Below are 283,571 nucleotides of genomic sequence, written 5' to 3' on the forward strand. Positions count from 1 at the left end.
CTAAGCTAGGTTGCTGCTGTGAAGGGACTCTGAAACTCTAATTATGGACCTTAAGATAGGGAGATCACCCTGGATTACCTGGTGGGTACACTCCTACCAGAAACAGAAATTTGTCTGGCAGAAGTTATGAGGTAGAAGCAGGAGTCAGAAAGATCCATAAGTGATCTTTGAGCAGGCAATGCTGGCTTCTGAAGATGTAGGTAAGAGGCCATGAGTTTGGAATGTGGGTGACCTCTAGAAGCTAAGGATGACCTCTGGCTGACAGCCAGCAAAGAATAGATATCTCAGTCATAAGACTGCAGGGAACAATCTGAACAACATGAAATGAACTTGGAAACATTCATTCCCAGAGCCTCTGGGAAGAAACACAGTCTTGTGAAACCTGAAACAAAGAAACCAGCTGAGTTGTCTTGGACTTCTGACCTAAGGAACTGTAAGATAATAAATGGTGTAGTTTTAAGCCACTAGATTCGTGACAATTTGTTATGGCAGCAACACAAAACAAGTACAATAAGATTTTGAAGTTCCCTTGATAATCCTAGGAGGTAGGTACTATTATTACCCGCATTTAACAGATGAGAGGGGCTTCCCTGGTGGCTCAGTGGTAAAGAATCCATCTGCCAATGCAGGAGACTTGGGTTGGATCGCTGGGTTGGGAAGATCCCCTGGAGAAGGAAATGGCAACCCACTCCAGTATTCTTGCCTGGGAAATCCCATGGACAGAGGAGCCTGATGGGCTATAGTCCATGGGGTGACAAAGAGTTGGACCCAAGACTTAGCAACTAAACAACAACAACAGAGGAGATGAACGTACAGTGAGAAAAAGCTCTGAGCAAGTCTGCAAGTGAGCCATCAGACTTGGTGGAAGTGTTTGCTACCAAGTTTATTTGCAGGTGAAAACACAACATTTACAAAACATATTGTATAATCAAGTCTTTACTGCCCCACACACTGGGGGAGTAAGGAAGACCTAGTCCTTCCAACAGTTATAAACAGCCCTGGATCATGAGTTTATGACACACTTTCTCTTCCTTCAGCAAACAAAATTATTTATGAATCTGTATAGTTCAGCAATAGGGAGCAAAAAATTACCTCAAGGAAAGCAAAAAGCTCCTTTCCTGGTGGGATCCGTCATCTTACGGACATGAAATATTCATATCAGAGATCTTACGTTTCAAGAGGAATGGGTCACATATCAGAGCTACAATAAACATTTATTACTAATGGGGAGTTAGAAGACTCTCTTTGGACACCAGTTCTTGAAAAGATTCTGTTTTAGAGCACATTAGTGCTGAGAAATTCTTCAGAAATGCAACAACTATGGCCCAGACTTTAGGAGATCAGGGCCAGTATTACTCCCCTCTCTTCTAAATAATCCTCAAATTTTATATTATATCCATTACCTGCCTCTGGATTCACTCCCTAATGCTCCATTCCAACACTTGAGAGCTGCCCTCGGACTGTTCTGATTTTAAGTCACGTCATAGATCCCTAAGCATTCACCTTCCATTGAAGGATCTGACTTTTGGCCTTTAAGAACACAAGGTTTTTGAGAAACAAATTTGGGGAAACCAGCTATTCTCCTGAGGCCAGCCACTCTGTGCCTCCAGCTCACCCTCGGACAGGGAATAGGGCTGATAAATAATGAATCAGCATCCTGTTCAATTGGTGGGGTTTAAATTATTTTAAATTCTTTTCAGGTGAAAAATTACTATAATTTTGTGCTCATGGCAGATTTCAAAGGGAGACCTGAAGCAGAAAATCTTTAAGCAACCCTTGCAGAGTCAGAAGTTCTTTTCACGCTGATGTACATAAAATATTTAGTAATCGGGGCTGTGGAAGTACTGAAGAGGCGCTTCTTAGACCTGGAAAAAGACCATTTCTTAAGCTCATTCTTGGGGTCCTGCAGAGACAGGCCCTATCTCTAATATACACGGCTGGCTGGAATCAGCAGCAGCTCTGGGTGACCTAGGGGACCAGATAGGTGTCCAGCTCCTGGCACTGGTAGAGGGCCACACTGTCCAGTACCCACTCTCGGGTTACCACGGGTGCTTCACACATCTGCCCGATCACTGGGGACAAAGAACACAAGCAGAGATTAGTATCAGTTCACATCTCTCAGACGAGACTCTAAATCTACTCAGGGCAACTGGTTGGATGAGTTTGTAGAGCTCCTCCGGCAGGAGCAAAATCACGGATCCTCAGCAATGCTTCAGGATGTATTAATAGAACCTTACTCTGAAGCTCAGGAGTGACTACTGGTAAAAAGCCTACAGCCTCTGACAACTGTACTAACATGAGCTCCAATCTGTTAAAAGAAAAATCAACAGAAAGAGCAAAACAGCATTGCAATTTAATGATGTGGAAACATGTTTGCAATATCTTAAGTGAAAAAGCAAAACAGTTGATAAGCATGATCACATCTGTATAAAACATACCTGTGTATACACAGACACACACACACACACAGAGGCCTTGAAGAACTTTATGGTGATCCTCTCCAAGGGGACGATCTTGGGCTTACTGGTATTATTTTATTGTGTTTGTGCTCATTTATATTTTATGTGATGAATTTTCATGTTTAACCGTCCCCCCCGGGGAAACAATTCAGGCACTACTTTTAAAATACAAAATAAACAACAATCATGTTTTGAAAGGACATTTCAGCCATTCATTCATTCATGCAACAAATATTTATTGAGCATGTAAAGTGTGCTGAGAACTGTGTTTTTTTTTTGTTTGTTTGTTTTTGAGAACTGTGTTAATCAAACACTGGGTAATCTGTAGTGAATAAAATGCATCCTGCCCCATAGGACGCAGGTACAAGCCTATGGCCTTCTGGAGGCCCTCACAGGTGCACCCTCCACCCAGCTGATACAAATACAACATTTAAACCTACCACAGTAATCTGCACACTTAACCTGGACCTTCTACCCCAGACTCCTCTGGATGAAGGCTTACAGAGAGACTCACCATGGAAGCCAGCATCCTCTGTCCAGGCATCCGGCTGCACGACCACAACTGGGTGGGTACCCTGCACCCCCAGAAAGGAAAAAGCATTGAGGGTGTCAGAACAGAACTTTTGCAACAGTCACTTCACCACTTCTCAATGGTTTGCTGAAGCAGACTATACTCTGCAGATGACCACACAAATGAGGGAGAAGGGCACATGGTAAAAAGGAAGGGTCAGAGGGAAAGAGGGCTTCCCAGGTGGCTCGGTGGTAATGAATTCACTTGCCAACGCAGGACATGCAGGAGACCCATGTTTGATCCCTGGGTTGGGAAGATCCCCTAGAGGAAGAAATGGCAACCCAGTCTAGCACTCTTGCCTGGAGAATCTCTTGGACAGAGGAGCCTGGCGCGCTACAGACCATGAGGTCGCAGAGTTGCATCCAACTGAGCGACTGAGCATACACGCACACAGAGGGAAAGAGTATCCCCTGCTGCTGCTAAGTCACTTCAGTCGGGTCCGACTCTGTGTGACCCCATAGACAGCAGCCCACCAGGCTCCCCTGTCCCTGGGATTCTCCAGGCAAGAACACTGGAGTGGGTTGCCATTTCCTTCTCCAATGCATGAAAGTGAAAAGTGAAAGTGAAGTCGCTCAGTCGTGTCCAACCCGCAGCGACCCCATGGACTGCAGCCTACCAGGCTCCTCCGTCCATGGGATTTTCCAGGCAAGAGTACTGGAGTGGGATGCCATTGCCTTCTCCGAGTATCCCCTAGGTGTGCTAAATACCTGGAGCTAAATACCTTATCCCTTAGAGATAGAGTTTTCTGGCACAGGTACAAGGTCAGAGAAGGGTCAGGGTGAGGTAAGGCACCTGAGGGTACATTGGGGGGTTCCTAGGGACTCATGGGTTCTATCTTGCTCAATCTCAGGACAGGATACTATGTCCTTCCTGACAGGGCACCAAACACTTACCTGGTCTGGGGTGAATGATGAGGGCTCCTTCACCACAGAAGCCCCACACAGCTGCACCATCCACTCTAGTTGATCTAAACAGGACATTTAGACTCAAAATCACCATAGTAATCTACATTTACCTGAGCTCTCTACCCCATCCTCCTCTGGATGAAGGCTTACAGGAAAACTTCTCAGTAGGAGAGTCCGTGTTTTGCCGCTCCAAAGGGACAGAAAGGCCTTAAACTACAAATTCTAATTCTACAAAGTAAGTCAATTTGCCACTGATATGCTACCTACTTTGCTTATCAGTACCCATAAGGCCACTTGGTAGATAAGGTCAAAGTCTCTCAAATGAAACTCTTTGGAAGAAAAAAAAAAAAAAAACCCAAAGACCTAATTTCCACTAATTTGCTAAATTGCTGGCTAAGACACTGTGAAAAAAATACCCACCCGCCATCCCTCCTTCCTTGCCTAATTCTGTGTTGGTAATTGATAATCAAAACCACTGAGAGCACCATGCTTGGTGGTAATTACTGTAAATGTCAAGAGACGGGAAGATAATTCATTCAGTCAAGAAAAAAATACAAGTCACCCTGGACAGAAACTCAGCATATGGGTGGGGAAAGGCTGTCTACAGAGCTGGAATCAAATCACTTGGGGGAAGAAAAATCGGAAGAGATCATAGAAATATGCCACTTGGACCTGGAAAAATCAGCAGAACTGACCACTGTGGGTGGCTTCCAGGCAGCTTTAAGTTCTCTTTTCCATCAGTCAGTCCATTTCTAGGGATTGCTGAGATGCTCCTTCTTGTTTGGCTGAGTACACTGAGGTCCATTAACTCACCTCCAAAATGACAGCTGCTAGAGACCCCGGTTCTCATTATATCAAAGTACAGAAACACTGAGAAAGCTCTGAGTGGCACTTGGAAATTTCATAAAAATCCAATCAGTAAGCAATAAAGACAAAAGCAAAATTACTTTGCCAGGTTCTGCTCATCTGGTCCTTGGGGGATTAGGAGGACCCGATCTCTGGGACAGAAGTGGGTACAGAGGCAAAGTGGGGTAGCCAGAGGGTAGCCTCTGTTTGGAAAAGAACGAACCAAATCTATACACACCTCAGGACCTCAGTGCTGCACAACTCCAGAGCTGAGCTCCACAGCACTTCTCAACATAACATTACATTCAGTATCGAATTTAATTAGAAAATGTTCATCAAGAGTCTTCCTCTGCTCTGGGCCTGCGTGGAGCCCCAGGCCCACAGGGCTTAGGCAGCTGCTGTGCTTTTGTCTCTGTTTCAAATAAAGATGGTTTAGGAGGAGCAGAATTCTTTCTTGACATTTACAAGCCTAAAAGGCATCTTCTCCCTAACTTATTATTTCCCCCTTTCTTAGACCAAAGGGCAGTAAAAGCAGCTCTATCCCACCGAGCAGAGAGCATACTGTGTGCCAACTCTTCACTGCCTTCTAGTTCTAGCTCTTGAGAAGGGGCACTGGGCTAGTTCCCTGCCATAGGCGATTTAGGTGCAGTTTTGTCTAATGGGTGGTAGAGAAAGAGAATAACCTCTAGAATATCTCACCCACCTGAGGGAACCCCCATAAGGTGATGATGTAGCGGAAAGGTTGGTGCTGGATTCAGCAGTTCTCTTACCTGTGGGCATATTGGTAAAAGGTCCATAGCAACAGATTTCTAGGCCCTTGAAGATCTGGGAGAAAAGAGGGACAGAGGGGTGGAGAGAAAGAAACATTCATTGTAAAAGATACAGATTTTATAAAAAGCAATATAGAGGACTTAACCTGGTGGTCCAGTGGTTATGATGGCACTTCCAAAACAGCGGGCAAGGGTTCGGTCCCTGGTTGGGGAACTAAAATCCCACATGCCATGGAGGGCAACTTTCCCGCCAAAGCAATATAGAGACTCTCAAAAGTAAGAACTTTTCCTTTTCTTTAACACCTGATAATTTCTGCTGCTATTTTCCAGAGATAATCAGCCCAGTGTCCACAACACTGATGGATTTTAGAAGAATTTAAGTGCTCTATGTATTTGATCTACTCTACAGACAGTCATTCATTGTCGTTCAAGGGCTGAGTATCCCACCTTGCTACCAATCAGGTTCAGGCTCTCCCCTGACCTGTGCAGGTAAACTATACTTCTTGTAAGATGAGAAGAAAAAAACTGGTCCTCCTTTATGTTTAAGAAAAGGCTTGGATGGCAAAAGATTCAAGTTATCATCTGAAGTTTGATGTCTATCCAGACTTGATAAGTCAGTACGAACTCTGACCCTAATTGCCAGAGAGGTTTATACTTATGTGTACATGCTCCTTTTCTTCTAGTCCCAGAACATCTGTTCCTGCCTTCACACTGCTCTTTGAATGGCCATTGTTCCTTCAGGCAACCCAAGTTGTCTTTAATCTGACAGTGAAGCCTGATTCTGCCTCTCTCCACTAAGCTGACTGCATAAATTTCAGGAGACACAGATCACACTGTAACTTGTAGATACCTCTTCTACTCACAGTACTCGACAGACTGTCCAAAAGAACTTTCTGTGATGGTGGAAATGTTCTATATTTGCTTTAATGAGTTACCTGTAGCTAAGGAGCACTTGAAATGTGATCAGGATGATTGAGGAACTGAACTTCCTATTTAATTTAATTTTAGTTAATCACAATGTACACAGCTTCATGTGGCTGGTGGCGACTCTTTCCAGACAAGCAAATTCTTACACATGCTTTGGCATAGGTTCTTAGGGAAGGAATTAAGTATCATTTTTAAGAAAAAGTCGAAATTGTGCCAGTTGGCTGGATACATACGATTTTGGTAGCCTGTGTTCTCTCCTGACCCACCTTCTTTCTCTCTATTCCACGAAAACGAAAACTGTCTAGCCTAGAACTCACATGGCTTCAAGAGAGACTGGAGCAGAGAAAAATCAGGAAGCTAAAAACACATGATGGCCTTTTAGGAAATAGTCACCTCTCTCCTTCCTCCCCTCCCACTTTAACCTTAGCCAGAGGAATAAGGACAGACAGCAGGACAAGTCTGCTTCTGCTGTAAATGACAACCTCCATCTGTGCCATTCTTACTATCTCTACAAATAAACTGCATCCCAAACCTGTTGGAAGGACCTACATATTTATGATGCTAAAAGTTGTCTCCAGATGGCCAGTTGGAGCCAAGTGAAGTGAAGTGAAAGTCACTCAGTCGTGTCTGACTTGTTGGACCCCATGAACTATACAGTCCATGGAATTCTCCAGGCCAGAATACTGGAGTGGGTAGCTGTTCCCATTTCCAAAGGATCTTCCCAACTCAGGGATCGAACCCAGGTCTCCAACCCAGGTCTCCCACATTGCAGGTGGATTCTTTACCAGCTGAACCACGAGGGAAGCCCAAGAAAACTGGAGTGGGTAGCCTATCCCTTCTCCAGTGGATCTTCCTGACCCAGGAATCAACAGGGTTTCCTGCATTGCAGACGGATTCTTTACTAACCGAGCTACCAGGGAAGCCCGACTGGAGCCAAATGTTGCTGCAAATAGTACAAAAGATTAGGAATTCTAGTTCCTAATTCCATTCTGGATGTCAACATCCAGGCTGACATTCACTGATGAGGATGTCTAGTTATGAGATAGGAAATCTGAAATTTCACCTCTTCAAATACATTTCTCTTCCACAAGAAAACACTACGGTGACACTTGGTGTCTTATGAACGACATTACTTTGACCAGCATGTTCTGTCATTGCCATTACAAATGCAGGACAAAACTCCAAACGTTGGACTTTCCTTTTAAGGAAGGAAGAATCTGGTGCTGATTCTGCCTCGCATCCAGTGGAATAAAAACAACTGACTGGCTCACACAGAGCTGCCCTGGGGCCCAAGCAGGAGGAGAAACAGGGCAGCAACTTTTCTTGGCATCTGGAAGTTACTTGATAGACTCAAAGGGTGAGGGTACGCCAACCCCAAGGGTTTCTGAGCTCCAGGGCTTGATCTGTGCTCATCTCCCAAAGCAGTTTTCCTCAGAAAAGCATCTCTGTTGGCTCTCTCTCAAGTCCTATAAAGGAACAGGAGGTGCTCTGTATGGGGATGTTCTGAGATGCCCAGCGGTACACATTTGAAAAAGGAAGGAATGCAGACCAGGAGCATCAGTGCTCAGTGACCTGAGAGCAGCCAGCTCAGGCCTGACAGGCAGGTGTGAAATCTCTTTTTTTTTGAAATCTCTTTTTTTTAAGTTGGAGTATAATTGCTTTACAAGGTTGTTAGTTTCTGCTGCACAATTACGTGAATCAGCTATATGTGTATATATATATCCCCTCCCTCGTGAACCTTCCTCCCAATTCCCCAGCCCATTCCACCACTCTAGGTCATCAGAGGACTGAGCTGAGCTCCCTGCGCTATATAGCAGCTTCCCACTAGCTGTCTATTTCACAAATGGTAGTGTATATATGTCAATGCTACTCTCCCAATTAATTTCCCCTTCCCCTTCCTGCACTGTGTCCACATGTCTGTTCCCTATGTTTGTATCTCTACTCCTGCCCTGCAAACAGGCTCAACAGTACCATTTTTCTAGATTCCATACATTTGCATTAATATACAATATTTCTTTTTCTCTTTCTGACTTCCCTCTATATGACAGACTCTAGGTCCATCCACATCACTACAAATGACCCAATTCCATTCCTTTTTATGGCTGAGTAATATTCCATTGTGTATACACACACCCAAAATCCTCTTTATCCATTCATTTATCGATTTGTAAATAGTGCTGCAATGAATACTGGGGTACATGTGTCTTTCTGAAGGTGTGAAATCTTGCCTGGATTTCTCCCTGAGAGAATGACATAATTTTGGCTACATCATCCACAATGGTATGATCTGGGGAGGAAAGTCTGAATCTTCCTGGGCCTATAGTCTTTTATTTGTAAAGTTGTTAGAATAATTAATTTTCTTCCTGTATGAAACCTCCTATAACATGCCAGGAAACTATGGTGGTGTCATTAAGAGTCAGATTTGAGAGGGCGACTGCAGGGGTTCAGCTTCTAGTTGGGCTCACAACCAGCTGTGTGAGCTTGAGCAATATACTCAACCTCTTTGAGCCTTAATTTTCTCATCTATAAAATAGGCATAATTATAGTACATGCTTCGTAGAGTTGCTGTAAAATTCTTAATTAATTAGCAGTCCCTGGATATAGTGAACATGGCACAGATGTTGCTAATGATTTCACTTCCTCTTCTATGCTCCCCAGACAGCACTGGGTACACCCCCCTCACAGCACTTACCACACTGCTGCAGAGAAACACCACTGCAAAGGAGAAAGTGCAAAGGTTTTAGATTCACATCTATCTCAAATGCCAGCTCTGCCATTTATCAGCTAAGATTTGCACCCTAGAAGGAAATCCAAATTACATAACTTCTCTAAACCTCTAAGCTCCCTCATTTATAAAACAGATAATACAGTTGGCCTACTGCCTTATTGGATCCAACAAGTTCTATGTCCAGATTTAATCAACTGTCAATGGAAAATATTTAAGAAAAAAAAAAAAAAAATTTTTTTTCTAGAAAGTTCCAAAAAGCAAACTTGAATTTGCTTTTTGACAACCATTTATATAGCATTTACACTGTACTAGATATTAGAAGTAATCTAGAGTTGATTTAGAGTATATGGGAAATGGAATTTCCTGGTAGTTCAGTGTTAAGAATCTGCCTGCCAGTAGGAGGAACATGGGTTTGGTCCCTGCTCTGGGAAGATCCCACATGCCTTGAGGTAAACTATGCCTGGGTGCCACAGCTACTGAGCCTGTGCTCTAGAGCCCATGAGACTTAACTACTAAAGCATACATGCCCTAGAGCCCATGCTCTGCAAAAAGAGAAGTCACCAAATGAGAAAGTAGACCCTGCTCGCAGCAACTAGAGAAAGTCTGAGCACAGCAAACAAAGCAAAAATTTTAAAACAATATAAGGGAAGATATTATATGCAAATGCTATATCATTTTCAAAAGGGACTTGAACATCCTTGGATTTTGGTTATCTTCAGGGTGTCCTGGTACCAATTCCCTAAGGGTATTGAGGAATGACTGTACTTATTTACTTTGTTGGCTTAGGAAAGCCAAAAAAAAAAAAACCCTATTATCAACGCACCTACTTGTTCCAGCAGTGTAAGGGACCATCTTATAAGGCCCCTTATAAGATGAATGAGACCATCTCCTTGAAGCGGGTCAGAATGCAGAGGAGTAGGTGGGCTTTTTGTCAACATGGGGGCGAAGGGCTTTACCTTCTTGTCCCGGGATTCTCTTGCTCGCTTTGGGCCTTGATGGTTTCTTCCATTGACAACATCTCCTCTGACTTCAAAATCATGCTGAAAGAAACCAAACCCAAACCACAAGGGTCAGAGAAAAAGCTTCCTTCAATGGAAACAGAGGAGATACGTAATATTTAAGGAATGTATTGCCAGGCAGTTTTGACCCCCTTCCCCAAATTCATCCTTATTGGTAGAATGAATGAAATGACCAGCATCTCAGCTGCTGACATCAATTCATTGAAGCAAATCTTTCTGGACAGAAACTAACAATTGGCTTTTCACCTCACTGGGACTCAACGTATTTTAATTTTCAACATCTATCTCCTCTCAAAACATTCACTTAGCATTTAGATTAAACTGCTAATGCTGGGCTATTTAAAGATAACTGGAGAATTCCTGATCTTTTAAATCAATTTGTATTACCATCTAAAGAAGTAAGGGCTTATCAGGTTTCCCATTGAGAGATTTATAGTTAATGAAACCAAAATGATAAAGTATACATTTAATATACTGAAGAAAGAGGCTTTTCATAATCATATTTTGACTGGTCAAGGATGAGGAAATAAAGACTAATCAAATTGGAGAGGTTAGAGCTTTGGGGAGAATTTGGGGAAAAGAATGCTTAGAAATAATTCTTACTGAAACTCAGATTGTCAGGGACCACATTTGTTGCTAAGAGCATTACAAAGAAAAATAAAGTCATGAGTATAATCACAGGCTGTTATTAGGTGAAATAACTCTGGGACTTTCCTGTGGTCCAGTGGTTAAGACTCTGTGCTTCCAGTGCAGGGGGCACGGGTTCCATCCCAGCTGGGGAACTAAAATCTCAAATGCTGCATGGTATGGTCAAAAAAAAAAAAAAGAACTCTGAATATTTCCTGGTCATGTGAGTGAGAAGAGTCTAGTGATAAATATGTTATCTATTTGAACCCTGGTGGCTCAGAGGTTAAAGCGTCTGCCTCCAATGCGGGAGACCTGGGTTCCATCCCTGGGTCGGGAAGATCCCCTGGAGAAGGAAATGGTAACCCACTCCAGTATTCTTGCCTGGAGAATCCCAAGGACAGAGAAGCCTGGTAGGCTACAGTCCACGGGGTCGCAAAGAGTCGGACACAACTGAGCGACTTCACCTAAAATTAACAGTCCTTGTGGTACCGCTGTGCCTACTAACCCCTCTAACTGGGTGTCACACAACATAATTTCCCAAATCCATGCATCTGAAACAGAGCTCATGGGGCTTCCCTGGTGGTCCAGTGGTTAAGAATCTGCCTTGCAATGCTGGGGATACCAGTTCAGGAAGATCCTACATGCTTCTGGGCAACTAAGCCTGTGAGCCGCAAGTACTGAGCCTGCACCTTAGAGCCTGCAAGCCACAACAAGAGACGCTTACTGCAGTGAGAAGCCTGTGCACCAAAACTAGAGAGTAGCCCCTGCTCTCCTGCAACTAGAGAAAGGCTGCCTGCAGCAATGAAGACCCAGAGCAGCCGAAAATGAATAAATAAATAATTTTTAAAATAAATAAATAAAACAGAACTCTTGATTCTAATCCTGCCTCTTACTCCTCCCCCTCCCAACATGCTCCTCCCTCATGTCTTCCTTATCTAATTAACATCACTAACATTCATTTCATTGTTCCTGACAATCAGAGTGAGTGAGTGAGTGAAGTCGCTCAGTCCTGTCCGACTCTTTGCGACCCCATGGACTGTAGCCTGCCAGGGTCCTCCATCCATGGGATTCTCCAGGCAAGAATACTGAAGTGGGTTGCCATTTCCTTCTCCAGGAGATCTGCCCGACCCAGGGATTGAACCTGGGTCTCCCGCACTGTAGGCAGATGTTTTACCATCCTGACAATTATATAAGAGGCGTGATCAAGACCATTCCCAAGAAAATGGAATGCAAAAAGGCAAAACGGTTGCCTGAGGAGGCCTTACAAACAGCTGAGAAAAGAAGAGAAGCTAAAGGCAGAGAAGAAAAGGAAAGATATACCCATCTAAATGCAGAATTCCAAAGAATAGCAAGGAGAGGTAAGAAAGCCTTCTTCAGTGATCAATGCAAAATAGAGGAAAACAATAGAATGGGAAAGACTAGAGATCTCTTCAAGAAAATTAGAGATACCAAGGGAACATTTCATGCGAAGATGGGCTCAATAAAGGAGAGAAACAATATGGACCTAACAGAAGCAAAAGATATTAAGAAGAGGTGGCAAGAATACACAGAAGAACTGTACAAAAAAGATCTTCACGACCAAGATAATCACGATGGTGTGATCACTCACCTAGAGCCAGACATCCTGGAATGTGAGGTCAAGTGGGCCTTAGGAAGCATCACTATGAACAAAGCTAGTGGAGGTGATGGAATTCCAGTTGAGCTATTTCAAATCCTAAAAGATGATGCCATGAAAGTGCTCACTCAATATGCCAGCAAATTTGAAAAACTCAGCAGTGGCCACAGGACTGGAAAAGGTCAGTTTTCATTCCAGTCCCAAAGAAAGGCAATGCCAAATGTTCACATTACCGCACAATTGCACTCATCTCACACGCTAGCAAAGAAATGCTCAAAATTCTCCAAGCGAGGCTTCAACAGTACATGAACTGAGAACTTCCCAGACGTTCAAACTCGATTTAGAAAAGGCAGAGGAAACAGAGTTCAAATTACCAACATTCAAAAAAAGAAGCTCACATTCGTTGGATCATAGCAAAAAGCAAGAGAGTTCCAGAAAAACATCTACTTCTGCTTTACTGACTATGCCAAAGCCTTTGACTGTGTGGATCACAACAAACTGTGGAAAATTCTTAAAGAGATGGGAATACCAGACCGCCTAACCTGCCTCCTGAGAAATCTGTATGCAAGTCAAGAAGCAAGAGTTAGAACTAGGTACGGAACAAAGACCTGGTTCCAAATTGGGAAAGAAGTACATCAAGGCTGTATACTGTCACCCTGCTTATTTAACTTATATGCAGAGTATGTCATGAGAAATGCTGGGCTGGATGAAGCACAAGCTGGAATCAAGATTGCCGGGAGAAATATCAATAACCTCAGATATGCAGATGACACCACCATTATGGCAGAAAGTGAAGAAGAACTAAAGAGGCTCTTGATGAAAATGAAAGAGGAGAGTGAAAAAGCTGGCTTAAAACTCAACATTCAAAAAACAAAGATCATGGTATCTGGTCCCATCACTTCATGGCAAATAGATAAGGAAACAGTGACAAATTTTATTTTCTTAGGCTCCAAAACCACTGCAGATGGTGACTGCAGCCATGAAATTAAAAGATGCTTGCCCCTGGAAGAAAAGCTATGACCCATCTAGACAGCATATTAAAAAGCAGAGACATTACTTTGCCGATAAAGGTTCATCTAGTCAAAGCTATGGTTTTTCCAGTAGTCATGTATGGATGTGAGAGTTGGACCATAAAGAAAGCTGAGCACGGAAGAACTGATGCTTTTGAATTGTAGTGTTGGAGAAAACTCTTGAGAGTCCCTTGGACTACAAGGAGATCCAAACAGTCCATCCTAAATGAAATCAGTCCTGAATATTCATTGGATGGACTGATGCTGAAGCTGAAACTGAAACTCCAATACTTTGGCCACCTGATGCGAAGAACTGACTCACTGGAAAAGACCCTGATGCCGGGAAAGCTTGAAGGCAGGAGGAGAAGGGGATGACAGAGGATGAGATGGCTGGATGGCATCACCGACTCAATGCACATGAGTCTGAGCAAGCTCCAGGAGTTGGTGATGGACAGGGAAGCCTGGCCTGCTGCAGTCCATGGGGTGGCAAAAAGTTGGACATGACTGAGCGACTGAATTGAACATCCACTTCATTGTTCAGGACAAAAATTTAGCATTACCTTCTCAATTCCTTTCTTTACCCTATCCTCCAATTTAACGTATTAGTAAGTCTTATTTCCAACCATCGCAAACTAAACTCTCTTACCATTTCCAGGCCTCATTACTGTACAGATAACATTCAAACTCTTTACCATGACTCACACCAAATCTGGCCCTTGTCTATGACCTTCTCCAACCTCTTGTCTAAACTCAGCTGCCTACATAAGATTCACCAACTCCCCAGCTATACCGGCCCATTTTTCTTTCTTTTTTAAAATATTTATTTGGCTGCACTGGGTCCTAGTTGCAGCACACAGGACCTACAATCTTCAGCTGCAGCATGTGAACTCTTAGTTGCAGCATGTGAGATCCAGTTCCCTGACCGAGGACTGAACCTGGGCCCCTTGCATTGGTAGAGCAGAGTCTTAGCCACTGGACCATCAGAGAAGTTCCTCCCTGGCCTGTTTTCTTTAGCAAATCAAGCTCATTCCTTTCTTAAGACCTTTATGTATGCTATCCTCTGCCTATAACATTTGTTCCCTACATTTTTCAAGGCCAATTCTTTCTTGTTTCTTAGGTCTCAGCTCAAGCTTTTCAGAAAGCTTCCTGGGTCTCTTTACCTAAATATTAATAGTTAACCTCTGTCCCCAGTCAACTGCCAGTCTGTTGTTCTGTATATTTCTTCATAGTGTTTATTGATATTTAAACACATCTTTATTTATTTATCTACTTATTTTTATTTATCTTATTTATTATGTATCTCCCACCCCCCAATGAACATTCATCCCACCAGAGCAGAGGCCTATCAGTCTTGCTTTCTGCTGTATTCCTGGTGCCCAGCAGATAGTAGGCTCCCAATAATGTCATTGAAAAGTTAAAACCAACAGAAATGTCAATTAATTATGAATATATTGAATAGTGCATAATAGTTTAAAACTTTTTTGGTAATTTTATTTTGCCTGATCTGTTGTCACCAGCAGCTCTAAGATGGTTGTGCTAAAATTATTCCTCCTCCTACGCTCTATCTTATTTACCTTTCACTGTTCTCTGTATCAAAGAGTAAAATCTCTTTGAAGGAATCAGATTTCTAAACAGACACATTTGCATGTTAATATGAAGGATTGTTCTTCAACTGTGAATGAGTTTTCTACAAAACTCATTTCTACAAGTATGTGTGTAAGATTTAGGTGGGCCTGTTTCTCCTGCTTATGAATCTTTGTTTGCTACTTTATAAATTCCTTTTCTTTTCTCTGAGGAAAGGATTGTTTCTATTGAAACAAACAAGTGAGAACACAGAATTGTCTAGTTTGCTCTGCATAACTCTTTTTTTTTCTTTTTTGGGGGCTGCACTAGGTCTTCACTGCAGTGCGTGGGCTTTCTCTAGTTGCAGTGTGCAGGCTTAGTTGCCCAGTGGAATATGGGATCTTAGTTCCCCAACCAGGGATTGAATCTGCATTGCCTGCATTGGAAAGCAAATTCTTAACCACTAGATCACCAGAGAAATCCCTGCATAACTCTTGATGATCCATATTGTCAAAGAAAATCTTTAGAAAGTAGTGCAAGGCAGGAAGCAGATAAATTTTTGGTGACTGTATGACTCAATGGTATAAAGTCTCTTTGATTAGTTTGTAAAACAGAGTACCTACCTCATCCAGCATCTTTCTTTCTTTAATAGACTGGGTGACCCCTGAAGAGATCATAGAAAAGACAGGTTACACAAGAGCAGAAGATCTCCCTTCATGGAGGTGGATGGTGAAGTGATTCACATAAGACTGTGGGAGAAATAACACTGAACAGTGATCCTCTCTTTGTAAAACCACAGCTCCTTAATAGACTTCCTTCTAGAGAGACCACTGATGCTTAATTTAACATTATAAAAGTGCTTGCTACATGTGGATTTCTGCCTACAATTAAATAAATCCCTAGATTTTATGCTTAACATTGCCAGGAGCAGATTAGGTCCTATTAGTTATCAAAAGAAAAACATTTCCCCCCACACCACCAGCGTATCTGAACAAAGACATATGCACTAGAGATAAAACTTAGTTCAGTGTTACCATTAAAGACCTTTCCTTAATTCAGATTCAACATCAGCAAAAACCTTAGGTGTTAAAATGTTAGGTGTCAAAATGCAATTTGGAGGTGTTAAAGGGAGGAGGGGAGAAATTATACGGTACTTACAAAAATAGCTAACTACCCATTTTCCTCCTGCAATTCCCAGGAAATATTTCAGTGTCCGTTCACACACAAACTCAGGATCTGCAAAATGGAAAACATCCAAAGGATTAGAAGTTTAAAACACAATTAGGAAAGGCTGCCATTAAGAAGCTGAAGCACCCCAGGCTCCTTACACTACTTGAGATCAGTCTAGATGGATGATTCCAACACCTCTGGTGATAGACTCAGAGGCTGAAAGCACTTGTAATTCTAACCAGCCAGTGTGGATCTTTGGAAGTTTGGAAAAGGCTGATAGGAAGGCAAGACCACGGGAAATGTCAGCCCTATTTTCTAGATGCCAAGGCCAGTTAAAGGTGTCTGTCATTGTGCTCAACGAATTACCCATGTTGGTAGTATTGATATGTGTGGACGGGGAGGATCTGTTTTACTAGATGGTACATGTGAAAGGAGAAGAAAAAAGTATTATTGAAATCCTAAATTTGAAATGTCAATGTAAGCAATGAATTTTCACCTCTAGAACTTCTACTTGGGGAATCCTAACCCTAATTCCTAATTCCCCTGCAAGTGACCAAAAAAAAAAGTATTTTCATAATTTTCCTCTTTTCAACTTAAGTATTTTAGAAAGCAGCTGAAGAATCGCTTCTGTTTATTTTTTCGTGTTCTAAAGGCCCCTGTGAAGGACTAAGGTAACTCAGGAAAGAACACTTAGTTTTAAACAGGAGAAATGTATTTAACTAAATCCTGAACACAGCAGGCCATCTGCCGGGAGTAGCAACTGCTGTTCTTCCTAACTGAATTCTTCACAAATTAAAAAAAAAAATCTCTGCCCCTCACCCCCACCCACACACAATTTTTAAAGCTTTTTGTTTAACTGCTGTGAAGGTTGATTTAATAATATGTTTTAAACCCAGAAATTTTAGGTCATTTCTAGTTTAAAAGCAACAAATGTATTATTGCCTTTAGGTTTAAAGACTTGAACCGCTTTCAATGTAATTTGCATTTTAAAGTTTTCTTTTCACCTATCAGCAGCCTTGATCCAAACCTATAGCTTAAGATATATTCAAGTTTAAAGATATTCATCTCTAAAACAGTACTTAGTTCATGGTACCTTGTTGTCTGGTTCCTGTGAGCATTATCCTCTGTCCCTGTGGTACAATCGTAATACAGTAGAAACCAAAGCTCTTACAGAAGTTTTAAGGCAATGTGTCCCTGCCAAGGAGTCTTGACCCCACGCTCAAGAACCTACAGTTGTATGAACAGAAAACCCGAGAGGACTAGAGAATCCGTTTTGTTAGGCAGTTTTTAAGAGGTGTGCTTCAACCTGCATCTTCTGTTTGCCACAGGAACCCGTCTTTGCTTTCTAGAGCCCATGAGTGAGCCTAACTCCTTCTCCAGACAACGATTCTTCAGATATTTGAAGACACTTGTCTTGTTTCCTTAGGTCTTCTTATTTCTTCATTTCTTCTTCAAATGACATTGCTCTGAATTCCCTTGCCCCATTCCCTTCATCTACCTCTGGATAAACTGTTGTCAGGGACCAGTGTGAAAAGAAAGCACGGTGCTCAAAACAGAGCATGTATCTTCCAGAGCTCGCTTTAGAGGGGGTGGGGTTGTGTGTGTGCGGGAGGTGTCAGGATCATCACCTCACTTGCTCTGGTGTTAGGGTTGTATCAGTAAGGCCCAATTTCAAACGAGCTTTGTTAGTGGCCCTGAAATGTTTACTCAGATTTACCTTATAGTCAACTAAAAGCCTCTGAGGTCTCCCTTGTCATCACATAAGTGGAACTTAAGATTTTAAAAGGGGAAGGTGTTGGACAAATGAATTTTTCCTTTCTTTTTTCTTTTTCATATGCTAGGCTATCTCAGAGCAATAACTGGACTTGTTTCCTGAAAAACTCTCAACCACACTGAAACTAGAGTTGGAGTGGAGTGAGGACATGGAGTGGACATGGAGCCAGGGTTTCCAACCACCTAGATTTTGAATAAGTAGATTTCACTTCTACTCATTCCCCTCTTTGCCCCATGTGTTTCTCTAGGACTTGGGCTCTGTCCTACCCAAAAAGCCCTCACACAGTGTAGTCCAGGCAGGGTAGACTAGAAGTGATTCATCGTTCTGGCTTATCACTCTCCAATATTAACCCAAAATAAAAGAGGTTCAGTTCAGTTCAGTTCAGTCGCTCAGTCGTGTCCGACTCTTTGCGACCCCATCAATCGCAGCACGCCAGGCCTCCCTGTCCATCAACAACTCCCGGAGATCACTCAGACTCACGTCCATCGAGTCAGTGATGCTATCCAGCCATCTCATCCTCTGTCGTCCCCTTCTCCTCCTGCCCCCAATCCCTCCCAGCATCAGAGTCTTTTCCAATGAGTCAACTCTTCGCATGAGGTGGCCAAAGTACTGGAGTTTCAGCTTTAGCATCATTCCTTCCAAAGAAATCCCAGGGCTGATCTCCTTCAGAATGGACTGGTTGGATCTCCTTGCAGTCCAAGGGACTCTCAAGAGTATAACACCACAGTTCAAAAGAGGTTCAGGAAGTAGCAAAACTTATTATTTTTCTTTCATCAGGTAACAACTTACTGACTATTGGAAGAGGATCATTCATGCTATGCTTAACAAATACTCCCATTTCTTCATGTAGCTTTACACAACAGATATAGCATATTCTGTAAGGGCTCTTGGTATACCTGTTTTCATAATGACATGAGTAGTCTCTTCAGTAATTAGATTAGTTAAAGTGACGTGATGTTTTCTGGCAAATTTCTGCACAAGCATCTGAAACCAAACCAAATATTACATTATAATAAATTACCTCTAGTACACAGCTTGAGAATTAGTTATCCCAGTTTTGAATTTCCATTTTTTCTCATAAAAAGTACACCCTTTTTATTCTAAATGAAGTCTGAAAATAAGTAGTAATTTAATAAAAATTATGTACAAATCAGAGGAAGAAATTCTGATGTAGTCTGTGCTAGCAGACATAGAATTATAACCAAAGATTCAAAATAATATTAATTTTCCCTTTAATAACAGATATGAAGATATCATTTGATTCCCTAAGACAGTTTCTTTGTGGAGTGACACCCTTTTATACTATAATTTAGATTTATGAGTCTATACTTTATAAACTGAGGGGTAACTAGCCTATACAGAAAGTTATGCTCAGATAAGTGGCTTATAAAGAACTAGATTCACCCTGGTGACAGTTTCAAAACAGTCAACTCAAGATGCTTCTAAAGGTTAGTACAAATCTATCAATTCCTCTTAAGGAGAAGGATTGGAAGAAACACACACTCTCCTCAAAAGAAATCTAGAGCCTTTGAGCCATTATCTAGCAACCAAATAAAAAAATCAATAGGCAGTAAAAGAAATTAACCAGATCCATTATGGACACAGCTGACATAATTAGCAGCTACTGCTTGGTAAATAATTTTGTTTACTAAGGGTCATCATTGACTAGCCATCACCACCCACGCCAGTATTTATGGGTGCCACGAGACTGCAATGGAGGCCCAGCAACTTTCTTTCATGATGCCTCACTCCATACTGCCACAGGGCACTGAAAAAGACAAGCTGGAGAAGTTAATGATATCCTCCCCCTTTTCCCACTGCCCTCTGCCAGGATCATTAGCAATTCTGAACTGATTAATTGCTGAAATCCCAGCCTTGAAACAGTGTTCAGTTAGAAGAGCAACTGCTGAAAAGATCATCTTAATATGGGCTTCAGAATTAATCATGTGTAATACAGTCAGAAGCTTTCATAATAAATTTACTACACTTCAGCAAGTCTGAATAGAGCTGAAAAGTTTTCCTCTTTGCTTGTTTAAAGACAACAGTACCCAAGCCACTTAGAATCTAATATGCAGTTCAGGATTGCCCAGGGCAAGCAAGATTACATCATTTTAGCCTCCTGTGAAAAGCTGATCTCACAAAACAAAGGAATAAGAAATGCTAATTTTCAACAAATAAATGAGAATTTTAAATGTGTTGGCAAAAGACTAAAAGCAACATTATCAGACATACGTATGAATTTTTAGAGCAAACAGCTATTCTGGGCACATGGTTATGAGGTGAGACTTCTTGCATTATTGATGAGATTCACTGTCTCTACTAGGGCAGTCATAGCTTACTTTTTGCCATTTTGGTAGTGAGACACATCTGGCCACAGAGATCAGGTGGAGCTGCTAACCTATCAACAAGCTAGGATGAGAAATGGCTTCTATCCCAGGAAGGATATATCAAGACAGATATTTAAGAATGAGTGTGTGCATGCTAAGTTGCCTCAGTTGTGTCCGACTCTTTGTGACCCTATGGACTATAGCTTGCCAGGTTCCTCTGTCCATGTGATTCTCCAGGCAAGAATACTAGAGTGGGTTGCCATGCCCTCCTGCAGGGGATCTTCCTGATCCAGGGATTGAACCTGAATCTCTGATGCCTCCTATATTGACAGGTGGGTTCTTTACCATGAATGTCTCCTGGGAGGCCTCATTTAAGAATGAGTGAATCATTTCTCTGCATGCAATAAATGACATCCACTATTGAATCTTTTCAATAGTGAAAATAGCTGAAGCTCCAATACTTTGGCCACCTGATGTGAAGAACTGACTCATTAGAAAAGACTCTGATGCTGGAAAAGATTGAGGGCAGGAAGAGAAGAGGACAGCAGAGGATGAAATGGTTGGATGGTATCACTGATTCAATGGACACGAGTTTGAGCAAACTCCGGGTGATAGTGAAGTGTCCTAGCGTAGCCTGGTGTGCTGCAATCCATGGAGTTGCAGTCGGACATGACTAAGAACTCAACAACAACAACAAAGAATAGTCAAATTCATAGAGACAGAAAGTAGAATGGTGATGCCAGGGGGATTGAGGTGTTATTGTTTAATAGGTATAGAGTTTTAGTTTTGCAAGATGAACAAACTTCTGGAGATTGGTTGCACAACAATGCGATAAACTTAACACTAACAGAACTATACACTTAAAAATGGTTAAGAAGGTAAATTTCATGTTGTGTGTATTCTATCATAATAGAATCTCAACAACATCAAAACAATGTAATAAGCCAGGATAAAAATAAATAAGCAATCGAAAAATGCTACTATCTGATGATGTGCTTAGAATCAGCTGAAATTTAATCATGCTGGTAAGTTTACTCAAGGTAGGAAAAAGATGCCTTATACTTACTTGTTTTTTTCAATAGAAAGAAAATTAAAATTAAAAAAGCTCTGTATCATACTCAACACTCTAACCTTTCTGCTAATATTTAATAACTATTTCCTTTAGTAAATATATACAAAAGTAACTCATGCTATAGTTTTATCTAGGTATGAATTTTTAGAAATTAGTAATGGAAATTAAATTACATAGAAATGAGCTTGTTGGCTAGATTTCTTCCTATAGGTTATTTACAGTTAATACCCATTTAAAACCATCTGCAGAATGTTAATGAAGGCTTGGTCATTAGGGAAACACATCTGGAGACACTCACAAGTTCTTTTGGGGTCAAGCCTGATGCCACCATAGAAAGTCTTTTCTTGCTTCTTTCTGTTGAAGATATCACTTCTGGCTTCTCTTTGCTCATACTTTCTTCCCTCAGGTTACAACGTGTAGTATTAGCAATGTGAGCAGCAGCTGGATTCTTGGTAGATTCTTCTACTCGAAATTGGGATAATTTCAGTGCAGAGGCTGAGGGTGGCATGCTGTGAACATGAGCTGGCTCTGCGGCTCTGTCTTCAGAGGGATCAGACTCGGGTTCATGAGAGAAGAGGCTGATTCCAGATTTCAGATAAGGGGTTCCCTCTGGAAGGAATGAAGAAAGAAGTTTAATCTATATGGCCATGTATCTTAAATTATAACATCTAGTCTGCTAAGAATTAAAAAGATTAAGTTAGTTAAGAGAAAAATGGGTACATTAACACCTGGTAGATGTGCCAAGTGACAACTTTTCTAAAGGAAATCTGGCACGACATGCAAAAGCTTTGTGTGTTTATACTTGCAGTCAACAATTCTAGTTTTAGAAATGTATCCTAAAGACATTAAAGAGGTCTGCACAAGTGTAGTCATGGGAAGGTTCACTGCAACAATGTTTATAACAGTAAAGTTTTAGAAACAAACTAAATGTCCAATAACGAGATTTAAAAAATCATGCCACATGCATCACAATGGAGTCCTTACTCATCACATATTCCATTGAATTACAATAAAATGGAGAAATGTACACACGCACCTTCATTGTAGAATTATTCACAATAGCCAAGAGGTGGAAGCAACCCAAATGTCTCAATGGATAAATGACTAAAGAAAATGTGATACATACACACAGTTTTTTTGTTTGTTAGTTGTGTTAATTTTTTTTTAGTTCGTCTTGGCCATGCTGCTTGACATGTGGGATCCCAGTTCCCTGACCAGGGATAGAACTCGAACACCTTGCATTGGAAGCATGGAGTCTTAACCACTGGACTGCCAGAGAAGTCCCTCACACAGTGGTTTTTAAAGAAAATCCTATCACATGCTACAAACATGGATGAATGCTGAAGACAGTATACTAAATGAAAGTCAGTCACAAAAGGATAGATACTGCATGATTCCATTTGTATGAGCTATCTAGAATAGCTAAACTCTTAGAAAGTAAAATGCTGACTCCCAGAGAATGGGGGGAGGGAGAAAAGGGAGTTGCTATTTAATGGGTACAGAATTTGTTTTACAAGATGAAAAATTTTAGAGATCTACTGCATAATAATGGGAGTATACTTAATATTGCTGAGCTCTTAAAAATGGTTGAGGTAAATTTTATGTATTTTTACCACAATTAAAGATAAACTTAAAAATTTTTAAAGATACCATTTTTTTTTAAAGGAATTATGTTTATTTATTTATTTATGGTTGTGCTGGGTCTTCATTGCCGCGTGGGCTTTTCTCTGTTTGCTGTGAATGGGGCTACTGTTGTGGTTCCTGGGCTCTAGAGGACAGGCCCAATAACCGGTAAAAAGGCTTAGTTCCCCTGAGGCATGTAGGATCTTCCCAGACCAGGGACTGAACCCATGTCTCCTGCACTGGCAGACAAATTCTTTACTAAACCACCAGGGAAGTCTAAGATACCATTGATTTTTAAGATGCTACCTTATTTCGGTCTTAACATGAAATATGTTTGTATCTTAAGAATCCCTTAGATGCAATATTATAAAGCCTGCTTTCTATAATTTCTGTCATTTATCTATTTTAGTTCTTAGGGGATGGTTTTGATTCAAATGTATACTTCAAAAAAGTTTTTATCTTATATTGGGATATAGTTGACTTACAACATTGTATTAGTTTCAGGTATACAGAAAAGTGTTTCAGTTATAAGCAAATGTATACTTTAATCTTTGGACTGTTTGTGAAGATTTTGGCACTGCCTATATCAGTGAAACTTAAAAAAAATACAAATAGTTGACTAAAAACAATCAAAATGTTTTTAAATTAAAAAAAAAACACATGCTTCTGATATATTAAAGATGGCAAAGAAATACTGATCATGATTTTTTATTAAAAAATTAAAGTTTATGTAAATTGACTAAAGATATATAGCATATTTCATTATTGATGACAAGAACATAGGTAGTTTGAAATGGCTTTTTTATTACTTATATTCTCCAACCATCTGGTACTGAACATATTAATACTTTTGTAAGGAAGGAAAAAGGGTTGAAAATGAGACAGCTACTTACGATGGTATCATTAAATTTTTCACTCAATAAATTATCAGCTATCATTACCAAATTAAAAAAATACACCATCCCCAAAACATTTCAGAAAATGTCACTACATCAGCAAGTAAGCACAGCTAAGTAGAATGTATGAGATTACTAAAAAGACCCCAGTGAATATGGCCAAATACATTTAGGTGCCTAAGAGCACCTTTTATGACAATGTGTTTTTGAGGATTAATTTAAAACTTTCTTTACCTATTAAAACCTTGATTTACAAGCCATAAAACACACCTTTCAGTTATAGTGATTTATAAGGCATAAGATATATAGCAATTTATATTCATTAATTCATAAAACAAGAGCTTACTTTAGAGATCTGACTCATTTTTCAATAAAGGACAGGCCTAAAACTTTACCCTAGGGCCCTAGAACTCTTATTTAACAGTTGAAGTAAAATATTTAGACAGTACCAAGAACTCTCTCATCCTCAAAACTGTTAGAGTTAAACCAATATAGACAGATTAACAGTGGCAATAATTTTCCACTTGGATTAACATTCAAGCTATTTTTCTAACGGGTTTACATATAACAGATGCATTCATGATAGACTACTACATTAGAAAGTTGATTCACCCAGAACGTCTTTAGGTAAGACTCAGAGTAAAATAAAAGTGTTTTCTCCACCAGAGCAGATGAAATATTACCTTGATCTTGTCTCGGCAAAAAAGACCCCATTAAATCTTGGGCCTCACGCTTAGCCAGCTGTTGCTCTTCCATGTCAGCAACATTAATGGGCTCCTTTTGAGATGGGCAGTTTCTGTCCTGAAGACTCCTTGAGCTGTGCATATACCACCTATTATCCGACAACTGGAATTTAGAAGCGGAAGACCTGGAAAAAAGGAAGAAAGCAGAAAACCACTGCTGCAGCTTGTGAAAGGACTAATCACACTTTCTGAACAGCCAAGGCATAAGTGAAACAGCTCACTGTCACGGAGATTGGGAATGACTAGCGAAAGAGAACACAAGAGATGGCTAGGAGACTGGATTCATGATGTCTGCCAACATGTCAGGGCTGACATGTAACATCTCCCCTTAGGTTCTGGTCTGAGGCAGCATATCTCCTAGCTGTTTAAAAGCAGGTCAGCAAATCTCAGCAAATTATCCACTGACACTCATATTCTATACACTATTTCAAATGAATGTATGAGAATCAGCTCTCATTAAAATAGAAAATTGATTAATTTTGACATTGTTACACTCATTCTTTCTACCCAATTTTAGCAATATTCATAGAACCATCCCTACTTCCTGCCTTTTCAATGTCCAAAATCACTCTAAAAACAAAAATCAGCTATAAAGTATCATTAGAAGAGCACATGTACATTGTAATTACTATACTCTTCCAGGTGTTTAGAACTTTGCTGAATAAGATATTTACCTACAGATTTAAAGGGCCTCAGAGATCAGATAATTAATTCAAACAATTATTGGGTATTTACTATGAGTCAGGCATTAAAGCTAGGCTCTACAGATTAAAGATGAACAAGACCTGAACTGTTGCTCAAGAGTCTAGTAGAGGGATGAAGTTCAATCAATGTGTAGGTTCTTTAAAAGAAGTCTCAGGAGGGTACACTGGGATGGGGAAGGAGGAAGAGGAATATTTCATCTAAATATTAAATGGGTGATTAGCTCAGCTGGATAAAGCATGGCAATGAGGTCATTACCTCTAAACATGGGTTCAGTGCCTATGGACATCCAATCTTTTCACTCTCTATCACAGCCACCAGGCCAGCATCCCAGCCTCAAAAATATATCCTCAGTTCAGTTCAAGAGGTTTGGAAAAGATGGTGTGATTACATTATTGACAATATATCACTATTCCCAGTTAGATAAGTGGAAATAGACGTATATTTGGTAGAAGCTCTATACATTATGAATTCCCTTTCTTTCTTGGAGTGGTGAGATGTGTGATTCTATCAGTTCTGAGACTCTTTACTGGACTATCAATTTGGAATAATAGTCCAGAACTTGTCCTTTTATTTTCACTGTTATTAAGATCAAATGAAGGTACTTTTAAAACTAGGTAGTGTTTCATAGTCTTATATCAATAGTGATGTGAATAACATCTCTTAAAAAATATTCTGAATATTTACTGGGGTAAATCAGTAGCTAAACTTTCTCTAGGAAGGCAAAAACTTCAATGAGGGCAAGTATGGCCTTAGAGAAATCTACCTTCAGCCTCCAGGCTTACTGAGGTTTTAGTTCTATATATATATATGTATTTTTTTTTTTTAAACATTTTTTAAATTGGAGTATAATTGCTTTACATTGTTGCTAGTTTCTGGTGCACAACGAAGTGAATCATATATCCCTGTGCTTGAACCTCCTTCCCTCCCACCCCTCGCTAGTTCTCTATTTTATTCCAACATCGAGAAGGGGTAGATCTACTGTGCATGCCTCATGTTGTAGCTCATGCCTGGTATAGGTCCAAAAAGCCAACATGAAATTAAACAAAAGAAGTGTCCTAGGGCAATGAGAGGTTAGAAATGTCTATGTACAAAAACCTAGAGAAAGTATGGCAAAAAAAAATTAACAGTAAGAGTTTAATGTCAGTACAGGTGCTATTCAACTTCCCAGACTTGATATTTATTACTTCTTACCTTTCCATTCCTGGTTCTTTATTTTTATTGGTAGAACTATCCAGAGATACTGGAAACTTGTCAGCAGAGAGGCTTTCAGGATTCTGGCTTCTAGAATAGTCTCTACTTTTCTCTGAAGTTAATATTGCTTTAAATGGAATGAAAAAACAAAGAAATCAACTTTACTGCTTTGTCTTGATGGTGATCATTTAGGTGAGATTATTGATTTTTTTCAAAAGCAGCAATCTGTGACAATCAAATTGGTTTTTAAACAGGTATACCAGACAGAATTCTATAAACACAAGCAATACTGCACCAAATGGAACTAAATGACTAAAAAATAATAATGACAATAAAAAAGAACACTTTAAAACTGGGTAAATAAAGATACCCAGCTGAGACAAGGTTGAAAAAATCATATATTTATATTTTTTGACCCTGAATGATAAGAAAACAAGAATAGGAAATGAATTTTTATCTCTGCTGCAAACTACACTCAAATCCTCTCATATAATAGGGAAGAGAAAGTACTAGAAAGCACAAAGCACACCCCTCTTCCATCCCTATTTGCCTCCACATCAAAGATTGTATAGGATGGGGTTTAAGCTTCTACATGTGTGTGGAAACATGAGGGAGGGGTTAGATGAGAAAGAAAAGAGGTGACATTTTGCTTCACATTTTCAATTATTAAGAAAATAATAAACTGAAAAACCAATACAAACGAAAAACTCAAGGTGCCCACTGATAAGGAACCTAGAAGTAATATATGGAACTAATGATGAACTGGTACAAGAAAGGAAAAAACACAGAAGAGACCCAAGGCGAAGTTCTGGCATGTTAGTACATCCTTTTTATTTATTAATTCCTCCAAATGTATTATTGTGCCACTTCTTTCTAGAAAGTGGCTTAAAGGCAGAAATATTTAAAAAGCAAAAACAAATACTTAAACATTACAAATGTCTTCTATCCATTACAAAGTCACTGACAACTGTAATTTATTTTGAGCTTTTATAGGAAAGCCAAACTCCATAAATCTAGACAGAAAAATGTAAACAAAGAGCTGTATTAATTAAACTATTTTTTAAGACACTGAGTAGCCTGGGGGGAAACAATCATTGATTTCCTGAGTTAATCCTCAAATACATTATTTATAGCTTCCTTTATAATCATCTTTTCTGGACCTGTGCCTTTCTAGGAACACAAGAACCCTACCCTGGGGGTAAGGTGCCGAAACGAAGGAGGGTCTAACCATAAACCAGCGGGTTTTTCTTTCAACTGGAAAGTAAAGTGTTGTTAATATAGGCATCATTTTCCACCTAAATATAGGGTGATCACTGATAGAAGGTAATGTGCAGTCTCTAAGGAAACAAATCCAACAGAATTAACCACGGGAAAAGGTTCTTTTTTTTGGTTGTTTTTAAAGTGAAAGAGTGGGAAGGGAAAGGCCTTAGACACAAACACAGATATTAAAAAGTCATTCAGGCGGATTCATTTTGACATTTGGCAAAATTAATACAATTATATAAAGTTTAAAAAAAAAAAAGTATAGCTGGGTCCTTGGAAAGTGGAAAAAAAAAAAAATAAATAAAAAGTCATTCAATCACCTGGACAGTTAACATACGAGTTCCTCTTTTCACTACAATAAAGCCCAAACTACAAAGAAAATAAGCTACCCTGAGTTAGGATGCAATAACTCAGTATTACCTAAAAAAAAACAGGGAAAAATGTTTCTGCACTTCTGTTTCCTTAATCCTTTTTTCATAAAAGCAGGGATCCAGTGCCCAAGTATTGGAATAGTACTGTAATCTCCACAAAATCATTCCTTCATCTGTGGATCTTAACATTAGTTATATTCTTCATGGGTAGGGAGTATGGGTCAGACCAAACATTTAATAAATTTTACTGACTGCCTATTAGGTACTAATAAGCACTGATGCAAAGTATTGGGAAGAATCAAAGGAAAGACAATGAAGAGGGAGGAAAGAGATACTGACTTGTGATAAGCCCTAAGTGTCCACGAATGAATGTACTGTAGGACAACAAAGCTCAGATGTACCTGAAAATTATCTCAGCTATAATAGACTATGATGTTACAAATGCTAATGTTTGCTTTACGAATGACAGGTAAGCCAGGAGGAAAACAAAAAGCAAAAAAAAAAAGCAAAATGCATGGTATGAAATAGCTTTACCTGCAGAGGGAAGTACACATAATTTGTAATGGTTAAGAATACACATTTGCACAAAAATATTATGTAGACTTGGGGATGACCCTCAGATAAACAGTAGGGCATATCTAGGCTGAGGACAGGACATTTGATATAAACACCTTAGAAAGGGGGCTTTCATCATCTTTAAGAATACTGAATCTTAAATAAAAACTTGTGAAACCTGATTAAGTCGAGTTTCACTCACTACTAGTAATGTACTAATGTTGACTTCTTAGTCTTGACAATTGTACCATGGTAATGCAAGATGACAACATCCGGAGAACCTGAAACTAGGTAAGGGGTAGAGTTCCTGCAGGAACTCTCCGTACTATCATTGCTCCTTTCAGGAAATCTAAAGTTATTCAAAAATAAAACATTTATTTAAAAAACAAGTTATTTTAATACAGCTGAAGGTAAACAGAACTTCTTTTCCCAGGATAAGAAGCTGCATGAGGACTTCCAATGCTTCCAATGCAGGGGACGTGGGTTTGATCGCTGGTAGGGGAAGTAAGATCCCACATGCCACGGCACGGTGGCCAAAAAAACAGTTTCCTTGAATTTCAGTTAGAATCACACCAATTTAAGAGGGAAAAAGAAACAAAACTTAAGCTATTAAGTTGATGCTCAAAATGTTTCATAACTAAATCCACAAAACTCCAAAATCCATATCCAGAAATTTTCTTTCAGTAACTCTAGAGTGGGCTTCAGAGTTTTGTTTTCTGTTTGTTTTAATATTTATTACTTGGCTGAGCTGGGTCTTAGTTGTGGCAAGCAGGATCTTTAGTTGTGGCATGTGGGATCTAGTTCCCTGACCAAGGATTGAACCCAGGTCCCCTGTGTTAGGAGTGTAGTCTTAGCCACTGGACCACCAGAGAAGTCCCTGGGCTTCAGAGTTTTAATCAAGTGAATTAAAATATTCATTGAGGGGACTTCCCTGGTGGTCCAGTGACTGAGAATCCACCTTACAACGAGTGGGGACGTAGGTTTGATCCCTGGTCTGAGAACTAAGGTCCTACACGCTGCCATGAAGTAAGCCCAAGAGCCATAACTAGAAAGCCTGTGTGCCACAACTTTGGTGCTGAAACTAAGACCCAACACAGCTAAATAAATAAATATATTAAAAAATATATATTTATTGAGTACCTACTGTGTTCCAGGAACAGGTGTAAGGGTTCTCTGCCCACATGGATCTTATATTCTAGTGGGAGGTAATAAGGAACTCTAAACAATATGCAAGACAAATTAGATATTGTTAAAAGTTAATAAGGGCTATGAAAAAAAGTAACAGTCTAACAGGGTAAAATGGGGCTGGAAAAATCAGAGACTTAAAAATCATGATTAAAAAATATTGTGTTTATGGGTGATCCTGAGAAGTAGCATTTCATCATTTTGAACAACATATTCAAATTATGCAAATAAAAGTGGTCATGGCAGACACTCCCTGCGGAGTTGGAACTTTTTTTTTAATGGGGAACTTCTCATAATCCTCTCCTCCCCTCCTCTCAATATTTACCCACTACCTTCTGAGGACGTTATAATTTCATAAGAAAGCAGACCAATGAATACGTTTATTACAAAGGATAGAATAAAAGCTTTCTCTAAAGAAAAATATTTTATATAGAGATTCGGAAGAAATTTTCAGTTTGTCATTCATAGTAAAACAGAATATATAAAACTATAGCAAATTTGGAAAAAAAAAAAAAATTTTGTGTACAGATCTTCAGGAAAAAATAAACACCCTCCCCACAAAGATGAGATAACAAATTTACAGACATATTCAAAACCAGACAATAACATTTTGTATCTGGTGCATTAAAACTGAAAGTCATCTGTTTTTAGACTGAAGATGGTGAAATCATCAAAGAGAATTGTGATGGGTTAGAGATTTTGGGCTTCGTTATCTGGGAGGTGAACTAAATGAAGGTAAAGTTACAAAGAACGTATTTAAGGAAATACATTTTGAACCACTGCCATAGCAACAGAGTTCCTAGCTTCTCATCCATGAGCTACTGTTTCTGAACATAAAAACACTGCAAGGCACACTCTACAATCAAGGCCATTCTACTGAATAATTAAGAGTAGAGTTCCTAGAAAGACTCAAATGAAGGCCCTTTGGCCCCTGTAGCACTGATGAAAGGAGCAATGAAGAAGGGACTTTAACACTAAGTTAGCTAGACGGCTATCACTGAGATAGCTGTAAAGAGCACTGTGGGAGCACCATACCTGCCAGTTCCTAAGCACCAGCTCTCCCCTAGGACCCAGGCCTGTGTCTGGCATTTTATCTGTGTGTCTACATATTTGCTTCTATTTAGAACAGTGACTGATATGTTGTCTTTCACAGGCTTTTTCCAATTAAAATTCAGATTTTCATCTCACTTTCATTTATGTGAGGTTATTCCTCAGGTCAGTGCTCACTTCTTCCAGCTCAGAACAACTCTACCTGCCCGGTTACTCCAAATGCCTCCTCTTGTCTTGGTGATAACAGTCATGAATAATTGGGCTTTCTGTGGATCAAGGTGCAGTTCCTAAAGTATGTAAATCGTGTCCAACTCTTGCAACCCCATGGATTGAAGCCCGCAAGGCTCCTCTGCCTAGGGGACTTCCCAGGCAAGCATACTGGAGTGGATTGCCATCTCCTTCTCCAGGGGATCTTCCTGACCCAGGGATCAAACCTGCATCTCTTTGTCTCCTGCACTGGCAGGTGGATTCTTTACCCTTGAGCCAACTGGAAAGCTCATGAAATATGTATAGACATCTCTCTCTATAAACCAAAAAGTACATTAAATAGAGTTTTGTGATCTGACACCAGTGTTATAAGAAGTAAGTCTGAGTGGTTTTTAGTAAGCTTTCTAAAATTATGGGGTCACCTATTTCCAGCCTGCCCCATGACATTCAGGTCCCTGTGGGCACCCCCATGGCATTTTCTTACTGTGGGTAGTCAGAAAGCAACACTTACTAACACTCTTGGTCCCTCTGAATGGCAAATTAGTTGAAAGCAGGAACTAGAAGTAAGGCTGTAAGACTTCCTACCACGTGACTTAGCAAATACATGCTGAGCAAAGATCATAAAATACTGGTTCTGGGTTCATACCTTTCAGAAAGAGATAAAGGCTTAGAGAGGGAAGAATTTTGCTTAAGGTAACAGAGATTGGCCAGTATTACAAACCTCTTTCTGATGTGTCTTGCTCTAGATTTAGCAGGTGCTCTGGGCCACGAGAATCAGCTGTGAGGGAAGCAGAGCTGTGGGAAGGCTGGCTCCCGTGCCGCTCTAACACAGCTTCCAGCTCGGCCATTTCCTGCTGGAGCTTTAGTAGGTTATCTTGCATGGTATCCCTCTGCTGCAGACACGAGAAAATGAAACCAAAAAAGTCACATGCTTTTATAATAGAAACTTGCCAGAAAGCAAGAATATGTCAAACCAATTAATTTTAGCATGGGAACTGAAATCACCTTGTATGGAATTATGAGTTCTGGCTGAACACCTTTTAACTTGACCATATTCACACAATTAATGCCCATGAAATTATTTCAAAACAATGTTAGAGGAGGAAGAAAAATTCCTCTAAGCCTCTCAAGTATCCCCTAGCAGTGGAAGTACAGAGTCTTAACCACTGGACTGCCAGGGAAGTCCCAACTGTGATGTCTTTAAAAAAAATTTTAATTATTTGGCCATGCTGCAGGGCATGCAAGATCTTAGTTCCTTAACCAGGAATCGAACCCATGCCCCCTGCAGTGGAAGCTTAGAGTCTTAACCATTGAATCGTCAGGAAATTCCCAATGGTGATGGTCTTTTGAAGTTAGTTATTTTCTTTTAATGCTAGGGAGTGAAGGAATAATTAAGGTACTTTTTTGGTATTTACAGTTAGCATGATTGGAGAAGGAAATGGGAACCCATTTCAGTATTCTTGCCTGGGAAATCCCATGGACAGAGGAGATTGGAGGGCTACAGTCCATGGGGTCGCAAAGGGTTGCTCTTTCATACTCAGGGTGGATTTTCGAGCTCCAAGTCACACATTGAAGAACTACCTCATTTTATACTGCTTTGTGTAAAAATAAAGATTACTGTTTAAGAGAAAAAAAATTAGCATAAGAGTTAGTCCATATAAAAATGTCTGATTTCTGGCTTGTGTGGTCTCTTCCTTTTTGGGGATTCTTTGAACATTTATCTATAACAGGGAGAGCACAGAGTTAACTCATTAACTTATCTATTTGTTCATTTAACTATTTGCTGACCACCTATTATGTGCCAGGCACTGTCATAGGCTGGGGATACAGCCCTCGTGGTGCTGCCATTCTAGACAGTGACAGGGTACCTAAAGCTCCATTGCCACGAAGAACCTGCTAGAAGAAATGGGCCCACAGAAAGAGCCCTCGGAAAGCCTGTAAGCCATTACTGTTTTCAACTCAAGATAACAGGCTCCTCTTGCTTATGGGGCTCCTGATGTTTATTTCTCCAGATGAAGAAGAAACCTGCTTAGTCTAAGGTTTTTGATTAACAAAGTATCAGGTAAGTAAGGCGCTCTCCAAAATATATATTTATTTTCTGTAAAAATTTTTTTAAATTTATTTTTAGTTGAGTGGGGTCTTCCTTGCTACGTGAGGATTTTTTCTAGTTTCAGTGTACAGGCTTCTCACTGCAGTGGCTTCTCTTGTTGCGGAGCACATGCTCTAGGGCACATGGGCTCCCGTAGTTGCAGTGTGTGCGCTTGGTTAGTTGTGGCTCGTGAGCTCTAGAGCATGGGCTCAGCAGCTGTGTGGCATGTGCAATCTTCCAGGGCCAGGGATCAAACCCTACACTGGCAGGTGGATTCTCATCTACTGTACCACCAGGGAAGTCACAAAATACACAATTCTTCATTACTTTTAGAAGGAGCATGTACGGCTGCCAGCAAACCCTGGGGAAATACAAATTGCTTCACTCTGTTTCTTCTTCAGATCCTTGCAAATGACTTTGCTCTCTACTAAAAACAAGTTATCTACTTTCTCCTGCTACACTGAATTCACAGTTTTTAGGAGGTTTTTATGACTGGTAAATGTATTCCCTGCTCCACAAAGGCTTCTACTGCTACCCTGAGACTGCCGTGCTGCCCGAGTGTGCACAGCAGCACCATTGCCACCACGTGGTGCTTCTGAGTAGTTCCATCATTGATTGGATCCTCCTAGTCAAGGGCTCCCAGTAATCTGGGATGAAATCCCAGATATCAGATGAGGTTCAGGAGCTCTATTGGTCACTACTGTCATGATCATCACCTCTAACTTCTGTGGCCATTAAATAGGTTAGAAAAATCAGAAAATATTAACAGTAATGGGAGAATAATAGGTAGATAACTTTCCTTTAGGTTTTTCCAAAGCAATTACTTCATAACTCAGACAAATTCCCCCATAGGCAATAGATACTGGCCAGATACATTTGGCAGACTAAACCCAAATTGGTTACCAAGTTTTCCTGATTAGAATTCTTATGTTTCTTCAATTAGTCCTACTTTTCTTATCTATTTCTACTCTGCTACTCTAATCTCTACTTTCACTACAGCTAAGGTTCCCTAAAAGCCATGTTTATCATATCTCTTCTTTTCCAGTTAGGAGCTTAGTAGTTCACCACTGCTCAGATAATAAGTTAACACTTTCTGAATACTATATAATTATTACTTGTTACTGCTCTCATAATAAATTCCTAAGTACAGCATTCAAAATAGGCCTTCATACTCTGATCTTATCTCTTACTTCTCCCTAAACCACCACATATGCCCTATTTTCCAGTCACAATTTTGTGCTAACTGGGCATTTCATGCTTCTGTGACTTTGCCTTGATTTACTGCCTCCATTCTCTTCCCACCTGGAAAAAAATTCTTCTCATTTTTTAAGGTCCAGCTTGAATATCCCCTTTGGAAGTCCCCTAATAATACATCTCCTATCAGGAACATCAGCACCATTGAAAAAGCAAGAGAGCTCCAGAAAAACATCTATTTCTGCTTTGTTGAGTATGCCAAAGCCTCTGACTGTGTGGATCACAATAAACTGTGGGAAATTCTTCAAGAGATGGGAATACCAGAACACCTGACCTGCCTTTTGAGAAACCTATATGCAGGTCAGGAAGCAACAGTTAGAACTGGACATGGAACAATAGACTGGTCCCAAATAGGAAAAGGAGTACATCAAGGCTGTATATTGTCACCCTGCTTATTTAACTTATATGCAGAGTACATCATGAGAAACGCTGGGCTGGAAGAAACACAAGCTGGAATCAAGATTGCCGGGAGAAATATCAATAACCTCAGATATGCAGATGACACCACCCTTATGGCAGAAAGTGAAGAGGAACTCAAAAGCCTCTTGATGAAAGTGAAAGTGGGGAGTGAAAAAGTTGGCTTAAAGCTCAACATTCAGAAAACGAAGATCATAGCATCCGGTCCCACCACTTCATGGGAAATAGATGGGGAAACAGTGGAAACAGTGTCAGACTTTATTTTTTTGGGCTCCAAAATCACTGCAGATGGTGACTGCAGCCATGAAATTAAGAGACGTTTAGTCCTTGGAAGAAAAGTTATGACCAACCTAGATAGCATATTGAAAAGCAGAGACATTACTTTGCCAACAAAGGTCCGTCTAGTCAAGGCTATGGTTTTTCCAGTGGTCATGTATGGATGTGAGAGTTGAACTGTGAAGACAGCTGAGCACCAAAGAATTGATGCTTTTGAACTGTGGTGTTGGAGAAGACTCTTGAGAGTCCCTTGGACTGCGAGGAGATCCAACCAGTCCATCCTGAAGGAGATCAGCCCTGGGATTTCTTTGGAGGGAATGATGCTGAAGCTGAAACTCCAGTACTTTGGCCATCTCATGCGAAGAGTTGACTCATTGGAAAAGACTCTGATGCTGGGAGGGACTGGGGGCAGGAGGAGAAGGGGATGACAGAAGATGAGATGGCTGGATGGCATCACTGACTCGATGGATGTGAGTCTAAGTGAACTCCTCGAGTTGGTGATGGACAGGGAGGCCTGGCGTGCTGCAATTCATGGGGTCGCAAAGAGTCGGACACGACTGAGCGACTGAACTGCACTGAACTGATCAGGAACATAATTCCTCAGTCTACTTCATTTATATTGCTAATGTATTAGTACCAAAGTGTAATACCTGACTCTCCGAGATGGGAAGAATCCTTCCTTAAGCATTCTTGTATTCAAAACACCCAGCAGACAGTAAGCATTTAGTAAGTATTTAATGCAGACATGAATTAATGAATTTAATCAGTCTTTGATAAAGAACAGACACTAATGATACTGAATTAGCATTTATCCCCTAAATGTCTCCCCAGTTCTGTATAAACAGACTTTGGGAAAAGATCCCACTTCAACCATTTTGCTTGTTGGCAGTACTCTAGATTTAAGTTAGCCCTGAAATCTGTCTTTGGCTCTATTTTGGGTAAATGCTTGATAAAAACACTTTACAAAATGAATCTTGAACAAATAGATACATCTCTAGGAGTAAGATCAGAAATATAGAAAATAAGGAGATAGTTTAGTTTATTGAATGTCATATATTCTACAATATGGCTGAAGCAGATGGAATCAGAAACCAGACACAACTCTAAAACATAAAGTATAAAAAGGTGAAAGCCATGTTGACAGAGCCTCAAACCCACACCCAGAAAAGATCATAGGAACTGCAAACAGAGAAAAGTCTTCCTAGGGAATTCCTTGGTGGTCCAGTGTTTAAGACTATACTTGCATTGTAGCGGGCACAGGTTTGACCCCCGGTTGAGGAACTGAGATCCTGCAAGCCACACAGCATGGCCAAAAAAGATAAAAAAGAAAAGGCCTCCTAAATCCTTTCATGAATTTAGTCACCATGGCAATTCTGCAGAAGTGGAGAATATTGGCGACAGTTCAGGCAGAGAACAGGCAGTGGTCTGACTCCAGAAGGCTTCAGTCCTAGAAGGATTTGCTCCATGTAGAAAACAGGCCAAGATGAGACAAGCCCTCTACCTACAGTCCTCAGAGTGATGCCAAGACTTAGAAGTTTAAAACTGGATACTACCCAGTGCTGGCCAAGGTATAGGAAAATGGGAGCTACCAAGTAGCTCCAAGGGCTGGAAAAGCACAACTTGGTTCAGTCTTCCTAAAGAACAATCAATAACATGTGTCAAACACCAAAATTCCATACTAAGGAAGTCATTGGGGATATGGGCAAATTATTTAATTATCAAGATAAGACCACAGTGCTGTACATGATAGCAAACTGTGTATCTTGCCCTGAAACCCTCATATTCAACCCTCAATTCAAATTTTCACTGAAGAAAATTTAGTGACATAGTAAAAACAATATAAGGCCTTGGTAAATTCAAAAAAATTGAAATAATTTCAAGCATCTTTTCTCTGATCACAATGTGGTAAGACTAGATGTCAACTACAGGAAAAAAAAACACTAAAAATACAAACATGGAGGCTAAACAACATGCTTCTGAATAACCAACAAATCACAGAAGAAATAAGAAAGGACATAAAAATATGCATAAAAACAAATGAAAATGAAAACACGACAACCCAAAACCTATGGGATTCAGTAAAAGCAGTGCTAAGGGAAAGGTTCATAGCAATACAAGCTTACCTCAAGAAACAAGAGAAAAAAATCAAATAAATAACCTAACTTTACACCTACAGCAACTAGACAAAGAAGAAATTAAGAACCCCAGGGTTAGTAGAAGGAAAGAAATCATAAAAATCAGAGCAAAAATAAATGAAAAAGAAACAAAGGAGTCTATAGCAAAAATTAACAAAACCAAAAGCTGGTTCTTTGAGAAGATAAATAAAATAGGCAAACCATTAGCCAGACTTGTCAAGAAAAAAAGGGAGAAAAATCAAATCAATAAAATTAGAAATGAAAAGGGAGAACTCACAACAGACAACACAGAAATACAAAGGATCATAAGAGAAAACTATCAGCAACTATATGCCAATAAAATGGAAAACTTGGAAGAAATGGACAAGTTCTTAGAAAAGTATAACCTTCCAAAACTGAACCAGGAAGAAATAGAAAATCTTAACAGACCCATCACAAGCACACAAATTCAAACTATAATCAAAAATCTTCCAACAAACAAAAGTCCAGGACCAGATGACGTCACAGGTGAATTCTACCAAAAATTTAGAGAAGAGTTAACACCTATCCTACTCAAATTCTTCCAGAAAATTGCAGAGGAAGGTAAACTCCCAAACTCATTCTATGAGGCCACCATCACACTAATACCAAAACCATATAAAGATGCCACAAAAAAAAGAACACTACAGGCCAATATCACTGATGAAAATAGATGCAAAAATCCTCAACAAAATTCTAGCAAATAGATTCCAACAACATATTAAAAAGATCATACATCATGACCAAGTGGGCTTTATCCCAGGGATGCAAGAATTCTTCAATATTCAAAATCAATCAATGTGATACACCACATTAACAAACAAAGATAAAAACCATACAATTATCTCAGTAGATGCAGAAAAAGCCTTTGACAAAATTCAATACCCATTTATGATAAAAACTCTCCAGAAAGCAGGCACAGAAGGAACATACCTCAACATAATAAAAGCCATATATGACAAACCCACAGCAAACATTAGCCTCAATGGCGAAAAATGGAAAGCATTTCCCCTAAAGTCAGGAACAAGACAAGGGTGCCCACTCTAACCACTACTATTCAACATAGTTTTGGAAGTCTTAGCCACAGCAATCAGAGAAGAAAAAGAAATAAGAGGAATCCAGATTAGAAAAGAAGAAGCAAAACTCTCACTGTTTGGAGATGACATGCTTCTCTACATAGAAAACCCTAAGGACACCACCAGAAAATTACTAGAGCTAATCAATGAATATAGTAAAGTTGCAGAATATAAAATACACAGAAATCCCTTGCATTCCTATACACTAACAATGAAAAAACAGAAAGATAAAGAAACAATCCCATTCTCCACTGCAACAAAAAGAATAAAATACTTAGGAATAAATCTACCTAAAGAAACAAAATATCTATATATAGAAAACTATAAAACACTGATGAAAGAAATCAAAGATGACACAAACAAATGGAGAAATAGACCATGTTCATGGATTGGAAGAATCAATATAGTGAAAATGAGTATACTACTCAAAGCAATCTATAGATTCAATGCAATCCCTATCAAGCTACCAACAGTATTTTTCACAGAACTAGAACAAAGATTTCAAAATTTGTATGGAATAGCCGAAGCAATCTTGAGAAGGAATGGAACTGGAAGAATCAACCTGCCTGACTTCAGACTACAAAGCTACAGTCATCAAGACAGTATGGTACTGGCACAAAAACAGAAATATAGATCAGTGGAACAAAATAGAAAGCGCAGAGATAAATCCACGCACCTATGGACACCTTATCTTTGACAAAGGAGGCAAAAATATACAATGGAGAAAAAGCAATCTCTTTAACAAGTGGTACTGGGAAAACTGGTCAACCACCTGTAAAAGAATGAAACTAGAACACTTTTTAACACCATACACAAAAATAAATTCAAAATGGATTAAAGATTTAAATGTAAGACCAGAAACTATAAAACTCCTAGAGGAAAACATAGGCAAAACACTGACATAAACCATAGCAAGATCCTCTATGACCCAAATCCCAGAGTAGTGAAAATAAAAACAAAAATAAACAAATGGGACCTAATTAAACTTAAAAGCTTTTGCACAATGAAGGAAATTATAAGCAAGGTGAAAAGACAGCCTTCAGAATGAGAGAAAGTAATAGCAAATGAAGCAACTGACAAAGAATTAATCTCAAAAATATACAAACAGTTCATGCAGCTCAATACCAGAAAAATTGTCAACCCAATCAAAAAATGGGCCAAAGAACTAAACAGACATTTTCCCCAAGAAGACATATAATTGGCTAAAAAACACATGAAAAGATGCTCAACATCACTCATTATCAGAGAAATGCAAATAATCAAAACCACAATGTGGTACCATCTCACACCGGTCAGAATGGCTGCTATCTTAAAGTCTACAAACAATAAATGCTGCAGAGGGTGTGGAGAAAAGGGAACCCTCTTACACTGTTGGTGGGAATGCAAACTAGTACAGCCACTCTGGAGAACAGTGTGGAGATTCCTTAAAAAACTGGAAATAGAACTGCCATATGACTCAGCAATCCCACTGCTGGGCATACACACTGAGGAAACCAGAATTGAAAGAGACACATGTACCCCAATGTTCACTGCAGCACTTACAATACTTGTTTACAATAGCTAGGACATGGAAGCAACCTAGATGTCTATTGGCAGACGAACAGATAAACAAGTTGTGGTACATATACACAATGGAATATTACTTAGCTATTAAAAAGAACACATTTGAATCAGTTCTAATGAGGTGGATGAAACTGGAGCCTATTATATAGAGTGAAATAAGTCAGAAAGAAAAGCACCAATACATTTTATTAACGCATATATAGAATTTAGAAAGATGGTAACGACGACCCTATATGCGAGACAGCAAAAGAGACACAGATATAAAGAACAGACTTTTGGACTCTGCGGGAGAAGCTGAGGGTGCGATGTTTTGAGAGAATAGCATTGAAACATATATATTACCATTTGTGAAATAGATGACCTGTCCAAGTTTGATGCACGAAACAGGGCACTCAAAGTCGGTACAATGGGACAACCCAGAGGGATGGGTTGGGGAGGGAGGTGGGAAGGGGGTTCGGGATAGGGGATGCATGTACACCCGTGGCTGATTCATGTAAATATATGGCAAAACCCATCACAATATTGTAAAGTAATTAGCCTCCAATTAAAATAAATTAATAAAATATAAGTATGTAGAGTATTAACTGAACGATTTTTTTTAATTTTTAAATTTAAATATATTATATAACTGAATGATTTTTAACGATAAGGTATGTACACAACACATACCCTTGTGTACAATAGGAAGAGTAGAAGAATATATGCCAATAAGTTAATAGTAGTGATTTTTAACTCACAGAATTTAATTTTAAAAATAACTAATACAAGGACATGATATAAAATTCAAGACAAAAAAGGATATTCAGAGAAAAATAAGGCTTTCTCCTGCTGTTAATCATCTATTTCCCCACCTGAAGGCAACTTCTATTATCTATCTTTTGTGTATGCTCCCAGAGATAAATGTTAAAATTTACCGAACCATTCTCTTTGGGTGAGTTTTAAAACTGTGATAAAATATACCATCCTTAAGTATATAGTTTAGTGGCATCAAGTATTTTCATATTGTTGTCCAACCATCATCAGTATCTATCTCCATATCTTTTTCACCATCCTAAATTGAAACCCTGGGCCCATTAAAGGATAACTTCCACTCCTCCCACCCCCAAGTCCCTGGTAATTACTAGTCTACTTTCTGTCTCTATGGATTTAACTATTCTAGGTCCCTCATAAAAGTAGTCATACAGTTTGTCCTTTGGTACCCGGCTTATTTTACTTAATGATGTTTTCAAGGTTCATCTGTGAATGATTTTTATTTGTATTTTCTAGGTTTTCTATGATGCACATATATAACTTTATATGGCTTTTCTCAGTTTTATCTAATCTGGCATTTTAGGAAGTTCAGAAAAAAAAAAAAAAAGTCATTCACTTGCTAGTAGCTGAAGGTGTATTTAAGATTTGGTAAGAAAAAGAAGTCAGGGCAGGATGATTCCAGGTAGTCCAGATATCTGCACCTTAAGTCCCAATATGCATTGGGACTTCCCTGGCAGGCCAGTGGTTAAGAATCTGCCTTCCAGTGCAGGGGATGTACATTTGATCCCTGGTTGGGAACTAAGATCCCACATGTTGCAGGGCAACTAAGCATACATGCTGCAACAAAAACCCAGTGCAGCCAAAATAAAAAAAAATAAAATAGAAAAAAAAAAAAAAAGTGTATATCATAGTTCAGAAATAAGTAACACAGTCAGGTACAGAACTCTTTTCAGTATCACACCAGCAACCACTGTGATTGTACTCTAAAAAAATAAGCTGAGATGAGCCTGAATTTTTGAATATAAGAACTTGAAAAGTCTGGTGCCACTTCTACAATATAAAAATTAGGAGACAAAGCCAGGTTCTGGGAGGACTATGATGTTAATTTTCAGTAGAGAAGGTTTTTTTCTAGGAGACTATTCTGCCAGCAGCACTGAAATAGTTATGTTACTAAATGTTGTAGATATGACAAAGCTGTTATGTCCCTCACATGTAACCAAAATATTGTATGTTGACCACTAGGTACAGGAAGTAAAATTGTGTATGTTTTTTTTAAAAAAGATGACTTATCAGCACTAAAGAACAAATAACTAGCTGATTAACAAAGAAACAACAGAAAGAAATATTCATCAAACAGTGAAAGGTTAGATAGTCTCTACTAAGAAGAGAACTTTGTAGGTAACAATTTGGTACTGAGAAGAAACACACCCCTCTGTCTGATACAGTAGTGCTTTCACAATACGTTTTTGCTATAGGGCAAATGGGTTTTGAAGGTTTCACTTTCTCATTAAGTTCAGTATTTAATGTTCTGCAATGAATAAACTGGTAAGTGTGTGTGTGTGTGTGTGTGTGTGTGTGTGTGAGAGAGAGAGAGAGAGAGAGAGAGAGAGAGAGAGAGACAGACAGAAGGTACCATGTGTCCCATCTGGGTATTTACAATTCAATTTGAGGAGACTAGATCCCATACACATCTGTTATACCATTAATTCTAAGGGATGATGTAAGCAAACGTAAAAAGGCAGGAGGCACAGCAGTGAATGCAAAGAACACTGCATACACATTCCCTTGTGCTTTTTACCTGAGTGGTTAAGATATCGCTCTGAGAGGACAGCCCCACACCGTCTTCAGAGAGGCTTGTTTCACTCACATGGTCGGATACTGCTTCACCTTAAATTATAATAAAAATAGATTCAGATGTAAAAAAAGATGGCAAGACAAACTTCACTTTCATGTCACACAAAATGATTATACTCTTTGGGGACACCCAGATGATTTCCTCTAAGAAATCATAATGAAAACCAGATGTAAGTTTGCCAGTAATTAGGGCATTAAATCTCATTCGAATAGAAAAGATGTTCTAGCTGGGTAATGGACTTTTTAAAGGAAAAGCACCCTGGGAGGAACATGTTTAAAGTTTAAGAAACAGTTACTTTCACTGTGCTTGGAAACTCCTAAAATGTGTTCCCCCAAAGGCATAGACATTTAGCTCATCTCTACAAAACAGATGGGGGCAAACACAAAAACTTGGTTCCAATACCTAAGTCTGAATCCACACTCTGCTCTTCTTGGCAACTATCTTCTTCCAAGCCAGTTTCCCTTTCTTCATCATCTGAAACCAATTCCTTGTCACTCAGAACTTCCTCGCTTTCAGACTGATACACTTGTTTGGAAGGACGCTCAAACATCAAGAAAGGATCCTGGGTGTTTGTATTAGTGGTCAAGTCTTCCATTGCACTGCACTGTGAGGAAAATAAGCTACCAGAACATCTCGCTTCCTCATTAAGGTGATGTTCCTGGGACACCTTGGCTGATGTTACCTGGCCACTGCAGTCATTTAAGCCACTCTTCAATGATTCTAGGTTCTCCTCTGTTTCCTTAGACAGACCCTCAGTGGCAACAGTGTTACATCCGGTAGATGGAGACAGTGTACTGGTTACTTTACCAAACAATAATTGTTGGAAGCAGGGAAGCTCTTCATCCTCACTAGACACAGTCTCTTCTGACTCTAGTTTGCCAGCCCCTCTTTGGTGACCCTGAGCCAAATGTGTATGGGTGAAAGGGCCAGGGCTCCCTCTGAATTCTCCTTTTTGGACACTTTCACTAAAAACAGCAGATCTTTCCTTAATGTCACTTTCAGCAAAGTGGCTATTTTCTTTTATTTCATCATCATTTAACAAGTTGTCAGGTGTCTCAGAACAAACCTGAGAAGCATGACGGCTTCCCGTAGGTTGTTCGAGGTTATCTGAAATTAGACATGGGGAGAAATCTGCCTTAACAGCCTGAGGCATGTCCTCATTTTCTCCTTGCCTTTTTATTTCAGGATGGTGACAGTTACTTACAGGAAGACTTTGCTTATAGACTTCAGGTTGCGTAAGACCTAATCCGAGTAAAGCTCTTAATTTAGGTTCTCTGTTTCTACCTGGTTCTGCTTGAATGTTTTCACCACTGGAACCTACTTCATTAACACTAGAGCCTACTTCATTAGTACTGGAACCTACTTCATTTACACTGTTTGAGCTGACTTCTTTAAAAGTGCTTTCTTGAATGTTATTTTGGCTGATTGTGCTCACTGCACTTTGAATGATGCTCTCACTCCCCAATGTTTTTTCAGGTGACGTTACAGGTTCCTCAAACTTCTCTGATGGGCTTTTCTTACATACGGTTTTAACAGATGACTTGATGGGAGAAAGTGATGGTATAAGATTTGGTTTTTCTGAAACCCCTTGTTTATTTGCAAAAACGAGTTCAGTTTTGTGGCCTCTCAACTGTGATGACTGACAAACCCTAGTTACTTCTTTTGCACTACATTTGGCATCGTCACCTGGCGTCCTATCTTGCTGATCAGCCACAGGAAAGTGCACTGTTGTACAAATGGCCTGCACGTGCTGGCTTTTAGACTCACTCTTTCCCTGACTGTCTTCTTTTTGTCTGCATTTGAGGGGGTCTCTTGGACTTTGATCCCTTAAGGACCCCGAGTGGGCAAAGACTGTGGCACATTCCTTTTGTGGATTTCCTGGATTGGAAAACAGAGCAAATGTCTGACGCTTTGAAGCCTTGAATGTATTCTGCAAATACTGTGTATCAAGTTCACTGTCTTCCATTTCTCTGCTTGTCTCCTGAATGACGTAGTTAATGTCATGTCCCAGTAGATCCTGAAAGCCCTCTGTGTTGTTTTTGGTATCTTTAAAATCCCTATGGATAAGTTCCTTGAGGTTTTTGGTTGCTGTACACAGACTCACACATGGATTTGGTGCAGTCTTTGCCTTTTCTGGGGTTTTAGCTTCTAGTAATGAGATACTATCCTGAGTGCTATAATCAGTATCAGGAACCAAGGAAATATTGGTACTCTCTACAGATCTTTCAATTTGCAAAGCTTTTCCTTCTCTTAATATCAGATCTTTGGGGTCTTTGGTACTATTCGACACTTGAATTGTTCCTAGGTTCTCCTCTCTTTGAAGGCTAGGATGAACAAACTCTTCAGGTTTACTAGAACAGTTAGTAAAATAACCAGGTGTGTTTGTTAACTTTAGTTCTGGAAAAGCATCACTAGCAAGTCTTTTATTTATTTGTTCATATGTTTTGTTATTCTTCTTGGCTCCAGCAGTAAGTTCTTTATCTCCAATGAGTTGAAGCTTTTGGCTCTGCCTGACTGGCATTTGGCTAGAATGTTTTTTCTTCATCTCTTCATTGCTAGAACTGCTATCAATTGGTAGCTCAGTATGATTAGGTAGACTTGGGTTTCTACTGACTACTAGTTCAAGTTCAGGAATTTTCCTGGTAGAGGACTTTCTCTTCAGCCTATTCTTAGGTGCTTTTGAACGGTGGATATTCAATTCTAGTTCCATATTGCTTATACTGATGCTTATAGGTTCAGCCTCAGTTCTGAAAACAGATTCTTTTTCCAATGATTCTGCTGGGTTAGCGTTTTGCTCTTTCTGAACATAATCACGTTTTGTTTTATTCTCATGACCATCACTAGTAATATTCATCCCATGACATTTCTGCTCTGTTTGGTCAGTTCCCTCCGTCATCTTTTCAGGAGTCTTTGGAACAATTGTCAAATCGACTTTCTTGATAAAATCCTCAGGCTGAAGGCCTGATGTACCTCTCCTTTTACATTTTAGTTTATTTGTGAGGGGCTGCTCTTGTGTTATCTGAGGTTCTACAGTAAATGCGCCTAGAATTAGATCTTCAGCTATGTGGCTGAAGTTAGGGAGACTTGACTTCCTCCGATAGGTTTTCCCAAATATTTTATCTTCAATATTACTCTCTATGGGTTTGGAGTGGACTCTTTCGTGTATTAAAGTACCATGAGGATCACTGGCCATTAAGTTGATTTTCTCTGAAGAACCTGAATATCCATCAACTTTATTTGGAATTTCCACTGCACCAGCTACTTCATTATTTGATTCAGACCCCCCATCGCACGAGTCATCAGAAGTTAATATTTCATCACTTCTGGAAAACCAGTCATTAACTTTCTGTATGCTATTATTCAGGGTTACCCAAGGAACATCTTGGGAATCTCCAGGACTGTCAGGGCATGCAGGTTTCTGCTTACGCAGTTCTTTTCTTCTGTACAGGGGATCAGTATTCAGAACTATCTTTTTCTCAGTGCTGGGAATCTGCCTATCCTTACATGTGCCCTTACTTTCAGCCCATCTGCTCTGCTGGCTCTTTACTAAGACAGGCTGTTTGCTTTTATTACAGAATTCAGCCTTTTCTACATTCAGTCTGTTTTCAGTGAGCAATAAACTGCTGTTCTCATGCTGTAATGAGCTGGCATGAGTATCTGTGCCACATGGCTCCACGTGAAAGTCTGAAACAGAAATACCCTGATACTTTTCTGGATGCGTCTCAGTTGCATGCTTCTGGGTGGTGATCAGATCTTTAATACTGAGTTGATGATGTTCAGTATTTGTTATGTCCTTCTCAGAAAACTCACAAGCAGCTGGAAAGAACAACAACAACAACAACAACAAGGTGCTTAAAAACAGAATTATTATGAAAACAATATGTACTGAATACAACTTAGTAACTTGGTTGGAGGGTAATGAAGAACTGGCTATTCTTAGAGAAATTAACCTCAGACTACCAAGTATACTGAAGATGTAGCTCATACTTTTTTGCTTAATTCCTATTTGTCTAGATTCTCATTATTTCTGCTCAAGATAATTAAAATTTTAATTTCAGAATTCTCCCTACTCATAAATCACACCTTCTAGTTCCCTAACCTTTAACAGTGAATTAAAAGCAGTTTGAGACTCACAGACACAGAGAACAGACAAGTGGTTGCTAAGGAGGAAGGGAGTTGGAAGAGGAATGGAGGGGGAATTTGGAGTTAGTAGATACAAACTAGTATATATAGAATAGATAAATAACAAGCTGTTACTGTATAGCACAGGGAACTATATTCAATATCCTGTGATAAAACCGTAACATAGAAAAGAACATGGAAAAAAAAAGAATGTGTATTTTATATATATGTAACTGAATCACTTTGCTGTGCAGCAGAAATCAATACAATGTTGTAAATCAACTATACTTCAATTTAAAAAAGCAGTTTGGGCATCAGATATATAACATTCTATCTTCAGACTAATACTCCCTGTATCTGAGTACTAGTAAGCAAAATATGAAATACAAACACAGCAATTAAAAGTAAAAAGGCAACAACCAATCCCATAGGGTACTATTATAACCAAACTGGTCTAATGCCATTGAAATAGATCAGGCTGTACTATGACATCTGAGAAAGCACCATATCCTAACTCTGCCAAAAGATATTGTAAATTATAAAAATGTTCCGAATGGTTCTTCAAAATACTCTAATTACCGTACTGTATCTACTTATTCTCTCTTTAGTGTCTGTTAAGTTAGGAGACTTGCCATTACCCTTTTCTGCAGGATTCAAATTGGTCTTGGCCTTGGCTCCTTGAGGGGTGATTTCTAACAATTCATGGTCTCCCACACTATAAGGAAAAGACACAAGCCTTAGTGAAAAAGTTGTTTATATGTGCACAGGGTTGTCAAATAATCAAATATTTTAGCTTTGCTAGGTAGGGCTGTGATAAACTGATCGATTTGATTCACTTTCTGAAATCAGCACTCTCCTTTGGTAACTTCTAGACAAAATGAAATGGTCATAGACAGAACACAAAAATCAGAGCAGGAGTATAGAACATTGCTTTATGGACACACAAATATGAGCCAAAATTTAAATGACAGTTGAATAATAGCTAAAAGATAGTAAAGAAAAAACCAACAAAACCTAAAGTATGTATTAATGAAAACACAAGCACAGTTACCTAAACAAAGGGAGCACTGGGATGGAACAGACATTCCAGTAGAATGCAAAGAACATATCACTTTGGAACACTGCCTTCTGGGCTTTTTCTCAAGCTAAAAACCATTTTCTCCCAATCGGGAGACCAGGAAAATGTCACTTGCAAACAAAATCTCATTGACAGTGACATTATCATAGTTCAGACAAGCTATCACAGATCTTAGGGTCATGCAATAATTCCTAAGGAAAGCAATTTAACAAGTAATCCATTTTGGGGCTGCTTGCAAATTATGCTTTAATTGATGTAGACAAAGTCTGAGTTACAGACAGAATTAAGGAACAGTAGAAGGAAAAATTGAAAACTGAGTAATGTTTTCAGCAGCCACAATCACCACTGAGTCAACACTGTTGTACACAAGGAACTAAGCCAGAGCACAGCCATCTGCTGGAAGCAAGTCTGTGCAGAGTTCTACTGTTACTTTAACTCTTACAAATGCTTTACTAAGAAACCAAACAAACAAAAAGGATATTTTCTCAGCTATAAAATAAGAAGGTTAAAGTAGATTATCTTTAAGGTCTACTCCAATGCCATGATTCTGACCTAAAGAAATATCAATCCTTAATATTAACTAAATACAAAAATGCCAGTTTCATAGAAAAAAGCACTCTGACTCACCTGAAATAACTGGCCTTATTAACTGTGTCTTCAGAAGAATCAGATCCTAAAAAAATTCCCCAAAGACCCCCAAATAAGAAATCAATAAAAGGATTTTTATTGAAAGGGTTAAACTCAAAAAACTGTACTTGTTGCAAAACATATTTTCAAGGAATATTTACTGAGCACCCAGTACATGGCAGGGCTTCCCAGGTGGCGCTAGTGGTAAAGAACACACCCACCAATGAAGGAGATGATGTGGGTTTGATCCCTGGGTCAAGAAGATCTCCTGGAAGAGGGCATGGCAACCCATTCCAGTATTCTTGCCTGGAGAATCCCATGGACAGAGGAGCCTGGCGGGTTACAGCCCATGGGGTTGCAACAGTCAGACACGACTAAAGTGACTTAGCACACATACACTACATGGCAGGAACAATGATACGTATGTCAGGCAACAGAGAACTGTGGTTACAAGTACAGGTTCTGAAGCCAGAATTCCCATGTGTGAATTGTGGCTCTGTCACTAACTACCTAGCTTTACGACCCCGGCAGAATTTCTTAACCTCTCTGTGCCTTAAATTCCCTCATCTATAAAACAGTGTAATAGTTGGAACCACCTCAGGTTTGTCATGCATCTTATGAGAGTAACACAAGTAAAACCCCAGTGCCTGGACTACAGTAACTGTTCCTAAATATTGTCTATTATAATTATTTTTATGAGGCAACATCTGTAGTCTAGGAACTTATGATCTTAAAAGAGGAAAAGACATATACAAAATTTCTGAAGAATCTGCTTAGTGCTATGGCAAACATATGGTGGTGCCTGGGAGCCCAAAGGAGGGCCATTCTTACCAATTATAAATATATTCTATAGGATAAAGCATAGAGAGACCTGTTTGAACTGAGCTCAGCTGTTCTTAAGTCTTTCTGCTGCTGCTGCTGCTGCTGCTAAGTCGCTTCAGTTGTGTCTGACTCTGTGCGACCCCATAGACGGCAGCCCACCAGGTTCCCCAGTCCCTAGGATTCTCCAGGCAAGAACACTGGAGTGGGTTGCCATTTCCTTCTCCAATGCATGAAAAAGAAAAGCGAAAGTGAAGTCACTCAGTTGTATCTGACTTTTAGCAACCCCATGGACTGCAGCCTACCAGGCTCCTCCGTCCATGGGATTTGCCAGGCAAGTGTACTGGACTGGGGTGCCATTCCCTTCTCTGCTAGTCTAGTATAATTAATTTTCAGTTCAATTCAGTCACTCAGTCGTGTCCAACTCTGCCACCCCATGGACTGTAGCACGCCAGGCTTCCCTGTTCATCACCAACTCCTGGAACTTACTCAAACTCATGTCCTTTGAGTTGAGGATGCCATCCAATCATCTCATCCTCTGTCATCCCCTTCTCCTCTTTCTTCAATCTTTCCCAGCATCAGGGTCTTTTCCAATAAGTCAGTTCTTCGCATCAGGTGGCAAAAGTATTGGAGCTTCAGCTTCAGCATCAGTCCATCCAATGAATATTCAGGACTGATTTCCTTTAGGACTGACTGGTTGGATCTCCTTGCAGTCCAAGGGACTCTCACGAGTCTTCTCCAACACCACAGTTCAAAATCATCAATTCTTCTGCACTCAGCTTTCTTTATGGTCCAACTCACATCCATACATGACTACTGGAAAAACCATAGCTTTGACTAGACGGACCTTTGTGGACAAAGTAATGTCTCTGCATTTTAATATGCCATCTAGGTTGTTAATAGCTTTTCTTCCAAGGAGCAAGTGTCTTTTAATTTCATGGCTGCAGTCACCATCTGCAGTGATTTTGGAGCCCAAGAAAATAAAGTCTCTCACTGTTTCCATCGTCTCCCCATCTATTTGCCATGAAATAATGGGACCGGATTCCATGATCTCAGCTTTCTGAACGTTGAGTTTGAAGCCACCTTTTTCACTCTCCTCTTTGACTTTCATCAAGAGGCTCTTTAGTTCTTCTTCACTTTCTGCCGTAAGGATGCATATTGATATTTCTCCCGGCAATCTTGATTCCAGCTTGTGTTTCATCCAGCTCCGCATGATGTACTCTGCATATAAGTTAAATAAGCAGGGTGACAATATACAGCCTTGATGTACTCCTTTCCCGATTTGGAACCAGTCTGTAGTTGCATGTTCAGTTCTAACTGTTGCTTCTTGACCTGCATACAGATTTCTCAGGAGGCAGGTAAGGTGGTTTGGTATTCCCATTTCTTTCAGAATTTTCCACACTTTGTTGTGATCCACACAGTCAAAGATGTTGATGTAGTCGATAAAGTCTAGATAAATCTTTCTAGTCTAGTATAATTAATCTTCAGTTCAGTTCAGTCGCTCAGTTGTGTCTGACTCTTTGAGACCCCATGAATTGCAGCACGCGAAGCCTCCCTGTCTATCACCAACTCCCAGAGTTCACTCAAACTCACGTCCATCGAGTCGGTGATGCCATCCAGCCATCTCATCCTCTGTCATCCCTTCTCCTCCTGCCCCCAATCCCTCCCAGCATCAGGGTCTTTTCAAATGAGTCAACTCTCCGAATGAGGTGGCCAAAGTACTGCACTTTCAGCTTTAGCATCATTCCTTCCAAAGAAATCCCAGGGCTGATCTCCTTCAGAATGGACTGGTTGGATCTCCTTGCAGTCCAAGGGACTCTCAAGAGTCTTCTCCAACACCACAGTTCAAAACCATCAATTCTTCAGCGCTCAGCTTTCTTCATAGTCTAACTCTCATACCCATACATGACTACTGGAAAAACCATAGCCTTGACTAGACGGACCTTGGTAGACAAAGTAATGTCTCTGCTTTTGAATATGCTATCTAGGTTGGTCATAACTTTCCTTCCAAGGACTAAACGTCTCTTAATTTCATGGCTGCAGTCACCATCTGCAGTGATTTTGGAGCCCCAAAAATAATGTCAGCCACTGTTTCCCCATCTATTTGCCATGAAGTGATGGGACCAGATGCCATGATCTCAGTTTTCTGAATGTTGTACTTTAAGCCAACGTTTGCACTCTCCTCTTTGACTTTCATCAAGAGGCTCTTTAGTTCTTCTTCACTTTCTGCCACAAGGGTGGTGTCATCTGCATATCTGAGGTTATTGATATTTCTCCCGGCAATCTTGATTCCAGCTTGTGCTTCCACCAGCCCAGCATTTCTCATGATGTACTCTGCATATAAGTTAAATAAGCAGGGTGACAATATACAGCCTTGACGTACTGCTTTTCCTATTTGGGACCAGTCTGTTGTTCCATGTCCAGTTCTAACTGTTGCTTCCTGACCTGCATATAGGTTTCTCAAGAGGCAGGTCAGGTGGTCTGGTATCCCCATCTCTTTCAGAATTTTCCAGTTTATTGTGATCCACATAGTCAAAGGCTTTGGCATAGTCAATAAAGCAGAAACAGATGTTTCTCTGGAACTCTCTTGCTTTTTCAATGATCCAGCGGATGTTGGCAATTTGATCTCTGGTTCCTCTGCCTTTTCTAAAACCAACTTGAACATCTGGAAGTTCACGGTTCACATATTGCTGGAGCCTGGCTTGGAGAATTTTGAGCATTACTTTACTAGCCTGTGAGATGAGTGCAATTGTGCGGTAGTTTGAGCATTCTTTGGGACTGGAATGAAAACTGACCTTTTCCAGTCCTGTGGCCACTGCTGAGTTTTCCAAATCTTAGACCCAAATGCTATAGCCCACCCATCATGTTCTTTCTTAGCCCTACTCTCCATCTTCCCAAACTGTGTTTGCACATACTTAAGTTTGAGTGAACTCCAGGAGTTGGTGATGGACAGGGAGGCCTGGCGTGCTGCAATTCATGGAGTCGCAAAGAGTCGGACATGACTGAGCGACTGAACTAAACTTAACTGAAAACCACATATCCTTCGTTTTGTTCTCTTTATAAAGTAAGGTGCTTTAAAGTGAGACCTGCATCTTTCTACATTATTTATCACACATCATAAGGCTAGAAAATTTATTTTATTCTTACTTTTCAGGGCTCCCTGCCATTGCATAAATTGTGACCAAGGTTTTTAGTAAAACTCTTAGACAAGGAATCCAGCAACTATTATTCTAAACTTACAAAATCTGAGACTCTTACCCAATTCAATGTAGACGGACTTATTCTGAGATTGTGTCTGCTGCTTTGTCCTCAGAGATCTGACAATTCCAAGGTTAGAGAGTTCGACAGTAAGACTGGTTTCCTGCTAAGCAGTAAATGATCAACAAATCGTTAGCCAGTTCTATGCATTGTTTTCCTTAAGAGAAACTCAAAGCTCTGGACAAAACAAACAGACAGGTGTCAATGAGCTAACCTCAAAAAAACACTTGGCAAACTATGCACTAAGATGTACGAGTCTTGTGTGGTTTGAATACTTTCTCCCTCTCTCAGTTGTTCTAAATTTTTCTATACTTAAGTGTGTATCATCTGTGTAATTTTTTTAAGGATAAGGAAAGCATATTTTTTATTTTCATTTTCTTTCTTTTTTAAATGGGGAAAGCATATTTTAAACTAATACTTTATATTATAGTGTAGAAAAGGAATGAAATTGATTTACTACACACTTCTAATCACATCTGATAACAGAGGCAATAACGAAGATAAAGTAAATTTTTAAAAAGGATAAATGAAAATAAAAAAAGAAAAGAAAAGAATAAAATCCAGCAGGCTTAATATTCAGTACAGGAAAGAATATTACTCTGATGAAGCTTTCCTTCTTTTGGGGCCCTTCAACATCTACTGAGAAATGAATGCTGGTCCTATGAGAACTATCATTTTTAAGATCCTCATTATTCATTCACATATGAGTAACAATAGAGCAAATCTCTGTATTTTCTTTGACAATCACACTTAAAGTTGAAGCAATTTTCAAGTATTAAAAACTGATCTCCCCCGCCCACCCCCGGCAACTTTTCAGAGGAAGTAAAATAGAAGATACTTCTTCGTGTCTGGAGAAGTGCCATAAGACGGTTATTTTAAAATTTAGCAAATAAATAATAATAAAACAAAAGCTAGCAAGCTAAAAACCATCAGTGTCCTTGTGGCCATCTTAGACAAGCATCAGAATGGATAAAGCACTAAAACCAGGGACCTTCTCTCAAGTCCTTTAACTCTTGTTCAGATACTTAATTGACCATCTTCCCTTGTTTACTTGACTTTATATAAATCCAAAAGCATCCAGCACGTTCACTAACTCTCATGCTCCATAAAGAGTTATTATCAGAACACACAAAAGTGGCCTTACCAAGGTAGGATTTTCAGGTTCACTCTGCCAAAGTCTTTTGGCCCGGTTCCGGTAGCCCATACTTTGGATTATAGAAACTTCCTCCTTCAGATGCTCAGGAGAGTTATCTTCCTTTCTCGAAAAGTTATAGCTGTTTGCAACTGTGAGTTACAAAGAGAAACACTATTTTTGCAGTTAGAAACCGCAATGAGCAACTGGAGAGTACCCCTTGCTTACTGCAACTAGAAAAAAGCCTGCACAGCAACAGAAACCCAGCATAGCCAAAAATAAATAAATTTAAACATACATATATTAAAAAAAAAAAGATTACAGGTAGTTAAAATTAACCTAGACCAAAAGGTATGGTCTTATCACCTATTCATATAAAATAACTGCACAAACTTCCATTTTAATAGATGGCCCCTTGAGCGCTGGTGGCAAGAATACCAGAAGAATTATACAAAAAAGATCTTCGTGACCCAGCTAATCACGATGGTGTGATCACTCACACTCACCTAGAGCCAGAAATCCTGGAATGTGAAGTCAAGTGGGCCTGAGGAAACATCACTACAAACAAAGCTAGTGGAGGTGATGGAATTCCAGTTGAGCGATTTCAAATCCTGAAAGATGATGCTGTGAAAGTGCTGCACTCAATATGTCAGCAAATTTGGAAAACTCAGCTGTGGCCACAGGACTGGAAAAGGTCAGTTTTCATTCCAATCCCAAAGAAAGGCAATGCCAAAGAATGCTCAAACTACTGCACAATTGCACTCATCTCACAGGCTAGTAAAGTAATGCTCAAAATTCTCCAAGCCAGGCTCCAGCAGTATGTGAACCGTGAACTTCCAGATGTTCAAGTTGGTTTTAGAAAAGGCAGAGGAACCAGAGATCAAATTGCCAACATCCGCTGGATCATTGAAAAAGCAAGAGTTCCAGAGAAACATCTATTTCTGCTTTATTGACTATGCCAAAGCCTTTGACTATGTGGATCACAATAAACTGGAAAATTCTGAAAGAGATGGGGATACCAGACCACCTGACCTGCCTCTTGAGAAACCTATATGCAGGTCAGGAAGCAACAGTTAGAACTGGACATGGAACAACAGACTGGTCCCAAATAGGAAAAGCAGTACGTCAAGGCTGTATATTGTCACCCTGCTTATTTAACTTATATGCAGAGTACATCATGAGAAATGCTGGGCTGGTGGAAGCACAAGCTGGAATCAAGATTGCCGGGAGAAATATCAATAACCTCAGATATGCAGATGACACCACCCTAATGGCAGAAAGTGAAGAAGAACTAAAGAGCCTCTTGATGAAAGTCAAAGAGGAGAGTGCAAACGTTGGCTTAAAGTACAACATTCAGAAAACTAAGATCATGGCATCTGGTCCCATCACTTCATGGCAAATAGATGGGGAAACAGTGGAAACAGTGGCTGACTTTATTTTTTGGGCTCCAAAATCACTGCAGATGGTGACTGCAGCCATAAAATTAAGAGACGTTTAGTCCTTGGAAGGAAAGTTATGACCAACCTAGATAACATATTCACAAGCAGAGACATTACTTTGTCTACCAAGGTCCGTCTAGTCAAGGCTATGGTTTTTCCAGTGGTCGTGTATGGATGTGAGAGTTGGACTATAAAGAAAGCCGAGGGCCAAAGAATTGATGGTTTTGAACTGTAGTGTTGGAGAAGACTCTTGAGAGTCCCTTGGACTGCAAGGAGATCCAACCAGTCCATCCTAAAGCAGATCAGTCCTGGGTGTTCATTGGAAGGACTGATGTTGAAGCTGAAACTCCAATACTTTGGCCACCTGATGTGAAGAGCTGACTCATTTGAAAAGACCCTGATGCTGGGAAAGATTGAGGGTAGGAGGAGAAGGGGACAACAGAGATTAGATGGCTGGATGGTATCACCGACTCAATGGACATGGGTCTGGGTGGATTCTGGGAGTTGGAGATAGACAGGGAGGCCTGCTGTGCTGTGGTTCATGGGGTCGCAAAGAGTCGGACATGACTGAGCGACTGAACTGAAATGAGCATTGGTACCTGGGGTTATGCAGTACTTACACTGCAATCCTGTGTCAAGCTCAAAAGCATGAATGATCTTCAACAGCTCTTCAACAAGTTGACTAAATCTTGTACTTTCTTGTAGGCTTCTGAAAGTAAATTGATTGAAAGACACACTTAGCAGGAGATTATCAACTTAAGGACACTAAAATAAGAAAAGACATTAAACAAATAAAAAAAGATGCAGCAACAGTTAAAAAAAAAAAAAAAAACTATTTGATAAGAACAGAGCTATTAAGTGACATTACACTATAATCAAAACATCACTGACAGCAGAATAAACCATACAGCAGTATTGTTTTTATATACATGTATTTTTGCCATTCAAGCTTATCAAAAGCCTATAACTATCTAAAATAATAGTACTTTGAATCCACAGTAGATATAAATCCACTGCATATAGAATTTAGTATTCTTGACATCTGAATCCCATCCACCCAAACCCCCAATTCTAGCTCTCAGGGATTTCTGCCAAATGATGATTACACTATTTTGAAATCACAGATAGATAACAATGTCCAAAGAGAGATTTTGGTTTAGGAAAGTTGTAGGACAATATAATTTATTTATTCATTTAAATCTGACTGACTACCATGTGCCAAACATTGGATAAACAGTGTTGACCAAGATAGACAAAGCCAGTGTCCTAACAGAACTTACATCCTGGCCAGAGGGACACACAATATATAAATCCACTGTGTTTGTGTGTAAAAAATTAAGTAGAAATAAGTGCAAGAAAGAAAAATAAAATCAGCATTTAAGATAATGGGGGAAGGGTGGTACAGTCCTATATTAGGTAAGACTGTAAGTTCTTATATCATTCAGAAGGATTAGAAAAAGGCAATGAATTGCAAATAACTGTACAAGGCAGATGTACTATAAAACTCTCAGAAAAATGATTTTGAACATAATTTACCCTGTCAGCTAAACAGCCTTTCATATATTTTTCTACTGATGAGTGGTTTGATAGAAACACCAACTATATTATTAAGGAATTTTCACTTTTTCCTGATATTGTCACTTCTAACCTCCCATCAACTACTAAAATTATATACCTTTTGGTTATATCATTCTTACACAAAGGACATTGTGAAGGCCCTTTCTTCTGGTTGAGAAGTTTCAGCATACAAAATCTATAAATTATAACGAATGAAAAGAACTCAAGTTATATTCTTTTTCTGCAGAGAGAATATTCAAAAAGCAAATAACCATGAAAAGATCTACTGACTGGACTTAAGAGCCATTTTGAAGGTAATGGCAGATGAATTACAACAAGTGGCTTTCTTTAATTGTTTTTAGATGCTGCATAAGAAAAAAACCAAACTACATAAGCAATAATCTATGAAAACTGAACTTACATCCATATGTCTTTCTGTTATGATCAAATTAAACTTATTAAAAGTTAATATAGCATATTTAATGATATACTCATAAGCATTTCAGGCTGCATAATCAGATGTAAATGGTAAGTACCTCAGGTAAAATTATTATAATTAGTTTAAAAACTTAGTACCTCAATACAAAAGTTATAGTAATCAAGACAGTATGGTACTAGCATAAAGACAGATAAACAGATAGAACAGAATGAGAGTATAAGTCATACATCTATGGTCAAGTGATTTTCAACAATAGCACCATGACAATTAAATGGAAAAAGAATAATCTTAATAGTACTCGGACAACTAAATATTCACATGCAAAAAAAAAAAACAAATATAGATTCCTACCTCACACAATACAGAAAAATTAACTCAAAATGGGTCACAGAACTAAATGCAAGAACTAAAATATAAATGTTTGTGACCATGGGTTAAGCAATGGTTTCTTAAATAAAGAAATGGCAAAAGCACAAGCAACCAAAGGAAAAAACGGGAGTATCAAACTTAAAAACTTTTGTGGTACAAATAATACCATGAAAAAACTGACAGGATAATCCATAGAACGAGAGAAAATATCTGTTAATCATATATTTGATAAGGGACTTCTATCCAGAATATATAAAGAACTCTTAAAACTCAGTAAAAAAGAAACGTAACCCAATTAAAAAATGGGCAAAGGATTTGAAGAGCCATTTTCTCCAAAGATAAACAAGTGATCAATAAGCACATGAAAAGCGACTTCTCTGGTGGTTTAATGGTTGCTAATCTGCTTGCAAATGCAGGGGACATGGGTTCGATCCCTGGTCCAAGAAGATCCCACATGCCATGGGGCAATTGAGCCCGAGCACCACAACTACAGAGAAGCCCTCTCACTGCAACTAAGACCTGATATAGCCAAATAAATAAATATTTTTAAAAACAGACAAAACAAAAAACTGAATTGTACACTTTAAATGGATGGATTTTATAGCATGTAAATTATATCTCAATAAGACATGTTTAAAAAAAAACAAAAACCTCAAAGCAGGAAGAAAACATGCTCATTTTTATATTTACAAGGCCCAACAGAGTGTCTGTTGAACCAGACACTTGTTGAACCAAGCTATTCACCAGACCTCTAAGGAATGGAGGAGGCTCACTCAGGCTTTTAGGATGGCTTGGCATCTAGAACAATTGTTTTGGTTGTCTCAGACAGTGAATATGGCTAAGAAGACTTTGATGATCATATGCAACGTGTTCAGAGTTAGCTTCCTTAATAAAGCAAACTACTGCTCCCATTGGCTGGTGGTGTCCATAAAGATCAACATTCCCTAGGAAAAAGACAAAAGACCCAAAACAGAGGTAGACAGAAAAGGGAAGAGAGCAGTAGAAGTAGCTGTGGTGATGATTATTAAAAGCAGTGATTCACTCATACAACCAATATTTAATAAGTTAGGTATCATTCTAATGCAAGAAATTCAGTGAAAAAGGAAAATAAAACCCCTGCCATTATAAAGGGCATGATATTATGGCGAGGGAGGTGAGTGGGGAAGGGATTAGAGAGAAGATACCAGGAAAGAAAAGATTATGGGAACTGAAAAGGCAGTGGAAATGGTGAGTCAGCACACTTAAGAGAAGTACTTTTTACTGGCCATGTCCTTTTTAACATGAATTGCTCTATCAACACAACCCTGAAGTATCATCTTCATTTTACAGTAGAGATTTGTCCCAGATCACACAGTAATCAAGTAAGTGGTAAAGGTGATATTGGATCTAGAACTTAAATGTATTGCAATAGCAAAGCCCATGGCTTTTCCACCAGATAAAGTAAATGTAGGTAGGGTTGGTCAAGGAGACCCAGGGGTCCTTCTACACCTCTACACCTATATAGATGCTTGAACGACCACATTGCACTTGACAGCATATAGGTTAGGAAATGGGGGTGTCAAAAAGTTAGCTGCTTTGTATAAAAAGTCCATTTAAAGAGCCAAAACAGGGACTTCCCTGGAGGTCCAGTGGGGAAACTAAGATATATGTTGGTGTGGTGTAGCCAAAAAAATAAACTTTTTAATTAAAAAAAAAAAAGAGCCACAAAATAGAGGCTACCACTCCTTGCTGCTGCTGCTGCTGCTAAGTCGCTTCAGTAGTGTCCGACTCTGTGCGACCCCATAGACGGCAGCCCACCAGGCTCTCCCGTCCATGGGATTCTCCAGGCAAGAACACTGGAGTGGGTTGCCATTTCCTTCTCCATTGCGTGAAAAGTGAAAGTAAAGTCGCTCAGTCGCGTCCGACTCTTAGCGACCCCATGGACTGCAGCCTACCAGGCTCCTCCATCCATGGGATTTTCTAGGCAAGAGTACTGGAGTGGTTTGCCATTGCCTTCTCCGACAATTCCTTGAGAAGATGCAAATACTACCTGCACTCTACCATAATGGCTCTAGGAGGCATCAAAGCATGGCACTGGCAAATGGCACAATTTAACAATTCAGAGTAGAGGTAGGGAGGTCATTCCCTAAACACAAGACTGCAGAATACAGTAGGGAAGCTATAGGATGACAAGCTAAGCTATAGATGTTGTAGCCTGTACATAATTACACAAATAACACCAGAGAAGCAGATATGTAGAAATCAACCAAGATATGGGTTGCAATCTTTCTTTACGCTAGGAAAAGGACAGACGCATAAAGGTTATTAACTAAACTCGAAAGAGAAAATGAACTTGTACATGATTTGAAAAGACTGAGGTAAGGAAAATATTGACAGATCAACAGAACACTGGCATGTCTTTCAGGGCTCTGAAGAATTTATTAAACTCTATTTTAGAGCTCTGGAGAATCTACGTGATACACTGATTAAATGAGAACACGTATACAAGTTCTACACAAGGTTCTCAACGAAAAGGTCTGAGACAAGTTTCGGGTTTCTTGGGTTTCTAAAGCCCAATGCTTAAGGAAAGGCAATACATTTTTAAAGCAAATGTAGTTATGTTTTCCAAAGGGCAGCTTCAGCTTTACAAGAAAAAGCTGATGGAGAATAGTAAAATCACAGTGCCACAAAACTAATTTGGGGGACTTTTCAGAGTACTCATTTTTTAGCATATCTGTACCCTGAACAGTTTAACAAGTTATGGAAACTCATCTGATTTTGAGTTGCTTGTCCAAGTCTATCCTGGCAGGAAGTAAATAATTAATAGTTTTAAGTCTAGGCAAAATAAAGGCAAGCTGACTTTTGGCTACATTGTTATATTGTGTGCCCTGGATTACTGTAAACAGAGCTAAGATAATGGACTAATATGGTCCCTTGTTAGAGGAAATAAAGACCCTGACAGCTCCGTCGCTTAGCATCTCAGCATCCACTTACGTTGCTGGTCCCACCAAACCTTGTCAGTTTGGGTAATTAAAGCTCTGTTTTCTTGCTCAAACCTCTAGTTTGTACTTTAGTTCCAACAATTAAGAAGCTAAAAACAACAACAACAAAAAAACAACAACAATTAAGAAGCTATCTTGAGTTCTTCATCTGGGAGATTCTGCCTGACTTCCTTCACGAGTATCAGTCCCGTGGGTCAAGGCTCTTGTCTCCTCAGGATGAGAATCTCACTGCTAACCCTCAATCTCCCATGGCTGGGTTGCTGTTACTTTTCTTCCTTTGTAACTGCCACCCTGAACTTCTCATTTCTGCTGCTAGACTCCTGCAAGACTACGTTCATCTACTTGCTAGATTATCCATCTCTTGCCTACTTCTGGCCCTCTGACACACCAACCTACTGCTACATTCCAGAATTCCCTGGTATCATGATCTAATGTATCTGGCCATGAAACCTCCCTGACACTGACTTACCACTTATCCGGATCTCCTCAGTTAACTGACCCCAAGACTTGCTTTACTTGGTCTTTCTGGTCTTTCAACCTCAGCCACGCTTGTTCTAGTCTCATTAATACTATCCTCCAAGTAAGTGTCTAGAAAGATCACCATTTCAGAACACTGCTTCTTAAACTTTAATATACATAAGAATCTCCTAGGGATCTTCTTCAAATGCACATTCTGATTCAGTAGGTTTGGGGTAAGGCTGAGATTCTAGCAAGTTCCCATGTGATGTGGTTGCTGCAGAGCCATGAGTCCCACTTTGAGTAGTCAATTTTCTAGAGTTGTGTTATCCAACACAGCTGCCACATGTGGCTACTGAGCACTCGAAATGTGGCCAGTCTGAACTAAGATGTATGTTAAGTATGGAAAAACACAGGCTTTCAGAGACTTACCACAAAAAAGAATGTCAATTATTTCACTAACATTTTTATATTTTGAAATGATAAAATTTTAGTCATAACTAGATTAAAAATATATAACTATAGTTAATTTCACCTTAAAAAAAAAAAAAAAAACCTTTCAGTAGGGACTTTTCTAGTGGTCCAGTGGTTAAGACGCCACACTTCCACTGCAGGGGGAATTAAGTTCCATCCCTGGTCTGGGAACTAAGATACCACATGCCTTGGCACAGCAAAAAAAAAAAAAAATCTTTTAATAATGTGGCTATAAGAAAATTTCAGTTAGATTTATGGCTCAGATTATATCTCTTTGGACAATGTGGTCTAGAGCTTTCAAAAAGTACTATACATTTCATCTGTTGTTTAGAACTACAAGCTAATGCAGGAATGACCTAACGTTTTCTAAACTGGTACTACTGTAGCTTTTGTATATCTCAGGAAAGACTTCAGATCTACAGGCTTACTTGGTCAACAAAGCTGCTTTAGGGACTTCCCTGGTGGCCCAGTGGATAAGACTCTGTGCTCGTAATGCAGGGGGCACAGGTTCGATCCCTGATTAGGGAACTAGATCCCACATGCCACAACTGAGAGCTGGTTCAGCCTATATAAATAAATAAAATAGCCTAAATAAATAAATGCTAAAAAAAAAACAAAAAACAAAGCTGCTTTATTGTTAGCAATTAGAGTCCACCTTCAGAAAATCCAATTAATGCTTGGGGGTATTTTTCTGAGCTTTCTTTTCATATAGATCAAGGTGTTATTCAGACTATAAAGGTATTACAGAAGCTACTTCATGAAAAGTTGATATATCACACAGGCATTATATTACAATTTTAATTCTAATATACCACTTAAAATACGGCTGCCTTTTCTGCTTGTCATATCCTCCATATTAAGAATTGCAAGCCTTTTTCATTCTCCTCTAGTTACCAACTTTATTTAACCTTCTCAGTCTCAACAGATGTCTTCACCTCCAACTTCACTGAGCTCAACTACCTCAACCACCCCTACTCTATCTCAAAATCTTTCTATAGAATTAATTTCCTTTTTCTTCATTACTGTTCACAAATAACAATTCTCTTTCTTGCATCCCTTTTCTATTTCAGTCCCTTCTGTCTCTTCTTTTTTTTTTCTTCTGTCTCTTCTTGCACCTTCTCTGTTTTGCAAGTATCTCCCCTCTGAGGGCTCCTTTCTCTTCTAGTACAGCTCCTCTCTATTAATTTATATACAGAGTACATCATGAGAAAGGCTGGGCGTGAGGAAGCACAAGCTGGAATCAAGATTGCCAGGAGAAATATCAATAACCTCAGATATGCAGATGACACCACCCTTAATGGCAGAAAATGAAGAACTAAAGAGCCTTTTGATGAAAGTCAAAGAGGAGAGTGCAAAAGTTGGCTTAAAGCTCAACATTCAGAAAATTAAGATCACGGCATCCAGTCCCATCACTTCATGGCAAATAGATGGGGAAACAGCGGCTGACTTTATTTTTCTGGGCTCCAAAATCATTGCAGATGGTGACTGCAGCCATGAACTTAAAAGACGCTTAGTCCTTGGAAGGAAAGTTATGACCAACCTAGACAGCATGTTAAAAAGCAGAGACGTTACTTTGCCAACAAAGATCCATCTAGTCAAGGCTGTGGTTTTTCCAGTAGTTGTGTATGGATGTGAGAGTTGGACTATAAAGAAAGCTGAGCGCTGAAGAATTGATGCTTTTGAACTGTGGTGTTGGAGAAGACTCTTGAGAGTCCCTTGGACTGCAAGGAGATCCAACCAGTCCATCCTAAAGCAGATCAGTCCTGGGTGTTCATTTAAAGGACTCATGTTGAAGCTGAAACTCCAATACTTTGGCCATCTGATGAGAAGAGCTGACTCATTTGAAAAGATCCTGATGCTGGGAAAGATTGAGGGCAAGAGGAAAAGGGGACGACAGAGAATGAGATGGTTGGATGGCATCACCGACTCAATGGACATGGGTTTGCGTGAACTCCAGGAGTTGATGATGGACAGGGAGGCCTGGTGTGCTGCGGTTCATAGGGTCACAAAGAGTCAGACACGACTGAGCGACTGAACTGAACTGAATACACAGGAAGTTAGTTTCTTTTTCCTGTACGTATTCTTTCTTCTCTTCATACCTCTGGTCCTATTACTTCCTCTGTCTGTAAAAGTGCCTTTTTCCACAGGCTCTCAAAGAAATGAATGTTCATAATTTAATCTGTCCTTTACACACTACAATACTGTGTATTCATTATTCCAGGTGATAGGAAAGCATACAGGACATTTCAGAAAGATTCTTGTCAAACAACAGTGAGAGTCCCAGCATTTAAAAGGTTAGTCTTCAGCGCCCTGTAACCTTTTCTTTACTTATTTTTTTGTGTGTAACCTTTTAAATACTGGGACTTTAAAATGTTTTACAAAAGTATTGATTACACTTCCCTGGTGACCCAATAGTTAAGACTGCCTGTGAATGAAGGGGATATGGATTTGACCCCTGGTCCCGGAAGATGCCACATGCCACAGGGCAACTAAACTAGGATCCCGCAACTACTGAAACCCACCCACCGAAACAAGAGAAGCCACCACAACGAGAAGCCCATGTACTACAACCAGAGAGTAGTCCCTGCTCACCACAACTACAGAAAGCCTGAGCACAGCAATGAAGACCCAGCACAGCCAAAAAAAAATTAGAAAATAAAAGTTTCTTAAAAAAAAAAAAATTGATCTACAAAAAAACTGCCCCTATACTACAGATAGTTTGAGATGCTTCCCTCTAGAGGCCACAAAACTAAAAATTCTTGAAGCAGCGATAAAGCCTTGCTGCCTTGGCACCTGACCAGGGAGACGGGCCTGAGGAATGAGAAGGAAACTGCTGGGAAGAGAGCTAGGCCAGTGGGCTGTCCTGGGAAAGGTGTGAGAGGCCATGGAAATGGCCTCTGGATCTTTACTGGGACAGCTAAATAGCAAGAAGAAAGTAAGATTCAGAGGAAGGAAGGGGCTGGCCAGCTGGCAGCCTTGGGCTCAGAGGATATTCCTCCAAAGGGAAGGTTTCCTCCAGTTCCAGTTAGTCCTTTTTTTCCAGTAATTTTTTTTCTTAATTTATTTTTAATTGAAGGATAATTGCTTTACAATATTGTGTTGGTTTCTGCCATACATCAACATGAATCAGTCATAGGTATACATTTGTCACCTCCCTCTTGAATCTCCCTCTCATCTCATTATTCTTAAATCAGAAGTTTTTCAGGAATTTTTAGGTTATAGTAACATTCCAAGCTGATGAAAATTATGAAATATCTTCCCAGAAAATTGCACAGGCCCATAGTTTTTAATATAATTGAACTTAAAATTCAATATAATTTTAGGAAATTAAAGAAAACCATTCAGGAGTCCTAAGTTACAAAGTTTTGAATTTAAAAATTTCTTACAGTATACTTAAGAAATTGATTTTTCCCCCTCCTGAGGATGGAGGGGGAGGCAGGGGTTTTGAGGTAGGAGCAAAGAATACTTTGCATCATACAACCTTTTACGCTAGTAGACTCATTACCATGGACATAGCTTTCCAATTAAAATAGAAAAAAAAACTTAAAAACAATTGGCATTCAGGGCAAGTCTCAATCATAGTTTAACATCAGGGAAAGGAGAAAACCCTTGTTCTACAAAATTACCTACCAAACTTTTCTGAAATTCTTCTATCCAAGAAACATATCCATGGACTTCCCTGGTGGTCCAGCGGATAAGAATTCGCCTATCAACGCAGGAGACACCAGTTCAATCCCTGGTCCAGGAAGATTCCACATGTCACAGCGCAACTAAGCCTGCACGCCACAATTACTGAGCCTGCGCATCCTACAGCCCATGCTCCAAAACAAGAAAAGCCACCGCAATGAGAAGCCTGCACATGGTAACTAGAGAGGAACCCCATTCACTGCAATAGAGAAAGCCCAAAGTGCGGCAACAAAGACCCAGTGCAGCCAAAACAAATAAATAACTACAAGGAAAAAAAAAAACAAACCCCAACTGGCTTAAAAAAAAGGAAACATCCATTCCAAAAGAGAAGATCCTTAAAAATATAACTTGAATCACTGGTATGAATGAATTTCAGCCTAAATATAAACCTATATCAGATTCTCTATTTTCATGAGGATTATGAAGCAGGCAAACACTGAACCTTAGAGGTCAGAGAGCAGAAGGACATCCAGAAATGAACAGAAAGGAGAAAACTGGGACAGTTGAAACACAATTTGCTAATTTCACAATTGCCTGCAATCTGCTTCCACCCTTGGACACAAAAAACAAACAGCTCTTCAAAGTAATTTCATATCCCACTAGATAAATGTGCCAATATTGTACCTCAAACTATGGCTACAAGCAACTTACAATTCTTTTCCACATAATTGAAGAAGCTAAAGCTTCAGTAGTTGTTTTCTGTATTATGAAGAATAAGTACAAAAGCTAAGGATGGAGCCACATAAAACATTCAAACTTACTTGCAAAATATGTGGTCACACTTTGTAGAGACAGGCTCTTTGATCAACTCCAGACTAGAAAGGTGGGAGGGGGGAGAAAATAAACAAAGGTCAGTAATTCATTTAAAAATAAGTGTATTCTGGGGTCCATTAACCCTGGTGATACAGTGGTTAAGATTCTGCGCTCCCAATGCAGGGGACTTGGGTTCGATTCCTGGTCAGGAACTAGGTAAGATCCCACAAGCTGTGCAGCGCAGCCAAAAAACAGATAAGGATTTTTTAGTATAAACATGAAGCTATTATTACTCCTAAAAAATAATTTCCTTAACATCATCTAATATAAAACTAATGTCCCAATTTCCTTCACTGTCTCATAAAAATTTAATCATTACATCCATTTAAGTCAGGATCCAAACAAGATACACATCCTGCATTTGGTGGATATGTCTCAAGTTTCTTTTCATCTACAGACTTCTCTTTTCCTTCCTAGTCATTTATTTTAAAAACTAGGTCATTTGACCTGTAGAATTTCCCAGATTCTGGATTTTGCTGATTATAACGCTATAATATGGTTTAACTTGTCCCTCTAATCTCTACTTCCTGTAAACGAGGCTTGATCAAAACCAGGTTCAATTTTTGGCGAGAACACTTTACAGATGGTTCTGTGTACTTTTATTACATCACTGCAGGAGGTACATGATGTTTGGTTTGTGATTACTTTGTAAGAACACTGTAAAAAACCCTCACTGAAGAAAATTCAGAAAACAATACACTTACAAAAATAAAGTCTCCAGAAAAGAAAATATATCATCCAAATTGCCATCCCTGCCCATCTAACCACAAAATTTCAAGGCACTCCTGAGATTAATTCATTTAACAATTTATTAAGTATTTATTGTGCTTCTCCTATGTGCAAGTACTGCTCCCAGAGATAGAAATACAGCAGCAAACAAAATAAAGACTGCCCTCATAGAACTTACATTCTAGCTGTGGTAGATAGTTGGTTGAGAAACAAAGATATATGGGAATAGTGCTAAAAAGAAAAATAAACCAGGATAAGGGGAAAGGGGGTACAGTGTGTTGGGGAGAGGGGTGTATACACAAGGTAGTCAAAAAAGGTCTCATGAAAGGGTGACACTGGTGGACAGCTGAGCAATGTGAGGAAACCAGTTGTGCAAGGGTTGGAAGAACATTTCAGCAGGGGAGCAGAGAAGACAGTCTCCGAGCAGGACCATGCCCAGGGTTTTTGAAGGACAGCGAGTAGGCCAGGGGCCAGGATAGAATGATTAAGGTGGAGATACTACTGGAAGAGGTCAGAGATGTAGCTGGGGGCCTGAGTAGGGAGGGACCTACAGGCTGTTTTAAGTCTCTGGTGTTTATTCTGAATGAGTGCTTCAGAAACTGATTTTTGGTAAAGTCCAAGCAAAGCATCAAAGAACAAACAGGTAACCTGTGTATGTGATAGGAATGTGGCTCGTTAAATATTTAACATTTTAGAAAGGGATGACAAGAAAAGTTGGGGGACAATAGTCTCTTGTGAAGGTTCGGTAACATAACTCTTGCAATCATGGGGTTTCCGACGCAGCATAGGGCAATGAAAAGAAAAATACCAGAGTAAGTCAGAAGACTGGGTTTCTACTGCAATTCTCTTTGTTAGCAGAGTGATCTCAGGCCAACCACTCTACCTGAAGCTCAGTTTCCTTCTCGGTCACCCACTCTACCAATGTCTTAAGGCTATTGTGAGAACAAAAGTAAATGCTACTTGTGAAAATGTTTACAACCTGAGATGATTTGTACCAATGTTAGTATTATTATTGGCACTGAATGTGATTTTAAGAAGAAAAACAACTGGACAAAGAGAATTCTGATTTGTTACCAAATCATTATTCCTCAGATAGGCTAGATAGCAAAAGAAATTCTCAGTAAAAGAGAAATTGGATTTAGCTATGATACCAGATGGCTTTCATTCTCACCACTGACTCAATATTGAAATAATTATATTTCAGTATGGTAATTAAAAACTAAGCTATACAAACATACTGTAAACACAAACTTTGAACAGATGAAAATTCCAATATGTAAAAAGGTAATGACTGATGAAGGAAAAGCCTGGAGAATGGGAATGAAAGAAAAAAAAATGTAAATGTTTTCTTCTAGATCATGATCAGAGTAAATGTTTACTATAAAAGTGATTTGAATTTTTTAAACATTCTTCAAACCTGGAAATATTTTAGGCCTACTTCTACATTTTGAATGTAAATTACTAATTACATTTTAAGCTTCCAACATGGTAAATAATTGGAAAAAGCAGCTAGGTTAGGTTCGAAATACAACCATACCAACCACTAGGATACACACTTTAGCAAACTCTTCTGAAAGTCAAAAAATTTATATATTCATGTAAAAAGTTAGAAAAAAATACCAATTATCAGAAATAAATGCCAATAGTGACTCAGAGGCCAGCAGAAGGAATTTCAGCTTGAGACCTCAAAGAAGATGGAAACCTACCCTACAGCTAACATAAGTAATACTGTTTCCAGTCACAATCAGGAATCATTTATTAAAACATAACTGAAAATTGTAGTTCTGGGCAATGTTTAAAAAAAAAATGAACTAAATATGATTCCCAGCCTACACGTAAATGAGTTTAAGGTTTAACAACAACCAAGAATAGTTTTAGTTTAAAAACCCATGTCTATGTCTAATAGAAAACAGATTGAAAAAATAAAAAAAGAGCTGGAAAATACACAACAATTGACTGATAATAATATTTAACATTAACTTTCATTCTCACGTCTTTAATTTTTACTTTATCTGAGATTTTTAATTGATGGATTAATTTGCCAGAATGAGAAAGAATATAATATTATGACTGAGTCTCATGGAAATTGTAAAGTAAATGGACCCAAATACCATATTATTAAGGACTTTTTGATCACTCTCTGTAATTATCATGAGTAAGTTTTATGCTGTTTCAAAAGCAATTTTCCCCCAATTGTCATTTCCTGCTTTCCTGGCTCTGATGGTTCATAAATTTGGCTGTAAAGCTCATTCAGCTTGGGTTCTTGTTTAGCTGAAATGTTGAGGGGCAGGAAAGCGGAAGGTAGGTTACTTATAAATTTTGTTTCTCTCTGAAAACACAACTTGCATTTCTCTCTTTCTTGACTCCAAATATGAAAAACAACTTTCATGAAGAACAAAGGAAAGGTGCAACTTTCCAGATTATTTTTTGAATAATACTCACCACTATCACCATATTAAAAAACTCAACTATATCAAAGAACGAATTTAGTTTATTAACACCTTCAACAAATGTTGACTGAGTGGCTATTATGTCCCAGATGCTGTTCTAACTACTGATGATACAAAGTAAATAAAACAAAAAACCTCTGCCCAGAGTTTATATTCTGTAGGGGTTGAGAAAAAGGATAAATTATACAGAATGTCAGGTAGTAATGAGTTATGAAAAAATTAAGCATTATGGAGGAAAAGGGGATAGAGTATGTTGAGGGTGGGAGTGTTTCAATTTCAAATTAACACTGTCTGCCTCTTTGAAAGATGGTATTTCCATCAAGATTTGTGAGCCATGCAATTACTAGAGGAAGAATGTTGTAGGCAGAGGGAGCAGCAAGCAAAAAAGCTCAGACACAGGAGAATGTCTGAAGATCAGTGAAGAGGACAGAATGACCAGAGAATAAGAGGAGAGAGGGTAATCAATAAACTTTCTAAATTTCCTTTCTGGCTTTTCACCAAGAAATTCTGAGATATGGTTTTTAATTTATTTTATAGATTTATTTTAATTTATTTAATAGATACCATTGAGACCATTTAGCCTGGGGTTCATAACCTTTGTTGTACCATAGACTCCTTTCGGCAGCTGATAAAGCTCATGAATCCCCTTCTCACAGTAATGTCTTTAAATACATAAAATACAAGATATAAAATTTCATTAAGAAACTATATAGGAATATAGCTGTATCTATAGGCCTCCAAGGGTCGTGGAGGGTCAGTAAGTTACGAGCTCCTAAATCTTCACAAAATAACTTTCTGAGGTTGAAAAAAATATTCCATATCTTGACTGGGTTACAAAGACACATACACTTATCTAAAGTCAAAGACTTGTACACTTATGTTTTCTGCATTTCACTGTATGTAAATTATAAGCCTTTAGAATTCTGGTCCCCTCCTTATATTGTAGATGAAGAAAAACAAAGGTTCACTCATAATGTCTAAGAGTGGGGAGGGGCACAATAGGATTGGGGGGTGAGAGGTGTTAAGATAGGCTACAAGGATGTAGTACATTGGGATGGACAAAAAGTTTGTTCATGTTTTTCCACATCATCCTACAGGAAAACTGAATGAAGTTTTTGGCCAAACCAACACAACATAGGGAATATAGCCAATCTTTTATAATAACTGTAAATGGAGAGCAATCTTTAAAAATTGTACAAAAAATAAAAATTGTTAAATAAATGAAGGGGTATAAAAGTCAAAGAAACTGGCTAAAGGTTTTGAGGACTTGCAGTATTCTCATTTAAATATACAGGGCTAATTTCAGCCAAAGGTTCTCCCAGGACATACCCACTCACTGACATCAAGCATTTGTGATTTTATATTCCCATTATCAATTATGTCCATTCCAAGTGATCAAGCTGATTACAGAGCTGGATGAAAACTCCAAATATCACTTAAGCTAAACCAGATCCCTGGTTCTACATTGGTAGAACCAATCAAGACACTTTGTGGACATTCAAGACAGGGAGCTGTGTGTGCTGAGGTGACAGAAAGGGAAAGGGAGAGCCCAAGTGGAAAAAACGGAGAAATTTTCTATATTCTTAAAGGTCTTCAGCTAAGAAAAGCAGCAACTTTAATAGCTTAATCTTAACAAACGTTAACAATTTTTCTCCTTACCATCTTAAGGTCAATTCCATTCATTTGCATAGGATATATTGGATATTCAAGAAGAATCTCAAATTAATAAATTTTCAACTTACCATATTGGACACTCTAAGATTTTCTGCATAGCATTGAGGACATTTTGTACTTCTTCAACATGATCCGCAGATAAATCCATTTCTTCGTGTTCCAATGAACTAAATAAATCACTTAAAAATGGTTATATAAACAAGTTTAGTTTCATTAAGTGTTATTTAAGATTGGAATGCTTTAGAATCAGACCATAGAACTAATGACCAAAGCCTTATTTTTTAAAAAATTCTAAACGTTTTGTGTAATTAAGACCATTTCAATTCTGTTTGTGCATATCTAGCCTCCAACCATTTCCTTTTGATTTTTTTTCGTTCTCCAAGAAAGGGAAAGCCACAGTGGGGTGACTGACTGGGTGAGTGATGTACCCTCCTATTTCTCCAATCATCACAGTTGTTTTCTTTCTCGTCCTTAAAATAAAAATCAACACCAACCAACGCTCCTAGCCCTGTCCTTCCCCAGATTTTCCCACTGGCCTACACTCAGGATTCTCCTCAGAAACATCGGTACCAGCAGCATCTGGGCCTATGGAGGCTCCTCTCTCTACTTCCTTCTGGCCCCTTCACAGAAACTCACAAGAATCATGTTCTTAAGGGCTCTGCCTCGCACAAAGGCCTTTCTCTTCCTCTTCCCAGATACAGTCCTGCCCCCGTTTTCCCTCAGGGTCCCTTTCTCAAATATACCAGCTCGTCTTTTTATACCACGTCGTCCCCCTCAGGACCCATCAGGATTCCCCCTAGGACACACCCTGCCCCCGCCCTTATCATCTGCACCTCCCCCTAGATCCCGTGACCCACAAATAGACCCTTTCCCCACGACTTCCCCAGATTCAACATCTTAGGCTTCTCAGGTTCCACCTTCCGCCCGCCCCCCGCCCGATAACATCCGTCTTGCTCGCCTTCAGGAGTCACCTCTCCCCGGCTCTCCCCACACCTGTTTACTGTCCCAGAGCACCCCACGGGCCGCTCTCCCTTCCCCACCGTTCTCTCACCTTTTACCCAGAACAAGAGGTCCGGGCTTCCTAGGCCCAGAGGCCCAGTTCTCTGAAAGAGCCCCCGGACAGTCCTGGGTCCCGAGAGCTCAAACCGCGCAGTCTCAGTTTCAACTAATCCGTAATTCCCGCGCTTTACTGTTGCCACGGAAACCGGCGGCTGCCGCGAGCGAGAGCCTCTCAGAACGCAAGAACCGGACACGTAACTAAACGGCGGAGCAGAAAGTGCTGAGTCTCTCGGGGGCTCCCGATTGGTTATCCATTCTTTCCCCATTTACGTAATTAGAAAGAGACGGAAGAGACCAAGTTCTCCCGGAGTTTTCTAATGGGCGCCCTCCCTCTCACTTCTACGCTTCCAGTTGAGGGTTATTACGTCACAGTAATTGCTGTACTAAGGTCGAAATCGCTCCCTGGACCCCGAATATGAGCGCATGATAGTGCCTAAAGCAGTCGCAGGAGAGGCCCAGCTCCCTCACCCTTTCCGCCGCAATGGGAGTTTCAAGTTTAGGTAAATAGGGTTGTGAGGGGAAAACTACGATTTCCAGCATGCATTGCGGATCAAAAGGCCTTGGCCACAGTGTTCCTTGGAAACTGTAGTCTTATGGAGAGGAACTTCCGATACGGGAGGCAGACACGAGTCTAACAACTCAGTTGATAAATTGAAGAGCTTCGCGCTTTTATGCATGTCAACAGATATGGATTGGAGTGTTATGTTTTCGTATATCGAGTAAAGAACCTACAAGTCCTAGTAAGACTACAGTCCCCATCCAGCCCCGCGAATCTCCAGCAAGTCGTTCTCTAAGGTCGGTGACCTAAAGAAATGCAACGGGCGCGTTTTTTACCTGGGAAGGGGAAATCATCCGGGGCCCCGGCCCACGGCTGCGCACTCCCAGTTCCGCCCCTGTGCCCCGTGTTTGTTATTGTTGTGAGGGTCAAGCTCCTCTTGCCCCGCCCCCGCAAACTTATCTTCGACCAATCAGTGGGGCTGTAGTTTTGAGGGACACTTGGTAAGAACCAATCATCTTGTCGAAAACTCAGATAACCTGGGGACTGGGCCCTGTCTCTGTCCGCCATGTTAGATTCACTCCGCAGGGGATAGCAGGAGAGCTGGCAGCGTAAGGTTCTTGCATTGGCCTTCGGCAGGCGCCCCCCGGGGGCGGAAAGCTGGTAAGGAAACAACTGAGGTTACCTAGGGGTGGTGTCACGTCTCACTGAGAGGACTTGGGGAAGTTCACGGGAGGAAGCCTCCAAAGGAGAGGGGCGATTTCTTCCGTGACTTGGACAACCGATCTTTCAGTGGCCGGATGGGAGAGCCGTTCGTGTTCTGAGGGGCCGAGGGGGCGGATACCACCGGAGGGACGGAGGGTCCGTGGTTCAGAACTCCTAGCTTCTGGTGAAGGACGCCGAAACTCCCCAGGACAAAAAAGGCCTGGGCAAAGGAAACGAGAGAGTCCTCGGGGTGGTGACACTGTCTTCGGGACAAGGAGTGCTAGCAAACGATAACTGGAAGACTAGGATGAAGTCTGCAAGAGAAAAAAAAGATGACATTGCCCATACAGCTTCCTCACTCCCCCTCATCCCACTTTTGGGGAACCTCACAAGGAAGTCTCCTTGTTCAGGGACCTCTGGTATTGGAAAGGCACCGTTTTTCCTTTTTATGGAACACACAGCTTTCAGGTCACACATTTTAACTCCAGGATAGGCCTCAGGTGGAGACAGTAATCAAAGCTCAGGTTCCAGGTCAACTTCATTAAAGGGATGTTTGAGATCCTGGAAAAATCCACTTAGAGGAAAAGCTGACTTGTGCCAGGGAAAGCTGAGCCAGAGCATGAATTTAATATAATCCAGTTAATGAAAGGTGAAGGCCCAGGCCCCAGCTACCTGACTTGACTGACTACAGTGACAGAGGACACTAACCACAGCTTTGGTATTTTCACAAGTTGAAGACTAATGCTCTTGCTGAAAGAATTTCACATCCAAGGCAAATAAATAGGCGACTCTTTATGAAGACCAGGCTATAGTCCAGCTAAACTAGAATCTCCCACTTCCTGTTTTCACCTCCCTAGTCAGCCAGCTGGATGAGCTCCAAAGTATCTGAACTTATTTCCAGTTGTGTAATTTGAGAAAGAGGGAAGAAGGTTAGCTTCCTTTTGGATTCTCAAAAGTGTGGAATTGTGTTTCTCAGAAGTTGAAAACTGAGAAATGTGTTTTAGAAGATCCAATTGGCAGAATGAATTAGTCAGTCACCCCGATTTTTTTGCCCAGGATTCTGGGGTGTTGACAAGAGTTTTGTCCAAATTTTAAGGACCCCAAGAATTACATTCTGGGGATGCAGCAGGATTGGTGCCAGAAACTATTTTGATAATGCTCTTGGCTCTAGGTGGAGACAGAGATTGGAAAAAGTTGGGGGATGTTTGTGTTTATATTTACAAAAAAATCCCCCCAAATCCCTGATTCTCAGAGTTCAAGGTCCTTTTTAATGACAGTCTCACAGTTGTATTGTTTCACAGGGCAGTTCATTATACTGTGGAAAATAGCACTATGTCACATTCTGAAGGCTGATTTATATAATAATAACTTTCATGTTTAAGTACTGTTTTCGAAGAACCAGCATACACATTTTTACTTAATCCTTATGATAGCATTGTGAGGTTAGCAAAATGGAGATCTCAGGCTTATTTTACAGGTTCAGAAACTGAAGCTCAGAGTTTAAATGACCTGCTCACACTTACATGGCTAGTAATGTGCCAGAGCTGTCTGGAATCCAGCTCTTCTAAATCACTTTGCTCCCTCCCTTCTTCACTGTAAACTCCTGAGACTTAATCTTGGTCCTCTGCAGTGTCTGTGCCTGGAGCAGAATCTGAATCTGTAGATGCTTAGTCAAGATTCATTAATGAATATGTTTAAAAAAAAATATGAAACATGAAAAGGCTGTTCTTTTACATTACAACTTACGTTTAGATTTAAACTTTTTTATAAAGTCATAAAAAACAGTCTAACAATTTGTACGTAAAATTCTTTGAGAGGTAAAACCCTTAATTATTTTATGGATAAAATGATGGCTGTCAAATAATCCAGTAGAAGGACTTCCCTGGCAGTCCAGTGGTTAAGACTCCACGCTCCCAATGCAGGGGACAAGATTTGATCCCTGGTTGGGGAACTAAGATCCTGCATGTGGCATGATGTGGCCAAGAAATAAAAACAATAATAAAATAATCCGGTAGGAAAAGGGCATTGCTATAACAAGATTAGTTCTGAGTTGCTGGTAATTATGAAGACAGTTGATGGGTCTTTCAGGGGTCATTGTATATTTATCTCTTTTCTTTTGTAAAGGTTTAAATTTTCCCATAATAGTTAGATTTTAAACATTAGTTGACTATAGTCAATCCATATTGGGGGTATGGAAGAGTATAGATGAAATGAGGGTAACTTTGAGTTGATCATTATAGTTAGATCATCACTATTCTCTACTTTTGTGTATATTTGAAAGTCTCCATCAAAGAAAAAAGTAGACTGCCCCTCCCCCCAAAAAAAGAACTTGAATAAAGGATGTTGAGTGCTACACCTGTGTAGTTTCTTGGCTAGTGTTTCAGCCTCTAAATTGTTAAAATAGATCTAATAGAGACCCTAGGTTGCTCAGTTTAGGAAAAGGCATCTTTTCCAAGAAAAATGTATTAGAACATCTCTTTCAAGCTTTAGGAATATAAATTCCCCAAGGGTAGAGTCCTACCCTTACTCATCCTGGCATCCTACTGGTAGATATGTAACAGCAGGTATGTGTTTAATTAAGCAGTCATCATAAAGTTCATAAAATCCAAAGGATTTTACAAATGTTAGATGATTTCTATGAATGTGACCAAAATTTACATTCTCTTTGCAAACATATGGCAATGAGATTTGTTTTAAACCACTTATTAGACTGTAAATAGCAGAAGAGCAGGGACATTATCTTCTCATCCACTGCTGTGTCCTCCTAGCCTAGCCCATATTAGGTCCTCACAGATACTAGCTGACTGAATGTTTATGCATTTACAGAACCTGTCTAATGTGTTTTCTCTCCCTCACCCATCCTGTCTTCTCTAGCCCCACAACATGGAACCACAGGTTACACTAAATGTGACTTTTAAAAATGAAACTCAAAGCTTTCTAGTTTCTGACCCAGAAAATACAACTTGGGCTGATGTGGAAGCTATGGTAAGTGTTATTTTGTTTTGTTTCTTCATCCTTTAAGCAGGAATATTTTCCCCTAAAGTAGTTATTTTTAGCCATGCTTCTTAGCTGTAAAGTCTGTCATACTTACCATTTCTGAACCTTTTGGAAAATAATTTTTGTCAAGGGTTCGGTGTTCATATAGATGTACCTGATAGAGGAAACAAATTCATCTTGAAGAGTTTAGAAAGGAAAGGTAAAACTATTTTTTTAAGTGAAATAGGACTTAGAAATTCTTTCCTTGTAGATACAGCCTAAGGAATGAATTGGTGTGGGCCCCACCCTAACCAGGCCTCAGGTTAACATTCTCTTGATTGAGAGCAGATAGGTTACTGTGGGTTTTGAACCACCAAAGATACAATTTGTGTTTCTCAAGATCTGATCAGTTGCTTTTATTGGTAGGTCAAGAGGATGAGTGTCTCAGAGTTGAGCAGGAAAACTGCCACAGATGTTCACACAGCAGCTCATTCTGTTCCTTTTGTTGTTACTGGTAGTGCCTTTCCTCCTCTACGTTTGCCCTTTGTTCTGTTTTTGTTTGATTTGCGATAGTAAATGTTTTACTTCCTGTGTAACTGTGTTTGTCTAATGAAACGCTTTGGTTAAAAACCTACTTTTACCAGGTTATGTGTTATGGTAAGACATGGTGGAGAGACCTCAAAAGATGATCTGATCTAGTCCTCTGTCTTCCGGGAAAGATTTCTTTATATTTACTTATACTGCCTGGACAGATGATTATCCAGAAAGTTGGAGCTTGTTTGTCAAATGATCTGAAAATCAAAAACAGCTGTCTTTTTTTCCTAATAGTTAAATGGGCTGACAGCTTGCCTTTTTTCTTTATGGTAAATTTTAAATTATAAAAGTATAATATATGCCTGTTATAAGAAATGAAACAATCCAGATATATATAATGAAAAGATTAATATCCCTCCACTCCCCTCACCCTTCACCCACTATTTCAACCTCCTTAGGAGTAATCAGTGTTAACAGCCCTGTATGTACTCTTGGTTGCGGCATGTGGGATCTAGTTCCCTGACCAGGGATCAAATCCAGTTCCCCTACATTGGGAGCGTGGAATCTTAGCCACTGGACCACCAGGGCAGTCCCTGTCCATCCTTTATATTATGATTTCTAGGGTTCTATTGCAACCTGCCTTTTTGATAACTTGATCATATAGTGTGAACATTTTATTTGCAGGTAAAAGTTTCGTTTGATCTGAACACTGTTCAAATAAAATATTTGGATGAGGAAAATGAAGAGGTAAAGTATATTATAGTACCCATGACCAGGTATCCAGAATGAGGATCTTATTTCTCAAGAGGGATATGGTGTTCAAAAATATCAGAGTACTGTTTATCTCATTTGTGTAAGCATTTAAATATATTTGATAATTGCATGTTCTAAGCCAACTTGTGGCATCTGAAATGGAGTTGAGAAATAGGAAAGCAACATTGAAGAAGAAAATCTGAGAGATAACTTTTAAAACTACATAGTGATCTTATGTTCAACTATATCACAAGCTGCTATTTAGTCTATAATAATAAAAAATAATGGCAAACCCTCATTGAGTGCTTATAACGTGTCACACTAACAACAATACTATATGTGTATACACTATTATCATCATTTCTGTTCTACTCATGAGGAAACTGAGGCACAGTTTCAGTAACCTCGCCTAAAAGAGCAAAAACTTGGAAGTAGTAGAGTTAGGGTACCATTCATACCCTCTGATACACATACTTCATACTTTCTGGCTCCAAAGCCCAGGCTCCTAGCCACTATACCATGCTGCTTCTCAGTGGACCTAAAATAAAGGTAGATGTAATAGTTAAGCAATAAAATTAATTATTCACAGTTAGTTCAGGTACTGGAAAAGTGGAACCGCTAACCTAGATTTTGCATGTGTCCTGTGAGGCTGGATATGCTGAATTGCTCAGTTGATGAGAGGCTTATAATTCACTGTTGTTTTTTTTACTTACAGGTATCCATCAACAGTCAAGGTGAGTCCCTAAGAAAACCTATTGAGCTTTATTTAAAAATCTTAATCTGATCATGGGCATTAGTCTTTCCATTTACACTCAAATCTTGTTGCAGTAATAGAGTAGAATTTGGGATAAATGCACTCATTTACCCATGGGCATTAGATTCATGGCAAATTTTTATTTTTTAGCAGTTTTTGTGTGTAGGTTGGTACCTTGATTGGACCCAAAGGACCTCTTTAATGAGAGGTTCTCTTATATTTAAGATGCTAATCTTTTGAAAATACACTTCCCAGTTCAACACATTTAACTTGTTATCCTGGTATTGCTTTTTTCCTTGACTTGGTGTATGTGTTAAAGTCCATGTATAAATAAGATGGTTGTTCAGAACATGGTTGCATTTTCCATAGGAACAATGTTATATTTTTAACTGGCTGAAATGATAGTATTAACATTATCCTTGAACTTTCTTGAGTCCTGAGCTTTGTTAAACCTAGTGTAAGGGAACTAGATTGAGTTTTTGTAATTGGAAGGCTCCGGTAGCAAAGAGAGAAGGATTTAAGTGGGAGAACTAATCTGCAAGTAGCTTCTATTTATGACAACATGAGAAGGGAGTTTGTCAGCTAAAAGGTAGTAGCTGTTTGTGTATAACAATTGTAAGCTAAAAATTTTTTTTTTGTAAGCTAAGAATTTTTAAAAGTAAGAATTTACTATACTTAATTGAATCTTTTGGGCTGGTTAAAAAAAAAATCACAGTATGTATTTTTGTCCTTCTAGGAGAATATGAAGAAGCACTTAAGGTAATGATTATTTCATCTTATTTTCAAATAATTCAAAAAATATTTATGGACTAAAACTTGAGCCTGAATTCCGTTAGCCATGGAGAGAAACTAGTGACTGTAAACACAGCAAAACCCATTTTTAGGGAGACTGGGTTGAGTTTGGCATACCACGCAACAAAAGGTACATCCTAATGTAAAGATTCTTTCTGTTGATCATGGCATCTCATATTGCTGATCTCGAAGCCACCATCCTGGCATTTCAGAATTCAAAAAACTCCGGATTGATGCTTTCTGATTCATACTTTTCATCTCCTTCCTTCACTTTGTTCCCTGTAGAATATTACACTATAATGTGGAAGAATTTAAGGTGTAACCATGCAGTTACAACTAGCCTCTTGTTTGTCAGTGATCAATGAGAGCATTCCTCAAGGTCACTTATTTAAGGTGTGCTAAGCTGACGTTTCATTGACTATCCTTTTTGAACTTCTAATCCAGATTAAGTCATTTTCCATATCACTTTTGGTCTAGGGAGAGAAGAAAGGAAAGGCAAGATTTTTTTTTTAAATCAGGAGCTGGATTTACCCTTCCCAGTTCATGGTCAAAACTGCTGTTCTGGGTGCCACTTGTTTCAAAAATTTAGCCAATTTTTTCTTGTTTTTTTACTGAGAAATCTTTATTTCCCAGCCAGTCTCTTGGTTTTAGATATCCATGTCCTCTCCTGGTTTCTCATAGTTGAAATACCCATCTGTGTTAAGAATTTCTCATGCTTTATAATTTCTCTCTGCCCCAGTTTTCATGCGATCTTCCTGTTTGCTCTTTGCTTTTAAGCTGTTCTCACATGATGTTCCCTAACACCCCTTTACTGTTCTTCAACTCTTCCAGCTTTTCAGTTTCCCAATTCTCAGAAGCTACAGTAGTTTCACTAAAAAAGTCTTTTTAAAACTTCAGAATTCCTCTACCTTTCCCACATTCACTATTTTACCCATTCAGTCAGAAATCTTGGATATCAGGAGTCTAGAGTTTATATAAGCCTGTCTTGCCCTAGGAAGCAAGACTTCTTTTATATGCATAGTTTTTACATAATTACTATATAATACTTAAAATCCCACATTTATATTTTGACACAGTTTCATTATACTTGTTTCTTGAGCAATTTTTTTCACAGACTCTACCAAGTATTTTAGAAAAAGCTTCTTGGTTTCTGGCCTAGAATAGGAGTTGACAAACTACACCTGGTGAGCTGGTTGTGTCTGTCTGTGTGTGTGCGCACGTGCATGTGCGCATCAGTTCAGTCGCTCAGTCACGTCCAACGCTTTGTGACCCCGTGGACTGCAGCACTCCAGGCTTCCCTGTCCATCACCAACTCCCGGAGCTTACTCAAACTCATGTCCATTGAGTCGGTGATGTCATCCAACCATTTCATCCTCTGTCGTCTCTTCTCCTCCTGCCTTCAATCTTCCCAGCGTTGGGGTCTTCTCCAGTGAGTCAGTTCTTCGCATCAGGTGGCCAAAGTATTGGAGTGTCAGCTTCAGCATCAGTCCTTCCAATGAAGATTCAGGACTGATTTCCTTTTGGATGGACTGATTGGATCTCCTTGCAGTCCAAGGGACTCTTCAAGAGTCTTCTCCAATACCACAGTTCAAAAGCATCAATTCTTCGGTGCTCAGCTTTCTTTATGATCCAGCTCTCAAATCTATACATGACTACTGGAAAAACCATTGACTAGATGGACCTTTGTCAGCAAAGTAATGTCTCTGCTTTTTAATATGCTGTCTAGGTTTGAAAAGCTAGAAAATATAGCTTTTCTTCCAAGGACCAAGCATCTTTTAATTTCATGGCTGTGGTCACCATCTGCAGTGATTTTGGAGCCCCAAAAAATAAAGTCTTTCACTGTTTGCATTGTTTCCCCATCTGTTTGCCATGAAGTGATGGAACTGGATTCCATGATCTTAGCTTTCTGAATGTTGACTTCTAAGCCAACTTTTTCACTCTCTTTCACTTTCATTAAGAGGCTGTTTAGTTCTTCACTTTCTGCCATAAGGGTGGTGTCATCTGCATATCTGAGATTATTGATATTTCTCCCGGCAATCGCGATTCTAGCTTATGCTTCATCCAGCCCAGCACTTCACATGATATACTCTGCATATAAGTTAAATAAGCAGAGTGACAGTGTACATCACCTAAATGTACTCCTTTCCCAATTTCTCTGTTGTTCCATATCGAGTTCTAACTGTTGCTTCTTGACCTCCATAAAGATTTCTCAGGAGGCAGGTCAGGTGGTCTGCTATTCCCGTTTAAGAATTTTCCACAGTTTGTTGTGATCCACACAGTCAAAGGTTTGGTATAGTCAGTAAAGCAGGAGTAGATGTTTTTCTGGAACTCGCTTGCTTTTTCGATGATCCAACATGTTGGCAATATGATCTCTGGTTCCTCTGCCTTTGGATAAGGCAATGGCACCCCACTCCAGTACTCTTGCCTGGAAAATCCAATGGATGGAGGAGCCTGGTGGGCTGCAGTACATGGGGTCGCTAAAAGTCGGACACGACTGAGCGACTTCACTTTCTCTTTTCACTTTCATGCATTGGAGAAGGAAATGGCAACCCACTCCAGTGTTCTTGCCTGGAGAATCCCAGGGACATGGAAGCCTGGTGGGCTGTTGTCTATGGGGTCACACAGAGTCCGACACGACTGAAGTGACTTAGCATCCTCTGCCTTTTCTAAGTGTGTGTGTGTGTGTGTGTGTGTGTGTGTGTGTGTGTGTGTGTATATATATATATATATCACTTAAAAATTTTTGTGAACATTGTATTTCATCTGAATTTAAATGATAAAAGTATTATACCTGTCACTCAACTAAAAGGTTCTTTCAGTTCTTCAGGCTAGCCTTCCTTCAGAGGTAAATAAATAAGAAATAGATCACCTCACGCCTGTCAAAATGACTATCATCAGGAGGGTCACAAATAACAAATGATGGCAGGTCTGTGGAGAAAAGAGAACACTTGTACACTGTTGGTGGGTATGTAAATTTGATGTGGCCACTATGAAAAACAGTTTGGATGTTCCTCAAGACACTAAAAATACAACTACTGTATGACCCAGCAATTTTACTCCTGAGTATATATACAAAGGAAATGAAGATACTAATTTGAAAAGATGTATGCACCCAATGTTCACAGCAGCATTATTTATACTAGTCTAGATATGGAAGCAACCTAAATGTCCATCAGCAGACGAATGGATAAAGATGTGTACACACACCCACAGTAAGTTGTTGTTTAGTTACTAAGTCATGTCTGACTCTTTTGCAACCCCATGGATTGTAACCTTTCAGGCTCCTCTGTCCATTAGATTTCCCAGGCAAGAATACTGGAGTGGGTTGCCATTTCCTCCAAGGGATCTTCCTGACCCAGGGATCGAATAAACATCTCCTGCATTGGCAGGTGGATATCACTGAGCCACCAGGGAAGTCCAGGAATACTAGTCAGCCATAAAAAAGAATGAAGTTTTGCCATTTACAATAATATGAATGTAGCTTAGTGAAATAGATCAGGAAGAGAAAGGCAAATACTGTATGTTGTCATATATGTGGAATCTAAAAAGTAAAATGTGAATATAACAAAAAAGAAACAAACTTACTAATACAAAAAACAAACTAATGGTTACCAGTAGGGAAGGACAAAAAAGGGTTAGAGGATTTAGAGATGCAAGCTATTATATGTAAAATAAATAAGCTACAAGGAATGGAGAATTTAGCCATATCATATTTTATCATAACTATAAATGGAATATGATCTTTAAAAATTATGAATTACTAGGTTATATACCTGAAAGTATATAGTATTATAAATCAACCATACCTCAGTTAAAAAAAGAAAGGAGGGACTTTCTGAAGGTCCAGTGGTTAAGCCACCACACTTCTGAAAGAGGGGGCTCACGTTCAGTCCCTGGATGGGGAACTAAGATCCCACATGCCCTGCAGCTTGGACAAAAATAAAAAGTGAAAGGAAGAAGAGGAATCATGTATTTAGATGTAATTTGTTTTTATAAAACCAGTGTTTGAACGTTTTCAGTATAGCTTAGCAGTCCAGTTTCTGTTGACAAATTTAGTTCAGGGTTAGGAGGGATAGTACATACCCGAACTCAATAGCCAACAGATATCTTAATCCTTTCCACCAGAAAGTACTGGTGGAAATTCCCAAGTGGCCCAGTGGTTAGGACTCTGAGCTTTCACCGTGGAGGGCACAGGTTATCTTGTTAGGGAACTAAGACCTATAAGCTGCATGGTGCAGCCAAAAAAAAAAAAAAAAGATACTGGCCTTTTTAGTAAAGCCTTAGAGCTTCTTCTCTCCTATTTCCTCCTAATTCTTGTTCTTTAATAGCACAGTTATCTTGTACTTGTTTACATTCTTCCTGTGCTTTAAAATTATTTTTTAAATTATTATTTTTTGGTTGCACTGGGGTTTTGTTGCTGCGTGGGGGCTGTCTCTGTTTCCAGGGGGCTACTCTTGGTTGCACAGGCTTCTCATTGCAGTGGCTTCTCTTGTTGCAGTGCACAGGCTCTAGGCATGGGCATGGTAGTTGTGGCACACAGGCTTAGTTGCCCCATGGCATTGTGGGATCTTCCCGGACCAGGAATTGAACCTGTGCCCTGTGCATTGGCAGGTGGATTCTTATCCATTGTACCAGGGAAGTCCCTCTTCCTGTGTTTTTTGGTATGATGTTTTCTTTTAATTAATATTTTTCTTTGAAATAGCAGGAGGGTTTACTCTTACGCTACATTGTTCTTCTGGCTGAGACTGCGCAAAGCTCAGAGTTCTTCAGACAAAGCCTGACCAGTACTACATTGTTCTAGCAAATGTTGATCTACTCATTCTTCTGACAAAGGATGGTCAACTTCTAGTTCTGACAAGGACTGGTAACTTTTCTAGGTTGCTTCCTGAATCTTTCCTCTTTAGCTAATTAGAGATATTTCAAATGATCAGGATATAAATCTGTAAATTGAGATTCCTTTGAGGTTTAAGCCTTCATCTTCTGCCATAGCAATTTCTTACTATGTTGCTGACTTTTTAGTTTTCTTCAAAATGTAAAGCTTTCCCTTGCTAGGAAAGGAGCTTTCCTTGTGAACTTTCCCCACAGAGGTCTATAGATGATTGGTGGTTAGGTCACCACGTTTTCTGTTTCAGGTTCTTATTTCTGAATCCGACCGGTAAAACTCATTTGCCGTATGTCCCAAAACTCCTTGTTCGCCACCTTGCTGCTGACCTCACCCTGGCCACATATTTAAAGTTTTATTAGAACACAGTCATGCCCGTTCATCGTGTTTTGTCTCTGGCTACCTTTGTGCCACAATGGCGGAGTTGAGTAGTTGTAGCAGAAATTGAATGGCCTACAAGCCTAAAATATTTATTATATGGCCCTTTAAGAAAGTTTGTTGAACAACAAGAACCTCCTGTATAGCACGGAGAACTATATTCAATGTCTTATAGTAACCTATTATGGACAAGAAACTTGAAAAAGTGTGTGTGTATATGTATTGCAATCACTTTGCTCTACACCTGACCTGAGTCATTGTAAATCCACTATACTTCAGTTAAAGAAAAAAAAGAAATTTTGCTGATCCCTGACCTAAGATAAGAGCTTTCAGATGTTTTGGCCACAGAGTGCTGTTTCTAAGTGGAATCTTAAGAAGTCTAATGTGTGAAAATAGATACAAGAACAGTTCTTGTCACTGGGTAACAAGTAGGAGGAGCTAGAACCCCACAGACTTGACCGTTAATCTCTCCTTGGATGCTGGAGTACCTTCTTGAAACCTCAAATGCTCCTTGAAGTAGAGTTTTTTAAAAATAGAGTGTTTGAGAAGATTCTCTTCAAAAAGAGGTGACCACTTAAGCATGCTTCCCAAAATACTTTCTTAGTGGAAAGGTAAAGACTTAACTATGGGACGTAAGTTTAACCTTTCTGAGTCTTAAAATTGACTTGTGTAAAGTTGAGACTAGAATCCGTAAATGGAGTCCTACATTATAAACCAGTTAACAGATGGTAACTGGACAAAGGTGGTGATCATTTCACAGTGTATACCAATGTCAAATCGTTATGTTGTCCACCTGAAACTAATGTTATGTCAGTTACACTTAAATTTTTAAAAATTAAACAACACAATTAATGAAACCCAGTTAATGAAAACATCTCAACTAATGAAGAGCTACACTAAAAACTTCGTTTTTAACAAAACCATTCCTAGTTAACATTCTTGGCAAAGAAACAGCAGGCTGAGCGTTAGCATATTTGTCATTTGACCTAACTTAAAAAAGCATGAATCCTTGGGGGTTTATCACACTACTCCTTCTACTTCTGTGTATGTTTGAAAATTTTCACAATTAAAAAGTTTGAAAAAACACTCTCCCCCCACCAAAAAAGAAAGAAACCATTTTGAGGAATAGGTGTAGTCTGGGAAATCAGCAGACAGTTTACCTCTAAGATAAAAGAATATTAAAAAAAATTACAGATATACAGAGAAGCATAAATCGTGATATTTTCCAGCAAATGTTCCCATACCTTTTCTGTTTTTGTGGCTTTGAATTTTTATTTAGGAAAAGAATCACATAATATTGTTTTTATTTCATAACTTATGCTCTCAGATGGCAGTTAAGCAGGGAAACCAGCTGCAGATGCAAGTCCATGAAGGGTGTCGTGTTGGCGAAGAAGCCCCACCTCCCACTGGAACAGAAAAACGACTAGTTGCTAGGACAGGAAAGAAGCCACTTGCACATTATTCTTCACTGGTGAGAGTCTTGGGGTCAGACATGAAGACCCCAGAGGATCCTGCAACGCAGGTACGAAGGGAACGACCTATGTCCATGATTTTTCTGACCTGTGTTTCATTGTCTCTGGTCTAAGATTTGAGCTGTTCTTCAGAGGTTTGGGAGTTAATTGTGACCGTCTCTCTGACTTTTTGAACTGGTAACAGTGGTTACTTCTGGAGAGGACCATGAATAGGGTGACATTTTTCTTATACTTTTTCATGCTCATTTTTAAAACTATACGTTAATATTATTTGACAAAAGAAACCTCAAAATAATACATTATAGGACAATTACTTTAAACAGAAGAAAAAAAGTATCTTGGATTTGTGTTTATTTGCAGCAGCTTCCACCTGCTCCACATAATCCAGACCAGCCTCAAGACAAGCCCCCTGACTGGTTCACAAGCTACCTAGAGACAGTGAGTGTTCTTTCCAGCTTGGGTTTAGCAGCAGTGTTGGCACAGATGGATTGTTGACGAGATAGAAAGATAGTTCCAGAGGGCTGCTGCCTCTGGTGTAGGTGAATGAAGAATGGTAGCTGATAATTTCCAAACTACAGCAGTTCTAGTCAAGAAAGTTCCTGGCTTTTGCAGTGATGTACTAGAAAAGGGGTGAGTTTAAGGATGTAAGGGAAAGAGACAAATTTCTGTCCTTGAGAAGGAAGTGTTAAAAATTTATTCATCAAAGGGCTTCTTGATATTTGCTTTGAAGCCACTTTAGCTGTGGAAGGATTAGACTTTTTTTTTGCTATGTTTCTGTCCATTCATTCTGTATCTATTATCTGATTATTGTGTTCTTATACCAGAGATGGTGAGGTTTCAGGTTTGTTTTATATTTTCGTGCCTTTTTCCAGTCTTGGAACTGAGAGAATTCCGCCCCCTCCCTTCCCCCTGCTTTTTCTGTATTCTAGTTCAGAGAGCAAGTGGTTAAAGAAACGGTTGAAAAGCTTGAACAGAAATTACATGAGAAGCTTGTCCTCCAGCATCCATCCTTAGGTTCGTGTCCCTCAGAAGTTTCAATGCCTGTTTCAGAGGAAACACTGTTTTTGCCAGAAAACCAGTTCAGCTGGCATATTGCTTGTAGCAGCTGCCAAAGGAGTATCGTGGGTGTGCGCTACCAGTGCAGGTAAAGCAATAGCTTGGGAATGAACACCCCTTAGAGCGGGAGGTTCTAATGTTCTGGGGGATAAAGGGTGTACTTACTCTGAGCATCAGACACAGCAGCTCTATATTGAAAACAAGCTACTCTTCACCCACAAGAGAAAATAACTATTTGAAGAGTGAATAATTAGATTGCTGTGTTCAGGTATACGTTTGAATTGAGAGAGCCAGACAGAATTAAGTTCCCCAAAACGAAATTGGATCCCCAAGGGTTGTCTCCCTATTCCAAGTGCTTTCATATCTTTCCTCCCATTGATTGTCCTTTGAAGTAGGTATAGATGAAGTGTCACCATCTTCACTGATTCATGAGGATTGAGACATGGCATGAGTGGGTGGCATGCTCAGGCTCCCACCTCAGTGGTGATAGAGCAAATATATGGAAGTCTGGGTCCTTATCTTCTGACCTCAGGTCCTTCCCACTGTGCCATTCCTTTCCTCACAGCCTCTGCCCATCCTACAATATCTGCGAAGATTGTGAATCAGGGCCGTATGCCCATGACTCCAATCATGTCCTGCTGAAGTTGCGGAGACCTGTTGTGGGTTCTTCTGAACCGTTTTCTCACTCGAGGTTCTCTACTCCTCGTCTTCCTGCTGCTCTGGAACAGGCCAGGTAAAACCATATATATATGGGGTGTTTGTTCTCTGGTTGGCTTCTTGGTTTTGGTGACAGGGTGGGATCACAAAACTAAACAGTCTCCTGGACTTCCCTTGCAGTCCATCCATTGGTTAGGACTCTGCACATCCATTGCAGGGAACACAGGTTTGATCCCTGGTTGAGGAACTGAGCTCCCACGAGCCATGTGGCACAGCCATAAAAAGACCAAAGAATCTCCTTAGTTCCAGCTCCTTTCCAGTTGATGTGCGGTGACAGGGATAATTATCCAGAGCTAATGAGATGGAAACCAGAACTGCAGAAAGAAATTAAGAAACTAAACTAGAAGCAGACACTGATGAAGACCACAGGTGGCTCTGAATAGCTTCAAGGTTTATTTGTGAGATTTGTATTTTAAGACTTTTTTTTTTTTAATCTCACAGGCTCCAGAAGCAAGTTGATAAGAACTTTCTTAAAGCAGAAAAGCAAAGGTTGCGAGCTGAGAAGAAACAGCGTAAAGCAGAGGTCAAGGAACTTAAAAAGCAGCTTAAACTCCACAGGAAGATTCATCTATGGAATTCGCTTCATGGGCTGCAGAACCCCAAATCTCCTTTGGGTCGACCCGAGAGCCTGCTGCAGTCAAACACCCCGATGTAAGCCCAGGGCCAGGGCAGGAGCCAGAGCTTTAGGTCCAGCCATCTAAAACTGGAACTTAAGCCAACTTCTGTTTTATTTATTATTGCTAACTCCTAACTCTCAAACCCTTAAAACTTCCCATTTTCTGATCTTTGTGTTCTTAAAGGGTGGTTTGCTAGTTATCTTTGACACTTCCTTTGTTGGCTTCTTCAGAAAAACAGAAACCAGTAAGGTTCAGAAACTGGTGTAATCTCTTTTTACTGCAAACAGTCTGGATTTGAAGCAAAAGGAACAAATGTTTTAAGAGCCCAACTCTCTAGTTGTGGTATTTATGGACCCTTTCAGTTATCCTCACCATAGCTTTTTAACTTAGGAGTTAGGTCCCCTTGTTTTGTTCTTTCAGCTGTGCCATAGGGGAGGTAGGATCTTAGTCCACTGACCAGTGATCAGACCCGTACTCCCTACAGTGGAAGCATGGAGTCCTAACCACTAGACTGCCAGGGAATTCCTTGGGTCAGCTTGTTTTCTTAAAAAATGTTAATAGTTTGTTCTTGTTGTTGTTGGAGGGTTTTTTGCACCACATGAAGCTATCGGGTTCTTAGTTCCCAGACCAGGGATCGAACCGAGGCCCTCAGCAGTGAAAGCAACGAATTCTAACCACTGGACCGTAAGGGAATTCCCATTATAAAGCAGATGCACTAGTATGCCCTCCAGGGTCATGGTCTGCATATTGAACCACATATTGGATATTCAGAATACATCACACCCAACACAAGTAGTTAAATATCTAAATTTCTGTTCAGGCTCCCTCTGCAACCCTGTGCCCCAGTTATGCCAACACTCAGTGCAGCGTTTGTGGATGAGAATTTGCCTGATGGGACTCATCTCCAGCCAGGAACCAAGTTTATCAAACACTGGAGGATGAAAAATACAGGAAATGTCAAGTGGAGCACAGACACAAAGGTAGTTTTCCCCACAAAGTGTGAATGTGAAGTGGTTGAAATGGCAGAGTGTTTAACTGACAGACTTTCTTTCTCCTGTTACTATTCTTTTCAGCTCAAGTTCATGTGGGGAAACCTGACTTTGGCTTCTACCGAAAAGAAGGATGTTTTGGTTCCCTGCCTAAAGGCTGGCCATGTGGGAGTCGTGTCTGTGGAGTTCATTGCCCCAACCTTGGAGGGGACATACACTTCCCATTGGCGTCTTTCTCACAAAGGCCAGCAGTTCGGGCCTCGGGTCTGGTGCAGCATCATAGTGGATCCTTTCCCCTCCACAGAGAGCCCAGATAACAGTGAAAAGAGCATGATCAGCTCAAGCAGAGGTGATGAACTCCCCTGCCAGCAAGAGGTGAGCATTGGAAGGGCCTGTTCACAGCTGGTGGATCCTTCAGAAACCTGGGAAGGCCAGCTTCTTCCCTCCGCCCAAACACATCAGTGTGCTTATATTGGGCCTAGTCTTCTGGGACTTGGTGTGTCCTTCGAATCTGCGTGCAGGTGTCCCTCAGTGCTTAACCCTGGTTGTTACTTGGTGCACAGTTTTCTGATTTTTTTTTTTTTTTTTTGCTGCACTGGCTCGTCGATGCTGCACAGGCTTTCACTAGTGCAGTGAGTGGGGGCTACTCTTTATTGCGGTGCACTCACTGCAATGAGTTCTTTTGTTGTGGAACATGGGCTTCAGGAGTTTTGGGCACCAGTTTAGTGCTCCACGGCACGTGGGTTCTTCCAAGACCAGGGATCATACCTGTGTCCCCTTTGTTGGCAGGTGGATTCTTAACCAGTGGACCACCAGGGAACCACATGTTGTTTTAAGGCAACTTCCCTATTTACTGCTTAAATTTAAGTTACCCAGTGATGATATTCTGGTTTTGACTATTGTTATTATGGTTAATCTAAGTTACTATCATTAGGGGAAGCTAGATAAAGGGGGTAATTAGTAAACTCTCTGTACTCTTTCGGAGAAGGCAATGGCACCCTACTCCAGTACTTTTGCCTAGACAGTCCCATGGACAGAGGAGCCTGGTAGGCTGCAGTCCATGGGGTCGCTAGAGTCGGACACGACTGAGCGACTTCACTTTGACTTTTCACTTTCCTGCACTGGAGAAGGAAATGGCAACCCACTCCAGTGTTCTTGCCTGGAGAATCCCAGGGATGGGGAAGCCTGGTGGGCTGCCGTCTATGGGGTCGCACAGAGTCGGACACGACTGAAGCGACTTAGCAGCAGCAGCAGCTGTACTCTTTTTGCAGCTTTTTCACAGAAAAGTGTGAAATTAAAGCAAAAAGTTTTACTGTGTACAGTGCATTTGATTTTAGGGAGGCAGCCGTCAACTTGCTTTTTGAGTTCTGTTGAAGGCCAAAAATGTGTCCCAATGGTTTCTCTCCATAGGAAGCTTTTCTGGCTAAAGAAGAAATTCTGCCTGGTGAAACAACTGAGCAGACAGAAGGGCCAGGAACCCGCATCCCACAGAAGGCAAAGAATGCTCCCAGCAAGAGGGAGCTCTACATCCCATCTGTGGATCTTCTGACTGCCCAGGTGGAAGATTGAGCATTTTGAGGGGAAGGGACAGAAAGTCCTGGGGAACAAGTTCTTAACTTGTTGAAGGGAAGGGGGTAGAGCCGTCGATGGTTCCCAGGAAGTTAGAGATAGACCACTCTAATCTAGTGAGATGCATCAAATGGCAAGATCATCCCAGTGGAAACAAGTTTCTAAATTAAATGTTTCCTCTTTGAATTGGGAACTTATCTTGTGGTTCCCACAACTTCCCCTTCGCTGCCTCTTCTTTCTGGCTAACTGGTTCTCCTTCACCCCCACTGCATCTGCTTTCTCTCCCAGTGGCTATTTGAATGTTTGGTTCCCATTAACTCTTCTTGTTCTCACTTGACTGAGATGAGGCATGAATTTGAACACGAGTTGAATCTAGGATGATGTGGAGCTCAGTGGCCTTTAACACAAAGCATGGCTCTAGCATGTGTTGCAAGTAGCCTAACATGCCCTCCCCCCCTTTTTTTTTCAGGATCTGCTGTCCTTTGAGCTACTGGATATAAATATTGTCCAAGAGTTGGAGAGAGTGCCCCACAACACTCCTGTGGGTAAGACTGTCACTTGGTCCACCTTGTTTATTAACAGGCCCAATAGTATTGCCCCCCTGACTCTGGTAGTTACTGTGTCATTCTGAGGTATTAGTAGGCAAGGATTTCTCCCACAATGTGATATTAAAACTGCACCCATGGGCCCATTTTCCTTCATTTCCCTGTTGTCTGTCAGAGGCAACAATACAAGTTTGTACAGAGTTTCCCCACCGTAAAGGGACCCTCTTCTCCATTTCTCCTAGGTGTTTGTGTCCCTTTGTTACTTTACATTCATGGTTCTGTGTCTTGGTCATGGTCTTCCAAAGCCAAACAACTGTTTATGATCCTTCCTGTGTTGATTGACCTGAGATACTTGTGTACTTGATGGTCTGGAAAAATTCTTTACAACAGGCCTTGGAGCATACCTGGGTTTATTTTAGTTCTGCAAGTGGCAGGAAACCTAGAAGCTGCTGCTTCTGGACACTGAGTATTGATGATGCAATGCTTTTTCTTGGTTGATGGTTCTCCTATCTTCATTCTCCAGATATGACTCCCTGCATGTCTCCTCTGCCACATGACAGTCCTTTAATAGAGAAGCCAGGCTTGGGGCAGATACAGGAAGAAAGTGAAGGGGCGGGATTTAAAGCACTTCCTGGTAAGGGGTTAAATATTTATAAAGCATTTGCATCCTCCCCTTCCATACCACGCCCTGTTGTTATCCATACCTTCTACTAACCTTACCTTGGTGTGTGAACGGGTTTTCCATAGGATCTGATATTTTGAAGTCTCACCTTCACATAGCACAGACAGCAGTTATTCCTTGGCATCGTATCAGCATGGGGACGTGACTGGAGAAAGCTCTGCAACACTTTAAACACCAAGTGCAGACAAAAGTTCTGTCCTTTCCAGATTCCACAGTGTCAGTAAAGAAAAAGGCTGAGAACGTTTCTTCCATGGAGGAACCAGAAGATGATTTGAGTGGGACCCAGTTCGTGTGTGAGACTGTCATCCGATCCCTTACGTTGGATGCCGCCCCGGATCACAAACCACCTTGGAGACAGAAGTCCCCGCAGAGTGAGTGTCCCTGAAATTCCCAGACCTCACCCCACCCCCACATCGGGGTGATGCCTAACTTGTGATTGCCAGACCTGAGCAGGTAGAAATGCTCTTCTTTAATGAGAGTGGAGACAGGGGATCTTTGTTAGAGGTTGGATCATGGTTGGTTTTTTAGACTCTACATGTGCATCAGGAGCAAGGCAGCTCCTATAATTCATTTCTGCACTTTCCCAGGGGCTGAATTACAGCTGTACGCCACAGAGGAACAGCAGCCAACTGTGCTGCCTGGGTTCTGCAGTAAGGAGTCTTCGTGTAAGTGGATGGAGCCCCTCAGCAGAGAACCCTCCCCTACGCTCCCACTCCCATCTCCAGTAGCTGAGTTGTCTCATTTCTCCAAGGGCAACAGTCAGGAAATAGTGGGCAGAAGCAGGAGCACCAAGCTTAAGTTTCTCAGGGTTAAATTCTGCTGTAATAAATTTCTCTGTGGCAGAATTTCTAGAGGTCAGATAGGCAGAAGCAATTTCATGTATTTCAGATACTATCCAAACACTCAAATTTTAAAACTATGTATTTAAAAAATCTATATGTATTTCCACACACACATTTGAGTACAAATGGATAACAAAAAAAGTCTAAACAAAGTCTAGAAGGACTTACACCAAAATGTTCACAGTAGTTGTCTCAATAAGATTATTGGTAGTTTGTTGTTATTTTTTTTCTTAACTCATCCATGTTTTGCCAGTTTTCTGTCATGACTACTCATTACTTTGCAAAGAGGAGGAGGAAAGGAGTCAAAAGTACATAGTCCCTGCAGTACTTAGCACCAGATGTTTTCTCTTCTCATAGCCCTGTTAGCTAGTTTAGCAATTTCGATTTGAAACCATGCCAATATGATAGGGGCTTCTCTGATAGCTCAGTTGGTAAAGAATCCGCCTGCAATGCAGGGGACCCCTGGTTAGATCCTGGGTCGGGAAGATCCACTGGAGAAGGGATAGACTACCAACTCCAATATACTTGGTCTTCCCTTGTGGCTCAGCTGGTAAAGAATCCACCTGCAATGTGGGAGACCTGGGTTCAATCCCTGGGTTGGGAAGATCCCCTGGAATAAGGGAAAGGCCACCCACTCCAGTATTCTGGCCTGGAGAATGCCATGAATTGTATAGTCCTTGGGGTCACTCTGACAGTTATGTTAGCTGTCACCTGAAGGGGAAAAGGAAAAGGGCCTCCTTGTTTTAAGGTTCATAGTGTTCTCAGAAGCTTTATTGTTTCTGCTGACCTTGTTTTTATGAACTTTGGTTCTTCGCAGCTTCAGACTTTGAATATGGCCCTCTGGCTTGTCCCTCTCCTCTGGCTTTCATAATTATAGCTCATGACCCACAAGGCTTGGTATGGGGCAGGGTAAGCATGAGGGACTGTTCTTAGCTTGTACCTTAAAATTGGATGCTTTCACCCTTTAGTGAAATTTGCCTCACCTGAAGAGGGACCACTTGCAGACGAGAGGGAGGAGATTGTCCAAATTGCTGAAGAAGAGGCTATTGTGGAGGAAGAGGATGAGCTCAAAGATGAAGTTCGGAGTCAGTCCTCTGCTTCTTCAGAGGACTATATCATCATCCTGCCTGAGTGCTTTGACACCAGCCGCCCCCTGGGGGACTCCATGTACAGCTCTGCGCTCTCACAGCCAGGCCTGGAGCGAGGGGCTGAAGGAGAGCCTGGGATTGAGGCTGGGCAGGAACCAGTTGAGGCTGGGGAGAGACCCCTTGGAGGGGACAACCAGCCACAGGGGCACAACATCAATGACATCCTTATGACCTCACAGACTCTGGACACAGTGCCCCTAACCCCAGAGGTGGTGGGGCTTCCACCACAGCTGCCCAGGTACCATCTGTACCCCACTCTGCTGGGCTGTCCTTCAGAGGTGGAATAAAGAGAGAGGACTCAACCTGATCTCAAAACCTGTTTCTCTGTCAGCGGGGGCAATGGCGATTTCCCATAGTAAAGTCTGATGAATAAAAGTTGTACTTCCCAGTATTTGTGGATCCTGGATTTAAAGAAATACTTGCTTTAGTTAACCTTAATTAGCTGAGTAATTAGCAGGGGAGTGACCAGATTGCAGCCAGTCTTTCTAGCTTGACTGTGACTGAAGAGGAAAACAGAAGAGTGAGCTCTTCCCACCTGATCCCTAGATGCAGACATGTGCTCTGGATCAGCAGTGTGAAACCTCTGTAGAGAAGCTAGCTCTGCTGTGCGCTGTTTGCTGTTTCTCCACTGTTACCAGAGGTGCCTTCTCAACTTACTTTCAATATTATGTCTTTCTGAAAGGAGTCCTCCCAGTGCACAGCATCATGGTTCCCCAGGAGTGGATTTACCAGTTACCGCACCAGAAGTTTCTTCAGTCCCTGGTCAGATCAGAGAAGGTAATGACCTGCCTGAGCTTTCTCTCTGTGCTTTTTTTCATGGAAACCAGGTATAAGTAGGCACTCTGTGGTTCTTGGCAGTTTTGCGAAACTTGCCCTTTGACTTTTTCTGTGCTCCTCCCACCTACTCTTTTTGTTCTATCTTCTAGCTTAATATTTATTAGATGAGACCCCATAGAAGCTGGCATTGTGCTGTAGTGGAAAGAACACAGGTTTTGGAACCAGCCCAGTCTAGGTTCAGTCCCAGCTCTGCCTTTCCTCACTGTGTAACCTTGCAGTGGTTCAGCAGGTTGATAATACCTGAAGGTCTGTTTCCTCATCTACAAAATAGAATAGCACCTTGGAGTTGTGAGTAGACCCTCAAAGTGGCGTCCCTCTCTTCCTCAAAAAACAAAACCTGGACTTCGGGCGGCCCAATGATTTAAGACTCTGCATCCAATGCAGGGGGCACAGGTTGAATCTCTGATCAAGGAACTAAGAGCCCACATGGCATGTGGTGCGGCCAAAAAATTAAAGGCTTGAAATGTTGTGATCAGATTGTTACCTGCCTCAGAAATAGCCCTGCTGGGAGTTAGGAAATCCAAGGCATTTCTAGATGCTGCATCTAACCAACAGCTCTCTTGCTTTTAGAGCTCAGAGGCCCCTCAGGACTTGTAAACAGCAGACCGAAGAGCTATGACCACTCAAGGTAACTGGACCTTGCCTGTGTAGCCTCTTCTTCGAAGCAGGTGGATGTCCTAGCCTCTCAGAGCACGTGCCTCCTCCTCAGAGTGACGGAGGAAAGCCATCATCCCTTCTTGTTCTTATTTCTCTGGAAGCTCGTGAGCAACCCTGAACAGAGGGCTAACGTTGATGTTTAAGAGTGTTGCCAGTCCAGACGGAAGAAGCGCCCTAAGGTTCAATTCCTGCTTAGTAACAGAGGAGGGCAGGAAGGTCCAGCCCATTGTGCGTCTCGTAACTTGTTCTTAGACACACCTGCCTCTCTGCTCCTAGTCGTCTCAAGGCGGTGTCAAGTTGGGCCCCTCCCCGTATACAGTGTTCAGAAAATCACATTTCCTTTGGGAGATGTTTCCTCTGACATGGTAACTGAGCAGACACACTGCCAGTACCTCACTGCGCCCTTGACCACATTAATTTTCCACTGGGGCTGAAAGCTGGCATGCTAACCAGAGTGACATGTTTTCTGCAGTGCCCATATCTTGTAACAGTAAGAACTGAGCCCTACGTCAGACCTAGATTTGTAACTATAAAACTGATAGGAAAACAGTCACACACTCATTTTACATTTGATTTTCTTTCCTCCAGGAAATCTCATTTCCTTTCCAGAATGAGAACCCAGATTATCTTGTAGGAAGATAATAATTAGTGTTTCTTAGGGACATAACTTGGCTTTCCTCCTCAGGCACCACCACCACCATCACGGGAACAGCATTGCTGGAGGACTGGTAAAGGGGGCTTTGTCTGTTGCTGCCTCTGCATACAAGGCCTTGTTTGCTGGACCACCAGTCACCGCACAGGTCAGTGTATGTTTTATTTTCCTGAACCAAATCCAAGTCACTAGTGAAAACAGTGGCATCTGCCTGGGCTGGAGAGAGTCGCACATCATCATAGAAAGCATGAGCTTCAAGTTTAGTCTTCTTTTAATTGGAGGATAATTGCTTTACAATGTGTGTTGGATTCTGCCGTGTAGCAGCCAAGAATCAGCCATAAGTACATGTATGTCCCCTCTCTCTTGGACCTCCCTCCCATTCCCCCATCCCATCCTATGCTTCTAGGTTGTCACCAGGTTGAACTCCCTGTGCTGTACAGCAGCTTCCCACTAGCTATGTATGTTTCTTAATATGATGACATACATGTTTCAGTGCTGCTCTCAATTTGTCTCACCCTCTCCTTCCATAAGTCTGTTCTCTGTGTCTGCGTCTCTGTTCCTGCCCTACACATAGGTTCATCAGTACCATCTTTCTAGAGTCCACATATATGTGTTAATATACAATATTTGTTTTCCTCTTTCTGACTTCACTCTGGATAACGGGCTCTAGGTTCATCCATCTCTCTAAAACTGCCTCAGATTCGTTCCTTTTTATGGCTCAGTAATTCCATTGGATATATGTATCACAAAACTTAGTCTTTGATTAAAACACAAAGACTTGGCCACTTTCCTCTTATATGACTTTGGCTAAGTTTAGAGAGGAAAGAAAAAAGACCTAATGTTTGTTGCAGACCTAGTATGTGTGTGGAGCTCTCCCAGGTGCTAGTGCTACAAGAGGAATCAGACACTAGTTCCTGCCCAAAGTGGTGGGAAACAAGTGAAGTAAACAGACGTTTGTCTATGAAACTTTTGAAAATTGCAAAGCACTATAGAATTTAAGGAATCTTTCATCTAATTAAAAAAAAACACACATTTATTGTGCAGTGTAAGATACTATGCCAGTTTTCTCAGACCGGTGGAACACCGTAATCTGATAATTGGCCCCACAGTGCAGCACAGGAAGGCTTCCTGGTAGATGATGCCTGAAGTCATCCTAAAAGTGTTTGCTAGGAATCAGAGTCAGAAAGGGTAGACAGACAGTAGCTCTGGAAATGTGAGCCTGGAAGGTAAATTTGTTCTGAGAAGAGAAAGAAAAGAAAAGACCAGTGATGTAGGTGGGATGCTGTGTTAAGTGATTTGGATTTTATTTTAGAACCTGTGGGCAGCCTCTGAAGGATTTTAGGGAAGTAATTAACATGATCAGATTTGTTCTTTGTAAGATCACTCCACTCCATAGTGTGGAGGCTGAGGGAGCCTTAAGAAATCCAGCTGAGAATACACGTGTAAGAAGAAAAGAAAGGTAGAAGAGAAATAGAAATGGCAGAACTTGGAGGCCATAAGGGTAAAAAGTTTCTGGTTTAGGTAGTCAGTGAAACATTCATTAAGAGAGGATATATAAGAAGGGTATATTTGGGCAGGAGGAAAAGAAAATCAAGTCGGTTTGGGACTGGTGTTGAATTTGAGACCCAGGTCAGTTTATCCAGAGTATAGTTGGATTTATACATTTGAATTACAGAGAAAAGAAGTTTGGCCTGGAAATGAAGTCATTTATGTACAAGATATAACAGGAGCCACAGATTAGATAAAATTTTCCAGGAAGAATGGATAAAGGAAGGAGCAGCCTCTAAGGATCATGGAAAGAAAGAGTGCTCTGCAAAGAAGACTGAGAACTAGGAGGAGAATGAGGAAGGGAAGGGAGTTCTACGCTGGAGCTTAGGGAAGGGAGTTTTAATGAGGAGGGCATGGCCAGCAGTGTCAGGTGCTGCAGAGGAGTGTGAAGGAGCAGAGAGGACTTTAAGAGTACAACTGTGCCTCACTTTCAGATAGCTGGACTATACAAAGGGAAAAGGAGAGTGAAAGCTGGGACATGTAATGTGGAGGGAGACATTTTTAAAGGTGAGCCAGTAGCAAAGGAAGTTAACAATCAAAATGAGAGAGGTTAATTAGTAGAAAAATGTTTCCGAGGTGACCAGAGGTAATGAGATACAAAGTAAGGTTCATTCAGGATTAACCTGGAAAGGAGGATGGATAACTTACTCTGAAATAGAAGGGAACAGTAGAAGAGAGAAATACCAGAGACAGTGCTCAACATATTGACATGCTTTCTTTTCCTAATCCATTCAGTTCAGTTGCTCAGTTGTGTCCGATGCTTTGTGACCCCATGAACTGCAGCACGCCAGGCCTCCCTGTCCATCAGTAACTCCCAGAGTTTACTCAAACTCATGTCCATTGAGTCAGTGATGCCATCCAACCATCTCATCCTCTGTCGTCCCCTTCTCCTCCTGCCCTCAGTCTTTCCCAGCATCAGGGTCTTTTCAAATGAGTCAATTCTCTGCATCAGGTGGCCAGAGTATTAGAGTATCAGCTTCAACATCAGTCTTTCCAACGAACACTCAGGACTAACCTTCTTTAGGATGGACTGGTTGGATCTCCTTGCAGTCCAAGGAACTCTAAAGAGTCTTTTCCAACACCACAGTTCAAAAGCATCAATTCTTCAGCACTCAGCTTTCTTTATGGTCCAACTCTCACATCCATACATGACTACTGGAAAAACCATAGCCTTGACTAGACGGACCTTTGTTGACAAAGTAATGTCTCTGCTTTTTAATATGCTGTCTAGGTTGGTCATAACTTTCCTTCCAAGGAGTAAGCGTCTTTTAAGTTCATGGCTGCAGTCACCATCTGCAGTGATTTTGGAGCCCAGAGAAATAAAGTCAGCCACAGTTTCCACTGTTTCCCCATCTATTTGCCATAAAGTGATGGGACTGGATGCTATGATCTTAGTTTTCTGAATGTTGAGCTTTAATCCACTCAAACACCTGCAAAATACTAGCTAACCTGTGTCTCTCTCTTTTCTTTTTTTTTGATAAGAAAATTGGTACTCAACACAGCTGTTAAGTAAATAAGAGGGTGTTCAAGTATTCGGAGGATTTAGGAAGGTTATGAGCTTGGTCCAAAGAGGAAAGTAAAAATAAAAGATTAAGTAAATTAGCAATAAAGAATTGCTATTCTTTATTTAAAAAAAAAAAAAGCCAAGAAGGTTGCCCAGGATATCATTTCCTGAGCAGTTTCTGGTCCAGCTCCTTTGCGTATTTGATTAAATTTCCCAGACTTTTTTCTAGTAACAGCTCTTCTTCTCCTTGGCCCATCATCATGATCACCTTTATCTTCACAGGTTTTCCATAGTGTGTTTGCATCTCTTCCTTCATCTAGTTCTAAAGACAGTTCATTTGTTACCTGGTTTGGGATACAAACATGCCTCATCCAAAATAGAGTTTTCCCAGTCCTTCTTATCCCCTCAAAAGACCCATTGGTATTGGGTGGACAGGAGTGCCATAGTCTTGCACCTAATTACCTAGTGTTTTGAATAAATCTGGAAAGATTAGAATTACTCAACAAAATAATACAGATTTTTACTGAAACTGTTTTTCTGCTTTTCTTGACTCTACACAGCCAATAGTTTCTGAAGATCAGACAGCAGCCCTGATGGCCCATCTCTTTGAAATGGGATTCTGTGACAGGCAGTTGAACCTAAGGCTGCTGAAGAAACACAATTACAACATCCTGCAGGTGGTGACAGAACTCCTTCAGGTCAACAACAACGACTGGTACAGCCACCGCTACTGAGGAGTGGCCTCGTATTAAATAACTTTGCCTGCTGCTCAGAGATGATCTTTATTCTGTTGGGGCATGGGGTAGAGAGCCTTGCTTATTTTTTAATCTGATGAATCTATAATAGAGCCCATCATTGAACTATCCAGACAGTACCTGCCATTGCAGTATTTTTTGGAGCAAATCAAAAACCAGAACTTAAATTTTCACAGTAGACATTAGGTGAATTGTAGGAAGAGCATTTTTCAGTTGATTTGGATAAAGCTCCTTTCTCTGTTTTAGTGCACTGAAGAGTATAACTTAAACTTCCTATAGAACCATTTTTCTTTCTGCTTGTACTGAAGTTGAGTATTTTTCTTTGCTTAACGTGGATGTTTTTATGGGGATATCTGTTGTCAGTTTTTAAAAGGAATTAACCTTGGAAGTTGTTTTCCAGAATTATTCTCATAATTTCTCTAACCTATCCCAAGCTTAAATAGCTATGTGGTATTAAAATGACACCTAGAACGTGATAGGAATTTTGTTACTCTTCCCGTTTCAAGTAGAAAGTCATTTCTCTGCAAGTCTCGGAAATCAGCACTGTTGTTTTCTAAAGACCCCACTGATGCGTTGAAGTATATCCACCTTCCACGTCTCTGCACTTCTGAGTAAGGAGCGGGGAGTGTGCTAATTAACCCACCAGCACCTGTTGAACAGTGTCTGTTGTAGCAATTTTGCATACATTTGTATTTTATTTAAGGGAAAAAATTTAGGTAGTGTGAAATATTTTGCTAATCCTATAAAGAAGGAAAGAAAACTCTTCTATTAAAGGAAAAAGTAAATTTAACAGTTACCTTTTTTCTTTATGTCAGGGGGTAGGTCTTATTTACAGTAGAGTGGGCAAGGGCTGTATAGAAACATGAGAAAACTGAACTTTATTATGTGAATCTCAGTAAAATTCAGGTGCAGGCAGATGAGTGGGTGTGAGGCTTTGAAATGGGATTCAGGAAGTCCTGAATGTCTCTTGAATGTTTGAAATCTGTTCAAGAGAACTTAGAACAAGAAAAAGAGGCTGTTTTACAAAACTTGGATGGGGAGCAAACTCACAGAAAAATGTTTTGGTTTAATTTAACCCCAGGGTGAGTGGGGAAAGAGCTTGCTTACAAAGGTCCAAAGTCCTCACTCTGGTTATAGAAAGGAGTCTTGGGTACAGCTGGTAAAGAGATAACAAAAAACACTAAAGATTTTAGTCATAAAAACTGCTTGCAGAAAAAGAAGAAATCTGACCCCCCTCCCCCCCCCCGCCCCCCCCCCCGCCCCAGCCCGAAGGGGGAAGGATAATAGTATTATATAACCTGGTTGGTATTACAATGAATGATGATGTAATCATTAGCCATAATGATGTTTATTTACAGTATAACTCTTGAATGCTATTAAATAGGCCAGGATTCAGACTGCAAGCCAACCAGGCTGTTCGTTATTTAAAACGTTTTTATGGAGCCTTCTGGGTAGAGGCTGAGCGGCCGGTTGTGTGTAATTAATTGGGGTTGATTTGGGACGGGATCTGTCTTGACCATCTGAGTCGTATTGTAAGGGTCCAGTCGTCTGTCCCATTGTACTTGTACGTAACCGCTTAAAGAATGGTGAAATAAACTTTGAAACTCTTACCTGCCCTGGCTGGTACCTTCGTCCAGGACCTCGCGTGGTCCTTGAAGAGCTGAGAAACGTTCTGGCCGCTGTGTTCAGAGAGGCGGGCCCTGGGAGGGAGGGGGCGGGCCCTGGCAGGGAGGGGGCGGGCCCTGGCAGGGAGGGGGCGGGCCCTGGCAGGGAGGGTTCGGAGGAGCTGGGGCGGAGCCTCCCAAGGCTTTGAATCAAAGGTTGGGGCGAGACCCCGGCTCCCGCAGTTTCGGTTCTACTTTGCAGGCGTTTCTGTCGCCGCGGTCGCCCGAGGGTAAGGCGCTTTGAGAAATTCATTTACTTTTTCTCTGGGAGACAAGGGCCCAGGCCCCTCCTGTGCCTCCTCCTCCTAGCCCAACACGCAGGTACCGAGCTCTGCTAACGGTCTCTCGGGGTGTCTGATGGGACTTAAAATCCTCTTTCGATGAAATCCCAGCCTCTCAGTCCACGCCCAGCTTCAGAGTAGGGCGTAAAGCAGCTGGGGCTATAGGTAGGCCGCAATCGCGGCTCCCCACCTGCCCCAACGGGGCATTCGCTTCCCCAAGGACTCTGGAACCACCCTTCCCTTACAGGCTCTCGTCCCCAAATTACGTACTCCAAAAATCTTTCGTCCTCTGGCAGCTGAGAGGAGCCCGGGATCTCAGACCTAAGCCAGGTGAGGCTCATTTTATTTTAGCCCCGAAGGTCAGAGTTCAGCTCAGGATGCCCATTCATTTGACTCCACTCTTTAGGGGAGAATCTAGATTTTTAGCCTCAGTTCTTCCTCTTAAAGGACTTACCCAGACGTTGCTCCTCCCCCAGACATTCTTTCCCATCCCAACTCAGAAAGCAACATAGAAGAGGTTTATGCTCCCTTCCACGACCTTTTTAGGGGGTTTTTAAGCCACATCTGTGGCCAGTCTAGCTTCCTTTTTCTTTCTTGTTCCAAAGAATCCATACCTCCCTATTACACCAGTACCTGCCCAGGTTCAGGAATGGAAGCTTTCCTTCTACACCCAGGCTGGGAGACCTCAGGCATTTCTGCCCCTGGGGTACTGGAGAGACATCTTCAGAATCCCTTGTCTCAAAGGATGAAGGGATTCTCCTGGCTGCTGCCCCCAAGCCAGCCCTATCTAACTTCCTTCCTTGGTAATCAGTGACAGCTCAGCAACTTTTCCAGAACAAAATAAGTGCTCCGCTTTCACTTATGAAAGTCCCTTAAAGTGAAATAACCTCTGCTTTGCTTTTCCCTCTCAGGAATTGAGCTGTCCTACTATAAAGAGAGGAGTTGAAATGCAGAGATTCCTGATCTGAGAGCCACCGTGTTAACTGCTTGAATTTCCATACCTTCACTTTCTTAGGCTTGAGGTTGCTGAAATTGTGGTGGGGCCCCTTGCCAGTCTCAAAGACTTAAAACCACAGTGACACCCAGCATCCACGCTAACTGAATTTTGTTCTTTTTTCATCAGTGAAAAATACCCCTGAACAATGGGTGAGACATTCTCCCAGCTGGCCTCTCAGAAGGATGAGAACAAATTGATCCTGCCCCCCAACCCAGCCTTTGGCAGCAAGGCTGCCAGCTACTCCAGCATGGGCAACAGCAGGCCTTTCTTTTCCTGTGTGCCTTGTGAAAGGGCTGCTGGTGCTGGCTTTGTAACTTGTCCCACCTGCCAGGGCAGTGGGGAGATTCCTCGAGGTGAGTAGCTGCAGGCTCTGGAAGTAGCCTGGGATCCAGGAAAGGCTCTTAACAGCCAGCTGGCCAGCGCCAGGCCCCTTTGAGTCTCCCTGGATGGTGTTAGGTAGTCCAGCTCCTAGTCCCCCAGTTTCAGGCTGGCCCAGGGAGATTCTAACCCTCCCTGGGCTCTCTGCAGAGACCTTCCTCCTGCCCTGGTTGTACCACCCAACCCCAGGGAATTTCCAGCCTCTCTGCTTCCTTAGCAACCCTGCCGTAGGATTCAGGAAGTTACCATGACCTCTCCTAAGAAACTGGGCTTTTCTGACTTATGGTGACTTGCAGAAATTCTTCACCCATGTCAATGAAAATCTCACCTCCATTCGAGAGATGGCAAATCTGAGCTGCCAACAGCCAGTGTCCCCAGTCCTGCCCTGGGTCAGAGATAGCATGCTTCTGAGACTGCTCTGTGGGATGGAGGGGTGCTTCTCGCAGGCTGGTACAGGAAACTTGGCATGAACACTTCGTGGCCCTCCTTACCCTCTTTCTCTCTACAGAGCTAGAGAAGCAGCTGGTGGCCCTTATCCCCTATGGGGACCAAAGGCTGAAGCCCAGGCACACGTAAGCCCCTCTTCCTACCCGAGTTCTGCAGGCATTGCCCATGGGGGCAATTCCTCTTGGTCATCCCAATGTGCCCTCCTCTACTAAATTTTCTCCATTGGTTCTCCTCCAAAAGCCTGAGCCTCACTGGGCTCAGACATATTAGTACCCTGTTTCCACAGATTTTCCTAGTTAAAGAATCTCAGGGCGCAGCAGACCACCTGAGGTCAGTTGGTATCCAAAGGATCACTGCTTCCAAGAAGCATGGCTCCCTTTTGAAGACAGAGAGGACCTCTTGACTCTGCAAGTCCTTCCAGGATGGAGGAGGTTGCCATTGGTTTGGGGAAGTGATTTTTCCTAAGAACTTCCTTTGCTATGGCAGTTCAGAGCTGCTTGTTCTCTTCCCCATAGAGATGGAAAGCCAGCTCCTCCCTGACCTGGGACCCTTCAGAACCTCAGAGGCAGCCCTGAGTTTCACTGTGGGGGCCTGTGACTCTTTGTCATCTGGGTCGTTTGACATGAATCCCTTCAGCTCTTCCTCCCAGGGTCCTCAGCTTCCATCTGGGAGCCACCACCCAGCCCTCCCCGACCACTGCATCAGAGTCCAAATCTGGCAGTGCCCCTTAGAAGGTGCTACCAAGGTGCAGTCTCTTTAATGGGTATTACAATTTTGAATTAGATGGACAGATGATGTCTGGTTCTGAATATGAGTATTAAAATTCAGAACTCTCAAAATTCATGTAGACTTCTTCCAGTGATTATAGCTGGCATTGGTTTAGCCTTTGACTATGCACCAGGACCAGGAATTGGTGGCTTTTCCTGAATTAGCCTATAACAGATTGTATGAGGTAGGTTAGGTACAATGAATTACCTCCATTTTATAGACAAGGAAACTGAGGCTTAGGGCAGTTAAATGGGTTGTTCAGAGTTACTGGGCCAGTGGGTACAGAGAGCTGGGGCTGGACACCAAGTTGCTGGCTTCTCAGTCCTGTGCTTCTCCCCACTCTGGGCCACCCCTGACTCTAGGCTGGTCCTCCACACCTGAGGAGCTAAGTGTCCAGTTGTGGGGGGAACTCAGAGGAGAGCCTTGTGTACAGAGAAGAGTATCTGAACACGCCTGGCCAGGTTGCTTCTGTGTCCAGACTTCTCCACTTCCCTACCCGGGTCCTGCTTTCCCACAGGAAACTCTCCGTGTTCCTGGCAGTGTCCATCTGCCTGGTGACCTCCTCCCTCATCATCTTTTTCCTGTTTCCCCGGACAATCGCCGTGCAGCCTGTGGGCCTCAACTCCTCCACGGTGGCCACTGATGAGGCCAATGTCTACCTCAACATAACGGTGGGTGGGTGCCTGTGCCCCTGGACTCCGACCCCACCTTCCAGGCACCACTCCTCTGAAGCCGTTGTCCCATGTTCTGACCCTGGACATGGGTAGCCAGGGATCTTATGGTACTCAGAGGATGTCAGAAGCCTGGGGAGAAGCCCCTAAGAGATTGTGTAGGATTGGAACCGTGAGAGGTTAGAATTGAGGCCAGAGCAGTATTAGGGAGTGGTATGCCTGAGACTTTCCAGGTGGGCAGGGGAACAGAAAGAGCCTTGCGGGGTGAGACTGGATTTTGAGACAGCTTAATGTCCCAGTATTCTTGCCTGGAGAACTCCATGGACAGAGGAGCCTGGTCCGTGGGTCACAAAGAGTTGGAAAAGACTGAGCGATTAATACTTTCACTTTTACGGTCTTAGTTAACGGTGACCCCTCCAAGGGGTCTGGCACTGGTGCCCCAGCAGCTGAAGCTCTCACTGGGGTGGGGCTCAATCAGGCTGGGGTTTTTTTTTAAACTGTTTGACTTCTTCTTGCCAAGGATGGTTACTCTCACCCCTCCCTTTCCCTGTCTTCCTCCCCAGAGTATCTTGAATATCTCCAATAACAATTACTGCCCTATCACTGTGACCCAGCTGACCATCGAGGTTCTGCACCTGTCCCTCGTGGTGGGACAGGTCTCTCACAGCCTCCTTCTCCATATCGGCCCTTTGGCCAGTGAACAGGTGACTCCCTCTCGCTGGCCAGCCCCACACCCCACAAGTGTGTGGACACAGGTGGGAGGAAGGGGGCAGCTGCAGTTGGGGCTAACCCTATGACCATTTGGTTGACAGATGTTTTATGCAGTGACCAATAGGATAAATGATGAAAACACATAGTAAGTAGCCCTTGATCTCTTCTCCCTCACCTCCTTCCTGGTTGGAAACCCAGTTTGAACCCCCACCAGATTTCTTGATTGCTTAGCAACCCTGCATTCAGCCTGCACACTTATGGCCAAGACTGCAGTGTGCAAGTGTTCAGGGCCCCTGTTTGGAGCAGGATTGGAATGAAAACCAGGCTAGAATTGGGTTAATCCTTACAATATATGGGACTTCCCTTGTGGCTCACTTGGTAAAGAATCTGCCTGTAATGCAGGAGACCTGGGTTCAATCCCTGGGTTGGGAAGATCCCCTGGAGAATAGAAAGGCTACCCACTCCAGTATTCTGGCCTGGAGAATTCCATGGACTGTACAAGTCCATGGGGTCGCAGAGTTGGACACAACTGAGCGACTTTCACTTTCACTTTTACAATAATTGACTTTGGGCTCTTCAGCCTGACTCGCTGCCTTCTACTAAGGGAACGACCAGCACATGCCTGGGCCAAGCCAGTGGGGGTTGGGGGAGTGAAGTGCTCACCTTAGGCAGAGGGAGCTGGAAGGGGTGGGAGTGGCCTGGGTCCTTGCCCTCCCCACGAAAGGAGGCCAGGGGCCTGGGACTGCAGGTCTCCTCTGAACTGACAGGCTGCTCAGTGTGAAATGTGGTCCCATGTTCTTCCTCTCTGTCTTTCTCAGCAAAATCTGTACCTGGCTGGAAATCAAAGTCCACCACGTGCTTTTGTACATCCAGTAAGTAGGATTTGAAGCCCTGGTATCCCCTCTCCCACTTCTTTTTTTTTTTTTAATAGTTATTTATTTTGGCTTTGTTGGGTCTTAGGTTAAGCATGCGGGATATTTAGTTGTGGCATGTGGACTCTAGTTCCCTGACCAGGGATTGAACTTGCCTCCCCTGAATGGGAAGCTCAGAATCACAGCCCCTGGACCACCAGGGAAGTACCCCCTCCCCCACCTCCTGCCTCCAGCTCCCCCTAGTGGGAAGGAAGTCATCCAAGTTGACTCCATGTATCTGTTGGCTCTTGATAGTGGCAGATCCAGCCCTTCCTCTAGGGTCCACTTTGCTTCTGAGCTGTTGATGTGACACCCACAAAGCTGCCCGGGACCCGGATGGGGCAGCTGTCCCAGGAGCCATGACAGAGCAGGAAGCCAGCCCTCCCCAGAGAACAGAGCAAGGCCAAGGCTTTCCTCTTCCTCCCAGACACAGCATCAAAGCCTGCTTTTCCTCCCCAGGGGCACCCTGACCTATTCCTACCTGAGCCGTTCCGAGCAGCTGGTCTTCCAGAGCTATGAATATGTGGACTGCAGGGGAAACACGTCTGTGCCCCACTTGCTGGTCTCTCACCCGCCGTGACCTGTCCGCTGCTCTCAAGCTCCAGTCGCCTGCCGGCCCAATCTATACTTCCCACAACTCCGTGGTGCCCAGTCGGACCATAGTGACTTTGCCAAAGGAAAAACCCTGCTTTATCATACCCTCCCCACACCATGCACCCCCAGCAGAGGAAGCTTCCTGTGGAAGTTAACTTCATATACACTCATACATCCCTACACACTGTCTCTCTCTCACACATACACCCATACACACAGTGTCTCTCTCTCTCTCTCTGTCACACACACAAATACACACACACACCCTCTCTGATTTCTACAGGATCAGAAGCCTGATTCTTCTAGAGGCCAGCACCAGAGGCCTCTGGTTGTGTCTTGAGCAAAGTCTGACCCAGCGTTTCCTCAGCTGCCTCAGAGGCATGGAGCAGCACCCACCTTCCTATGCTGAGCACCTTGGTTGCCTGATTCCTCCAGGGAAGACCTTCTTCCTGCCTGAATGCAGAGAAAGAGTTCATTTTATCTGGTTTGACTCCATGGATCCTTTTCCAGTTCTCCACCCAGTGATGAGAATGACTTAGGGATCAGCCCATGCTGTCCCCAGGGCCTTTTGCTTTGGTCACGTGACAGATCGTTGGTGATGGCCTGCTTCTCTCCTGGTAACTTGTTGCCCACCCTTTGGCCAAGGCCCTTTGGCTCTGCCTCCTTCCTGGTTATAGATGGTCTGGGTCCCCAGGAACACAGAGCTGTTCTGCAGCTAAAGCTTCTCTTCTCCATAAAACACTTTTATTAATATTATTCTCGGCACAGCAGGAACAAAGGGAGAGGAGGGAAGGGAGGTACCTGGCACCTTCTGGGCCTGCACAGGAAAAACAGAGACAAAGCCAGAGTCATTTTAAAAGGTATTTATTGAAGGAGGTCACAACCCTGAGCCCATGTGAGTGAACACAGACAGGTCAGATGGTGCCACAGTCGCCTTTACTATGGTTTCTATCACTCAGACAGGCAGAGAGATGAGTTTGGACAGTGGGGAAAGTTGAAGTAGGAAGGATGGAGAAAGGGAAGTGGGGACAGAACCTGATGACTAGCTGACCAGGGGACAAGAGGAAGGAAGGAGTTCATGCCGTTTGCACACTTTCATGCCTGAATAACTGGGGTAAAAGTGGTGCTGGCAACAGCATGAAAGTCCATGTAGTCCAGGCTGGAGCTTGTGCTGTGTAGAGTTTGGAAAATGTAAAGGATTTATATTGTATTCACTAAACTGTACTTAACAGTGTTTAAAAAAGAAAAATAAAGGTCTCCTATAATTGGGAAAGGAGCTGCTGGTGGACACTCCCCGTCTCACAGCCTATTTCTTAATGTCCAGGTGGGCATCGAGGTCTCTTCCCCAGTCCCTGAGCCCCTTGGGAACATGCCCTCCTTCTCTGTCTTCTCTCCCTTTCTCTCATTACGTATCTCTGAAGTCCCATCCAACTTTAATATTCTTGTTCTGTGTCCCCCACCTCCCCATACTTCCCCCAAGTGCTCCTCTCAAGAAACACTGCACTGAGAGGTTCCTTTGTGCATTCTGAGTCACTGCAGTCATGTTTCACTCTGCAACGCTATGGACTGTAGACTTCCAGGCTCCTCTGTCCACGGGATTCTCCAGGCAAAAATACCAGAATGTGTTAATCTCCCACCCAAAGGCCATCCTAGAATGAAAGGACCCAGGCACCGTCCCCCCTTACCAGTAAAGAGTAGAACAGGAGATGTGGCTGGGGACCCCCACCTGTCAGTTTCAGGAAGTGGGGAGGGGGATACCTGGGGGCTTTAGAGCCTCTTACCTGTCTCTGCTACGTGGAAAGGCTGAGACCCAGGGAGGAAGAAGCCTATGGATTTGGGGGAGGAGGGGGGCCAGTCCGATAAGCGATCAATGCAAAGAAATAGAGGAAAACAACAGAATGGGAAAGACTAGAGATTTCTTCAAGAAAATTAGAGATACCAAGATGGGCTCAATAAAGGACAGAAATGGCATGGACCTAACAGAAGCAGAAGGTATTAAGAGCTGTCAAGAATACACAGAAGAACTGTACAAAAAAGATCTTCACGACCAAGATAATCACGATGGTGTGATCACTCACACTCATCTAGAGCCAGACATCCTGGAATGTGAAGTGAAATGGGCCTTAGGAAGCATCACTATGAACAAAGCTAGTGGAGTGATGGAATTCCAGTTGAGCTATTCCAAATCCTGAAAGATGATGCTGTGAAGGTGCTTCACTCAATATGCCAGCAAATTTGGAATACTCAGCAGTGGCCGCAGGACTGGAAAAGGTCAGTTTTCATTCCAATCCCAAAGAAAGGCAATGCCAAAGAATGCTCAAACTACTGCACAATTGCACTTATCTCACACGCTAGGTGCATTGGAGAAGGAAATGGCAGCCCACTCCGGTGTTCTCGCCTGGAGAATCCCAGGGACGGGGGAACCTGGTGGGCTGCCATCTATGGGGTCGCACAGAGTCAGACACGACTGTAGCGACTTAGCAGCACATGCAAGGTAAAATAATGCTCAAAATTCTCCAAGCCAGGCTTCACAATACGTGAACCGTGAACTTCCTGATGTTCAAGCTGGTTTTAGAAAAGGCAGAGGAACCAGAGATCAAATTGCCAACATCCACTGGATCATCAAAAAAGCAAGAGAGTTCCAGAAAAACATATATTTCTGCTTTATTGACTATGCCAAAGCCATTGTGTGGATCACAATAAACTGTGGAAAATTATGAAAGACGTGGGAATACCAGACCACCTGACCAGCCTCTTGAGAAACCTATACACAGGTCAGGAAGCAACAGTTAGAACTGGACATGGAACAACAGACTGGTTCCAAATAGGAAAAGGAGTACGTCAAGGCTGTATATTGTCACCCTGCTTATTTAACTTATATGCAGAGTACATCATGAGAAATGCTGGGCTGGAAGAAGCACAAGCTGGAATCAAGATTGCCAGGAGAAATATCAATAATCTCAGATATGCAGATGACACCACCCTTATGGCAGAAAGTGAAGAGGAACGAGAAAGCCTCTTGATGAAAGTCAAAGAGGAGAGTGAAAAAGTTGGCTTAAAGTTCAACATTCAGAAAACGAAGATCATGGCATCTGGTCCCATCAGTTCATGGGAAATAGATTGGGAAACAGTGGAAACAGTCAGACTTTATTTTTTGGTGCTCCAAAATCACTGCAGATGGTGATCGTAGCCATGAAATTAAGATGCTTACTCCTTGGAAGGAAAGTTATGACCAGCCTAGATAGCATATTCCAAAGCAGAGACATTACTTTGCCAACAAAGGTCCATCTAGTCAAGGCTATGGTTTTTCCAGTAGTCATGTATGGATGTGAGAGTTGGACTGTGAAGAAAGCTGAGCGCCAAAGAATTGATGCTTTTGAACTGTGGTGTTGGAGAAGATGCTTGAGAGTCCCTTGGACTGCAAGGAGATCCAACTAGTCCATTCTAAAGGAGATCAGCCCTGGGTGTTCTTTGGAAGGAATGATGCTAAAGCTGAAACTTTTGGCCACCTTATGCAAAGAGTTGACTCATTGGAAAAGACTCTGATGCTGGGAGGGATTAGGGGTAGGAGGAGAAGGGGACGACAGAGGATGAGATGGCTGGATGGCATCACCAACTCGGTGGACATGAGTCTGAGTGAACTCCGGGAGTTGGTGATGGACAGGGAGGCCTGGCGTGCTGCGATTCATGGGGTTGCAAAGAGTCGGGCACGACTGAGCGACTGAAGTGAACTGAGTCCCCCTCTTCCTAAGGTCAGGTGTCCTGTGCCTGAGACTGCAGTCCCGCTTTCCTCTGAGTTCTTTATCTCCGTCCCTGCCTCTCATCATCAACAGCGGAGTGCCCGCTGTGGACCAGACTGATGCTGGACTTGGGGGAGGGGGTCCCTGTCTGCCACTTCTTCCTATCACTGCCCTAGGTCTGCTCTGGTGTGATACAACCCCTCCTCCCCCAGCTGAATCTCAGTAAGCATCCTCCAGGGGGCTGGGCTGATGGAGAGTCATGAACCCGATGAGCTCCCGACAGACCGAACATTGCTAAATAAGGGCCAGTAGTGGAGCTGTAGACTTGAGGGGCGCAAAGCCAAGTTCTCCCATAGGCTTTGCCTGGAGAAGCAGGGACTTACCTTCCACTTTCTTCCCACACTCCCTCCATCCTCTTCCTGCCCCTCCTTCTCATCCCAGTCTCACAGAGCCTGACCAGTCTCTTCGATTCTTTCCAGGAAGAAATCATTTTATTCCTGGCTCAGCTCCTCTGCCAGAGTGGATCAGGAGGGACTGGCTTTTGAAGTGGAGGTGTTGCTGGGTGGTAAGAAGGTCGGGTCGCTTATCTGATTTTTTGCTGATGGCCAGTGGGATCTTGGGGTCTATTTCTGAATCACCATTGCTGGACGTAATTTGTTGACTGAGAAGGAGAGACAGGAGACAAAACAGGTCAGCAGTTCCCAGGCCCACTGCTTTTGCTTACTGTATTAAGTAAGCCCTTTGAAGCCAAAGGGCTTCCCTGGTGGCTCAGACAGTAAAGCGTCTGCCTGCAATGCGGGATACCCAGGTTTGATTCCTGGGTCGGGAAGATCCCCTGCAGAAGGAAATGGCAATCCACTCCAGCACTCTTGCCTGGAAAATCCCATGGACGGAGGAGCCTGATAGGCTACAGTCCATGGGGTTGCAAAAAGTCGGACATGACTGAGCGATAATTAATTAATTACTTCGAAGCCAAAGGAATCCAACTGAAATATAGTGAGTGGCCCAGTCCTCATCTTAAAGGACTAGGATCGGGTTCTCCCATCCTTGGCACCTGTGTCAGGAAAAAAAAACGTTTCCAAAGCTCATCCTGTTTTATGTAATTCCCGAGACACTCAAGAGTCTTCCTGGGTTTGATGGTCTACAATTAGTCAGACACTAAGCTAAGTGCTTCAAATGCCTTCCCTTTTAATCCAGTCCTCATGACACCTCTACTGTGGAACTGGTATCATTCTCCTTTAATGGATGGGCAGCTGAGGCTCAGAGAGTGAGTCATGCTACCAGAGAGTGGTGATCCTAACTGAGACCATACCTCTTACTTCAGGTCTTACCTCCCTCCTGCCTAGCTGGCTCTACCCTAATCAGCCCCTAGATTTTGCTTCTTTGTACCTGTCCAGCCTTCCTAACTAGACTGTCAGCTCCTTCACTTAGTGCTGAGCAATGGGGCCTACCAAGACATTCTTATGGGCCAAGGAATGGAGGAATGGGCCATCCAGAAATGACTGAACAGCTTCAATCCCCTCTCCCAACTCCTGCCAAGGAAGCCTTTCTAGACTCCCCCACACTTACACTCAACCACACTCAGACACACAGCCAGAAGCTATCTGGCTTTCACACTTTGAATCTGTCTCACCGTGAATCGTGAGTACTTGGTTTGCATATCTGGGCTAGATTTCTTGCCACCTGATGAGGAAACAAAGCACAATTACTCATCTGGCAGTTCTGAGAATGGAACATGGCACAGCTGGATTCTTTACCAGGCAGGCCATGGCCCCTATTTAAGGCAAGGCACAGACCCAGCCCACACTGAAAATTCTCTACCAGGAAGTCAGCCTGTGCTTCCCTGTTCCAGACCCCACAGGGGTCAGGATATTGTTGCTAAGCCTACAACTCATCTCCCACCCTCTGTTGGCTCCCTCCCCCATCTGTCCCCCTCACCCTAGAGGAGGGACTGACAACTTCTGAGCCACCCTCTGTGGAAGTTGGCAGGTTTCTCTGCCACCCTAGCTTGGCACAAAGCCACTCAGAGAGAGTGACTCCCAAGTAAAGGAGATTCCCCCAAATATGGAATCTGGGCCCTAACCAGGGACTCCATCCTCACTACCTCCCACTGCCGGGCATCTTACTTACCAGGACCATGAGGGTTGGTCACCTCTCTTTGGTATGTGTCCTTGTGGGGACCTGGCCTCTGGGAATCCTGGAGGATGTACTTGGAGGTGCACTGAGTAAGACATTCTTGGGCATTTGGCTGCTTTAGCTGAGGCGGCTGTGGTGGCTGCTGGGGCACCTGCGGCGGCTGTGGCATAGGTGGCAACTGTGATTGCGCCAGGGGTGGCTGCGACTCCTGCTGGGACTCCTGAGGTGGCTGGGTTTTCTCCTCACATTGCCGTTCCTCTTCTTGGCGTTTCTTCAGTTCCTGGCAAGAAGCCCCCACAAGTGGAATCCTCCTCCCACCCCATCCAGTCACCACCTTGCCAGAGACACTGCAGGAAGCAAGACAAGGGAATCCGAGGCAGAGGTGGCTGCAGGGTCTCTGCTCCCTGGAGTTGAAGCCTGAGCCTGGAGCCTGAGCCATCTCACCTCACCCATCCACACCCTAAACTGTTTCTATAGCAACAGTGCCCCCTGGCACAGCCCCTGCCCAGTATACACAGCCTCTGACCGCCTACTTCCTAGCTTGAGAGCTGTGTGCACTGAAGGCCGTTTGCAGTGCCAGAGAGTAAAGAATAATCTCTTACAAATGCCTCAAACAGCACTGTCCAGTAGAAATATAATGGGTACCATATTCGGAGATGAACGCTTTCACTTTCATATATAATTTAAAATTTTTTATTAGCCACATAACAAAGGAAGAAGAAATAGGTAAAACTAAGTATAACGATGTATTTTATTCAACCCAATACATCCAAAACATAAACTCAATATGATAATATTGATAATTTATAGTGTTTGTTTTTGTACTAAGTCTTCAAAACACAGAGGGCATTTTATACTCAACAGCACATCTGAATTTAGACATTACATTTTTCAAAAAAATGTTTGGTTGCAGGGCTTCCCTGGTGGCTCAATGGTAAAAAATCCGTCTGCCAATTCAGGTGACACCGGTTTGATCCCTGACCCAGGAAGATCCCACATGCTGAGGAGCACTTAAGCCCGTATAGCACAACTATTGAGCCTGTGCTCTAGAGCCCGTGTGCCACAGCTACTGAAGCCTGCGCTCTGCAGCAAGAGAAGCCACTGCAATGGGAGGCCTGTGCACCAAAACTGGAGAGTAGTCCCTGCTCTCCACAACTAGAGAAAAGCTGCAGCAGCAAGGAAGACCCAGCACAACCGTAAATAAATACATTAATAATAACAAGAATGTTTGATTAAGGGATTTCTCTAGCAGTCCAGTGGTTAAGAATCCACCTGCCACTGTAGGGGCATGGGTTCGATCCCTGGTCCAGAAAGACTCCACATGCCATGGGGCAACTAGGCCCGTGCACAACTTCTGAACCTGCACTCTAGAGCCCACCAGCCATGCTGAAGCCCATGCCCCTAGAGCCTGTGCTCCGCACAAGAGAAGCCACCGCAATGGGAAGCCCTCGCACTAGAAAAAGCCTGCATGCAGCAACGAAGACCCATCACAGCCAAAAGTAAAGTAAAACAAATTCGTTTTAGAAAGGCAAGTTTGACAAAGTTAACTTGATATTTCGAGTTCATATACTTTACAATCAAGAAAGTAGATTTACTTACCCAAATTGTTCCAAACATACTTAAAATTTTGCCAGTATGTAAAGTGGATATTTGTTTTTAAATTTATATTTAAATAAATGTATGTAAAATTTAAAATTCAGCCCCTTAGTCTCCTAGCCACATCTCAAGGGCTATAGCACACAGGCTGGTAGCCACCCTATCAGACAGTGCAGCTTTAAAACCTCCTGTGCCTGACCCCTCAGTCCCACATGAGGCCTCAGCCTAGTATAACTGCAAAGCTGAGTCACCCTAATGCTCACACACATATCCATGACATCAAAGGAATTTGCTTTCCTCCAGCTCCAAGCAAAACAACATTCACCGGATAATAGCTTCCTGGGGATCTGTCTTCCCTCCCCATCTCCTCCCTATCCCTGGAAGGACCCTGGTGAACCTGGCCCCTCTCATGCACCTGCTCTTGCTGCTGCTGCTGGGCCATCAGCCACCTCTTCCGGTCCAAAGCCATCTGCCGCCGACGGGCCTCCCAGTGGTAAGCACTGCCCATGACAGTGAGGGTGACAGAAGGGAGAGGTGACAAAAGGCAGAGGGGTGGGGGCAGGTAGAGCCCAGGAGGCTGCCACTGCCCCCGCCACTTCTGTCTCCTCTCACCTCAACCCTGTGGCCTGTAACCAGAACCACCTCACAATGTGACCACTACCAGGGCAACTGGGCAGGCCCCCCTCCCCTGCCATGGGAAGGAGGGAGGTGTTCCTCCCAAGCCTCCCAGAGAACATCTTTAAAGCACCTTTCTCTCCGGGGCCCTGAGCAGGTAGAAGACACCTTTCCACCTTAGCTTTGAGTTTCAGTGGACCCCAGGGACAATTCCCAAGTGGTCTGACTTTTCTCTCTGGTTTTCTCCTACCCACACCAGGATTTCAGCATCTTCATCTGGCCCTCTGCTGACCTCTCCCTCTCCTCCTCCCTTAGTCCTCCATCTCCTCCCCCTGTTCTGAGTCAAGAAAATGCAAGGACTTCCATGGTGGTCCAATGATTAAGAATCCACCTGTCAATGCAGAGGACATGGGTTCGATCCCTTGTCCAGAAAGATTCCACATGCCATGGGGCAACTAATCCTGTGTGCCACAATTACTGAAACCCATGAGCCTAGAGCCTGTGCTCCATAACAAGAGAAGCAGCCGCAATAAGAAGCCTGTGCACCACAACTAAAGAGTAGCCTCGGCTCTCAGCAACTAGAGAAAGCCCAAGTGCAGCAAGAGGACCCAGCACAGCCATAAAAAATTTTTTAATTAAAAAAAAAATCCAACTAACTTTCACTGGGGTCTGAGCTCTGTGAATACAACAAGGTGGCTTATTAGAAATTACCCTAGTCCTGGGGATTTAATATGCTGGGCTCAAGTCAACCCTCTATCTCTTCTTCTGAACTTGAGCCCAGTCTTATCTCTCTGAGACTCCATTTCCTCACCTGGAAAACCAGAAAGTTAATACTTGTTACTGTCCTCACAGGGTTCAGTTCGGTTCAGTTCAGTCGCTCAGTCATGTCTGACTCTTTGCGACCCCATGAACCACAGCATGCCAGGCCTCCCTGACCATCACCAACTTCCAGAGTCCACCCAAACCCATGTCCATTGAGTCGGTGATGCCATCCAACCATCTCATCCTCTGTCGTCCCCTTCTCCTCCTGCCCTCAATCTTTCCCAGCATCAGGGTCTTTTCCAGTGAGTCAGTTCTTTGCATCAGGTGGCCAAAGTATTGGAGTTTCAGCTTCAACATCAGTCCTTCCAATGAACCCCCAGGACTGATCTGCTTTAGGATGGACTGGTTGGATCTCCTTGCAGTCCAAGGGACTCTCAAGGGTCTTCGCTAACACCACAGTTCAAAACCATCAATTCTTCGGCACTCAGCTTTCTTTATAGTCCAACTCTCATATCCATACATGACCACTGGAAAAACCATAGCCTTGACTAGATGGACTTTGGTGGCAAAGTAATGTCTCTGCTTTTCAATATGCTGTCTAGGTTGGTCATAACTTTCCTTCCAAGGAATAAGCATATTTTAAGTTCATGGCTGCAATCACCATCTGCACTGATTTTGGAGCCCAAAAAAATAAAGTCTGCCACTGTTCCCACTGTTTCCCCATCTATTTGCCATGAAGTGATGGGACCGGATGCCGTGATCTTAGTTTTCTGAATGTTGAGCTTTAAGCCAAGTTTTTCACTCTCCTCTTTCACTTTCATCGAGAGGCTCTTTAGTTCTTCTTCACTCTCTGCCATACTGGTGGTATCATCTGCATATCTGAGGTTATTGATAATTCTCCCAGCAATTTTGATTCCTGCATGTGCTTCCTCCAGCCCAGCATTTCTTATGATGTACTCTGCATATAAGTTAAATAAGCAGGGTGACAATATACAGCCTTGACGAACTCCTTTTCCTTTTTGGAACCGGTCTGTTGTTCCATATCCAGTTTTAACTGTTGCTTCCTGACCTGCATACAGGTTTCTCAAGAGGCAGATCAGGTGGTCTGGTATTCCCATCTCTTTCAGAATTTTCCACAGCTTATTGTGATCCACAAGGTCAAAGGCTTTGGCATAGTCAATAAAGCAGAAATAGATATATTTCTGGAACTCTCTTGCTTTTTTGATGATCCAACGGATGTTGGCAATTTGATCTCTGGTTCCTCTGCCTTTTCTAAAACCAGCTTGAACATCTGGAAGTTCACAGTTCATGTATTGCTGTAGCCTGGCTTGGAGAATTTTGAGCATTAGTTTACTAGCGTGTGAGATGAGTGCAATTGTGCAGTAGTTGGAGCATTCTTTGGCATTGCCTTTCTTTGGGATTGGAATGAAAACTGACCTTTTCCAGTCCTGTGGCCACTGCTGAGTTTTCCAAATTTGCTGACATATTGAGTGCAGCACTTTCACAGCATCATCTTTCAGGATTTGAAATCGCTCAACTGGAATTTCATCACTTCCACTAGCTTTGTTCATAGTGATGCTTCCTAAAGCCCACTTGACTTCACATTCCAGGATGTCTGGCTCTAGATGAGTGTGAGTGATCACACCATCGTGATTATCTGGGTCGTGAAGATCTTTTTTGTACAGTTCTGTGTATTCTTGCCAGTTCTTCTTAATAACTTCTGCTTCTGTTGGGTCCATACCATTTCTGTCCTTTATTGAGCCCATCTTGGTATCTCTGATTTTCTTGAAGAGATCTCTAGTCTTTCCCATTCTGTTGTTTTCCTCTATTTCTTTGCATTGATCGCTGAGGAAGACTTTCTTATCTCTCCATGCTATTCTTTGGAACTCTGCATTCAAATGGGTATATCTTTCCTTTTCTCCTTTGATTTTCACTTCTCTTCTTTTCACAGCTATTTGTAAGGCCTCCTCAGACAGCCATTTTGCTTTTTTGCATTTCTTTTTCTTGGGGATAGTCTTGATTCCTGTCTCCTATACAATGTCACGAACCTCTGTCCATAGTTCATCAGGCACTCTGTCTATCAGATCTAGTGCCTTAAATCTATTTCTCACTTCCGCTGTATAGTCATAAGGGATTTGATTTAGGTCATACCTGACTGGTCTAGTGGTTTCCCCCACTTTCTTCAATATAAGTCTGAATTTGGCAATAAGGAATTCAAGATCTGAGCCACAGTCAGCTGCTGGCCTTGTTTTTGCTGATTGTATAGAGCTTCTCCATCTTTGGCTGCAAAGAGTGTAATCAATCTGATTTTGGTGTTGACCTAGTGATGTCACAGGGTTCACACAGGACAAAATGGATTAATAGATGAGAAATATATGCAATGAAGATTAAAACTGCTGAGCTACAGGTTAGGATTCTTTATTATTCTACCTAATTTGCATCCTGTTGAGGAGGAAAAATTCATTCTCTGGGCTTCTAGGTTCTTTGGCTGGTCTAATAATCAAATGGACACAAGACAGATTGCATGCATGCATGTTCAGGCACTCAGTTGTGTCCAACTCTTTGCAGCTCCATGGACTGCAGCCTGCCCAGACTCCTTTGTCCATGGAATTTCCCAGGCAAGAATACTGGAGTGGGTTGCCATTTCCTCCTCCAGGGGATCCTCCCAATCCAGGGATTGAACCCATGTCTCCTGCGTCTCCTCTGTTGGCAGGCAGATTCTTTACCACTAAGTCCCCTGGGAAACTCCTAAGACAGATGAACAGGAGCAAAACAAGTGTAATTACATATATTCAGGGATCCCATAAGAATATAAGGGCCTGGGACTTCCCCTTGTGGTCTAGTGGTGAAGAATCTGCCTTCCAATGCAGGCAATTCGGGTTTCATCCCTGGTAGGGGAACTAAGATCCCACATGCCCCAGGGCAACTAAGCCCAGGTACCTCAACTAGAGAGAAGCCCAAGCTTTGCAGGTAAGACCTGATTCAGCCAAAAATAAAAATAAAATAAACATTTCTTTAAAAGAATATGAGACCCAAGGACGTTGAGGCTAATATGCCATTCTGAGCTAAGGAATGGGATAAGAGTTTAGGGCTTCAAAACTGAGGAAGGGGTACTTCTCTGGTGGTCCAGTGGCTAAGACGCCATGTTCCCAATGCAGGGGGCCAGGTTCAATCCCTGGTCAGGGAACTAGATCCCGCATGCTGCAACTTAGGCATTCGAATGCCATAACTTGAGTTCATGTGCCCGTGTGCCACAGCTAAGACCCGGCACAACCAAATTAAAAAAAAAAAAAAAAAACAGAGAAGGGTAAATCACAGGACAAAAAGAGATCATGTATTTGGTAATGAGTTGTTTGCCCTGCTGTGCAGATGAGTCTCTCAGATAAAAGTTCTCTCTGATAATAACTCTCTCTGAGACAAGCCCCCTGTCTAAATTCTTTTAGGCAATTGAGTGAGAGATAAAAAGCTCTTCCTGGGTCTTTGGATCCTCCACTGCCTTGAGCTCGAATCACCCCACGTATTAGTGACACATTCTGAGGAGATTCATTTTGAACTCCTTGAGTTCCCAGTAGGTGGAGAGGCTAGAACAGTGGGTCATTTCATCAAGTAGATTATTGGTCTTTCTGCACTGATATAAATTTTTCTAGAAACAGCAGAGGCTGATTGCAGCTGGAAACAAGGGAGGGATGTGGGTGAAAAAGGGGCTTCGAACCCAGCCTCACCCTGTAACACTGCGCTGGTGGAGGGAGGGTGCAGGATATAGCCCTTGAACCAGAGAACAGGTTCATAGAGAGTCTGTCAATTCAGGCAGCTGGTATACTGTACTCACATAGGGTTCTGGAGTTAGACTGACTTTGGTTGAATCCTGGCTGTGTCACCTATTAGCTAGGAGAACTTAGGCCGATCACTCAGCATCTCTGAGCCTCTCCTCTGAAGGTGGTTGGAAGACACCATGGGATGTGTGGGAAGTGTCTGCCATCAATGGGGGGACCTGGCTATGGCTGGCTGATAGGGTTGCCCCAGTTCTGTTGAGGAGCCGGTGGGTCTGTGAATCTTGTTACATCTCTCTTTTCCTATTTAAATTTTTTGTAATATTTATTTGGATTTCCCTGGTGGCTCAGACGGTAAAGCATCTGCCTACAATGCGGGAGACCCGGGTTCAATCCCTGGGTTGGGAAGATCTGGAGAAGGAAATGGCAACCCACTCCAGTACTCTTGCCTGGAAAATCCCATAGATGAAGGAGTCTGATAGGCTACAATCCATGGGGTCAGAAAGAGTTGAATATTTATTTATTTGGCCGTGTTGGATCTTTATTTTATTTTTTAAATTTTGGCTGTGTCGGGTCTTCGTTGCTGCTCCAGCTTCTCACTGCAAGGAGAGAAGTTGCCAAGCAAGGACTCCAGGGCACTTGGGCTTCAGTAGTTGCTGTGAGTGGGCTCAGTAGTTACAGCTCCTGGGCTCTAGAGCACAGGCTCAATAGTTGTGGCCCATGAGCTTAGTTGCTCCAAGGCATGTGGGATCTTCCTGGATCAGAAATCCAACCCATGTCTCCTGCATTTGCAGGCAGATTCTTTACCTCTGAGTCACCAAAGAAGCCCTACATTGGGTTTTAGTTGCAGTACACAGGATCTTTGTTGGGGCACAAGGGCTCCAGAGCATGGAGGGCTCAGCAGCCATAGCATGTAGTTTCCCCGGGCTGCTCTGTCCATGGGGATCCTCCAGGCAAGAATACTGGAGTGGGTTGCCTTGCCCTGCTTTAGGGGATCTTCCCAACCCAAGAATTGAACCCAGGTCTCCCACATTTCAGGTGGATTCTTTACCATCTGAGCCACCAGGAAAGCCTGAATACTGGAGAGGGTTGCCATTTCCTCCTCCATAGGATCTTCCCAACCCAGGGATCAAACCCAAGTCTCTCATGTCTCTTGCATTGCCAGGTGGGTTCTTTACCTCTTGCACCACTTGGGAAGTCCTGTGGGATCTTAGTTCCCCAATTAGGGTTTGAATCCACTCCCCTATATCGGAAGGCGAATTCTTAACCACTGGACCACCAGAAAAGTCCCTTTTTATTCCTTTTTAAAAGAGGTGCTATTCCCTTCTCCTCCTAGCACCCAGGGGTGTTATATGCAACAATAGATACGCAAAGTTTTCCAGACACAAAATGTAAATCTGAGGCTTGTCACTGGACATTTATTTTCACAACACGTATATCTTATTATAAACTAATTCTACAGACATTTAGGTGGAAAATAACTATTAGAAGAGGAAGAGAAAGGCACTTAACTGTCTCAATAATTAAATGGGCAAAAGAGGTTGTGGGTTTCTGTTTGTATCCCTTTGTTTCTCCCTCTTCCTCTCTTCCTACCCTAGAAAGAGGGCTTCCCAGGTGGCTCAGTGTTAAAGAATCTACCTACCAATGCAGGAGATGCAGGCTTGATCCCTTGGTCAGGAAGATCCCTTGGAGGAGGGCATGGCAACCCACTCCAGTATTCTTGCCTAGGAAATTCCATGGACAGAGGAGCCTGGTGGGCTACAGTCTATGGGGCTGCAAAGGGTTGGACAGACCCTAGAAAGAATAGGGTTCAAATGCAAAGATGCTCAGGGTTGGGGAGGTGGGTTGGGCTGAATTAGGGGAACTGTTTTCGACCCTCTGAGCCTGTCCTCCTGCCAGAGGAAGGATTTTCAGTCTGCCAAGACTGTGCCCCTTCCCTCCTCATCCCTTTCGGAGCCTCTCTCCTGCTTCTGTACACCCTGCCTCTCCCAACCCCATCTCTGACCTCAGAGCTCCTTCCAGCTCTAGATTCCATTCCACGTCCCACTTCACCCCATCCAATCTGGATTTTAACTCGTATTGGTCCTTGGGGAACTTTCTTGTGCTGCTACCTGATTGTAGTCACTTGGACATTCTCATCTTTTAATAAAGCTTTTTAGTGTGCAAGACACATAATCTTTAGTTGTGGAAGGAACAAAGTATAGTTAGATGTGTGGACCAGGTAAATCTTGTGAAATAGAGCTGCATTATTTATTAGGTGTGGGAACATGATCTAGCTGCTCTACTGCTCTACTCAGGGCTTCCTGGGATCAGGGTTTCCTTGACAGCTCAGTTAGTAAAGAATCTGCCTGCAATGCAGGAGACCCCAGTTCAATTCTTGGGTTGGGAAGATCCCCTGGAGAAGTGAAAGGCTACCCAAAGGGAAAGGCTACCCAATTCAGTCTTCTGGCCTGAAGAATTCCATGGACTGTGTAGTCCATGGGGGTCACAAAGAGTTGGACACAACTGAGTGACTTTCGCTTTCACTGCTCTGATCAGTTTCCTCTCCTGCAGGGTAGAGGTAATAATATCTCTACCCTAGAGGGGTTGTGATGACTAAAGGAAATAATCCATGCGACACAATAAACAGAGGCTTTTTTTTATTATAGTATTTCACGAATTGAAGATGTCATCATTCATGAGAGGTGCCCTTATTTTCTCTAGACATGCTGCAATGTAAACACTGGCAGTGCTTTCTCCTGGCATCAAATGTAAGGTGCATCCTGGTTTCTGAGATACAAATATGTGAAAAATAGGGCTTCTCTGGTAGCTCTGTGGTAAAGTATCCACGCGCCAATGCAGGAGACACAGGTTCAAACCCTGATTCGGATAGATCCCACATGCCGTGGAGCAACTCAGCCTGTGTGCCACAACTACTGAGCTTGTGCTCTGGAGCCCAGGAGCCGTGACTATTGACTTCCTCACGCCTAGAGCCTGAGTTCCGCAACAATGAAAATCACCGCAATGAGAAGCTCACACACCACAACTAGAGAGTAGCCCAGTTCTCTGCAACTAGAGAAAACTTGAGCATCAACAAAGATCCAGCACAGCCAAAAATAATAAATGAAACTATTCTTAAAAAAAAAAAAAAAAAGATGGATGTGCATCTTGGAATGGAGGAAATTAGGCATCATTATTGAGTGTGACACCTTCTGTTTGGGGCTGCTGAAAGACAAAAAGGAAATGTGGGTATTTGGAAATACTCACTGAGGCTCAATAATGCCAGGCAAGTTTTGAAAAGCCCAGCTCTTGGTTGAGCCCAAGTTTTATGGATCCAGTCTAGTTGGACAGGAAACTGGCTCTCTAGTACACAAACACTTATTGTGTGCAGGATCCCCAGCACATTCAGGATGTGGGGTGAGGAGCAGACATTCTGCTGGCCCATGCACACCCTGATCATGTTGCTGGGAAAAACAATCTCCTTTTCCCACTGCAAAGACAGACAGATCCAGTTCTATTGTGAGTCATAAAAGTGAAAGCTTTTTGTTCTATGACTGGGAAAAAGGAGAAGGAGGGGGAGAACTGAGGGTAAGAGGATAGGGCCAGACAGAAGGGAGAGAAGATCAGGAGAAAACAAGATGGTATTTCCCTCCAGGTCTCTTCAACTAGTTGTGGAAGCTGACAAGTGATGAAAAGAACCTGATGGAGCCATCCAAAAGGACCGGGTCAAAATTGAGGTGAAGGCAGGGCTGCTGCAGGGCCAGGAAAAACAGACACAGTGAGCCTGGACTTGAAGAGGTGTCTTCCCCAGCTGGCAGGGGCCAGGCAGACTTCTGATGCCCAGGAATGGAACACTCAGAAGCACTCAGAGTTGGCTGCCTTGGCGTGGGCAGACTTATCTGATTGTCACAGGCTTCCATGGCAGCAAAGAGCAGTGGACGTGGTGGCGTGGCAGCCAGAGGAGGAATGGCAGAACATGGGCAGGTGCCCCTTGCTGACCACAGAAGAAAGATCATATTCACCTGTGTGATCCCAGGACCCACACAGTGGCATGCACAGAGTAGGTGTGATACCGAAGAATCAGTTCAACCAAGAATCTTAAAAACAGGATATCACAAAGTTTTTTTTTTTTTTCTTTTTTAAAGAGAAGTCCAGAAATAGACACATACAGACTTTTTTTTTTTTTTTTTTTTTTTTGCTGCTCTGAGTCTTCGTTGTGGTGCAGAGGCTTAATTGCCCCATAACATATGGGCTCTTAGTTCTCTGACCAGGAACTGAATCCCTGTTCCCTGCATTGGAAGGGAGGTTCTAAACCACTGGACTGCCAGGGAAGTATCACATATAGACTTTTTAATATGATAAAGGTGGCATCTGAGGGATTTCTGTGGCAGTCCACTGGTTAAGATTCCGAGCTTCCAATTCAGGGGGCATGGATTCAATCCCTTATCAGGGAACTAAGATTCCCTCATGCCACGGGGCATGGCCAAAAGACAAAAAAAAAAAAAAAGACGGCATCTGAAACTGATGAGGAGATGGACTATTTTATATATGATGTTGGGACAACTGGGTAGCCATCCAGAAAAAATAAAGCCAGATCTATATCTGTGAAGTAGGTTAGAGATGGAAATGCACAAATATCAACAATTCAAAGGATAGTGGGCAAAGGATATGAACACTCAATTCACAGAAAATAATAATGAATCTCAAGCAAATGAAAAATTGTACAACCTTGCTCACAGTAAGAGGTAACATTGGATAGTATGCAAAAGTTTGATAACATGGTTGGGCAAGGCTGTGGGAAACAGGCACTGGTTGAGAAGTCTGCCTGTGCTCTTCCAGTCTCTGTTCTCGTTTACCATTTTCAACTCCCTGGCATCAATGATAACTGGGTCCATAGTGAGACTGGAGGACACTTGGACAAAGGTTTGCCAGTCAGCCACACCCCCGATGTTGCCTGAATTTTTATAGGCACTTTGGTCTGTACACATGGATGTGATCTGGCTGAGGGGCTCTGACTCACATTAACCAAACTCACGAGAAGGTGGTGCATGAACCAGAAGGCTCATTCATTTACAAAGGGAGATACTCCTTTGCAATCACAGACCATGCATGTCTTCAACCCAAGGCACTCCATTCCAAAGATCAAAATACATAGGAATCTTAACTAGTGAACACAAGATGGCCTGATAAACATGGAAGCAAGCAGAAGTGTAGTGAAACACAATATCATAATAATTACTACAAGCTGGGAAGTTCGCTGATCTCTTTCTATTTGTACAAATTGCATTATTTAATATTTATGCATTTATTTACTTAGGCAAAATATACTAAGTGCCTAGTATATGCCAGACCTTATTCTAAAGATTGAGGATATAAATGTGGATAAAACAGACAAAGGTCTCTGTTCTGCAGCTTACATACTATTAGGCTAAAAGCAACATATAAATGTATAAAATGTCAGGTGATACATGCTATGGAGTAAAATAAAACCAGGTAAGGGAGAGTAGGGGCCCTGGGTGAGTGAGGGAAGATTAAGCACAGGATTACATGTTAATATTCTCATTTTCTAGATGAAGAGGCTAAGCTACAGAGAAGTGACTTGCCTGAGATATTTTCCCTAATGCTTGTTCTTACATGTTAACTATATGCCAGGCATGTCTCATAATTCCTAAGATTATGTCTAGTAATTTCTCATCTCATTATCTCCAATTTACAGATAATATATTGAAGACAGAGGGTTAAGAGAGGAGGTCAAGTCATGACTAGGCCATGTGATTATTAACAGGTAAACAGGGATTAGAGGCCAAGTGTTCCAAGTCTCTGCTCTTAACTGCTGCACCAGACAGCTTGTTCTTATCTCTCTACAGAAGACCTGTGTGTCAGGCTGAGCAACACTTACTCTTATACTGGGCTGGACACACAAGAATGGCTCTTTGTTTGCCCTTTTCTAGGTCCCATACTCTTGGCTTCAGATGGATTTGTCCTCTTCCCCTGTGTGGTCTTAGGCAGAGCTGCTTAACCTGTCTCAACCAATCCATCTGTAGGTAAACTTTGAAAGTCTGATATAAGGAAAACAGTGCAAACCTTGGCCCAAACAATGTTTCTTATTGCATTGTCTCTCTGAGATACAGTTGCTCAGTTATTTCAGTGTCACAGCTATGCCCCCTTCATTGGAACCTCATTGATTGGACACCAGGATCCACATTCTAGATTACTAAACCAAGGTCGCCTCCTTAGCTCCCTTTGTATGCCCTCAAGTTAGATTCAAGATTGCCAGGAGAAACATCAATAACTTAAGATAAACAGGTGACACTACTCTGATGGCAGAAAATGAAGAGGAACTAAAGAGTCGCTTGATGAAGGTGAAAGAGGAGAGTGAAAACACTAGCTTAAAACTCAGCATTCAAAAATCTAAGATCAATAGCGTCTGGTCCCATCATTTCATGGCAAATAGGTGGAGAAACAGTGGAAACAGTGACAGACTTTTCTTGGGCTCCAAAATCACCACAGATAGTGACTGCAGCCATGAAATTAAAAGACACTTGCTCCTTGGAAGAAAAGCTATGACAAACCTAGACAGTGTATTAAAAAGCAGAGACATTACTTTGCCAACAAAGGTCCATCTCATCAAAGCTACGCTTTTTCCAGTAGTCATGTATGGATGTGCAAGTTGGACCATAAAGATGGCTGACCGCCAAAGAATTGATGTTTTTGTACTGTGGTGTTGGAGAAGACTCTTGGGAGTCCCTTGGACTGCAAAGAGATCAAAACCAGTCAATACTAAAGGAAATCAATCCTGAATATTCATTGGAAGGACTGATACTGAAGCTCCGATACTTTGGCCACCTGATGTAAGGAGCCAACTCATTAGAAAAGAACCTGATGCTGGGAAAGAGTGAAAGCAGAAGAAGGTGACGACATAGGATGAGATGGTTGGATGGCATCACCGACTCAATGGACATGCATCTGGGCAAGCTCCGGGAGATGGTGAAGGCCAGGGAAGCCTGGCGTGCTGCAGTCCATGGGGTCGCAAAGAGTTGGACACGACTGAGCGACTGAACAACAACAACCCCACAAGATAGGCTTTAAGGTTTCCACCTCTCTGGGGAATTAGAGCTCTGGAGGTTAAGGGGTTTGCCCTAGGGGCCTGCAGCCGGGGCAGGGTGGGGATTCTGACAACAGGGCAGCAGTACTCAGAGGGCCAGATCTCAGGTCTCAAGTTCTCTGGATAGCCCCTGGTAGGCGACAGTAGACAGACACTCCCAGAGTCCCAGCCTCCGAGTGGTTTATGGCTGGACAGAGCCAACCCGTGGGACCCTGTTGTTTTCACAGTGAAGACCAGATGACTTTTTTCGTACTCGGACCAGTCGGCTGGTCAATTACACAGAGCCCCTACTCGGTTCGCCCAACCCCAACATCTCCAAATCCTGCCTTTCCCCATGAGCCAGTGCCAAGGAAGAGCTCCGCCCCGGCCCAGCTTCCGCTCATGCGCGCAGAAACCATGCAGAAAAGCTGGCTGTCAACCCGCAAGGCTACACCCACCCTCACAGAAAGGGCGGGGCATGCAAATTAGAAATGGCGCCTCTGTCAGGGAATGACAAAGTTACAGCAGGTTATAAATTCTCTCCTACAATGTAGAAAATAAAAAATTTGCACGAGAGTCCAGTACAGCACCATTCACAGTAGTGTCCACGAAGCAAAGGAAGGGAGACCTGGAGTGAGCGGGGACCCGGTCACACTGATTGTAATATGCACGGCAGCAGGACGGTGACAGCGACAGACAGCGACAGACAGTGACAGGGTATCGGTTCTGGGCCTTTTGGCTAATATCAAGTGTAGTATCTGTTCTTATAAGTTTAATGTCTGATACGTTCTCTATCCGAGGACAATATATTTAGTGGACTTTTGGAGCAGGGAGTTGGAATAGGAGCTCGCTCTGTCCACTCCACGCACTGACTTGGTACTGTAGTACTTCCAGAAACGGTGCACCTCCTCAGGGAAATATCTTTGGTAATAAAAGTTAGATTTAAACGGGACCAAAAAGTACTTCCCTGGTGGTTCAGAGGGTAAAGTATCTGTCTACAATGCCGGAGACCCAGGTTCAATCCCTGGTTTGGGAAGATCCCCTGGAGAAGGAAATGGCAATCCACTCCAGTACTACTGCCTAGAAAACCCCATGGACTGAGGAGCCTTGTAAGCTACAGTCCACGGGGTCGCAGAGTGGATTCGACTGAGCAACTTCACTTTCACTTTTCAGTACTTAGGAGACCTTGGAGTTAAATGTTAGTCCTGTTAAAACTACGTCCTTGTAAATAGTTTCAGGCTTCATCATACTTCAAAAAAATTGTAGTGGCAAACTAACACTTTGAATGTTGGTTTTTATTTATTTTTTTAGAAGGTTGAAACATGAACTAACAGTTTTTCTATTTTAGACTTTTATTCCACAGAACTTTTGTAATTTTTTATTGTCCAGGCTGCAGTGTAACATATCATATTGACTCATTTTCCATGATATGAACTCTTGAAAAAAAAAAGTGGAAAGGTGCTGGCACACCAGAAATCTGACAAAGCACAGTGAACTTAGTGAGAAGAGAAGTGATACTACAGTAAAACAAGAAAGGCTGCAATGTTTAGGGGTTCCTACTGTGGAGCACCAGCTGCAACACTCTCCTAGCTCAGTTCAGTTCAGTCGCTCAGTTGTGTCTGACTCTTTGTGACCCCATGAACCGCAGCATACCAGGCCTTCCAACTCTTTGCGACCCCATGAACTGCAGCATACAAGCCTCCCTGTCCATTACCAACGCCCGGAGTTTACCCAAACTCATGTCCATTGACTTGGTGATGCCATCCAACCATTTCATCCTCTGTCATCCCTTTCTCTTCCCGCCTTCAATCTTTCCCAGCATCAGGTTCTTTTCAAATGTGTCAACTTCGCATCAGATGGCCAAAGTATTGGAGTTTCAGCTTCAACATCAGTCCTTCCAATGAACACCCAGGACTGATCTCCTTTAGAATGGACTAGTTGGATCTCCTTGCAGTCCAAGGGACTCTCAAGAGTCTTCTCCAACACCACAGTTCAAAAGCATCAATTCTTCGGCTCTCAGTTTTCTTTATAGTCCAACTCTCGCATTCATACATGACTACGGAAAAACCATAGCCTTGACTAGACGGACCTTTGTTGACAAAGTAATGTCTCTACTTTTTAATATGCTGTCTAGGTTGGTCATAACTCCTTCCAAGGAGTAAGCGTCTTTTAATTTCATGGCTGCAATCACCATCTGCAGTGATTCTGGAGCCCAGAAAAATAAAGTCAGCCACTGTTTCCACTGTTTCCCCATCTATTTGCCATGAAGTGATGGGACCAGATGCCATGATCTTCGTTTTCTGAATGTTGAGCTTTAAGCCAACTTTTTCACTCTCCTCTTTCACTTTCATCAAGAGGCTCTTTAGTTCTTCTTCACTTTCTGCCATAAGGGTGGTGTCATCTGCATATCTGAGGTTATCAATATTTCTCCTGGCAATCTTGATTCCAGGTTGTGCTTCATCCAGCCCAGCCTTTCTCAAAGGAGAGGTAAATTGTTTCCTCTTTCAACAGTGACCACAGAGAAGAGAGCACAGGGCCTAGTTGGGCCTCTGAGTTCTGGAAACTTCAAACACATTCTACACAAAAAAATCCTGCCTGGGCTCATAAAGCCAGGTGACCCAAAACACGTTTGGCTTGGAGCTGGGCCTGGGCCAGAAAGGGGTGCAAAGCTAGCAAGTGAGGTGAGGCAAGCCCGCTACTCAGCTCAGCAGACGCGGCAGACCCTATTATCTTAGAGACGGGCAGGTGAGTGAAGGGAAGTGAGGGACTTGGTGGTAAGCTAAAGTGGGGATCGCAATGCAAGGCCTCAGGGCTCTAGAGCCAGGACACAACACTCACAGCAACAGAGGCTTGTCCATGTTCCCAAAAGCAGCTTCTGGCAAACTACTAGGCATTTGTAGAGACAGGTGGCTGCCCGGAGCTGGCATATTGCATATTGAGTGCAGCACTTTCCACAGCATCATCTTTCAGGATCTGGAATAGCTCAACTGGAATTCTATCACTGCCGGGAGCCACCGTGAGGAGCTCCACCCATGACAAAGGTCATGAGGAAGGAGGCTCGGCATACGCAAAGGCGGGATCGAGCCTCAGGAGTCCCCCTGGAAATTCTCGAGCATTTACCCCAAAACCAGAGTCTGCCTACTTTCTGCTTTGTGCTTTCACCTACACCTCTGACTTTACGGGGGGCTGTCCCCCACTACCTCTCTGAAAAAAGAGTTAGCTTACAGCTCCAGTTAATAATTCCTGGGTGTGACAGTGTTTCAACCTACAAACTCCTTTGGAAATCCTCTAGCCTGCCTGAATAGGTTTTTCCGGCCACATGTGATTGCTCAGAACCTCCCAACTGTGAGAGGCATGAGATGTTCTAAACTGTCTAAATACAGATTCCTTTGAGCAGTTAAAAGATTGATTAGAAATTGTATTGGTGAAGGGTTTTTCACTTGTTGGGCCAATGTTTGCTGCTAAGTCTCCATATCCCTTACCTGCTGTGTCCCTGGCAGTGTATTGATTAATATAATTGGTGTAAATAGTAGCTTTAATGTTTGTAACCTGGGACCCTTGAGTTAATTCTTTTTCTTGTTATAGCCCACTGCACCTTTGCTCTGTAGGAATGCAACTTTATCTAATGCTTCTGGAGGGTGGCTCCTGACCAATCACCTTTAGAGAAAAATAAGTTTTCTGAAGAAAGGGTCTTAAACTGTTAACAGGCCTCCGGGCCAGAAGATGATGCAAATCACCTAAACTTTTGCATATGATAAGTTTGCAGGAAGAAAGCCTGGCTTACTGCATGACTCTACCCCTTCCCCCATTATCCTCTATGCATAACTTAAGGTATAAAAACTACTTTGGAAAATAAAGTGTGGGCCTTGTTCACCGAAACTTGGTCTCCCCATGTCGCTCTCTCTCCCAAATTCTGGTTGAGTCTCCATCTGGAGCGCGGAACCCGCCATGCTTGCTAATTATGCCTGGGCTTCTAAGATCGGACCGGGGAGGCCTCAGTGTCTCCTCTCCTTCGGGAGAACGGAAGGATGCCTGCGGCCTACGTAAGTGGTGCAAACTTCTTGTCTTGAAGTTTTATTGGTCTCCCGCGTAAACCAAGCTACTCAGCCTCTTTTCTCCACTGAATTTTCCTACTGAGCTATCCTCATTCTATTACTCTTTATATCTTTGATAAATATTTAAATAAATAGGTCGCCTATGCCGTCTCTCCTTCGAATACCCTGGATCAGCCGGGGCTGGACCCCGGCAGATGGCTACCATGGGACAGAGACCATGAGTCACAAACTGTATAGCAGGCCTCCAAGACTGAAAACTTGGTCAGGCCCACAACAGCAGCCAATCTAAGAAGTGGTTTGTCAGGATTGAGGAGGAGGAGGGCACTGGACAATCAACAGACAGATTAACTCCACCAGCATTTGTAGCTGGCCATGCCCGGCCTGGCCCAATGGGCACGTGAACAGTGGGCCACTGTGGCAGGCAACGGAAGACACAATGAGCCCCATACTTCTTGGGGACCTCAATCCTGAACTCCATGGAGTCACAGGGCCCAGTCATTTCTTGGGTTGGGTTGGGTTGGGTGAGGTGGAAATCTGGACTCTGCTAGCTGCCAACTTGGTTCAGAACTTCTTTCCTGCTTCCTGCCTTTTATTGTTCAAAGCATTAACCTTTCCTACTGTCAACCTCCTGCATTCCTCACTCTGTCTCAGTAAGTCCTTCCCCAATGACCTAACTCATACTATAACTCAGACTCTGAAAGTCAAGTGTTTATAAACATTTATATATTATATCCATTTATATAATTCGCATCTACACAATTAAAAAGCAACTGGGAAAAAAATATTTGCAAATCTATCACAAGTAGGGTGAAACTCAGTATTCTACAAAGAGACCTGAGAATGTGATCAGAAAAAAGCAAACTGCTCAATAAAATTTGGCTAAAAAATCCCACAGTTCTGGAACTTCCCTGGTGGTGGTTAAGAATCTGCCTTGCAATGAAGGTGGTAATGGTTCAATCCCTGGTCCCAGAAGATCCCACATGCCACAGGGCAACTGAGCCCATACACCACAACTGCTGAGCCTGCCCTCTAGTGCGCATGTGCAGCAAGTGCAGCCACTGTGATGACAGTCGCAGGCACCACAACTGGAGAGCAGCCCCCGCTGGGCACAACTAGAGAAAGACCGCACGCAGCAGTGAAGACCCAGCACAGCCCGAAATAAAAACAAATTTAACCACGATTCTTGGGAAAGATAACAAATATCATTGTTTAGAGGCAGAAGAGAGTCATGACAAGAAAGGGACAGAAGAACATCTTCTTAGGAGATAGTAATGCTTTTTCTTAAGCAGAGTAATGGTTACAATTGTGTTTACTTTGTGAAATTTAATCAAGTTTTACACTTTAACATCATTTTTGTATGCTGTCCTTCAATAAAGTCTTTAAAATTAGTTATAATAAATATGATTTTTCATACAACTATAAAGAGAGAAATGCATATTTAAACAACAATGAGATATAATCTATAACCTGTGAGTTTGGCAAAAATGCAAGAGTCTGACAAGGTACCTGGTTCCTCAGGCTGCAGAAACAGGAAATGCTTGAGACCTCTGCGGGTCATCCTAGAGTCCCATCCTGACCTGTTACTCCTAACTCCTTCAGGGCAAGGATATCAGGGACTCTGAGGATACAATACCTTAGTGAAGGCACATGGCATCTGGATAAGGTCTGGGGCCAGCAGTAGAATTTCTGTCTGAGCAGAGAACAGGGAATGGTGGGATTTCCCCTGGTGGCTCAGACAGTAAAGAAACTGCCTGCAATGCAGGAGACCCAGGTTTGATCCCTGGGTCAGGAAGATCCCCTTGAGGAGGGCATGGGAATCCACTCTAGTGTTCTTGCCTGGAGAATCCCATGAACAGAGGAGCCTGGCAGGCTACAGTCTGGGATTGCAGAGTCGGACACAACTGAGCAACTAATACTTTAACAGGGCATGATGGGGAAGGGGTACTAACTCAAGTTAACCAAGCTCCTAAGGGTCCTATGCATGAACTAGAAGGTGATGTAAATCACTTTAATGTGAGACACTCCCTTGCAGGAATGAAACTGTCTGAGGATCAATTCCCAAATACCTGGCAAAAACTCTCTTTATCCCTAGTGTTTGCTAGTTGAGGGCTGACTCCTGCCAGGCATGTCCAGAGGGGACCTCAGAGCTAATCTGTCCAGAAGGTTATTAGGGTTCCCTAAGAAGTGAAACAGATCACTCCCCCCACCCTTCCTCTCCCACAGGAGACAGGGAAAACCCAAGCCGGCAGGGAATCAGAGAGCCAGAAGCCAAGACAAGCTCAGGCGAGGACTTGACCCCAGGGGCCACCCACTCTTATCAAAACCATGGAGCTGTGGGCCTTGCGCCAGCAAATCCATGTGTGTGTCACCAGCAACCTTGCTGTCCTTCAATGTCGCCTTCCTCTTCTTGTGGCTTTCCCCCTCTTCTTGTGCAAAGTGTGCGGCAGGCGCAGCGACCTATGGCGCCACAGCAGTTTCTGCAGAGTGACGGGGGCCAGGACAGTGCCAAGGACTGAGCTAGAAGGGCTGACCACGCCCCTGGGGTATGCAAAGTAGGGTCCTCCTCTGCGGAAGGATGGGCGGGGGTGCAAAAAGGGATGTGAAAGTTCTAGACAACTAGTGCAGTCACTGGTCTGGACTCCATCAGTGAGCGGGACCTGTGCTTCAGAACCTGGCAGTTCTTGGAACACCGTGATCAACTCCGCAGGTCAACTGCCTTCTAGCTGAGTGACCCAGGACAAGTTTCTCAGCCTCTCTGGTCTCGTTGATCACGACTATGAAATGAAGATGATAACAGTGTCAATCCTCCTCAATCCAAGTGGGCTCGATCATAGCAAAGAATGCAGGGCAGTGCCTGGCAGGTGGCTGTCGTGAGGTCAGGGATCTTTCCCCTCAGGTTCGTGGCTCAGATGGTAAAGCGTCTGCCTACAATGCTGGAGACCCGGGTTCGATCCCTGGGTCGGGAAGATCCCCTGGAGAAGGAAATGGCAACCCACTCCAGTATTCTTGCCTGGAAAATCCCATGGACGGAAGAGCCTGGTAGGCTACAGTCCATGGGGTCGCAAAGAGTCGGACACGACTGAGCGACTTTCTTTCGACTGAACTAGAGAGTCAGTTCGGAGAAGGCAATGGCATCCCACTCCAGTACTTTTGCCTGGAAAATCCCATGGACGGAAGAGCCTGGTAGGCTACAGTCCATGGGGTCACTAGAGTCGGACACGACTGAGCGACTTCACTTTCACTTTTCACTTTCATGCATTGGAGAAGGAAATGGCAACCCACTCCAGTGTTCTTGCCTGGAGAATCCCAGGAACGGGGAAGCCTGGTGGGCTGCCGTCTCTGGGGTCACACAGAGTCGGACACGACTGAAGCGACTTAGCAGCAGCAGCAGCGGCAGAGTCGGTTAGGAGGAGGGGCGACTGTGATAGTTTCACAGACCCTGCAGCTCTCTAGCGGCTTAGCGGAGAACGGAGGAAAGACAAGTGCGCCCGCCTGGTGACCCCGGGGTCTCAGTTAAGGAGCCTAGCCGTTACGAGCGGGACGGAGACCCGTTCTCAGGCAAGGCGGTTCCTGCCTCTCCCCTCCCCCGCCCTCGTAATTCTCTCTCTGCTCAAACTCTGGGCTCTGTCTGCCTGGCGGCCCCCGACAAACCCTAATTTCCCAAATGCACAGTCATGATGACCCAGGATTTGTTTTGCGAGCAAGCCGGCCGGTCTCGTGCTGCAGCTCCCTCCATCGACCCCCTGAGGCGGCCAACTGCAAAACTCCTGCGTTTTCCCCGGAGCTGGAAAGTGTGCGGCGAGCACAGCGACCTCCAGCGCCACAGCAGCTTCTGCAGAGCGGCCGGGGCCGGGAGGACCGACGGTGCCGAGAGCCGAGCTGGACGGTGGTGGTCACGCCCCTGGGGGGCGGGGCATGTAAATTAGGGCCCTCCTCTGCGGAAAGATGGGCAGGGGTGCAAAAAGGGATGTGAATGTTATAGAGAACAAGTGCAGTTTCACTGTTCTGGAACAGACATAGGAGAGTAAGCCAGAAATGTCCACTGAGGGTTGGGGTGCTCACCGTGCATTTACTGGAGCTGAAGGGAGGACGGTGATAGCTAGGACAGAGCCTATGGCATCGCTTCTCCGCCTCTTGGCTACGATCAAGTGTAGTATCTTCTTATCAGTTTAATATGTGATATGCCCTTTATCTGAGGACAATATATTAAGTGGGTTTTTGGAGTAGGGAGTGGGAATAGGAGCTTGCTTTGTTCACTCCACAGACAGACCTTGTCTTGCAGTACTTCCAGTAATCATGCACCCCTCTCAGGGAAACGAGAAAGTATGAACAATACACTTGTTACATCTTTTTCAATGTCTTCCTCATCTTTTTGTTACTGGGTACACATCTATATGGGGCTTTCTGTTTTGTTTTGCAAATGTGTGTTATTCTATTTTCTTGTTTGGGCAGTTTAATTAGGAGTACTATTTCTTGTAAGGACTATATCCATGCACCAATTTTATGTTAAATTTCTCTTTTATATTTCAAAGCACTGTAATAAGGCTGTTTCCAGCTCCCTTAGTAGTTTTGTTTGTCTTTACTACTGGATTATTTCTTTTATCCAGTGACAAGGCACTGCTCTCAACACCTAACAGAACTTTGAAACGATTCAGGGTTGCTGGAGTCCCCAGGGGAAGACTCTCAGCTCTGGGAATTTTTTAAATTCAAGATTCCACCCAAGTGTGCTTTTCCTAAAAGAAGAAACTGAAGAACAGAAAGATTAAGAAGCTTGTCCAAAGTCACCCAGATAGAAATTAGCAGAAATGAGCTGTGAACAATCGTTGTACAGCAGAAAACATCTACATTTCCTGGGCCTCACACCCAAGAAGGAAATTGTCATTTGATTATCTGATAAGGGTGCTGAAACTGGCAATCTCACCCCACCTTTCATCCTTTGCCTTCGCCAGGAAAGGTGTTGATGAACAAATGGGAAGGAGGTAGTGGGACAAGTTGGGGGTGAAGGAAGGGGCCCAGTTTGTCAGGACAACACCAGGTTGTGGGCTTACCCAAGTCCAGTCTCCTTTAAATGGGAACTCCAGTCCCCACTTCCAAATCCAGCCTGGGGCCCAGGGAGCCTTCCTCCATTAGTGATCATTTTATTTCCTGGCAGCCTCACCTCTGCAGCCCTTTCTGTCCACAAGATCACAGCCCAGAACATAGTGCACTGGAGGATACGCTACAGAGAATATTTGAACATTCTTACTTTAAGCATTCACAGATGGAGTGCCCGTCAGGTTGAAGGTCTCAGTGCCTGCCCTCATGAAATGGACATTATAAAGAAGAAGTGGGAGAGACACACAATGACTCAAGAGGCTCATTTCAGATAGTGATACAAGCCATGAAGGGAAACAGGGAAATATGCTGGAGAGTGACTGGTGAGAGAGCTATTTTACATGGGGGAGAGGTGCTCATGAAAGCCTCTCCAATGGTGACATCAGAGGCAAGATTAATTGGCCAAGAGTCAAGGAAGAATTCCAGACAGAAGGACAGACTAGCTGGCACCTATCTAGTTCCTCCCATTGGCTCCTTGTCCTGGGTCAGATTCCAGTTGCTGACTGATGTTCTTCGTCAGAGCTGGATCCCCACCAGACTAAGCGCTGAGCCCAGAAGCTGGTTCTTCACAACCACAGCTCTGCAATGCCCAGCACGGTGCTGGCCACACAGTAGGCAATCAGAACATCTTCCATGTTTCATGACTACATGATGGATTGACTAAATATACTCAAGAAGTTCCTTGAGTGTCGGAACCAAGCACCCAGCCTTAACTGGGAGTTTCCTGGTCTGTGGTCCTTGAGACCTTGGGGGTTGGGAGGGATACCTATAAAACCCTGCACGTTCAGGAAAGGTCTGGTAATACTGAACCCTCACGACTTTACTGGGGAGGAGAGAGTTCTTGGAGGAGAAAGTCAGAGGCCATGGGAGGGATGGAACTGGAGAGAGAGGCTGTCCCCACCCCCACCAAAGCCTGGTGGGTTGAACCCTGGACTGATAGTCATCATGAGTCCTGCCCTGTCAAGTAAACTGCCTTGGAAAAGCCACCTCGCCCTGGGAGCCTTGGTTTCCTCTGCATGCAATGAGGACCTTAGATGATTCCAGGTCGCTTTCCCCAAAACAGCCCAGGCTCTGGAATAGGGGAAAGTACAGGATGGGTGGAGCTCACCTGGGAAGCAGCTGAGGACATCCTTGTCTCCACAGCATCCCAACCAAGTACCTGAGTGCACAACTGAAGGGAGGAGAGGAGTCTGCAGGTAGAGGGATGGGGAGGGGAGTGGAGGTCCAGGAGCGGCTTCAGACTGGAAATCACAAAGAGCCATATTTCGAATCCCACCTATGCTTCCTCAAGAATAAAACAAAGAGGGAATTCCCTGGCTGTCCACTGGTTACAATTCTTTTCTTCCACAGCACAGGGCACAAGTTACATCCCTGGTTGGGGATCTAACATCCCAAGGTCAAAAATAAATAAATAAATAAATAAATTAATTAATTAATATATAAAATGGGGAAAACACAACCTACTAATTAGTCTGAGTGTGAAAAAAAAAAGAAAGAGAAATTGTGGGAAGGGGGTCTTAGAGACCCTTTTCTCTGGCCAGGGGCCCATTCAGAAGCAACTCATCCAAAACCAAGTCCCAGAGTTCAGGCCAGGGCGGAAAAGGAGCAGATGCTGCCCCCTGGTGGATGAGTCTGTCACTGCCTAAGTCTGAAGAAAAGGGGAGGAGTCAAGTTGGATCTTCCCTGGTGGCTTAGACGGTAAAGTGTCTGCCTACGATGCATGAAACCTGGGTTCAATCCCTGGTTCGGGAAGATCTCCTGGAGAAGGAAATGGCAACCTGCCGGGAGCCAGCGTGAGGAACTCCGCCCGTGGCAAAGGTCATGAGGAAGGAGGCTCGGCATACGCAAAGGCGGGATCGAGCCTCAGGAGTCCCCCTGGAAATTCTCAAGCATCTACCCCCAAAACCAGAGTCTGCCTATTTTCTGCTTTGTGGTCTCACCTACACCTCTGACTTTATGGGGGGCTGTCCCCCACTACCTCTCTCTGAAAAAAGAATTACCTTACAGCTCCAGTTAATAAAGTTCCTGGGTGTGATAGTGTTTCAACCTACAAACTCCTTTGGAAGTCCTCTAGCCTGCCTGAATAGGTTTTTCCAGCCACATGTGATGTTCAGAGCCTCCCAACTGTGAGAGGCATGAGATGTTCTAAACTGTCTAAATACAGATTCCTTTGAGCAGTTAAAAGATTGATTAGAAATTGTATTGGTGAAGGGTTTTTCACTTATTGGGCCAATGTTTGCTGCTAAGTCTCCATATCCCTTACCTGCTGTGTCCCTGGCAGTGTATTGATTAATATACTTGGTGTAAGTAGTAGCTTTAATGTTTGTAACCTTGGACCCTTGAGTTAATTCTTTTTGTTGTTATAGCCCACCACACCTTTGCTCTGTAGGAATGCAACTTTATCTAATGCTTTTGGAGGGTGGCGCCTGACTAATCACCTTTAGAGAAAAATAAGTTTTCTGAAGAAAGGGTCTTAAAATGTTAACAGGTCTTCGGGCCAGAAGATGATGAAAATCACCTAAACTTTTGCATATGGTAAGTTTGCAGGAAGAAAGCCTGGCTTACTGCATGACTCTACCCCTTTCCCCATTATCCTCTATGCATAACTTAAGGTATAAAAACTACTTTGGAAAATAAGGTGTGGGCCTTGTTCACCGAAGCTTGGTCTCCCCATGTCTTTCTTTCTCTCACTTTCTGGCTGAATTATTCAGCCTCTTTTCTCCACTAAATTTTCTCACTGAGCTATCCTTATTTAACCACTCTTTATATCTTTAACATTTAAGTAAGCTGTTGTTTCCTGATCACCAAAGCCGTCTCCCTTCGAATTCCCTGGATCCACCGGGGCTGGTCCCCGGCAGCAACCCACTCCAGTATTCTTGCCTGGAAAATCCCATGGACGGAGGAACCTGGTTAGGCTATAGTCCATGGGGTCGCAAAGAGTCAGACACGACTGAGCGACTTCACTCACTGACTTCACTCAAGTTGGACAGGTTCCTTTCTTTCCTTCTGGGGTCTTTTTGTTTGTTTCTTTTTCTGGCCATGCCACCCAGTTTGTGGGATCTTAAATCCCCTACCAGGTATTGAAAGCGTGGAGTTCTAACCTCTGAACTGCCAGGGAATTCCCCTGGAGTCATCCTTTCAGACAGGACCTTCACTTCAGTTTGAGGTTGAGAATGGAAAAGCCACCCTTTTCAAACGGTTTTTGTGGAGGTAAGATCAAATGTAAATGAACATTTTCTGGGCAGGAAATTTGATTTCAGTGACATTTCTTATGTTTTTGCTGCTGCTGCTAAGGCACTTCAGTCATGTCCGACTCTGTGCGACCCCATAGACGGCAGCCCACCAGGCTCCCCCGTCCCTGGGATTCTCCAAGCAAGAACACTGGAGTGGGTTGCCATTTCCTTCTCCACTGCATGAAAGTGAAAGTGAAGTTGCTCAGTCGTGTCCGACTCTTAGCGACCCCATGGACTGCAGCCCACCAGGCTCCTCCGTCCATGGGATTTTCCAGGCAAGAGTACTGGAGTAGGGTGCCATTGCCTTCTCTGTCTTATGCTTTTACAAGGGCCTAATAGCTGGTGCTGGGAAGGCAGAGGCTGGAGGAGGCTGGAGGGTGGAGAAGGTTATGAAGAGGCAGTTGCAGCAGGTTGTAATGTCTTAGGAGACAGATCCACATGGGGACAGATTCCAGCATCCATCTGCACAGGACATGGGCACCTGGGGAGACCTTGGCCTCAGGAGGGCTGTTAGGTGATCAGCAAGAAACAGCAGTCAGAGCCCCAAGAGGGTGACAGTGTCATGGGAGCAATAGCTAACAACTTTGAGGGAGGAGGAACAAGCCCACCAGAGAGAGACAGAGAGGTGAGTTGAGGGGAGAGAATCAGGCTCACGCTCTGCAGGGAACTCGCTGTCGGCCAGTTATCCAAGCTGAGAGATTCTTTAGAACGTTCACAATAGGGGCCAATCCCCAGAGAATTTATAGGTTTAATTAAAAAAAAGAAAGAAAAAAAAAAAGAATTTACTTATCTGGCTGTATCTGGTCTTGGTTGTGGCACACAGGCTCCTGAGCACTCAGACTTAGTTGCCTTGAAGCATGGGGGAATCTTAGGGCCAGACCACGAATCAAACTGTGTCCCCAGCATAGGGAGGCGAATACTTAACCACTGGACCACCAGAAAGTCCCTGATTCAGCTTCTTAATTTCATAGATTTCTGTCAAGTCACCCATGTTGTTTGACCCACACTGGGGGGGGCATAGCTTTGAATGGATGCATGCTCAAATTTGGGAATTTGCCAGTGTCATGTAGAGGACTTGATAAAAACAGAGCTGGGGCCTCCTTCCAGAATTTCTGATCAAGAAATTTGAGGAATTTGTCAGGCCCAAGCTAAGCACATTATACATTGTCTCATTGGACCCTCAACCATTCATTCAACACTTATTCATCAAGAGTCAAGTACGTTCAGAGCACTACCATAGGTGCTGATAATACACCTGCAAACAAAATATTTACCATCAAGGTGAAAGACAATACAGGACTAATGGCTGTATATTTGTGAATATACTCATATTCTATGTCTGTGTCCATATCCACATGTGTATCTATGCCACGTGAGCATCATGGGTGTCAAAGCAACTTGGCAGCCCAGCAGAAACATAAGACCAGGGAAAGTGGGATATGAAACAGGAATCCTCAGGGTGAGTAGGCAGAGATAGTTCACAAGACTGTAAATTGGAATCAAATGCCTATTTTACAGGCAAGAAGTAACTTTCCCTAGGGTATACTCATCAAGACATCCCCCTGTGCTTTCATTTCCACGGGTAGATTCACTAGTACCCGCATCAGAGAGGCATTCTTATCATCCCCAGTTAGAATATCAGGACCCCTGGTTAGCAGGATGCTTGAATGCAACTCCTGACTTCTTTTCACATTAGGCAACTTTCTTAGCCTCTCAGCACTTCCATCTGTAACAATGCTTTCAAGAAATATATGTCACAAACATAACTTTCTCCCCTTAGGCCACGCTGTGTGGCTTTTGGGATCCCAGTTCTCCAACCAAGGATGGAACCTGGGCTCCTGCACTGAAAATACTGAAGCCTAACCACTGGAGCACCAAGGAATTCCCTTGCCCAGGTAAATTGAAATATTCTTAAGGCATATAAAAAATAAAGAGGAGTGAGTGAAATTAAGTTTAATACGTTCTTTACTCAAGATTTCTCAAATTCTGGTGGTCCAGTGGTTAGAACTCCATGCTTCCCAATGACAAGGGCAGGGGTTCCATCCCTCTTCCAGTTCTGGCAAACCCTTGCAAACCCCCCACAAATAAAACACAATATCTAAAATATCATTTCAATATGTAATTAATATCATCATTACAGAGATTTTTTTTTTTACAATTTTTAATATTAAGTTTTAAATCCCCATGTGTTTTTTCCACTTTCAGTACCTCTGAATTGGGAGAAACCACCAGCCCAGAGTTCCCTGGCTGCATGTGGTTAGTGGCTGTGACGGCTCAGATCAATAGAATGTTTCCTGTTGTTTAGTCTGTGTGTCCAGCTGTTTCGGTCCTTGTGACCCGCCAGGCTCCTGCGTCCATGGGATTTCCTAGGCAAGAACACAGTCGTGGGTTTCAATTTCCTCCTCTAGGGGATTTTTCCGACTCAGGAATCGAGCCCGTGATTCCTGTCTTGCAGGCGGATTCTTGACAATCTGAGCCACCAGCGAAGCCCACAGCTGATGAGGGGCAGGGAAACGAGGGTCTAGGCGGAGGGAGCTTTCGGTAGGAGGCCCGGGATCGGTTTGGTTGTAGAAGCACCGAAGGACAAAGGCGCTGGAGTTGGAGTGAACCCCTCCCGCGGCCCGGCCCCGCCCTCCGCATCCACACGCCTCCTCCCTTCCCCACTGTGGGCCATCCGCCTTCCGCCTGGCAGGGAAGCCCCCTCCACACACCCGACCCTACGGAGCCCCTCTCTCCGCAGGAGGAAGCCTGAGTAACACACTGCAGTCCGGACGTTTCTGGCGAATCAGTCTTGCGACCTTGTCTTGCGACAGCTCGTCGCACGGGTCCCTCTCGCCGGCCACCCCGCACCCGCACCGGTCGGGTCTCTCCTCTCCACCAGCACCAAGGAGGAGCTCCCCTGCCGCCGCCCCGAGGCCGTCCCCAGGGTGCTGCGGTCCCGCCGGAGCCACGCCTTCTTGGCGACAGAGGGCGGGGCATGCAGATGCAGATTCCGCCCGAGAACCACAAAGCCACGGCAGATGCGGGATTTCTCTTTTACAATGTGGAGAATCCAACTTCTGCTCGAGAGTCTGGTGTAGTGCCGCCATAACACTGTCAACGAGGCAAAGGAAGGGAGACCTGGAGTGAGCGGGGACCCGGTCACACTGAGTGCAACGTGCACGACAGCCGGACGGTGACAGCGGCGGGCGGTGCCACACTATCGCTTCTCGGCCTTTTGGCTAAGATCAAGTGTAGTATCTGTTCTTATCAGTTTAATATCTGATACGTCCTCTATCCGAGGACAATATATTAAATGGGTTTTTGGAGCAGGGAGTTGGAATAGGAGCTTGCTCCGTCCACTCCACGCATCGACCTGGTATTGCAGTACTTCCAGGAACGGTGCACCCCCTCGGGGACACAGACGGAAGTGTCCAAAAGCAGAATCTGGTCCTTTCCTGTATAGGATTTGGCTATCTCAGGGAGGTTTTTTTTGGTTTGTTTACATCCTTTTTTCTTTCTTCCTGGCAGGAGGCATGAGATCTTCTGTCTACTCAACCCTGATTTACTTCTTTCTATGTCTTTAATGTTACTTCTGTAATCATGTTTTCTGACTTCAGGCAGTTCCTGCAGAAAGCCACCAAGATCCACCTGCAGTCTAGGTTAAAATGATGGGTTTACGGCTCAGTGTGTGTGTTGTTTATACTGAGATTTCATTTATACAGGTCACTGCCCGACAAAGAGAGATGAGTACCATTGCAGAAGTTGTGTTATTACTTGGAGTTAATACTTAGAAAAGAAAGGGCCTAAAGTAAGAGCCACTGTGTCTTTTAGATATACAAGGCAGGCTCTTCAGCTCAGCACAAAGTTCAAATCAAAATAAGCCAGAAGGAATGACTCTTCCTTCCTAGCCCAGTGATTAAGAATCCACTTGCCAATGGCAAGGGATGGGTTCAAATATTGGTCCAGGAAGATTTCACATGCCCTGAGACAACTAAGCCTCTTTATCACAACTACTGAGCCTGTACTCCAGAGCCCATAAACCACAATTAGAGAGTAGCCCCCGCTGCCAATTAGAGAAGACTCTAGCATTAATGAAGACCCAGTGCAGTCAAAAATAAAAAACCCTCAATAGTAAAAACACTAAGGTCATGACATCTGGTCCCATCACTGCATTGCTAATTGAACGGGGGAAATGTGGAAGCAGTGACAGATTTCCTCTTCTTGGGCCCTAAAATCACTGAGGATGCAGCCAGGAAATCAGAAAATGATTGCTTCTTGGCAGGAAAGCTATGACAACCTAGACAGCGTGTTAAAAAGCAAAGACATCACTTTATCGACAATGGTCCCTATAGTCAAGGCTGTGGTCTTTCCAGTAGTCATTTAGGGATGTGAGAGCTGGACTATAAAGGTGTCAGAGGCCGAAGAACTTTGGAACTGTGGTGCTGGAGAAGACTCCTGAGAGTCCCTTGGACCACAAGGAGATGAAACCAGTCCGTCTTAAAGGAAATCAACCCTGAATTGTCCTTGGAAAGACTGATGCTGAAGCTGAAGCTCCAATACTTTGGCCACCTGATGGGAAGAACCCACTCCCTGGAAAAGACTGTGATGCCGGGAAAGATTGAAGGCAGGAGAGGAAGACAGAGGATGAGATGGTTGGATGGCATCACCACATCAATGGACATGAATTTGAGCAACTCCAGGAGATACTGAAGGACCAGAAAGTCTGGGCATGATGCAGTCTACAAGGTTGCAAAGAGTCAAACAGGACTTAGCAACCGAACATGAAACAACACCAGATCCTCTGTGCCAGGACTTTTTAGTAAATGGATGTTTGGAGCAGGGAGTTGGAATAGAACTTTACTCCATCCACTCCACCCATTGACCTGGTATGGTAGTACCTGCAGGAATAGTGCACCCCTCTCAGGGGAAAGAGAAAGTATGAACAACAGGCTTGTTACATCTTTTTCAGTGTTTTCCTTGTTTTGCTCTGGGTACCTGTCTCGTGAAGGTTTCTGTTTTATCAATGTGTGATTTTCTGTTGCCCTGTTGGGGCAGTTTACTTAGGAGTACTGTTTCTTGTGAGGGTCATATCCATGGAGCAACATTATGCAAAATTTCCTTTAACTTTCAAAACACTGTATACGGAGCTGCCAGATCATTTACTACTTTTGTTTCTTTTTAACACGGGATTATTTCTTCTATCCTGTGGACAAGGCCCTGCTCCCAACACCCAACATCTCTGAAACAGTGTGGGTTTGCTGGAGTCCTCAGGGGAAGACCCTCAGGTCTAGGAATTTTTTAAATTCTCGGCTCCACCCAAGTGTATTTTCTCTAAAAAAAGAAACTGAAGAACAGAAAGGTTAAGTAACTTGTGAAAGTCACCCAGCTAGAAATTAGCTGAAGTGGACTGTGAACAATATCTGATTCACAGATCTTGTTTCCTCGACAATCTTTGAAACTTCCTAGCTCCTCTCTTACATCTCCTGGGCCTCTCACCCAAGGGGGAAACTGTCACTTGATTAAAGATAAGACACCTGAAACTGGCAGTCTCTCCTCCATCCATCATCCTCTGCCTTTGCCAGGAAAGGTGTTGATAAACAAATGGCAAGGAGGAGGTGAAGGAAGGGACCCAGTTTGTCAGGGCAACACCGGGGCCTGGCCCAGTCCAGTATCCTTTAAATGCGAATTCCAGTCCCCATCTCCACATCCAGCCTGGAGCCCATGGAAACTTCCTCCATTAATGACCATTTTGTTTCCCTGCAGCCTCATTTCTGCAGACCTTGTCCACAAGATCACAGCCCAGGACAGAATGCATTGGAGGATTTCCTAAAGAGAACATTCAAACATTCTTACTTTGAGGATTCATGGATGGAGTGCCTGCCAGGTTGAAGGCCTCAGTGAAATGGATCGGGACCTGCCCTCATAGAGTGAACATTATAGTGAGAAATAGGGAGAGACAGACAATGACTCTCGAGAGTCATTTCAGACAGTGACATAAGCCATCGAGGAAAATAAAACGGAAATGTTCTGGACAGTGACTGGGGGGAGAGCTACTTTACATGGGGGAGGGGTGCTCATGAAGGCCTCTCCAGTGGTGATATCAGACGCAAGTTTAAGTGGCCAGGAGGCAAAGAAACATTCCAGACAGTAGGACAGACTAGCTAGAACCTACCGCTTCCTCATATTGGCTCCCTGACCTGGGTCAGATTCCAGCTGCTGAGTGGAGGGTCTTCCTCAGAGCTGTCTCCCCACCAGACTAAGCGCTGAGCCCAGAAGCTGGTTCTTCTCAGCCGCAGCTCTGCAGTGCCCAGCACTGTGCCTGACATACAGCAGGCAATCAGGAAATCCTCCATAATTCATGACTATATGATGGATTGACTAAACGTACTCAAGAGTTTCCTTGAGTGTGGGAACCAAGCACCCAGCCTTAGCCGGGAGTTTCCGGGTCTCCGGTCCCCGACACTTTGGGGGTTGGGAGGGATACCTATAAAACCCTGTACTTTCAGGCAAGGTCTGGGTAATACTGAACCCTCAGGCCTTTACTGGGGAGAGGGATTTCTTAGAGGAGAAAAACAGACGCCATGGGAGGGATGACTCTGGAGAGAGAGGCCCCCTCAAGGCCTGGTGGGCTGAACCCTGGGCTGAGAGTCATCATGACTCCTGTCCTGACAACTGAACTGGCTTGGAAAAGCCACCTCCCCTTGGGAGTCTTGGTTTCCTCAGCACGTAATGAGGGGCTTAGATGATTCCAGGTCCCTTTCCCCAGGACAACTCAGGCTCTGGAGTAGGGGAGGGTACAGGATGGGTGGAGCTCTCCTAGGAAGCAGCTGAGGACATCCTTGTTTCCACTGCATCCCAACTGACAACCTGAGTGCACAACTGAAGGGAGGAGAGGAGTCTGCAGGAGGAGGGGTGGGAGGGGAGACGAGGTCCACGAGCAGCTTCCACCAGGGAATCACATGGACAATGAATTTCAAATTCCCGCTTTGCTTCCTCAAGAATACACATTGGAGAGGGAATTCCCCAGTGGTCCAGGGTTAGAATTCTGTTCTTCCACTGTACAGGACACGGGTTACATTCCTGGTTTGGGAAATAAGATGCCAAGGCCAAGAAAAGAAAAATAAAATGGGGGAAACACAACCTACTACTAAGATGAATGTGAAAAGAAAAACTGTGGGAAGGGGCCCCTTAGAGACCCTTTTCTCCCTACCAGGGGCCCATTCGGACGCAACTCATCCAAAACCGAGTCCCAGAGCCCAGGCCAGAGCAGAAAAGGGGCAGATGCTGCCCCCTGGTGGTTCGGTCTGTCACTGCCCAAGTCTGAAGCAAAGTGGTGTGAAGTTGAACAGGTTCCTTTCTCTCCTGGGGTTTTTGGTTCGTTTCTTTCTCTGGCCATGCCACCGGGCTTGTGGGATCTTAGATCCCTTAGCCGGTATTGAACCCTTGCCTTTGGCAGTGAAAGTGTGGAGTTCTAACCTCTGAACTGCCAGGGAAAACCCCTGGAGTCTCCTTTTCAGACCGGACCTTCACTGCAGTTTGAGGTTGGGAATGCAATAGCCAGCCTTTTCAAGTGGTTTTTGCGGAGGTATGATCAGATGTATGATCTCCAAGCCAGGCTTCAGCAATACGTGAACCATGAACTTCCAAATGTTTAAGCTGGTTTTAGAAAAGGCAGAGGAACCAGAGATCAAATTGCCAACATCCACTGGATCATTGAGAAAGCAAGAGAGTTCCAGAAAAACATCTAGTTCTGCTTTATTGACTATGCCAAAGCCTTTGACTGTGTGGATCACAGTAAACTGTGGAAAGTTCTGAAACAGACGGGAATACCAGACCACCTGATCTGCCTCTTGAGAAACCTATATGCAGGTCAGGAAGCAACAGTTAGAACTGGACATGGAACAACAGACTGGTTCCAAATAGGAAAAGGAGTACGTCAAGGCTGTATCTTGTCACCCTGCTTATTTAACTTGTATGCAGAGTACATCATGAGAAACGCTGGGCTGGAGGAAGCACAAGCGGGAATCAAGATTGCCGGGAGAAATATTAATAACCTCAGATATGTAGATGACACCACCCTTATGGCAGAAAGTGAAGAAGAACTAAAGAGCCTCTTGATGAAAGTCAAAGAGGAGAGTGAAAAAGTTGGCTTAAAGCTCAACATTCAGAAAACGAAGATCATGACATCTGGTCCCATCACTTCATGGCAAGTAGATGGGGAAACAGTGGCTGACTTTATTTTTCTGGGCTCCAAAATCACTGCAGATGTTGTTTCCAGCCATGAAATTAAAAGACGCTTACTCTCTGGAAGGAAAGTTATGACCAACCTAGATAGCATATTGAAAACCAGAGACATTACTTTGTCAACAAACGTCCGTCTAGTCAAGGCTATGATTTCTCCAGTAGTCATTTGAGAGTTGGACTATAAAGAAAGCTGAGCGCCGAAGAGTTGATGCTTTTGAACTGTGGTGTTGGAGAAGACTCTTGAGAGTCCCTTGGACTGCAAGGAGATCCAACCAGTCCTGGGTGTTCCTTGGAAGGACTGATGTTGAAGCTGAAACTCCAGTACTTTGGCCACCTGATGTGAAGAGCTGACTCATTTGAAAAAACCTTGATACTGGGAGAGATTGAGGGCAGGAGGAGAAGGGGACGACAGAGGATGAGATGGTTGGACGGCATCACTGACTCAATGGACAGGGCTTTGGGTGGTCTCTGGGAGTTGGTGATGGACAGGGAGGCCTGGCATGACCTCAGTCGCACGACTGAGCGACTGAACTGATACTGATACTGATCAGGTGTAAGTGAACATTTTCTGAGCAGGAAATCTGATTTCCGTGACGTTTCTTATGCTTTTACTGAAGGCCTAATAGGTGGTGCTGGGAAGGCAGAGGCTGGAGGAGGCTGGAGGGTGGAGAAGGTTATGAAGAGGCAGTTGCAGCAGGTTGTAATGTCTTAGGAGACAGATCCACATGGGGACAGATTCCAGCATCCATCTGCACAGGAGACTGGCACTTGGGGAGACCTTGGCCTCGGGAGTGCTGTTGGGTGATCAGCAAGAAACAGCAGTCAGAGCCCCAGGAGGGTGACAGTGCCGTGGGAACAATAGCCAACAACTGAGAGGGGGGAGGAACAAGCTCACCAGAGAGAGACAGAGGTGAGTTGAGGGGCGAGAATCAGGCTCCCCTGTGCAGGGAACTCGCTGTCGGCCAGTTATCTGAGCTGAGGGACTCTTTAGAGCTTTCACAACGGGGCCCAATCCCCAGAGACCTTACATGTTTGATTCCGCTTTTTAAACGTGTACTTACGTTCTGGCTATGTCGGGTCTTAGTTGTGACACACAGGCTCCAGAGCGCTCAGACTTACATGCCTCCATGCATGGGGGAATCTTAGTTCTGCACCAGGAATCACACCGTGTCCCCTGCACGGGGAGGCGCATACTTAACCCCTGGACCACCGGGAAGTCCCTGACTCAGCATCTTGGTTTCATAGACTTCTGTCAAGGCACCCGTGTTGTTTGGCCCACACGAATGGCTGCATGCTCAAATTTGGGAGCCTGTCAGGATCATCTGGAGGACTTGATAAACACAGATAAAACACAGATAAACACTGGGGCCTTCTTTCAAAATTTCTGATTCAGAAATTTGAAGACTTTGTCAGACCCAGCCTAAGCATGGTATACATTCTCTCATTGGAACCTCATCCAGTCACTCAACACACATTCATCAAAAGTCAAGTACATTCAGAGCACTAGGTGCTCGGAATAGACCAGCAAACAAAAGGTTTCCCATCAAGGTGAAGGTACAGCACTACTGACTGTATATTTGTGACTATACCTACATTCTATGTGTCTGTGTCCATATCTACACGTGTACCTATGCCACGTGAGCATCATGGGTGTTAAAGCCACTTGGCAGCCAACAGAAATACAAGACCAGGGAGAGCGAGATGTGAAATAGGAAGGCTCAGGGTGAGTAGGTATAGATGGTTTGCAAGACTTCAAATGGAATTATTTCTACTTTACAGCCAAGAAGTGACATTCCCTAGGATATACTCACTTGGACATTCTGATGTACTGCATTTCCTCGTGTAGCTTCACAAGTACCCTCATCAGAGAGGCATTCTTATCATCCCCAAAGGAAGTAGCAGGACACCAGTTTAAAAAACCTCAAGTTCCAGTGGTTCAGATCAGGTCAGATCAGTCGCTCAGTCGTGTCCGACTCTTTGCGACCCCATGAATCGCAGCACGCCAGGCCTCCCTGTCCATCACCAACTCCCGGAGCTCACCCAGACTCATGTCCATCGAGTCAGTGATACCATCCAGCCATCTCATCCTCTGGCATCCCCTTCTCCTCCTGCCCCCAATCCCTCTCAGCATCAGAGTCTTTTCCAATGAGTCAACTCTTCGCATGAGGTGGCCAAAGTACTCGAGTTTCAGCTTTAGCATCATTCCTTCCAAAGAAATCCCAGGGCTGATCTCCTTCAGAATGGACTGGTTGGATCTCCTTGCAGTCCAAGGGACTCTCAAGAGTCTTCTCCAACACCACAGTTCAAAAGCATCAATTCTTCGGCGCTCAGCCTTCTTCACAGTCCAACTCTCACATCCATACATGACCACAGGAAAAACCATAGCCTTGACTAGACGGACCTTTGTTGGCAAAGTAATGTCTCTGCTTTTGAATATGCTATCTAGGTTGGTCATAACTTTCCTTCCAAGGAGTAAGCGTCTTTTAATTTCATGGCTGCAGTCACCATCTGTAGTGATTTTGGAGCCCAGAAAAATAAAGTCTGACACTGTTTCCCCATCTATTTCCCATGAAGTGGTGGGACCGGATGCCATGATCTTCGTTTTCTGAATGTTGAGCTTTAAGCCAACTTTTTCACTCTCCACTTTCACTTTCATCAGGAGGCTTTTTAGTTCCTCTTCACTTTCTGCCACAAGGGTGGTGTCATCTGCATATCTGAGGTTATTGATATTTCTCCCAGCAATCTTGATTCCAGCTTGTGTTTCTTCCAGTCCAGTGTTTCTCATGATGTACTCTGCATATAAGTTAAATAAACAGGGTGACAATATACAGCCTTGACGAACTCCTTTTCCTATTTGGAACCAGTCTGTTGTTCCATGTCCAGTTCTAACTGTTGCTTCCTGACCTGCATACAAATCTCTCAAGAGGCAGATCCGGTGTTCTGGTATTCCCATCTGTTGAAGAATTTCCCACAGTTTATTGTGATCCACACAGTCAAAGGCTTTGGCATGGTCAATAAAGCAGAAATAGATGTTTTTCTGGAACTCTCTTGCTTTTTCCATGATCCAGCGGATGTTGGCAATTTGATCTCTGGTTCCTCTGCCTTTTCTAAAACCAGCTTGAACATCAGGAAGTTCACGGTTCACATATTGCTGAAGCCTGGCTTGGAGAATTTTGAGCATTACTTTACTAGCGTGTGAGATGAGTGCAATTGTGCGGTAGTTGGAGCAGTCTTTGGCATTGCCCTTTCTTTGGGATTGGAATGAAAACTGACCTTTTCCAGTCCTGTGGCCACTGCTGAGTTTTCCAAATTTGCTGGCATATTGAGTGAAGCACCTTCACAGCATCATCTTTCAGGATTTGGAATAGCTCAACTGGAATTCTATCACCTCCACTAGCTTTGTTCGTAGTGATGCTTTCTAAGGCCCACTTGACTTCACATTCCGGGATGTCTGGCTCTAGGTCAGTGATCACACCATCGTGATTATCTGGGTCGTGAAGATCTTTTTTGTACAGTTCTTCTGTGTATTCTTGCCATCTCTTCTTAATATCTTCTGCTTCTGTTAGGTCCATACCATTTCTGTCCTTTATCGAGCTCATCTTTGCATGAAATGTTCCTTTGGTATCTCTGATTTTCTTGAAGAGATCCCTAGTCTTTCCCATTCTGTTGTTTTCCTCTATTTCTTTGCATTGATCGCTGAGGAAGGCTTTCTTATCTCTTCTTGCTATTCTTTGGAACTCTGCATTCAGATGTTTATATCTTTCCTTTTCTCCTTTACTTTTTGCTTCTCTTCTTTTCATAGCTATTTGTAAGGCCTCCCCAGACAGCCATTTTGCTTTTTTGCATTTCTGTTCTATGGGGATGGTCTTGATCCCTGTCTCCTGTACCATGTCACGAACCTCATTCCATAGTTCATCAGGCACTCTATCTATCAGATCTAGGCCCTTAAATCTATTTCTCACTTCCACTGTATAATCATAAGGGATTTGATTTAGGTCATACCTGAATGGTCTAGTGGTTTTCCCTATTTTCTTCAATTTCAGTCTGAATTTGGCAATAAGGAGTTCATGGTCTGAGCCACAGTCAGCTCCCGGTCTTGTTTTTGCTGACTGTATAGAGCTTCTCCATCTTTGGCTGCAAAGAATATATAATCAGTCTGATTTCGGTGTTGACCGTCTGGTGATGTCCATGTATAGAGTCTTCTCTTGTGTTGTTGGAAGAGGGTGTTTGTTATGACCAGTGCATTTTCTTGGCAAAACTCTATTAGTCTTTGCCCTGCTTCATTCCGTATTCCAAGGCCAAATTTGCCTGTTACTCCGGGTGTTTCTTGACTTCCTACTTTTGCATTCCAGTCCCCTATAATGAAAAGGACATCTTTTTTGGGTGTTAGTTCTAAAAGGTCCTGTAGGTCTTCATAGAACCATTCAACTTCAGCTTCTTCAGCGTTACTGGTTGGGGCATAGACTTGGATTACTGTGATATTGAATGGTTTGCCTTGGAAACGAACAGAGATCATTCTGTCGTTTTTGAGGTTGCATCCAAGTACTGCATTTCGGACTCTTTTGTTGGCCATGATGGTTAGCAGGATTCTAATGCAAATCCTTACTTCTTTTCACATTTGGCAAGATGCTTAGCCTCTCATCACTTCCGTCTGTAACAGTGCTTTCAAGAAATATGTGAGGCACACACATAACTGGTTGTTTTTTTAATTTGGCCACACCGTGTGGCTTTTGGGATCCCAGTTTTCCAACCTAGGATGGAACCTGGACTCCTGCACTGAAAGCGCTGAGGCCTAACCACTGAACCACCAGGGAATTCCCTCCTGCAGGTAAATGCAAACATTCTTAGGCATATTAAAAAAATAAAGAGAAGTGGGGGAAATTAAGTTTAATATGTTCTTTAACTCAACTTATCTCAAAATTCTCCAGTGGTCAGTGATTAGAGCTCTATCCTTTCAATGACAAGGCAGGGAGATTTCCATCCCATCCCTCCTCAGGGTTCTTGCAAGCCCTGGGGCACACTCCCCCCGCCACACACACAAACAGATATCTAAAATATCATTGCAATATGTAATTAATATTAACATTACAGAGATATGTTACAATTTTTAATACTAAGTCTTTGAAATCCCCATGTGTTTTTTCCACTTTCAGTGCGTCTGAATTGGGAGAAACCACTAGCCCACAGTTCCCTGGCTGCATGTGGCTAGTGGCTGTGACAACTCAGATCAACAGAATATTTCCTGTTGTTTAGTCGCTAAGGAGTGTCCGACTGTTTGGGACCTTGTGACCCGCCAGGCTCCTGCGTCCATGGGATTTCCTAGGCAAGAATACAGTCGTGGGTTTCCATCTCCTCCTCTAGGGGATCTTCTGAAATCCTTTCTGAAACAGGAATCGAGCCCGTGATTCCTGTCTTGCAGGCTGATTCTTGACAATCTGAGCCACCAGGGAGACCCACAGCTAAGGAGGAGGGGTGGGGAAACGAGGTCCTTGGCGGAGAGAGCTTTCGGTAGGAAGCCCGGGATCGGGTTGGTTCGTAGAAGCACCGAAGGACAGGGCGCTGGAATTGGAGTGAACCCCTCCCGCAGCCCGGCCTCGGCCTCCGCATCCATAGGCCCCCTCCCTTCCCCACTGTGGGCCATCCGCCTTCCTCCTGGCAGCGAAGCCCCCTCCACACACGCGACCCTACAAAGCCCCTCTCTCCGCAGGCGGAGGCCTGGGTAACACACTGCAGTCCGGGCGTTTCTAGCGAGTGAGTCTTGCGACCTTGTCTTCAGGAAAACTCTCGGCCAACAGCTCGTCGCACGGGTCTCTCTCGCCGGCCACCCCGCACCCCCTCCGGTCGGGTCTCTCCTCTCCACTAGCCCCAAGGAAGGAGGAGAAGGGGACGGCAGAGGATGAGATGGCTGGATGGCATCCCTGACTCGATGGACGTGAGTCTGAGTGAACTCCGGGAATTGGTATTGGACAGGGAGGCCTGGCGTGCTGCGATTCATGGGGTCGCAAAGAGTCGGACGCGACTGAGCGACTGAACTGAACTGAACTGAGCACCAAGGAGGAGCTCCCCTGCCGCCGCCCCGAGGCCGTCCCCAGGGCGCTGCGGTCCCGCCGGAGCCACGCCTTCTCGGCGACAGAGGGCGGGGCATGCAGATTCGAGACGGCGCTTCCGCCCGAGAACCACAAAGCCGCGGCAGATGCGGGATTTCTCTTTTACGATGTGGAGAATCCAACTTCAGCTCGAGACTCTGATGTAGTACCGCCATAGCACTGTCAACGAGGCAAAGGAAAGGAGACCTGGAGTCACTGGGGCCCCGATCACACTGAGTGCAATATGCACGTCAGCAGGACGGTGACAGCGACGGGTGGTGACACGGTATCGCTTCTCGGCCTTTTGGCTAAGATCAAGTGTAGTATCTGTTCTTATCAGTTTAATATCTGATACGTCCTCTATCCGAGGACAATATATTAAGTGGATTTTTGGGGCAGGGAGTTGGAATAGGAGCTTGCTCCGTCCACTCCACGCATCGACCTGGTATTGCAGTACCTCCAGGAACGGTGCACCCCCTTGGGGACACTTATGGAAGTACCCAAAAGCAGAAACTGGGTCTTTGCTGGAGTCAACTGGATCTGGAACTTGGTCTCTTGTTTTTCTACAGTTTGGCAAGTGTAGTTTGAGGCATCTGCTTAAGTCTCTGTTGTCCTGAAAATCACCCCGTTCTACCTTACAGTCTTGGGAAAGTGGTCTTCCTGCTCTCATTTCTGACTTCATACTTTACAAAAGGAGTTGGTGTCCAGGCTCCTACTTGATATCCCCAGTCCCTCCTGATGCCATTTTCAGCCTAAAACCAGAATACTAGCTTGAAACTTCTGTTTCTATGCCCCCTCGCCTATTGAGATCTCTGTAATTACTTCAGTATTTTGTTTTCTGTCTTCAAGAAGTTCCTGCTCAAAAGCACCGAATTCCACCTGGAATCGAGGTTAAAATAATGGGCTTTCCACTCAGTGTGTCGGTTGTACCGGGATTTCATTTATCCAGGTGACTGACTGACAAGGAGAGGTCAGTGCCACTGACTGAGTTGTATTTTTCCTTAGAGTTCCGAAGAGAGGAGGGCCTAAATAAGGCCACTGTGTCTTTTGGATACACAAGGCAGGCTTTTGAGGTTAGCACAAGTTCAAATCATGAATAAGCCAGAACGAACGACTCTTGCTGAGGATGAAGGAGGAGAGTGAAAAACCTGGCTTAAAATTCAGTACTGGACTTCCTTCCTAGCCCAGTGATTAAGAATCCGCTTGCCAGTGTAGGGGATTGGTTCAATTCCTGGTCCAGGAAGATTCCACATGCCCTGGGGCAACTAAACCCCTTGGACACAACTACTGAGCCTGTACTCCAGAGCCCATAAACCACAATTAGAGAGTAGCCCCGCTGGCAACTAGAGAAGACTCTAGCATCGACGAAGACCCAGTGCAGTCAAAAATAAATAAATAATTAAAAAAAAAAAAAAAAACCCTCAATAGTAAAAACACTAAGGTCATGACATCTGGTCCCATCACTGCATTGCTAATTGAACGGGGGAAATGTGGAAGCAGTGACAGATTTCCTCTTCTTGGGCCCTAAAATCACTGAGGATGGTGACTGCAGCCAGGAAATCAGAAAATGATTGCTTCTTGGCAGGAAAGCTATGACAACCTAGACAGCGTGTTAAAAAGCAAAGACATCACTTTATCGACAATGGTCCCTATAGTCAAGGCTGTGGTCTTTCCAGTAGTCATTTAGGGATGTGAGAGCTGGACTATAAAGGTGTCAGAGGCCGAAGAACTTTGGAACTGTGGTGCTGGAGAAGACTCCTGAGAGTCCCTTGGACCACAAGGAGATGAAACCAGTCCGTCGTAAAGGAAATCAACCCTGAATTGTCCTTGGAAAGACTGATGCTGAAGCTGAAGCTCCAATACTTTGGCCACCTGATGGGAAGAACCCACTCCCTGGAAAAGACTGTGATGCCGGGAAAGATTGAAGGCAGGAGAAGGAAGACAGAGGATGAGATGGTTGGATGGCATCACCACATCAATGGACATGAGTTTGAGCAACTCCAGGCGATACCGAAGCACCGGGAAGTCTGGGCAGGATGCAATCTACGGGGTCACAAAGAGTCAGGCAGGACTTAGCAACCAAACAACACCACATCCTCTATGCCAGGACATTTTAGTAAATGGGTGTTTGGAGCAGGGAGTTGGAATAGAACCTTACTCCGTCCACTCCACCCATTGACCTGGTATTGTAGTACCTGCAGGAATAGTGCACCCCTCTCAGGGAAAAGAGCAAGTATGAACAACAGGCTTCTTACATCTTTTCCAGTGTTTTCCTTGTTTTGCTCTGGGTACCTGTCTCGTGAAGGTTTCTGTTTTGTTTTACCAACGTGTGATTTTCTGTTGCCCTATTAGAGCGGTTTACTTAGGAGTACTGTTTCTTGTGAGGGTCATATCCATGGACCAACATTATGCAAATTTTCCTTTAACTTTCAAACCACTGAAATACGGAGCTGTCCAGATCCTTTAGTATAGTTTTGTTTCTTTTTAATACGAGATTATTTCTTCTATCCTGTGGACAAGGCCCTGCTCCCAACACTTAACAGATCTCTGAAACAGTGTGGGTTTGCTGGAGTCCCCAGGGGAAGACTCTCAGCTCTAGGAATTTTTAAAATTCTCGGCTCCACCCAAGTGTATTTTCCCTAAAAGAAGAAACTGAAGAACAGAAAGGTTAAGTAACTTGTGAAAGTCACCCAGCTAGAAATTAGCTGAAGTGGACTGTGAACACTATCAGTTTCACAGATATTGATTCCTTCACAATCTTTGAAACTTCCTAGCTCCTCTCTTCTGGAGAAGGCAATGGCACCCCACTCCAGTACTCTTGCCTGGAAAATCCCATGGGCGGAGGAGCCTGGTGGGCTCCAATCCACGGGGTTGGGAAGAGTTGGACAGGACTGAGCGGCTTCACTTTCACTTTTCACTTTCATGCATTGGAGAAGGAAATGGCAACCCACTCCAGTGTTCTTGCCTGGAGAATCCCAGGGACGGGGGAGCCTGGTGGGCTGCGGTCTATGGGGTCGCACAGACTCGGACACGACTGAAGTGACGTAGCGGCAGCTCCTCTCTTCGGAGAAGGCAGTGGCACCCCACTCCAGTACTCTTGCCTGGAAAATCCCATGGACGGAGGAGCCTGGTAGGCTGAAGTCCATGGGGTCGCTAAGAGTCAGACATGAATGAGCAACTTCACTTTCACTTTTCACTGTCATGGGTTGGAGAAGGACATGGTAACCCACTCCAGTGTTCTTGCCTGGAGAATCCCAGGGACGAGGGAGCCTGGTGGGCTGCCGTCTGTGGGGTCACGCAGAGTCGGACACGACTGAAGCGACTTAGCAGCAGCAGCAGCAGCAGCTCCTCTCTCTCTTACATCTCCTGGGCCTCTCACCCAAGAGGGAACCTGTCACTTGATTAAAGATAAGAGACCTGAAACTGGCAGTCTCTCCCCCATTCTTCATCCTTTGCCTTTGCCAGGAAAGGCGTTGATAAACAAATGGCAAGGAGGAGGTGGGACAGAGTGCGGGTGAAGGAAGGGACCCAGTTTGTCAGGGCAACACCGGGGCCTGGCCCAGTCCAGTATCCTTTAAATGCGAATTCCAGTCCCCATCTCCACATCCAGCCTGGAGCCCATGGAACCTTCCTCCATTAATGACCATTTTGTTTCCTGGCAGCCTCATTTCTGCAGCCCTTGTCCACAAGATCCCAGCCCAGGACAGAGTGCACTGGAGGATTTCCTAGAGAGAACATTCACACATTCTTACTTTGAGCGTTCATGGATGGAGTGCCTGCCAGGTTGAAGGCCTCAGTGAAATGGATCAGGACCTGCCCTCATAGAGTGAACATTATATTGAGAAGTAGAGAGAGGCAGACAGTGACTCAAGAGGGTCATTTCAGACAGTGACACAAGCCACTGAGGAAAATAAAACAGGGAAATGTTCTGGACAGTGACTGGGGGGGAGAGCTACTTTACATGGAGGAGGGGGTTGCTCATGAAGGCCTCTCCAATGGTGACATCAGAGGCAAGTTTAAGTGGCCAGGAGGCAAGGTAGCATTCCAGACAGAAGGACAGACTAGCTGGGACCTACCTACTTCCTCCCATTGGCTCCCTGACCTGGGTCAGATTCCAGCTGCTGAGAGGAGGGTCTTCCTCGGAGCTGTCTCCCCACCAGACTAAGCGCTGAGTCCAGAAGCTGGTTCTTCTCAGCCACATCTCCGCAGTGCCCAGCACTGTGCCTGCCACACAGCAGGCAATCAGGAAATCCTCCATGATTCATGATGGACTACATGATGGATTGACTAAATGTACTCAAGGGTTTCTTTGAGTGTGGGAATGAAACACCCAGCCTTAGCCGGGAGTTTCCTGGTCTGGGGTCCCTGACACCTTGGGGGTTGGGAGGGACACCTAAAAACCCTGTACTTCCAGGCAAGGTCTGGGTACTACTGAACCCTCAGACCTTTACTGGGGAAGAGGGATTTCTTAGAGGAGAAAAACAGACGCCATGGAGGGATGACCCTGGAGAGAGAGGCCACCCTCAAGGCCTGGTGGGCTGAACCCTGGGCTGAGAGTCATCATGAGTCTTGTCCTGACAACTGAACTGGCTTGGAAAAGCCTCCTCCCCCCTTGGAGCCTTGGTTTCCTCAGCATGTAATGCGGGGCTTAGATGATTCCAGGTCCCTTTCCCCAGGACAACTCAGGCTCTGGAGTAGGGGAGGGTACAGGATGGGTGAGGCTCACCTAGGAAGCAGCTGAGGACATCCTTGTCTCCACTGCATCCCAACCGAGGACCTGCTGAGTGTACAACCGAAGGGAGGAGAGGAGTCTGCAGGAGGAGGGATGGGAGGGGAGACGAGGTCCAAGATCAGCTTCCGCCAGGGAATGACAAAGGCATGAATTTCAAATTCCCTCTTTGCTTCCTCAAGAATGTGTTGGAGAGGGAGTTCCCCAGTGGTCCAGGCTTAGAATTCTGTTCTTCCACTGTACAGGACACAGGTTACATCCCTGGTTTGGGAATAAGATGCCAAGGCCAAGAAAAGAAGGAATAAAATAGGGAAAACACAACCTATTACTTAGAATGTGAAAGAAAAACTGAGGGGGAGGGGCCCTTAGACACCCTTTTTGCCAGCCAGGGGCCCATTCAGAGGCAACTCATCCAAAACCAAGTCCCAGAGCCCAGGCCAGGGCAGCAAAGGAGCAGATGCTGCCCCCTGGTGGATGAGTCTCTCACTGCCTAATTCTGAAGCAAAGTGGTGTGGTGGTGGACAGGTTCCTTTCCCTCCTTCTGAGGTTTTTTGTTTGTTTCTTTTTCTGGCCATGCCACCCAGCTTGTGGGATGTTAGATCCCCTACCGGGTACTGAGCCCTTCCCTTTGGCAGTGAAAGCATGGAGCCCTAACCACTGAACCGCCAGGGAATTCCCCTGGAGTCTTCTTTTCAGACAGGACGTTCACTGCAGTTTGAGGTTGGGAACGGAAAAACCACCCCTTTCGAGTGTTTTTTTTGTAGAGGTGAGATGAGATGTAAATGAACATTTTCTGAGCAGGAGATCTGATTTCAGTGACATTTCTTATGCTTTTCCTGAGGGCCTAATAGCTGGTGCCGGGAAGGCAGAGGCCGGAGGAGGCTGGAGGATGGAGAAGGTTGTGAAGAGGCAGTTGCAGCAGGCTGTGGTCTCTTAGGAGACAGATCCACTCGGGGACAGATTCCAGCTGCCATCTTCACAGGACAGTGGCACCTGGGGAGATCTTGGCATCAAGAGGGGCATTGGGTGATCAGGAAGGAACAGCAGTCAGAGCCCCAAGAGGGTGACAGGGCCATGGGAGCAACCGCCAACAGCTGCGAGGGGGGAGGAACAAGCCCACCAGAGAGAGACAGAGGTGAGCTGAGGGGAGAAAGCCAGACTCTTGCTGTGCAGGGAACTCGCTGTCGGCCAGTTATCCGAGCTGAGGGACTCTTTAGAGCTTTCGCAACAGGGGCCAATCCCCAGAGACCTTACATGTTTGATTCGGCTTTTTAAACGTGTATTTACTCTCTGGCTGTTTTGGGTCTTAGTTGTGACATACGGGCTCCAGAGCACTCAGAGCAAGTATGCTGCCTTAGTTGCCTCGATGCGTGGGGGGATCTCAGTTTTAGACCAGGAATCAAACCGTGTCCCCTGCACGGGGAGGCGCATACTTAACCACTGGACCACCGGGAAGTCCCTGATTCAGCTTCTTGATTTCATAGATTTCTGTCAAGTCATCCATGATGTTTGGCCCACACGAATGGCTGCATGCTCAAATTTGGGAGTTTGTCAGAATCATCTGGAGGACTTGATAAACACAGAGCTGGGGCCTCCTTTCAAAATTTCTGATTCAGAAACTTGAAGACTTTGTCAGACCCAGCCTAAGCACAGTATACATTGTCTCATTGGACCCTCATCCAGTCACTCAACACATATTCATCACAAATCAAGTATATTGAGAGCACTACCATAGGTGCCGAGAATAGACCAGCAAACAGGGGATTCCCATCAAGGTGAAAGACAATACAGCACTAATGACTGCATACTGGTGACCATACCTACATTCTATGTGTCCGCGTCCATATCTACACGTGTATCTAGGCCACGTGAGCATCATGGGTGTCAAAGCCACTTGGCAGCCAGCAGAAATACAAGACCAGGGAGAGCGGGATGTGAAACAGGAGGCTCAGGGTGAGTAGGTGTAGATAGTTTGCAAGACTTCAAATGGAATCATTTCTATTTTACAGGCAAGAAGTGACTTTCCCCAGGATATACTCATTAAGACATTCCGACGTGCTGCATTTCCTCGTGTAGCTTCACAAGTACCCTCATCAGAGAGGCATTTTTATCATTCACAATTAAAATATCAGGACTCCCGGTTTGAAACCTCTGAGGCCCCAGTGGTTAGCAGGGTGCTTGAATGCAAATCCTAACTTCTTTTCACATTAGGCAAGATGCTTAGCCTCTCAGCACTTCCATCTGTAACAGTGCTTTCAAGAAATATGTGAGGCACACACATAACTGTTTTTGTTTTTGTTTTTAATCTGGCCACACTGTGTGACTTTTGGGATCCCAGTTCTCCAACCAAGGATGGAATGCAGACTCCCACACTGAAAGCGCTCAGGCATAACCACTGAACCACCAGGGAATTCCCCCCTACAGGTAAATGCAAATATTCTTAGGCATATAAAAACATAAGAGAAGTGAGTGCAATTAAGTTTAATACGCTCTTTAACTCAAGATATCTCAGACATTCTCTGGTGGTCCGTGGTTAGAGCTCCATGCTTTCAATGACGGGGCAGGGAAGTTTCCACCCCATCCCTCCTCAGGGTTCTTGCAAACCCTCGGGCACACACCCACCCCTCCCCCTCTACAAACGAGATATCACAAAATATTTCAATATGTAATTAATATCAACATTACAGAGATATGTTACGATTTTTAATACTGAGTCTTTGAAATCCCATGTGTGCTTTCCACTTGAAAGTGGAAACCTTTGAATTCTTGGTACCTCTGGATTCAGTGGTACCTCTGAATTCGGAGGAACCACCTGCCCAGCGTTCCCTGGCTGCATGTGGCTAGTGGCTGTGACAACTCAGATCAACAGAATGTTTCTTCTTGTTTTCAGTCTCTAACTAGTGTCCGACTCTTTGAGACCCTGTGACCCGCCAGGATCCTCTGTCCACTCGATTTCCTAGGCGAAAATACCGGAGTGGGTTGCAGTTTCCTCCTACAGGGGATCTTCGGACCCAGGAGTGGAATCCAGGTTTCCTGTCTTGCAGGCGGATTCTTGACAATCTGAGCCATCAGCGAGGCCCACAGCTGAGGAGGAGGGGCAGGGAAAGGAGGTCCTAGGCGGAGGGAGCTTTCGGTAGGAAGCCCGCGATCCGTTTGGTTCGTAGAAGCACCGAAGGACAAGGGCGCTGGAGTTGGAGTGAACCCCTTCCGCGGCCCGGCCCCGCCCTCCGCACCCACACGCCCCCTCCCTTCCCCACTGTGGGCCATCCGCCTTCCGCCTGGCCGGGAAGCCCCCTCCACACAGCCGACCCTACGGAGCCCCTCTCTCCGCAGGCGGAGGCCTGTGTAACACACTGCAGTCCGGGCGAGTGAGTCTTGCGACCTTGTCTTCAGGAAAACTCTCGGCCAACAGCTCGTCGCACGGGTCCCTCTCGACGGCCACCCCGCACCCCTTCCGGTCGGGTCTCTCCTCTCCACTAGCCCCAAGGAGGAGCTCCCCTGCCGCCGCCCCGAGGCCGTCCCCAGGGCGCTGCGGTCCCGCCGGAGCCACGCCTTCTTGGCGACAGAGGGCGGGGCATGCAGATTCGAGACGGCTCTTCCGCCCGAGAACCACAAAGCCGCGGCAGATGCGGGATTTCTCTTTTACAATGTGGAGAATCCAACTTCTGCCCGAGAGTCTGGTGTAGTGCCGCCATAGCACTGTCAACGAGGCAAAGGAAGGGAGACCTGGAGTGAGCGGGGAGCCGGTCACACTGAGTGCAACGTGCACGACAGCCGGACGGTGACGGCGACGGGCGGTGACACGCTATCGCTTCTCGGCCTTTTGGCTAAGATCAAGTGTAGTATCTGTTCTTATCAGTTTAATATCTGATACGTCCTCTATCCGAGGACAATATATTAAATGGGTTTTTGGAGCAGGGAGTTGGAATAGGAGCTTGCTCCGTCCACTCCACGCATCGACCTGGTATTGCAGTACCTCCAGGAACGGTGCACCCCCTCGGGGGACACTTACTGAAGTACCCAAAGGCAGAAACTGGCCCTTTCTTGTAAAGGATTTGGCTATCTCAGGGAGTTTTCCCAGGTTTGACTACATGCTTTGCAAGCAATCCTGAGGATTTGTAAGAGCAGAGTAAGTAAAGGAAGTCCCATGAGGGTAAAACGCCAAAACTGTGACTTAAAACTCACTTGCCGTATCCACTTCTTGAAGAGGGCTTCTATTTCATAACCTCGTTAAGTGCAGGTCTTTCTACCCTGCATTCTCACTCAGGAGTGAGATCTTCTGTCTCTATCCACCTGCCTTCTCTTGATATCTCTAAGGTTATTTCTGTATTCATGTTTTCTGACTTCAGGCGGTTCCGGCTTAAAGCCACCGAGATCCTCTTAGAGTCTAGGTTAAAACGATGGGCTTTAACTCAGTCTGTGTGTTGGTTGTATTGGGGTTTCGTTTATACAGGTGACTGACTGACAGAGGTCAGTGCCACTGAAGAATTTGTATTATTGCTTGGAGTTATTATCACTTAGAAGAGAAGAGGGCCTAAAGTAAGAGCCACTGTGTCTTTTGGATACACAAGGCAGGCTGTTCAGGTCAGCACAAAGTTCAAATCATGTATAAACCAGAACGACTTCCCCATATTATCTTCTTTCGTCCTTTCCCATTGACTCTGGCATTCGACCAAGATCTAGGTGCTGGGCGCTGATCTAAGTGCACCGGATAGTGTGGTGGGAAAAGCAGCTGCTGTGGGAATCTGCCCAGGCACCAGGGGACGATTGCACTCATCTCTCGTGCTAGTAAGGTTATGCTCAAAAATCCTCCAAGCTAGGCTTCAGGAGTCCGTGAACTGAGAACTTCCAGATGTTTAAGCTGAGTTTAGAAAATGCAGAGGAACCAGAGATCAAGTCGCCAACATTCGCTGGATCCTAGAGAAAGCAAGGGAAACCCAGAAATACCTCTACCTCTGTTTCATTGAGTCGGCTCAAGCCTTTGACTGCGTGGATCATAACAAACTGGAAAACTCTCAAGGAGATGGGAATACCAGACCATCTTACCTGTCTCCTGAGAAACCTGTATGCGGGTCAAGAAGCAACAGTTATAACCTTCCACGAAACAAGTGACTGGTTCAAAATTGAGAAAGGAGTCCGACCAGGCTGTTTCTTGTCACCCTGTCTATTTAACTTTTACGCGGAGCACGTCATGCGAAATGCCGGGCTGGGTGAGTCACAAGCTGGAACCAAGATCGCCGGGAGAAATATCAATAACCTCAGATCTGCGGATGATACCACTCTAATGGCAGAAAGGGACGAGAAACTAAAGAGCCTCTTGCTGAGGGTGAAGGAGGAGAGTGAAAGAGCTGGCTTAAAACTCAACATTGGACTTCCCTGGTGGCCCAGCGGTTAAGAATCTGCTTGCCAATGCAGGGGACATGTGTTCAATCCCTGGTCCAGGAAGATGCCACAGGCCACGGGGCAACGAAGCCCCTGCGGCACAACTACTGAGCCCGCACTCTAGAGCCCATAAGCCACAAGTAGAGAGTAGCCCGCGCTCGCAACTAGAGAAGGCCTGCATGTGTCAACAAGGACCCAGTGCAGCCAAAAGTAAACCATAAATAATTTGGAAGAAAAACACCTCAGTGTTAAAAAAGAAAGAACCAAAGAAAACAACACTAAGATCATGACATCTGGTCCCACCACTTCCTGGCAAATAGAAAAGGAAAATGTGGAAACAGTGACAGATTTCCTCTTCTTGGGCTCTAAAATCACCGAGGATGGTGACTGCAGCCAGGAAATCAGAAGACGATTGCTTCTTGGCAGGAAAGCTGTGACAAACCTAGACAGTGTGTTAAAAAGCAAAGGCATCACTTGGTCAACAGAAGCCCATACAATCAAGGCTGTGGTCTTTCCAGTAGTCATGTACGGGTGTGAGAGCTGGACCATAAAGAAGGCAGAGGCCGAAGAACTGATGCTCTGGAACTGTGGTGCAGGAGAAGACTCCTGAGCGTCCCTTGGACTGCAAGGAGATCAAACCAGTCCACCTTAAAGGAAGTCAACCCTGAATTCTCCTTGGAAGGACTGGTGCTGAAGCTGAAGCTCCGATACTATGGCCACCCGATGCGAAGAGCTGACTCCTTGGAAAAGATCCTGATGCTGGGAGATATTGAAGGCAGAAGGAGTAGAGGGTGACAGAGGATGAGAGGGTAGGGTGGCATCACCGATTCACTGGACATGACCTTGGAAAATCTCTGGGAGATGGTGAGGGACAGAGAACCCTGGTGTGCTGCAGTCCATGGGGTCAAGGAAGAGATGACACGACTTGGCACTGAACAATAGGAACAGTTTCGGCTAAGCGGGGTGTGAGAGGAGGGTTGGGGTGGAGGGCGGAGAGGGATAAGGCCTGGAGCAAGTGGGGTTGTGGGTAAGCGGAGTTAAAAAAGCGTGTCCATATTTACGTGTGTGTGTGTGTGTGTGTGTGTGTGTGTGTGTGTATTTGTATATGACATGTCTGTCTGGTGCTAGATACTCACAAACTCAAAACCATCTTGGGGCACAGAGGGGCGCCTCTGGTGGCAGAAGGGAGGGGGATGGCTGAAAACAGGCCCACGTTAGGTTTTCTTAGAACCGAGATTCCCACCAGGAGATGACGGCTCAGAGAAGTGTCTGGCAAAGTCACTGTTTCTCCCTAGTGTTTGCTAGTTGAGGGCTGACTCCTGCCAGGCATGTCCAGAGGGGGCCTCCGAGCTAATCTGGCCGGCACGTTATTAGGGTTCCCTGAGAAGGTGTGAAACAGATCACCCCCCGTCCCACCCTCTCCCTCCCACAGGGGAGAGGGAAAACCCAGGGCGGCAGGGAGTCACGGAGCCAGGAGCCGAGGCAGGGTCGGGCGAGGCCGTGACCCCAGGTGCCACCCACCCTTATAGAAACGCTATAAGTTTGTGGGCCTGGCGCCAGCAAACCGGCGCGTGTGTCGCCAGCAACCCTGCGCCCCTCCAAGTCGCCTTCCTCTTCTGGTGGCTTCCCCCTCGGAGGCACCATCAGTGAGCGGGGCCTGTGCTCCAGGACCGGGCGAGGTCTTGGGACACGGTGGTCAACCCCGCAGGTCAGCTGCCTGCTAGCCGTGTGACCCAGGGCAAGTTTCTTAGCCTCTCTGGTCTCGTTGATCACGACAGTGAAACGAGGATGATAACGGCGTCAATCCTCTCTAGGGTGTCCAGTAGCCAAGTGGGTGTGATCATAGCAAAGAATGCAGGGCAGTGACTGCCAGGTGGCTGTCCTGCGGGGCAGTCCCCGGGGTGGGGGGTGGGGGGTCTTTCCCCTCAGGTCTGACAGAACTAGAGAGTCGGTCAGGGGGAGGGCCGACTGTGCTAGTTTCACAGAACCTGCAGCTCTCTAGGGGCTTTGCGGAGACCGGAGAAAAGACAAGAGCGCCCGCCTGGTGATGTGAAAGTCGCTCAGTCGTGTCCGACTCTTTGCCATCCCATGGACTGTAGTCTACCAGGCTCCTCTGTCCGTGGAATTCTCCAGGCAAGAATACTGGGGTGGGTAGCCGTTCCCTTCTGCAGGGGATCTTCCCTACCCAGGGATGGACTCCAGGTCTCCCACAGATCCCCTGCAGGCAGATTTCACCACCAGGGAAGCCCAACGGTACTGGAGCGGGTAGCCTATCCCTTCTTCCGGGGATCTTCCCGACCCAGGAATCGAATTGGGGTCGCCTGAATTGGAGGCAGATTCTTTACCGGCTGAGCTACCGTCCCAGGGTCTCAGTTAAGGAGCCTGGCCGGGACCGTGGGAAGGAGTCTGGTGTCTGGCGGCCTGGGGCTCACGCGGCTCCCCCGGATGCACAGCCACGACCCCGGGCTCACTTCGGGCTTCGGGAGCACCCGGACCGTTCTTGTCCTGCAGCTCCCGCGCCCCAAGCACAGTCCCCCTGCCTTCGGACCGGAGCTGGCACCTGTGATGCATGGGCAGAGCCTGAGGATGCTGGCCGCGCCCTCAGGGTGGAGGAGGGTGGGTCATGCACATAGAGAGTCATTGTCCCGGGAAGGATGGGGGCCAGGGAGCCAGAAGAGATGTGAGAATTGACCAGAATGTGGAGAACAAGTTGTTTCACTGGTCTGGAGCGGACATGGGCTAGAGAGCCAGGAATGTTGACTGACGACTGACGGGTAGGTTGCTCACGGTGAGCTGAATGGAGAGGAGGGGAGGATGGTGGCTGCCACCTGAAAGAGCACCATTGCTTCTCCGCCTTTTGGCTGAGATCGAGTGTCGTATCTGTTCTTTACCGGCTTAACATCTGATACCTCCTCTATCTGGGAACAATACTGTTAAGGGAGTTTTGGGGGCAAGCAGTTGGCATCGGAGCCTGCTCTGTGTTGCAGCACTTCCCAGGAATGGTGCATTCTCTCTGAGGACAAAACCGGCACCCCCAAATGGTAGACTTGTTTCTTTTCTGGCCTTTCTCCTCGGAAGATTTCTCTTCTCTTTTGTGTTTTTCACTTGGGCTGTGGGGTTTGTGTGGCTTTCCCCCTGTCTTTGTTTTGTTTTCTTTTAGGCTGATTTTGATTCTTTCAGTTTGATTCAATTGCTTAGTTGTGCTTGGCTTTTCCCTGTCTATTTCCTGTGGTGACCCAAGGGCGAAAGAGCAGATAAAACCTACGAGAGTCTTCTTGGAATGCAGGAACAGAAAAACCAGACCATTATCGGCCTTTCCTTCCCCCATGTTGTAACCATTAATGGATTTCAGGTCCTCGTGAGCAGTATAACCTGTCTCCCCTCCTACCGCATAGGGAGAAGATATTTGCCTCACTGTTCCCTCCAACCCAGTGACCCGCAAGACCCCTATCCCACTCTGTGTACCCTGGGTATAAAAGTGGACTGCGGACTCCTGCTCAACGTCGGGTCTCTCTTGAGCCGGCCCACTGTTCTAACAGCGTCTCCCATTCTAATAAACGTTATTTCCCTCTCATTTTGTCTCATGTCTGGAAATTCTTTTCCAACCTGCGCCCGGGCCGCGACACTTCCCTGTTCATCACTAACTCCCAGAGCTTGCTCAAACTCGTGTGGCTGATGCCATCCAACCATCTATCTCATCTTCTAGCCTCCCTTTCTCCTTCTGCCTTCGATCTTTCCCAGCGTGAGGTCTTTTCTAAAGAGTCAATCGTTTGATTCTTTAACCTTTAGGTTTCATTTAGGAAGCTTCCCCCCGCCACCATCACCACCCCCCCACCCCCGCCATCCGCCCCTTGTTTTTTTTTTTTTTTTAATCTGCAGACTGGTTTCTGGAACGGTCTTTTCTATTGTGCCATAGGAGTGAGTTGTTCCTGTCTGAACTTTTGGTCTTTTCCTGTGTGCTTTGTACAGAAGGCGCTGTCCTAAACTCACAGGCAACAGAGATTTTGGAAGCCCCGACACTCAGGTCTGAAGCGATCAGGGTGAGTCTCATCAGGCTCCATCCTCCTCTCTCGTGCTTCGCACCCATCTCTTCTGTCTCCCAAGCTCCTCCATATCTCCTGAAACTCGGTTATCTGCCAGATCTCCCATATATTGGCTGCCGTTTGTTTCTGGTTCCGACTCCAGTTGGTCCCAGAGAGGACGGCGGACTAATGCCTCACAATAACTTTCTTATTGGGGTCTAGAGGCCAGGTTCTTTCATGGAACCAGAGAGAGGGAAGCGATGAGGAAGCAAAGTACAAAAAAGGCCGAGGAGAGAGGGAGAGGCGGAGAGGAATAAACTAAAAGGGGCCATCAGTCTTGCAAAAGCATCTCCTGGGATGGCCAGCGTTGCGGGGTGGGGGTGGGGGATATGCGGATCTCTTCTTTGGTAGAGTCGTGCACACAGGTGGGTAGGGTCAGATCAGCCCTCCTGTGAGCCGACCAAAGATGCTTTTAACAGCCGGGCAGAGGGGCACGGTTCTCTGGGGGCAGGCCATTGTGTACGATGATAATAACAAAAGCAACGAAAACCCAAGGTTAAAGTCCAACACGGAGTCAGAATTGGTTCTACCCTGGACCGTTTCTTTCCTAGATATGCCTGGTTCACTCACGCGCCCTCCGCCCCTCACATTGACCCCAACCGACAGTTAGCTGGACGGTGACCATTCTCTGGTAGAAATACCACCCGACGTGGCCGCGCAAGAGAATAGCTTGGACACCCCCTCCGATGTAGGCGTAGGCGATTGAATTCAGGTTTCTTCGGGTAGCCCTAAGACTGGCTGGGCCCGACCAAACAAATTACAGGCCAATGTCGTCGTCCCTGCAAAGGTCTTTCCTCACAGGGAAGGAAAATTTTCCCTTCTAGACCTACTGTGGGTTCGGGTGTGGTGTGGTGGTGGGGTGGTGTCCAGGGCTCTCGTTGAGATCATACTTGGGTCCCGGGCACCAGGCACCACCGAACGGCCATGGTGAGGCGGGAGGTACCTGCCGCTCCCCACCCCCATCCCAGGGTAAAGCAGTTGGAGATGCATTCTCTATTGACCAAAAGCTTCCAAGAGGCCAAGGGCAGGGCAATGAGGGCGAGCGGGCTGGGCGAGCGCCCAGACCACACATTTCTCTTTCTGGAAGTCAGGAGACCTCCCAGACCACACAGGCCCAGAGAGGCTCCTTGGAGGTCAAAGGGGAGTGATGCTAACTAACGCTAGGCTACCCACAGGCCTCTTGGGTAGAATCCAGTTTGGCTAAGAGATGCATGCACACCTATGGAAGGACCCTGAGATATACCACATATGGCCTGTGAACCAAATGAATCCAAATGATCGGCCAAAGGAAACCTAGAGAAATGCCTCGTAAAAGCAGTTCAAGGGACTTCCCCGGTGGTCCGGTGGTTAAGACTTTGCCTTCCAACGCAGAGGGTGAAGGTTCGATCCCTGGTGGGGGAGCTATGATTCCCACACGCCTTGTGGCCGAAAGACTTAAAAAATAAACTCAAAAAGTAATTCAAGCCACTACAAGGGCGCGATTCGGGGACTCTCCCTCTGCGTCTGCCCGTGTGCCTATCCACACATAGCGTACTCTTTTCCTCTTAATAAATGCCCCACTTGTTCCACTACTTTCCGTCTCCCTGGGAATTCCTTTGTGCAGAGCCGAAGGGCCAGGGTCCTCGTCACTGACCACGGGTCTAGTGGCTAGGACCCGGGGCTTTCACCGCCGCGCCCCAGCCCCAACCTCCGGCTGGGAACCCAAGCGCCGCTCCAAGCCACTGCGGGCCTAGGTCTCCCGAGATCAATTGGACCGGACTGTCTCAGGAGGGGCCCGAGGCTCGCTGTACTTCCAAGCTCCACAGGTGTGTCCGAAACAGAAGGGAAGGGGGCAGGGTACAACTTCTGAAAGTGTGGCATAGCCCGAGGACACAACAGACATTCATTAGAATCACATGGGTCTAAGACGGGCTTCCCTGGTGGCTCAGATGGTAGGAAGAATCTGCCTGCAATGCAGGAGACCGGGTTCGACCCCTGGGTCGGGATGATCCCCCGGAGAAGGGAATGGCTGCCCACTCCAGTATTCTTGCCTCGAGAATCCCACGGACAGAGGAGCCTGGCGGGCTGCAGTCCGTGGGGGTCTAAGCTGGCAGAGAAGTCAGCTTCGAGCAGACCTTGATTCTCAATCAGCAAGCTAAAGGACCTGCCCAGAGGCGCCATGACAGTTCCAAGGCACTGTCAAAAGACCAAAAAGTGGGCAGTGGCCCAATTCCTGGAAACCTCCACCCCTTCCCCCAAATAGTTGGAATGATCCTCCCACTCACTGTCGGTGCCCAGTCGCTCCGTCGTGACCCCACGGACTGCAGCTCGCCAGGCTTCCCTGTCCTTCCCCATCTCCCGGAGCTGGCTCAAGCTCACGTCCTTTGAGTCGGTGACGCCACCCAACCATCTCATCCTCCGTGGTGCCCTTCTCCTTCTGCCTTCAATCTTTCCCAGCAGGAGGGGCTTTTCCAGTGGGTCAGCTCTTCGCCTCAGGTGGCCAAAGCATTGGAGCTTCAGCTTCAGCTTCAGCATCAGCCCTTCCAATGAATATTCCGGGTTGATTAGCCTATCAGCTGATCAACTCATTAGCCTGTGAAATTACCCGGCCCATGAAAGCTCACCATGCCACGTCTGGAGGCCGCCACACTCGCCCTCTGTGATGGCCCACACTCTGCCTATGGAATGTGTTTCTCTCTGAATCAATCCACTTCTTACCTATCATTGTGTCTCTCACTGAATTCTCTCTTCGATAGGACATGGAGAACCTGAGCTTCATCAGCTCTTGAAACGAGGTACCGTGGGTTTTGGCTCGGTCGGAGGCCCAGCCACGTGGATTGGAGTCCCGACCTGGGTTTGGCCGGGTTCGAGTCCCGGGCTGAGGTAGAGGGCTTCGTTTCGGCTGCCCGGCGTGCCTCCGGAAGCACTGCTCAGAGGCCCACGTGTTCTGACACACTGACTTTTCCGTGACAGGGAAAAGGTTCGATGGGCTCCCGCGGATGCCGGTCGAATCGGCGTAGGACGGCGCCAGACCGGTTTGGGGTATAACCCGCCGCGGGCACTCGGTGGACAGTGGACGCGTGAGGAAACACCGAATTCGAGGGTTGTGTCACGGACAGGAGTCCACCCAGTCTGGTGGGGAGGCCTGTGGCCCCGTCCTGGAAAATGTTGAGCGCAAGCCCCATAGAATTCCGGGTCGCATCTCCCCATCCCCCTACCCCAAATTTGTCCTGCATACGTAGACTGAGGACCCCTGCCAGATTCCCCCCCGCCGCCCACCACCACCACCACCAGGACACAACACACAGGCACCTAGGGGGTCCGAAAAGATCGACAAGCCACATGATGAGGCTTCCCAGGGAGAGCGGGGTGGCCCTCCGCGGTAGACTAAGAGCCGGGAAAGGAGGCCAGGTCGGTGTTCTGATGGTGGTGAGAAATGGAACACTTCCCTCCGCATCGGTAAACAAGGACGTCGCAGTCATCGGCAATCGCGGCCACCACGGGAGGGCGGGCCGGTGAGCCCTGCTCGGGACTGAAAGACTACCTGCCGTCTAGCGGCCATCCCACTGCGGCCACTCCCTCCAGGTGAGCCCCGAGGAAGCCCGGGACGTGAAAAGCACAGGATGGTGGCCCCGGAGCGCTGAGATGCGCATCAAAGGCATGATTTCCGTGAGCCCAGGCTCGAGCATCTCCCCATGTATGGAAACGCGCTAAATTCCTTAACTTGGGATGCCTGGTTTTCTTTCATATACAGAATAGGAAACACCTTTTGACGTTCAGACCGCCTGCCCTTTGTGGCAAAACTTGTGTGTCACCTGGCTCCTCCCGCCACCGCCCACCTCCTCCTGGCGGTTCTCTCAGGGTCGCTTCAGACGCTGACCCCGGGGCTGGAAGTCCTAAATATTCCCGCTGAATAAAACGCAAGTCTCAACTTCTAGGTCGTGGATTTTTTTTTTTTTTTTTTTTCTTTTTAAGTGGACAGTGCTGAGCAGAGGGGCGGCCGGCGGGAGACTTTTCTCATCAGCTTGCCGGGGTCCAGGGTGAGAGGGGACGAGGGAAGGGCGAGGCTTAGCAGCTCTCGGCCATAACCTCAAGGCAGAGTCAGACTCTCCATCACACACCGCCAGCTGCTTTCTCCTCCGTGAAACTCGGGTACAGAGGGGTCAGAGAAGCGCCTTGATCTGAGCTAGGAGGGCTCCGGCCTGGGTAGAGGTGGGGCACGGCAGGGCCGTGCTGGTTCCCCCCGGAGAAGCTGAAGCCAGCCGGCCCAGTCTGGGATACGGAAGGAGTCTGTGAGGGGAGAGACGTGGGGTTGGGGGATGATGACTGTCAGAAAGAGCCCACTAGAAGCAAGCGTTCCCCGGAGCAGCTGTGAGGCCCAGATCACACCCTCGCGGCGTCTCGGCGGGTCAGCGGGGTGCAGGCCACGGCCCTCCTTCCCCCAGCGTGCCCCCTTGCTTTGCACCTCTGCGTTCTCGCCCACGCTCTTGCCAAGAGCCTCCCAGAGGCTCTTGCCTCCAGGTTCGCCCCCTCATGTCAACATGACCGGCCAGCACACCGCCAGCGCCCCCAGTGAAACCCTAACCTGTCCCGTAGGCCGTCTCCCGGGTCTGGAAGGCCTTCCTGACTCGGCTGGCTTCCTGTCTGTTCTTCGCACCTTCTCACTTATTGGGTGTGTCCGGGTAGGGACCCCGAGCCACACGGGAGAGGCCTGGAGCCCTGAGGAGGTCACACCAGGTGGGAGCCGCACCCAGTCGTCCACCTCCCAACAGTTCCCTCGAGAGCTTCCCAGGTGGCGCAGTGGCAAAGACTCCGCCTGCCAGTGCGGGAGACGCAGGAGACGCGGGTTCGATCCCTGGGTCGGGAAGATCCCCTGGAGTAGGAAACGAAACGGCAACGCGCTGCAGTTACTCGCCTGGAAAATTCCATGGACAGAGGAGCCTGGCAGGCTACCGTCCACGGGGTCGCAAAGAGTCGCACGGGACTGAGCGACTGAGCACACACAGGGTCCCTTCCTCATCACACCGGCGGGGGTGGGGTCCCGGCCATTCGGCTCCTGGGCGGGACACGTCCGGGGCCGGGGAACAGGAGCGGTGTCTGGCCCTGGGACCCAGCACAGGCCCTGGTGGGTCGAGTCTCGGGTGGTTAATGACCGGTTGTCAGAACCGGTGGTGAAGGCGGCCAGCCCGGACCCCAGCTCCGACACTCACATCTGTGTACTCTCAGGCAAACCCATGTCCCAGGGGTAAAGGCAGGCGCCTTCTCGACTCGGCCTCCTGGTCGGGCAGAAGGTCGGTCCACTCCATAGTGCCCGTCACTTCCGGAACCGGCATCCGTTCTCCGGAGAAAGGTCATACCTGTAAGGGATTCCTACTTGGCCTTGAAGGGTCACCTCTCAGTGTCGGGCTCTGTCTGATTGGGTGTACCACCCACCGTCTGCATGGACGGGATCGGTCAACCCGTGGCCTCGGAGTATCAAAGGTGGTTAGGGCTGTGAGCTCTGCTACATTTTAAAGGCAAGTCCAGGCCTATGACTCCAAAATGCACATGGGACGCCGTTGAGGCTTACAGGTGGCATCTCAAACAGGTGGTATGAAGGGAAAACTCGCTCATTCACACTGTGCTCCAGAGGAAGGTGGGGCGGTGGTCAAGAATCTGCCTGCCGACGCGGAGACGCAAGAGGCGCGGGTTCCATTCGTGCGCGTGGGGAAGATGCCCTGGAGGAGGAACAGGAAATGGCAACCCGCTCCAGGATTCTTGCCTGGAAAATTCCATGGACAGAGGAGCTTGGCGGGCCTACAGTCCACGGGGTCGCCAAGAGTCGGGCGCGACTGAACACGACCACCCAACCCCGGGAAAGTATCCCCCCGGCTGGACGACGTAGATGTTGAGGGAGAAGAAGAAGAAGACCTAGAGGAAGAGTTAGGAAATGACTTCATAAGTCCTTTCGACTCAAAATGTGAAAGATATCTTTTTTTAAATCGATAAATATGACGATATAAAAACGGAACCTTTAAACAATGCAATCATCATCACTTTAAGCAAAGCCCAACCGAAAAGCCGGCAGGAATAGGGAAGAGGGTCGAAGACCACCGACAGGGAGGTTACTAATAAGCTCACAGAGAGAAAATGTAAAGGCTTCTCTGAAACAGGATGGGACGCTCAACTTTATTTACCCACGAGAGAAAACCGCATATCCGAGCTAGGCCGAGGTACCGTTTTCACCTGAGAGATCCACCCCTCGCGCTTTCCCCACCCTCCACCGAAAAAGCATTCCCAAGGCTGATGCCACGCGGGGTTGTTGGCGAGGCTGGGGGACGAGGCGCTGCCGGAGAACGCTTGCCCTGCTCTTCCAGTCACCGTCCCTGATCTCCCGAGCTTCAGGGCTCCGTTGCGGCGAGGGTGGCCGGGACCGCCACGGCCCCGCACCGCCGTGAGGGCACAAGGGGCACCCGAGCGGCCTCCGCAGAGCGCTGTGCCCCGGGGCCGGGCGCCCTTCGCAGACCCTTCAGTCCGTGCACCCCGACTGGAGCAAATTCCGCGGGAGCGCATCACGCACTGAGAAGCGGAGCTGCCAAGTGATCGCGACGGGCACTGTTCGATTCCAACGACCGTCCCCCAGGACATCCCTTGTCAGGACGCATCCCCCAACCCCCACCCCCACCCCCACCCCGCCGCCCCAGGGGACCCGAACTGTGGGGCAGAAGACGGGCGGGAGAACACGGACGCGAGCAGAGCGGCCGGGAGCAAGGAGGGGCGAGGGGGTGTGGTGCTGGCCGTTAGAGCCGCGGTAACCGTGACGGGTGTCGGGCACTAGCTCAGCGTGTAGGAGGCAATGGTTGCGAGTGCAGCGCGAGCCGGGGAATGAGCGACAAAAGCGAGTTCTTGATTTCTGGGGCTCGGTCCGTGAGAGCTGCTTCCGTGTCAGCGCTTCCCCCGCGGTCTCCGGCAGCCGCCCCTGGGTCGGGAGGCGGGCTCCGGGCGCGAGGAGGCGGTCCGGAGGGTGGAGTCCGCCCGCGGTAGCCCCGCCCCCTCGGGCGGCAGAAGGCGGAGCATGCAGATGAGAAATGGCTGTTCGGCGCGGGAATGGCGGAGCAATTAAGGACCTAGAACTTGTCCTTTCAAAGGTAGAGGACAAAAAGGCCTGCACAGGAGTCCGCTGACAGCACTGTCAACGACGCAAAAGGAATCAGACAGGGAGTGTGGTTCAGGGCGCTCACCGTGGGTTGAATGGGGATGGAGCGAGGGCGGCTGCGGCCAGGCTGAGGCAACCGGTATCGCTTCTCGGCCTTTTGGCTAAGATCAAGTGTAGTATCTGTTCTTATCAGTTTAATATCTGATACGTCCTCTATCCGAGGACAATATATTAAATGGATTTTTGGAGCAGGGAGTTGGAATAGGAGCTTGCTCCGTCCACTCCACGCATCGACCTGGTATTGCAGTACTTCCAGGAACGGTGCACCCCCCTCGGGGGAAATCAATCTTGGTACGAAAAGAGCAGACAGTCTGTCGTAAGGCTTGAGAGCCTATAGGAACAGTGAGACGAGGAAGTGCAGCTTGCTGGCCTTTGTTGTGCTTCGCTTGTGTAAGTTTTTATGGCCTTTGCGCTTGGGCGGTTTTTTCTTTACTCCTTGTGTTGTGGAGTGTTTTCCCGCTTTGGTTTGTTAGTCTTTAGAGGCGAGCGTTCTGTGCCCGGTGGGTTTTCAGAGGGTATGTCGTTTTTTTTCGCCTTCTCCTCGTTGTTTTATTGCTGCATGAGAGCTGGGAGGCTTCCGGGAGTAAACGCGGCCTTACACAGATAAGCGTTCGCAGCAAAGTGTTTCTACCACCAGCGGTCCCGTAAAGAGTCTGCTCTCTTTTACAGGTATATGCATTTGCACTTTTGGCCCGAGACTATATAAGTAAGACCCCGAAGTGTGGCCGCAGCAGCTTTCCTTTTTGAAGGAGCCTGTGTTCAGTAACTTGTTCTTACTACAGGCATTTTTGAAGGAGCCCGCAGTTCAGTGACACTCCATCGACACGCTTGGAGGAGGAGGGGGAAGGGACGTTCGGTTCAGCTGAGGCCCTTAGCCGCAGACCCTCCAGCGAGGGCTCAGGGGCACAAAAGTGGCTCTTAAGTGCAGCACATGCATCTGGAAGCAACTCAAAGGATTTACAGGTAATGCCCGAAAGCAAGCAGTAGTTGGTATACATTTAGTGAGGGAGAGAGCATTTCCTTCTCCCACTGCTGAGATGGCGGAAGCTAGTCGAATTCCTCAGTATGAAAAGGAATACGCGGAAGGTATTAACTAGCCAGTGAGGGTCCTGGGGAAAATGAAAGGGAGCACCACCAAATACTGACCTGGAACAAGGATTCCAAGAGGGAGGTTTTAAATGCTCGTGTGATTACGTGAAGTGCTCGTGTTCCTGAGAGAATTATTGTAGCAGGAAGTAAGACATTCCATTTTCAAGGCCAACCGATCTTGACCTTATACAGTGAACTCCCTTCAAAACCTCTGGCACTAAAAATACCACCTCGTGTGCTTTCGCTAAGTGAAAGACAGCTAGATTTTCTGGGTTTAGAAAGACTCCAACCCCTCAAAATGAAGAAATCGGTGCAGCTGACAGACTAAAAAGAGCGCGCTGGCTGTTCACCAAAATGGAACAGCCGGTCAGAACGGACTCCATGTATGACAGACATTTCAAATAGAGATACAACATGGAAGGAACTTCAGGTGACTTAACAGAACAGAGAACGTGCTGAAGGAGAAAGGGCCATGTATTCAATCACTGTAGCATTCTGGCTGATTAATAATAGCTCTGGTTTCTCCGCTGGAAGTAACCTCAACGCTCAAAAATAGTATCTCAACAGCTGAAAATGCAAAGACTGTGTGACCTTCTTTGTTTCTGTCTTTGCAATGTATGCCGTTTCGCAGTCCACGCCCTGAAAATGTATTTCTCCCAGAAAAGAGGGGGGAAGGGCTTGTATGTGCAGAACTAAAGGTATATTCTGTCAAAAACAAGAGGCGGGGGGTTGGGCTGATCCTGAAGCAGGAGAAAAACAAGAAGCGCATCCGCTCGCTCTAAAGTTTCTCTCCACTTGTACCGTCGAAACCGATTTCAAAAATACAAGCTAGAGTCGGTCTTGATGTCTAGCGAGCCCTCCGTCCCCGGTAGCCTGCGCCGCGCCAGCGCCGGCCTAGAGCCAGAACCGGAGCTATACAAGATGGCCGGCCAGGCAACCTGGGGGCATCGGTCCCCTCCAACAAATGGTGACATGCGGAGCCGGGGCTGTGGTCACCTTCCTCTTCATGACAACCCCCCCCCCCCCCCGACCCCTTCCCGTGGTGAAGATACTATGCTTGCAGTCTCAGCGCCCCTTGGTGCGCAGTGACTTGATGCCTCCCCCTCCAGACTCCGAAGCATCTCCGACGCCGAAGTGCCCTCCTCTCGCCCATCCACAGGGAAATAAGTGCCTCCTGGACAGTAGTGGGGTCCTGGAGCCCCTCTGCGGGCGGGCGAAGGCGCTTGAGTCCGTGTGCGACTCCTTGCGACCGTAGCCCGCCAGGCTCCTCGGTCCATGGGATTCTCCAGGCAAAAAGAATACTGGAGTGGGTTGCCATGCCCTCCTCCCGGGGATGGATGGATCTATCTTCCCGACCCAGGGATTGAGCCCGCCTCTCCTGGGTCTCCTGCACTGCAGGTGGACTCTTTACCGCCGAGCCACCAGGGAAACCCCAAAGCCCCTCTGCGCCACCTGCTTTCCGGACCCCACTCGCTCCACTGTCACCGAAGATGGCCTTGTGAAGATGGTGCGGCACGAGGGCACCGGGACCCTGTGGCATGGCCTCCCAGCCATCTTTGTTGATGACTGTCGGCCACTGCCACCTACTTCACCGCCTACGACCTTACTCAAGGCCTTCCTGTGTGGTGGAGCCCCGACCTCTTCCTCCGCGCACCCATGGTGGCTGGTCCGCGGGCCTGCCTGGGCACCGTGACTGCTAATCAATCCCCCTGGAGCTGGGCACGGACAAAGCCGAAGGCTCGGCACCCGTCGCGCTGGGAGCTGAGCACGTGCATCCGGCTGGTGCTCGCTCGGGCTGGGCTGGGCAGGTCCGGTCCCAGTGTCCCTTCGGGATGTGCCCTTCTCGGCTCTGTCTGTACTGGTTCAACTAGAGCTGGCCGACGTGGCTCAGGTCTAAGGACCGGACAGACCTTCGCTCCCTGGGCTTCGGCTTTTGTGTCTGGCGCCATCTCCTGGGCTGTGGCGGCCATCCTCCTTTCTTTTCAACGTGACGCAGAGAGGTGAAGCGGTGAATGACGCCCCCCGCACGCGACTGTCCACTTGGCTTCCCGGACCCCAGTCGGTCCGAGGATCAAGCATCAAGCCCACTTCACCCGGCGGCATTTATGAGCACTTGCTTGAGTCTCGCACAAAAAGCTTTCTCCAGAAACACTCAACCGGGAACAGCCTGTGAGATGTCGAAAGAAAGCAGGGAAGAGGAAGAGAAAAAAAAAAAAAAGAGAAAAAAAGGCAAGAGGCCTTTTTCCCTGGCTGTCCAGTGGCTCAGGCTGCCCCCAGCCACCTACGGGCCAGCGGTCCGAGCCCTGGTTTGGGAGCACCCAACCTCTACCGGGCTGGGCCGCCCACATGGGTGCGCTGTAACGGCCCGGCGGCCAAAAGTAGCAAACCTGCACCGTAAACGGGACCATGACACACACGCCCCCGCAACCGCGAGTGCCACTGAGACAAAAAAATATATCTTTAACAGCAGCATGCGCCGGCAGGAACCCAAGCCTGACCTCCCAGCTCGTCTCCCAGACAGTCTGTCTTTGTGATGACACAGATTGTTCCCCGTAGGGGGTGCACCGTTCCTGGAAGTACTGCAATACCAGGTCGATGCGTGGAGTGGACGGAGCAAGCTCCTATTCCAACTCCCTGCTCCAAAAATCCATTTAATATATTGTCCTCGGATAGAGGACGTATCAGATATTAAACTGATAAGAACAGATACTACACTTGATCTTAGCCAAAAGGCCGAGAAGCGATACCTTCGCCTCGGGCTTGGCCGCTACCGTCCTCCCCTCACCTCCATTTAGCTCACGGTGAGCAAAGTCGGCCTCAAACGAAGGCCCGCCCTCTCCCCTAGACTGCACGGTGTCCTAGTGCCACAACTTCTAAGACGTCCATCGTTCGTCGGGTCGTTTCATTTGTTGGGCGCCTTTAGGCTTTCTGGTCTCCCACGGCACCCCCCCCCCCCCACCCGCCCCCAGCAGACAGCCAAGCAATTTGCATGCCCCGCCCACACACGCGCCTTCTTCCTGCTGCGCGTGTGCGCCGTCTCGCGGTGGAACCGAAACAAGCGCGTGGCCCAAAGCTCCCGGAAACGCCCAGACCGAGAAAGAGGCAAACCGTTCCAACCGGGTTTTTCTTTCCAGCATTTCTTTTTCTTCTTAAAAATGTTTTCCCGAGCACATAGCTACGTACCCACCCACCACTCATCATCTTACTGTTATTTATTGTGTACACATACACGGATGAGTCGGCTATGTAGAAGTTCTCTTTCAACTTTCTAGATTTTTTTTTTTTTTTTTTTTTTGTGATGAAAACAGTCCCACAGCATTTATTGTCATCTGGTGATAACATAAGGGTGAGCAGAACAATATGAATACATGTTTTAGAACTACATCTCTAACAAAGGACACCTAAAAAAACCAACGGTATTGCCAAACAATTTCTCACTTCATCTGTCACTTCTAGTTGGAGACACTTTGGAGCAGAGTAGTGTTATCTCCTTTTAGCATGATCCGACCCAGTTGTTTTCTTGACTTTGTTTTAGAATGAATCTCTTCTGCGTCATCTAATACGAGGTTCATACACTCATCAAAACCAATGATAGAGCCCTCTGTCCGCATATTCACTTGTTCATAAAGCCACACCCGAATCCGTGATCTATTTTGCAAGTATCTGAAGATGAGATTGATGGGCTGCACCATCACCTTCTGCACCTTCTGGCCCTGGCCCCGGTACGCCATGCTGGACGCTCACAAGCACCACAGTGCTCCACACTCAACTTTCTAGATTTTAATTCGTCTTGATTTACTATGGCTTTCTTTCCAAGGTCTCTTTTCTTTTTCTTTTTGGCTACCCTGGCTCTTCTACGGGTCATGTGGGAACTCAGTTCCTCGAGCAGCGATAGAACCCGCGGCCTAGCTTACATTGGGAGCGCAGGGTCTTCACCACTGTACTGCCAGAGAAGTCCCTGCAGTCACTCTTTTCTATTTCCCTCAGACTCTCTCGGTATTTTTATGTGGCTTTGCTGGACAGGGAGCCAAGATATCCGCGACACAATTTGGCTGCTCTTCCGTCAGCTGCTCGCCAGAAGGCTTCCACGTAGGCCTCCTCGGCTTGATGGGACGCTCCAGGAGAGAGAGTGGGAGGATTTCTCCCAGTCCAGATCGCTGCGGACTCCTTGCCATAAGGCCGTGCCCCATCGCAGCTGACCTGCCTTCTTGGCCGCTCAACTGCAAGCCTGCAGTGGAGAACAGGGGACACACCGACCGAGCAGAGCAGCTGCTGAGGCCTCTTCTGCCTTGAGGATACCCTCTCTTCTCCTGTCCACCCCAGCCCAACAAACTTCCTGGGGCGGAGGGGGGCGGGGCGGGTTGGGGGAGCGTGGAAACCGCTGAGTACTGGAGGATCAGAAAGAGGGTGTAGGCAAGTGGAGACACACCTGCCAGCAGCTGTGGTGAGCCTCCCGGAGTGCACGTGGAGCCCTTTTACCCTGAAAGTAAGGGAACTTCCTCCCAGTTTTGGGATTCTCCCTGCCATGTACAATTAGACAAAGCTAACTTTCTCAAAATTCTGACCCTGCGAGAACCAAACTATGCCTAGGAAAAAGCTTGATGTAGAACGCAGTGTTTAAGTCATCCGTTTCTGTGCTCTAGCGCCCTCCAGCAGCAACTACGGAGCCTTTGTGCGGCAACTACTGGAGCCAGTGGGGTCAGAGCCTGTGCACCAGGAAAGGTAGTCCCCACCTGGCAGCAGCTAGAGAAAGCCTGTGAGCAGAAAAGAGGACCCAGTGCAACCAAAAGTAAATACATTGATAATAATAATTATTGGAAAAATATTTTAATTGGATTAAATACTTTGGATTGGACTAATTACTTAGTTGGAGTAAAGATTTACTGAGCATGGCCCTACCCACCAGAACAAGACCCAGTTCCCCCCACAGTCAGTCTCTCCCCTCAGGAAGCTTCCATAAGCCTCTTCTCCTTATCCGTCAGAGGGCAGACAGAAGGAAAACTACAATCACAGAAAACTATGCAGACTGAGCACGTGGACCACAGCCTTGTCTAACTCAGTGAAACTGAGGGAGGAAAGGAACAGGCCGAGCTGACTCCATTTTGAGAAAGAAGGAAACTCCATCTTGCACTTTCAGTGAGCTTTGGACTATGTGCCTGTTAGCCATGGGGATAACATACCTACGGCCGAACTGGCCTCCTGGACTGATAAACACCAGATTCCATACCAAGATCTCCCGTCGCCAAAAAGAATGCAATAACCCCCCGTGCAGTGTCACCTTTGTCATCTTCATGGCACCCGTTGGTGTAGGCTACAATGTATAACCAGCTGACTCTTCTGATTATGAATCATGGCTATAACCTGACTGTGTCTCCCTTGAACACTTTCCAGGCTGGGTTTAAGGAATTTGGGGATGTGGGCTTGAGCAGTACACTTAAGGTATGTAAGGTTTTCACAAAAGTCGGTCGGGGTCCTTGGCTAAGAGGAGACTCTTCCTTGGGCCCGCCGGTGTAATAAAGTGCACTCCGCCATCTGCATTGTCCTTCTGAGTGAGTTTGTTTCCCGGAACGCGAAGTTCTAGAAGGTCTTGTAGGTCTTCATGGAACTGTCAGCTTCTTCAGCATTACCGGTTGGGGCATAGACAGACTTGGATTACTGTGATATTGAATGTTTTGCCTTGGAAACGAACAGAGATCATTCTGTCATTTTTGAGATTGCACCCAAGTAACTGAAAGGTTGTTGTTGAATCACACGAATATACCGGGATTCTTGGCCCCCGGAGGAGAAGAATTCAATCCGGGGCCAGAGACGAGGCTTGATCGCTAGGAGCTTTTGTGTAATAAAGTTTTATTAAAGTATAAAGGAGATAGAGAAAGCTTCTGACATAGGCATCAGAAGGGGGTAGAAAGAGTACCCACTTGCTAGTGTTAACAATGAGGTTATATAATCCAAAGAATGTCTGGAGATTGTAAAGACCTCATCAGACCTACTCCCGTAATTTACATTTTAAGATAACACTGTCTTCAGGCAAGATACAGCCTTGTAAAGACCAGGTCTACTCCCATAATTAACATTTTAAGATAACAGAAGGTTGAATCCAAAGACTGTCCTTAATCCAGAGACTGTCCTCAGGCAGGATACATTATTGTTATATAATCCTAAGGAATGTGGAGAAAGAAAAAAAGTTTGTCCTTTCTTCCTCCTTGAGAATTCCAGACCCCTCTCTCCTTGGGGACCCCTAGACTCCTTATCAACCTGCCTAGGAAATGACTCTCTCAGTACTGCATTTCTGACTCTTTTGTTGACTATGAGGGGATTCTTGCCCACAGTAGTAGATATAATGGTCATCTGAATTAAATTCGCCCATTCCAGTCCATTTTAGTTCACTGATTCCTAAAATATCTATGTTCACTCTTGCCATCTCCTATTTGACCACTTCTAATTTACATTGATTCATGGACCTAACATTCCAGGTTTCTGGATATTGCTCTTCACAGAGTTGGACTTTACTTCCATCACCAGTCACATCCACAACTGGGCATTGTTTTCACTTTGGCTCCGCCTCTTCATTCTTTCTGGAGTTATTTCTCCACTCTTCTCCAGTAGCATATTGGGCACCTACGGACCTGGGGAGTTCATCTTTCTGAGTTATATATTTTTTTTTTTTGCCCTTTCATAGTGTTCATTGGGTTCTCAAGGCAAAAATACTGAAGTGGTTTGCCATTCCTTTCTCCAGGGGACCACGTTTTGTCAGAACTCTCCGCCATGACCCCATGGCCCTACACCGCATGGCTCATAGTTCTGTTGTAGCCATCTGTTCCGGGAAACAAACTCACTCAGAAGGACAATGCAGATGGCGGAGTGCACTTTATTACACCGGCGGGCCCAAGGAAGAGTCTCCTCTTAGCCAAGGACCCCGACCGACTTTTGTGAAAACCTTACATACCTTAAGTGTACTGCTCAAGCCCACATCCCCAAATTCCTTAAACCCAGCCTGGAAAGTGTTCAAGGGAGACACAGTCAGGTTATAGCCATGATTCATAATCAGAAGAGTCAGCTGGTTATACATTGTAGCCTACACCAACGGGTGCCATGAAGATGACAAAGGTGACACTGCACGGGGGGTTATTGCATTCTTTTTGGCGACGGGAGATCTTGGTATGGAATCTGGTGTTTATCAGTCCAGGAGGCCAGTTCGGCCGTAGGTATGTTATCCCCATGGCTAACAGGCACATAGTCCAAAGCTCACTGAAAGTGCAAGATGGAGTTTCCTTCTTTCTCAAAATGGAGTCAGCTCGGCCTGTTCCTTTCCTCCCTCAGTTTCACTGAGTTAGACAAGGCTGTGGTCCACGTGCTCAGTCTGCATAGTTTTCTGTGATTGTAGTTTTCCTTCTGTCTGCCCTCTGACGGATAAGGAGAAGAGGCTTATGGAAGCTTCCTGAGGGGAGAGACTGACTGTGGGGGGAACTGGGTCTTGTTCTGGTGGGTAGGGCCATGCTCAGTAAATCTTTACTCCAACTAAGTAATTAGTCCAATCCAAAGTATTTAATCCAATTAAAATATTTTTCCAATAATTATTATTATCAATGTATTTACTTTTGGTTGCACTGGGTCCTCTTTTCTGCTCACAGGCTTTCTCTAGCTGCTGCCAGGTGGGGACTACCTTTCCTGGTGCACAGGCTCTGACCCCACTGGCTCCAGTAGTTGCCGCACAAAGGCTCCGTAGTTGCTGCTGGAGGGCGCTAGAGCACAGAAACGGATGACTTAAACACTGCGTTCTACATCAAGCTTTTTCCTAGGCATAGTTTGGTTCTCGCAGGGTCAGAATTTTGAGAAAGTTAGCTTTGTCTAATTGTACATGGCAGGGAGAATCCCAAAACTGGGAGGAAGTTCCCTTACTTTCAGGGTAAAAGGGCTCCACGTGCACTCCGGGAGGCTCACCACAGCTGCTGGCAGGTGTGTCTCCACTTGCCTACACCCTCTTTCTGATCCTCCAGTACTCAGCGGTTTCCACGCTCCCCCAACCCGCCCCGCCCCCCTCCGCCCCAGGAAGTTTGTTGGGCTGGGGTGGACAGGAGAAGAGAGGGTATCCTCAAGGCAGAAGAGGCCTCAGCAGCTGCTCTGCTCGGTCGGTGTGTCCCCTGTTCTCCACTGCAGGCTTGCAGTTGAGCGGCCAAGAAGGCAGGTCAGCTGCGATGGGGCACGGCCTTATGGCAAGGAGTCCGCAGCGATCTGGACTGGGAGAAATCCTCCCACTCTCTCTCCTGGAGCGTCCCATCAAGCCGAGGAGGCCTACGTGGAAGCCTTCTGGCGAGCAGCTGACGGAAGAGCAGCCAAATTGTGTCGCGGATATCTTGGCTCCCTGTCCAGCAAAGCCACATAAAAATACCGAGAGAGTCTGAGGGAAATAGAAAAGAGTGACTGCAGGGACTTCTCTGGCAGTACAGTGGTGAAGACCCTGCGCTCCCAATGTAAGCTAGGCCGCGGGTTCTATCGCTGCTCGAGGAACTGAGTTCCCACATGACCCGTAGAAGAGCCAGGGTAGCCAAAAAGAAAAAGAAAAGAGACCTTGGAAAGAAAGCCATAGTAAATCAAGACGAATTAAAATCTAGAAAGTTGAGTGTGGAGCACTGTGGTGCTTGTGAGCGTCCAGCATGGCGTACCGGGGCCAGGGCCAGAAGGTGCAGAAGGTGATGGTGCAGCCCATCAATCTCATCTTCAGATACTTGCAAAATAGATCACGGATTCGGGTGTGGCTTTATGAACAAGTGAATATGCGGACAGAGGGCTCTATCATTGGTTTTGATGAGTGTATGAACCTCGTATTAGATGACGCAGAAGAGATTCATTCTAAAACAAAGTCAAGAAAACAACTGGGTCGGATCATGCTAAAAGGAGATAACACTACTCTGCTCCAAAGTGTCTCCAACTAGAAGTGACAGATGAAGTGAGAAATTGTTTGGCAATACCGTTGGTTTTTTTAGGTGTCCTTTGTTAGAGATGTAGTTCTAAAACATGTATTCATATTGTTCTGCTCACCCTTATGTTATCACCAGATGACAATAAATGCTGTGGGACTGTTTTCATCACAAAAAAAAAAAAAAAAAAAAAAATCTAGAAAGTTGAAAGAGAACTTCTACATAGCCGACTCATCCGTGTATGTGTACACAATAAATAACAGTAAGATGATGAGTGGTGGGTGGGTACGTAGCTATGTGCTCGGGAAAACATTTTTAAGAAGAAAAAGAAATGCTGGAAAGAAAAACCCGGTTGGAACGGTTTGCCTCTTTCTCGGTCTGGGCGTTTCCGGGAGCTTTGGGCCACGCGCTTGTTTCGGTTCCACCGCGAGACGGCGCACACGCGCAGCAGGAAGAAGGCGCGTGTGTGGGCGGGGCATGCAAATTGCTTGGCTGTCTGCTGGGGGCGGGTGGGGGGGGGGGGGTGCCGTGGGAGACCAGAAAGCCTAAAGGCGCCCAACAAATGAAACGACCCGACGAACGATGGACGTCTTAGAAGTTGTGGCACTAGGACACCGTGCAGTCTAGGGGAGAGGGCGGGCCTTCGTTTGAGGCCGACTTTGCTCACCGTGAGCTAAATGGAGGTGAGGGGAGGACGGTAGCGGCCAAGCCCGAGGCGAAGGTATCGCTTCTCGGCCTTTTGGCTAAGATCAAGTGTAGTATCTGTTCTTATCAGTTTAATATCTGATACGTCCTCTATCCGAGGACAATATATTAAATGGATTTTTGGAGCAGGGAGTTGGAATAGGAGCTTGCTCCGTCCACTCCACGCATCGACCTGGTATTGCAGTACTTCCAGGAACGGTGCACCCCCTACGGGGAACAATCTGTGTCATCACAAAGACAGACTGTCTGGGAGACGAGCTGGGAGGTCAGGCTTGGGTTCCTGCCGGCGCATGCTGCTGTTAAAGATATATTTTTTTGTCTCAGTGGCACTCGCGGTTGCGGGGGCGTGTGTGTCATGGTCCCGTTTACGGTGCAGGTTTGCTACTTTTGGCCGCCGGGCCGTTACAGCGCACCCATGTGGGCGGCCCAGCCCGGTAGAGGTTGGGTGCTCCCAAACCAGGGCTCGGACCGCTGGCCCGTAGGTGGCTGGGGGCAGCCTGAGCCACTGGACAGCCAGGGAAAAAGGCCTCTTGCCTTTTTTTCTCTTTTTTTTTTTTTTCTCTTCCTCTTCCCTGCTTTCTTTCGACATCTCACAGGCTGTTCCCGGTTGAGTGTTTCTGGAGAAAGCTTTTTGTGCGAGACTCAAGCAAGTGCTCATAAATGCCGCCGGGTGAAGTGGGCTTGATGCTTGATCCTCGGACCGACTGGGGTCCGGGAAGCCAAGTGGACAGTCGCGTGCGGGGGGCGTCATTCACCGCTTCACCTCTCTGCGTCACGTTGAAAAGAAAGGAGGATGGCCGCCACAGCCCAGGAGATGGCGCCAGACACAAAAGCCGAAGCCCAGGGAGCGAAGGTCTGTCCGGTCCTTAGACCTGAGCCACGTCGGCCAGCTCTAGTTGAACCAGTACAGACAGAGCCGAGAAGGGCACATCCCGAAGGGACACTGGGACCGGACCTGCCCAGCCCAGCCCGAGCGAGCACCAGCCGGATGCACGTGCTCAGCTCCCAGCGCGACGGGTGCCGAGCCTTCGGCTTTGTCCGTGCCCAGCTCCAGGGGGATTGATTAGCAGTCACGGTGCCCAGGCAGGCCCGCGGACCAGCCACCATGGGTGCGCGGAGGAAGAGGTCGGGGCTCCACCACACAGGAAGGCCTTGAGTAAGGTCGTAGGCGGTGAAGTAGGTGGCAGTGGCCGACAGTCATCAACAAAGATGGCTGGGAGGCCATGCCACAGGGTCCCGGTGCCCTCGTGCCGCACCATCTTCACAAGGCCATCTTCGGTGACAGTGGAGCGAGTGGGGTCCGGAAAGCAGGTGGCGCAGAGGGGCTTTGGGGTTTCCCTGGTGGCTCGGCGGTAAAGAGTCCACCTGCAGTGCAGGAGACCCAGGAGAGGCGGGCTCAATCCCTGGGTCGGGAAGATAGATCCATCCATCCCCGGGAGGAGGGCATGGCAACCCACTCCAGTATTCTTTTTGCCTGGAGAATCCCATGGACCGAGGAGCCTGGCGGGCTACGGTCGCAAGGAGTCGCACACGGACTCAAGCGCCTTCGCCCGCCCGCAGAGGGGCTCCAGGACCCCACTACTGTCCAGGAGGCACTTATTTCCCTGTGGATGGGCGAGAGGAGGGCACTTCGGCGTCGGAGATGCTTCGGAGTCTGGAGGGGGAGGCATCAAGTCACTGCGCACCAAGGGGCGCTGAGACTGCAAGCATAGTATCTTCACCACGGGAAGGGGTCGGGGGGGGGGGGGTTGTCATGAAGAGGAAGGTGACCACAGCCCCGGCTCCGCATGTCACCATTTGTTGGAGGGGACCGATGCCCCCAGGTTGCCTGGCCGGCCATCTTGTATAGCTCCGGTTCTGGCTCTAGGCCGGCGCTGGCGCGGCGCAGGCTACCGGGGACGGAGGGCTCGCTAGACATCAAGACCGACTCTAGCTTGTATTTTTGAAATCGGTTTCGACGGTACAAGTGGAGAGAAACTTTAGAGCGAGCGGATGCGCTTCTTGTTTTTCTCCTGCTTCAGGATCAGCCCAACCCCCCGCCTCTTGTTTTTGACAGAATATACCTTTAGTTCTGCACATACAAGCCCTTCCCCCCTCTTTTCTGGGAGAAATACATTTTCAGGGCGTGGACTGCGAAACGGCATACATTGCAAAGACAGAAACAAAGAAGGTCACACAGTCTTTGCATTTTCAGCTGTTGAGATACTATTTTTGAGCGTTGAGGTTACTTCCAGCGGAGAAACCAGAGCTATTATTAATCAGCCAGAATGCTACAGTGATTGAATACATGGCCCTTTCTCCTTCAGCACGTTCTCTGTTCTGTTAAGTCACCTGAAGTTCCTTCCATGTTGTATCTCTATTTGAAATGTCTGTCATACATGGAGTCCGTTCTGACCGGCTGTTCCATTTTGGTGAACAGCCAGCGCGCTCTTTTTAGTCTGTCAGCTGCACCGATTTCTTCATTTTGAGGGGTTGGAGTCTTTCTAAACCCAGAAAATCTAGCTGTCTTTCACTTAGCGAAAGCACACGAGGTGGTATTTTTAGTGCCAGAGGTTTTGAAGGGAGTTCACTGTATAAGGTCAAGATCGGTTGGCCTTGAAAATGGAATGTCTTACTTCCTGCTACAATAATTCTCTCAGGAACACGAGCACTTCACGTAATCACACGAGCATTTAAAACCTCCCTCTTGGAATCCTTGTTCCAGGTCAGTATTTGGTGGTGCTCCCTTTCATTTTCCCCAGGACCCTCACTGGCTAGTTAATACCTTCCGCGTATTCCTTTTCATACTGAGGAATTCGACTAGCTTCCGCCATCTCAGCAGTGGGAGAAGGAAATGCTCTCTCCCTCACTAAATGTATACCAACTACTGCTTGCTTTCGGGCATTACCTGTAAATCCTTTGAGTTGCTTCCAGATGCATGTGCTGCACTTAAGAGCCACTTTTGTGCCCCTGAGCCCTCGCTGGAGGGTCTGCGGCTAAGGGCCTCAGCTGAACCGAACGTCCCTTCCCCCTCCTCCTCCAAGCGTGTCGATGGAGTGTCACTGAACTGCGGGCTCCTTCAAAAATGCCTGTAGTAAGAACAAGTTACTGAACACAGGCTCCTTCAAAAAGGAAAGCTGCTGCGGCCACACTTCGGGGTCTTACTTATATAGTCTCGGGCCAAAAGTGCAAATGCATATACCTGTAAAAGAGAGCAGACTCTTTACGGGACCGCTGGTGGTAGAAACACTTTGCTGCGAACGCTTATCTGTGTAAGGCCGCGTTTACTCCCGGAAGCCTCCCAGCTCTCATGCAGCAATAAAACAACGAGGAGAAGGCGAAAAAAAACGACATACCCTCTGAAAACCCACCGGGCACAGAACGCTCGCCTCTAAAGACTAACAAACCAAAGCGGGAAAACACTCCACAACACAAGGAGTAAAGAAAAAACCGCCCAAGCGCAAAGGCCATAAAAACTTACACAAGCGAAGCACAACAAAGGCCAGCAAGCTGCACTTCCTCGTCTCACTGTTCCTATAGGCTCTCAAGCCTTACGACAGACTGTCTGCTCTTTTCGTACCAAGATTGATTTCCCCCGAGGGGGGTGCACCGTTCCTGGAAGTACTGCAATACCAGGTCGATGCGTGGAGTGGACGGAGCAAGCTCCTATTCCAACTCCCTGCTCCAAAAATCCATTTAATATATTGTCCTCGGATAGAGGACGTATCAGATATTAAACTGATAAGAACAGATACTACACTTGATCTTAGCCAAAAGGCCGAGAAGCGATACCGGTTGCCTCAGCCTGGCCGCAGCCGCCCTCGCTCCATCCCCATTCAACCCACGGTGAGCGCCCTGAACCACACTCCCTGTCTGATTCCTTTTGCGTCGTTGACAGTGCTGTCAGCGGACTCCTGTGCAGGCCTTTTTGTCCTCTACCTTTGAAAGGACAAGTTCTAGGTCCTTAATTGCTCCGCCATTCCCGCGCCGAACAGCCATTTCTCATCTGCATGCTCCGCCTTCTGCCGCCCGAGGGGGCGGGGCTACCGCGGGCGGACTCCACCCTCCGGACCGCCTCCTCGCGCCCGGAGCCCGCCTCCCGACCCAGGGGCGGCTGCCGGAGACCGCGGGGGAAGCGCTGACACGGAAGCAGCTCTCACGGACCGAGCCCCAGAAATCAAGAACTCGCTTTTGTCGCTCATTCCCCGGCTCGCGCTGCACTCGCAACCATTGCCTCCTACACGCTGAGCTAGTGCCCGACACCCGTCACGGTTACCGCGGCTCTAACGGCCAGCACCACACCCCCTCGCCCCTCCTTGCTCCCGGCCGCTCTGCTCGCGTCCGTGTTCTCCCGCCCGTCTTCTGCCCCACAGTTCGGGTCCCCTGGGGCGGCGGGGTGGGGGTGGGGGTGGGGGTTGGGGGATGCGTCCTGACAAGGGATGTCCTGGGGGACGGTCGTTGGAATCGAACAGTGCCCGTCGCGATCACTTGGCAGCTCCGCTTCTCAGTGCGTGATGCGCTCCCGCGGAATTTGCTCCAGTCGGGGTGCACGGACTGAAGGGTCTGCGAAGGGCGCCCGGCCCCGGGGCACAGCGCTCTGCGGAGGCCGCTCGGGTGCCCCTTGTGCCCTCACGGCGGTGCGGGGCCGTGGCGGTCCCGGCCACCCTCGCCGCAACGGAGCCCTGAAGCTCGGGAGATCAGGGACGGTGACTGGAAGAGCAGGGCAAGCGTTCTCCGGCAGCGCCTCGTCCCCCAGCCTCGCCAACAACCCCGCGTGGCATCAGCCTTGGGAATGCTTTTTCGGTGGAGGGTGGGGAAAGCGCGAGGGGTGGATCTCTCAGGTGAAAACGGTACCTCGGCCTAGCTCGGATATGCGGTTTTCTCTCGTGGGTAAATAAAGTTGAGCGTCCCATCCTGTTTCAGAGAAGCCTTTACATTTTCTCTCTGTGAGCTTATTAGTAACCTCCCTGTCGGTGGTCTTCGACCCTCTTCCCTATTCCTGCCGGCTTTTCGGTTGGGCTTTGCTTAAAGTGATGATGATTGCATTGTTTAAAGGTTCCGTTTTTATATCGTCATATTTATCGATTTAAAAAAAGATATCTTTCACATTTTGAGTCGAAAGGACTTATGAAGTCATTTCCTAACTCTTCCTCTAGGTCTTCTTCTTCTTCTCCCTCAACATCTACGTCGTCCAGCCGGGGGGATACTTTCCCGGGTTGGGTTGCGTGGTCGTGTCAGTCGCGCCCGACTCTTGGCGACCCCGTGGACTGTAGGCCCGCCAAGCTCCTCTGTCCATGGAATTTTCCAGGCAAGAATCCTGGAGCGGGTTGCCATTTCCTGTTCCTCCTCCAGGGCATCTTCCCCACGCGCACGAATGGAACCCGCGCCTCTTGCGTCTCCGCGTCGGCAGGCAGATTCTTGACCACCGCCCCACCTTCCTCTGGAGCACAGTGTGAATGAGCGAGTTTTCCCTTCATACCACCTGTTTGAGATGCCACCTGTAAGCCTCAACGGCGTCCCATGTGCATTTTGGAGTCATAGGCCTGGACTTGCCTTTAAAATGTAGCAGAGCTCACAGCCCTAACCACCTTTGATACTCCGAGGCCACGGGTTGACCGATCCCGTCCATGCAGACGGTGGGTGGTACACCCAATCAGACAGAGCCCGACACTGAGAGGTGACCCTTCAAGGCCAAGTAGGAATCCCTTACAGGTATGACCTTTCTCCGGAGAACGGATGCCGGTTCCGGAAGTGACGGGCACTATGGAGTGGACCGACCTTCTGCCCGACCAGGAGGCCGAGTCGAGAAGGCGCCTGCCTTTACCCCTGGGACATGGGTTTGCCTGAGAGTACACAGATGTGAGTGTCGGAGCTGGGGTCCGGGCTGGCCGCCTTCACCACCGGTTCTGACAACCGGTCATTAACCACCCGAGACTCGACCCACCAGGGCCTGTGCTGGGTCCCAGGGCCAGACACCGCTCCTGTTCCCCGGCCCCGGACGTGTCCCGCCCAGGAGCCGAATGGCCGGGACCCCACCCCCGCCGGTGTGATGAGGAAGGGACCCTGTGTGTGCTCAGTCGCTCAGTCCCGTGCGACTCTTTGCGACCCCGTGGACGGTAGCCTGCCAGGCTCCTCTGTCCATGGAATTTTCCAGGCGAGTAACTGCAGCGCGTTGCCGTTTCGTTTCCTACTCCAGGGGATCTTCCCGACCCAGGGATCGAACCCGCGTCTCCTGCGTCTCCCGCACTGGCAGGCGGAGTCTTTGCCACTGCGCCACCTGGGAAGCTCTCGAGGGAACTGTTGGGAGGTGGACGACTGGGTGCGGCTCCCACCTGGTGTGACCTCCTCAGGGCTCCAGGCCTCTCCCGTGTGGCTCGGGGTCCCTACCCGGACACACCCAATAAGTGAGAAGGTGCGAAGAACAGACAGGAAGCCAGCCGAGTCAGGAAGGCCTTCCAGACCCGGGAGACGGCCTACGGGACAGGTTAGGGTTTCACTGGGGGCGCTGGCGGTGTGCTGGCCGGTCATGTTGACATGAGGGGGCGAACCTGGAGGCAAGAGCCTCTGGGAGGCTCTTGGCAAGAGCGTGGGCGAGAACGCAGAGGTGCAAAGCAAGGGGGCACGCTGGGGGAAGGAGGGCCGTGGCCTGCACCCCGCTGACCCGCCGAGACGCCGCGAGGGTGTGATCTGGGCCTCACAGCTGCTCCGGGGAACGCTTGCTTCTAGTGGGCTCTTTCTGACAGTCATCATCCCCCAACCCCACGTCTCTCCCCTCACAGACTCCTTCCGTATCCCAGACTGGGCCGGCTGGCTTCAGCTTCTCCGGGGGGAACCAGCACGGCCCTGCCGTGCCCCACCTCTACCCAGGCCGGAGCCCTCCTAGCTCAGATCAAGGCGCTTCTCTGACCCCTCTGTACCCGAGTTTCACGGAGGAGAAAGCAGCTGGCGGTGTGTGATGGAGAGTCTGACTCTGCCTTGAGGTTATGGCCGAGAGCTGCTAAGCCTCGCCCTTCCCTCGTCCCCTCTCACCCTGGACCCCGGCAAGCTGATGAGAAAAGTCTCCCGCCGGCCGCCCCTCTGCTCAGCACTGTCCACTTAAAAAGAAAAAAAAAAAAAAAAAAAATCCACGACCTAGAAGTTGAGACTTGCGTTTTATTCAGCGGGAATATTTAGGACTTCCAGCCCCGGGGTCAGCGTCTGAAGCGACCCTGAGAGAACCGCCAGGAGGAGGTGGGCGGTGGCGGGAGGAGCCAGGTGACACACAAGTTTTGCCACAAAGGGCAGGCGGTCTGAACGTCAAAAGGTGTTTCCTATTCTGTATATGAAAGAAAACCAGGCATCCCAAGTTAAGGAATTTAGCGCGTTTCCATACATGGGGAGATGCTCGAGCCTGGGCTCACGGAAATCATGCCTTTGATGCGCATCTCAGCGCTCCGGGGCCACCATCCTGTGCTTTTCACGTCCCGGGCTTCCTCGGGGCTCACCTGGAGGGAGTGGCCGCAGTGGGATGGCCGCTAGACGGCAGGTAGTCTTTCAGTCCCGAGCAGGGCTCACCGGCCCGCCCTCCCGTGGTGGCCGCGATTGCCGATGACTGCGACGTCCTTGTTTACCGATGCGGAGGGAAGTGTTCCATTTCTCACCACCATCAGAACACCGACCTGGCCTCCTTTCCCGGCTCTTAGTCTACCGCGGAGGGCCACCCCGCTCTCCCTGGGAAGCCTCATCATGTGGCTTGTCGATCTTTTCGGACCCCCTAGGTGCCTGTGTGTTGTGTCCTGGTGGTGGTGGTGGTGGGCGGCGGGGGGGAATCTGGCAGGGGTCCTCAGTCTACGTATGCAGGACAAATTTGGGGTAGGGGGATGGGGAGATGCGACCCGGAATTCTATGGGGCTTGCGCTCAACATTTTCCAGGACGGGGCCACAGGCCTCCCCACCAGACTGGGTGGACTCCTGTCCGTGACACAACCCTCGAATTCGGTGTTTCCTCACGCGTCCACTGTCCACCGAGTGCCCGCGGCGGGTTATACCCCAAACCGGTCTGGCGCCGTCCTACGCCGATTCGACCGGCATCCGCGGGAGCCCATCGAACCTTTTCCCTGTCACGGAAAAGTCAGTGTGTCAGAACACGTGGGCCTCTGAGCAGTGCTTCCGGAGGCACGCCGGGCAGCCGAAACGAAGCCCTCTACCTCAGCCCGGGACTCGAACCCGGCCAAACCCAGGTCGGGACTCCAATCCACGTGGCTGGGCCTCCGACCGAGCCAAAACCCACGGTACCTCGTTTCAAGAGCTGATGAAGCTCAGGTTCTCCATGTCCTATCGAAGAGAGAATTCAGTGAGAGACACAATGATAGGTAAGAAGTGGATTGATTCAGAGAGAAACACATTCCATAGGCAGAGTGTGGGCCATCACAGAGGGCGAGTGTGGCGGCCTCCAGACGTGGCATGGTGAGCTTTCATGGGCCGGGTAATTTCACAGGCTAATGAGTTGATCAGCTGATAGGCTAATCAACCCGGAATATTCATTGGAAGGGCTGATGCTGAAGCTGAAGCTGAAGCTCCAATGCTTTGGCCACCTGAGGCGAAGAGCTGACCCACTGGAAAAGCCCCTCCTGCTGGGAAAGATTGAAGGCAGAAGGAGAAGGGCACCACGGAGGATGAGATGGTTGGGTGGCGTCACCGACTCAAAGGACGTGAGCTTGAGCCAGCTCCGGGAGATGGGGAAGGACAGGGAAGCCTGGCGAGCTGCAGTCCGTGGGGTCACGACGGAGCGACTGGGCACCGACAGTGAGTGGGAGGATCATTCCAACTATTTGGGGGAAGGGGTGGAGGTTTCCAGGAATTGGGCCACTGCCCACTTTTTGGTCTTTTGACAGTGCCTTGGAACTGTCATGGCGCCTCTGGGCAGGTCCTTTAGCTTGCTGATTGAGAATCAAGGTCTGCTCGAAGCTGACTTCTCTGCCAGCTTAGACCCCCACGGACTGCAGCCCGCCAGGCTCCTCTGTCCGTGGGATTCTCGAGGCAAGAATACTGGAGTGGGCAGCCATTCCCTTCTCCGGGGGATCATCCCGACCCAGGGGTCGAACCCGGTCTCCTGCATTGCAGGCAGATTCTTCCTACCATCTGAGCCACCAGGGAAGCCCGTCTTAGACCCATGTGATTCTAATGAATGTCTGTTGTGTCCTCGGGCTATGCCACACTTTCAGAAGTTGTACCCTGCCCCCTTCCCTTCTGTTTCGGACACACCTGTGGAGCTTGGAAGTACAGCGAGCCTCGGGCCCCTCCTGAGACAGTCCGGTCCAATTGATCTCGGGAGACCTAGGCCCGCAGTGGCTTGGAGCGGCGCTTGGGTTCCCAGCCGGAGGTTGGGGCTGGGGCGCGGCGGTGAAAGCCCCGGGTCCTAGCCACTAGACCCGTGGTCAGTGACGAGGACCCTGGCCCTTCGGCTCTGCACAAAGGAATTCCCAGGGAGACGGAAAGTAGTGGAACAAGTGGGGCATTTATTAAGAGGAAAAGAGTACGCTATGTGTGGATAGGCACACGGGCAGACGCAGAGGGAGAGTCCCCGAATCGCGCCCTTGTAGTGGCTTGAATTACTTTTTGAGTTTATTTTTTAAGTCTTTCGGCCACAAGGCGTGTGGGAATCATAGCTCCCCCACCAGGGATCGAACCTTCACCCTCTGCGTTGGAAGGCAAAGTCTTAACCACCGGACCACCGGGGAAGTCCCTTGAACTGCTTTTACGAGGCATTTCTCTAGGTTTCCTTTGGCCGATCATTTGGATTCATTTGGTTCACAGGCCATATGTGGTATATCTCAGGGTCCTTCCATAGGTGTGCATGCATCTCTTAGCCAAACTGGATTCTACCCAAGAGGCCTGTGGGTAGCCTAGCGTTAGTTAGCATCACTCCCCTTTGACCTCCAAGGAGCCTCTCTGGGCCTGTGTGGTCTGGGAGGTCTCCTGACTTCCAGAAAGAGAAATGTGTGGTCTGGGCGCTCGCCCAGCCCGCTCGCCCTCATTGCCCTGCCCTTGGCCTCTTGGAAGCTTTTGGTCAATAGAGAATGCATCTCCAACTGCTTTACCCTGGGATGGGGGTGGGGAGCGGCAGGTACCTCCCGCCTCACCATGGCCGTTCGGTGGTGCCTGGTGCCCGGGACCCAAGTATGATCTCAACGAGAGCCCTGGACACCACCCCACCACCACACCACACCCGAACCCACAGTAGGTCTAGAAGGGAAAATTTTCCTTCCCTGTGAGGAAAGACCTTTGCAGGGACGACGACATTGGCCTGTAATTTGTTTGGTCGGGCCCAGCCAGTCTTAGGGCTACCCGAAGAAACCTGAATTCAATCGCCTACGCCTACATCGGAGGGGGTGTCCAAGCTATTCTCTTGCGCGGCCACGTCGGGTGGTATTTCTACCAGAGAATGGTCACCGTCCAGCTAACTGTCGGTTGGGGTCAATGTGAGGGGCGGAGGGCGCGTGAGTGAACCAGGCATATCTAGGAAAGAAACGGTCCAGGGTAGAACCAATTCTGACTCCGTGTTGGACTTTAACCTTGGGTTTTCGTTGCTTTTGTTATTATCATCGTACACAATGGCCTGCCCCCAGAGAACCGTGCCCCTCTGCCCGGCTGTTAAAAGCATCTTTGGTCGGCTCACAGGAGGGCTGATCTGACCCTACCCACCTGTGTGCACGACTCTACCAAAGAAGAGATCCGCATATCCCCCACCCCCACCCCGCAACGCTGGCCATCCCAGGAGATGCTTTTGCAAGACTGATGGCCCCTTTTAGTTTATTCCTCTCCGCCTCTCCCTCTCTCCTCGGCCTTTTTTGTACTTTGCTTCCTCATCGCTTCCCTCTCTCTGGTTCCATGAAAGAACCTGGCCTCTAGACCCCAATAAGAAAGTTATTGTGAGGCATTAGTCCGCCGTCCTCTCTGGGACCAACTGGAGTCGGAACCAGAAACAAACGGCAGCCAATATATGGGAGATCTGGCAGATAACCGAGTTTCAGGAGATATGGAGGAGCTTGGGAGACAGAAGAGATGGGTGCGAAGCACGAGAGAGGAGGATGGAGCCTGATGAGACTCACCCTGATCGCTTCAGACCTGAGTGTCGGGGCTTCCAAAATCTCTGTTGCCTGTGAGTTTAGGACAGCGCCTTCTGTACAAAGCACACAGGAAAAGACCAAAAGTTCAGACAGGAACAACTCACTCCTATGGCACAATAGAAAAGACCGTTCCAGAAACCAGTCTGCAGATTAAAAAAAAAAAAAAAACAAGGGGCGGATGGCGGGGGTGGGGGGGGTGGTGATGGTGGCGGGGGGAAGCTTCCTAAATGAAACCTAAAGGTTAAAGAATCAAACGATTGACTCTTTAGAAAAGACCTCACGCTGGGAAAGATCGAAGGCAGAAGGAGAAAGGGAGGCTAGAAGATGAGATAGATGGTTGGATGGCATCAGCCACACGAGTTTGAGCAAGCTCTGGGAGTTAGTGATGAACAGGGAAGTGTCGCGGCCCGGGCGCAGGTTGGAAAAGAATTTCCAGACATGAGACAAAATGAGAGGGAAATAACGTTTATTAGAATGGGAGACGCTGTTAGAACAGTGGGCCGGCTCAAGAGAGACCCGACGTTGAGCAGGAGTCCGCAGTCCACTTTTATACCCAGGGTACACAGAGTGGGATAGGGGTCTTGCGGGTCACTGGGTTGGAGGGAACAGTGAGGCAAATATCTTCTCCCTATGCGGTAGGAGGGGAGACAGGTTATACTGCTCACGAGGACCTGAAATCCATTAATGGTTACAACATGGGGGAAGGAAAGGCCGATAATGGTCTGGTTTTTCTGTTCCTGCATTCCAAGAAGACTCTCGTAGGTTTTATCTGCTCTTTCGCCCTTGGGTCACCACAGGAAATAGACAGGGAAAAGCCAAGCACAACTAAGCAATTGAATCAAACTGAAAGAATCAAAATCAGCCTAAAAGAAAACAAAACAAAGACAGGGGGAAAGCCACACAAACCCCACAGCCCAAGTGAAAAACACAAAAGAGAAGAGAAATCTTCCGAGGAGAAAGGCCAGAAAAGAAACAAGTCTACCATTTGGGGGTGCCGGTTTTGTCCTCAGAGAGAATGCACCATTCCTGGGAAGTGCTGCAACACAGAGCAGGCTCCGATGCCAACTGCTTGCCCCCAAAACTCCCTTAACAGTATTGTTCCCAGATAGAGGAGGTATCAGATGTTAAGCCGGTAAAGAACAGATACGACACTCGATCTCAGCCAAAAGGCGGAGAAGCAATGGTGCTCTTTCAGGTGGCAGCCACCATCCTCCCCTCCTCTCCATTCAGCTCACCGTGAGCAACCTACCCGTCAGTCGTCAGTCAACATTCCTGGCTCTCTAGCCCATGTCCGCTCCAGACCAGTGAAACAACTTGTTCTCCACATTCTGGTCAATTCTCACATCTCTTCTGGCTCCCTGGCCCCCATCCTTCCCGGGACAATGACTCTCTATGTGCATGACCCACCCTCCTCCACCCTGAGGGCGCGGCCAGCATCCTCAGGCTCTGCCCATGCATCACAGGTGCCAGCTCCGGTCCGAAGGCAGGGGGACTGTGCTTGGGGCGCGGGAGCTGCAGGACAAGAACGGTCCGGGTGCTCCCGAAGCCCGAAGTGAGCCCGGGGTCGTGGCTGTGCATCCGGGGGAGCCGCGTGAGCCCCAGGCCGCCAGACACCAGACTCCTTCCCACGGTCCCGGCCAGGCTCCTTAACTGAGACCCTGGGACGGTAGCTCAGCCGGTAAAGAATCTGCCTCCAATTCAGGCGACCCCAATTCGATTCCTGGGTCGGGAAGATCCCCGGAAGAAGGGATAGGCTACCCGCTCCAGTACCGTTGGGCTTCCCTGGTGGTGAAATCTGCCTGCAGGGGATCTGTGGGAGACCTGGAGTCCATCCCTGGGTAGGGAAGATCCCCTGCAGAAGGGAACGGCTACCCACCCCAGTATTCTTGCCTGGAGAATTCCACGGACAGAGGAGCCTGGTAGACTACAGTCCATGGGATGGCAAAGAGTCGGACACGACTGAGCGACTTTCACATCACCAGGCGGGCGCTCTTGTCTTTTCTCCGGTCTCCGCAAAGCCCCTAGAGAGCTGCAGGTTCTGTGAAACTAGCACAGTCGGCCCTCCCCCTGACCGACTCTCTAGTTCTGTCAGACCTGAGGGGAAAGACCCCCCACCCCCCACCCCGGGGACTGCCCCGCAGGACAGCCACCTGGCAGTCACTGCCCTGCATTCTTTGCTATGATCACACCCACTTGGCTACTGGACACCCTAGAGAGGATTGACGCCGTTATCATCCTCGTTTCACTGTCGTGATCAACGAGACCAGAGAGGCTAAGAAACTTGCCCTGGGTCACACGGCTAGCAGGCAGCTGACCTGCGGGGTTGACCACCGTGTCCCAAGACCTCGCCCGGTCCTGGAGCACAGGCCCCGCTCACTGATGGTGCCTCCGAGGGGGAAGCCACCAGAAGAGGAAGGCGACTTGGAGGGGCGCAGGGTTGCTGGCGACACACGCGCCGGTTTGCTGGCGCCAGGCCCACAAACTTATAGCGTTTCTATAAGGGTGGGTGGCACCTGGGGTCACGGCCTCGCCTGACCCTGCCTCGGCTCCTGGCTCCGTGACTCCCTGCCGCCCTGGGTTTTCCCTCTCTCCTGTGGGAGGGAGAGGGTGGGACGGGGGGTGATCTGTTTCACACCTTCTCAGGGAACCCTAATAACGTGCCGGCCAGATTAGCTCGGAGGCCCCCTCTGGACATGCCTGGCAGGAGTCAGCCCTCAACTAGCAAACACTAGGGAGAAACAGTGACTTTGCCAGACACTTCTCTGAGCCGTCATCTCCTGGTGGGAATCTCGGTTCTAAGAAAACCTAACGTGGGCCCGTTTTCAGCCATCCCCCTCCCTTCTGCCACCAGAGGCGCCCCTCTGTGCCCCAAGATGGTTTTGAGTTTGTGAGTATCTAGCGCCAGACAGACATGTCATATACAAATGCACACACACACACACACACACACACACACACACACACGTAAATATGGACACGCTTTTTTAACTCCGCTTACCCACAACCCCACTTGCTCCAGGCCTTATCCCTCTCCGCCCTCCACCCCAACCCTCCTCTCACACCCCGCTTAGCCGAAACTGTTCTTATTGTTCAGTGCCAAGTCGTGTCAACTCTTCCTTGACCCCACGGACTGCAGCACACCAGGGTTCTCTGTCCCTCACCATCTCCCAGAGATTTTCCAAGGTCATGTCCAGTGAACCGGTGATGCCACCCTACCCTCTCATCCTCTGTCACCCTCTACTCCTTCTGCCTTCAATATCTCCCAGCATCAGGATCTTTTCCAAGGAGTCAGCTCTTCGCATCGGGTGGCCATAGTATCGGAGCTTCAGCTTCAGCACCAGTCCTTCCAAGGAGAATTCAGGGTTGACTTCCTTTAAGGTGGACTGGTTTGATCTCCTTGCAGTCCAAGGGACGCTCAGGCGTCTTCTCCTGCACCACAGTTCCAGAGCATCAGTTCTTCGGCCTCTGCCTTCTTTATGGTCCAGCTCTCACACCCGTACATGACTACTGGAAAGACCACAGCCTTGATTGTACGGGCTTCTGTTGACCAAGTGATGCCTTTGCTTTTTAACACACTGTCTAGGTTTGTCACAGCTTTCCTGCCAAGAAGCAATCGTCTTCTGATTTCCTGGCTGCAGTCACCATCCTCGGTGATTTTAGAGCCCAAGAAGAGGAAATCTGTCACTGTTTCCACATTTTCCTTTTCTATTTGCCAGGAAGTGGTGGGACCAGATGTCATGATCTTAGTGTTGTTTTCTTTGGTTCTTTCTTTTTTAACACTGAGGTGTTTTTCTTCCAAATTATTTATGGTTTACTTTTGGCTGCACTGGGTCCTTGTTGACACATGCAGGCCTTCTCTAGTTGCGAGCGCGGGCTACTCTCTACTTGTGGCTTATGGGCTCTAGAGTGCGGGCTCAGTAGTTGTGCCGCAGGGGCTTCGTTGCCCCGTGGCCTGTGGCATCTTCCTGGACCAGGGATTGAACACATGTCCCCTGCATTGGCAAGCAGATTCTTAACCGCTGGGCCACCAGGGAAGTCCAATGTTGAGTTTTAAGCCAGCTCTTTCACTCTCCTCCTTCACCCTCAGCAAGAGGCTCTTTAGTTTCTCGTCCCTTTCTGCCATTAGAGTGGTATCATCCGCAGATCTGAGGTTATTGATATTTCTCCCGGCGATCTTGGTTCCAGCTTGTGACTCACCCAGCCCGGCATTTCGCATGACGTGCTCCGCGTAAAAGTTAAATAGACAGGGTGACAAGAAACAGCCTGGTCGGACTCCTTTCTCAATTTTGAACCAGTCACTTGTTTCGTGGAAGGTTATAACTGTTGCTTCTTGACCCGCATACAGGTTTCTCAGGAGACAGGTAAGATGGTCTGGTATTCCCATCTCCTTGAGAGTTTTCCAGTTTGTTATGATCCACGCAGTCAAAGGCTTGAGCCGACTCAATGAAACAGAGGTAGAGGTATTTCTGGGTTTCCCTTGCTTTCTCTAGGATCCAGCGAATGTTGGCGACTTGATCTCTGGTTCCTCTGCATTTTCTAAACTCAGCTTAAACATCTGGAAGTTCTCAGTTCACGGACTCCTGAAGCCTAGCTTGGAGGATTTTTGAGCATAACCTTACTAGCACGAGAGATGAGTGCAATCGTCCCCTGGTGCCTGGGCAGATTCCCACAGCAGCTGCTTTTCCCACCACACTATCCGGTGCACTTAGATCAGCGCCCAGCACCTAGATCTTGGTCGAATGCCAGAGTCAATGGGAAAGGACGAAAGAAGATAATATGGGGAAGTCGTTCTGGTTTATACATGATTTGAACTTTGTGCTGACCTGAACAGCCTGCCTTGTGTATCCAAAAGACACAGTGGCTCTTACTTTAGGCCCTCTTCTCTTCTAAGTGATAATAACTCCAAGCAATAATACAAATTCTTCAGTGGCACTGACCTCTGTCAGTCAGTCACCTGTATAAACGAAACCCCAATACAACCAACACACAGACTGAGTTAAAGCCCATCGTTTTAACCTAGACTCTAAGAGGATCTCGGTGGCTTTAAGCCGGAACCGCCTGAAGTCAGAAAACATGAATACAGAAATAACCTTAGAGATATCAAGAGAAGGCAGGTGGATAGAGACAGAAGATCTCACTCCTGAGTGAGAATGCAGGGTAGAAAGACCTGCACTTAACGAGGTTATGAAATAGAAGCCCTCTTCAAGAAGTGGATACGGCAAGTGAGTTTTAAGTCACAGTTTTGGCGTTTTACCCTCATGGGACTTCCTTTACTTACTCTGCTCTTACAAATCCTCAGGATTGCTTGCAAAGCATGTAGTCAAACCTGGGAAAACTCCCTGAGATAGCCAAATCCTTTACAAGAAAGGGCCAGTTTCTGCCTTTGGGTACTTCAGTAAGTGTCCCCGAGGGGGTGCACCGTTCCTGGAGGTACTGCAATACCAGGTCGATGCGTGGAGTGGACGGAGCAAGCTCCTATTCCAACTCCCTGCTCCAAAAACCCATTTAATATATTGTCCTCGGATAGAGGACGTATCAGATATTAAACTGATAAGAACAGATACTACACTTGATCTTAGCCAAAAGGCCGAGAAGCGATAGCGTGTCACCGCCCGTCGCCGTCACCGTCCGGCTGTCGTGCACGTTGCACTCAGTGTGACCGGCTCCCCGCTCACTCCAGGTCTCCCTTCCTTTGCCTCGTTGACAGTGCTATGGCGGCACTACACCAGACTCTCGGGCAGAAGTTGGATTCTCCACATTGTAAAAGAGAAATCCCGCATCTGCCGCGGCTTTGTGGTTCTCGGGCGGAAGAGCCGTCTCGAATCTGCATGCCCCGCCCTCTGTCGCCAAGAAGGCGTGGCTCCGGCGGGACCGCAGCGCCCTGGGGACGGCCTCGGGGCGGCGGCAGGGGAGCTCCTCCTTGGGGCTAGTGGAGAGGAGAGACCCGACCGGAAGGGGTGCGGGGTGGCCGTCGAGAGGGACCCGTGCGACGAGCTGTTGGCCGAGAGTTTTCCTGAAGACAAGGTCGCAAGACTCACTCGCCCGGACTGCAGTGTGTTACACAGGCCTCCGCCTGCGGAGAGAGGGGCTCCGTAGGGTCGGCTGTGTGGAGGGGGCTTCCCGGCCAGGCGGAAGGCGGATGGCCCACAGTGGGGAAGGGAGGGGGCGTGTGGGTGCGGAGGGCGGGGCCGGGCCGCGGAAGGGGTTCACTCCAACTCCAGCGCCCTTGTCCTTCGGTGCTTCTACGAACCAAACGGATCGCGGGCTTCCTACCGAAAGCTCCCTCCGCCTAGGACCTCCTTTCCCTGCCCCTCCTCCTCAGCTGTGGGCCTCGCTGATGGCTCAGATTGTCAAGAATCCGCCTGCAAGACAGGAAACCTGGATTCCACTCCTGGGTCCGAAGATCCCCTGTAGGAGGAAACTGCAACCCACTCCGGTATTTTCGCCTAGGAAATCGAGTGGACAGAGGATCCTGGCGGGTCACAGGGTCTCAAAGAGTCGGACACTAGTTAGAGACTGAAAACAAGAAGAAACATTCTGTTGATCTGAGTTGTCACAGCCACTAGCCACATGCAGCCAGGGAACGCTGGGCAGGTGGTTCCTCCGAATTCAGAGGTACCACTGAATCCAGAGGTACCAAGAATTCAAAGGTTTCCACTTTCAAGTGGAAAGCACACATGGGATTTCAAAGACTCAGTATTAAAAATCGTAACATATCTCTGTAATGTTGATATTAATTACATATTGAAATATTTTGTGATATCTCGTTTGTAGAGGGGGAGGGGTGGGTGTGTGCCCGAGGGTTTGCAAGAACCCTGAGGAGGGATGGGGTGGAAACTTCCCTGCCCCGTCATTGAAAGCATGGAGCTCTAACCACGGACCACCAGAGAATGTCTGAGATATCTTGAGTTAAAGAGCGTATTAAACTTAATTGCACTCACTTCTCTTATGTTTTTATATGCCTAAGAATATTTGCATTTACCTGTAGGGGGGAATTCCCTGGTGGTTCAGTGGTTATGCCTGAGCGCTTTCAGTGTGGGAGTCTGCATTCCATCCTTGGTTGGAGAACTGGGATCCCAAAAGTCACACAGTGTGGCCAGATTAAAAACAAAAACAAAAACAGTTATGTGTGTGCCTCACATATTTCTTGAAAGCACTGTTACAGATGGAAGTGCTGAGAGGCTAAGCATCTTGCCTAATGTGAAAAGAAGTTAGGATTTGCATTCAAGCACCCTGCTAACCACTGGGGCCTCAGAGGTTTCAAACCGGGAGTCCTGATATTTTAATTGTGAATGATAAAAATGCCTCTCTGATGAGGGTACTTGTGAAGCTACACGAGGAAATGCAGCACGTCGGAATGTCTTAATGAGTATATCCTGGGGAAAGTCACTTCTTGCCTGTAAAATAGAAATGATTCCATTTGAAGTCTTGCAAACTATCTACACCTACTCACCCTGAGCCTCCTGTTTCACATCCCGCTCTCCCTGGTCTTGTATTTCTGCTGGCTGCCAAGTGGCTTTGACACCCATGATGCTCACGTGGCCTAGATACACGTGTAGATATGGACGCGGACACATAGAATGTAGGTATGGTCACCAGTATGCAGTCATTAGTGCTGTATTGTCTTTCACCTTGATGGGAATCCCCTGTTTGCTGGTCTATTCTCGGCACCTATGGTAGTGCTCTCAATATACTTGATTTGTGATGAATATGTGTTGAGTGACTGGATGAGGGTCCAATGAGACAATGTATACTGTGCTTAGGCTGGGTCTGACAAAGTCTTCAAGTTTCTGAATCAGAAATTTTGAAAGGAGGCCCCAGCTCTGTGTTTATCAAGTCCTCCAGATGATTCTGACAAACTCCCAAATTTGAGCATGCAGCCATTCGTGTGGGCCAAACATCATGGATGACTTGACAGAAATCTATGAAATCAAGAAGCTGAATCAGGGACTTCCCGGTGGTCCAGTGGTTAAGTATGCGCCTCCCCGTGCAGGGGACACGGTTTGATTCCTGGTCTAAAACTGAGATCCCCCCACGCATCGAGGCAACTAAGGCAGCATACTTGCTCTGAGTGCTCTGGAGCCCGTATGTCACAACTAAGACCCAAAACAGCCAGAGAGTAAATACACGTTTAAAAAGCCGAATCAAACATGTAAGGTCTCTGGGGATTGGCCCCTGTTGCGAAAGCTCTAAAGAGTCCCTCAGCTCGGATAACTGGCCGACAGCGAGTTCCCTGCACAGCAAGAGTCTGGCTTTCTCCCCTCAGCTCACCTCTGTCTCTCTCTGGTGGGCTTGTTCCTCCCCCCTCGCAGCTGTTGGCGGTTGCTCCCATGGCCCTGTCACCCTCTTGGGGCTCTGACTGCTGTTCCTTCCTGATCACCCAATGCCCCTCTTGATGCCAAGATCTCCCCAGGTGCCACTGTCCTGTGAAGATGGCAGCTGGAATCTGTCCCCGAGTGGATCTGTCTCCTAAGAGACCACAGCCTGCTGCAACTGCCTCTTCACAACCTTCTCCATCCTCCAGCCTCCTCCGGCCTCTGCCTTCCCGGCACCAGCTATTAGGCCCTCAGGAAAAGCATAAGAAATGTCACTGAAATCAGATCTCCTGCTCAGAAAATGTTCATTTACATCTCATCTCACCTCTACAAAAAAACACTCGAAAGGGGTGGTTTTTCCGTTCCCAACCTCAAACTGCAGTGAACGTCCTGTCTGAAAAGAAGACTCCAGGGGAATTCCCTGGCGGTTCAGTGGTTAGGGCTCCATGCTTTCACTGCCAAAGGGAAGGGCTCAGTACCCGGTAGGGGATCTAACATCCCACAAGCTGGGTGGCATGGCCAGAAAAAGAAACAAACAAAAAACCTCAGAAGGAGGGAAAGGAACCTGTCCACCACCACACCACTTTGCTTCAGAATTAGGCAGTGAGAGACTCATCCACCAGGGGGCAGCATCTGCTCCTTTGCTGCCCTGGCCTGGGCTCTGGGACTTGGTTTTGGATGAGTTGCCTCTGAATGGGCCCCTGGCTGGCAAAAAGGGTGTCTAAGGGCCCCTCCCCCTCAGTTTTTCTTTCACATTCTAAGTAATAGGTTGTGTTTTCCCTATTTTATTCCTTCTTTTCTTGGCCTTGGCATCTTATTCCCAAACCAGGGATGTAACCTGTGTCCTGTACAGTGGAAGAACAGAATTCTAAGCCTGGACCACTGGGGAACTCCCTCTCCAACACATTCTTGAGGAAGCAAAGAGGGAATTTGAAATTCATGCCTTTGTCATTCCCTGGCGGAAGCTGATCTTGGACCTCGTCTCCCCTCCCATCCCTCCTCCTGCAGACTCCTCTCCTCCCTTCGGTTGTACACTCAGCAGGTCCTCGGTTGGGATGCAGTGGAGACAAGGATGTCCTCAGCTGCTTCCTAGGTGAGCCTCACCCATCCTGTACCCTCCCCTACTCCAGAGCCTGAGTTGTCCTGGGGAAAGGGACCTGGAATCATCTAAGCCCCGCATTACATGCTGAGGAAACCAAGGCTCCAAGGGGGGAGGAGGCTTTTCCAAGCCAGTTCAGTTGTCAGGACAAGACTCATGATGACTCTCAGCCCAGGGTTCAGCCCACCAGGCCTTGAGGGTGGCCTCTCTCTCCAGGGTCATCCCTCCATGGCGTCTGTTTTTCTCCTCTAAGAAATCCCTCTTCCCCAGTAAAGGTCTGAGGGTTCAGTAGTACCCAGACCTTGCCTGGAAGTACAGGGTTTTTAGGTGTCCCTCCCAACCCCCAAGGTGTCAGGGACCCCAGACCAGGAAACTCCCGGCTAAGGCTGGGTGTTTCATTCCCACACTCAAAGAAACCCTTGAGTACATTTAGTCAATCCATCATGTAGTCCATCATGAATCATGGAGGATTTCCTGATTGCCTGCTGTGTGGCAGGCACAGTGCTGGGCACTGCGGAGATGTGGCTGAGAAGAACCAGCTTCTGGACTCAGCGCTTAGTCTGGTGGGGAGACAGCTCCGAGGAAGACCCTCCTCTCAGCAGCTGGAATCTGACCCAGGTCAGGGAGCCAATGGGAGGAAGTAGGTAGGTCCCAGCTAGTCTGTCCTTCTGTCTGGAATGCTACCTTGCCTCCTGGCCACTTAAACTTGCCTCTGATGTCACCATTGGAGAGGCCTTCATGAGCAACCCCCTCCTCCATGTAAAGTAGCTCTCCCCCCCAGTCACTGTCCAGAACATTTCCCTGTTTTATTTTCCTCAGTGGCTTGTGTCACTGTCTGAAATGACCCTCTTGAGTCACTGTCTGCCTCTCTCTACTTCTCAATATAATGTTCACTCTATGAGGGCAGGTCCTGATCCATTTCACTGAGGCCTTCAACCTGGCAGGCACTCCATCCATGAACGCTCAAAGTAAGAATGTGTGAATGTTCTCTCTAGGAAATCCTCCAGTGCACTCTGTCCTGGGCTGGGATCTTGTGGACAAGGGCTGCAGAAATGAGGCTGCCAGGAAACAAAATGGTCATTAATGGAGGAAGGTTCCATGGGCTCCAGGCTGGATGTGGAGATGGGGACTGGAATTCGCATTTAAAGGATACTGGACTGGGCCAGGCCCCGGTGTTGCCCTGACAAACTGGGTCCCTTCCTTCACCCGCACTCTGTCCCACCTCCTCCTTGCCATTTGTTTATCAACGCCTTTCCTGGCAAAGGCAAAGGATGAAGAATGGGGGAGAGACTGCCAGTTTCAGGTCTCTTATCTTTAATCAAGTGACAGGTTCCCTCTTGGGTGAGAGGCCCAGGAGATGTAAGAGAGAGAGGAGCTGCTGCTGCTGCTGCTGCTAAGTCGCTTCAGTCGTGTCCGACTCTGCGTGACCCCACAGACGGCAGCCCACCAGGCTCCCTCGTCCCTGGGATTCTCCAGGCAAGAACACTGGAGTGGGTTACCATGTCCTTCTCCAACCCATGACAGTGAAAAGTGAAAGTGAAGTTGCTCATTCATGTCTGACTCTTAGCGACCCCATGGACTTCAGCCTACCAGGCTCCTCCGTCCATGGGATTTTCCAGGCAAGAGTACTGGAGTGGGGTGCCACTGCCTTCTCCGAAGAGAGGAGCTGCCGCTACGTCACTTCAGTCGTGTCCGAGTCTGTGCGACCCCATAGACCGCAGCCCACCAGGCTCCCCCGTCCCTGGGATTCTCCAGGCAAGAACACTGGAGTGGGTTGCCATTTCCTTCTCCAATGCATGAAAGTGAAAAGTGAAAGTGAAGCCGCTCAGTCCTGTCCAACTCTTCCCAACCCCGTGGATTGGAGCCCACCAGGCTCCTCCGCCCATGGGATTTTCCAGGCAAGAGTACTGGAGTGGGGTGCCATTGCCTTCTCCAGAAGAGAGGAGCTAGGAAGTTTCAAAGATTGTGAAGGAATCAATATCTGTGAAACTGATAGTGTTCACAGTCCACTTCAGCTAATTTCTAGCTGGGTGACTTTCACAAGTTACTTAACCTTTCTGTTCTTCAGTTTCTTCTTTTAGGGAAAATACACTTGGGTGGAGCCGAGAATTTTAAAAATTCCTAGAGCTGAGAGTCTTCCCCTGGGGACTCCAGCAAACCCACACTGTTTCAGAGATCTGTTAAGTGTTGGGAGCAGGGCCTTGTCCACAGGATAGAAGAAATAATCTCGTATTAAAAAGAAACAAAACTATACTAAAGGATCTGGACAGCTCCGTATTTCAGTGGTTTGAAAGTTAAAGGAAAATTTGCATAATGTTGGTCCATGGATATGACCCTCACAAGAAACAGTACTCCTAAGTAAACCGCTCTAATAGGGCAACAGAAAATCACACGTTGGTAAAACAAAACAGAAACCTTCACGAGACAGGTACCCAGAGCAAAACAAGGAAAACACTGGAAAAGATGTAAGAAGCCTGTTGTTCATACTTGCTCTTTTCCCTGAGAGGGGTGCACTATTCCTGCAGGTACTACAATACCAGGTCAATGGGTGGAGTGGACGGAGTAAGGTTCTATTCCAACTCCCTGCTCCAAACACCCATTTACTAAAATGTCCTGGCATAGAGGATGTGGTGTTGTTTGGTTGCTAAGTCCTGCCTGACTCTTTGTGACCCCGTAGATTGCATCCTGCCCAGACTTCCCGGTGCTTCGGTATCGCCTGGAGTTGCTCAAACTCATGTCCATTGATGTGGTGATGCCATCCAACCATCTCATCCTCTGTCTTCCTTCTCCTGCCTTCAATCTTTCCCGGCATCACAGTCTTTTCCAGGGAGTGGGTTCTTCCCATCAGGTGGCCAAAGTATTGGAGCTTCAGCTTCAGCATCAGTCTTTCCAAGGACAATTCAGGGTTGATTTCCTTTACGACGGACTGGTTTCATCTCCTTGTGGTCCAAGGGACTCTCAGGAGTCTTCTCCAGCACCACAGTTCCAAAGTTCTTCGGCCTCTGACACCTTTATAGTCCAGCTCTCACATCCCTAAATGACTACTGGAAAGACCACAGCCTTGACTATAGGGACCATTGTCGATAAAGTGATGTCTTTGCTTTTTAACACGCTGTCTAGGTTGTCATAGCTTTCCTGCCAAGAAGCAATCATTTTCTGATTTCCTGGCTGCAGTCACCATCCTCAGTGATTTTAGGGCCCAAGAAGAGGAAATCTGTCACTGCTTCCACATTTCCCCCGTTCAATTAGCAATGCAGTGATGGGACCAGATGTCATGACCTTAGTGTTTTTACTATTGAGGGTTTTTTTTTTTTTTTTTAATTATTTATTTATTTTTGACTGCACTGGGTCTTCGTCGATGCTAGAGTCTTCTCTAGTTGCCAGCGGGGCTACTCTCTAATTGTGGTTTATGGGCTCTGGAGTACAGGCTCAGTAGTTGTGTCCAAGGGGTTTAGTTGCCCCAGGGCATGTGGAATCTTCCTGGACCAGGAATTGAACCAATCCCCTACACTGGCAAGCGGATTCTTAATCACTGGGCTAGGAAGGAAGTCCAGTACTGAATTTTAAGCCAGGTTTTTCACTCTCCTCCTTCATCCTCAGCAAGAGTCGTTCGTTCTGGCTTATTCATGATTTGAACTTGTGCTAACCTCAAAAGCCTGCCTTGTGTATCCAAAAGACACAGTGGCCTTATTTAGGCCCTCCTCTCTTCGGAACTCTAAGGAAAAATACAACTCAGTCAGTGGCACTGACCTCTCCTTGTCAGTCAGTCACCTGGATAAATGAAATCCCGGTACAACCGACACACTGAGTGGAAAGCCCATTATTTTAACCTCGATTCCAGGTGGAATTCGGTGCTTTTGAGCAGGAACTTCTTGAAGACAGAAAACAAAATACTGAAGTAATTACAGAGATCTCAATAGGCGAGGGGGCATAGAAACAGAAGTTTCAAGCTAGTATTCTGGTTTTAGGCTGAAAATGGCATCAGGAGGGACTGGGGATATCAAGTAGGAGCCTGGACACCAACTCCTTTTGTAAAGTATGAAGTCAGAAATGAGAGCAGGAAGACCACTTTCCCAAGACTGTAAGGTAGAACGGGGTGATTTTCAGGACAACAGAGACTTAAGCAGATGCCTCAAACTACACTTGCCAAACTGTAGAAAAACAAGAGACCAAGTTCCAGATCCAGTTGACTCCAGCAAAGACCCAGTTTCTGCTTTTGGGTACTTCCATAAGTGTCCCCAAGGGGGTGCACCGTTCCTGGAGGTACTGCAATACCAGGTCGATGCGTGGAGTGGACGGAGCAAGCTCCTATTCCAACTCCCTGCCCCAAAAATCCACTTAATATATTGTCCTCGGATAGAGGACGTATCAGATATTAAACTGATAAGAACAGATACTACACTTGATCTTAGCCAAAAGGCCGAGAAGCGATACCGTGTCACCACCCGTCGCTGTCACCGTCCTGCTGACGTGCATATTGCACTCAGTGTGATCGGGGCCCCAGTGACTCCAGGTCTCCTTTCCTTTGCCTCGTTGACAGTGCTATGGCGGTACTACATCAGAGTCTCGAGCTGAAGTTGGATTCTCCACATCGTAAAAGAGAAATCCCGCATCTGCCGCGGCTTTGTGGTTCTCGGGCGGAAGCGCCGTCTCGAATCTGCATGCCCCGCCCTCTGTCGCCGAGAAGGCGTGGCTCCGGCGGGACCGCAGCGCCCTGGGGACGGCCTCGGGGCGGCGGCAGGGGAGCTCCTCCTTGGTGCTCAGTTCAGTTCAGTTCAGTCGCTCAGTCGCGTCCGACTCTTTGCGACCCCATGAATCGCAGCACGCCAGGCCTCCCTGTCCAATACCAATTCCCGGAGTTCACTCAGACTCACGTCCATCGAGTCAGGGATGCCATCCAGCCATCTCATCCTCTGCCGTCCCCTTCTCCTCCTTCCTTGGGGCTAGTGGAGAGGAGAGACCCGACCGGAGGGGGTGCGGGGTGGCCGGCGAGAGAGACCCGTGCGACGAGCTGTTGGCCGAGAGTTTTCCTGAAGACAAGGTCGCAAGACTCACTCGCTAGAAACGCCCGGACTGCAGTGTGTTACCCAGGCCTCCGCCTGCGGAGAGAGGGGCTTTGTAGGGTCGCGTGTGTGGAGGGGGCTTCGCTGCCAGGAGGAAGGCGGATGGCCCACAGTGGGGAAGGGAGGGGGCCTATGGATGCGGAGGCCGAGGCCGGGCTGCGGGAGGGGTTCACTCCAATTCCAGCGCCCTGTCCTTCGGTGCTTCTACGAACCAACCCGATCCCGGGCTTCCTACCGAAAGCTCTCTCCGCCAAGGACCTCGTTTCCCCACCCCTCCTCCTTAGCTGTGGGTCTCCCTGGTGGCTCAGATTGTCAAGAATCAGCCTGCAAGACAGGAATCACGGGCTCGATTCCTGTTTCAGAAAGGATTTCAGAAGATCCCCTAGAGGAGGAGATGGAAACCCACGACTGTATTCTTGCCTAGGAAATCCCATGGACGCAGGAGCCTGGCGGGTCACAAGGTCCCAAACAGTCGGACACTCCTTAGCGACTAAACAACAGGAAATATTCTGTTGATCTGAGTTGTCACAGCCACTAGCCACATGCAGCCAGGGAACTGTGGGCTAGTGGTTTCTCCCAATTCAGACGCACTGAAAGTGGAAAAAACACATGGGGATTTCAAAGACTTAGTATTAAAAATTGTAACATATCTCTGTAATGTTAATATTAATTACATATTGCAATGATATTTTAGATATCTGTTTGTGTGTGTGGCGGGGGGAGTGTGCCCCAGGGCTTGCAAGAACCCTGAGGAGGGATGGGATGGAAATCTCCCTGCCTTGTCATTGAAAGGATAGAGCTCTAATCACTGACCACTGGAGAATTTTGAGATAAGTTGAGTTAAAGAACATATTAAACTTAATTTCCCCCACTTCTCTTTATTTTTTTAATATGCCTAAGAATGTTTGCATTTACCTGCAGGAGGGAATTCCCTGGTGGTTCAGTGGTTAGGCCTCAGCGCTTTCAGTGCAGGAGTCCAGGTTCCATCCTAGGTTGGAAAACTGGGATCCCAAAAGCCACACGGTGTGGCCAAATTAAAAAAACAACCAGTTATGTGTGTGCCTCACATATTTCTTGAAAGCACTGTTACAGACGGAAGTGATGAGAGGCTAAGCATCTTGCCAAATGTGAAAAGAAGTAAGGATTTGCATTAGAATCCTGCTAACCATCATGGCCAACAAAAGAGTCCGAAATGCAGTACTTGGATGCAACCTCAAAAACGACAGAATGATCTCTGTTCGTTTCCAAGGCAAACCATTCAATATCACAGTAATCCAAGTCTATGCCCCAACCAGTAACGCTGAAGAAGCTGAAGTTGAATGGTTCTATGAAGACCTACAGGACCTTTTAGAACTAACACCCAAAAAAGATGTCCTTTTCATTATAGGGGACTGGAATGCAAAAGTAGGAAGTCAAGAAACACCCGGAGTAACAGGCAAATTTGGCCTTGGAATACGGAATGAAGCAGGGCAAAGACTAATAGAGTTTTGCCAAGAAAATGCACTGGTCATAACAAACACCCTCTTCCAACAACACAAGAGAAGACTCTATACATGGACATCACCAGACGGTCAACACCGAAATCAGACTGATTATATATTCTTTGCAGCCAAAGACGGAGAAGCTCTATACAGTCAGCAAAAACAAGACCGGGAGCTGACTGTGGCTCAGACCATGAACTCCTTATTGCCAAATTCAGACTGAAATTGAAGAAAATAGGGAAAACCACTAGACCATTCAGGTATGACCTAAATCAAATCCCTTATGATTATACAGTGGAAGGGAGAAATAGATTTAAGGGCCTAGATCTGATAGATAGAGTGCCTGATGAACTATGGAATGAGGTTCGTGACATGGTACAGGAGACAGGGATCAAGACCATCCCCATAGAAAAGAAATGCAAAAAAGCAAAATGGCTGTCTGGGGAGGCCTTACAAATAGCTATGAAAAGAAGAGAAGCGAAAAGCAAAGGAGAAAAGGAAAGATATAAACATCTGAATGCAGAGTTCCAAAGAATAGCAAGAAGAGATAAGAAAGCCTTCCTCAGCGATCAATGCAAAGAAATAGAGGAAAACAACAGAATGGGAAAGACTAGGGATCTCTTCAAGAAAATCAGAGATACCAAAGGAACATTTCATGCAAAGATGAGCTCGATAAAGGACAGAAATGGTATGGACCTAACAGAAGCAGAAGATATTAAGAAGAGATGGCAAGAATACACAGAAGAACTGTACAAAAAAGATCTTCACGACCCAGATAATCACGATGGTGTGATCACTGACCTAGAGCCAGACATCCCGGAATGTGAAGTCAAGTGGGCCTTAGAAAGCATCACTACGAACAAAGCTAGTGGAGGTGATAGAATTCCAGTTGAGCTATTCCAAATCCTGAAAGATGATGCTGTGAAGGTGCTTCACTCAATATGCCAGCAAATTTGGAAAACTCAGCAGTGGCCACAGGACTGGAAAAGGTCAGTTTTCATTCCAATCCCAAAGAAAGGGCAATGCCAAAGACTGCTCCAACTACCGCACAATTGCACTCATCTCACACGCTAGTAAAGTAATGCTCAAAATTCTCCAAGCCAGGCTTCAGCAATATGTGAACCGTGAACTTCCTGATGTTCAAGCTGGTTTTAGAAAAGGCAGAGGAACCAGAGATCAAATTGCCAACATCCGCTGGATCATGGAAAAAGCAAGAGAGTTCCAGAAAAACATCTATTTCTGCTTTATTGACCATGCCAAAGCCTTTGACTGTGTGGATCACAATAAACTGTGGGAAATTCTTCAACAGATGGGAATACCAGAACACCGGATCTGCCTCTTGAGAGATTTGTATGCAGGTCAGGAAGCAACAGTTAGAACTGGACATGGAACAACAGACTGGTTCCAAATAGGAAAAGGAGTTCGTCAAGGCTGTATCTTGTCACCCTGTTTATTTAACTTATATGCAGAGTACATCATGAGAAACGCTGGACTGGAAGAAACACAAGCTGGAATCAAGATTGCCGGGAGAAATATCAATAACCTCAGATATGCAGATGACACCACCCTTGTGGCAGAAAGTGAAGAGGAACTAAAAAGCCTCTTGATGAAAGTGAAAGTGGAGAGTGAAAAAAGTTGGCTTAAAGCTCAACATTCAGAAAACGAAGATCATGGCATCCGGTCCCACCACTTCATGGGAAATAGATGGGGAAACAGTGTCAGACTTTATTTTTCTGGGCTCCAAAATCACTACAGATGGTGACTGCAGCCATGAAATTAAAAGACGCTTACTCCTTGGAAGGAAAGTTATGACCAACCTAGATAGCATATTCAAAAGCAGAGACATTACTTTGCCAACAAAGGTCCGTCTAGTCAAGGCTATGGTTTTTCCTGTGGTCATGTATGGATGTGAGAGTTGGACTGTGAAGAAGGCTGAGCGCCGAAGAATTGATGCTTTTGAACTGTGGTGTTGGAGAAGACTCTTGAGAGTCCCTTGGACTGCAAGGAGATCCAACCAGTCCATTCTGAAGGAGATCAGCCCTGGGATTTCTTTGGAAGGAATGATGCTAAAGCTGAAACTCGAGTACTTTGGCCACCTCATGCGAAGAGTTGACTCATTGGAAAAGACTCTGATGCTGAGAGGGATTGGGGGCAGGAGGAGAAGGGGATGCCAGAGGATGAGATGGCTGGATGGTATCACTGACTCGATGGACATGAGTCTGGGTGAGCTCCGGGAGTTGGTGATGGACAGGGAGGCCTGGCGTGCTGCGATTCATGGGGTCGCAAAGAGTCGGACACGACTGAGCGACTGATCTGACCTGATCTGAACCACTGGAACTTGAGGTTTTTTAAACTGGTGTCCTGCTACTTCCTTTGGGGATGATAAGAATGCCTCTCTGATGAGGGTACTTGTGAAGCTACACGAGGAAATGCAGTACATCAGAATGTCCAAGTGAGTAAATCCTAGGGAATGTCACTTCTTGGCTGTAAAGTAGAAATAATTCCATTTGAAGTCTTGCAAACCATCTATACCTACTCACCCTGAGCCTTCCTATTTCACATCTCGCTCTCCCTGGTCTTGTATTTCTGTTGGCTGCCAAGTGGCTTTGACACCCATGATGCTCACGTGGCATAGGTACACGTGTAGATATGGACACAGACACAAAGAATGTAGGTATAGTCACAAATATACAGTCAGTAGTGCTGTACCTTCACCTTGATGGGAAACCTTTTGTTTGCTGGTCTATTCCGAGCACCTAGTGCTCTGAATGTACTTGACTTTTGATGAATGTGTGTTGAGTGACTGGATGAGGTTCCAATGAGACAATGTATACTGTGCTTAGGCTGGGTCTGACAAAGTCTTCAAATTTCTGAATCAGAAATTTTGAAAGAAGGCCCCAGTGTTTATCTGTGTTTTATCTGTGTTTATCAAGTCCTCCAGATGATCCTGACAAGCTCCCAAATTTGAGCATGCAGCCATTGTGTGGGCCAAACAACACGGGTGCCTTGACAGAAGTCTATGAAACCAAGACGCTGAGTCAGGGACTTCCCGGTGGTCCAGGGGTTAAGTATGCGCCTCCCCGTGCAGGGGACACGGTGTGATTCCTGGTGCAGAACTAAGATTCCCCCATGCATGGAGGCATGTAAGTCTGAGCGCTCTGGAGCCTGTGTGTCACAACTAAGACCCGACATAGCCAGAAAGTAAATACACGTTTAAAAAGCGGAATCAAACATGTAAGGTCTCTGGGGATTGGGCCCCGTTGTGAAAGCTCTAAAGAGTCCCTCAGCTCAGATAACTGGCCGACAGCGAGTTCCCTGCACAGGGGAGCCTGATTCTCGCCCCTCAACTCACCTCTGTCTCTCTCTGGTGAGCTTGTTCCTCCCCCCTCTCAGTTGTTGGCTATTGTTCCCACGGCACTGTCACCCTCCTGGGGCTCTGACTGCCGTTTCTTGCTGATCACCCAACAGCACTCCTGAGGCCAAGGTCTCCCCAAGTGCCAGTCTCCTGTGCAGATGGATGCTGGAATCTGTCCCCATGTGGATCTGTCTCCTAAGACATTACAACCTGCTGCAACTGCCTCTTCATAACCTTCTCCACCCTCCAGCCTCCTCCAGCCTCTGCCTTCCCAGCACCAGCTATTAGGCCTTCAGTAAAAGCATAAGAAACGTCACGGAAATCAGATTTCCTGCTCAGAAAATGTTCACTTACACCTGATCAGTATCAGTATCAGTTCAGTCGCTCAGTCGTGCGACTGAGGTCATGCCAGGCCTCCCTGTCCATCACCAACTCCCAGAGACCACCCAAAGCCCTGTCCATTGAGTCAGTGATGCCGTCCAACCATCTCATCCTCTGTCGTCCCCTTCTCCTCCTGCCCTCAATCTTTCCCAGTATCAAGGTTTTTTCAAATGAGTCAGCTCTTTACATCAGGTGGCCAAAGTACTGGAGTTTCAGCTTCAACATCAGTCCTTCCAAGGAACACCCAGGACTGGTTGGATCTCCTTGCAGTCCAAGGGACTCTCAAGAGTCTTCTCCAGCACCACAGTTCAAAAGCATCAACTCTTTGGCGCTCAGCTTTCTTTATAGTCCAACTCTCAAATGACTACTGGAGAAATCATAGCCTTGACTAGACGGACGTTTGTTGACAAAGTAATGTCTCTGGTTTTCAATATGCTATCATAACTTTCCTTCCAGAGAGTAAGCGTCTTTTAATTTCATGGCTGGAAACACCATCTGCAGTGATTTTGGAGCCCAGAAAAATAAAGTCAGCCACTGTTTCCACTGTTTCCCCATCTACTTGCCATGAAGTGATGGGACCAGATGTCATGATCTTCGTTTTCTGAATGTTGAGCTTTAAGCCAACTTTTTCACTCTCCTCTTTGACTTTCATCAAGAGGCTCTTTCGTTCTTCTTCACTTTCTGCCATAAGGGTGGTGTCATCTACATATCTGAGGTTATTAATATTTCTCCCGGCAATCTTGATTCCAGCTTGTGCTTCCTCCAGCCCAGCGTTTCTCATGATGTACTCTGCATACAAGTTAAATAAGCAGGGTGACAAGATACAGCCTTGACGTTCTACTTTTCCTATTTGGAACCAGTCTGTTGTTCCATGTCCAGTTCTAACTGTTGCTTCCTGACCTGCATATAGGTTTCTCAAGAGGCAGATCAGGTGGTCTGGTATTCCCATCTGTTTCAGAACTTTCCACAGTTTACTGTGATCCACACAGTCAAAGGCTTTGGCATAGTCAATAAAGCAGAAATAGATGTTTTTCTGGAACTCTCTTGCTTTCTCAATGATCCAGTGGATGTTGGCAATTTGATCTCTGGTTCCTCTGCCTTTTCTAAAACCAGCTTAAACATTTGGAAGTTCACGGTTCACGTATTGCTGAAGCCTGGCTTGGAGATCATACATCTGATCATACCTCCGCAAAAACCACTTGAAAAGGCTGGCTATTGCATTCCCAACCTCAAACTGTAGTGAAGGTCCGGTCTGAAAAGGAGACTCCAGGGGTTTTCCCTGGCAGTTCAGAGGTTAGAACTCCACACTTTCACTGCCAAAGGCAAGGGTTCAATACCGGCTAAGGGATCTAAGATCCCACAAGCCCGGTGGCATGGCCAGAGAAAGAAACGAACCAAAAACCCCAGGAGAGAAAGGAACCTGTTCAACTTCACACCACTTTGCTTCAGACTTGGGCAGTGACAGACCGAACCACCAGGGGGCAGCATCTGCCCCTTTTCTGCTCTGGCCTGGGCTCTGGGACTCGGTTTTGGATGAGTTGCGTCCGAATGGGCCCCTGGTAGGGAGAAAAGGGTCTCTAAGGGGCCCCTTCCCACAGTTTTTCTTTTCACATTCATCTTAGTAGTAGGTTGTGTTTCCCCCATTTTATTTTTCTTTTCTTGGCCTTGGCATCTTATTTCCCAAACCAGGAATGTAACCTGTGTCCTGTACAGTGGAAGAACAGAATTCTAACCCTGGACCACTGGGGAATTCCCTCTCCAATGTGTATTCTTGAGGAAGCAAAGTGGGAATTTGAAATTCATTGTCCATGTGATTCCCTGGTGGAAGCTGCTCGTGGACCTCATCTCCCCTCCCACCCCTCCTCCTGCAGACTCCTCTCCTCCCTTCAGTTGTGCACTCAGACAGGTCGTCAGTTGGGATGCAGTGGAAACAAGGATGTCCTCAGCTGCTTCCTAGGAGAGCTCCACCCATCCTGTACCCTCCCCTACTCCAGAGCCTGAGTTGTCCTGGGGAAAGGGACCTGGAATCATCTAAGCCCCGCATTACATGCTGAGGAAACCAAGACTCCCAAGGGGAGGTGGCTTTTCCAAGCCAGTTCAGTTGTCAGGACAGGAGTCATGATGACTCTCAGCCCAGGGTTCAGCCCACCAGGCCTTGAGGGGGCCTCTCTCTCCAGAGTCATCCCTCCCATGGCCTCTGTTTTTCTCCTCTAAGAAATCCCTCTCCCCAGTAAAGGCCTGAGGGTTCAGTATTACCCAGACCTTGCCTGAAAGTACAGGGTTTTATAGGTATCCCTCCCAACCCCCAAAGTGTCGGGGACCCCAGACCAGGAAACTCCCGGCTAAGGCTGGGTGCTTGGTTCCCACACTCAAGGAAACTCTTGAGTACGTTTAGTCAATCCATCATATAGTCATGAATTATGGAGGATTTCCTGATTGCCTGCTGTATGTCAGGCACAGTGCTGGGCACTGCAGAGCTGCGGCTGAGAAGAACCAGCTTCTGGGCTCAGCGCTTAGTCTGGTGGGGAGACAGCTCTGAGGAAGACCCTCCACTCAGCAGCTGGAATCTGACCCAGGTCAGGGAGCCAATATGAGGAAGCGGTAGGTTCTAGCTAGTCTGTCCTACTGTCTGGAATGTTTCTTTGCCTCCTGGCCACTTAAACTTGCGTCTGATATCACCACTGGAGAGGCCTTCATGAGCACCCCTCCCCCATGTAAAGTAGCTCTCCCCCCAGTCACTGTCCAGAACATTTCCCTGTTTTATTTTCCTCGATGGCTTATGTCACTGTCTGAAATGACTCTCTAGAGTCATTGTCTGTCTCTCCCTATTTCTCACTATAATGTTCACTCTATGAGGGCAGGTCCTGATCCATTTCACTGAGGCCTTCAACCTGGCAGGCACTCCATCCGTGAATCCTCAAAGTAAGAACGTTTGAATGTTCTCTTTAGGAAATCCTCCAATGCATTCTGTCCTGGGCTGTGATCTTGTGGACAAGGTCTGCAGAAATGAGGCTGCAGGGAAACAAAATGGTCATTAATGGAGGAAGTTTCCATGGGCTCCAGGCTGGATGTGGAGATGGGGACTGGAATTCGCATTTAAAGGATACTGGACTGGGCCAGGCCCCGGTGTTGCCCTGACAAACTGGGTCCCTTCCTTCACCTCCTCCTTGCCATTTGTTGATCAACACCTTTCCTGGCAAAGGCAGAGGATGATGGATGGAGGAGAGACTGCCAGTTTCAGGTGTCTTATCTTTAATCAAGTGACAGGTTCCCCCTTGGGTGAGAGGCCCAGGAGATGTAAGAGAGGAGCTAGGAAGTTTCAAAGATTGTCGAGGAAACAAGATCTGTGAATCAGATATTGTTCACAGCCCACTTCAGCTAATTTCTAGCTGGGTGACTTTCACAAGTTACTTAACCTTTCTGTTCTTCAGTTTCTTTTTTTAGAGAAAATACACTTGGGTGGAGCCGAGAATTTAAAAAATTCCTAGACCTGGGGGTCTTCCCCTGAGGACTCCAGCAAACCCACACTGTTTCAGAGATGTTGGGTGTTGGGAGCAGGGCCTTGTCCACAGGATAGAAGAAATAATCCCGTATTAAAAAGAAACAAAAGTAGTAAATGATCTGGACAGCTCCGTATACAGTGTTTTGAAAGTTAAAGGAAATTTTGCATAATGTTGCTCCATGGATATGACCCTCACAAGAAACAGTACTCCTAAGTAAACTGCCCCAACAGGGCAACAGAAAATCACACATTGATAAAACAGAAACCTTCACGAGAGAGACACCCAGAGCAAAACACGGAAAACACTGAAAAAGATGTAACAAGCCTGTTATTCATACTTTCTCTTTCCCCTGAGAGGGGTGCACTATTCCTGCAGGTACTACCATACCAGGTCAATGGGTGGAGTGGATGGAGTAAAGTTCTATTCCAACTCCCTGCTCCAAACATCCATTTACTAAAAAGTCCTGGCACAGAGGATCTGGTGTTGTTTCATGTTGTTCGGTTGCTAAGTCCTGTTTGACTCTTTGCAACCTTGTAGACTGCATCATGCCCAGACTTTCTGGTCCTTCAGTATCTCCTGGAGTTGCTCAAATTCATGTCCATTGATGTGGTGATGCCATCCAACCATCTCATCCTCTGTCTTCCTCTCCTGCCTTCAATCTTTCCCGGCATCACAGTCTTTTCCAGGGAGTGGGTTCTTCCCATCAGGTGGCCAAAGTATTGGAGCTTCAGCTTCAGCATCAGTCTTTCCAAGGACAATTCAGGGTTGATTTCCTTTAAGACGGACTGGTTTCATCTCCTTGTGGTCCAAGGGACTCTCAGGAGTCTTCTCCAGCACCACAGTTCCAAAGTTCTTCGGCCTCTGACATCTTTATAGTCCAACTCTCACATCCCTAAATGACTGCTAGAAAGACCACAGCCTTGACTATAGGGACCATTGTCGATAAAGTGATGTCTTTGCTTTTTAACACGCTGTCTAGGTTGTCATAGCTTTCCTGCCAAGAAGCAATCATTTTCTGATTTCCTGGCTGCAGTCACCATCCTCAGTGATTTTAGGGCCCAAGAAGAGGAAATCTGTCACTGCTTCCACATTTCCCCCATTCAATTAGCAATGCAGTGATGGGACCAGATGTCATGACCTTAGTGTTTTTACTGTTGAGGGTTTTTAAAAAAATTAATTATTTATTTTTGACTGCACTGGGTCTTCCTTGATGCTAGAGTCTTCTCTAGTTGGCAGCGGTGGCTACTCTCTAATTGTGGTTTATGGGCTCTGGAGTACAGGCTCAGTAGTTGTGTTAAAGAGGCTTAGTTGTCTCAGGGCATGTGAAATCTTCCTGGACCAATATTTGAACCCATCCCTTGCCATTGGCAAGTGGATTCTTAATCATTGGTCTAGGAAGGAAGTCCAGTCCTGAGTTTTAAGCCAGCTTTTTCACTAACCTTCTTCACCCTCAGCAAGAGTCATTCCTTCTGGCTTATTTTGATTTGAACTTTGTGCTGAGCTGAAGAGCCTGCCTTGTATATCCAAAAGACATAGTGGCTCTTACTTTAGGCCCTTTCTTTTCTAAGTATTAACTTCAAGTAATAACACAACTTCTGCAATGGTATTCGTCTCTCTTTGTCAGGCAGTGATCTGTATAAACCAAATCCCAGTATAAACAACACACACACTGAGCTGAAAACCCATCATTTTAACCAAGACTGCAAGTGGATCTTGGTGGTTTTCAGCGGGAACTGCCTGAAGTCAGAAAACATGATTACAGAAGTAACGTTAGAAACTTGAAGAAAAGTAAATCAGGAGTGAGTACACAAAAGATCTCATGCCTCATCCCAGGAAGAAAAAAACGAAGCATGTAGATAAACCAAAAAACACCTCCCTGAGATAACCAAGTCCTTTACAGGAAAGGGCCAGTTTCTGCCTTTGTGTACTTCAGTAAGTGTCCCCGAGGGGGTGCACCGTTCCTAGAGGTACTGCAATACCAGGTCGATGCGTGGAGTGGACGGAGCAAGCTCCTATTCCAACTCCCTGCTCCAAAAATCCATTTAATATATTGTCCTCGGATAGAGGACGTATCAGATATTAAACTGATAAGAACAGATACTACACTTGATCTTAGCCAAAAGGCCGAGAAGCGATAGCGTGTCACCGCCCGTCGCCGTCACCGTCCGGCTGTCGTGCATGTTGCACTCAGTGTGACCGGGTCCCCGCTCACTCCAGGTCTCCCTTCCTTTGCCTCGTTGACAGTGCTATGGCGGCACTACACCAGACTCTCGGGCAGAAGTTGGATTTTCCACATTGTAAAAGAGAAATCCCGCATCTGCCGCGGCTTTGTGGTTCTCGGGCGGAAGCGCCGTCTGGAATCTGCATGCCCCGCCCTCTGTCGCCAAGAAGGCGTGGCTCCGGCGGGACCGCAGCGCCCTGGGGACGGCCTCGGGGCGGCGGCAGGGGAGCTCCTCCTTGGTGCTAGTGGAGAGGAGAGACCCGACCGGAGGGGGTGCGGTGTGGCCGGCGAGAGGGACCCGTGCGACGAGCTGTTGGCCGAGAGTTTTCCTGAAGACAAGGTCGCAAGACTCACTCTCTAGAAACGGCCGAACTGCAGTGTGTTACCCAGGCCGAACGCCTGCGAGGAGAGGGGCTCCCTAGGGTCGGGTGTGTGGAGGGGGCTTCCCGGCCAGGCGGAAGGCGGATGGCCCACAGTGGGGAAGGGAGGGGGCGTGTGGATGCGGAGTGCGGGGCCGGGCCGCGGGAGGGGTTCACTCCAACTGCAGCGCCCGTGCTTCGGTGCCCCTACTAACCAAACGGATCCCGGGCTTCCTACCGAAAGCTCCCTCCGCCTAGGACCTCGTTTCCCTACCCCTCCTCCTCAGCTGTTGGCTAAGCTGGTGGCTCAGATTGTAAAGAATTCGCCTGTAATACAGGAAACCTGGGTTCTATTCCTGCTCGGGAAATCCTCTGGAGAAGGAAATGGCAACACACTCTGCTGTTCTTGCCTGGGAAATCCCATGGACAGAGTAGCCTGGCAGCCTGCTGTCCAGGGGGTCGCAAAAGACTCAGAGAGGACTTAGCGACTAAACAACCACCACCACCATTCTGTTGATCTGAGCTGTCACAGCCACTAGCCACATGCCGCCAGGAAGCGCCGGGCAGGTGGTTCCTCCCAATTCAGAGGTATTGAAAGTGTAAAACACACATAGGCTTTCAAAGACTTAGTATTAAAAACTGTAAGATATCTCTGTAATGTTGATATTAATTACATATTGAAATGATGTTTTAGATATATCTTTTTTTCCTGGGGAGGAGCCTCCACAGGGTTTGGAAGAACCCTGAGGAGGGATGGAACCCAGGCCCTTGTCATCGAAGGCATGGAGTTCTATTCACTGGACCACCAGAGCATTTCTGAAATATCTTGAGTTAAAGAACATATTAAACTTAATTTCACTTGCTTCTCTTTATTTTTTTTTTTATGCCTAAGAATATTTAAGTTTACCTGCGGGATGGAATTCCCTGTCAGTCCAGTGGTTAGGCTTCAGTATTATCAGTGCAGGAGCCCAGGTTCCATCCTTGGTTGGGAACCTGGGGTCCCCAAAGCCACACAGCTTGTCCAAAGGGGGAAAAAAGTTACGTTGTGTGAACCACATAATTCTAATAGAAAGCACTGGTGCAGATGGAAGTGCTGAGAGACTAAGCAATTGCCTAATGTGAAACAAAATCAGGATTCCCATTCAAGCATCCTGCTAACCACTAGGGCCTCAGGTTTTTTTAAACCAGGGGTCCAGAATTGATGCTTTTGAATTGTGGTTTTGGAGAAGAGTCTTGAGAGTTCCCTGGACTTCAAGATCAAACCAGTCCATCCTAAAGGAAATTAGTCCTGAATATTCATTGGAAGGACTGATGCTGAAGCTGAAAGTCCAGTACTTTGGCCCAATACTTTGGCTACCTGATTCTAAGAACCGATTCATTGGAAAAGACCCTGATGCTGGGAAAGATTGAAGGCGGAAGGAGAAGGGGATGACAGAGGATGAAATGGTTGGATGGCCTCACCGACTCAATGGACATGAGTTTGAGTAAGCTCTGGGAGTTGGTGATGGAGAGGGAAGCCCAGTGTGCTGCAGTCCATGGGATCACAAAGAGTCGGACACGACTGAGTGACTGAACTGGCTGGCTCCTGATATTTCAATTGGGATGATTAAGAATGCCTTTCTGATTAGAGTACTTGTGAAGTCACATGTGGAAATGCAAGCACATGGGAATGCCTTCATGAGTACACCCCAGGGAAAGTCACATTTTGCCTGTAAAATAGGAATGATACCATTTTACAGTGTTGTGAGCTATCTCCACCTACTCACCCTGAGCCTTCCTGTTTCACATCCCACTTTCTCTGGTCTTGTATTTCTGCTGGCCGCCAAGTCAGATTTACACCGATGATGCTCAAATGGCGTAGCTATACATGTAGATATGGACACAGACACATGGAATGTAGGTATATTCACAAATATACAGCCAATAGTGCTGTATTATCTTTCACCTTGATGGGAAACCTTTTGTTTGCTGAGCCTTTCTCAGCACCTATGACAGTGCTCCAAAGGTGCTTAGTTCTTGTGAATATGTGTTGACTAAATGGATGAGGGACAAAGGAGATAATGTAAAATGTGCTTAGCCTGGGCCTGACAACTCTTCAGGCCTCCCGTCCTATGAGGTCTGTTTAGGCTGGGTGCTCAGACCATCGTCTGCTCACTCATTTGGTTTCCCTGAGAAGGGGTTGCTGTGGTCCCAGCACTTCCATCATCTGTTCATGTCTCATAGACTTCCTCCTTGTCCTGTCTGCTGTTCTGCCCATTTGCACAGGTGTTTTAGTCTCCACTCTGAGTTGGAGGTGCCCTCAGGGCAGGAATGACTTCCGGCCTGGGTCTCTCTACTCCTAGCACCTGCCCAGGTGTGTCACTTCCCTTACAGGTGATTAACAACAAAATAGGTAAAGCAAGAAAAAAATATTTGTGGGCTTCCCTGGTGGTCAAGTGGTTAAAAATCTGCCTGTCATTGCAGGGGACATGGGTTCAGCCCCTGGTCTGGAAAGACCCCACATGATTTGAGGTAACAAATCCCTGTGGCACAACTACTGAGCTGGTGCTCCAGAGCCTATGAGCCACAACGACTAAAGCCTAAGTGCCTGTATCCTGTGCTCCACAACAAGAAAAGCCGCCGAAATGAGAAGCTGGGGCACTGCAACTAAAGAGCAACCCCCGCTTGCTCCAACTAGAGAGAGCCCGAGATTAGCAAAGAAGTCGCTGCACAGCCAAAACACAATCCATCAATCAACATGCTGAGAGAAAATTAACTATACAAAAAGAATAAATATTTGCCATCTCAATCACAAAAGAAGTATTTATCTTTCTAATGTATAAACAGCCCCTGGAATTTAGTATAAAAGATGAGCCATTCAATAGGAAAAGAATGGGTGAAGTCAGGCACAGAAATATTTTCTGCATCATAGAAAATAAAAAAGTGGTTCTTAAGCAGACATATAAAATTAAACAAAAACTACAGTGAGATGTAAGTTTCCCTGCCCTTGTCCCACCGCACTCACCTACACTCATTCTTATCCTCCTACCTGGGTCCAACTGACCTTGACTCAGTTGGTCTGGCCAACTTCCGGGTAAGGAGACTTACTGAGCCTTGCATCAGGGAGTTCCAATCCAGAAGTCAAGGAACTAGCTTTTTTTTTTTTTTTAAAACTATTTGTGGCCACACCATGTGGCATGGGATATTACTTCACCAAACAAGTTCAAACCCCCAACCTCTGCTTTGGAAGCACAGGGTCCCAACCACTGGACTGCCAGGAAAGTCCCTCAAGAAACTGTTCCCAGGCCTCAGATCTACCCATTGATGGTTTGTTAGTGTCCCTGCGGGGGAACCAGGCGCTGCTTTTGGCACATTCCTGGTCATAATCTCATTGTACATCACTGTTTCCCTGAGGAAATGTTCCCACCCACCAAGGGAGAGAGGCAGCGGACTCACCCATGATACTTCTAAAGGTCTCCCAAGTCCAGAGGTCTTCCCACGAGGCCAGGCAGCCAGCTGTCAGACACAAACCTTCACTCATCCATTCTTTCATCTGACGCTGATTTGCTGGGTGCCTCTGATGGGACAGAGCTGTTAGGGGTTTGTGCTAAGTCACTTCAGTTGTGTCCGACTCTTTGTGACCCCATAGACTGTAGCCTGCCAGTTTCTCCTGTTCATGGGATTCTCCAGGGAAGAATACTGGAGTGGGTTGCCATGCTCTTCTCCATTTAGGGGTTTGGGGTGATAATAAATCTCTGTTGTCCACTTCCAGGAGAACACTGAAAGTACTATTTGTCAGGGAAAATATATAGCCTTGTGGGCAACTCTCTAGAAATCTGTTCTAGACCCTTCCTGCTCAAAGTGTGGTCTGTGAACAGCTACAGCCCCATCACCTTGGAGCTGGTTAGAAATGCAGGATGCAGGCACAAGTCAGACCTCTGGCTTTTTTTGAAGAGCCTGCCAGGGCTGCTGAAACAAAATGCCATAGGCTGGTGGCTTAAAGAATGGAAATGTATTTTCTCACAGTTCTGGAGACTGGATGTCCTCAATCAGGGTTCCAGCCTGGCAAGGTTCCAGTGAGAGCCCTCTCCTTGGCTTCCAGATGGCAGATTTCTCTCCATGTCTTCATGTGCTAGACAGAGAAAGAATAAGCTCTCTGGTGTCTCATGTCATAAGGGAACTAATCCCAGTAAGAGGGCCCCGTCCTCATGACCTCTTCTTAAACTAAATGCGCCCCACCCCCCAGGTGTCTCGCCTCCAAATAGCGCTTCAAGTATGAAGTTCAGGGGCACGATTCAATCCAGAATCCCTGCCGATCCAGAATCTGCATTTAGTAGGGTCCACAGGGTACCATGTGTACTTTATTTATTTTTAATTGGAGGATAATTGCTTCACCATGTCGATGTTTATTTCTGCCAGACATCAACATGAATCAACCATAGGTATGCATATGTCCCCTCCCTGTTGAATGTCCCTCCTACCTCCCTTTCCATCCCACCCCACTAGGTTGAGCTCCCTGGGTCATGGAGCAAATACCCAATGCCCACCTATTTTACATTTGGTAGTGTATATATGGGGCTTCCAGGTGGCGCTAGAGGTTTGACCCCTTGGTGAGGAAGAGCCCCCGGAGGAGGGCATGGTAACCCACTCCAGTATTCTTGCCTGGAGAATCCCATGGACGGAGGAGCCTGGTGGACTACAGCCCCTAGGGTCACTGTGAGTCGGACTTGATGGAAGTGACTTAGCACACACCCATGCACGCACTGTATATAGATTTCAGTGCTACTCTTTCAGTTCATCGCACCTTCTCTTTCCCCCTGCTATGTCCACAAGATTTTTCTCTATGTCTGTGTCTCTACTGCCCGTGTGCAGTTTTAAATTTAATTTTATTTGGCTGCTCTGTGTCTTAGATGCGGCTCGAGGGATCTTCGATCTTCGTTGTAGCATGCGGGCAACACGTGAGATCTTTTAGCTGTAGCATGTGAACACTCAGTTTCAGCATGTGGGACTGAGCCCCCCTGCACAGGAGCATGTAGTCTTAGGCACTGGATCACCAGGGAAGTCCCTTGTGCGAACATTAAAGGTTAGAAGCAATGCTTTAAGTCATACACATTGAAAAAGAAATGGCAGTTGGTGGTCAACTTGCATATGTCATTTTGTATGTTTTCGGAGGAAGATGAAACTGGCTTCCTGGGCCAAATTTTTTTATTATAGAGATAAGCTAAATAGCTAGGAGGACTTTGTGCCAAGCCCTTTGCTGAGTCCTTCACACATTTTACTTTCTTTAATTCTCATAATGACACTAAGAGATAAATATTTTCATCCCATTTACAGAAGAGGTTGAGGCTGAGAGAGATAAGTAATCTGCCCAGGGGCTTCTCTGGATATGTTCAGGCCGGGACGGGAATTCATCTTCCATGTCAGTGGTCCCTCTAGAGTGGTCCCCAGTCCAGAAGCATCGTTATCCCCTTAGGACTTGTTAGAAATGCACGTTCTTGGGCCTGAGAGCCTGAGACACACTGAATCAGAAATTCTGGAAGGAGGCCCGAGCAATCTGTTTTTACCAAGTCCTCCAGATGATTCTGACAAACTCTCATCAGAGCATGCACCTATTCAAAGTTACGCCCCCTTCCAATGTGGGTCAGATAACATGGGTGACTTGACAGAAATCTATGAAATCAAGAAGCTGAATTGGGGACTTTCTGGTGGTCCAGTGGTTAAGAATCTGCCTCTCAGTGTAGGGGACATGAGTTTGACCCCTGGTCCAGAATTAAAATTCACCCAAGCTGTGAGGCAAATAAAAAATATTTTTTTAAAAAGCTGAATCAAATATGTAAGGTCTCTGGGGATTGGCCCCTGTTGTGAATGCTCTAAAGAGTCCCTCAGCTCAGATAACTGGCCGACAGCGAGTTCCCTGCACAGTGTGAGCCTGGCTTTCTCCCCTCAACTCACCTCCCTGTCTCTCTCTGGTGGGCATATTCCTCCCATCTGGCAACTGTTGGTGGTTGCTCCCACGGCACTGTCACCCTCTTGGGGCTCTGGCTGCTGTTGCTTCCTTATCACCCAATGGCCCTCCTGAGGCCAAGGTCTGCCCAACTGCCAGTCTCCTGTGCAGATGGATGCTGGAATCTGTCCCCGAGTGGATCTGTCTCCTAAGACACCACAACCTGTTGCAACTGCCTCTTCACAACCTTCTCTGCCCTCCAGCGTCCTCCCGCCTCTGCCTTCCCAGCTCCAGCTATTAGGCCCTCAGTAAAAGCATTGGAGAAGGAAATGGCAACCCACTCCAGTGTTCTTGCCTGGAGAATCCCAGGGACAGGGGAGCCTGGTGGGCTGCCGTCTATGGGGTCGCACAGAGTCAGACACGACTGAAGCGACTTAGCAGCAGCAAAAGCATAAGAAATGTCACTGAAATAAAATTTCTTGCTCAGAAATTACATCATTTACATCTCATCTTACCTCTACAAAAAACACTTGAAAAGTGTGGCTTTTCCATTCCCAACCTCAAACCATAGTGAATGTCCTGTCTGAAAAGAAGATTCCAGAGGAATTCCCTTGCAGTTCAGTGGTTAGGTCTCCACACTTTCATTGCCAAGGGCAAGGGTTCAATACCCGGTAGGGGAACTAAGATCCCACAAGCTGGGTGGTATGGCCAGACTAACACACACACAAAAAGACCCCAGAAGGAAGGAAAGGAACCTGTCAAACTAGATTCCTCTCCTTTGCTTCAGACTTAGGCAGTGACAGACTTATCTGCCCTGGCCTGGGATCTGGGACTTGGTTTTGGATGAGTTGCCTCTGAATGGGCCCTTGGCGTCAGAAAAGGGTCTCTGAGGGCCCCTTCCCCTCAGTTTTTCTTTTTTTTAATTCACACTCATTCTAAGTAGTAGGTTTGGTTTCCCCCATTTTATTCTTTTCTTTTTTTTTGGTATTGGGATCTTAAATCCCCAACCAGGGATGTAATCTGTGCCCTGTGCAGTGGGAGAACAGAGTTGTACCCAGTGGACAGCCAGGGAATTTCCGCTTTGTTTTATTCTTGAGGAAGCAAAGCTGGGATTTGAAATACGTGTCTTTGTCATTCCCTGGCGGAAACCGCTCTTGGACCTCATCTCCCCTCCCATCCCTCCTCCTGCAGACTCCTCTCCTCCCTTCAGTTGTGCACTCAGGTCCTGGGTTGGGATGCAGTGGAGACAAGGATGTCCTCAGCTGCTTCCTACGTGAGCTCCACCCATCCTGTACCCTCCCCTACTCCAGAGCCTGGGTTGTTCTGGGGAAAGGGACCTGGAATCATCTAAGCCCCTACTTACATGCTGAGGAAACCAAGAGTCCCAAGGGGGGAGGTGGCTTTTCCAAGCCAGTTCACATATCAGGACAGGAGTCATGATGACTCTCAGCCCAGGGTTCAGACCACCAGGCCTTGAGGGGGCCTCTCTCTCCAGGGTCATCCCTCCCATGATCTCTGTCTCCTTCAAGAAATCCCTCCTGCCTAGAAAAGCCCTGAGGGTTCAGTATTACCTAGACCTTACCTGGAAGTACAGGGTTTTATAGGTTTCCCTCCCAACCCTCAAGGTGTCAGGGACCCCAGACCAGGAAACTCCCGGCTAAGGCTGGGTGCTTGCATCTCACACTCAAGGGAACCCTTGAGTATACAGTCAATCCATCATGTAGTCATGAATCATGGAAGATTTCCTGATTGCCTACTATGTGGCAGGCACAGTGCTGGGCACTGCAGAGCTGCGGCTGAGAAGAACCAGCTTCTGGGCTCAGCACTTAGTCTGGTGGGGAGACAGCTCTGAGGAAGACCCTCCACTCAGCAGCTGGAATCTGACCCAAGTCAGGGAGCCAATCGGAGGAAGTAGGTAGGTCCCAGCTGGTCTGTCTTGTCTGGAATGCTTCCTTGCCTCCTGGCCACTAAACTTGCCTCTGATGTCACCATTGGAGAGGCCTTCATGAGCAACCCCCTCCTCCATGTAAAGTAGCTCTCTCCAGCACATTTCCCTGTTTTATTTTCCTCAATGGCTTATGTCACTATCTGAAATGACCCTCTTGAGTCACTGTCTGCCTCTCCCTACTCCTCATTATAATGTCCACTCTATGAGGGCAGGTCCTGATCCATTTCACTGAGGCCTTCAACCTGGCAGGCACTCCATCCATGAATGCTCAAAGTAAGAACGTTTGAATGTTCTCTCTAGGAAGTTCTTCAATGCACTAGGTCCTGGGTTGTGATCTTGTGGAGAGAAAGGTCTGCAGAAATGAGGCTGCCAGGAAACAAAATGGTCATTAATGGAAGAAGGCTCCCTGGGTCCTAAGCTAGATGTGGAGGTGGGAACTGGAGTTCCCATTTAAAGGATACTGGACTGGGGTAGGCCCCAGTGTTGACAAACTGAGCCCCTTCCTTCAACCCCACCTTGCCCCACCTCCTCCTTGCCATTTGTTTATCAACGCCTTTCCTGGCAAAGGCAAAGGATGAAGGGTGGGGTGAGATTGCCAGTTTCATGTCTCTTATCTTTAATCAAGTGACAGGTTCCCTCTGGGGTGAGAGGCCCAGGAGATGTAAGGGAAGTGCTAAGGAAGTTTCAAAGATTGTGGAGGAAACAATATCTGTTTCACAGATGTTGTTCAAAGCCCACTTCAGCTAATTTCTAGCTGGGTGACTTTCACAAGTTTCTTTTTCTTTTTTTTTTTTTCACAAGTTTCTTAACCTTTCTGTTCTTCAGTTTCTTCTTTTAGGGAAAACACACTTGGGTGGGGTTGAGAATTTTAAAAATTCCTAGAGATGAGAGTCTCCTTGAGGACTCCAGTAACCCAAACTGTTTCAGAGATCTGTTAGATGTTGGGAGCAGTGCCTTGTCCACAGGATAGAAGAAATAATCTAGTATTTAAAAAAGAAACAAAACTACTAAAGGATTTGGACACCTCCTTATTACAGTGTTTTGAAAGATAAAAGAAAATTTGCATAATATTGGTCCATGGATATGACCCTCACAAGAAATAGTACTCCTAAGTAAACTGCCCTAACAAGAAAACAGAAAATCACATGTTGGTAAAACAAAACAGAAACCTTCACATGAGACAGGTACCCAGAACAAAATGAGGAAGACACTAACAAAGATATAACAAGCCTGTTGTTCATACTTTCTCTTTTCCCTGAAAGGGGTGCACTATTCCTGCAGGTACTACAGTACCAGGTTGATGCGTGGAGGGGACAAAGCAAGGTTCTACTCCAACTTCCCTGCTCCAAACATCCATTTACTAAAATGTCCTGGGACAGAGGATATGGTGTTGTTCAGTTGCTACTGCTAGGTAGGTAGAATAGGGAAAAGGAATCCAAAATGGCGGTGGCTAAAAGACAAGGAAGGTCCGAGGACCAGAGTGAAGACTTCAGGTAGAACCAACAGAACAAACAGCACTCCTGGCTAAGCCCAATTTGCATAGGGCAGGCCCAGGTGGAGGAAAAAAAACATATAAAAGGAGGAGCCAAAGCGCTTTCTCTTGGACTCTCTCTCCGCGTGCACGCGCTTCCCCGCCCCCGCCCTCCTCCACTCTCTTCTCTTCGAGTCTTGGATTCTCCTGCTGTCTCCTAAATAAAATAGAGCTGTAACACTGATTTGCCTAAGAGCTGTAGCACGGTTTGTCCAAGACCCATGAGCTGTGACGCGCCGAGGGCTTTAATGTCCGTTGCTCCAAATCTTTGTTGTGACGAGACAAAGAACCAAGGAACATACACTCGCGTGACACTACTCTGTCTGACTCTTTGTGACCCCATGGACTGCAGCAGACTTCCTTGTCCTTCACTGTCTCCTGGTGTTGCTCAAACTCATGTCCATTGATTTGGTGATGCCATCCAACCATCTCATCCACTGTCTTCCTTCTCCTCCTGCCTTCAATCTTTCACAGCATCATGGTCTTTTGCAATTCCCACAGCAGTTGCTTTTCCCACTACACAGTCCGGTGCACTCAGACAGGCACCCAGCACCTAGATCTTGATTGAATGCCCGAGTCAATGGAAAAGGACAAAAGGAGATAATATGGGGAAGTTGCTCTGGCTTAAACATGATTTGAACTTATGCTGACCTGAACAGCCTGCCTTGTGTATCCAGAAGACACGGCGGTCTTATTTTAGGCTCTCTTTTCTTCTAAGTAATAATACAACTTCTTCAGTGGCACTGACCTCTCCTTGTCAGTCAGGCACCTGTATAAATGAAATCCCAGTACAACCAACACACACTGACTTTAAAGCCCATCATATTAATCTAGACTCCAGGTGGATCTTAGTGGCTCTCCACAGAAACTGCCTGAAATCAGAAAACACAAACATTTGATTAGTGTTGAAGACATCCAAAGACAGAAAAGCCAAGCCAGTGCTTCGGAAGAGAAACTGGGAATATTAAGTGAGAGCTTGGCCACCCCTTCTTTTTGTAGCTTGGGCTAGGCAAAAATCTGGGAAATTTCTTTTCAAGACTGCTGGGCAAAAGGTAGTCTTTCAAAAAACCCACAGTTTGAGCAAATTTCACAGTTACACACACTTTATCAGAGACAGAAAGGGAGAAACATTGCAGTTGTTCTGTAATTGTCAGAATTGAAAGCACCGTCAGGAAACCACAAAAAATAAACTTCTTCAGGTGGCTCAATCCTGAACAAAACCAATTTCTGCTTTTAGGTACTCCAATGATATCCCCTGAGGGGGTGCACCATTCCTGGAAGTACTGCAATACCAGGTCGATGCGTGGAGTGGACGGAGCAAGCTCCTATTCCAACTCCCTGCTCCAAAAATCCATTTAATATATTGTCCTCGGATAGAGGACGTATCAGATATTAAACTGATAAGAACAGATACTACACTTGATCTTAGCCAAAAGGCCGAGAAGCGATAGCGTGTCACCGCCCGTCGCCGTCACCGTCCTGCTGTCGTGCATGTTGCACTCAGTGTGACCGGGTCCCCGCTCACTCCAGGTCTCCCTTCCTTTGCCTCGTTGACAGTGCTATGGCGGCACTACACCAGACTCTCGGGCAGAAATTGGATTCTCCACATTGTAAAAGAGAAATCCCGCATCTGCCGCGGCTTTGTGGTTCTCGGGCGGAAAAGTGGTCTCAAATCTGCATGCCCCGCCCTTTGTCGCCAAGAAGGCGTGGCTCCGGCGGGACCGCAGCGCCCTGGGGACGGCCTCGGGGCGGCGGCAGGGGAGCTCCTCCTTGGTGCTAGTGGAGAGGAGAGACCCGACCGGAGGGGGTGCGGGGTGGCGGGCGAGAGAGACCCGTGCGACGAGCTGTTGGCCGAGAGTTTTCCTGAAGACAAGGTCGCAAGACTCACTCACTAGAAACGCCCGGACTGCAGTGTGTTACACAGGCCTCCGCCTGCGGAGAGAGGGGCTCCGTAGGGTCGCGTGTGTGGAGGGGCTTCGCTGCCAGGCGGAAGGCGGATGGCCCACAGTGGGGAAGGGAGGGGGCGTGTGGATGCGGAGGGCGGGGCCGGGCCGCGGGAGGGGTTCACTCCAACTGCAGCGCTCTAGTCCTTCGGTGCTTCTACGAACCAAACCGATTCTGGGCTTCCTACCGAAAGCTCTCTCCGCCAAGGACCTCGTTTTCCTGCCCCTCCTCCTCAGTTGTGGGCCTCGCTGGTGGCTCAGATTGTAAAGAATCCGTCGGCAATACAGGAAACATGGGTTCGATTCCTGAGTCGGAAAGATCCCCTAGAAGAGGAAATTGCAACCCACTCCGGTGTTTTTGCCTAGGAAATCGAGTGGACGGACAGAGGATCCTGGCGGGTCACAGGGTCTCAAAGAGTCGGACACTACTTACAGACCAAAAACAAGAAGAAACATTCTGTTGATCTGAGCTGTCACAGCCACTAGCCACATGCAGCCAGGGAACGCTGGGCAGGTGGTTCCTCCGAATTCAGAGATACCACTGAATCCAGAGGTACCAGAGAATTCAAAGGTTTCCAATTTCAAGTGGAAAACACTGGGATTTCAAAGATTTAGTATTAGAAATTCTAACATTATCTCTATAATGTTGATATTAATTACATATTGAAATATTTTAGATATCTGTTTTTTTGTGGGTGTGTCTATGGGGAGGGGTGTTCCCCAGGGTTTGCAAGAACCCTGAGGAGGGATGGGATGGAACCCTCCCTGCCTTGTCATTGAAAACATGGAGCTCTAACCACTGACCACCAGAGAATTTCTGAGATATCTTGAGTTAAAGAATGTATTAAACTTAATTTCACTCACTTCTCTTTTTTTAATATGCCTAACAATATTTGCTTTTACTTGCAGGAGGGAATTCCCTGGTGGTTCAGTGGTTAGGCCTCAGCGCTTTCACTGTGGGAGTCCAGGTTCCATGCTTAGTTGGAGAACTGGGATCCCAAAAGCCACACAGCATGGGCAAATTAAAAAAAAAAACAAAAAAACAGTTTGGTTATGTGTGTGCCTCACATATTTCTTGAAAGCACTGTTATAGATGGAAGTGCTGAGAGGCTAAGCATCTTGCCTAATGTGAAAAGAAGTAGGGATTTGCATTCAAGCATCCTGCTAACCACTGGGGCTTCAGGTTTTATAAACTGGGGGTCCTGATATTTTAATTGAGGATGATAAGAATGCCTCTCTGATGAGGGTACTTGTGAAGCTACACGAGGAAATGCAGCACATCAGAATGTCTTAATGAGTATATCCTGGGGAAAGTCACTTCTTGCCTGTAAAATAGAAATGATTCCATTTGAAGTCTTGCAAACTATCTACACCTACTCACCCTGAGCCTCCTGTTTCACATCCCGCTCTCCCTGGTCTTGTATTTCTGTTGGCTGCCAAGTGGCTTTGACACCCATGATGCTCATGTGGCATAGATACATGTGTAGATATGGACACAGACACATAGAATGTAGGTATAGTCACAAATATACAGCCATTAGTGCTGTACCTTCACCTTGATGGGAAACCTTTTGTTTGCTGGTCTATTCCGAGCACCTATGGTAGTGCTCTGAATGAACTTGACTCTTGATGAATGTGTGTTGAATGACTGGATGAGGGTCCAATGAGACAATGTATACTGTGCTTAGGCTGGGTCTGACAAAATCTTCAAATTTCTGAATCAGAAATTTTGAAAGAAGGCCCCAGTGTTTATCTGTGTTTATCAAGTCCTCCAGATGATTCTGACAAGCTCCCAAATTTGAGCATGCAGCCATTCGTGTGGGCCAAACAACACGGGTGCCTTGACAGAAGTCTATGAAACCAAGACGCTGAGTCAGGGACTTCCCGGTGGTCCAGTGGTTAAGTATGCGCCTCCCCGTGCAGGGGACACGGTGTGATTCCTGGTGCAGAACTAAGATTCCCCCATGCATCGCGGCAACTAAGTTTGAGTGCTCTGGAGCCTGTGTGTCACAACTAAGACCCGAAATAGCCAGAAAGTAAATACATTTTTAAAAAGCTGAATCAAACATGTAAGGTCTCTGGGGATTGGCCCCTGTTGTGTAAGCTCACTCCAGTATTCTTGCCTAGAGAATCCCAGGGACAGAGGAGCCTGGTGGGCTGCTCTCTATAGATTGCACAGAGTCGGACACGACTGAAGCAATTTAGCATGCATTGGAGAAGGAAATGGCAACCCACTCCAGTGTTCTTGCCTGGAGAATCCCAGGGAGAGAGGAGCCTGGTGGGCTGCCATCTATGGGGTCGAACAGAGTTGGACACGATTGAAGTGACTTAGCAACAGCAGCAGCAGCGTAAGCTCTAAAGAGTCCCTCAGCTCAGAAAAGTGGCCGGCAGCAAGTTCCCTGCACAGTGTGAGCCTGGCTCTTTCCCCTCAACTCACCACCCTGTCTCTCTGGTGGGCTTGCTCTGCCCCCCTCACAGCTGCAGGCTGTTGCTCCCATGGCACTGTCACCCTCTTGGGGCTCTGGCTGCTGTTCCTTCCTGATCACCCAAGGCCCCTCTTGATGCCAAGGTCTCCCCAAGTGCCAGTCTCCTGTGCAGATGGATGCTGGAATCTGTCCCCGAGTGGATCTGTCTCCTAAGAGACCACAGCCTGCTGCAACTGCCTCTTCACAACCTTCTCCGCCCTCCTGCGTCCTCCCGCCTCTGCCTTCCCGGCACCAGCTACTAGGCCCTCAGGAAAAGCATAAGAAATGTCACTGAAATCAGATCTCCTGCTCAGAAAATGTTCATTTACATCTCATCTTACCTCCACAAAAACCACTTGTAAAGGGTGGCTTTTCCATTCCCAACCTAGTGAAGGTCCTGTGTGAAAGGAAGACTCCAGGGGAATTCCCTGGCACTTCAGTGGTTATGACTCCATGCCTTCACTGCAAAAGGCAAGGGTTCAATACCCAGTACGGGATCTAAGATCCCACAAGCTGCGTGGCATGGCCAGAAAAAGAAACGAACAAAAAACCCCAGAAGGAGAGAAAGGAAACTGTTAACTCACTCCACTTTGCTTCAGGTTTAGGCAGTGACAGACTCACCCACCAGGGGGCAGCATCTGCTTCTTTTCTGCCCTGGCCTGGGCTCTGGAACTTGGTTTTGGATGAGCTGCCTCTGAATGGGTCCCTGGCTGGAGAAAAGGGTGTCTAAGGGCCCCTTCCCCTCAGTTTTCCTTTTCACATTCATTCTAAGTAGTAAGTTGTGTTTCCCCCACTTTATTCTTTCTTTTCTTGGCCTTGTCATCTTATTTCCCAAACCAGAGAGGTAACCTAGGTCCTGTACAATGCAAAAACAGAATTGTTACCCTGGACCACCAGGGAATTTTTTTCCTCTCCAATGTATTCTTGAGGAAGCAAAGAGGGAATTTGAAATTCGTGTCTTTGTCATCCCCTGGCGGAAGCCGCTCTTGGACCTCGTCTCCCCTCCCATCCCTCCTCCTGCAGACTCCTCTCCTCCCTTCAGTTGTGCACTCAGGTCCTGGGTTGGGATGCAGTGGAGACAAGGATGTCCTCAGCTGCTTCCTACGTGAGCTCCACCCATCCTGTACCCTCCCCTACTCCAGAGCCTGGGTTGTTCTGGGGAAAGGGACCTGGAATCATCTAAGCCCCTCATTACATGCTGAGGAAACCAAGGTTCCAAGGGGGGAGGTGGCTTTTCCAAGCCAGTTCACTTGTCAGGACAGAACTCAAGATGACTCTCAGCCCAGGGTTCAGCCCACCAGGCCTTAAGGGAGGCCTCTCTCTCCAGGGTCATCCCTCCCATGGCTTCTCTTTTTCTCCTCTAAGAAATCCCTCTTCTCCAGTAAAGGCTTGAGGGTTCCATATTACCCAGACCTTGCCTGGAGGTACAGGGTTTTATAGGCATCCCTCCCAACCCTTAAGGTGTCAGGGACCCCAGACCAGGAAACTCCCGGCTAAGGCTGGGTGCTTGCATCTCACACTCAAGGAAACCCTTGTGTATATAGTCAATCCATCATGTAGTCATGAATCATGGAAGATTTCCTGATTGCTTGCTGTGTGGCAGGCACAGTGCTGGGCACTGTGGAGATGTGGCTGAGAAGAACCAGCTTCTGGACTCAGCGCTTAGTCTGGTGGGGAGACAGCTCCGAGGAAGACCCTCCACTCAGCAGCTGGAATCTGACCCAGGTCAGGGAGCCAATGGGAGGAAGCAGGTAGGTCCCAGCTAGTCTGTCCTTCTGTCTGGAATGCTTCCTTGCCTCCTGGCCACTAAACTTGCCTCTGATGTCACCATTGGAGAGGCCTTCATGAGCAACCCCCTCCTCCATGCAAAGTAGCTCTCCCCCCGGTCACTCTCCAGCACATTTCCCTGTTTATTTTCTTCGATGGCTTATATCACTATCTGAAATGACCCTCTTGAGTCACTGTCTGCCTCTCCCTACTTCTCATTATAATGTTCACTCTATGAGGGCAGGTCCTGATCCATTTCACTGAGGCCTTCAACCGGGCAGGCACTCCATCCATGAACGCTCAAAGTAAGAATGTTTGAATGTTCTCTCTAGGAAATCCTCCAGTGCACTCTGTCCTGGGCTGTGATCTTGTAGACAAGGGCTGCGATCTTGTAGACAAGGGCTGCAGAAATGAGGCTGCCAGGAAACAAAATGATCATTAATGGAGGAAGGCTTCAAGGGCTCCAGGCTGGATGTGGAGATGGGGACTGGAATTCCTATTTAAAGGATACTGGACTGGGCCAGGCCCCAGTGTTGCCCTGACAAACTGGGTCCCTTCCTTCACTCCCACTTTGTCCCACCTCCTCCTTGCCATTTGTTTATCAACGCCTTTCCTGGCAAAGGCAAAGGATGAAGGATGGGGGAGAGATTGCCAGTTTCAGGTCTCTTATCTTTAATCAAGTGACAGGTTCCCTCTTGGGTGAGAGGCCCATGAGATCTAAGAGAGGAGCTAGGAAGTTTCAAAGATTGTTGAGGAAACAATATCTATTTCACAGATATTGTTCAAAGCCCACTTCAGCTGATTTCTAGCTGGGTGACTTTCACAAGTTTCTTAACCTTTCTGTTCGTCAGTTTCTTCTTTTAAGGAAAATACACTTGGGTGGAGCTGAGAATTTTAAAAATTCCTAGAGCTGAGAGTCTTCCCCTGGGGACTCCAGCAAACCCACACTGTTTCAGAGATCTGTTAGGTGTTGGGAGCAGGGCCTTGTCCACAGGATAGAAGAAATAATCCCATATGAAAAAGAAACAAAACTACGAAAGGATCTGGACAGCTCCGTATTACAGTGGTTTGAAAGTTAAAGGAAAATTTGCATAATGTTGGTCCATGGATATGACCCTCACAAGAAACAGTACTCCTAAGTAAACCGCCCCAACAGGGCAACAGAAAATCACACGTTGGTAAAACAAAACAGAAACCTTCACGAGACAGGTACCCAGAGCAAAACAAGGAAAACACTGGAAAAGATGTAACAAGCCTGTTGTTCATACTTTCTCTTTCCCCTGAGAGGGGTGCACTATTCCTGCAGGTACTACAATACCAGGTCAATGGGTGGAGTGGACGGAGTAAGGTTCTATTCCAACTCCCTGCTCCAAACATCCATTTACTAAAATGTCTTGGTATAGAGGATGTGGTGTTGTTTAGTGTTGTTCAGTTGTTAAGTCCTGTCTGACTTTTTGCGACCCTGTGGATTGCAGCACGCCAGACTTCCCTGTCCTTCACTATCTCCTGAGTTCCTCAAACTCATGTCCGTTATTCGGTGATGCCATCCAACCATCTCATCCTTTGTCTTCCTTCTCCTTCTGCCTTCAATCTTTCCCAGCATCACGGTCTTTTCCAATGAATGGGTTCTTCCCAAAAGGTGGCCTAGTATTGAAGTTTCAGGCTCAGCATCAGTCTTTCCAAGGAGAATTCAGAGTTGATTTCCTTTAAGATGGACTGGTTTGATCTTGTTTTCCAAGGGACTCTCAGGAGTCTTCTGCACCACAGTTCCAAAGCATCAGTTCTTCCGCCTCTGACATCTTTATAGTCCAGCTCTCACATCCATACATAACTACTGGAAAGACCACAGCATTGACTATAGGGACCATTGTTCCAACACCAAAGTGATGTCTTTGCTTTTAACACACTGTCTAGGTTTGTCATAGCTTTCCTGCCAAGACAAAATCATCTTCTGATTTCCAGGCTCTATCACTGCTTCCACATTTTTTCCCTTCAATTAGCCATGCAGTGATTGGACCAGATGCCAAGATCTTAGTGCTTTAATATTGAGATTTTTTTAAAAAGTAATTATTTTTGACTGTACTGGGTCTTCGTTGATGCATGAGGCTTTTCTACTTTCGAGCGGGGGCTACTCTCTAATTGTGGTTCATGGGCTCTAGAGTACAGGCTCAGTAGTTGTGTCCAAGGGGTTTAGTTGCCCCAGGGCATGTGGAATCTTCCTGGACTAGGAAATGAACCAATCCCCTACACTGGCAAGGGGATTCTTGATCACTGGGCCACCATGGAAGTCCAATATTGAGTTTTAAGCTGGCTTTTTCACTCGTTCTGGCTTATTCATGATTTGAACTTGTGCTAACCTCAAAAGCCTGCCTTGTGTATCCAAAAGACACAGTGGTCTTATTTAGGCCCTCCTCTCTTCGGAACTCTAAGGAATAATACAACTCTGTCAGTGGCACTGACCTCTCCTTGTCAGGCAGTCACCTGGATAAATGAAATCCCAGTACAACTGACACACTGGTGGAAAGCTCATCATTTTAACCTCGACTCCAGGTGGAATTGGGTGTGTCTCAGCCAGAACTGCTTGAAGACAGAAAACAAACCACAGGAGTAATGTTAGAGACCTCAACAGAAGGTGGAGGCATAGAAACAAAAGATTCAAGCTAGTGTTCTGGTTCTATCTTGAAGATGGCATCAGGAGAGACTGGGAATATCAAGTGGGAGCTTGGACACCAGCTGGTTTTGTAGCTTGTATCAACTGAGAAGAGATCCCTAGTCTTTCCCATTCTGTTGTTTTCCTCTATTTCTTTGCATTGACCGCTGAGGAAGGCTTTCTTATCTCTCCTTGCTATTCTTTGGAACTCTGCATTCAGATGCTTATATCTTTCCTTTTCTCCTTTGCTTTTCGCTTCTCTTCTTTTCACAGCTATTTGTAAGGCCTCCCCAGACAGCCATTTTGCTTTTTTGCATTTCTCTTCCATGGGGATGGTCTTGATCCCTGTCTCCTGTACAATGTCACGAACCTCATTCCATAGTTCATCAGGCACTCTCTCTATCAGATCTAGGCCCTTAAATCTATTTCTCACTTCCACTGTATAATCATAAGGGATTTGATTCAGGTCATACCTGAATGGTCTAGTGGTTTTCCCTACTTTCTTCAATTTCAGTCTGAATTTGGCAATAAGGAGTTCATGATCTGAGCCACAGTCAGCTCCTGGTCTTGTTTTTGCTGACTGTACAGAGCTTCTCCATCTTTGGCTGCAAAGAATATAATCAGTCTGATTTTGGTGTTGACCATCTGGTGATGTCCATGTGTAGAGTCTTCTCTTGTGTTGTTGGGAGAAGGTGTTTGTTATGACCAGTGCGTTCTCTTGGCAAAACTCTATTAGCCTTTGCCCTGCTTCATTCCATACTCCAAGGCCAAATTTGCCTATTACTCCAGGTGTTTCTTGACTTCCTACTTTTGCATTCCAGTCCCCTATAATGAAAAGGACATCTTTTTTGGGGGGTGTTAGTTCTAAAAGGTCTTGTAGGTCTTCATAGAACCGTACAACTTCAGCTTCTTCAGCGTTACTGGTTGGGGCATAGACTTGGATTACCGTGATATTGAATGGCTTGCCTTGGAAATGAACAGAGATCATTCTGTCATTTTTGAGATTGCATCCAAGTACTGCATTTCGGACTCTTTTGTTGACCATGATGGCTACTCCATTTATTTTAAGGGATTCCTGCCCACAGTAGTAGATATAATGGTCATCTGAGTTAAATTCACCCATTCCCGTCCATTTTAGTTCGCTGATTCCTAGAATGTCAATGTTCACTCTTGCCATCTCCTGTTGGACCACTTCCAATTTGCCTTGATTCATGGACCTGACATTCCAGGTTCCTATGCAATATTGCTCTTTACAGCATCAGACCTTGCTTCTATCACCAGTCACATCCACAGCTGGGTATTGTTTTTGCTTTGGCTTCATCCCTTCATTCTTTCTGGAGTTATTTCTCCACTGATCTCTAGTAGCATATTGGGCACCTACCGACCTGGGGAGTTCCCCTTTCAGTATCCTATCATTTTGCCTTTTCATACTGTTCATGGGGTTCTCAAGCCAAGAATACTGAAGTGGTTTGCCATTCCCTTCTCCAGTGGACCACATTCTGTCAGATCTCTCCACCATGACCTGCCCATCTTGGGTGGCTCCAAACGGCATGGCTTAGTTTCATTGAGTTAGACAAGGCTGTGGTCCATGTGATTAGACTGACTGGTTTTCTGTGATTATGGTTTTAGTGTGTCTGCCCTCTGATGCCCTCTCGCAACACCTACCATCTTACTTGGGTTTCTCTTACCTTGGACGAGGGGTATCTCCTCACTGGCCGCCCCTTCTGACCTTGAACGCTGCCCCTTCCTGACCTTGAACATGGAGTAGCTCCTCTCGGCCCTCCTGCGCTCGCGCAGCCACCACTCCTTGGACGTGGGGTTGCTCCTCTCGGCCGCCGAAATTGGAGATACCAAGGGAACGTTTCATGCAAAGATGGGCTCAATAAAGGACAGAAATGGTATGGACCTAACAGAAGCAGAAGATATTAAGAAGAGGTGGCAAGAATACACAGAACTGTACAAAAAAGATCTTCACGACCCAGATAATCACAATGGTGTGATCACTGACCTAGAGCCAGACATCCTGGAATGTGAAGTCAAGTGGGCCTTAGAAAGCATGACTAGGAACAAAGCTAGTGGAGCTGATGGAATTCCAGTTGAGCTATTTCAAATCCTGAAAGATGATGCTGTGAAAGTGCTGCACTCAATATGCCAGCAAATTTGGAAAACTCAGCAGTGGCCACAGGACTGGAAAAGGTCAGTTTTCATTCCAATCCCAAAGAAAGGCAATGCCAAAGAATGCTCAAACTACCACACAATTGCATTCATCTCACATGCTAGTAAAGTAATGCTCAAAATTCTCCAAGCCAGGCTTCAGAAATACTGAACCGTGAACTTCCAGATGTTCAAGCTGGTTTTAGAAAAGGCAGAGGAACCAGAGATCAAATTGCCAACATCCGCTGGATCATGGAAAAAGCAAGAGAGTTCCAGAAAAACATCTATTTCTGCTTTATTGACTATCCCAAAGCTTTTGACTGTGTGGATCACAATAAACTGTGGGAAATTCTTCAAGAGATGGGATTACCAGACCACCTGACCTGCCTCTTGAGAAATGCAGGTCAGGAAGCAACAGTTAAAACTGGACTTGGAAAAACAGACTGGTTCCAAATAGGAAAAGGAGTACATCAAGGCTGTATATTGTCACCCTGCTTATTTAACTTATATGCAGAGTACATCATGAGAAAGGCTGGACTGGAAGAAACACAAGCTGGAATCAAGATTGCCAGGAGAAATATCAATAACCTCAGATACGCAGATGACACCACCCTTATGGCAGAAAGTGAAGAGGAACTAAAAAGCCTCTTGATGAAAGTGAAAGAGGAGAGTGAAAACGTTGGTTTAAAGCTCAACGTTCAGAAAACGAAGATCATGGCATCTGGTCCCACCACTTCATGGCAAATAGATGGGGAAACAGTGGAAACAGTGTCAGACTTTTTTTTTTTTTTTTTTTGTCCTCCAAAATCACTGCAGATGGTGATTGCAGCCATGAAATTAAAAGACGCTTACTCCTTGGAAGGAAAGTTATGACCAACCTAGATAGCATATTCAAAAGCAGAGACATTACTTTGTCAACAAACGTCCATCTAGTCAAGGCTATGGTTTTTCCAGTGGTCATGTATGGATGTGAGAGTTGGACTGTGAAGAAAGCTGATCGCTGAAGAATTGATGCTTTTGAACTGTGGTGTTGGAGAAGACTCTTGAGAGCCCCTTGGACTGCAAGGAGATCCAACCAGTCCATTCTAAAGGAGATTGGTCCTGTGTTTTTTGGAAGGACTGGTGCTAAAGCTGAAACTCCAATACTTTGTCCACTTGATGTGAAGAGTTGACTCATTGGAAAAGACTCTGATGCTGGAAGGGATTGGGGGCAGGAGGAGAAGGGAACAACAGAGGATGGCTGGATGGCATCACCGACTCGAAGGATATGAGTTTGAGTGATCTCTCCTGGAGTTGGTGATGGACAGGGAGGCCTGGGAGTTGGTGATGGACAGGGAGGCCTGGCGTGCTGGGTCACAAAGAGTCGGAAACGACTTAGCGACTGAAATAAACTGAACTGAACTCCAGTGAGAAATGAGAGCGGGTAGACCCTCTTCCGAGACTTTAACCCAGAAAGTGATGTCTTTCAGAGAAATAGAGGTTTAAACAGATCCCACAAAAGTACACTTACAAGGACTGCAAGAAAATTTAAGAAGCTAACTTTTTGAACTAACTGAATCCAAAAAAGAGCTACTTTCTACCTTTGGGTACTTCATTAAGTGTCCCCGAGGGGGTGCACCGTTCCTGGAGATACTGCAATACCAGGTCGATGCGTGGAGTGGACGGAGCAAGCTCCTATTCCAACTCCCTGCTCCAAAAATCCATTTAATATATTGTCCTCGGATAGAGGACGTATCAGATATTAAACTGATAAGAACAGATACTACACTTGATCTTAGCCAAAAGGCCGAGAAGCGATAGTGTGGCACCGCCCGTCGCTGTCACCGTCCTGCTGTCGTGCATGTTGCACTCAGTGTGACCGGGTCCCCGCTCACTCCAGGTCTCCCTTCCTTTGCCTCGTTGACAGTGCTATGGCGGCACTACACCAGACTCTCGGGCAGAAATTGGATTCTCCACATTGTAAAAGAGAAATCCCGCATCTGCCATGGCTTTGTGGTTCTCGGGCGGAAGAGCCGTCTGGAATCTGCATGCCCCGCCCTTTGTCGCCAAGAAGGCGTGGCTCCGGCAGGACCGCAGCGCCCTGGGGACGGCCTCGGGGCGGCGGCAGGGGAGCTCCTCCTTGGGGCTAGTGGAGAGGAGAGACCCGACCGGAGAGGGTGCGGGGTGGCCGTCGAGAGGGACCCGTGCGACAAGCTGTTGGCCGAGAGTTTTCCTGAAGACAAGGTCGCAAGACTCACTCGCTAGAAACGCCCGGACTGCAGTGTGTTACACAGGCCTCCGCCTGCGGAGAGAGGGGCTTTGTAGGGTCGCGTGTGTGGAGGGGGCTTCGCTGCCAGGAGGAAGGCGGATGGCCCACAGTGGGGAAGGGAGGGGGCGTGTGGATGCGGAGGGCGGGGCCGGGCCGCGGGAGGGGTTCACTCCAACTGCAGCGCCCTTGTCCTTCGGTGCTTCTACGAACCAAACAGATCCCGGGCTTCCGGGCCTCCTACCGAAAGCTCCCTCCGCCTAGACCCTCGTTTCCCTGCCCCTCCCCAGCTGTGGGCTTCGCTGGTGGCTCAGATTGTCAAGAATCCGTCTGCAAGGCAGGAAACATGGGTTCGATTCCTGGGTCTGAAAGATCCCCTGGAGAAGGAAATGGCAACACACTCCGGTACTCTTGCCTAGGAAATCTCATGGACGCAGGAGCCTGGTGGGTCACAACGTCCCAAACAGTCGAGGAAACACTCTGTTGATCTGAACTGTCACAGCCACTAGCCACATGCAGCCAGGGAGCCTGGACAGGTGGTTCCTCCCAATTCAGAGGTATTGAAAGTGGAAAAAAACACATGGGGATTTCAAAGACTTAGTATTAAAAATTGTAACATATCTCTGTAATGTTGGTATTAGGTACATATTGAAACATATTTTAGATATCTGTTTTGTGTGTGGTGGGAGAGGGGGGAGTGTGCCCCAAGGTTTGCAAGAACCCTGACTGAGGAGGGGTGGAACCCTCCCTGCCTTGTCACTGAAAACATGGAGCTCTAACCACTGATGACCAGAGACTTTCTGAGATATCTTGAGTTAAAGAATATATTAAACTTAATTTAACCCACTTCTCTTTATTTTTTTATATGCCTAAGAATATTTGCATTTACCTGCAGGGGGGAATTCCCTCGTGGTTCAGTGGTTAGGCCTGAGCGCTTTCAGTGTGGGAGACTGCATTCCATCCTTGGTTGGAGAACTGGGATCCCAAAAGCCGTACAGTGTGGCCAAATTTTACAAAAACAGTTAAATGTGTGCCTCACATATTTCTTGAAAGCACTGTTACCGATGGAAGTGCTGAGAGGCTAAGCATCTTGCCTAATGTGAAAAGAAGTTAGGATTTGTATTCAAGCATCCTGCTAACCACTGGGACTTCAGGTTTTTTAAACTGGGGTCCTGATATTTTAATTGGGGATGATAAGAATGCCTCTCTGATGAGGGTACTTGTGAAGCTACACAAGGAAATGCAGCACATCGGAATGTCTTAATGAGTATATCCTGGGGAAAGTCACTTCTTGCCTGTAAAATAGAAATGATTCCATTTGAAGTCTTGCAAACTATCTACACCTACTCACCCTGAGCCTTCCCATTTCACATCTCGCTCTCCCTGGTCTTGTATTTCTGTTCGCTGCCAAGTGGCTTTGACACCCATGATGCTCACATGGCATAGATACATGTGTAGATATGGACACAGACACATAGAATGTAGGTATATTCACAAATATACAGTTATTAGTGCTGTACTTCGGAGAAGGCAATGGCACCCCACTCCAGTACTCTTGCCTGGAAAATCCCATGGATGGAGAAGTCTAGTGAGCTGCAGTCCATGGGGTCGCTAAGAGTCGGACACGACTGAGCGACTTCCCTTTCACTTTTCACTTTCATGCATTGGAGAAGGAAATGGCAACCCACTCCAGTGTTCTTGCCTGGAGAATCCCAGGGACGGGGGAGCCTGGTGGGCTGCCGTCTCAGGGGTCACACAGAGTCGGACACAACTGAGCGACTTAGCAGCAGCAGCAGCAGCAGTGCTGTACTTTCACCTTGATCGTAAACTTTTTGTTTGCTGGTCTATTCTCGGCACCTATGGTAGTGCTCTCAATATACTTGATTTGTGATGAATATGTGTTGAGTGACTGGATGAGGGTCCAATGAGACAATGTATACTGTGCTTAGGCTGGGTCTGACAAAGTCTTCAAATTTCTGAATCAGAAATTTTGAAAGGAGGCCCCAGCTCTGTGTTTATCAAGTCCTCCAGATGATCCTGACAAACTCCCAAATTTGAGCATGCACCCATTGTGTGGGCCAAACAACATGGGTGACTTGACAGAAATCTTGAATTCAAGACGCTGAATCAGGGACTTCCCGGTGGTCCAGTGGTTAAGTATGTGCCTCCCAGTACAGGGGACACGGTTTGATTCCTGGTGCAGAACTAAGATTCCCCCATGCATCGCGGCAACTAAGTCTGAGTGCTCTGGAGCCTGTGTGTCACAACTAAGACCCGAAATAGCCAGAAAGTAAATACATTTTTAAAAAGTTGAACCAAACATGTAAGGTCTCTGGGGATTGTCCCCTGTTGTGAAAGCTCTAAAGATTCCATCAGCTCGGATAACTGGCTGACAGTGAGTTCCCTGCACAGTGTGAGCCTGGCTCTCTCCCTTCAACTCTCCTCTCTGTCTCTCTCTGGTGGGCTTGTTCCTCCCTCCTCGCAGCTATTGGCTGTTGCTCCCATGGCACTGCCACCCTCTTGGGGCTCTGGCTACTGTTTCTGGCTGATCATCCAAGGCCCCTCTTGATGTCAAGGTCTCCCCAAGTGCCAGTCTCCTGTGCAGATGGATGCTGGAATCTGTCCCCGAGTGGATCTGTCTCCTAAGAGACCACAGCCTGCTGCAACTGCCTCTTCACAACCTTCTCCGCCCTCCAGCGTCCTCCCGCCTCTGCCTTCCCGGCACCAGCTACTAGGCCCTCAGGAAAAGCATAAGAAATGTCACTGAAATCAGATTTCCTGCTCAGAAAATGTTCATTTACATTTGATCTTACCTCCACAAAAACAACTTGAAAAGGGTGGCTTTTCCATTCCCAACCTCAAATGGTAGTGAAGGTCCTGTCTAAAAGGAAGACTCCAGGGAAATTCCCTGGCACTTCAGTGGTTAGGACTTCAGGCTTTCACTGCCAAGGGCAAGGGTTCAATACCCGGTAGCGGATCTAAGATCTCACAAGCTGAGTGGCATGGCCAGAAAAAGAAACAAACAAAAAGACCCCAGAAGGAAGGAAAGGAACTTGTCCAACTTCACTCCTCGACTTTACTTCAGATTTAGGCAGTGACAGACTCATCCACCAGGGGGCAGCATCTGCTCCTTTTCCACCCTGGCTGGGCTCTGGGACTCAGTTTTGGATGAGTTGCCTCTGAATGGGCCCCTGGCCAGAGAAAAGGGTTTTTAAGGGGCCCTTTCCAACTGTTTTTCTTTTCACATTCATTCTAAGTAGTAGGTTGTGTTTTCTCCATTTTATTCTTTCTTTTCTTGGCCTTGGCATCTTATTTCCAAAACCAGGGATGTAAACTGTGTCCTCTACAGTGGAAGAAAGTTGTAACCACTGGAGCACCAGGGAATTCCCTCTCCAATATATTCTTGAGGAAGCAAAGCTGGGATTTGAAATACATGTCTTTGTCATTCCCTGGCGGAAGCCACTCTTGAATCTCGTCTCCCCTCCCATGCCTCCTCCTGCAGACTCCTCTCCTCCCTTCAGTTGTGCACTCAGACAGGTCCTGGGTTGGGAGGCAGTGGAGACAAGGATGTCCTCAGCTGCTTCCTACGTGAGCTCCACCCATCCTGTACCCTCCCCTACTCCAGAGCCTGGGTTGTCCTGGGGAAAGGGACCTGGAATCATCTAAGCCCCTACTTACATGCTGAGGAAACCAAGGCTCCAAGGGGCGAGGTGGCTTTTCCGAACCAGTTCACTTGTCAGGACAGGAGTCATGATGACTCTCAGCCCAGGGTTCTGCCCCCCAGGCCTTGAGGGGGCCTCTCTCTCCAGAGTCATCCATCCCATGGCCTCTCTTTTTCTCCTCTAAGTAATCCCTCTTCCCCAGTAAAGGCCGAAGGATTCAGTATTATCCAGACCTTGCCTGGAAGTACAAGGTGTTATAGGTATCCCTCCGGACTCCCAAGGTGTCAGGGACCATAGACCAGGAAATTCCCAGCTAAGGCTGGGTGCTTCATTCCCACACTCAAGGAAATCCTTGAGTATATTTAGTCAATCCATCATGTCATGTACGTACTTCCCTGGTGGCTCAGATGGTAAAGTGTCTGCCTACAATGCGGGAGACCTGGGTTTGATCCCTGGGTCGGGAAGATCCCTTGGAGAAGGAAATGGCAACCCACTCCAGTACTCTTGCCTGGAAAATCCTATGGATGGAGGATCCTGGCAGGCTATAGTTCATGGGATCGCAAAGAGATGGACACGACTGAGTGACTTCAGTTTCACTACCATCATGTAGTCATGAATCATGGAGGATTTCCTGATTGCCTGCTGTGTGGCAGGCACAGTGCTGGGCACTGTGGAGCTGTGGCTGTGAAGAACCAGCTTCTGGGTTCAGTGCTTAGTCTGGTGGGGAGACAGATCTGAGGAAGACCCTCCACTCAGCAGCTGGAATCTGAACCTGTCAGGGAGCCAATGGGAGGAAGCAGGTAGGTCCCAGCTAGTCTGTCCTACTGTCTGAAATGCTTCCTTGCCTCCTGGCCACTTAAACTTGCCTCTGAGGTCATCACTGGAGAGGCCTTCATGAGCACCCCCTCCTCCATGTAAAGTAGCTCTCCCCCCAGTTAGTCTACAGCACATTTCTGTTTTGCTTCATCGCTTATATCACTATCTGAAATGACCCTCTGAGTCACTCTCTGGTCTTCCTACTCCTCTTTATAACTTTCACTTCATGAGGACAAGTCCTTGTTCATTTCACTGAGGCCTTCAGACTGGCAGGCACTCAGGCATTGTCAAAATAAGAATGTTCCAATGTTCTCTGTAGGGAATTCACCAATGCACTCTGTCCTGGGCTGTGATCTTATGGAGAGAAAGGGCTGTAGAAATGAGGCTGCCAAGAAACAAAATGGTCATTAATGAAGGAAGGCTCCCTGGACCCCAGGCTGGATGTGGAAGTAGGGACTGGAGTTCCCATTTAAAGGATACTGGACTGGGGTAGTGTTGTCCCCACAAACAGGGTCCCTTCCTTCACCCCTACCTTGCCCCTCCTCCTCCTTCCCATTTGTCCATCAACACCTTTCCTGGCAAAGGCAAAGGATGAAGGGTGTGGGTGAGACTGCCAGTTTCAGCTCTCTTATCTTTAATCAAGTGAATTATTTCCCTCTTGGGTGAGAGGCCCAGGAGAAGTAAGAGAAGTGCTGAAGAAGATGCAAAGATTGTGGAGGAAACAATATCTGTTTCATAGATACTGTTCAAAGCCCACGTCTGCTAATTTCTAGCTGGGTGACTCTGACAAGTTACTTAAACTTTCTGTTCTTCAGTTTCTTCTCTGAGGGAAAATACACTTGGGTGGAGTCGTGAATTTTAAAAATTCCTAGAATTAAGAGTCTTCCCCTGGGGACTCCAGGAAACCCAAACTGTTTCAGAGATTTGTTAGGTGTTGAGAGCAGCACCTTGTCCACAGGATAGAAGAAATAATCCAGTATTAAGAAAAAACAAAACTACTAAAGAAGGTGGATACAGCCTTATTACAGTGTTTTGAAAGATACAGGAAAATTTATCATAAAATTAGTGCATGGATATGACCCTCATGAGAAATAGTACTCATAAGTAAACCTCCCCAACAAGGAAACAGAAAATCACATGTTGGTAAAACAAAACAGAAACCTTCACATAAGACCAGTACCCAGAAACAAAAGGAGGAAGACACTGAAAAAAATGTAACAAGCCTGTTGTTCATACTTTCTCTTTTCCTTGAGAGGGGTGCACTATTCCTGAAGGTACTACAATACCAGGTCAATGGGTGGAATGGACGGAGCAAGAGGGAGGGAGTCCTATTCCAACTCCCTGCTCCAAAAATCCATTTACTAAAATGTCCTGGCATAGAGGATGTGGTGTTGTTCAGCTGCTAAGTCCTGTCTGACTCTTTGCAACCCTATGGACCTCAGCACGCCAGACTTCCCTGTCCTTCACTGTCTCCTGGAGTTGCTCAAACTCATGTCTATTGATTCAGTGATGCTATCCAACCTCCTCATCCTCTGTCTTCCTTCTCTTCCTGCCTTCAATCTTTCCCAGCATCAGGGCCTTTTCCAATGAGTGGGTTCTTCCCATCAGGTGGTCTCAGTATTGGAGCTTCAGCTTCAGCATCAGTCCTTCCAAGGAGAATTCAGGGTTGATTTCCTTTAAGATGGACTCATTTGATCTCCTTGCAGTCCAAGGGACTCTCAGGAGTCTTCCCCAGCACCACAGTTCCCAAGCATCAGTTCTTTGGCCTCTGCCTTCTTTATGGTCCAGCTCTCACATCTGTACATGAGTACTGGAAAGACCATAGCCTTGACTATAGGGACCACTGTGACAAACTGTTGTCTTTGCTTTTTAATACACTGTCTAGGTTTGTCATAGCTTTCCTGCCAAGAAGCAATCATCTTCTGATTTCCTGGCTGCAGTCACCATCCGCAGTGATTTTTAGAGCCCAAGAAGAGGATATATGTCACTGCTTCCATATTTTCCCCTTCTATTAGCCATGAAGTGATGGGACCAGATGTCATGATCTTAGTGTTTTTAATATTCAGGTTTAAAGTTTAATTATTTATTTTTGGCTGCACTGGGTCTCCGCTGATGCATGAGGCTTTCTCTAGTGGCGAGCAGGGGCTACTTTCTAACTGTGGCTTATGGGCTCTAGAGTGCGGGCTCTACCGGGGTCCAGCCCCGGTTGGATCCAGGGATTCCCTCGGGAGGACGGCGTTGGCGATTAAAAGAATAGATAAAGAGATAAGGAAAGAATTTTGCAGTTAAGAAAATAGAGGAGAGAAAAGAGGCTGATATTCATTGGTTTACGCAGAAAGCCAATAAAGCCCCAGCCTGGGACTTGCTCTGTTCATGTAGGCCGCAGGCGCCCTCTCGAATTGCGGAAGGTGCCCCACCTTATGCACCTTCTGGAGTGGGTCTTAGAAGCCCAGGAAGGAAAGTGAATGCAGAGAGCCGCTTCGTTCCAGGGAGATCAGCCTGAAAAGGAAAAGGAAAGAGAAAGAACGACACGGGGAGACCGACACGGGGAGACCGAGCTTCCGAGCTTCCGTGAGCAAGGCCCGCAACTTTATTTTCCAAAGTAGTTTTTATACCTTAAGTTGTGCATAGAGGATAATGAGGGGGGGGGGGGGGGTGCGGGGCGGGTAGAGTCCTGCAAGGTCAGCAGTCCTTGATCTTTATTGAAGCCAGGCTTTCTTTCTGCAAAATTATCATATGCAAAAGCTTTAGGTGATTTACATCATCTTCTGGCCAGGAGGCCTGTTAACATTTTATGACTCTTTCTTCAGAAAACTTATTTTTCTCTAAAGGTGATTATTCTAAAGTCAGGCACCACCGAAAGCATTAGATAAAGTTGCATTCCTATAGGGCAAAAATGTGGTGGGCTATAACAAGAAAAGAATTAACTCAAGGGTCCAAGGTTACAAATATTAAAGCTACTACTTAAATTTCTATACACCAACTATATTAATCAATACACTCCCAGGGACACAGTAGGTAAGGGATATGGAAACTTGGCAGCAAGCATTAGTTCAACAAAGAAATCCTCTACTAGTTCTATTCTAACAATTTTAACTCTCTGAGAAGCTCTGCATTGTTAGAATATCTTAAGCTTCCTGTGCCTCTCGTGGTTGGGAGGCTGTGAATCTGAACAAACCTGTCAGGCAAGCTAGAAAGTCATCAGAGGGGCTTGAATTGAAACACTCCTATTATGCCCAGGAGACTTATTAACTAGAGTTTTAAATTGATTTTCTTACAGAGAAAGGTGGTCAGGGATAGCCCCCCGTTAATGTCAGAAGAGTTGGTGAAAGTCGTGAAATAGTAAAACAGACAAATTTTGGTTTTGGGGTAAATGCTCGGGCAGGTCCAGGGGGGCGCCTTGAGCCCTGACTCGCCTTTGCATATCAGGCCTCTCCGCATGACCTTTGTCATGGGTGGGAACTCCCGTGCTGGCTCCCCGCAGGGCTCAGTAGTTGTGTCACAGGGGCTTCCTGGATCAGGGTTTGAACCAGTGTCCCCTGCATTGGCAAGCAGATTCTTAGCAACTGGACCACCAGCGAAGTCCAATATTGAGTTTTAAGCTGGCTTTTCACTCTCCTCCTTGACTCTCAGCAAGAGGCTCTTTCTCTTCCCCTTCTGCCAAGAAAGATACAGTGGTATCATCTGAAGATCTGAGGTTATTGATATTTCTCCCAGCAATCTTGGTTCCAGCTTGTAACTCATCCAGCCCGGCATTTCATATGATGTGCTCTGTAAAAGCAAAATAAACAGGGTGACAAGAAACAGCCTGTCATACTCCTTTCTCAATTTTGAACCAGTCAGTTGTACCATAGAAGGTTCTAACTGTTGCTTCTTGACCCGCATACAGGTTTCTCAGTTCAGTTCAGTCGCTCAGTAGTGTCTGACTCTTCACGACCCCATGAATTGCAGCACGCCAGGCCTCCCTGTCCATCACCAACTCCCAAGTCCATCGAGTCAGTGATGCCATCCAGCCATCTCATCCTCTGTTGTCCCCTTCTCCTCCTGCCCCCAATCCCTCCCAGCATCAGAGTCTTTTCCAATGAGTCAACTCTTTGCATGAGGTGGCCAAAGTACTGGAGTTTCAGCTTTAGCATCATTCCTTCCAAAGAAATCCCAGGGCTGATCTCCTTCAGAATGGACCGGTTGATCTCCTTGCAGTCCAAGGGACTCTCAAGAGTCTTCTCTCAACAACTGTTGAACTTCTCCAACAGTTCAAAAGCATCAATTCTTCGGCGCTCAGCCTTCTTCACAGTCCAACTCTCACATCCATACATGACCACAGGAAAAACCATAGCCTTGACTAGACGGACCTTTGTTGGCAAAGTAATGTCTCTGCTTTTGAATATGCTATCTAGGTTGGTCATAACTTTCCTTCCAAGGAGTAAGCGTCTTTTAATTTCATGGCTGCAGTCACCATCTGTAGTGATTTTGGAGCCCAGAAAAATAAAGTCTGACACTGTTTCCACTGTTTCCCCATGTATTTCCCATGAAGTGATGGGACCGGATGCCATGATCTTCATTTTCTGAATGTTGCTTTAAGCCAACTTTTTCACTCTCCTCTTTCACTTTCATCAAGAGGCTTTTTAGTTCCTCTTCACTTTCTGCCATAAGGATGGTGTCATCTGCATATCTGAGGTTATTGATATTTCTCCTGGCAATCTTTATTCCAGCTTGTGTTTCTTCCAGTCCAGCGTTTCTCATGATGTACTCTGCATATAAGTTAAATAAGCAGGGTGATAATTTACAGCCTTGACGTACTCCCTTTCCTATTTGGAACCAGTCTGTTGTTCCATGTCCAGTTCTAACTGTTGCTTCCTGACCTGCATACAGATTTCTCAAGAGGCAGGTCAGGTGGTCTGGTATTCCCATCTCTTGAAGAATTTTCCACAGTTTATTGTGATCCACACAGTCAAAGGCTTTGGCATAGTCAATAAAGCAGAAATAGATGTTTTTCTGGAACTCTCTTGCTTTTTCCATGATCCAGCGGATGTTGGCAATTTGATCTCTGGTTCCTCTGCATTTTCTAAAACCAGCTTGAACATCAGGAAGTTCACGGTTCACATATTGCTGAAGCCTGGCTTGGAGAATTTTGAGCATTACTTTACTAGCGTGTGAGATGAGTGCAATTGTGTGGTAGTTTGAGCATTCTTTGGCATTGCCTTTCTTTGGGATTGGAATGAAAGCTGACCTTTTCCAGTCCTGTGGCCACTGCTGAGTTTTCCAAATTTGCTGGCATATTGAGTGCAGCACTTTCACAGCATCATCTTTCAGGATTTGGAATAGCTCAACTGGAATTCCATCAGCTCCACTAGCTTTGCTCCTAGTCATGCTTTCTAAGGCCCACTTGACTTCACATTCCAGGATGTCCGGCTCTAGGTCAGTGGTCACACCATCGTGATTATCTGGGTCGTGAAGATCTTTTTTGTACAGTTCTTCTGTGTATTCTTGCCACCTCTTCTTAATATCTTCTGCTTCTGTTAGGTCCATACCATTTCTGTCCTTTATCGAGCTCATCTTTGCATGAAATGTCCCCTTGGTATCTCTAATTTTCTTGAAGAGATCTCTAGTCTTTCCCATTCTGTTGTTTTCATCTATTTCTTTGCATTGATCGCTGAAGAAGGCTTTCGTATCTCTTCTTGCTATTCTTTGGAACTCTGCATTCAGATGCTTATATCTTTCCTTTTCTCCTTTGCTTTTCGCTTCTCTTCTTTTCACAGCTATTTGTAAGGCCTCCCCAGACAGCCATTTTGCTTTTTTGTATTTCTTTTCCATGGGGATGGTCTTGATCCCTGTCTCCTGTACAATGTCATGAACCTCATTCCACAGTTCATCAGACACTCTATCTATCAGATCTAGGCCCTTAAATCTATTTCTCACTTCCCCTGTATAATCATAAGGGATTTGATTTAGGTCATACCTGAATGGTCTAGTGGTTTTCCCTACTTTCTTCAATTTCAGTCTGAATTTGGCAATAAGGAGTTCATGATCTGAGCCACAGTCAGCTCCCGGTCTTGTTTTTGCTGACTGTATAGAGCTTCTCCATCTTTGGCTGCAAAGAATATAATCAATCTGATTTCGGTGTTGACCATCTGGTGATGTCCATGTGTAGAGTCTTCTCCTGTGTTGTTGGAAGAGGGTGTTTGCTATGACCAGTGCATTTTCTTGGCAAAACTCTATTAGTCTTTGCCCTGCTTCATTCCGTATTCCAAGGCCAAATTTGCCTGTTACTCCAGGTGTTTCTTGACTTCCTACTTTTGCATTCCAGTCCCCTATAATGAAAAGGACATCTTTTTTGGGTGTTAGTTGTAAAAGGTCTTGTAGGTCTTTATAGAACTGTTCAATCAGCTTCTTCAGCGTTACTGGTTGGGGCGTAGACTTGGATTACTGTGATATTGAATGGTTTGCCTTGGAAACGAACAGAGATCATTCTGTTGTTTTTGAGATTGCATCCAAGTACTGCATTTTGGACTCTTTTGTTGACCATGATGGCTACTCCATTTCTTCTGAGGGATTCCTGCCCGCAGTAGTAGATACAATGGTCACCTGAGTTAAATTCACCCATTCCCGTCCATTTCAGTTCGCTGATTCCTAGAATGTCGACATTCATTCTTGCCCTCTCGTTTGACCACTTCCAATTTGCCTTGATTCATGGACCTGACATTCCAGGTTCCTATGCAATATTGTTCTTTACAGCATCGGATCTTGCTTTTATCACCAGTCACACCCACAGCTGGGTATTGTTTTTGCTTTGGCTTCATGCCTTCATTCTTTCTGGAGTTATTTCTCCACTGATCTCCAGTAGCATATTGGGCCCCTACTGACCTGGGGAGTTTCTCTTTCAGTATCCTATCATTTTGCCTTTTCACACTGTTCATGGGGTTGTCAAGGCAAGAATCCTGAAGTGGTTTGCCATTCCTTTCTCCAGTGGACCACATTCTGTCAGATCTCTCCACCATGACCCGCCTGTCTTGGGTTGCCCCACAGGCATGGCTTAGTTTCATTGAGTTAGACAAGGCTGTGGTCCTAGTGTGATTAGATTGACTAGTTTTCTGTGAGTATGGTTTCAGTGTGTTTGCCCTCTGATGACCTCTTGCAACACCTACCATCTTACTTGGGTTTCTCTTACCTTGGGCGTGGGGTATTTCTTCACGGCTGCTCCAGCAAAGCGCAGCTGCTGCACCTTACCTTGGACGAGGGGTATCTCCTTACCGCCACCCTTCCTGACCTTCAAAGTGGGATAGCTCATCTAGGCCATCCTGCGTCCGCGCAGCCACTGCTCCTCAGGCGTGGCAGCCACTGCTCCTCAGGCGTGGGGTTGGTCCTCCTGGCCGCAGCTCCTGGCCGCCGCCCCTGGCCTCGGGCATAGGGCAGCTCCTCCCGGCCACCGCCCCTGACCTCGTTCGTGGGATATCTCCTCTCGGCCGCCGCCCCTGACCTCAGACGTGGGGTAGCTCCTCTCGGCCGCCGCCCCTGACCTCAGACGTGGGGTAGCTCCTCTCGGCCGCCGCCCCTGACCTCAGACGTGGGTAGCTCTTCTCAGGAGACAGGTAAGATGGTCTGGTATTCCAGTCTTTTTAAGAGTTTTCCACAGTTTGTTATGATCCACACAGTCAAAGGCTTTAGTATCCACACAGTCAGCTTTAGCCGACTCAATGAAACAGAGGTAGAAGTTTTTCTGGATTTCCCTTTCTTTCTCTAGAATCCAGTGGAAGTTCTCAATTTGATCACTGGTTCCTCTGCCTTTTCGAAAGCCAGCTTGACACACGAGGAAGTTCTTGGTTCATGGACTCTGGAAACCTAGCCTTGGAGGATTTTGAGTATAACCTTACTAGCATGAGATGAGTGCAATTGTCCCATGGTACCTGGGCAGATTCCCAGTGGCTGCTTTCCCCACCACACTATCTGGTGCACTTAGATCAGCGCCCAGCACCTAGATGTTGGTCAAATGCCCGAATCAATGGAAAAGGACGAAAGGAGACAATATAGGGAATTCGTTCGTCTTATACATGATTTGAACTTTGTGCTGACCTGAACAGCTTGCCTTGTGTATCCAAAAGACAAGACACAGTGGTCTTACTGTAGGCACTCTTCTCTTTGGAATGCTAAGGCATAATACCATCTTCTTCAGTGGCACTGACCTCTCCTTGTCAGTCAGTTACCTGTATAAATGAAATCCCAGTCAGTACAACTGACACACACTGCCCATCATTTTAATCTAGACTCCAGGTGGATCTCAGTAACTCAGCAGGAACTGCTTGAAATCAGGAAACATGAACACTTTAGTAATGGAAGACAAGAAAGTCAAGCTAGTGTTCTGGTTTTGTTTTGAGGATGCCATATAGAGGAACTGGGAGCTTGGGAGTTTTCAAGTGGGAGCTTGGAAATGCCCCCTTCCAAGATTGCAGGGCAGAAGGCGCTGTCTTTTGGAGAATGTGGCTCAAATGGTCAAGAATCCGCCTGCAGTGCAGTAGAGCTGGGTTTGATCCACTCCAGTATTCTGAGTGGCACACAACTGTGGGCGGGGAGAAAGCGCCCCGTCTAAGACTGCAGAGCTGAAGTGACTGTCTTTAAGAGAACTCAAGGCTCAAGTGAACCACATAAAGCTGCACTTCTCAGGCAGAGAAATGGAGAAACTCTTTAAGGGATTGCACAGGGTTTTAAATTAAAAACAAAACAAACAAAAACAACAACAAAACAATAAAATGGTTAGAAAAACAAGAGTGAGCTCTAACTCATAGTTTCCCTCATGCAACTTACTTATTTCTCCCATGAATGCCAGGATCCCTCGCAAACTGTAAGAAAACCTGAGTAAACTTAAAAAAAACTTTCTATTTATTTTAATTAAAACCTAATTACTTTACAATATTATAGTGGTTTTTGTCATACATTGACATGAATCAGCCATGGGTTAAAATCAACTTTCCAAAGTAATTCAATGCTTAAAATAAATGCACCAGTTTCTATCTTTGGGTACCACAGTTGTCCCCAAGGGGGTGCACCGTTCCTGGAGATACTGCAATACCAGGTCGATGCGTGGAGTGGACGGAGCAAGCTCCTATTCCAACTCCCTGCTCCAAAAATCCATTTAATATATTGTCCTCGGATAGAGGACGTATCAGATATTAAACTGATAAGAACAGATACTACACTTGATCTTAGCCAAAAGGCCGAGAAGCGATAACTGTTCCATCGCCCGTCGCCGTCACCGTCCTGCTGTCGTGCATGTTGCACTCAGTGTGACCGGGTCCCCGCTCACTCCAGGTCTCCCTTCCTTTGCCTCGTTGACAGTGCTATGGCGGCACTACACCAGACTCTCGGGCAGAAGTTGGATTCTCCACATTGTAAAAGAGAAATCCCGCATCTGCCGTGGCTTTGTGGTTCTCGGGCGGAAGCGCCGTCTGGAATCTGCATGCCCCGCCCTCTGTCGCCAAGAAGGCGTGGCTCCGGCGGGACCGCAGCGCCCTGGGGACGGCCTCGGGGCGGCGGCAGGGGAGCTCCTCCTTGGTGCTAGTGGAGAGGAGAGACCCGACCGGAGAGGGTGCGGGGTGGCCGTCGAGAGGGACCCGTGCGACGAGCTGTTGGCCGAGAGTTTTCCTGAAGACAAGGTCGCAAGACTCACTCGCTAGAAACGCCTGGACTGCAGTGTGGTACAGAGGCCTCCGCCTGCGGAGAGAGGGGCTCCGTAGGGTCGGGTGTGTGGAGGGGGCTTCCCTGCCAGGCGGAAGGCGGATGGCCCACAGTGGGGAAGGGAGGGAGCGTGTGGATGCGGAGGGCGGGGCCGGGCCGCGGGAGGGGTTCACTCCAACTGCAGCGCCCTTGCCCTTCGGTGCTTCTACGAACCAAACCGATCCTCGGACTCCTACCGAAAGCTCCCTCCGCCTAGGCCCTCGTTTCCGTGCCCTTCCTCCTCAGCTGTGGGCCTCGCTGATGGCTCAGATTGTCAAGAATCCACCTGCAAGACAGGAATCATGGGTTCGATTTCTGGGTCGGAAAGATCCCCTAGAGGAGGAAATGGAAACCCGTGACAGAATTCTTGCCTAGGAAATCCCATGGACAAAGAGGATCCTGGCGGGTCACAGGGTCCCAAGGAGTCGGACGCTACTTAGCTACTAAACAGCAGGAAACATTATGTTGATCTGAACTGTCACAGCCACTAGCCACATGCAGCCAGGGATCGCTGGGCAGGTGGTTCCGCCCAATTCAGAGGTACTGAAAGTGGAAAACACACATGGGATTTCAAAGACTTAGTATTAAAAATTGTAAAATATCTCTGTAATGTTGATATTGAAATGATATTTTAGATATCTGTTTTGTGGGGGGCGGGGGGCAGGGAGGTGTGCCTCAGGATTTACAAGAACTCTGAGAGATGGAACCCTTGCCTTGTCTTTGAAAGCATGGAGCACTAACCACTGACCACCAGAGAATTTCTGAGATATCTTGAGTTAAAGAACATATTAAACTTAATTTCCCTTACTTCTCTTTATTTATTTATTTGTATATGCGTAAGAGTATTTAAATTTACCTGCAGGAGGGAACTGCCTGGTGGTCCAGTGGTTAGGCCTCAGCGCTTTCATGCAGGAGTCCGGGTTCCATCCTTGGTTGGAGAACTGGGATCCTAAAGGCCACAAAGTGGCCAAAGTAAAAAAAAAAGTTATGTGTGTGACTCACTTATTTCTTGAAAGCACTGTTATAGACGGAAGTGCTGAGAGGCTAAGCATCTTGACTAATGTGAAAAGAAGTAAGGATTTGCATTCAAGCATCCTGCTAACCACTGGGGCCTCAGGTTTTTTAAACCAGGGGTCCTGATATTTTAACTGTGGGTGATAAGAATGCCTCTTTGACGAGCATACTTGTGAATCTATCCGTGGAAATGCAAGCACATGGAAAAGTCTCAATGAGAACACCCTAGGAAAAGTCATTTCTTGCCTGTAAAATAGAAATGATTCCATTTGAAATCTTGCATACTATCTACACCTACTCACCCTGAGCCTACTGTTTCACATCCCCTCTCCCTGGTCTTGTATTTTTGCTGGCTGTCAAGTGGCTTTGACACCCTTGATGCTCACATGGAATAGATATACATGTAGATATGGACGCGGACACATAGAATGTAGGTATAGTCACAAATATACAGCCATTAGTGCTGTATTGTCTTTCATCTTGATGGGAAACCTTTTGTTTGCTGGTCTAGTCTCAGTACCTATGGTAGTGCTCCAAATGTATTTGATTTTTGATGAATATGTGTTGAATGACCGGATGAGGGTCCAATGAGACAATGTATAATATGCTTAGCTTGGGTCTGACAAATTCTTCAAATTTCTGAGTCGGAAATTCTGGAAGGAGGCTCCAGCTCTGTGTATATCAAGTCTTCCAGATGATTCTGACAAACTCCCAAATTTGAGCATGCACCCATTCGTGTGGGCCAAACAACATGAGTGACTTGACAGAAATCTATGAAATCAAGAAGCTGAATCAGGGACTTCCTGGTGGTCCAGTGATTAAGTATCTGCCTCCCAATGTAGGGGACATGAGTTCGATCCCTGGTGTGGAGCTAAGATTCCCCCATACTTCGAGGCAACTAAGTCTGAGTGATCAGATACAGCCAGATAAGTAAATACATTTTTTTTAAGTGAAAGTGAAGTTGCTCAATCATGTCCGACTCTTTGCAACCCCATGGATGGTAGCCTACCAGGCTCCGTGATCCATGGGATTTTCCAGGCAAAAATACTGGAGTGGGCAGCTGAATCAAACATATAAGGTCTCTGGGGATTAGCCCCTTTGTTAAAGCTCTAAAGAGTCCCTCAGCTCGGATAACTGGCCAACAGCGAGTTCCCTGCACAGTGTGAGCCTGGCTCTCTCTCGTCAACTCACCTCTGTCTCTCTCTGGTGAGCTTGTTCTTCCCCCCTCACAGCTGTTGGCGGTTGCTCCCATGGCACTGTCACCCTCTTGGGGCTCTGGCTGCTGTTCCTTCCTGATCACCCAAGGCCCCTCTTGATGCCAAGGTCTCCCCAAGTGCCAGTCTCCTGTGCAGATGGATGCTGGAATCTGTCCCCTAGTGGTGTAGATGGATGCTGGAATCTGTCCCCGAGTGGATCTGTCTCCTAAGAGACCACAGCCTGCTGCAACTGCCTCTTCACAACCTTCTCCATCCTCCAGCCTCCTCCCGCCTCTGCCTTCCCGGCACCAGCTATTAGGCCCTCAGGAAAAGCATAAGAAATGTCACTGAAATCAGATTTCCTGCTCAGAAAATGTTCATTTACATCTGATCTTACCTCCACAAAAACAACTTGAAAAGGGTGGCTTTTCCATTCTCTCTGTACATTCAAGCTGTAGTGAAGGTACTGTCTGAAAGGAAGACTCCAGGGAAGTTCCCTTGTGGTTAGTTTAGTGGTTAAGACTCCAAGCTTTCACTGCCAAGGGCAAGGGTTCAATACCTGGTAGCAGATCTAAGATCCCACGAGCTGGGTGGCATGGCAAGAAAAAGAAATAAACAGACCCCAGAAGGAAGGAAAGGAACCTGTCCAACTTCACTCTACCCACTTTGCTTCAGGTTTAGGCAGTGACAGACTCATCCACCAGGGGGCAGCATCTGCTCCTTTTCTGCCCTGGCCTGGGCTCTGGGACTTAGTTTTGGATGAGCTGCCTCTGAATGGGCCCCTGGTAGGAGAAAAGGGTCTTCAATGGCCCCCTTCCTCTCAGTTTTTCTTTTTTCTTTTCACACTCATTCTAAGTAGTAGGTTGTGTTTTCCCCATTTTATTCTTGTTTTTTTTTGGCCATGGAATCTCTTTTCTCCAGCCAGGGATGTAACCGTGCTCTGTGCAGTGGAAAACACAGTTGTAACCAATGGACACGCAAGGAATTCCCGCTTTGTTTTATTCTTGAGGAAGAAAAGCTGGGATTTGAAATATGTGTCTTTGTGATTCCCTGGCGGAAGCTGCTCTTGGACCTCATCTCCCCTCCCATCCCTCCTCCTGCCGACTCCTCTCCTCCCTTCACTTGTGCACTCAGCAGGTCCTCGGTTGGGATGCAGTGGAGACAAGGATGTCCTCAGCTGCTTCCTAGGTGAGCCTCACCCATCCTGTACCCTCCCCTACTCCAAAGCCTGAGCCGTCCTGCGGAAAGGGACCTGGAATCTCTAAGCCCCTCTTTACATGCTGAGGAAATCAAGCCTCCTAGCGGAAAGTGGTTTTCTAAGTCAGCCTACTTGTCAGGACAGGAGTCATGATGACTCTCAGCTCAGGGTTCAGACCACCAGGCCTTAAGGGGGGGCCTATCCAGTGTCATCCCTTGCATGGCCTGTTTTTCTCCTTTAAGAAATCCCTCTTCCCCAAGGCCTGAGGGTTCAGTATTACCCAGACCTTGCCTGGAAGTACAGGGTTTTTAGGTGTCCCTCCCAACCCCCAAGGTGTCAGGGACCCCAGACCTGGAAACTCCCGGCTAAGGCTGGGTGCTTAGTTCCCACACTCAGGGCACCCCTTGAGTATATGTAGTCCATCTATCATATAGCCATGAATTATGGAGGATTTCCTGATTGCCTGCTGTGTGGCAGGCACAGTGCTGGGCACTGTGGAGATGTGGCTGAGAAGAACCAGCTTCTGGGCTCAGCGCTTGGTCTGGTGGGGAGACAGCTCTGAGGAAGACCCTCCACTCAGCAGCTGGAATCTAACCAGGTCAGGGAGCCAATGGGAGGAAGCAGGTAGGTCCCAGCTAGTCTGTCCTTCTGTCTGGAATGCTTCCTTGCCCCTTGTCCATTCAATCTTGCCTCTGATGTCACCATTGGAGAGGCCTTCATGAGCACCTCCTCCTCCATGTAAAGTAGCTCTCCCCCCAGTCACTCTCCAGCACATTTCCCTGTTTTATTTTCCTCGATGGCTTATGTCACTATCTGAAATGAGCCTCTTTAGTCATTATCTGTCTCTCCCTACTCCTCATCGTAATGTCCACTCTATGAGAGCATGTCCTTATCCATTTCACTGAGGCCTTCAGACTGACAGGTACTCCATCCATGAATGCTCAAAGTAAGAATGTTCTTGAGCATTGTGTATCCTCCAATGTACTAGGACCTGGGCTGTGATCTTGTGGAGAGAAAGGGCTGTAGAAATGAGGCTGCCGGTATAAAAAATGGTGACTAATGGAGGAAGGCTCCCTGGGCCCCAGGCTGGTTGTGGAAATGGGAACTGGAGTTGCCATTTTAAAGGAGACTGGACTGGTACAGGCCCACAGACTGGTGCTGAGCCCAGTCTGAGCCCAGGACTGAGCCCTTTCTTTCACCCCCACCTTGCCCCACCTCCTCCTTCCCATTTGTTCATCAACACCTTTCTGGGCAAAGGCAAAGGATGAAGGGTGGGGTGAGATTTCCAGTTTCAACTCCCTTATCAGATAATCAAGTTATAATTTCCCTCTTGTGTGTGAGGCCCAGGAGATGTAGGAGAAATGTCAAAGAAGTTTCAAAGGTTGTGGAAGAAACACAAAACAATGTGTCTGTTTTCAGTTTCCATGCATTCTCTGTTTCTCTTTGTATTTTTGATTTCACAGCCATTTTATCCAAGCCAAGTTTGGCCAGTTTTTAGCTGAGCGACACTGGACAAGTTACTTCACCTTTCTGTGGTTTGCTGTTCTCTTTTTAGAGTAACTCTACTTACGACATGGTATGAGTTGTATATTTAAGAAGGAATATTGGGGATTCCCTGGTTGTCCAGTGGTTAGGATTCTGCACTTTCACGGCTGAGAGTGAGGGTTCTAGCCCTCACTGGTCATAGAATTAAGTTCTTGCAAGCTTCGAGGCCAAAACTAAAAAAAAAAATTTAAAGAAAGAAAAGAATAAAAGGAAAAGTGTGCAAAGTTCCTTGACCACAGCTTAGCATACAGTGGCTACTTAAATAGGCCAGTTGTTCCCAACCTCCTGGTCTGTGCTGTCTTCCCCTCTGCTCAGTTCCTTTCCTATTCCTTAGCTCCTGCTGCATCCTGCAAGCCCCCAACATGGCGGGTATAAAAGCTAATTACTTAAGGTCTTGATCTCTTAAGGGATTTGGGGAAGCTCCCTGCATCGTTAAGGAAAACCAGGTGGCTGGTTTGTAGCAGGAAGGGGAAGAGGAGGTGGCAAGGCAGGCTGGTGCTAAACAGATGGGAGCTAGTGGGTAGGACGGGCTAAGCCCTCCTGTCTGGCAATGGCTTCCCTTTCCTTTTCTTTTTCTTTCTTCTTCTTTTTTTGATATTTATGTATTTTGCTTCATCAGCTTTTAGTTGTGGCATACAAACTCTAAGTCGCAAGATGTGGGATCTAGTTTCTTGACCAGGGATCAAACCGGGGCACCCTGTATTGGGAGGGCAGAGTCTTAGCCACTGGACCACCAGGGAAGTCCCCATCCTCCTCTTTTCTAATCACCCTTACAGACAGTTTTCTAAAAAGTTAATATTGTGATGCATAATAAATGCAGGAATCCGGCTTCCTTGTAAAAATGGAATAGCATAGTCAAAATTTGCTTCTCCTTTGATCCCCTTCTCCACGTTCAGTTTTACCTTTCTCCCTGCAGGTAATCAGTTAGCCTTTGGTCACACTGCCCCTTTGTGACATCTCCTCTTCAGTGCTGCCCAGACTAAATCAGGCTGTAGTGACTGGGGAGATGCCACGCAGTGCTGTCCACCTCCCAACCAGTCCTACACAGAACTCATTAATTTCTGGAAACCTTTCCAGGGGCTTCTAGTTGACACTTTCCCTCCTCTGAAGTCCTACGCATGCTTATCTCATGATTTACAAAGTCCCAGTGCTCCCTGTCAGTGACCAGTCTTGTCTCCCTCACTAGAGTATAAGCCCTCTGAACCCAGGCATTTGTGGTCTGCACATCCGCTATGTCTTCGTAGTTTCTTTGGCTCGTGCGGCGCAAACAGTATGAATGAAGTCAGCAAACACCCTGGGAAGTGAAGAATTTTGCCTTTATCAATTTGAACAAGGTAGGGTCTGCTATGGCAGGCACTCTGACCAGAAACTGGGGGAATTCTGCTAATAATCTCCTGACTAGAGAGACTGAATAGGTAAGTGGTGAGGGACCGAGGCATTGGATTCAGACATGTCCTTGCTCAGCCATTTACTAGCTATGTGTGATGTTAGACAGGGACTTTCTAGGTGGCCCAGTGGTAAAGAATCTGCTTGCCAATGCAGAAGACTCAAGAGACAAGGGTTCCATCCCTGGGTTGAGAAGATCTCCTGGAGAAGGAAATGGCAACCCACTCCAGTATTCTTGTCTGGAAAATTCCATAGACAGAGAAGCCTGGAGGGCCACAGTCCATGGGGTGGCAAAGAGTTGGACTTGACTGAGCACACACGACATTAAACAAGTCATTGAGCCCTTCAGAGCTTTCTTCACCTGTGTAGTGAGACCACACCAGTCCCTACCTCCTGGGCTGTCATGGAGATCAGTAGGGGTAATAGGTCGGAGAAGGCAATGGCACCCCACTCCAGTACTCCTGCCTGGAAAATTCCATGGACGGAGGAGCCTGGTAGACTGCAGTCCATGGGGTCACTGAGGGTCAGACACGATTGAGCGACTTCACTTTCACTTTTCACTTTAATGCATTGGAGAAGGAAATGGCAACCCACTCCAGTGTTCTTGCCTGGAGAATCCCAGGGACTGGGGAGCCTGGTGGGCTGCCGTCTATGGGGTCACACAGAGTCGGACACGACTGAAGTGACTTAGCAGCAGCAGCAGGGGTAATAGGTTTAGGCGGTTTATGGGATTCCAGGTTCATACAGGTTAGAACATTAAATTAGAAAAGATATAGGAGGAAGACTTGTCAACATCTCTCGAGTAAACCCTGGCAGAGGAAGCGCACACGTGGACTGAATATCTCTGCCTGTGTGAGGGGCATGTGGGGATATTGAGAATATTATGCTCTTCATCTCTCCTCCCTAGCCAAACGCTGCCACGCCCCTTCCACCTTCCATCCCAGGTTAATTCCGAGTTTAATTCCAAATACAGGCAATGGTAGAAAACATCAATAAAACGGTCACCAATTGATCACAGTTGCATCACAGTGGGGACCCGGTTGCAATCCGCGGATCTCCACGCTCCGCCCCACCTCGCTGCCGCAGGGCCGCTGATTGGCCCATGCCACGTGACGTCACACGCGGGTTTTAAGGCCGAGTGCCCCTGTCAGCTCCGCAGTGCCCGCGCGCTGGAGACCGGCGTGGATACTAGCGGGGCTGGCCCGGAGGGGAGCGGGGAGAGCGCGGCTGACGGGAGGTAAAAGCGCTGCTCAGGCCGAGCCGAGGCGGTCTGGGTACGGGAACGCGGGAGCTGAAGTCGGCGATCGGAGGAAGGCGGGCAGCGGAGGGTCGCGGGGCAGTGGGGAAGGGGTCTGTGTAAGGAGGGGCGTGTCAACCGTGGGGTTGTGGAAGGCGAGTGGGAGTGGGCCCTTCTCTCCGATTTCAGCACCCGCACCCTGATTCTTAATTTCGGGCCACTGCCCCCCAGATGCAGGTTCCCCCGAGGAATCTCTCCTGGGGAGCTGGGGTCGCGGTGCCTGCTGCCACACCACAAGCGCGGAAGCTGACTGTCCCCCTATCCAGGCCTCTCTCTCCAACCTCAGTGTCCTAGGGGTTTCTCTGGGTCTCATCGCCCCTGTCATGGCCCCCAAGGGACGGGGGAGAGCCTCTGTTATACCTGCAGCTGCTTAAAAAAAAAAAAAAAAAGCCGAAAACAAATTTTTAAAAAGTGGGCTGCTGATTTAGGACGTGATCAAGAAGTTGCAAATTTCATGTTTGTTATTAAACATCGATCCTCCTCTTTTCTCCCATGACCTTTCCCTGTTCAGATAACCCAGCTGTGATCCCCAAAGCGTGCAATTTCAAGGTCTCCTCCCTGCCTCTTCTGTGAGCCCCAAGACCTGCATCTTAGCTAGAGTTCAACATGGGGAACCACTTGACTGAGATGGCGCCCACCACCTCCTTCTTGCCTCACTTCCAGGCCCTGCATGTTGTGGTCATTGGGCTGGACTCAGCTGGAAAGACCTCCCTTCTTTACCGCCTTAAGTTCAAAGAGTTTGTCCAGAGCATCCCCACCAAAGGCTTCAACACAGAGAAGATCCGGGTGCCCCTGGGGGGGTCCCGTGGCATCACCTTCCAAGTGTGGGACGTCGGGGGGCAGGAAAAGCTTCGACCGCTGTGGCGATCCTACACACGCCGGACAGATGGCCTGGTGTTTGTGGTGGATGCTGCTGAGGCTGAGCGGCTGGAGGAGGCCAAGGTGGAGCTCCACCGAATCAGCCGAGCCTCGGACAACCAGGGTGTGCCTGTGCTGGTCCTGGCCAACAAGCAAGATCAGCCCGGGGCACTGAGCGCCGCCGAGGTGGAGAAGAGGCTGGCGGTCCGGGAGCTGGCTACTGCCACACTCACCCACGTGCAGGGCTGCAGTGCTGTGGATGGGCTGGGCCTGCAGCCAGGCCTGGAGCGCCTGTATGAGATGATCCTCAAGAGAAAGAAGGCTGCCCGGGCAGGCAAGAAGCGACGGTGACCTGAGGCTGCTCCTCCTCACCAGTAGGGGTCTGCACACTTGGACAGCCAGGCGGAGCCTGTGGCCCCTCATTCAGCCCCAGGGTGCAGGACCTGTCCACCTCAATGGAGGACCAAGAAGCACAACAGGGGTCCTGTTTGGGGGCAGCATGGGGGCGGGTGACGGGAGATGGAATGTGTTCTCACATCTCTCCCTCATCCTCACTTCTGGGGAAGTGGAGGCTGCAGGACTGTGGAGGCTTAAATGTAAACTGACTCTACCTCGACCCTGTTTCCTGTTTTTCTTCTCTGGCTTTTTGATTAGACGTGTTTGGGGGCAAAGGAAAGTTACTTGGAGGATGCATTTGGAATAATGAGAACTAGCTCTTGGCTCCCCCCACCCCAACTGAGGGATGCTTTTCTAGGGGTGCCAGTCATAACTGTCTATATTTTTGTGTTTGTATGAAAGTGCCAAGAATCCCTCCATCCCCCCTTTGTAGACTTAATGACCGTTTTTATAAGCCATGTATGTCCTCTGTATAATTATTAACTATTTTTTAGCATTTGCCTATAAGTTATTAAAGACTGATGATGTTGTAGCTCTAACCTTGGTTTGGCATTTTCCTTTCTTTACCTTGGCTCAGGGATAGTCCCAAGATTTCCAGATGGGCAGGCAGGGGTGGGGAGGAGGGACTTATCTTGAAGCTGAATTTGCAAAGCAAGCCTTTTTCTAAAAAATTAGATTGTGTGTTCATGGGGCAGCTGGTGGGGATTAGAGAGAGTTGAAGTAACTCCATGTTATCGCCTGATCTATGGATAGAAGAGCCTGGTGTGCCACAGTCCATGGGGTTGCAAAGAGTCAGATACAACACACACAGACACACACACACATATCACATTGCTTGATCTCTGCCGGGTTTTTTGGGGTCCCTTCTTTCTCCCTTTCTTCCCTCATCCTCTTGCTCTTACTTATTCTTGACACTAACTGGTCCTTGCAGGCATTAAAAAAAAAATTATCATTTTTGGCTGTGCCGGGTTTTTGTTGCTGTGTGCGGGCTTTCTCTAGTTACAGTGAGTGGGGGCTACTCTTCATTGACGTGCACAGGCTTCTCATTGCTGCTTCTCTTGTTGTGGAGCATAGGCTCTAGGGTGCGTGGGCTCAGTAGTTGTGGTGCATGGGCTTAGTTGCCCCAAGGCATGTGGAATCTTCCCAGACCAGCTATTGAACCTGTGTCCCCTGCATTGGCAGGGGGGTTCTTTACCACTGGACCATCAAGGAAGTCCCCTTGCGGATTTAACTTCAAGTTTTGCAGGTGCGAGCTGCTCCTACGTTCTTGCCCTTGGGGCCACCTCTTAGGTCTGTATAGGTAAATCCTCAAAGGGCCTTCTGTCCCACCCCCAGCACTCAAGTGGTTAGTCTGATTTCCTCCCCCAACCCAGCACACACCTTGGGGGATGTGGTGAGAATGGAAAGTAATTTCCTCCTGGCCTGAAGCCAGCTCCATGTGCCCGATCCTGCTGACTGCAGCTCACTGGCAGCAATGGCAGTGACTGATGCTGGGGAGGCCTGGGCTGGATTGAGCCAGCCTGGCACCTGTGACTAAGCCCTGAGTTGTCCAGCTCTGGGAATGGTAGCTATTCCCACGAGAGGGGAAGTCTAGTAGCTGTTTGAGCCAGGTGGGAGTGAGGACTGCTGGATATCCATATAGGCCACCAATGTTAGCAATGATGGAAAGAATAAAATGCTGATGTCATGAGCGCCTGCTCAGACTCTTAGGGCCAACCCATTCTCAGCAGGAGGGCCAGCTGTGTCTGAGGACAATTAGATCCTCCTAATCTGAGTGGGAGTCGTAAGTAAAAATCAAACACCATCAATTCTTTCCAATCCCCTAGTCCTGCTCCCACCCTTTGTGCAAACAAGGGCTCCCAAGAGCCAGTTCAGAGTCCTGGCTCCAGAATCAGATGAAAGGACCTGGGGACGGAGGGGAGGTGCTGGCAACCCCATCCTGGGGCAGCTTTCCTAAGGAACTCCTTTCTTCCTAGCCAGTTGGCAGAAGCGGAATTTCGCTGAGTTGGGGCCGGTTCAGATTTGCTACACTTGTGCACAGTCCCTCCCCTAGCCCTCAAGGTGCCTGGCAGGATGGGGTTGGGTGTGCATCCATCCAGAAGGGTGCCCAAGTCTGCGTCAGCACTGGGGCCTGCTGGGCAGAGCTGCTGGACTGGTTCTGCTGGGGACACGTGCTACCTGGCCCCCGTCCACACATACCTGTGATTCATCTGTCCCAGGCCTCAGGGCAAAGTCCTCTCCTGCAGCCCAAGAGCAGGTTGGGGAGGCCCTGGCTGGAAGGACCCTAAGCTCTTGCTGGGAGATCTTCCCCATTCCACCCCAATTCTCTCTTCTGTTTTAAAATCTCCAAGGACCTGTTCTCTCCATTTTTGGTCGCCTGGGGGACTGAGGTCTCTGGATTTGGGGGACTATGTTAAAAAACCTGCCTGCCAATGCAGGAGACATAAGAGACAAGGGTTCTGTCCCGGGCTCGGGAAGATGTCCTGGAGGAGGAAATGGCAACCCACTCCAGTATTCCTGCCTGGAGAATCCCAAGGACAGAGCAGCCTGGCAGGCTACAGTCTGCTGCTGCTAAGTCACTTCAGTCGTGTCCAACTCTGTGCGACCCCATAGACGGCAGTCCACCAGGCTCCCCAGTCCCTGGGATTCTTCAGGCAAGAACACTGGAGTGGGTTGCCATTTCCTTCTCCAATGCATGAAAGTAAAAAGTGAAAGTGAAGTCGCTCAGTCATGTCTGACCCTCAGTGACCCCATGGACTGCAGCCTACCAGGCTCCTCCGTCCATGGGATTTTCCAGGCAAGAGTACTGGAGTGGGGTGCCATTGCCTTCTCCGAGGCTACAGTCTACGGGGTTGCAAAGAATCGGACACGACTGAATGACTTAGCAGCATGCAACATAACTTGGAGGTGCTCCCCCATCCCTAGCAGAGAGGCCTCTGTGGTGCCAGCTCTACGGCCCTGCCAACCGTCCTTCCTCCCCATCTTATTCGATTGTCTTCTGCTCCTCTCCTCCCCCCACCGCCCCACCACGCTCCAGCCCTGGGGAGGGGTCATGGTCCACAGGAGACCTGTGAATGTCCTAGCTCTTCCCCACAGCCCTGTGCCCTGACCACCTGGGGGGTGGAGGAAGAGGATACTGGCGGCAAGTGACAGTGAAATGGAGAAGCCAGTGGCTCTGAACGGGTTGTAGGGAGAGGACAGCACTGGGGTATTCTGATTAGAAAGTTACATTCTGGCTGGGTGGGATCCAGAACTTTGAAATAATCCTCCTGCCTTAGTCCATCAAAGGGACAGAGAGGTGGGAGGGAGGTGATCACCTCAGGGATTCTGTGTGTCGAACTCTGGGCCAGCTGGCTTGGGATGGGAGTGGGTCAGGGTTGAGGGTAGGTTGTAGTCTCTTTGTCTCAGCTTCTTTATTAAGCTTCATTTTTTAAGAGAATTATTTATTCATTTATTTTTGGCTGTGCTGGGTCTTTCTTGCCGTGCTCGGGCTTCCTCTCGTCGCAGCAAGCAGGGGCTGCTCTCTAGTTGCAGTATGCAGGCTTCTCATTGCAGTGGTTTCTCTTGTGGAGCATGGGCTCTGGGGTGTGTGGGCTTCACTAATTGTGGCGCATGGGCTTAGTTGCCCCGAGGCATGTGGAATCTTCCCCGACTAGGGATTGAACTTGAGTCCCCTGCCTTGGCAGGTGGAATCCCAACCACTGGAGTACCAGGGAAGTCCAGGAGAATTTCTTTGAGTCCCTGAATAGGTACTGAGGTAGAGGCTCCCTCAGGGCCGAGGATGTCCAGGGGCCAGGAGTGGTGGTCAGGGACTGACTGCCTGTGATGTGAAATTGAAGGAAACCAGTGGACTCAGCATTGGGGCTCCCTTCTGGGCTGCAACCCCCTTCCCCAGCCACCTCTTCTCGCACAGTTTGGATGGTAAAATCCAGGTGGAGGGCATTTTCCCTGGGTGCCCTGTGCTTCCCCATAGCCCTCATGAGTGCAAAGATGGCAGAGGTCTCTCACCTTCCCATTCCCCACTCCAGTCCCCCCATGCTGTGTGTGCTCAAGGCAAAGAAAAAGTAGCAAATAAGAGGGGCTTCCCTGGTGGCCCAGTGGTTAGGACTCTGTGCTTCCACTGCAGAGGGCATGGGTTTGATCCCTGGTCAGGGAACTAAGAAAGACCCTGCATGCTGCTTGGCGAGACCAAAACAAGGAAAGGAAAAAAAGTAGCAAAAAGGGAGGAAAGAATTCCTTAAGCGGGCAGTGACTTGCCAGAGGATAAAGCTACTTAGTGGTGTGTCCAGATCCTTCCTCCCAGGCTGGCTCTTTGGATTCCCTCGGCAGACAACAGGAGATAGGAGACACGGAGCAAGTCCAGGACCTCAGAGTTCTTTCCCTCCCTCCCTGCCTTGATTAGATTAGGGGCCAGTTTCCGCTCCCCCACTCCTCTTCCTGAAGAGTGGGGACTTTATCTTCAAAGCCCAGAAGAGCTCTGGCCTCAAAACTGGCCAGAAGTCCCCACCCTCCTTTCACATTGACCATGCATCATGCCAAGTCTTTCTGGAGATGGACACCACTGTGGCCTGGGAAGCACTGAGTTCCACTGAAGAACTAGGAGCACACAGGACAGCCTGTTCTCTAACACGGACCTTTTCTGAACAGAGGCCAGGGAAGGGGAGGGAGCGAGGGCAGTAGTGAAGGCCCAGGCCAGCAATGGGCTATAAGGGATGGGCAGTCTGTATCTAGCCACGCACCATTTCCAAGGCCATCTGCAGGACCTGGCTGGAAGTTTGGGGATGGGTGTCATGGAACCCCTTCTCCAAGCTAAGACAGAGGAGGGTGTTTGTTCATCCCTCCTTCCTTTAAAAGATGTTTTTTATGCTCTTCCCTGCCTCACTTGATTACCAAAGTTATAGGTCTTTGTTATGAAAGAAACTTAGAAAATGGAACACCCCATCGTCTAAACTTCAGAGCTAGCTAAACATTTTGAACAGGTTTTATATAAATCTTTCATATATATATATGACACATATAGGATTATCTCAGGCATATTGTTGTACAGGTTATATCTTGGGCATAATTCAGTGTCAGGACATATGGATTTTTCTCATTCTTTTTGATGACTACATGAGATTCCATTGTATGAATGGACCTTCATTTATAAATTAAATCCACAGTGTGTCCCCAGCAATGAACTTCCTTGTATATATTTCTTTGTACTCTTGGAGATTTCCTGTAAGATGATTCCTAGAAGTAGAACTGCTGTGTCAAAGGGTACACTTATTTCAAATTTTTTCTAGATTAGTGACCAAGTATGTGTATGTGCCTTTAGAGAGTGTTTCAGTGTGTGTGTTGGGGGAGAATTTAAACCAGTTTCCTCGCCCTCCATCCTCAGATTTTAAGGCCTCTTTAAGCTGAGGGGGGTGTGTGTATGTGTGTGAGCGGGTGGGAGGGGGGTGGAGGGATGGGGGTTGGGGGTGAGGGATTAAGGGTGGGGGGTGTGGGGGGTTGGGGAGTGGGAGGGGTGGAAGCGGATAGACTTTACAGTGCTTTTGCTTTATGGGAGATAAGAAATACAATCACCAGCGAAGGTAGAGGATTTGCAGGCCCGAGGATTGAGCTCCACCCAGGAATGCCTGGCTGATGATGGAGGTGGGCAGATGGTGAGGACACCCTAAGCACCCAGCTCCTCACAGGCGGCAGGCAGAGTGGGCGAAACAGTTCCTGAAATAAATCCCTGGGACTTGGCCCAGGGAGGGAGTGAGGCTGAGATAGGAGCGCATGCTCTGAAGGGAATGTGAACAGATTTGAGCTTGAAGGAGGGCAGCTGGGGCCCGGGACCTGCCCCCGCCCGTGCCCCCATCCACTAACCTATAGGGCCCCCCACCAACCGCCGTAACTCATGGGATCCCAGAACCGGAACCGGAAGCGAAAGTGTGAAATATCAGATCTCTCGGCTACCCTGAACTGTTTGGGACTCCATCTCTATTTAGTTTATTCAGGTCTCTGCGCTAATCCGGGTCTCTGCCCCTCCTGGATAGAGTCGTGTGATGGTGAAGGGGGAGAGGAAGGAGGGTTTATCTTTTTAGCACCTCCCATCCCCCTCCTAATAAATCTGGTGAAAAGATTGGTGGAGTAGGGTGGGGCTGACACCTGGCTTTTAAAGATTGCTGAAAGTGAGGTTTTGTGCTTTTGATTGTGTTTGTTTTTATAAGATCATGCCCTGCTTTCCATTCCAGATGCTGACTCTTATCCCTCAGGAGAGAGAAGGCAGAAGTGCTTGCTCATTCCCTGGAACTCTCCCAGTGTAATGGGGGAGGAACGGAGCCACCAGTCAGACCAGGCAGCATCTCAGAAAGTAACCCACGAAGCAAGACTTCTGTGACCTTGAGCAAGTCATTTCTTGTCCCCTGACCTCAGTTTACCCATCTGTAAAAGGAGGGGGTTGAATACATAATTATCTTTTCTGGTTTTCTTTCTCTGGTCCTCAGTAGGAGGTGGGCATGGGGAACTCCTTAATGATCTTTCTGTCTTCCTCTTATCTTTTGTTGAAATGACCTTGTTTTGTTTTTAAGTTTGTTTACTGTCTGCCTTCATCTCCAGGTTGTACAGCCTTCATCCATTTTGCCCACCGATCTATCCCCAGGACAGTGGCAGGCACACTTGTAAGTGTGGTGGATGATCATCTTGTATCTATGGAATTCGGGGTGTCCACCCAAGGGTTGGAGGGTTGGGGTGTCACCTCAGTGAAGAATCTTTTTAGTCTATAAATGCTAATAACATTCAGGAAAGAGACTAACAAATAAGTTTAGGGAGTTTATCTGGGAGGGTTTCCTGGAGGAGGTGAGGAAAAGAAGCAGATATAGAACTGGAATTAAGTATTCTGATTAAGTAAGAGAGGAGGACCATGGGATTGAAGTACTTTCTTGGTCCTACCTACTGCTCGGGAGGCAAGACCTGAGGTTGAGGTTTAACAGTTTCGTTCCTCTCTTCCCAGTAATTAGTTACCTGGCCTGGGACACTGCCTAGAGTCTGTTCACCACTCCCCTATCCCAGCTCCTCCCAAGTTCACCCCAGGATGGTCAAACTGTATCTAGATCCCATTATCTGCCTCAGCACTCCAGAGGAGCCCAGCGTAGGGCAGGGGATAGGGAAGGGACTCACAAGTTCTAGACTTGTGATATCCAATATGGCAGCCACCAGCCATATGTGGCCACTGAGCAGGGGAAATGTAACTGATCTGAGACCTATAAATATGAAATATACGACAGATTTTGAAGCCTTAGTATGAAAAAAGAATGTATATATCTCATACTTTTTTATATAGATATGTTGTTTTTGAATATATTGAGTTAAAATGCTTCGTTAAAATTAGTTTCATCTGCTTCATTTTACCTTTAAAAAATGTGGCTCCCAGAAATTCTTAAATTACATATGTTGTTCATATTCAATTTCTTTTAAAAATATTGTTATTATTTAAAATTTGTATATTTATTTGACAGTGTTGGGTCTTGGTTGCAGCATTCAAACTTCTTAGTTGTGGCGTGTGGAATCTAGTTCCATGATCAAGAATCGACCCTGTGCCCCCTGCAGTGGAAGTTCTGAGTCATAACCACTGGACCATCAGGAAATTCCTTCAATTTAATTGAAAACACCTTATCAAACTATGATTCTCACTGATTCAAACCTGATTACTTTGCAGGTGATTTTATAGCTTCAATCAGGGTGTGTTCATGCTATAAACCATCTCTTTAACTGTCTGTTTGCTGATGAGCCCAGTTAACTAGAATCCACAGAAAATTCCTAACCTGATTTTACTCAATAGCTTTTGACCTTTCATCATACTGCTGAGATAGTAGCAACAGTGTTGATAGACTGAAGTTTCATCATCTTCCCATCACTTGCTGCCTTCCTCAGCCCAGCCCTCTCCCAATCCCTGCAAGGTGCTGGAGCAGAAAGAGAGTTCAGGCAGGAGCTACTGAAGGGGAAGATGCCAGCTGGGGGATCTGGATTATCTGCTCCTGAGTTTGCACAAACATTAGTGGGTGGCCCGAATGTGTGTGTAGGTGTAGTGGGAGAGGTCAGTTCTACAATAAAACCTTCCATCCACTTGTCTCCCCCGCCCACCGCCCCCCCAACCCCAGGCCCGAGAGCATCAATCCAATCACTCACTCATTCTTTCAAAAAATCGCCTATAATATCTTAAGGTTTAGCTTTATTGTGCACAGACACACCTTCCTTGGCACTGGAGCTAAAGGTATAACCTGTACTCAGAGACGCTCTAGATCCTCGATGCAGAGCCTGAGACAGGGATTCAGAGGCACAAGGTTTATTGAGGGCAAAGTCTCAGGAGAAGAGGAGAGAGGGAAGCAGGATAGGGCAGGAGAGGGGCTCAGCAAAAGCCCCTTCTCACAGCTGGATTATGATTTGGACTTCACTCAGTAGGGAAGCTCTGGATGGAGCCTGGAACCACAGAGAGGAGCCCCCTGAGACAGGGAAGCTGGTCTTTGGTACCCTTCCCCCATCCCATCAGTCAGTTAATAGGCTGCTGGTTGCTCAGGTCTCCAGAGAAGAGGCCACCACAAATTGTTGGAGTCACTGGAACCAACACTTACAGCCAGTAGAGGGGCCTGGGCGGGGCATCAAGGCATCCACTCAGGGTGTGGACTGAAAGGAGAAGTCGCTGACCTGGGCACGCCAGAGCCCTGATTGCTGCCTGTGTTTGGCAATCCTGTCCTCTTTCTGCTCTCCCTCTGGGTCTCAACCTCAGCCCTTATCTGCCCTCTTCCCACCTTGTTTCTTCCTTTGTCTGTTTCTTGGTTCCTCCCTACCCTCAACATCCTTGGTTCCTGCCTCTGAGCTGCCCTTTCTCTTCTGAAACTCAGCATGAAATGCTGAGTTTCTTTGAAAGCCTCCAGGAAGTGGGGTACTGGGTTGCCCACGTTGACCTCTTTCCTTGTCAGTGGGTCAGTTGAACCGCACTGTTCCCTTAGAAAACTTTGGGATCCCAGGGAACATTTGACTCAAACCCCTTTTGTTGCGTGCTTCCTTTCCTAGGTGTATCCATCCCCACCTCCTCTCTTGGAACAAGGACACTTTAGGAGAAATTCATTCTCAAGGCTTGACTCCTACTTAAACATCACAGGATACATTCTCTGGAAGGAAAGGGTGGAATCTGGGCTGGCTTCCTTAGAAACTTCAGCACTGGAAAGACACCTCCTTTCCTTGTCCCCTCTTAATTTCAAACAGAGACTGGGAGAAAGGAAGAGATGATTGTTTCTGGTCAGAGGCTGGGGGATGGATGGACTGACCTCTGAACCTCCCTTTTTTATGGCACAGCCCTGTTTGTAGAGATGCCAGAATTCTGATCAAAAAAGCAAGGGAGAGAAAAAGAAAGTATTCTCTGGGGGCATTTGGTTGCATTTTCATATCCCAAATCACACAGAGGGACGCAGTGTCATGCGCTCCATAACCCTCCTGTCTCTAGCATGTGGATTTCCTGTGGTTTGTCACACACACGCATGCAGACACACACACACACACACACACACACACACACACACACACACACACACACCCCTCTTGTTGAAACCAGGACTGCTGGTTCCAGGGAAGGGAGTGAGGAAGCAGCTGCGGACAGATGTGGGTGGCCACATACTTCTCCCTCTGGGAGGTGACACTTCCACTACACCTCCACAGGTTTCATCTGAACCTCACCCTAGACTGGGCCCTGTGTGTCTGGGTGGGCAGGATGGATGGAGGAGATGGGCAGGCCCTCTGCCAACAAGGAAAACATTCTTAACAGGCCCTTGAACTCTCAGCAAATCAATTCTTCCAAGGACCAAATCTGGAGGAAACTCAGCTTAAAGAACAGCAGCGGAGGGACTTCCCTGGAGGTCCAGTGGTTAAGACTCTGAGCTTTCACTGCAGGGGGCATGGGAGCTAAGATCCTACATGTTCTGAGGCTCGGCCAAAAAGAAAAGGAAAAAAGAACAGCAGGGGATTAGGCCCTAGATTGCTGGGTGAATTTCAGTGACAGTTGATAGATGGAAGCACTCGGGAGGAGTTTGGGGGAACATTCATATTTCCTACTGTATTGACAGAAGGCAGAATGTGGGGCCAGGATAAAGCATCGGGTCTGGATTGGGGAAAGTGACCCTGGCAGTCCAAAGCATTTGACATCTCTGAATCAGAGGAAGGGACTGCCTGACCGGACGTGTCACCCCCATTAGGCTGGGGCTGAGGCTGTAATTGCCGTAATTCGTTGATGAATGCAATTTGCAGCTGGCTTCTCTCCCTGTGACAGGCCTCAATTAGAGCTGCCAGAGGGAGCTGAAATGGGAGGGGGAGCTGGGATGTTGTTTCCAACTGCTTCTCCTGGTTCCCTCTCAGCTTGTGGTCCCACCCTGAAACAAGAGGGACTTTTTTTTTTTTTTAAAGAAGAGATTCTTTAGGGTGATTCATTAACCCCTTGTCTCTACGTATTAAAAAGCAGAGACATCACTTTGCTGAAAAAGGTCTGTATAGTCAAAGCTATGGTTTTCCCAGTAGTCTTGTATGGATGTGAGTTGGACCATAAAGAAGGCTGAATGATGAATTCGATGCCTTTGAATTGTGGTATTGGAGAAGACTCTTGAGAGTCCCTTGGACGGCAAGAAGATGAAGCCAGTTAATCCTAAAGGAAATCAACCCTGAATATTCATTGGTAGGACTGATGCTGAAGCTGAAGTTCCAGTACTTTGGCCACCTAATTCGAAGAGCACACTCACTGAAAAAGACCCTGATGCTGGGAAAGATTGAAGGCAAAAGGAGAACGGGGTGGCAGAGATGAGATGGTTAGATAGTATCACCAACTTAATGGACATGAATTTGAGCAAACATGTCCATTGAGTCTGTATGCCATCCAACCATCTCATCCTCTGTTTCCCCTGCCTTCAATCTTTCCCAGCATCAGGGTCTTTTCCAAAGAGTTGGCTCCTCACATCAGGTGGAAAGTATTGCACCAGGTGCTGAGGGATTTGAAAATAAATGTGACATGGAAACTCTCCTCTGGCAGATAGTGGCGGACAGAGGAAACTGGTATGCTATAGTCCATGGGGTCGCAAAGTTGGACACGATTCAACAATTGTCCCCCAACGCCCAAACTTATCCCCAGAGATATAATTTCAGAACAAGTGGTGCTAGGTGGAGAGGGAGAAAGATATAAAATGAAAGATACCTTCCTTTAGGCTGGAATGATATGGATTTTAAAACTCAATTTTGGGATTTGCCTGGTGGTCCAGTGATTAAGACTTCACCTTCCGATGCAGGAGGTGCGGGTTTGATTCCTGGTCAGGGAGTTAAGATCCCGCATGTCTCACAGCCAAAAAACAAAACATAAAACAGAAGCAATATTGTAACAGATTCCATGAGGACTTTAAAAAATAGTCCACTTCAAAAAAGAAATCTTAAAACAAAATCCCCTCAATTTTAATTTAGCTTAGTATTTTCTCATTTATTTTACAGCTTCTATAAGTCCTATAGGAAGGAAGACTTTTGAGGCAAAATGCTTATATCTGTCTTATAGTCCCCTGTGCCTCTCATCCGAGAAAGGGGAAAAAAAAAAAAATACAAGGTAGGATAATGGAAAGGAGAGAGGAAAAATCAACTTCCCATAGATACATAATTTTAATTTCAAAAGACTGATAAGGACACTAGAGAACATTCAGTCCAGTGGTTTTCAAACTGTTTGAAAAACTAACAGCAATGTTCCTTCCAACAAAATCTAACAAAGAAACTCAATGTGCAAAAAATGTCATGATCTGGTGAGAGTAGAAGTGGGGGCTCTGAGCCCCCTGGACCGTCCTCCACCCTGAGTCCTGCCTCCCCTACTTCCTGCCTCTGTGACCTCTTGATGGTATCTGTAAGGATCACCCTTCACAGTGACCAACGTCCTGGATCTGTCCTGTTTTGGCATCAAAACTCCCAAATCCCGAGAAATCTCTCAAACCAGGTCAAACAGAGACAACTGGTTACATTACCTTCAGTGGAGCATAGTTAGGAAAGCACATTACAATCCCTTTGATATAACGATGAATATACAGAGGCAAAGACAGGGGACATGGTTTGAAGTCCTGTGGTTAGATTCCCCATGCCCAGGTGTGGCCTGTGTACTAGAGTGTAAATTTTGCCCCTCTGTCTTGTATCCCTGTGAGAGGTACAATTATCCCCTTCCAAATTTTTCTCCTCCATCAGAGCCTTTCTTGTGAAGGCTTCCCTGATTCCTCCGGAAAGAATTATTATGTCTTCTCTTCTAATTCTTCTTTTAGAGCATTTAATCTTGAGTCTCCCACTTGGATTGGGAGATTCTTGGTTCCATGTCACCTTTATTTTCATATCCCTCAGCACCTAGTGCAATACTTTCCACCTGATGCGAAGAGCTGACTCTTTGGAAAAGACCCTGATGCTGGGAAAGATTGAAGGCAGGGGACAACAGAGGATGAGATGGTTGGATGGCATACAGACTCAATGGACATGAATTTGAGCAAATTCTGGGAGATGGTAAAGGACAGGGAAGCCTGGCGTGCTGCAGTCAGAAATGACTCAGCGACAACAACGGCACCTAGTGAAGTGTCTGGAATAGAGCAGGCATTCAAAAGATGTGTTTAGATAGATGGATGGATGGATGGACAGACAGATGGATTTGGAGGATAGATGGATGGGAAGATTGATAGATGGAATGGATGGGTGGATAGAAAGATGGATAGGTAGAAGTCTGGGTGCCATGTTGAAGGCTTTGGAATGGAATAATTGGGCAAGTTCTAAGCAAGTTCCTCTTGGATCAATTTCCCTAATATGGCCATTTTGTTTGAATTTGACTTTTGGATTATCTAATAAACCCATATTCAGATACAGGGACTGAAGAAGCTTCCCAACCCAATTAAGACTCATTTAAACTGATCATTTTTTTGGGGGGGGGATTACTTGTGTCATTGCTTTCCTGTACGAAAAGTTACGATTTAACTACACAAATACAATATTTGGTGAAAATATCTCAAATAGGCAGCTGATGGCAGTGACGAAGAGTATCTGAAAATAAACAGTTTAAAAATATCAGCGAAGGGAGAGTGTAGGAGGCAGGGAGCGAGGGTGAGCAGTTGGTGAATATAGCGAGCAAGATGATCAGGACTCAAAGACTGGAATCTGATAGGAGGAATGTATATGAGGTGTGGAACGTCTCAATTAGTATCAAGAGATGATAGGATAAAAAAAAAGAGATAATAGGACTGAAAGTTTTGAAAGAAAGAGGGGAATGATGTTGATTGTATTCTGAAGTAAAACATTGTGTGTTAAGTCGTTTCAATCGTGTCTGACTCTTTTCGATCCTATGGATTGTAGCCCACCAGGTTCCTATGTCCATGTGATTCTCTGGAGTGGATTGCCATGCCCTCCTCCAGGGGATCTTCCTGAGCCAGGGATCGAACCCTGGTCTATTACGTCTCCTGCATTGGCAGGCGGGTTCCTTACCACTAGCGCCACCTGGGAAGCAAAACATTAGACTAAATGATTCTTCGTGATTCTGGACCTACTGTTCTTTAACTGCAATTTACTGAGCATCCATTCCAACCCACGTGTCAGGCCAAGCACTTTCACTTACATTATCTCAGCCCATCTTGCCTGGGGGCAGGAAGATGGAGTCTGTACACCCTCAGATGTGCAAATTCTTCTCCAACGATCTCATCCACACCCAGAATTTTAATCACAGCAGGTATGCATCAGCTCTTAAGTGTTCATCTCTAGCCCCACACTTTACCTCCACCCCATGCTGAATATGGATGTCTGCAAGAGAGATCTTGCTAAACTCAAGAGACTCCATGTTGAACTTGTCTGTTTCCAGCCCAGATTTTCTCCTCTGCTCAGATTCCCCAACTCTATTCAAGGCACGCTCATCTGATTCACTCAACACCCAAAACAGGACCTGGGCATCATCTTCTTCTCCCTCCCCTGACCCACAACTTCCCTTGCTGGTCACCATGTCCAGTAAGTCTAATTCCTAGATACTGTTCAGATCTGTGTCTTCCTCTTCCTGCCCTCAGAATCATCCTAAATTCAGGTCCTCATCATTTCTCACTGGGCTACAACCCTAGCTTCCTTAGTGGTCTCTTATTTGCCCATCTTTTTTTTTTTTCTTTATTATTATTATTATTTTTTAATGTGGACTGTTTAAAAAAGTCTTTATTGAATTTGTTACAATACTGCTTCTGTTTTATTTTTTGATTTTTTGGCCCTGAAGCATGTGGAATCTTAGTTCCCTGACCAGGGATCAAACCCGCACCCCCTGCATTGGAAGGTGAAGTCTTAACCACTGAACCCCCAGAGAAGTCCCTTACTTCCCCTTCTTGAACCCTGGGAATCTCTTCCCCACTTGGTTGCCAGACTCATTTTTCCAAAATGCAAATCAGATCAGTTACCTCCTCCTGTTAGTTAAGCCTTTTGATGAAAGCCCAGCTGGGTCCAAACTCCTTAACATCTGCGACAAAGGCGCTCCTCCTTTCAGCTTTCCTCGGCTTAGCCCCTCACTGGGCTGCTCCAGATCATGGCCCATGCCAGCAGGGTTCTTTCTCTGTCAGCCCCAGGCCTTTGCACAGGCTGTTCCTGCTGCTCAGAAATGCCTCTCCTCCCATGATCACTGATCTAATTCCTCCTCGTTCCTCTTGACTCAGTGCGTTGGGTGTGGCCTCCTCCAGGCAGAATCCCTGACTACCTCTTCACTCCTGAGTCTGGGTGAGGTGCCCCTCCTCTGACCTCTTACTGTGCGCGGTGTCTCTTCCTTTCCTCTGATCTCTCTGCAGCACAGTTGCCTGTTTACTTGTCTGTCTCTCCCACTCCAGTGTGTTTTCCCAGGACAGGTGTGCTGTCTTTCACAGCTGCATCCCTGTGCTGATTGTGCTGCTTGGCATGTAGTATGCCCAGTAAATGTTTGTTGAATGAATGTATGACCTCCCATCCTTCATCATGAATGAGCCTTTGGTTTGTTGGTTTGTTTTTTACCTCACCAGGTGGCATGCAGGATCTTAGTTCCCCGACCAGGGATTGAACACACGTCCCCTCCAATGGGAACGCACTCTTAACTGCTGGATCACCAGAAAAGTCCCCAGCCTTTGATATCATCTTCTCTCTCGGGGAGGCCAATTCAGGACAGTTTAAGCTAGAACTCAGAAAGTGCTGTAGGAGTCAGTATACATTTCTCTCTCTCCCTCTCCCGTCTAGATCAGATTTTGTCGGTGGCCACACCCTTGGCACAGACGCGGGCAGCTCAGTCTGCAGGATGTCAGCTGGCAGCAAACAGCCATTCCCTTCCTCCCTGGCTCTGTCTTCTCTCAGCACAAATTGCTTTTCCCTTTTTGGGTGTTCAGAGTTCTGATAGCCGAGGACTGGGTGGGAAGGTGGCAGCGGCAAGCTGTCTGCAGGGAGGTAGAAAAGGGGGTATGTGTGTGGGGGAGAGCCAAGTTGTGGGTGGAAGCATGCTATGTGGG

General features: G+C 46.2%; 7 protein-coding genes, 1 long non-coding RNA gene, 17 other non-coding genes and 2 pseudogenes across 48 annotated transcripts; 13 read left to right on the forward strand and 14 right to left on the reverse strand.

Moving 5' to 3' along the window:
• Window positions 1-862: 862 nt before the first annotated feature.
• Window positions 863-72,690, reverse strand: BRCA1 (BRCA1 DNA repair associated). Of its 16 annotated transcripts, none has more exons than XM_019981055.2 (24): window positions 72,603-72,650; window positions 71,761-71,966; window positions 70,778-70,888; window positions 65,805-65,858; window positions 56,756-56,833; window positions 55,701-55,789; window positions 53,654-53,793; window positions 52,510-52,612; window positions 48,433-48,478; window positions 47,366-47,442; window positions 43,008-46,421; window positions 42,549-42,637; window positions 31,894-32,065; window positions 26,542-26,668; window positions 24,586-24,770; window positions 21,682-21,992; window positions 18,881-18,968; window positions 16,199-16,276; window positions 15,664-15,704; window positions 10,163-10,246; window positions 5,552-5,606; window positions 3,924-3,997; window positions 2,974-3,034; window positions 863-2,072 (listed from the first exon to the last, which is right to left on the reverse strand). In XM_019981055.2, exons 3-24 carry the CDS (start codon window positions 70,855-70,857, stop codon window positions 1,969-1,971), a joined length of 5,550 nt encoding a protein of 1,849 aa, XP_019836614.2. In that variant the 5' UTR covers window positions 70,858-70,888; window positions 71,761-71,966; window positions 72,603-72,650; the 3' UTR covers window positions 863-1,968. The 16 variants fall into 16 exon arrangements, 15 of the variants coding, with proteins under 15 accessions (XP_019836614.2, XP_019836612.2, XP_019836618.2 ...); XM_019981053.2 differs by having other exon boundaries at window positions 52,510-52,615; XM_019981059.2 differs by having other exon boundaries at window positions 46,305-46,421; window positions 72,603-72,648.
• Window positions 72,212-101,238, forward strand: NBR1 (NBR1 autophagy cargo receptor). Of its 5 annotated transcripts, none has more exons than XM_019981061.2 (22): window positions 72,212-72,563; window positions 75,844-75,954; window positions 77,164-77,226; window positions 77,948-77,966; window positions 78,723-78,745; window positions 85,366-85,560; window positions 85,871-85,948; window positions 86,440-86,654; window positions 87,132-87,299; window positions 87,725-87,934; window positions 88,721-88,880; window positions 88,974-89,264; window positions 90,300-90,446; window positions 90,928-91,003; window positions 91,527-91,637; window positions 91,892-92,056; window positions 92,273-92,350; window positions 93,496-93,913; window positions 94,358-94,452; window positions 95,083-95,140; window positions 95,855-95,969; window positions 99,434-101,238. In XM_019981061.2, exons 2-22 carry the CDS (start codon window positions 75,853-75,855, stop codon window positions 99,605-99,607), a joined length of 2,961 nt encoding a protein of 986 aa, XP_019836620.2. In that variant the 5' UTR covers window positions 72,212-72,563; window positions 75,844-75,852; the 3' UTR covers window positions 99,608-101,238. The 5 variants fall into 5 exon arrangements, with proteins under 5 accessions (XP_019836620.2, XP_019836619.2, XP_019836621.2 ...); XM_019981060.2 differs by lacking the exon at window positions 72,212-72,563 and adding an exon at window positions 72,773-72,927; XM_019981062.2 differs by lacking the exon at window positions 72,212-72,563 and adding an exon at window positions 72,773-72,927 and having other exon boundaries at window positions 85,874-85,948.
• Window positions 101,239-101,391: 153 nt separating this feature from the next.
• On the forward strand, window positions 101,392-108,340 carry TMEM106A (transmembrane protein 106A). Of its 4 annotated transcripts, XM_019982312.2 has the most exons (9): window positions 101,392-101,522; window positions 101,821-101,903; window positions 102,697-102,923; window positions 103,457-103,520; window positions 104,681-104,834; window positions 105,398-105,538; window positions 105,647-105,690; window positions 106,364-106,417; window positions 106,916-108,340. In XM_019982312.2, the coding sequence occupies exons 3-9, from the start codon at window positions 102,716-102,718 to the stop codon at window positions 107,034-107,036; spliced, it is 786 nt and encodes a 261-aa protein (XP_019837871.1). In that variant the 5' UTR covers window positions 101,392-101,522; window positions 101,821-101,903; window positions 102,697-102,715; the 3' UTR covers window positions 107,037-108,340. The 4 variants fall into 4 exon arrangements, with proteins under 4 accessions (XP_019837871.1, XP_019837872.1, XP_070629659.1 ...); XM_019982313.2 differs by having other exon boundaries at window positions 101,821-102,923; XM_070773558.1 differs by lacking the exon at window positions 105,647-105,690.
• Window positions 108,341-109,784: 1,444 nt separating this feature from the next.
• Window positions 109,785-115,148, reverse strand: CCDC200 (coiled-coil domain containing 200). 2 transcript variants are annotated; one of them, XM_070773561.1, is made up of 4 exons: window positions 114,938-115,148; window positions 112,921-113,206; window positions 112,424-112,473; window positions 109,785-111,451 (listed from the first exon to the last, which is right to left on the reverse strand). In XM_070773561.1, exons 1-4 carry the CDS (start codon window positions 115,028-115,030, stop codon window positions 111,425-111,427), a joined length of 456 nt encoding a protein of 151 aa, XP_070629662.1. In that variant the 5' UTR covers window positions 115,031-115,148; the 3' UTR covers window positions 109,785-111,424. The 2 variants fall into 2 exon arrangements, with proteins under 2 accessions (XP_070629662.1, XP_070629663.1); XM_070773562.1 differs by lacking the exon at window positions 114,938-115,148 and adding an exon at window positions 114,526-114,916.
• A 12,303-nt stretch (window positions 115,149-127,451) lies between these two features.
• Window positions 127,452-127,642, forward strand: LOC139177898 (U2 spliceosomal RNA). The gene has a single exon (XR_011562362.1). It is a non-coding gene; the product is annotated as a U2 spliceosomal RNA (small nuclear RNA).
• Window positions 127,643-134,905: 7,263 nt separating this feature from the next.
• On the forward strand, window positions 134,906-135,094 carry LOC139177899 (U2 spliceosomal RNA). The gene has a single exon (XR_011562363.1). It is a non-coding gene; the product is annotated as a U2 spliceosomal RNA (small nuclear RNA).
• A 6,124-nt stretch (window positions 135,095-141,218) lies between these two features.
• Window positions 141,219-142,213, reverse strand: LOC139177764 (uncharacterized). The gene is made up of 2 exons (XR_011562250.1): window positions 141,826-142,213; window positions 141,219-141,480 (listed from the first exon to the last, which is right to left on the reverse strand). It is a non-coding gene; the product is annotated as an uncharacterized lncRNA (long non-coding RNA).
• A 102-nt stretch (window positions 142,214-142,315) lies between these two features.
• On the forward strand, window positions 142,316-142,506 carry LOC139177894 (U2 spliceosomal RNA). The gene has a single exon (XR_011562358.1). It is a non-coding gene; the product is annotated as a U2 spliceosomal RNA (small nuclear RNA).
• An 11,208-nt stretch (window positions 142,507-153,714) lies between these two features.
• LOC139177896 (U2 spliceosomal RNA) lies at window positions 153,715-153,905 on the forward strand. Its single transcript, XR_011562360.1, has one exon. It is a non-coding gene; the product is annotated as a U2 spliceosomal RNA (small nuclear RNA).
• Window positions 153,906-161,962: 8,057 nt separating this feature from the next.
• LOC139177892 (U2 spliceosomal RNA) lies at window positions 161,963-162,153 on the forward strand. The gene has a single exon (XR_011562356.1). It is a non-coding gene; the product is annotated as a U2 spliceosomal RNA (small nuclear RNA).
• A 4,225-nt stretch (window positions 162,154-166,378) lies between these two features.
• On the forward strand, window positions 166,379-166,563 carry LOC139177901 (U2 spliceosomal RNA). The gene has a single exon (XR_011562364.1). It is a non-coding gene; the product is annotated as a U2 spliceosomal RNA (small nuclear RNA).
• Window positions 166,564-174,855: 8,292 nt separating this feature from the next.
• Window positions 174,856-178,316, forward strand: LOC109574568 (mitochondrial fission factor pseudogene; annotated as a pseudogene).
• Window positions 174,875-175,065, forward strand: LOC139177889 (U2 spliceosomal RNA). Its single transcript, XR_011562353.1, has one exon. It is a non-coding gene; the product is annotated as a U2 spliceosomal RNA (small nuclear RNA).
• Window positions 178,317-178,436: 120 nt separating the features above from the next.
• On the reverse strand, window positions 178,437-178,627 carry LOC139177885 (U2 spliceosomal RNA). The gene has a single exon (XR_011562349.1). It is a non-coding gene; the product is annotated as a U2 spliceosomal RNA (small nuclear RNA).
• Window positions 178,628-179,171: 544 nt separating this feature from the next.
• LOC109573395 (small nuclear ribonucleoprotein E-like) lies at window positions 179,172-179,643 on the reverse strand. The gene has a single exon (XM_070774427.1). The coding sequence runs from the start codon at window positions 179,611-179,613 to the stop codon at window positions 179,335-179,337; it is 279 nt and encodes a 92-aa protein (XP_070630528.1). The 5' UTR covers window positions 179,614-179,643; the 3' UTR covers window positions 179,172-179,334.
• A 4,863-nt stretch (window positions 179,644-184,506) lies between these two features.
• Window positions 184,507-184,978, forward strand: LOC139177765 (small nuclear ribonucleoprotein E-like). Its single transcript, XM_070774428.1, has one exon. The coding sequence runs from the start codon at window positions 184,537-184,539 to the stop codon at window positions 184,813-184,815; it is 279 nt and encodes a 92-aa protein (XP_070630529.1). The 5' UTR covers window positions 184,507-184,536; the 3' UTR covers window positions 184,816-184,978.
• A 545-nt stretch (window positions 184,979-185,523) lies between these two features.
• On the forward strand, window positions 185,524-185,714 carry LOC139177886 (U2 spliceosomal RNA). The gene has a single exon (XR_011562350.1). It is a non-coding gene; the product is annotated as a U2 spliceosomal RNA (small nuclear RNA).
• A 120-nt stretch (window positions 185,715-185,834) lies between these two features.
• On the reverse strand, window positions 185,835-189,292 carry LOC139177588 (mitochondrial fission factor pseudogene; annotated as a pseudogene).
• Window positions 189,084-189,274, reverse strand: LOC139177890 (U2 spliceosomal RNA). The gene has a single exon (XR_011562354.1). It is a non-coding gene; the product is annotated as a U2 spliceosomal RNA (small nuclear RNA).
• Window positions 189,293-197,589: 8,297 nt separating the features above from the next.
• On the reverse strand, window positions 197,590-197,774 carry LOC139177902 (U2 spliceosomal RNA). Its single transcript, XR_011562365.1, has one exon. It is a non-coding gene; the product is annotated as a U2 spliceosomal RNA (small nuclear RNA).
• A 4,226-nt stretch (window positions 197,775-202,000) lies between these two features.
• Window positions 202,001-202,191, reverse strand: LOC139177893 (U2 spliceosomal RNA). Its single transcript, XR_011562357.1, has one exon. It is a non-coding gene; the product is annotated as a U2 spliceosomal RNA (small nuclear RNA).
• An 8,056-nt stretch (window positions 202,192-210,247) lies between these two features.
• Window positions 210,248-210,438, reverse strand: LOC139177897 (U2 spliceosomal RNA). Its single transcript, XR_011562361.1, has one exon. It is a non-coding gene; the product is annotated as a U2 spliceosomal RNA (small nuclear RNA).
• Window positions 210,439-221,734: 11,296 nt separating this feature from the next.
• On the reverse strand, window positions 221,735-221,925 carry LOC139177895 (U2 spliceosomal RNA). Its single transcript, XR_011562359.1, has one exon. It is a non-coding gene; the product is annotated as a U2 spliceosomal RNA (small nuclear RNA).
• An 11,104-nt stretch (window positions 221,926-233,029) lies between these two features.
• Window positions 233,030-233,220, reverse strand: LOC139177891 (U2 spliceosomal RNA). The gene has a single exon (XR_011562355.1). It is a non-coding gene; the product is annotated as a U2 spliceosomal RNA (small nuclear RNA).
• An 11,137-nt stretch (window positions 233,221-244,357) lies between these two features.
• Window positions 244,358-244,548, reverse strand: LOC139177887 (U2 spliceosomal RNA). The gene has a single exon (XR_011562351.1). It is a non-coding gene; the product is annotated as a U2 spliceosomal RNA (small nuclear RNA).
• A 13,955-nt stretch (window positions 244,549-258,503) lies between these two features.
• LOC139177888 (U2 spliceosomal RNA) lies at window positions 258,504-258,694 on the reverse strand. The gene has a single exon (XR_011562352.1). It is a non-coding gene; the product is annotated as a U2 spliceosomal RNA (small nuclear RNA).
• Window positions 258,695-266,092: 7,398 nt separating this feature from the next.
• On the forward strand, window positions 266,093-268,610 carry ARL4D (ARF like GTPase 4D). Its single transcript, XM_019982414.2, has 2 exons — window positions 266,093-266,757; window positions 267,329-268,610. Exon 2 carries the CDS (start codon window positions 267,424-267,426, stop codon window positions 268,024-268,026), a length of 603 nt encoding a protein of 200 aa, XP_019837973.1. The 5' UTR covers window positions 266,093-266,757; window positions 267,329-267,423; the 3' UTR covers window positions 268,027-268,610.
• The last annotated feature ends 14,961 nt before the right edge of the window (window positions 268,611-283,571 follow it).

This window comes from Bos indicus, chromosome 19 (assembly GCF_029378745.1).
Source record: "Bos indicus isolate NIAB-ARS_2022 breed Sahiwal x Tharparkar chromosome 19, NIAB-ARS_B.indTharparkar_mat_pri_1.0, whole genome shotgun sequence".
Taxonomy (NCBI): domain Eukaryota; kingdom Metazoa; phylum Chordata; class Mammalia; order Artiodactyla; family Bovidae; genus Bos; species Bos indicus.

Bases quoted from the DNA above. Each gene is read 5' to 3' on its own strand.
- ARL4D (XM_019982414.2), top strand. From the start codon at position 267,424: ATGGGGAACCACTTGACTGAGATGGCGCCCACCACCTCCTTCTTGCCT.
- LOC109573395 (XM_070774427.1), bottom strand. From the start codon at position 179,613: ATGGCGTACCGGGGCCAGGGCCAGAAGGTGCAGAAGGTGATGGTGCAG.
- LOC139177765 (XM_070774428.1), top strand. From the start codon at position 184,537: ATGGCGTACCGGGGCCAGGGCCAGAAGGTGCAGAAGGTGATGGTGCAG.
- TMEM106A (XM_019982313.2), top strand. From the start codon at position 102,716: ATGGGTGAGACATTCTCCCAGCTGGCCTCTCAGAAGGATGAGAACAAA. The intron at 102,924-103,456 runs GTGAGTAGCTGC...TTCTCTCTACAG, and splicing joins CAGTGGGGAGATTCCTCGAG to AGCTAGAGAAGCAGCTGGTG. The intron at 105,691-106,363 runs GTAAGTAGCCCT...TGTCTTTCTCAG, and splicing joins ATAAATGATGAAAACACATA to CAAAATCTGTACCTGGCTGG.
- NBR1 (XM_019981061.2), top strand. From the start codon at position 75,853: ATGGAACCACAGGTTACACTAAATGTGACTTTTAAAAATGAAACTCAA. The intron at 91,638-91,891 runs GTAAGGGGTTAA...TGTCCTTTCCAG, and splicing joins GGGATTTAAAGCACTTCCTG to ATTCCACAGTGTCAGTAAAG. The intron at 92,351-93,495 runs GTAAGTGGATGG...TTCACCCTTTAG, and splicing joins CTGCAGTAAGGAGTCTTCGT to TGAAATTTGCCTCACCTGAA.
- CCDC200 (XM_070773561.1), bottom strand. From the start codon at position 115,030: ATGGGCAGTGCTTACCACTGGGAGGCCCGTCGGCGGCAGATGGCTTTG. The intron at 113,207-114,937 runs GTGCATGAGAGG...GCTTCTTGCCAG, and splicing joins AGCAGCAGCAGCAAGAGCAG to GAACTGAAGAAACGCCAAGA. The intron at 111,452-112,423 runs GTGAGACAGATT...TCTCCTTCTCAG, and splicing joins CCAAGTACTCACGATTCACG to TCAACAAATTACGTCCAGCA.
- BRCA1 (XM_019981054.2), bottom strand. From the start codon at position 70,857: ATGGATTTATCTGCGGATCATGTTGAAGAAGTACAAAATGTCCTCAAT. The intron at 47,443-48,432 runs GTGAGTCAGAGT...TTTTCCTTATAG, and splicing joins AATAAGGCCAGTTATTTCAG to TGTGGGAGACCATGAATTGT. The intron at 26,669-31,893 runs GTTTGTAATACT...TTCCATTTAAAG, and splicing joins GCAAGACACATCAGAAAGAG to CAATATTAACTTCAGAGAAA.